This window comes from Salvia splendens, chromosome 3 (genome assembly GCF_004379255.2).
Source record: "Salvia splendens isolate huo1 chromosome 3, SspV2, whole genome shotgun sequence".
NCBI lineage: Eukaryota > Viridiplantae > Streptophyta > Magnoliopsida > Lamiales > Lamiaceae > Salvia > Salvia splendens.
This window is the reverse complement of record NC_056034.1, coordinates 25,953,187-26,228,973: the sequence shown is the minus strand read 5'-3', so window position 1 is coordinate 26,228,973 and position 275,787 is coordinate 25,953,187. Positions and strand designations below refer to the sequence as shown.

Sequence of the window (275,787 nt, the reverse complement as noted above, 5' to 3'; positions counted from 1 at the left end):
CAATGTATGTTTATTGTGTGTGCTTTGTTTGTATTTTTTGTATATGTGTATTTTATGTATGTAGCTGTCTGTATGTATAATTCTGTATGTATAGTGTAGTATATGTATTGGGTTTATAGTGTGTGTAATGTGTGTAGTTTGTGTATAATGTAATTAATCTATCTAGTTTGTGTATAGTTGCAATGCATTGTGGGTAGTGTGTTTGTAGTGCATCTAGTTTGTTTATAGAGTGTTTCATTTGTAATTTGTATGTAGTGTTTGTTTGTATGTTGTGTATTTTCAGTACATGTATATTTATTATATATTGTGTGTTTTTGGAAGCACATGTACTATGTTTTTTTGTATAGTGTAGGTGTATTTAGTCTTTTTGTTGTGTTTATATTGTATTGTGTGTGTTTTTATAGTGTATGGTGTATTTAGTCTTTTTATTGTGTTTATATTGTGTTGTGTTTTGTTTGCGTACGTGTATGTAAACTGTGTGTATTGTGTATTTTGTGTATGTATGTGATGTGCTTGTATTGTGTATAGAATGTGAATTTTGTGTATTAGTGTGCGTCCAGTGCATGTATTTTGTGCATAGGGTGTTATTGTGCGTGATATGTGTGTATTTTTTGTACATGTATACTGGGGTTTTTTTGTAGCATATATACTGGGTTTTTTTTGTGTAGCTTTTTGTATATTTTTTATAATGTGTTGTGTGTTACACTTTGTGTATTATGTATAAGGTGCATTTTCTGTATGTATATACATGTACAAAAAATACACTGCCCACTCAGCTATATGTATTTTGTGTATATACTTTGGGTATAGCGTCTTGTGTATTATGTGCAATCTATGTTGTGTGTATTTTGTGTTATGTGTGTATATGAATGTGCTTGTATTTTGTGTATAGAGCGTGTACTTTGTGTATGGTGCTTATAGTGTGTATTTTTGTACATGTATATTTAGCGTATAGTTTGTGTATATTGTGAATAGTCTGTATAGAGTGTGTATTTGTGTCCTATGTATAATGTGCATTTTCTATATAATGTAGTGTGTGTATTTTGTGCGTGAAATGTTTGTATTTTGTTTATAGTCTGTGTAATTTTAGGGTTCTGTCTGTTTTGTGTATTTAGTCTATTTGTTTTATGAACATTGTGTATAGCGTGTGTCCAATGTGTGTTTATTGTGTGTGCTTTGTTTGTATTTTTTGTATATGTGTATTTTATGTATGTAACTGTCTGTATGTATAATTCTGTATGTATAGTGTCTAGTATATGTATTTGGTTTATAGTGTGTGTAATGTTTGTATTTTGTGTATAATGTAATTAATCTATCTAGTTTGTGTATAGTTGCAATGCATTGTGTGTAGTGTGTTTGTAGTGTATCTGGTTTGTTTATAGAGAGTTTCATTTGCAATTTGCGTGTAGTCTTTGTTTGAATTTTGCGTATTTTCAGTACATGTATATTTATTATATATAGTGTGTTTTTGGAAGCACCTGTACTATGTTTTTTTGTATAGTGTAGGTGTATTTAGTCTTTTTGTTGTGTTTATATTGTGTTGTGTGTTTTGTTTGCGTACGTGTATGTAAACTGTGTGTATTGTATATTTAGTGCATTTATTTTATGCATTGTGTGTATTCTATGTATATACTTTGTTATTTGTAATTTATGTAGTGTGTATTTTGTGTATGCATGTGATGTGCTTGTATTGTGCATAGAATGTGAATTTTGTGTATTAGTGTGCGTCCAGTGCATGTATTTTGTGCATAGGGTGTTATTGTGTGTGATGTGTGTATTTTTTGTACATGTATACTGTGTGTTTTTTGTAGCATATATACTGTGTTTTTTTTTGTGTAGCTTTTTGTATATTTTTTTATAATGTGTTGTGTGTTACACTTTGTGTACTATGTATAATGTGCATTTTCTGTATGTATATCTAGTGTATATTTGGTGTAAAATATGTGTAATGTGGGTATTGTGTGTATAGTTTCTGTAATGTTAGTGTGTATTTTGTATGTAGTGTATATTTGGTTTAAAATATGTGCAATGTGGGTATCTTGTGTATAGTGTCTGTAATGTGTAGTGTAGTTTGTGTATGATGTGAGTAATGTATGTATTTTATGTATAATCTGTGTATAATTTGTGTATTTTGTGCAGTGTGTGATCTTTGATGTATAGTGTGCGTGTAGTGTGTTCGTTTTGTGTATAGTGTGCGAGTTTAGTGTTAGTCTGTATTATTTATTTTGTGGTGAGTGTGCAGCGCATTATTTGTATTTTGTATTTTGTATTTTGTATTTTGTATTTATGGTGCATTTATTTTGTTTATCGGTTGTGTAACTGAGTGGGCAGTGTATTTGCAGTACATGTATTTCTGTGCATATGTATGTGCAGTGTGTATTTTCTATATGCGAGTTTATTTTCTATAATGCGTGTTTTATGTAGTTTGTGTATTGTGTGCAGTGTATTTGCAGTACATGTATTTCTGTGCATATGTATGTGCAGTGTGTATTTTCTATATGCGAGTTTATTTTCTATAATGCGTGTTTTATGTAGTTTGTGTATTGTGTATTTTCTGTAGTGTGTGTAGCACATAGTCCGTGTTTTGCGTTTACAGTGCATGTATTTTGCGTATAATATGTTTAGTTTGTATTTTCCTTACGCACATATTTTTTCTATAGTGTGTGTTTGTTATAATGCATGTGGTGTGAGTAGTATGTGTATTGTGTGTATTGTGTTCAATATATGTATTATGAGCACATGGTGTGTATTTGTGTATATGGTGTAGCATTGTTTTGTGTATATTGTATATATATTTTGTGTGTAGTGTGTGCAATGTATTTTGAGCACGGTGTGTATTGTGTGCTATATGTATTTTGTGTATATACTTTGGGTGTGTATTGTGTGCTATATGTATTTTGTGTATATACTTTGGGTATAGCGTCGTGTATTATGTGCAATCTATGTTGTGTGTATTTTGTGTTATGTGTGTATATGAATGTGCTTGTATTTTGTGTATAGAGCGTGTACTTTGTGTATGGTGCTTATAGTGTGTATTTTTGTACATGTATATTTAGTGTATAGTTTGTGTATATTGTGAATAGTCTGTATAGAGAGTGTATTTTGTGTCCTATGTATAATGTGCATTTTCTGTATAATGTAGTGTGTGTATTTTGTGCGTGAAATGTGTGTATTCTATGTATATACTTTGTTATTTGTAATTTATGTAGTGTGTATTTTGTGTATGCATGTGATGTGCTTGTATTGTGTATAGAATGTGAATTTTGTGTATTAGTGTGCGTCCAGTGCATGTATTTTGTGCATAGGGTGTTATTGTGTGTGACATTTGTGTATTTTTTGTACATGTATACTGTGTGTTTTTTTTAGCATATATACTGTGTTTTTTTGTATAGCTTTTTGTATATTTTTTTATAATGTGTTGTGCGTTACACTTTGTGTATTATGTATAATGTGCGTTCTGTCTGTTTTGTTTTATGAACATTGTGTATAGCGTGTGTCCAATGTGTGTTTATTGTGTGTGCTTTGTTTGTATTTTTTGTTTATGTGTATTTTATGTATGTAGCTGTCTGTTTGTATAATTCTGTATGTATAGTGTCTAGTATATGTATTTGGTTTATAGTGTGTGTCATGTGTGTATTTTGTGTATAATGTAATTCATTGTGTGTATCTAGTTTGTGTATAGTTGCAATTCATTGTGTGTAGTGTGTTTGTAGTGCATCTAGTTTGTTTATAGAGTGTTTCATTTGCAATTTTTTGTACTTTTTCTTTAGGGATAGTCCAATTTGAATAATCAATAGGGGCATGAATTTCACTACTTAACAGATTTCTAAATTTACTAGCCATATTCAAAAAGGGGATAAAGACTTAGATTAGGAATTGGTTTAGATGGAAGAAACTGGTCGCATATTGCAAAGATCGTAAAGTTTTCCCCTCCTTAATAGAGAATCTATAAAAAATACATTGATGTCCAAATACAAGGAGATGAGTTTCGTGAATGTAAAAATTTTGCAATCATGTTTAGGTTCTATCTTAGACTTATGTCTTCAAACTTAAATCCTAAATTCAGTGGGAGTCCTTTTTCAAAAGGAGAAACTATCCTCTTACTGGTTGATGTAGAACAATCTACCACCTATACTCCTAAAAGACTTAAATGGAATCACATTACAATTCTAAGTCAGTTTATCATAAAAGAACCACAAGCCCATAGAAATTTAGAGAAAACTGAACCACCAGAAATCATTGAAGAACCTGATGGACTGTAATAGTCAAATTTGATAGAACAAATTCTTTCTTAAATTCCAGAAACAGCAGGAGTTTTATCTTCGGAAAGATATTGGACTTTCAAAACCCCCATACCTCAGCCAAATTTAACTGTCGAAGAAAATATAGGTGACCCTTACTCACCTACTAGAAGTACTATGGTCATAACTTTTAATGAAGAGTTTAAACCTGATATGGTTTATTTAAACGAAGAATTAAACAATCCTTTTTACAAAGAAAAGGAAAAATGGTTCAGTATGTTGGATCATAAGATTAGAAGAAAAATTAAAAAAGAATGGATAAAAGAAATGAAAAAGATAAAATCAAATTTTCTTTTCTACGATTTCATAGCTATATTTCTATCCTCTGAAGGCTGGAATAATTGTTTCAAAGAATCCACGGTAGAGGTTAATACAAGTCTCACTAAAAAATGGTATTCTTCTAAAAATGATAAAATAATTGTTAATGACCCTAATTGTTAATGGTATCCAACAATACACTACGCAAACCAAATTCTTAATACTATTGCAAACCAATTAGATACTATTTCTACAAACGGTTTTCCACCTATCAAACAAAGTATTCTTAATGATACTTCTAGACCTTTTTTCAAAAGTAATGACATTTTAAAAAATAAAAGAGTCACTTTTAACCTAAAAAACTGAAAGGCTTTTAGAAAAGATTTCTGAAAAGCTTAGTGAACCAAGTACTTCAAATACCAATATTATTAAAGAAAATCATGAATCAAGTACGGAACAGTCAAGTTATTCCTCTTCAGAGGAAGAAGAATCTGTCAAAACCCTAGAAGACGTCTTCAAAGAATCTGATAACTTCCCCCCAAGATAAACAGAATTTTCAGGGGAAAAAAGTTTATGAATAAACCTTCACCAGCTGACATGCTTTATGAAGAAAGAGGACAATTTCATAAATCTAGCTATGATGGGAATTCGATAACAGAATGGAATATAGATGGAAAATCTGAATATGAAATCCTTAATACCTTACAAGAAATGGGAATGGCAAAAATTGCTTATAGGTATAATGGAATTACTGAAAAAGAAGCATGTGTCCTCCTTGTTAATGGCTTTACAGGTCAATTAAAAAATTGGTGGGATAATGCTTTAGATTTAGAAAACAAAGAACAGATTCTTAACCATATGGTAAATATTGAAGACCAAAATGGAGAAATCAAAGAAACAAGCGATGCTTGTGATTTCCTTGTTGTTACCATTTCAATGTATTTTATACGAAATCCTAGGGAAGAATATAATAGTTCTTCCATAGTTCTGATCAATCTTAGATGTCCTTCCTTATCTGATTATAGATGGTATAAAGATGTTTTCATAACTCAAGTCCTCAAAAGAAGTGACTGTGATCAAGCTTTCTGGAAAGAAAGGTTTATTGCAGGCTTACCTAAACTTTTTGGTGAAAGAATAATACAAAAAATCAAAGATGATATTAATTCTGAGAATATTCCTTTCGAAAATATAACTTTTGGTCAACTATTTGCCTTTGTTAAGAAAGAAGGTTTAGCCTTATGCATGGAAATAAAAATCCAAAATAAATATAGAAGGGATAAACAAAAAGAAAAAAATGAATTAGGTTGTTTATGTGAAATGTTTGGAATAGAGAAAATTGAAGCCCCTTCTTCTAAGATCAAAAGGAAAAATATGAAGTTTAAAAAAGATTCTCAAAAGACTGACAATTATAAAACTTACAAAAACAATTTTAGGCGAACAAAACCTAAAAGAAAATTTAAACCAGCAGATGATAAGAATAAAAATCACATAAGATGTTGGTACTGTAAAAAATCAGGTCACACTGAAGACCAATGCTGGAAGAAAAAGAAAAGGAATATTAGAACAATCTATAAACAAATTAATAATCTTTTAAGAGAAGAGGATAATTTTTCCAACTCAGAAAGTGAGTCGGAAATTGAAGAAGTACAAAATACTTGAAAGTAGTAACTATCATAGTATCGTTGAAAATGAAAAAGATATTTGTAAAAATTGCATCAACGTCATTTCTAAAGAAAAGAAAGAGGCTATTCTTGATCTTGTCCAACAAATTCCTGATACTGAGGTAAGAGATTAATATCTCAATAAATTAAGAGATTTAATTCTTGAGGAACCTTATACTTCTAAAAAGATTAATATCAATGAACAGTTCAGCTTAAATAAACTTTGGGATAAATATCCCTATCAAAGTATATCAAAACAAATTACAACAAGAGATCTTCAAGGTGAGATCAATAATCTTAAGAAACAAATTAATCAAGAATTTTATGAATTAAAAGAAAAGAACTTTGATTTAGAAACAAGACTTTCTATTATCGAAAATAATACAGAAGCCAATAATTGGGAAAACCCTGACCAAAATTCAGAGATTAATTCTATAAAAGTCATCCAAGAAATAAACTATCAAAATGGCATGTTAACATAACACTTGTTGTCAATAATTTCAAAACCAGTATTATGGCCTTAGTTGACTCAGGAGCAGACCATAATATTATTAGAGAAGGAATTGTTCCTACTAAATATTGTGATAAAACCAAAGAAAAACTTTTTACAGCCAATAATAACCCTTTAAGAATTAGATTCAAACTCTCCAAGGCACATATTTGCAACAATGGATATTGCTTCAGAAATATTTTTACAATTGTTGAAGATGTTACTTATAATATGATTTTAGGAACACCCTTCTTAGCTCAAATCTATCCCTTCCATGTTAACGACAATGGTATTACCACTAGAATTCAGGGAAGAGAAATTATTTTCTAATTCATATCCCCTGTTAGGAAACAAGAGATCCTTAATCTTCAGAGAAATTAAATTTTTAGGTAAATTAATAGTATTACCCAAAAACAAAAACAGATGGGATTCTTGAAAGAAGAATTACCTTTCTAGAGCATTGAAGAACAAAATACTTGAAAGTAGTAACTATCATAGTATCGTTGAAAATGAAAAAGATATTTGTAAAAATTGCATCAACGTCATTTCTAAAGAAAAGAAAGAGGCTATTCTTGATCTTGTCCAACAAATTCATGATACTGAGGTAAGAGATGAATATCTCAATAAATTAAGAGATTTAATTCTTGAGGAACCTTATACTTCTAAAAAGATTAATATCAATGAACAGTTCAGTTTAAATAAACTTTGGGATAAATATCCCTATCAAAGTATATCAAAACAAATTACAACAAGAGACCTTCAAGATGAGATCAATAATCTTAAGAAACAAATGTCCAGGGAAGGAGGATAAAATTTAAATTCATTTCTCCTATTCTAAAACAAGAAATCCTTAATCTTCAAAATATCTCTATTTTTAGACAGATCAATAAGATAACCCAAAAACAAAAACAAATAAGCTACCTAAAAGAAGAAATTCCTTTCCAAAGGATTAAAGAGCAGCTCGAAACTCCTGATTTTACCTCAAAAATCAAAGAAATAGAAAACAATTTTATCCAAAAGGTTTGTAATGAAGTCCCCAATGCTTTCTGGGAAAGAAAACATCATGTGATTTATTTACCTTATGAAGAAGATTTTCATGAAAGTAAAATTCCTACGAAATCTAGGCCCATTCAAATGAACCAAGAACTTCTTGAAGTTTGTAAGAAAGAAATTAAAGACTTATTAGATAAGAACCTTATTAGGCCTTCAAATTCTCCATGGAGCTGTTCAGCTTTTTATGTTATGAAACATGCAGAATTAGAAAGAGGAACTCCCAGACTGGTTATTAATTACAAACCTCTCAATGCGGTTTTACAATGGATTAGACATCCAATCCAAAATAAGAGAGACCTCATAAATAGACTTTATATTTCCAAAATATTCTCCAAATTGCTGAGAAAGATAGATATAAGACAGCTTTCACAGTTCCCTTTGGACATTATGAATGGAATGTAATGCCCTTTGGTTTAAAAAATGCCCCCTCTGAATTCCAAAAGATCATGAATGACATTCTAAATCCATATAGTCAATTCTGCATTGTCTATATTGATGATGTTCTCGTCTCTTCTCAAGATCTTGATCAACACATAAGGCATTTAGGAATTTTCCTCAAGACTATAGAGAAAAATGGTTTAGTCATCTCCACCCCAAAGATGAAACTCTTTCAAACTAATGTTAGGTTCCTAGGTTACGAGATTGACAAAGGGACCTTTAGACCCATCAGTAGGTCCATTACCTTCACAGACAAATTTCCTGATGAAATTAGAGATAAAACCCAATTACAAAGGTTTTATGCATTCAAAAATTCCAAGATGACCTCTACAACAAAAAATTCTTAATAAGGATTGATTGCAAATCCGCAAAAGAAGTCCTTACCAAAGATGTCCAAAATATTGTTTCAAAACACATTTTTGCAAGATGGCAAGCCATTCTATCCGTATTTGATTTTGAAATTGAGTTCATTAGAGGAGAAAACAATTCTCTACCTGATTTTCTGACTAGAGAATTTCTTCAAGGTCACAATGACAGACTCTAGGACATCCAAAAGACAAAGTATCAAAGACTATGAAGTCTTCCCTTCAAAAGCAGCCTCAAAAGCCCTGATTTCTTCCTCGACCCCGACGATTCCTCAAAAACCCAATCAAATTCTCTCTAACAGGTTTTCCCCTCTTCAAAACGCCCTTGAAATACCTTATAAAACTGTTCTTACCTCAAACATTCCAAAATCCAGCAATATTCAAATACCTAACATGCCTGATCAGTTCAAGTACTTCTCTAAAGACTGGCATGAAGATTGTGGGACGACTCATTTCTCTGAGTTTCCTGCCAAACCCTCTCAAATTGATTTCATAAGAAATCGGTTTTCAAATACTTCCCAACTCTGGGAATCTGATGATTGTTTAAAAGATCAGAAGTACTATGAGTTTATTCTAATTGACTCTGACTCAGTTGAAATAACTCATATTTACAATAGATCCAAAGAAATTGAGTATTCAAAATGTATTATCAAAAGAGTCCTTACCACAACCACTTTTGGTGGCCTCAATGAGTTTAAAAATTTTAACCACCCTGCTCAAGGGTACAATTATATCGATTATAAGAATGCTTGGTTCAGAGATTTCTTATTGAGATATTATAATCACTCTTGGTTCATAAGCTTTCATCATAATTGTGAAAAACAGTTCCATGTTTGGTTCCCTGATTGGTGGAGGAAAATGGGATCTTCAATCCAAATTCTTCCCTCTGATGTTCAATAAGGGTTTCATACTTTTGCTGAATATTCTACTCTCAAAAATTTCCAAAAATTCATCATGTTCCATGCGGAGTTCAAAGTCCCTTGGATTTTTTCCTAGGATTTCAATTTTGAGAAAATCTTTCCAGATCCTACTCCTTTCTCCTTGACAAGGGTCTATAAAGTTAAATGGTGGGCTAAGTTCCAAAATCATATTGGAGCTGGATCTGCTGTCAAACAATTTTTTACCACTGGTGAAAAGGTGATTTTCCAAAAGGACAAGAAAGAGAAAAGCAAGGCCGAAAGAACAAAGAAGGCCAGTACTGCGGAGCTAAATAATTTTCTGGAAAATCTTCCAGAACATATCAACAGAGATTTCTTTGATTTTATGGCTCAAAAGCCTGTCTCTTCAAAATCCAAATCTGAAGAATCGGTCTCTTCTGATCCTATTGGGGGTCAGGACCCCTTTGATTTTTGATATCAGGTTTCTTTAGAAAGAAGAATACTGAAGCCTATTCTAGGTTTCTCATTGAAAATATCAAGATTGATACCGAAATGGTCATCTCCCTTTCAGAGATTACAAAGATTATTCTTGAAGTCCCTCCGGAAGAAGTATATTTTCCATTTCTTAGAGAAACCATTGATGACATTTTTCATAGAGTCAATAGAATTAAAAGGATGAAAAGAACTCTCAAAATTATCTCCATTATTACTGCAGCCTGACCAATGCATCCTTTTCAAAGATTTGATTTTAGATCAGAACTCAGATGGCTCCAGGCAGCAATTCTTAATGAAGAAAGATGTTTGGAAGAAATGTACAAATATCGAATGAGAAGAAGTCATCATATGGATTTCTACCATAATAATGAAGAATGGAGACGTTGTCAATACATCAAGTACTGTAAAAACAAGATTCGGCGAATTAACATCATATTGGCTGCATGATTGCTTCATGAGCCACCTTCTTCAAAGCTCTCTCCTCAAAAGTCAAGAATGACGGCTACTCCAGAAGAAATCACCACGTAGCCACTCTTTTGTAAATAACTGTTTGTAATAGTTGTTCCACTATGTAAATTATTGTGTTTTACGTCACTGCTTACGTTTCTGTAAGATACTGTACTCCTATGTAGCCAGGGTTGTTGGCTATAAATAAGAGGTTTTCTAGGAAGAGAAGCACACCGGTTACTGATCTTAGAACCATTTCTCTTCTCCCTCCTTCCCTCTTTTACCTTCCAAGTTTTAATCCAAAGTGAGTTTTCATATTACTTTTTCATATCACTTTCTTTCATTATGCAAACTACTTTCATACTGCATATATTATCTCTTTTTCATATGTCTTTTAATAATGGAATAATTTATCAAAACTTTATCATAGATCATATGGTGAAAACCAATACATTATTACACAACACGGCTGTTGCCAATACGTGTTCTAACAACAAGGTGAACATCATAGGATTTCATGATCTAATCAAAATTAATAAAACCTCAAGCTCAAATGGTATCAGAGCCATTTCGATGGCGGTAATGGATGTTAGTAGGTTTTTAACTCCAACTAGCTTAATATTTAAAATAGAGATGACAAGATTGATCTTAAGAATAAGTTTGGCAAGAGAAACGTTGGAATTCAGGTCTGGTAAGCTTTAAAGTAATAAGGCTTGCCAATCCTTAAAAATACAAACCTTTTGGATAAAATTGTTTTCTATTTCTTTGATTTTTGAGGTAAAATCAGGAGTTTCGAGCTGCTCTTTAATCCTTTGTAAAGGAATTTCTTCTTTTAGGTAGCTTCTTTTAGGTATCAGAGCCATTTTGATGGCGGTAATGGATGTTAGTAGCTTTTTAAATACAACTAGCTTAATATTTAAAATAGAGATGACAAGATTGATCTTAAGAATAAGTTTGGTAAGAGAAACGTTGGAATTCAGGTCTGGTAAGCTTTAAAGTAATAAGGCTTGCCAATCCTTAAAAATACAAACCTTTTGGATAAAATTGTTTTCTATTTCTTTGATTTTTGAGGTAAAATCAGGAGTTTCGAGTTGCTCTTTAATCCTTTGGAAAGGAATTTCTTCTTTTAGGTAGCTTCTTTTAGGTATCAGAGCCATTTCGATGGCGGTAATGGATGTTAGTAGCTTTTTAAATACATCTAGCTTAATATTTAAAATAGAGATGACAAGATTGATCTTAAGAATAAGTTTGGTAAGAGAAACGTTGGAATTCAGGTCTGGTAAGCTTATAAGACGGTTGGCAAGCCTTATGTCTAGGTGTTCCACGCATAGTGTTCCCCTGCGACTAGTTTCTCCCATCTAAACCAATTCCTAATCCAAGTCTTTATCTCTTTTTATATATGGCCAGTAGATTTAGAAATCTGTTAAGATCCAGTACTAAGAATAAGAATGACAAAAATATTGTCTCAAGTAGCGAGATACATGCCCCTATTGATTATTCAAATTGGACTATTCCTAAAGAAAAAGTAGAAAATTTCTATGATATAGGTCTCATTGATTTTAAAATTGCCTTTTCTATAAGAACTCATGAAGAGACTAGAAGCATATTGCAAAAATCAGAAAGTTTTCCCCTCCTTAATAGAGAATCTATAAAGAGATATAGGGAACAGAAGTATAGATATGCCCATTTTGGTCTTGCTCAAATTGCTGTCAAACCCTTGGTTCACATAGGAGTTGATTCTCCCATATATATTACTCTAAGAGATGGAAGACTCAAAAAATATAAAACATCTATTTTAGCGATGGTTCAAACCAACATATGTAATGGCCCTATATACTTTAATTGTTCTCCTAATTTCTCTGTAGACCTTACAGATCCCATGATTCTTGAGAGTCTCATCCTTGATGTCCAAATACAAGGAGATGAGTTTCATGAATGTAAAAATTTTGCAATCATGTTTAGGGTCTATCTTAGACTTATGTCTTTAAACTTAAATCCTAAATTCAGCAGGAATCCTTTCTCAAAAGGAGAAACCATCCTCTTACAGGTTGATGCTGAACAACCTACCACCTATACTCCTAAAAGACAAATGGAATGAGATTATAATTCCAAGTCAGTTTATCATAAAAGGACCACAAGCCCCTAGAAACTTAGAGAAAACTGAACCATCAGATATCATTGAAGAACCTGATGGAACTGTAATAGTTAAATTTGATAGAACAAATTCTTTCTCAAATTCCAGAAACAGCAGGAGTTTTATCTATGAAAGTAGTAGAGCCTCCTGTTGTGATATGCCTAGCACTTCAGAAAGAAATTGGACTTTCAAAACCCCCATACCTCAACCAAATTTAACTGGTGAAGAAAATATAGGTGATCCTTACTCACCTACTAGAAGTACTATGGTCATAACTTGTAAAAAAGAATTTAAACCTGATATGGTTTATTTGAACGAAGAATTAAACAACCCAGTCTACAAAGAAAATGAAAAATGGTTCAATAAGTTAAAAGATGAAGTTAAAGATAAAATAAAAAATGAGTGGATGAAAGAAATGATGAGAATTAAAATAAATTTCCTTTTCTATGATTTCATTGCAATATACCTATCCTCGGAAGGATGGTATAATTGTTTTAAAAAACCGGCTATTAAAGTCGGCTCAAACCTTATGAGAAAATGGTGTTCTTCTGAAAATAATGATATTTTTACAGCTATTCATCCCCCTCTTCAATCCTTAAAAATACAAACTTCCAAAGGGGAAATTATTGCTGACCCTTTCAAACGAACTAAAGTAAATGACCCAGAAGAAAATAGAGAATTCCGAAAAATCATTCAACAAAATAATTATGCAAACTAGATTCTTCATACTATTGCAAATCAATTAGATATTATTTCTGCTAATAACTTTCCTACAAAGTATCCTTAATGATACTTCCAAATCTTTTTTCAAAAGTAATGAAATTTTAAAAAATAAGAATATTTCTTTTAATTCAAAAACAGAGAACATTCTTAAAAAACTCTCTGAAAATCTTGGTGAATCAAGTAAGTCAACTACAAATGTTATTCATAAAAACCATGAGTCAAGTACTGAGCAATCAAGTTACTCTTCCTTTGAAAAGGAAGATAATTTATTGAAAAATTAGAAGACATTTTCAAAGATTATAACTCCCCTCTCAAAATAAATAAAATTTTCAAAGGGAAAAAATTTAACAACAGTAAACCTTATTATAATAGACCTTCGCCGGCAGATTTACTCTACGAAGAAAGAGGTCAATTTCATAAATCCAGTTATGACGGAACTTCAATTACCGAGTGGAATATTGATGGAAAACCTGAATATGAAATTCTCAATACTTTAAAAGAAATGGGAATGGCAAAGATGGCGTATAGATACGCAAGTATTTCTGAAAAAGAAGCTTGTGTCCTCCTTGTTAATGGCTTTACAGGTCAACTTAAAAATTGGTGGGATAACGCTTTAAGTATGGAAAGCAAAGAAGAAATACTTAATCATGTTGTTAATATTGAAGATCAAGATGGAGATATACAAGAGGCAAGCGATGCTTGTGACTTTCTTGTTGTCACCATTTCTATGTATTTCGTAGGAAATCCTAGGGAAGAGTATAATAGCTCTTCTATGGTTTTAAACAACCTTAGGTGTCCTTTTAACTCATGTCCTCAAAAGAAGTGATTGTAACCAAGCCTTCTGGAAAGAAAGATTCATAGCAGGATTACCTAAACTTTTTAGCGAAAGAATAATACAAAAACTCAAAGATGATATTAACTCTGAAAACATCCCTTTCGAAAATATAACGTTTGGCCAATTATTTGCTTTTGTCAAAAAAGAAGGGCTAGCCCTTTGTATGGAAATAAAAATACAGAACAAATATAGGAAAGACAAACAAAAGGAGAAAAATGAATTAGGATGTTTCTGTGAAATGTTCGGGATCGAAAAAATTGAAGCCCCTTCTTCTAAGATCAAAAAGAAAACTAGAAAATTCAAAAAAGAATCGCAAAGGCAAGATAATTACAAACCACCCCAAGGTAATTTTGGAAGAACAAGGCCTATAAGAAAATTCAAACCAACTAATAATAAAGATATAAATGAAATAAAATGTTGGTATTGCAAAAAATCTGGCCACACCGAAGACCAAAGTTGGAAGAAAAAGAAGAAAAACATCAGGTTATTAAGAAAACAAATTAATAACATGTTAAGAGAAGAAAATTATTCCTCAAACTCAGGAAGTGAGTCTGAGATTGAAGAAATTCAAAACATTTCTGAAAGTAGTAATTACCATAGTAGTGTTGAAAATGAAAAAGATATTTGCAAAGTTTGCATCAATGTCATGTCCAAAGAAAATAAAGAAGCTATTCTTGATCTCGTCCACCAAATTCCTGACACTGAAACGAGGGATGAATATCTTAATAAGTTAAAATACTTAATTCTTGAGGAACCTTCTACTTCCAAAAAGATTAATATCAAGGAACAATTTAGTTTAAACAAACTATGGGATAAATATCCTTATCAAAGTATATCAAAACAAATAACGACGAAAGACCTCCAAAGTGAGATTAACAATCTTAAGAAACAAATTAATAAAGAATTTTATGGACTAAAAGAAAAGAATTTTGAGTTTGAAACAAGACTTTCTGTTATTGAGAATAATGCAGAAGTGAATAATTGGGAAAATCCGGGACAAAATTCAGCAAATAATTCCATAAAAGTCATCCAAGAGGTAATTTATCAAAAATGGCATGTTAACATAACTCTTGTTATAAATGATTTCAAAACTAATATTATGGCTTTGGTTGACTCAAGAGCTGATCATAACATAATCAGAGAAGGAATTGTTCCGACCAAATATTGCGATAAAACCAAAGAAAAACTTTATACAGCCAATAATAACCCTTTGAGAATTAGATACAAACTCTCCAAAGCCCATATCTGTAATGAAGGATACTGTTTCAAAAATATTTTCACAACTGTTGAAGATATCACTTATAATATGATTCTAGGAACACCCTTCCTAACTCAAATCTATCCCTTCCGTGTCGATGATATTGACATCACTACCAATGACCACGGAAGGAGGATAAAATTTAAATTCATTTCTCCTATTCTAAAACAAGAAATCCTTCATCAAAATAGCTCTATTTTTAGACAGATCAATAAGATAACCCAAAAACAAAAACAAATAAGTTACCTAAAAGAAGAAATTCCTTTCCAAAGGATTAAAGAGCAGCTCGAAACTCCTGATTTTACCTCAAAAATCAAAGAAATAGAAAACAATTTTATCCAAAAGGTTTGTAATGAAGTCCCCAATGCTTTCTGGGAAAGAAAACATCATGTGATTTATTTACCTTATGAAGAAGATTTTCATGAAAGTAAAATTTCTACGAAATCTAGGCCAATTCAAATGAACCAAGAACTTCTTGAAGTTTGTAAGAAAGAAATTAAAGACTTATTAGATAAGAACCTTATTAGGCCTTCAAATTCTCCATGGAGCTATTCGCTTTTTATGTTATGAAACAGACAGAATTAGAAAGAGGAACTCCCAGACTGGTTATTAATTACAAACCTCTCAATGCGGTTTTACAATGGATTAGACATCCAATCCCAAATAAGAGAGACCTCATAAATAGACTTTATAGTTCCAAAATATTCTCCAAATTCGATCTTAAGTCAGGATTCTGGCAAATTCAAATTGCTGAGAAAGATAGATACAAGACAGCTTTCACAGTTTCCTTTGGACATTATGAATGGAATGTAATGCCCTTTGGTTTAAAAAATGCCCCCTTTGAATTCCAAAAGATCATTAATGACATTCTAAATTCATATAGTCAATTCTGCATTGTCTATATTGATGATGTTCTTGTCTTTTCTCAAGATCTTGATCAACACATAAGGCATTTAGGAATTTTCCTCAAGACTATAGAGAAAAATGGTTTAGTCATCTCCACCCCAAAGATGAAACACTTTCAAACTAATGTTAGGTTCCTAGGTTACGAGATTGACAAAGGGACCTTTAGACCCATCAGTAGTTCTATTACCTTCACAGATAAATTTCCTGATGAAATTAGAGATAAAACCCAATTACAAAGGTTCTTAGGATGTTTGAACTACACCACAGACTTCTTTCCCAACCTTAGACAAACTTGTAAACCTCTTTATCAAAGACTTAAGAAAAACCCCTCTGATTGGACAGAAGAGCATACTAAAGTTGTCAAAACTATCAAACAACAAGTCCTTCTCTTCCATGTCTTGGCATCCCCAATCTAGAAGCCTTTTTGACCATTGAAACAGACGCTTCAAACATTGGTTATGGAGGAATTTTAAAACAAAGAATAGATTCAAAAGAAAACCTTGTCAGGTACCATTCTAGTATCTGGAATAATGCACAAATAAATTATTCCGTTATTAAAAAAGAAATCTTATCCATTGTTTTATGCATTCAAAAATTCCAAGATGACCTCTACAACAAAAAATTCTTAATAAGGATTGATTGCAAGTCCGCAAAACAAGTCCTTACCAAAGATATCCAAAATATTGTTTCAAAACACATTTTTGCCAGATGGCAAGCCATTCTATCCGTATTTGACTTTGAAATTGAGTTCATTAGAGAAAACAATTCTCTACCTGATTTTCTGACTAGAGAATTTCTTCAAGGTCACAATGACAGACTCTAGGACATCCAAAAGACAAAGTATCAAAGACTATGAAGTCTTCCCTTCAAAAGCAGCCTCAAAAGCCCTGATTTCTTCCTCGACCCCGACGATTCCTCAAAAACCCAATCAAATTCTCTGTAACAGGTTTTCCCCTCTTCAAAATGCCCTTGAAATACCTTATAAAACTGTTCTTACCTCAAACATTCCAAAATCCACCAATATTCAAATACCTAACATGCCTGATCAGTTCAAGTACTTCTCTAAAGACTGGCATGAAGACTGTGGGACGACTCCTTTCTCTGAGTTTCCTGCCAAACCCTCTCAAATTGATTTCATAAGAAATCGGTTTTCAAATACTTCCCAACTCTGGGAATCTGATGATTGTTTAATAGATCAGAAGTACTATGAGTTTATTCTAATTGACTCTGACTCAGTTGTAATAACTCATATTTACAATATATCCAAAGAAATTGAGTATTCAAAATGTATTATCAAAAGAGTCCTTACCACAACCACTTTTGGTGGCCTCAATGAGTTCAAAAATTTTAGCCACCCTGCTCAAGGGTACAATTATATCGATTATAAGAATGCTTGGTTCGGAGCTTTCTTATTGAGATATTATAATCACTCTTGGTTCATAAGCTTTCATCATAATTGTGAAAAATAGTTCCCTATTTGGTTCCCTGATTGGTGGAGGAAAATGGGATCTTCAATCCAAATTCTTCCCTCTGATGTTCAACAAGGGTTTCATACTTTTGCTGAATATTCTACTCTCAAAAATTTCCAAAAATTCATCATGTTCCATGCGGAGTTCAAAGTCCCTTAGATTTTTTCCTAGGATTTCAATTTTGAGAAAATCTTTCCAGATCCTACTCCTTTCTCCTTGACAAGGGTCTATAAAGTTAAATGGTGGGCTAAGTTCCAAAATCATATTGGAGTTGAATCTGCTGTCAAACAATTTTTTTACCACTGGTGAAAAGATGATTTTCCAAAAGGACAAGAAAGAGAAAAGCAAGGCAGAAAGAACAAAGAAGGCCAGTACTGCGGAGCCAAATAATTTCCTGGAAAATCTTCCAGAACATATCAAGAGAGATTTCTTTGATTTTATGGCTCAAAAGTCTGTCTCTTCAAAATCCAAATCTAAAGAATCGGTCTCTTCTGATCCTATTAGGGGTCAGGACCCCTTTGATTTTTGATGACAGGTTTCTTTAGAAAGAAGAATACTGAAGCCTATTCTAGGTTTCTCATTGAAAATATCAAGATTGATACCGAAATGGTCATCTCCCTTTCAGAGATTACAAAGATTATTCTTGAAGTCCCTCCGGAAGAAGTGGATTTTCCATTTCTTAGAGAAACCATTGATGACATTTTTCATAGAGTCAATAGAATTAAAAGGATGAAAAGAACTCTCAAAATTATCTCCATTATTACTGCAGCCTGACCAATGCATCCTTTTCAAAGATTCGATTTTAGATCAGAACTCAGATGGCTCCAGGCAGCAATTCTTAATGAAGATAGATGTTTGGAAGAAATGTACAAATACCGAATGAGAAGAAGTCATCATATGGATTTCTACCATAATAATGAAGAATGGAGATGTTGTCAATACATCAAGTACTGTAAAAACAAGATTCGGCGAATTAACATCATATTGGCTGCATGATTGCTTCATGAGCCACCTTCTTCAAAAGCTCTCTCCTCAAAAGTCAAGAATGACGGCTACTCCAAAAGAAATCACCACGTAGCCACTCTTTTGTAAATAATTGTTTGTAATAGTTGTTCCACTATGTAAATTATTGTGTTTTACGTCACTGCTTACGTTTCTGTAAGATACTGTACTCCTATGTAGCCAGGGTTGTTGGCTATAAAGAAGAGGTTTTCTAGGAAGAGAAGCACACCGGTTACTGATCTCAGAACCATTGCTCTTCTCCCTCCTTCCCTCTTTTACCTTCCAAGTTTTAATCCAAAGTGAGTTTCATATTACTTTTTCATATCACTTTCTTTCATTATGCAAACTACTTTCATACTGCATATATTATCTCTTCTTCATATGTCTTTTAATAATGGATTAATTTATCAAAACTTTATCATAGATCATATGGTGAAAACCAATACGTTATTACACAACACGGCTGTTGCCAATACGTGTTCTAACAACAAGGTGAACATCATAGGATTTCATGATCTAATCAAAATTAATAAAACCTCAAGCTCAAATGGTATCAGAGCCATTTCGATGGCGGTAATGGATGTTAGTAGCTTTTTAAATCCAACTAGCTTAATATTTAAAACAGAGATGACAAGATTGATATTAAGAATAAGTTTGGTAAGAGAAACGTTGGAATTCAGGTCTGGTAAGCTTATAAGACGGTTGGCAAGCCTTATGTCTAGGTGTTCCACGCATAGTGTTCCCCTGCGACCAGTTTCTCCCATCTAAACCAATTCCTAATCCAAGTCTTTATCTCTTTTTATATATGGCCAGTAGATTTAGAAATCTGTTAAGATCCAGTACTAAGAATAAGAATGACAAAAATATTGTCTCAAGTAGCGAGATACATGCCCCTATTCATTATTCAAATTGGACTATTCTTGAAGAAAAAGTAGAAAATTTCTATGATATAGGTCTCATTGATTTTAAAACTGCCTTTTCAATAAGAACTCATGAAGAGACTAGAAGCATATTGCAAAAATCAGAAAGTTTTCACCTCCTTAATAGAGAATCTGTAAAGAGATACAGGGAACAGAAGTATAGATATGCCCATTTTGGTCTTGCTCAAATTGCTGTCAAACCCTTGGTTCACATAGGAGTTGATTCTCCCATATATATTACTCTAAGAGATGGAAGACTCAAAAAAATATAAAACATCTATTTTAGCGATGGTTCAAACCAACATATGTAATGGCCCTATATACTTTAATTGTTCTTCTAATTTCTCTGTAGACCTTACAGATCCCATGATTCTTGAGAGTCTCATCCTTTATGTCCAAATACAAGGAGATGAGTTTCATGAATGTAAAAATGTTGCAATCATGTTTAGGGTCTATCTTAGACTTAATTCTTCAAACTTAAATCCTAAATTCAGCAGGAATCCTTTCTCAAAAGGAGAAACCATCCTCTTATAGGTTGATGCTGAACAACCTACCACCTATACTCCTAAAAGACTTAAATGGAATGAGATTACAATTCCAAGTCAGTTTATCATAAAAGGACCACAAGCCCCTAGAAACTTAGAGAAAACTGAACCATCAGATATCATTGAAGAACCTGATGGAATTGTAATAGTCAAATTTGATAGAACAAATTCTTTCTCAAATTCCAGAAACAACAAGAGTTTTATCTATGAAAGTAGTAGAGCCTCCTGTTCTAATATGCCTAGCACTTCAGAAAGAAATTGGACTTTCAAAACCCCCATACCTCGACCAAATTTAACTGGTGAAGAAAATATAGGTGATCCTTACTCACCTACTAGAAGTACTATGGTCATAACTTGTAATAAAGAATTTAAACCTGATATGGTTTATTTGAATGAAGAATTAAGATACCATTTGAGCTTGAGGTTTTATTAATTTTGATTAGATCATGAAATCCTATGATGTTCACCTTGTTGTTAGAACACGTATTGGCAACAGCCGTGTTGTGTAATAACGTATTGGTTTTCACCATATGATCTATGATAAAGTTTTGATATATTATTCCATTATTAAAAGACATATGAAGAAGAGATAATATATGCAGTATGAAAGTAGTTTGCATAATGAAAGAAAGTGATATGAAAAAGTAATATGAAAACTCACTTTGGATTAAAACTTGGAAGGTAAAAGAGGGAAGGAGGGAGAAGAGAAATGGTTCTAAGATCAGTAACCGGTGTGCTTCTCTTCCTAGATAACCTCTTATTTACAGCCAACAACCCTGGCTACATAGGAGTACAGTATCTTACAGAAACGTAAGCAGTGACGTAAAACACAATAATTTACATAGTGGAACAACTATTACAAACAGTTATTTACAAAAGAGTGGCTACATGGTGATTTCTTCTGGAGTAGCCGTCATTCTTGACTTTTGTGGAGAGAGCTTTGAAGAAGGTGGCTCATGAAGCAATCATGCAGCCAATATGATGTTAATTCGCCGAATCTTGTTTCTACAATACTTGATGTATTGACAACGTCTCCATTCTTCATTATTATGGTAGATTCATATGATGACTTCTTCTCATTCGGTATTTGTACATTTCTTCCAAACATCTTTCTTCATTAAGAATTGCTGCCTGGAGCCATCTGAGTTCTGATCTAAAATCGAATCTTTGAAAAGGATGCATTGGTCAGGCTGCAGTAATAATGGAGATAATTTTGAGAGTTCTTTTCATCCTTTTAATTCTATTGACTCTATGAAAAATGTCATCAATGGCTTCTCTAAGAAATGGAAAATCCACTTCTTCCGGAGGGACTTCAAGAATAATCTTTGTAATCTCTGAAAGGGAGATGACCATTTCGGTATCAATCTTGATATTTTCAATGAGAAACCTAGAATAGGCTTCAGTATTCTTCTTTCTAAAGAAACATGTCATCAAAAATCAAAGGGGTCCTGACCCCTAATAAGATCAGAAGAGACCGATTCTTCAGATTTGGATTTTGAAGAGACAGACTTTTGAGCCATAAAATCAAAGAAATCTCTCTAGATATGTTCTGGAAGATTTTCCAGAAAATTATTTGGCTCCGCAGTACTGGACTTCTTTGTTCTTTCTGCCTTGCTTTTCTATTTCTTGGCCTTTTGGAAAATCACCTTTTCACCAGTGGTAAAAAATTGTTTGACAGCAGATTCAGCTCCAATATGATTTTGGAACTTAGCCCACCATTTAACTTTATAGACCCTTGTCAAGGAGAAAGGAGTAGGATCTGGAAAGATTTTCTCAAAATTGAAATCCCAGGAAAAAATCCAAGGGACTTTGAACTCCGCATGGAACATGATGAATTTTTGGAAATTTTTGAGAGTAGAATATTCAGCAAAAGTATGAAACCCTTGTTGAACATCAGAGGGAAGAATTTGGATTGAAGATCCCATTTTCCTCCACCAATCAGGGAACCAAACAGGGAACTGTTTTTCACAATTATGATGAAAGCTTATGAACCAAGAGTGATTATAATATCTCAATAAGAAAGCTCTGAACCAAGCATTCTTATAATCGATATAATTGTACCCTTGAGCAGGGTGATTAAAATTTTTGAACTCATTGAGGCCACCAAAAGTGGTTGTGGCAAGGACTCTTTTGATAATACATTTTGAATACTCAATTTCTTTGGATCTATTGTAAATATGAGTTATTTCAACTGAGTCAGAGTCAATTAGAATAAACTCATAGTACTTCTGATCTGTTAAACAATCATCAGATTCCCAGAGTTGGGAAGTATTTGAAAACCGGTTTCTTATGAAATCAATTTGAGAGGGTTTGGCAGGAAACTCAGAGAAAGGAGTCATCCCACAGTCTTCATGCCAGTCTTTAGAGAAGTACTTGAACTGATCAGGCATGTTAGGTATTTGAATATTGGTAGATTTTGGAATGTTTGAGGTAAGAACAGTTTTATAAGGTATTTCAAGGGCATTTTGAAGAGGGGAAAACCTGTTAGAGAGAATTTGATTGGGTTTTTGAGGAATCGTCGGGGTCGATGAAGAAATCAGGGCTTTTGAGGCTGCTTTTGAAGGGAAGACTTCATAGTCTTTGATACTTTGTCTTTGGAATGTCCTAGAGTCTGTCATTGTGACCTTGAAGAAATTCTCTAGTCAGAAAATCAGGTAGAGAATTGTTTTCTCCTCTAATGAACTCAATTTCAAAATCAAATACGGATAGAATGGCTTGCCATCTGGCAAAAATGTGTTTTGAAACAATATTTTGGACATCTTTGGTAAGGACTTCTTTTGCCGATTTGCAATCAATCCTTATTAAGAATTTTTTATTGTAGAGGTCATCTTGGAATTTTTAAATGCATAAAACAATGGATAAGATTTCTTTTTTAATAACGGAATAATTTATTTGTGCATTATTCCAGATACCAGAATGGTACCTGACAAGGTTTTCTTTTGAATCTATTCTTTGTTTTAAAATTCCTCCACAACCAATGTTTGAAGCGTCTGTTTCAATGATCAAAAAGGCTTTTGGATTAGGGATGCCAAGACATGGAAGAGTCTTGACTTGTTGTTTGATAGTTTTGACAACTTTAGTATGCTCTCCTGTCCAATCAGAGGGGGATTTTCTTAAGCCTTTGATAAAGAGGTTTACAAGTTTGTCTAAGGTTAGGAAAGAAGTCTGAGATGTAGTTCAAACATCCTAAGAACCTTTGTAATTGGGTTTTATCTCTAATTTCATCAGGAAAATTGTCTGTGAAGGTAATAGACCTACTGATGGGTCTAAAGGTCCCTTTGTCAATCTCGTAACCTAGGAACCTAACATTAGTTTGAAAGAGTTTCATCTTTGGGGTGGAGATGACTAAACCATTTTTCTCTATAGTCTTGAGGAAAATTCCTAAATGCCTTATGTGTTGATCAAGATCTTGAGAAAAGACGAGAACATCATCAATATAGACAATGCAGAATTGACTATATGGATTTAGAATGTCATTCATGATCTTTTGGAATTCAGAGGGGGCATTTTTTAAACCCAAGGGAATTACATTCCATTCATAATGTCCAAAGGGAACTGTGAAAGCTGTCTTATATCTATCTTTCTCAGCAATTTGAATTTGCCAGAATCCTGACTTAAGATCGAATTTGGAGAATATTTTGGAACTGTAAATCTATTTATGAGGTCTCTCTTATTTGGGATTGGATGTCTAATCCATTGTAAAACCGCATTAAGAGGTTTGTAATTAATAACCAGTCTGGGAGTTCCTCTTTCTAATTCTGCCTGTTTCTTAACATAAAAAGCTGAACAGCTCCATGGAGAATTTGAAGGCCTAATAAGGTTCTTATCTAATAAGTCTTTAATTTCTTTCTTACAAACTTCAAGAAGTTCTTGGTTCATTTGAATGGGCCTAGATTTCGTAGGAATTTTACTTTCATGAAAATCTTCTTCATAAGGTAAATAAATCACATGATATTTTCTTTCCCAGAAAGCATTGGGGACTTCATTACAAACCTTTTGGATAAAATTGTTTTCTATTTCTTTGATTTTTGAGGTAAAATCAGGAGTTTCGAGCTGCTCTTTAATCCTTTGGAAAGGAATTTCTTCTTTTAGGTAGCTTATTTGTTTTTGTTTTTGGGTTATCTTATTGATCTGTCTAAAAATAGAGCTATTTTGAAGATTAAGGATTTCTTGTTTTAGAATAGGATAAATGAATTTAAATTTTATCCTCCTTCCCTAGACATTGGTAGTGATGCCATTATCATCGACACGGAAGGGATAGATTTGAGTTAGGAAGGGTGTTCCTAGAATCATATTATAAGTGATATCTTCAACAATTGTGAAATTTTTTTTGAAACAATATCCTTCATTACAGATATGGGCTTTGGAGAGTTTGTATCTAATTCTCAAAGGGTTATTATTGGCTGTATAAAGTTTTTCTTTGGTTTTATCGCAATATTTGGTCGGAACAATTCCTTCTCTGATTATGTTATGATCAGCTCCTGAGTCAACCAAAGCCATAATATTAGTTTTGAAATCATTTATAACAAGAGTTATGTTAACATGCCATTTTTGATAAATTACCTCTTGGATGACTTTTATGGAATTATTTGCTAAATTTTGTCCCGAATTTTCCCAATTATTCACTTCTGCATTATTCTCAATAACAGAAAGTCTTGTTTCAAACTCAAAATTCTTTTCTTTTAGTCCATAAAATTCTTTATTAATTTGTTTCTTAAGATTGTTAATCTCACTCTGGAGGTCTTTCGTCGTTATATGTTTTGATATACTTTGATAAGGATATTTATCCCATAGATTGTTTAAACTAAATTGTTCATTGATATTAATCTTTTTGGAAGTGGAAGGTTCCTCAAGAATTAAGTCTTTTAACTTATTAAGATATTCATCCCTCGTTTCAGTGTCAGGAATTTGGTGGACGAGATCAAGAATAACTTCTTTATTTTCTTTGGAAATGACATTGATGCAAACTTTGCAAATATCTTTTTCATTTTCAACACTACTATGGTAATTACTACTTTCAGAAATGTTTTGAATTTCTTCAATCTCAGACTCACTTCCTGAGTTTGAGGAATAATTTTCTTCTCTTAACATGTTATTAATTTGTTTTCTTAATAACCTGATGTTTTTCTTCTTTTTCTTCCAACTTTGGTCTTCGGTGTGGCCAGATTTTTTGCAATACCAACATTTTATTTCATTTATATCTTTATTATTAGTTGGTTTGAATTTTCTTATAGGCCTTGTTCTTCCAAAATTACCTTGGGGTGGTTTGTAATTATCTTGCCTTTGCGATTCTTTTTTGAATTTTCTAGTTTTCTTTTTGATCTTAGAAGAAGGGGCTTCAATTTTTTCGATCCCGAACATTTCACAGAAACATCCTAATTCATTTTTCTCCTTTTGTTTGTCTTTCCTATATTTGTTCTGTATTTTTATTTCCATACAAAGGGCTAGCCCTTCTTTTTTTACAAAAGCAAATAATTGGCCAAACGTTATATTTTTGAAAGGGATATTTTCAGAGTTAATATCATCTTTGAGTTTTTGTATTATTCTTTCGCTAAAAAGTTTAGGTAATCCTGCTATGAATCTTTCTTTCCAGAAGGCTTGGTTACAATCACTTCTTTTGAGGACATGAGTTAAAAAGACATCTTTGTACCATCTGTAATCAGATAAGGAAGGACACCTAAGGTTGTTTAAAATCACAAGCATCGCTTGCCTCTTGTATATCTCCATCTTGATCTTCAATATTAACAACATGATTAAGTATTTCTTCTTTGCTTTGCAAACTTAAAGCGTTATCCCACCAATTTTTAAGTTGACTTGTAAAGCCATTAATAAGGAGGACACAAGCTTCTTTTTCAGAAATACCTGCGTATCCATACGCCAACTTTGCCATTCCCATTTTTTTGTAAAGTATTGAGAATTTCATATTCAGGTTTTCCATCAATATTCCACTCGGTAATTGAAGTTCCGTCATAACTGGATTTTTGAAATTGACCTCTTTCTTCGTAAAGTAAATCTGTCGGCGAAGGTCTATTATAATAAGGTTTACTGTTGTTAAATTTTTTCCCTTTGAAAATTTTATTTATTTTGAGAGGGGAGTTATTAGAATCTTTGAAAATATCTTCTAATTTTTCAACAAAATTATCTTCCTTTTCAGAGGAAGAGTAACTTGATTGCTCAGTACTTGACTCATGGTTTTTATGAATAACATTTGTAGTTGACTTACTTGATTCACCAAGATTTTCAGAGAGTTTTTTAAGAATGTTCTCTGTTTTTTAATTAACTTGATTGCTCAGTACTTGACTCATGGTTTTTATGAATAACATTTGTAGTTGACTTACTTGATTCACCAAGATTTTCACAGAGTTTTTTAAGAATGTTCTCTGTTTTTGAATTAAAAGAAATATTCTTATTTTTTAAAATTTCATTACTTTTGAAAAAAGGTTTGGAAGTATCATTAAGGATACTTTGTCTGTTAACAGGAAAGTTATTTGAAGAAATAGTATCTAATTGATTTGCAACATATGGTATAATTATTATGTTATTAAACAACATATGGAGTATAAAAGACATATTGAAAATAGTTTGCATAATGAAAGAAAACAGTATGAAAGTAAAGAGATTTTGAAAACCAACTTTGGATTAAACTTCAAGGTTACAGAGGGAAGGAGGGAGAAGAGCAGTGGTTCTGAGATCAGTAACCGGTGTGTTTCTCTCCTTTGATAACCTCTTATTTATAGCCAACATCCCTGGCTACATAGGAGCTCAATAATTTACATAATCGTCAGCAATGACGTAAGCCACAATGATTTACACAGTGGCAAACAACTATTACAAACAGTAAATTACATTATTGGTGGAAACGTGGTGTATCCTTTTGAAGAAGATGGCCGTCATTCTTGACCTTTGAACATTCTTTTGAAAATGGACCATAACATGCTGCCATGATAAGGTAAAGCCTTTTGATTTTATTCTTGCACCTCTTGATATACTGAACATGTCTGAACTCTTCATCATCATAATAATAATCGAAGTGGTGACTTCTTCGATAATTGACTTCATAGTAAATCTGGAGACTTTCTTCTTCGTCCTTGATTGCTTGTTCCAATCTTCTGATTTCTTTGCCAAAATGAAAATGAGAAAGAGGATGCATCCTGAATGATGAGCACAATCAAGCTGCAGTGATGGTGAAAATTATTTTGAGATTTCTTTTCATTTGCTTGATTCTAAGGTTTCTATGATGAATTCTATCAATCATTTCCAAAAGGTATGGATAATCTACTTCTTCTGGAGGGAATTCAAAAGCTTCTTTTGCCATTCCATAGAGAGATTCAACAATATTGGTTTGAATTTCGATTTCATCAATGAGAAATCTAGAATATGCTTTGGTGCTCTTTTTTCTAAAGAATCCTGTCATCTGAAATCAAAGGGGTCTTGACCCCCAATAGGGTCAGAAGAGACAGACTCATCAGATTTTGATTTTGAGGAGACGGACTTTTGAACAAGGTATTCAAAGAACTCCTTTTTGATTTTATCAGGGAGACTATCCATATAATTGTCAACTTTTGGTTCCGAAGCACTAACTTCTTTGGATGCTTCAACCTTTCCTTTTCCTTTGTCCCTTTGGTAAATCACCTTTTCTCCCGTGGTTAGGAACTGTTTAACTGTTGACTCAGAAGCAATATTTTCTTGAAACCGGCCCCACTATTTAATTCTAAAAACTCTTGTTAAAGAGAAAGGAATGGGGTCTGGATACATTTTTTCAAAATTAAAGTCCCATGCCATAATCCAAGGAACTTTAAATTCTGCAAGAAATATGATGAATTATTGGTAATTTTTGAGAGTTGAAAATTCAGCAAACACTTCAAATCCTTTCTTGACCTAGGAGGGAAGAATTTGGATTGAATAACCCATCTTTTTCCACCAATCGATAAAACAGATTGGAGGGTTTTTATCACAATTATGATGAAATGAGAAAAACGAAGAATGGTTGAAAGGTCTGAGCAAAAAGGCTCTAAACCAAGCATTTTTATAATCTATGTAATGATATCCCTGAGTCGGGTGGTTAATAGAGAAAATTTTGAATTCATTTTGGCCACCAAAGGTGGTTGGAGTGTGAATCCTTTTGATAATACATTTTGAAAATTCCACCTCTTTGGATTTGTTGTAATTATGAGTTATTTCAACAAAATCAGAATCAATTAAAATTAACTCATAATACTTTTGATCTTTTTGAAAAACATCCGATTCCCAGAGTTGGAATGGATTTGGGAAACGATTTCTGATGTAATCTTTTTGAGAGAAATTTGCTAGATATTCCGTGAAAGTGGTCATTCCACAATCTTCATGTTCATCTTTGGCAATATATTTATGAATTTCAGGCATATTCGGGATTTGGATATTTGTGGTTTTGGAAGGTTTGAGGTCAGGACAGGGGATTTCTGGAATGTTTTGAATTGGAGAGAACCTGTTAGGAACAATTTCATTGGAAAGGTGTCTTTGATTGGGTCTTTGATGAGTTGTTGGAGTCAAGGATGAAACCAGGGCTTTTGAAGTTGATTTTGAAGAGAAGACTTCATAGTCTTTCACACTTTGTTTCTTTGTTGTCTTAGAGTCCATCACTGTGCCCTTGTAAGAATTCTCTAGTTAGAAAATCAGGTAGAGAATTGTTTTCTCCTTTAATAAACTCAATTTCAAAATCAAAGACAGATAAAATGGCTTGCCATCTGGCAAATATTTGTTTTGAAACAATATTTTGAACATCTTTTGTAAGGACTTCTTTTGCAGATTTGCAATCAATTCTAATTAAAAAAATTTTGTTATAAAGGTCATCTTGAAATTTTTGAATGCATAAAACTATGGATAGAATTTCTTTTTTAATAACGGAATAATTCATTTGTGCATTATTCCAGATACCAGAATGGTACCTTATTAATTGTTCTTTTGAATCCAATTCCTGTTTTAATATTCCTCCATAACCTATGTTTGAGGCATCAGTTTCAATAATCATGAAGGCTTTTGGATTAGGAATTCCTAAACAAGGGAGAGTTTTGACCTGTTGTTTTATGGTTTTAACAATATTAGTATGCTCTTCCGTCCAATTTAAGGGATTTTTCCTGAGTCTCTGGTAGAGAGGTTTACATGTTTCTCTAAGTTTAGGAAAGAAGTCTGAAATGTAATTCAAACATCCTAAAAATCTTTGTAACTGGTTTTTATCTTTGATTTCATCAGGAAATTTACCCGTGAATGATATAGACCTACTGATGGGTCTGAAACTTCCTTTGTCAATCTCGTGATCTAAAAACCTAATATTAGTCTGGAAAAGTTTCATTTTTGGAGTAGAGATGACTAATCAATTTTTCTCAATGGCTCAACAAGGTCTTAACCAACAAGTTTGGCGATTCAAAGCTATCAAGAGATAACCTGGGTTCAAATGGTATTAGAGCCATCTCGATGGATGTTAGTAGTTTTATAAATTCAACTGACTTAATATTCAAAACAGAGATGATAATATTGATCTTAGGAGTAAGTTTGGTAAGAGAAACGTTGGAATTCAGGTCTGGCAAGCTTATAAGACGGTTGGCAAGCCTTATGTCTACGTGTTCCACGCATAGTGTTCCCCTGCGACCAGTTTCTTCCATCTAAACCAATTCCTAATCTAAGTCATTATCCCCCTTTTTGAATATGGCCAGTAAATTTAGAAATCTGTTAAGATCCAATACTAAAAACAAGAATGACAAAAATATTGTTTCAAGTAGTGAAATTCATGCCCCTATTGATTATTCAAATTGGACTATCCCTAAAGAAAGAGTAGAAAATTTCTATGATATAGGGCTCATTGATTTTAGAACTGCTATCTTTGATCGAGTTTTGATTAATTTTGATTAGATCATGAAATCCTATGATTTTCACCTTGTTGTTAGAACACGTATTGGCAACAGCCGTGTTGTGTAATAACGTATTGGTTTTCATCATATGATTTATGATAAAGTTTTGATAAATTATTCTATTATTAAAAGACATATAAAGAAGAGATAATATATGAAGAATGAAAGTAGTTTGCATAATGAAAGAAAGTGATATGAAAAGTAATATGAAATCTCACTTTGGATTAAAAACTTGGAAGGTAAGAGAGGGAAGGAGGGAGAAGAGCAATGGTTCTGAGATCAGTAACCGGTGTGCTTCTCTTCCTAGAAAACCTCTTATTTATAGCCAACAACCCTGGCTACATAGGAGTACAGTATCTTACAGAAACGTAAGCAGTGACGTAAAACACAATAATTTACATAGTGGAACAACTATTACAAACAGTTATTTACAAAAGAGTGGCTACGTGGTGATTTCTTCTGGAGTAGCAGTCATTCTTGACTTTTGAGAGGAGAGCTTTTGAAGAAAGTGGCTCATAAATCAATTATGCAGCCAATATGATGTTAATCCGTTGAATCTTGCTTTTACAATATTTGATGTATTGGCAACGTCTCCATTCTTCATTATTATGGTAGAAGTCCATATGATGATTTCTTCTCATTCGGTATTTGTACATTTCTTCCAAACATCTTTCTTCATTAAGAAATGTTGCCTGGAGCCATCTAAGTTCTTATCTAAAATCGAATCTTTGAAAAGGATGTGTTGGTCAAGCTGCAGTAATAATGGAGATAATTTTGAGAGTTCTTTTCATCCTTTTAATTCTATTGACTCTATGAAAAATGTCATCAATGGTTTCTCTAAGAAATGGAAAATCCACTTCTTCTGGAGGAACTTCAAGAATAATCTTTGTAATCTCTTAAAGGAAGATGACCATTTCGGTATCAATCTTGATATTTTCAATGAGAAACCTAGAATAGGCTTCAGTATTCTTCTTTCTAAAGAAACCTGTCATCAAAAATCAAAGGGGTCCTGACCCCCAATAGGATCAGAAGAGACCGATTCATCAAATTTGGAACTTAGCCCACCATTTAACTTTATAGACCCTTGTCAAGGAGAAAGGAGTAGGATCTGGAAAGATTTTTTCAAAATTGAAATCCCAGGAAAAAATCCAAGGGACTTTGAATTCCGCATGAAACATGATGAATTTTTGGAAAATTTTGAGAGTAGAATATTCAGCAAAAGTATGAAACCCTTGTTGAACATCAAAGGGGAGAATTTCGATTGAAGATCCCATTTTCCTCCACCAATCAGGGAACCAAACAGGGAACTGTTTTTCACAATTATGATGAAAGCTTATGAACCAAGAGTGATTATAATATCTCAATAAGAAAGCTCTGAACCAAGCATTCTTATAATCGATATAATTGTACCCTTGAGCTGGGTGGTTAAAATTTTTGAACTCATTGAGGCCACCAAAAGTGGTTGTGGTAAGGACTCTTTTGATAATGCATTTTGAATACTCAATTTCTTTAGATCTGTTGTAAATATGAGTTATTTCAACTGAGTCGGAGTCAATTAGAATAAACTCATAGTACTTCTGATCTTTTAAACAATCATCAGATTCCCAGAGTTGGGAAGTATTTGAAAACCGGTTTCTTATGAAATCAATTTGAGAAGGTTTGGCAGGAAACTCAGAGAAAGGAGTCGTCCCACAATCTTCATGCCAGTCTTTAGAGAAGTACTTGAACTGATCAGGCATGTTAGGTATTTGAATATTGGTGGATTTTGGAATGTTTGTGGTAAGAACCGTTTTATAAGGTATTTCAAGGGTGTTTTGAAGAGGGGAAAACCTGTTAGAAAGTGTTGTATGTTTGTCTAACAAAGCAATGAGGATTCATGGTGTGTTCAGTGGAATGCATAACACTCAACCGAGAAGCTATGAAGTTTGAAAAGCGGTGGAGGCTAACGGCTACTAGCCGTTGAGTTCTTGTTTAGTTAGTAGAAGTTGTAACTATTTCAAGTGATCTTCTTGATTACTCTTTAGTTAGCTGTTAGTATAAATAGTAGAAGAGAAGATCTTGTAGTTGTCGATTAAACATTCATTCAGCTCAATAATATCCACGCAAAATTATTCTCTTCAAAAACCCTTTTTCTTTCTCTTCTCACAATTAAGCTTCGATTTGTTTCGTGTTGATTGATCAAGCATTTCTACAATTGACGCCGTCTGTGGGAATTCTTGAAGGTGCTTGATCGTTCTGATTCGCAGCTATGGCCGCCAGACTTGATGTGGAGAAGTTTACCGGAAAGAATGATTACGGGTTATGGAAGATGAAGATGAGAGCCGTTTTGGTGCAGCATGGCCTATCCGCTGTTCTTGCCGCGGATGATTCGGTTGAGAAAGGGAAGGCTGTTGTGCTAGATGATAAAGCTCAGGCGAAGCATGATGAGATGCAACTCAAGGCTCATAGCGCTCTGATCTTGTGCCTGGGTGACAAGGTCTTGCGCGAAGTGCAGGGTGAAAAGACTGCTGCGGGCATCTTGAAGAGGCTTGATGACATTTATCTGGCCAAGTCCTTGGCTAACCGCTTGTATATGAAAAGGAGGCTCTACTCTTACAGCTTCGCAGAGGATAAGTCAATTATGGAGCAGTTGGAAGACTTTGCTAAGTCTGTGGATGATCTAGAAGCTGTAGATGTGAAGATAAGTGATGAAGATAAGGCTATCTTGGTCTTGAATGCTCTGCCAAATTCCTACGATCAGCTTAGGGATGAAATTCTTTATGGTAGAGATAAGGTGATTACCTACAATGAGGTTCATGCAGTTCTAATGGCAAAGGAACTGCAGAAAGGAGGTAATAAGAGTCAAGATCAACATCAACCTGAATCGCTTAATATCAAGAAATGGAGCAAGAAACCATTCAAGAAGAAGGCCGAGGATTATAAGCCTGATGGTCCTGCAGCAAAAGAAAAGAGGTCTTGCCCTTGGTGCAAGAAACCTGGACATTTGAAGAGAGATTGCTATGGATGGAAGAAGAAATTGGCCGCTGAATCCAAGTCCCATTCAAATATTGTCAACAGTGATGGGGAAGAGCCAGCTGAAGTGATGAATGTAGTGGAAAAGATTGAAAGGGGTTCATGGATCATGGACTCCGGATGCTCGTTTCATATCTGCCCCTATGTTGAGTGGTTCCAAGACCTCAGACACTGCAGTGGGTCAGTCATACTGGGGAATGACAAAGCTTGTAGCATCAAAGGAATTGGTGAGATTAAATTGAAGCTCAGAAATGGATCTGTGATAATATTGTCTGATGTGAGGTATATACCTGAAGTAAAAAGGAATCTGGTGTCTCTTGGAACTCTTGAGAAGAAGGGCTACTCGTTTCTTTCTCAAAATGGTGTCATGAAGGTTTGTAAGGGACAAGATGTAAAGATGGTGGCATAGAGGGATGGAAGTTTGTATTATTTGCAGGCCACTGTTATAATGGGTGAAGCTAATGCAACTATCTGACCAGATTTAATGGCTTGGCATCTCAAGCTAGGACATCCGGCTGAAGGGACTCTAAAAGCAATGGTGAAGAAAGGGATCATTGACATCAGTGGCATGGATAATATGAAGAAATGCCAAGATTGCTTGCTGGGAAAATCCAAGAAGAAATCATTTCCAGCAGGTACTCATTCATCATCCTCTCCATTAGACTATATTCATTCAGATCTTTGGGGGCCCTCACCTATTAAAAGTTTGGGTGGAGGGAAATACTATATGTCTATAATTGATGACTTTTCAAGGAAGGTATGGGTCTTTATCTTAAAGGAAAAGTCAGAGGCATTCATCACATTCAAGAATTGGTGTAAAGAGTTAGAGAATGAAAGGGGGATTATTCCTAAGGTGTTAAGAACTGACAACGGTTTGGAGTACTTGTCCAAGGAATTTGACCAATTTTGCAGGGACAAAGGAATAAAAAGGCATAAGACAGTGCCTGGAAATCCTCAACATAATGGAGTTGCGGAGAGAATGAACCGCACACTCCTTGAAAGGGCCAGATGCTTATTGTCTTCTTTTGGAGTAAACAGAATTTTTTTGGCAGAGGCTGTGACAACAGCAGCTTTTTTGATCAACAAATGCCCATCATCAGCAATTGGAGGTGCAATACCTGATGAAAAATGGCATGGAGTAAGGCCTGACTATACAAGATTGAAGCCTTTTGGGTGTAGAGCGTTTGCACACTTCAAACAAGGGAAGTTGAATGCTAGAGCCTTGCAGTGCATTATGCTTGGCTATGAAAAAGGGGTCAAGGGGTATAGGCTATGGTGTACTGAACCTGGGAGGCAAAAGGTGCTGATCAGTAGAGATGTGGTTTTTTTGGAGGACAGCATGCCTTATCTGAATCAAGGAAATGTCAAAAATCCAGAATCTGATTTCAATGAGTCCAGAGCTGCTATGACAGATGTGGGTCCGGATTCTAATGATGAAGTAAGTGTGGAGAACTATGAGGCAGGTGGAGGAATTCTAACTGATCCAGATACTCAATCAAATGAAGCTGTGCCTCAAGACTCCACACCAGATGCACCAGAACCTTCATTGGCTAGAGAAAGGCCAAAGAGAACTATCAGACCTCCTGCAAGATTTAGTGATTATGAGATGTTGTATTATGCTCTACATGTTGCTGAGCAAATGGATGCTTCTGAACCAGGCTCCTATTCTGAAGCTGTGAGTGGAGCAGAAAAGGACCAATGGATCAGAGCAATGAAGGAAGAAGTGGATTCTCTGATTGCTAATAAAACCTGGATCTTGGTTGAGAAGGCCGAATTCGGAAAGCTTATAGGGTGCAAGTGGGTGTATAAGAAGAAGCTTGAAACAGCATACACTCACACAGTCAGGTTCAAAGCAAGGCTTGTTGCAAAGGGGTACAACCAAGAAGAAGGAGTTGACTTTAATGAGGTGTATTCCCCGGTGGTGAAGCATAACTCTATTCGAGTGTTATTGGCCGTGGCAGCAATGAAAGGATAGGAGCTAGAGCAGATGGATGTCAAGACAGCATTTTTAAATGGGGATCTTGAAGAAACAATCTACATGGCTCAGCCTCAAGGCTTTGAAGTACCTGGCTTTGATCATAAAGTATGCATGCTCAAGAAGAGCATCTATGGGCTCAAACAATCAAGTAGGCAATGGTATTTGAAATTCGGTGAAAGTCTGACAAGGCTGGGGTTTGCTAGATCCCCTTATGACAACTGTGTGTTTGTGAAAAGGCAAGCTAATAAGAGTCCCATCTATTTGCTCTTGTATGTCGACGATATGTTGTTGTCAGGTGAGGATATAAGGGAGATAAAGAAGGTGAAAGAAAAGCTGATGAGGGATTTTGAGATGAAGGATCTTGGAAGTGCAAGTAGGATCCTTGGCATGGACATTATCAGAGACAAAGGCAGCAAGAAGCTTTGGCTTTTTCAGACAGATTACATCAGTAAGATGTTGAAGAAAATTCAGACTTGACAACATGAGAAGGACTTCAACACCAATGCCTATACACTTCACGTTGTGTAATGATCAGAAGGCTGGAACTGAAGAGGAAAGAAAGGAGATGGAGTTAATTCCCTACTCTAATATTGTTGGGAGTCTGATGTATCTTATGATATGCACGAGGCCGGATATAGCCCATGCTATCAGCACAACCAGCCGCTACATGGCTGGGTATGGCAGACAACACTGGAATGCCTTGAAGTGGTCTCTGAGGTACCTAGGTGGAGCAAATAAGCTGGGGGTTCTGTTCTCATGTGGAAGTGAGTTAGAAGAAGAGCATTTGGTGGGATATTGTGACTCTGATTATGCTGCAAATATTGATACAAGAAGATCCCAGACAGGCTACATCTTCACTCTTTTTGGATCTGCAATATGCTGGAAGTCGAGCTTGCAAAGTGTGGTTGCATTAAGCACAACTGAAGCAAAGTATATGTCCCTCACATCGGCAGTAAAGGAGAGCAAATGGCTACTGGGACTCGTGGCTGAGTTTGGAGTTGTACAGAAGGGAGTGACTGTCTATTGTGACAACAGTGGAGCTCTGTGCCTTGCAAAACACCAAATGTTTCACGAGCGTAATAAACACATTGACGTGAGGTTACACTTCATCAGAGATGAGGTTGAAAGTGGTAGAGTGAGGGTGAAGAAGATCGACACCGCTCACAACCCCGCTGATATGCTTACAAAGCCTTTGAACAAGGAAAAGTTCGAATATTGTTGTAGGCTGGTAAGTTTGTGCTCGGTGGAGAGATGAGCATTGCCTTATAGCCAAGGTGGAGACTGTTGCATGTTTGGCTAACAAAGCAATGAGGATTCATGGTGTGTTCAGTGGAATACATAACACTCAACCGAGAAGCTATGAAGTTTGAAAATCGGTTGAGGCTAACGGCTACTAGCCGTTGAGTTCTTGTTTAGTTAGTAGAAGTTGTAACTGTTTCAAGTGATCTTCTTGATTACTCTTTAGTTAGCTGTTAGTATAAATAGTAGAAGAGAAGATCTTGTAGTTGTCGATTAAACATTCATTCAGCTCAATAATATCCACGCAAAATTATTCTCTTCAAAAACCCTTTTCTTTCTCTTCTCACAATTAAGCTTCGATTTGTTTCATGTTGATTGATCAAGCATTTCTACAGAAAGAGTTTGATTGGGTTTTTGAGGAATTGTTGGGGTCGAGGAAGAGACCAGGGCTTTTGAGGTTGCTTTTGAAGGGAAGACTTCATAGTCTTTGATACTTTGTCTCTTGGAAGTCCTAGAGTCTGTTATTGTGACCTTGAAGAAATTCTCTAGTCAGAAAATCAGGTAGAGAATTGTTTTCTCCTTTAATGAACTCAATTTCAAAATCAAATACGGATAAAATGGCTTGCCATATGGCAAAAATGTGTTTTGAAACAATATTTTGGACATTTTTTGTAAGGACTTCTTTTGCGGATTTGCAATCAATCCATATTAAGAATTTTTTTGTTGTAGAGGTCATCTTGGAATTTTTGGATACATAAACAATGGATAAGATTTCTTTTTTAATAACGGAATAATTTATTTGTGCATTATTCCAGATACCAGAATGGTACCGACAAGGTTTTCTTTTGAATCTATTCTTTGTTTTAAAATTCCTCCATAACCAATGTTTGACGCGTCAGTTTCAATGATCAAAAAGGCTTCTGGATTGGGGATGCCAACACATGGAAGAGTCTTGACTTGTTTGATAGTTTTGACAACTTTAGTATGTTCTTCTGTCCAATCAGAGGGGTTTTTCTTAAGCCTTTGATAAAGAGGTTTACAAGTTTGTCTAAGGTTGGGAAAGAAGTAAGAGATGTAGTTCAAACATCCTAAAAACCTTTGTAATTGGGTTTTATCTTTAATTTCATCAGGAAATTTGTCTGTGAAGGTAATAGACATACTGATGGGTCTAAAGGTCCCTTTGTCAATCTCGTAACCTAGGAACCTAACATTAGTTTGAAAGAGTTTCATCTTTGGGGTGGAGATGACTAAACCGTTTTTCTCTATAGTCTTGAGGAAAATTCCTAAATGCCTTATGTGCTGATCAAGATCTTGAGAAAAGACGAGAACATCATCAATATAGACAATGCTGAATTGACTATTTGGATTTAGAATGTCATTCATGATCTTTTAGAATTCAGAGGGGGCATTTTTTAAACCAAAGGGCATTACATTCCATTCATAATGTCCAAAGGGAACTGTGAAAGCTGTCTTATATCTATCTTTCTCAGCAATTTGAATTTGCCAGAATCCTGACTTAAGATCGAATTTGGAGAATATTTTGGAACTATAAAGTCTATTTATGAGGTCTCTCTTATTTGGGTTTGGATGCCTAATCCATTGTAAAATAGCATTGAGAGGTTTGTAATTAATAACCAGTCTGGGAGTTCCTCTTTCTAATTCTGCCTGTTTCATAACATAAAAAGCTGAACAGCTCCATGGAGAATTTGAAGGCCTAATAAGGTTTTTATCTAATAAGTCTTTAATTTCTTTCTTACAAACTTCAAGAAGTTCTTGGTTCATTTGAATGGGCATAGATTTCGTAGGAATTTTACTTTCATGAAAATCTTCTTCATAAGGTAAATAAATCACATGATGTTTTCTTTCCCAGAAAGCATTGGGGACTTCATTACAAACTTTTTGGATAAAGTTGTTTTCTATTTCTTTAATTTTTGAGGTAAAATCAGGAGTTTCGAGTTGCTCTTTAATCCTTTGGAAAGGAATTTCTTCTTTTAGGTAGCTTATTTGTTTTTGTTTTTGGGTTATCTTATTGATCTGTCTAAAAATAGAGTTATTTTGAAGATTAAGGATTTCTTGTTTTAGAATAGGATAAATGAATTTAAATTTTATCTTCCTTCCCTGGACATTAGTAGTGATGCCATTATCATCGACATGGAAGGAATAGATTTGAATTAGGAAGGGTGTTCCTAGAATCATATTATAAGTGATATCTTCAACAATTGTGAAAATATTTTTGAAACAATATCCTTCATTACAGATATGGGCTTTGGAGAGTTTGTATCTAATTCTCAAAGGGTTATTATTGGCTGTATAAAGTTTTTCTTTTGTTTTATCGCAATATTTAGTCGGAACAATTCCTTCTCTGATTATGTTATGATCAGCTCCTGAGTCAACCAAAGCCATAATATTAGTTTTGAAATTATTTATAACAAGAGTTATGTTAACATGCCATTTTTGATAAATTACCTCTTGGATGACTTTTATGGAATTATTTGCTGAATCTTGTTCCGGATTTTCCCAATTATTCACTTCTGCATTATTCTCAATGACAGAAAGTCTTGTTTCCAACTCAAAATTCTTTTCTTTTAATTCATAAATGTAACGACCCGCTAAGTCGATATTATTATAAACAATATCATTTGCTTGATTATCTATATAAGTAACTTTTATGCGATTAAATCCAAGCTACGTTAGATTGTCATTGTTTGTTTGACGATAGGGAAGTGAATAAATAAATAAGACCCCAAAATTTAAAATTTTAATGTCCGATACATCCAACAAAAGTCAAACGAAAATTTAATTTAATACATCCTTCGTTCTAAAGAAAATCGGGTACTTCAACGTGGACAACCACGAGCTTGAACCGAGTTCTTACCTACACCAAATTAAATGAACAAGTGAACAAATACTCAAATAATTAATTTAATAAACAAATAAAATAAAATAAAATAAAATAAAAGAACAGATTTTTTTTCAGACAACATTAAATGCTGCATTTAATTAGAAATAGGAATGTAGGCAACTTGCTACACGTTTCTTTCACCGCCCTCTTTTGTGTATATGCATATAGATATACAATCATTTTCATCCACCCACTTCACATAAACAAAGCTCCCATAATACTCTCCCAACGACAATACTCACCCAACGAAAGCAGGAGGAAGCAATCCACCAAGACCTTTTTGTCATAGTATCATAAAAGAGACAAATTCAGCAATTCCTTTTCACAATCATACAAAGGTGAGTACCATCAACACCTCACTTTTTCCGCGTATTACAACATATTGCATATTGAAATCTCAAATAAGAGACTATTCGATCATGAGCTAATATTAAGAGATGCACCAAAGTTTCACCACAACAACCAAATTCAAGAGACTTTTAAGCTCACCAAGCTACTGCCCAAAGAGGAACTCAAACAAAATGAACTAGATGATGAGAGTTAGAGGGCTTATGGGCCTAAATTACATTATTGAGTGGGAAGATTAGAATAAGGGATGATGGGTTGTGATTTGTATTCTCATATTGAGCTGGAATAATTGATCAGTGTGCCAAAGATAAATCAAATAGGCATAATGGAAGTTGAGCTCGGAATAAATTCTAGTTTGGTTCAGTTATTTTGCAATGGGCCGGAGATAGAGTTAATTAAGTTCTTGGGCCATGATTAATTTAGGGCATGCATTCCTATAAGTATATGAATTTCTCGAGTCTTATTAGAACGTTGTGTTGTTTTCAAAAAGGTTATCTCCGCGAGCTAAGGTCGGAGTCAGGAAAAATCAAGTTAAGCAGTTTTAACCGAACAAGGTGAGCTTTCTTATACTAAAAATACAAATCGTATTATATGAAAATACGAACACATGTTCGTGATTTTTAAAGATGTTGTCTTGCCATAAATTTTTTGTATGATGCCTATCTGTTTGGCTAAGGCCAAGTGAATTATGAATGATGATATAAGTCGAATTCGGGTCCCAGTGAGGGTGGTGTCCCCGCTCGGACTAGTGTACACAAGCTACCTCTGACATGTTGGGCAGAGCAGGTGACCGTGGAAGGTGGCCACCTTCCCGGCACAAGGATACCTCTGACATGATGGGCAGAGAAGGTGACCGTGTGAGAACACCATCTCGACGGCACAATGTGATCAGATATGGCTAAAAGTACAGGAAAAAGGGGCTGCAGCCCAATGTGAATATTTTTAGTAAGCTCGGGTCTTTTTCAATAACACCCCCGAGTGTTACTGTGATGATGGCTTGACAATATTTTCAAATGTATATTTGTATTTTTCTGCAATGTGTTCACTGAGTACTTTTGTACTTAGCCTTGTATATATTTCTAAATGTGCAGGTTGAGCAGCGAAGTGGTGGAGGAAGTGCTATTGAGACAAGACATTTAATTCAGTCAGATTTTGACTCTCGGAGGTTCATGTCTTCATACATGGAACCGCGTTCATTTGCTTCCGTTGTGCATCAAAAAAGGCTCAAGTCTATTTTGTTCAAAACTCTGATATTTTGAAATTTTTACAAATAATTACTCGAGTCTTCATGATCGAGTATCTTTCTTCTATGTATCAGCACTTAATTAGTCATGTCTCGCAACCAATGTTTGATTTTATTTTCCCTTATTTCTTTCCCCGCTTCTTATACCCCACCCCTAGTCACGGTTCCCCGACTATGCTATCCTTAGCAAGTGCGGTCGTGACAATAAAATTCTTTAATAATTTGTTTCTTAAGATTGTTAATCTCACTCTGGAGGTCTTTCGTCGTTATTTGTTTTGATATACTTTGATAAGGATACTTATCCCATAGTTTGTTTAAACTAAATTGTTCCTTGATATTAATCTTTTTGGAAGTAGAAGGTTCCTCAAGAATTAAGTCTTTTAACTTATTAAGATATTCATCCCTCGTTCAGTGTCATGAATTTGGTGGACGAGATCAAGAATAGCTTCTTTATTTTCTTTGGAAATGACATTGATGCAAATTTTGCAAATATCCTTTTCATTTTCAACACTACTATGGTAATTACTACTTTCAGAAATGTTTTGAATTTCTTCAATCTCAGACTCACTTCCTGAGTTTGAGGAATTGTTTTCTTCTCTTAACATGTTATTAATTTGTTTACTTAATAACCTGATGTTTTTCTTCTTTTTCTTCCAACATTGGTCTTCAGTGTGGCCCGATTTTTTGCAATACCAACATTTTATTTCATTTCTATCTTTATTATTAGTTGGTTTGAATTTTCTTATAGGCATTGTTCTTCTAAAATTACCTTGGGGCAGTTTGTAATTATCTTGCCTTTGCGATTCTTTTTTGAATTTTCTAGTTTTCCTTTTGATCATAAAAGAAGGGGGCTTCAATTTTTTCGATCCCGAACATTTCACAGAAACATCCTAATTCATTTTTCTCCTTTTGTTTGTCTTTCCTATATTTGTTCTGTATTTTTATTTCCATACAAAGGGCTAGCCCTTCTTTTTTGACAAAAGTAAATAATTGGCCAAACGTTATATTTTCGAAAGGGATGTTTTCAGAGTTAATATCATCTTTGAGTTTTTGTATTATTCTTTCGCTAAAAAGTTTAGGTAATCCTGCTATGAATCTTTCTTTCCAGAAGGCTTGGTTACAATCACTTCTTTTGAGGACATGAGTTAAAAAGACATCTTTGTACCATCTGTTATCAGATAAGGAAGGACACCTAAGGTTGTTTAAAACCATAGAAGAGCTATTATACTCTTCCCTAGGATTTCCTACGAAATACATAGAAATGGTGACAACAAGAAAGTCACAAGCATCGCTTGCCTCTTGTATATCTCCATCTTGATCTTCAACATTAACAACATGATTAAGAATTTCTTCTTTGCTTTCCAAACTTAAAGCGTTATCCCACCAATTTTTTAGTTGACCTGTAAAGCCAATAACAAGGAGGACACAAGCTTCTTTTTCAGAAATACATGCGTATCTATACGCCATCTTTGCCATTCCCATTTCTTGTAAAGTATTGAGAATTTCATATTCAGGTTTTGCATCAATATTCCACTCGGTAATTGAAGTTCCGTCATAACTGGATTTATGAAATTGACCTCTTTCTTCGTAGAGTAAGTCTGCCGGTGAAGGTCTATTATAATAAGGTTTACTGCCTTTTCAGAGGAAGAGTAACTTGATTGCTCAGTACTTGACTCATGGTTTTTATGAATAACATTTGTTGTTGACTTACTTGATTCCCCAAGATTTTCAGAGAGTTTTTTAAGAATGTTCTCCGTTTTTGAATTAAAAGAAATATTCTTATTTTTTAAAATTTCATTACTTTCGAAAAAAGGTTTGGAAATATCATTAAGGGTACTTTGTTTGTTAGCAGGAAAGTTATTTGAAGAAATAGTATCTAATTGATTTGCAATAGTATGAAGAATCTGGTTTGCATAACTATTTTGTTGAATGATTTTTCTGAATTCTCTATTTTCTTCAGGGTCATTTCGTTTGAAAGGGTCAGCAATAATTTCCCCTTTGGAAGTTTGTATTTTTAAGGATTGAAGAGGGGGATGAATTGCTGTAAAAATATCATTATTTTCAGAAGAACACCATTTTCTCATAAGGTTTGAGCCGACTTTAATAGCTGGTTTTTTAAAACAATTATACCATCCTTCCGAAGATAGGTATATTGCAATGAAATCATAGAAAAGGAAATTTGTTTTAATTCTCATCATTTCTTTCATCCACTCATTTTTTATTTTATCTTTAACTTCATCGTTTAACTTATTGAACCATTCTTCCTTTTCTTTGTAGAAAGGGTTGTTTAATTCTTTGTTCAAATAAACCATATTAGGTTTAAATTCTTTATTACAAGTTATGACCATAGTACTTCTAGTAGGTGAGTAAGGGTCACCTATATTTTCTTCGCCAGTTAAATTTGGTTGAGGTATGGGGGTTTTGAAAGTCCAATTTCTTTCTGAAGTGCTAGGCATATCAGAGCAGGAGGCTCTACTACTTTCATAGATAAAACTCCTGCTGTTTCTGGAATTTGAGAAAGAATTTGTTCTATCAAATTTGACTATTACAGTTCCATCAGGTTCTTCAATGATTTCTGATGGTTCAGTTTTCTCTAAGTTTCTAGGGGATTACAAAGATTATTCTTGAAGTCCCTCCAGAAGAAGTGGATTTTCCATTTCTTAGAGAAACCATTGATGACATTTTTCATAGAGTCAATAGAATTAAAAGGATGAAAAGAACTCTCAAAATTATCTCCATTATTACTGCAACTTGACCAATGCATCCTTTTCAAAGATTCAATTTTAGATCAAACTCAGATGGCTCCAGCCAGCAATTCTTAATGAAGAAAGATGTTTGGAAGAAATGTACAAATACCGAATGAGAAGAAATCATCATATGGACTTCTACCATAATAATGAAGAATGGAGACGTTGCCAATACATCAAATATTTCAAAAGCAAGATTCAGCAGATTAACATCATATTGGCTGCATAATTGATTTATGAGCCACCTTCTTCAAAAGCTCTCCTCTCAAAAGTCAAGAATGACGGCTACTCCAGAAGAAATCACCACGTAGCCACTCTTTTGTAAATAACTGTTTGTAATAGTTGTTCCACTATGTAAATTATTGTGTGTTACGTCACTGCTTACGTTTCTGTAAGATACTGTACTCCTATGTAGCCAGGGTTGTTGGCTATAAATAAGAGGTTTTCTAGGTAGAGAAGCACACCGGTTACTGATCTCAAAACCATTGCTCTTCTCCCTCCTTCCCTCTCTTACCTTCCAAGTTTTTAATCCAAAGTGAGTTTTCATATTACTTTTCATATCACCTTCTTTCATTATGCAAACTACTTTCATTCTTCATATATTATCTCTTCTTCATATGTCTTTTAATAATGGAATAATTTATCAAAACTTTATCATAAATCATATGATGAAAACCAATACGTTATTACACAACACGGCTGTTGCCAATACGTGTTCTAACAACAAGGTGAAAATCATAGGATTTCATGATCTAATGGTAAAATCAGGAGTTTCGAGCTGCTCTTTAATCCTTTGGAAAGGAATTTCTTCTTTTTGTAGCTTATTTGTTTTTTGTTTTTGTGTTATCTTATTGATCTGTCTAAAAATAGAGCTATTTTGAAGATTAAGGATTTCTTGTTTTAGAATAGGAGAAATGAATTTAAATTTTATCTTCCTTCACTGGACATTAGTAGTGATGCCATTATCATCGACATGGAAGGGTAGATTTGAGTTAGGAAGGGTGTTCCTAGAATCATATTATAAGTGATATCTTCAACAATTGTGAAAATATTTTTGAAACAATATCCTTCATTACATATATGGGCTTTGGAGAGTTTGTATCTAATTCTCAAAGGGTTATTATTGGCTGTATAAAGTTTTTCTTTGGTTTTATCGCAATATTTAGTAAGAACAATTCCTTCTCTGATTATGTTATGATCAGCTCCTGAGTCAACCAAAGCCATAATATTAGTTTTGAAATTATTTATAACAAGAGTTATGTTAACATGCCATTTTTGATAAATTACCTCTTGGATGACTTTTATGGAATTATTTGCTGAATCTTGTTCCGGATTTTCCCAATTATTCACTTCTACATTATTCTCAATGACAGAAAGTCTTGTTTCCAACTCAAAATTCTTTTCTTTTAATCCATAAATAACAACAAGGTCTTAACCAACAAGTTTGGCGATTCAAAGCTATCAAGAGATAACCTGGGTTCAAATGGTATCAGAGCCATCTCGATGGTGGTAATGGATGTTAGTAGTTTTATAAATTCAACTGACTTAATATTCAAAACAGAGATGATAAGATTGATCTTAGGAGTAAGTTTGGTAAGCGAAACGTTGGAATTCAGGTCTGGCAAGCTTATAAGACGGTTGGCAAGCCTTATGTCTAGGTGTTCCACGCATAGTGTTCCCCTGCGACCAGTTTCTTCCATCTAAACCAATTCCTAATCTAAGTCTTTATCCCCCTTTTTGAATATGGCCAGTAAATTTAGAAATCTGTTAAGATCCAGTACTAAAAACAAGAATGACAAAAATATTGTTTCAAGTAGTGAAATTCATGCCCCTATTGATTATTCAAATTGGACTATCCCTAAAGAAAGAGTAGAAAATTTCTTTGATATAGGGCTTATTGATTTTAGAACTGCTTTTTCTATAAGAACTCATGAAGAAACTAGAAGCATATTGCAAAGATCGAAAGTTTTCCCCTCCTTAATAGAGAATCTATAAAAAGATACAGGGAACAGAAGTATAGATATGCCCATTTTGGTCTTGCTCAAATTGCTGTCAAACCTTTGGTTCACATAGGAGTTGATACTCCCATATATATTGCTCTAAGAGATAAAAGACTCAAAAAATATGAAACATCTATTTTAGCTATGGTTCAAACCAATAGATGTAATGGTCCTATTTACTTTAATTGTTCTCCTAATTTTTCTGTAGACCTTACAGATCTCATGATTCTTGAATCTCTCATCCTTGATGTCCAAATACAAGGAGATGAGTTTCATGAATGTAAAAATTTTGCAATCATGTTTAGGGTCTATCTTAGACTTATGTCTTCAAACTTAAATCCTAAATTCAGTAGGAGTCCTTTTTCAAATGGACAAACTATCCTCTTACAGGTTGATGCAGAACAATCTACCACCTATACTCCTAAAAGACTTAAATGGAATGACATTACAATTCCAAGTCAGTTTATCATAAAAGAACCACAAGCCCCTAGAAACTTAGAGAAAACTGAACCATCAGAAATCATTGAAGAACCTGATGGAACTGTAATAGTCAAATTTGATAGAACAAATTCTTTCTCAAATTCTAGAAACAGCAGGAATTTTATCTATGAAAGTAGTAGAGCCTCCTGTTCTGATATGCCAAGCACTTCAGAAAGAAATTGGACTTTCAAAACCCCCATACCTCAGCCAAATTTAACTGTCGAAGAAAATATATGTGACCCTTACTCACCTACTAGAAGTACTATGGTCATAACTTTTAATGAAGAATTTAAACCTGATATGGTTTATTTAAACGAAGAATTAAACAATCCTTTTTACAAAGAAAAGGAAAAATGGTTCAATATGTTGAATTCTTCTAAAAACGATACTGTTATTTCAGCAGTTCATCCCCCTCTTCAATCCTTAAAAATTCAAACTTATAAAGGAGAAATAATTGCTGATCCTTTCAAACAAACTAATGTTAATGACCCTAATGAAAACAAGGGATTTCAAAGAGTTATCCAACAAAACAACTACGCAAACCAAATTCTTAATACTATTGCAAACCAATTAGATACTATTTCTACAAACGGTTTTCCAACTGTCAAACAAAGTATTCTTAATGATACTTCTAGACCTTTTTTCAAAAGTAATGACATTTTAAAAAACAAAAGAGTCACTTTTAGCCCAAAAACTGAAAGGCTTTTAGAAAAGATTTATGAAAAGCTTAGTGAACCAAGTACTTCAAATACCAATGTTATTAAAGAAAATCATGAATCAAGTACGGAACAATCAAGTTATTCCTCTTCAGAGGAAGAAGAATTTGTCAAAACCCTAGAAGACGTCTTCAAAGAATCTGATAACTTTCCCCCAAGATAAACAGAATTTTCAGGAGAAAAAAGTTTAATAGTAATAAAAATTATTATAATAAACCTTCACCAGCTGACATGCTTTATGAAGAAAGAGGACAATTTCATAAATCTAGCTATGATGGGAATTCGATAACAGAATGGAATATAAATGGAAAATCTGAATATGAAATCCTTAATACCTTACAAGAAATGGGAATGACAAAAATTGCTTATAGGTATAATGGATTTACTGAAAAAGAAACATGTGTCCTCCTTGTTAATGGCTTTACAGGTCAATTAAAAAATTGGTGGGATAATGCTTTAGATTTAGAAAACAAAGAACAGATTCTTAACCATATGGTAAATATTGAAGACCAAAATGGAGAAATCAAAGAAACAAGCGATGCTTGTGATTTCCTTGTTGTTACCATTTCAATGTATTAGGAAATCCTAGGGAAGAATATAATAGTTCTTCCATAGTTCTGACCAATCTTAGATGCCCTTCCTTATCTGATTATAGATAGTATAAAGATGTTTTCATAACTCAAGTCCTCAAAGATGATATTAATTCTGAGAATATTCCTTTCGAAAATATAACTTTTGGTCAACTATTTGCCTTTGTTAAGAAAGAAGGTTTAGCCTTATGCATGGAAATAAAAATCCATAATAAATATAGAAGAGATAAACAAAAAGAAAAAAATGAATTAGGTTGTTTCTGTGAAATGTTTGGAATAAAGAAAATTGAAGCCCCTTCTTCTAAGATCAAAAGGAAAAATAGGAAGTTTAAAAAAGATTCTCAAAAGACTGACAATTATAAAACTTAAAGAAACAATTTTAGGCGAACAAAACCTAAAAGAAAATTTAAACCAGCAGATGATAAGAATAAAAATGACATAAGATGTTGGTACTGTAAAAAATCAGGTCACACTGAAGACCAATGCTGGAAGAAAAAGAAAATGAATATTAGAACAATCTATAAACAAACTAATAATCTTTTAAGAGAAGAGGATAATTTCTCCAACTCAGAAAGTGAGTCGGAAATTGAAGAAGTACAAAATACTTCTGAAAGTAGTAACTATCATAGTATCGTTGAAAATGAAAAAGATATTTGTAAAAATTGCATCAACGTCATTTCTAAAGTAAAGAAAGAGGCTATTCTTGATCTTGTCCAAAAAATTCCTGATACTGAGGTAAGAGATGAATATCTCAATAAATTAAGAGATTTAATTCTTGAGGAACCTTATACTTCTAAAAAGATTAATATCAATGAACAGTTCAGTTTAAATAAACTTTGGGATAAATATCCTTATCAAAATATATCAAAACAAATTACAACAAGAGACCTTCTGTCACGCCCGCATTTCCTAAGGATAGGAAGTACGGTGGACCGCGACTAGGGGAGGAGTAAAGAAGCGGGGAAGAAAGGGGAAAGACAAGAATATTTGACCCAAAGACATTTAATAAAAGGAAATTCATTTTAAAACAAGGTACTGTAGCGACATTTCAAAAGTTTAAGTAACCAGAGTTTAAATGAAAACATTGGTTCGGATTACAAGCAGCGGAAAAAGATCAAGAGACAGATAATGCCGGGTGTGACGACACGACATTATCCAAAACAAAGTGAAACGCATTTTGACTTTAACTGCTCAACATCCGTCCTCCCCATCGCCGCTCAACCTGCACATTAAGAAAACAACATGCAGGGCTGAGTACTTATTGCACTCAGTGGACACACGCCAAAATCATAGTTTGTCATGCCATAACAGTGTAACATTGGGGTTTTGAGTGTAATGAAAATAACCCAAGTACACCAAAATATATTTCATAAATTCGACTGCGCAGTCATTTTCCGATATTGCCACCCTTATTCCCTCAATCATACACTATCTGATCCAAACGGTGACAAGGGGCGTGGCCACACCCCAGGTCATCTAGACCGGCCAACTTGCTCTCAGATGGCACCCAGTCTCGTGTACACTAGCCTGAGGGTTCGCAGCCCAACAGACCCGAATTCGATTAAACATATGTGGTAAACCACTTCAGATAGGTTTCAAATCAAAACATTTGGCAAGACAAACAGTTCACCTCCATAAACAATTCCGGAACAGAGTCCGTATTAAAAACAACCCACGTAAAAGTAGGGTAGAAAAGCCCACCTCGATTGCTTAGCTTTTAAAATAATTCCCTTCTTCAACCACACTTTCCTCGTAAACGATCACCCTTTTGAAAGATAAATTGTATCATGATTAGAGTCAGAAGAGACGAGACTTTAAACGACAATGCATGATTCCTACGTGGACGACTTCAACATCTAGCACGTTACACGTACATACACTTAACAACATGTTACAAAACAAACACACAAAGTCACACGTTCGAAACACACCCCGCACGCAAACGACGTACCCAAAATGCGCACACGACACACGAACACAGCACTCCAAGTCCTGGCATACCCTTACTGTGCAAACGGCTCACTTGGCTCGGAAAAGGTTCGGAAAAACTCGGAAAAAGGATCGGCGTCTCGACATGGCTCGGTGTCTCGGCCGCTGGCTCGACACCTCAGCCACCTGTTCGGCACCTCGGCCGCTGGCTCGGCACCTCGGCCGCCTGCTCGGCACCTCGGCCGCTGGCTCGGCACCTCGGCCGCCTGCTCGGCACCTCGACCGCTGGCTCGGCATCTCGGCCGCCTGCTCGGCACCTCGGCCGCCTGCTCGGCACCTCGGCCGCTGGCTCGGCACCTCGGCCGCCTGGCTCGTTCCGTGCACACTCACTTTCCTCCAACTTCCGATTCTCAAACCCTATACAACATTCACACCATACATTCTCCGTCCCAAAACACACCCAGACACCTGGGATCATCCCTTCAAAACCCCCCCACAACACTGCCCTAGGCCGGCCCCTAAAACTCTCGGCCAACCCACGCAAAACCCTCGAACCAAACACTGATTTTCCCGAGCCATCTCTTGGTCAAACACACCCACATTCATCACAAAAACATAGCACTCAGAATCACGCCAATTGCACATGAAAACATCTCCCAAAAACATACAACTCGCGAAACTGCGCAGTTTACTTGCAAAAATCATAATAAATTCATACGACATCCAAAGAGGCTGAAAATTACACACCACACAGAAGCCACATTAACCTTTATACAGTTCAAAATTCGTACCCAACGGAGATCGTTTGCTTAGATAAAAAGGGGTCGGAACCCACTGCCAGTTACTACCAAAAACATGCTCAACCATATCACAAAGCCACAAACCCTATTCAGCATCTAAACCATCCAAAACGTCCTATATGCATGAGTTTTCGAATTAAACAAGGGTTAGGGTTTGGTTACCTTTCTTGGATAGTTCAAACGTAAATTCGAAGCTTTCCCTACACCGATTTACAACGTACGAGCGTAACACCTTGAAGAAGCCAAGATGATGATGAGAAGGGGATGAATGGGGAAAGGTAAACCGAGAGAGAGAGGGGCGAGAGCTTACCGTGAGAGCACACTTCGAGAGAGATGAGAGCTAGAGAGCGAGAGAGAGAGAGAGAGAGAGAGAGAGAGAGAGACCGAGAAGAGAGAACGAATGGAAAAGAGGGGGAGGGAAATCGGTTATGAGGGAGTGGGGGCGGTTGAGAGAATCATGGGGTGATGGGGGAGGTTTTTTTTCGAAAAGAAGAGAGAATTGGGGAGGGAGAGATTTAATTTGTTAATTAGGAGTTTTTATTCATAGCTTAATTACTTAATTCCATTTTAATTTGCCTAGGTAGAAAATACCACATCCACAACAATCAAATAAACACAAATAATATTTTCCACACCATATTTTAAACACAAAAACATAAAAATTTCATCCTTAATTAAAAGAATAAAATTCCACAAATTTTCGGGTATTACATTCCTCCCACCTTAACAAAATTTCGTCTCGAAATTTGTTAGATTACTCAAACAGCTCTGGAAACTTCTCTCTCATCTTATCTTCTGATTCCCATGTTGCCTCTTCGGTTCCATGATTCCTCCACCGTACTTTCACCGAAGCAATTGACTTATTCCTCAATTCTTGCACTCTTCGATCCAAAATGGCCTCGGGCTTCTCCTCATAGCTTAGATCGGGATTTAGGACCATCATCTCTTCTTGGTGAACTATGTGTGTGGGGTCAAACACATACTTCCTCAATTGTGACACATGGAAGACGTTGTGCACATTTCCAAAGCTTGGTGGTAGAGCCAACCTGTATGCTACCACGCCGACTCTATCCAAAATCTCGTATGGACCAATAAATCGGGGTCTCAGCTTTCCCTTCACTCCAAAACGAGTTATTCCCTTAGAAGGGGAAACTTTCAGAAAGACCTTTTCCCCGACCTCGAACTGTAACTCGGTCCTTCGAACATCCGCATAAGATTTCTGTCGATCTTGTGCCTCCTTGATCCTCCCACGGATTTGTCGGACAATCTCTATCATCTCTTCTACAGAGTCTGGTCCGAGAATTCTTCTCTCACCCACTTCATCCCAATAAAGTGGCGATCTACACTTCTTTCCATACAAGGCCTCATATGGGGCCATTTTGATAGTCGCCTGGTAACTATTGTTGTACGCGAATTCAACCAATGGCAACACTTCTTCCCAACCCCAGCCTCGATCAAGCACCACGGCTCGTAGCATGTCCTCCAAGGCTTGTATCGTTCTCTCCGACTGCCCGTCGGTTTGAGGGTGGAAAGCTGTACTGAAATTCAACTTAGTCCCCAACTCGCGTTGCAGGCTTGTCCAAAATCTAGAAGTGAATTTAGCATCACGATCAGATGTGATTGTCGCTGGAACTCCATGCAAGCATATAATCTCCCGTACATATACCTTAGCCAACTGGTCGGATCCATAAGTAGCGCGAACCGGTACAAAGTGGGCAGATTTGGTGAGACGATCTATAATCACCCAAATCACCGTGTTCCCTCGCTGGGATTTTGGCAGTCCTATCACAAAGTCCATTGCAATATGTTCCCACTTCCATTCCGGAATCTCGAGGGGTTGCAATTTCCCATAGGGCCGTTGGTGTAGCGCCTTTACTTGTTGACACGCTAGGCATCTCTCCACAAAAGCTGCAACATGTTTTTTCATACCGTTCCACCAAAACTGTCTTTTCAAGTCTTGATACATTTTGGTGCTCCCTGGATGAGCAGCGTATGGGGTTTCATGTGCTTCTCTCATGATTTCCATCCTCAAGCCTTCATCCTTGGGCACACACAACCTTCCCTTGTAGGTGAGACCGTTATCCGCTGCCTCACGGAAACTTCCGGGTTCACCCGTCCTCACTTCTGAGCGAATCCTTTCTAGTAGCGTATCTCGCCGTTGAGCTTCCACAATTCTGGCTCTTAAGTCGGGTTCCATCACCAACGTGGCTACTATCCCTTCCACAGTCTCGGGCATTCTCACCACTTCCAAGCGCATCTTACTGAACTCTTGGATTATACTCTCCTCGATAGTAAGAAAGGTGGCCAGCTGAGATTGAGACTTCCTACTAAGAGCATCGGCCACTACGTTTGCTTTTCCCGGATGGTAATTTATACCACAATCGTAGTCCTTCACCAACTCGAGCCACCTACGTTGGCGCATATTCAGCTCCTTTTGCTCAAAGAAGTACTTTAGACTCTTATGGTCCGTGTATATCTCACAACGGACTCCATAGAGATGGTGTCTCCAGATCTTCAAAGCATGCACCACAGCTGCCAGTTCCAAGTCATGCGTCGGATAATTCAGTTCATGGGGCTTCAATTGTCTCGATGCATATGCAATCACTTTCCCCTTCTGCATAAGCACACATCCCAGTCCCACCTTCGACGCATCCGTATAAACCGCATAGTCAGTCTCTGGCTCCGGCACAGCTAGGATTGGTGCGGTGGTCAATTTCTCCTTCAACAACTGAAAGCTCGCCTCACATTCTGGCGTCCAAATCATCTTGACTCCCTTTTTCAGTTGTTGCGTCATTGGCCTTGCTATCTTCGAGAATCCCTCGATGAATCTTCGATAATAGCCCGCCAGTCCTAAAAAGCTTCGGATTTCATTTTGTGTAGAAGGTGGCTTCCATTCCTGCACTGCTTCCACCTTGGCCGGGTCTACACGAATTCCATCTGAGGTTACTACATGTCCAAGAAAGTTCACTTCCTTGAGCCAAAACTCGCATTTACTGAACTTGGCATATAGTTTCTCGTCCCTTAGAGTTGCTAAGACGGTTCTCAAGTGCTCTTTGTGCTCCTCTTCGTTCTTTGAGTAAACGAGCACGTCATCGATGAAAACCAGGACAAACCGATCCAGAAATGGATGGAACACGCGGTTCATAAGGTCCATGAACACTGCCGGGGCGTTCGTCAGTCCAAAAGGCATTACAACGAACTCATAATGACCATATCTTGTTCGGAACGCCGTCTTGGGTACATCTTCTCGCCGAACCCTCAGCTGATGGTACCCAGACCTCAAATCCATCTTAGAGAAGACTCCTGCCCCTCGAAGTTGGTCAAACAAGTCGTCTATCCTTGGTAGTGGATACTTGTTCTTCAGCGTCAGTTTGTTTAGCTCTCGATAGTCGATGCACATCCTCATCAATCCATCCTTCTTCTTCACAAACAACACTGGTGCTCCCCATGGCGACACGCTAGGTCTAATAAATCCCAATTCCAGCAGCTCTTGCAGTTGCACCTTAAGCTCCTCCAACTCTTTTGGTGCCATTCTATAAGGTGCTTTGGATATTGGTGCCGATCCGGGCTCCAGATCGATCGTGAATTCTACCTGCCTGTCGGGTGGGGGTCCCGGCAATGCATCGGGGAAGACATCGGGATATTCACTCACTATCGCCACATCTTCTATCTTCCTGTCTTTCTTCTCCTCCCCATTCAAATAAACAAGGTACGCTGGACATCCCTTCCTCATCATTGTAGTGGCTTGCAGCGCAGAGATAATGGACTTGCGTCGGCTCATTGGGACTCCGTGAAACTTCATCGGCACTTTTCCGGGGGTTTCAAACGAGATTTCCCTTTCTCTACAATGAAGGGTAACGTGGTTCTCCGCTAACCAATCCATACCCAAGATTATGTCTACGCTACCCATCGTCATTACTTGCAAATTATAAGCCACTAAACTGAGTTCACCTATTCCAAAGTTCACACATGCACAAGATCGGGATATATCTATAGTCCCGCCTACCGGTGAGGTCACACTCATAGTGGGTTCGGTCTTAACAGTATGTAATCCCAAAGTATCCACACAAGACGTTGATATAAAGGAATGCGACGCACCCGTATCAAACAAGACAACTATAGGCATATTGAGAAGTGTGCCCATACCTGCCAAGTTTCCTTGCTCAAAGGTTTCTTTCCCGTTTGCCGGCTGTTTCCCCTTCAAGGCGTAGGCCCTTGCTTGCGATGGCAATCCTTGGCGGCGTTGCTGTGGTGGAGGTGCAGGTAAAGCCTGGGGTTGTGGACGGAAGCCTAGCTGGTTCTGTCTCGTTCCCGTTCCCATGTGCTTGTTTGGGCAATTTCGGATGTAGTGGCCATTCCCACCACAGTTGAAGCACCTAGGGTCTCGACACTCCCCGGTGTGGTACTTGAAGCACCTTCCACATTGAGGGTTCCTCGGCGGAAAGTTTGCCCTCGGTTGGAAAGTATTCTGTCTCCCGCCATTGTAGGGTGGGTTCCTCATGTGTTGTGGCCTCTTACCACCATACTGAGCCTGGTCACCATCCCACCTCCTCTTCTCTTGGTGGCCTGACTGAGCTTGTAGGGGTGTCGCGTTTGTTGTTGCCACAACTCTTGGCTTAGGGAGTGCATCTTCCACGTCCAGTGCACAAGTCAAGATCTCCGAGTAGGAGAGTTCTCCTCGACAGGCCAACGCGGCCTTTATCTCATCTCTGAGCCCGGCCCGGAACTTCACCGCCCATTTCTCATCGGTGTCCATCAACTCGGGCGCATATCGTGCCATCTGCGCGAGGGCTCGGTCATACTCGGTCACAGTCATTCGGCCTTGGCTTAGCGTGTGGAACTCTACCACCTTGGCCCGTCTGTACGTCTTTGGGACATACTTGTTGTCAATCTCCACCTTAAACTCCTCCCATGTTAGCGCCTCCAGGCGGGCAGGATTCATAGTTCTTTGCCGAGTCTCCCACCAGTAATCGGCAGCACCTGACAGTTGAAAGGTAGCGCCAGCAATGCGCTCCCTATCTGTGCACTCCATGACCCTGAAGATACGCTCGAGGCCGCGTATCCACTCTTCCGCTTTGGATGGGTCTCCTTGTCCGTCAAATTTTGGGGGATTCTGCCTTGAGAACGTAACTATGAATCTTTCTTGTTGAGGCGGGGGTGGAGGTGGTGGTGGCGGTGGTGGTGCCTCCACGTTGGGTCCTTATCGTGGTTGGCGTGCACGTCTTGGCGGCATTCTGATTCAATATCCAAAAAGTGTTACTACCATTCTCATCCAAAAATTACCACTTTCTCAAAAATTCTTATAAAACCTTCATGTAGTATAAGATGCAACACATAGGATATAAATCAAAATCAAATTCTCATTAAAAGAAAGAAGGCCAACATTGTTCCCAAGAGTAGATCGTACTGAAAGCAAAAACTGAAAAGACAACGAACTATTCTAATTCTAGACTACGACTCTATCATCCTCATCCATAGGCCCTTCCTCCGGGTCTTCGTCGTCGTCCTCCTCGGAGTTCCCTGGCAGAGCCTCCTCATAATCATCTTCATACCCTTGTTCACCCTCGTACATGCTCACATACTTGTCCTGATACACGACCCTCTCTTCCACCTCCTGTGGGGGCTGCTCCTCTCGAGAGTCCACCAGTGCACAATACACGGCTTTCCGAAAGCCAGCCATGTCACCCACCATGTCATCGGTAGCGGGCTCATGCCACGTGTACCTCCTCGCCGTTCTTTCGGCCCACTCCTTCCAGCTGTCGGGAAGCAAATCTATTAGCTTCTCAATGCCGTCATGCTCTGTCACTCCGAACTCCTGAGCTGCCCTCCAGAGGGTGTCGAAGTGTGCCACGAACTCGATCAACGGTACGTGATCCTTCTTCCGGTACACTCTATAATCCCTGAGCACCCTCTGTGCCCTAAGTCTATCGCGATCACTCCGTCGCGCGGTTCGGAACATACGCGCCATCTATAGAAAAACAGAAACAACCGCCTCGCGTATAAAAACAGAGTACATAACCGAAGAAGAGAGAGAGAGAGAGAGTGTGTATGCACGTATCGCTGTTCTAACCCAAACCCGCTGGTGTTCAAAGGCTAAAAGCTCTTATCTATCATAGGTCCAAGAAGCACTAGTGAAATCCTATCACGTCTAAGTTCAAACATTCAAAAGGCCAACACATACTCACATAAAAGCTCACATCAACATTCACGTCACCATATCATCACACATCAACCACATGCTTTCAAGTACATTCGACACACAAAAACAGTTCATAACATACTATAACAGTTCATAACTCTCATAATTTCCAACTTTTCACATCACTTTGTACCCTTCCACATGCATCAATATTTACTTAAACTTTACACAAAAACATTTTCAACACCAAAATCACAATTTCCTCCACCTCCATATACTTTCCAAAAATTCAAAATTTTCATTACCTCATTTCAGGTTGAGTGCGATGAGTCGGATGTTGAGCCAATGACACTTTTGAAAACTTAGTCAAAACAGAAAAAGACTTTTGGGTCCAGAGCAGAAAGAAAACCTAGGCTCTGATACCACTCTGTCACGCCCGCATTTCCTAAGGATAGGAAGTACGGTGGACCGCGACTAGGGGAGGAGTAAAGAAGCGGGGAAGAAAGGGGAAAGACAAGAATATTTGACCCAAAGACATTTAATAAAAGGAAATTCATTTTAAAACAAGGTACTGTAGCGACATTTCAAAAGTTTAAGTAACCAGAGTTTAAATGAAAACATTGGTTCGGATTACAAGCAGCGGAAAAAGATCAAGAGACAGATAATGCCGGGTGTGACGACACGACATTATCCAAAACAAAGTGAAACGCATTTTGACTTTAACTGCTCAACATCCGTCCTCCCCATCGCCGCTCAACCTGCACATTAAGAAAACAACATGCAGGGCTGAGTACTTATTGCACTCAGTGGACACACGCCAAAATCATAGTTTGTCATGCCATAACAGTGTAACATTGGGGTTTTGAGTGTAATGAAAATAACCCAAGTACACCAAAATATATTTCATAAATTCGACTGCGCAGTCATTTTCCGATATTGCCACCCTTATTCCCTCAATCATACACTATCTGATCCAAACGGTGACAAGGGGTGTGGCCACACCCCAGGTCATCTAGACCGGCCAACTTGCTCTCAGATGGCACCCAGTCTCGTGTACACTAGCCTGAGGGTTCGCAGCCCAACAGACCCGAATTCGATTAAACATATGTGGTAAACCACTTCAGATAGGTTTCAAATCAAAACATTTGGCAAGACAAACAGTTCACCTCCATAAACAATTCCGGAACAGAGTCCGTATTAAAAACAACCCACGTAAAAGTAGGGTAGAAAAGCCCACCTCGATTGCTTAGCTTTTAAAATAATTCCCTTCTTCAACCACACTTTCCTCGTAAACGATCACCCTTTTGAAAGATAAATTGTATCATGATTAGAGTCAGAAGAGACGAGACTTTAAACGACAATGCATGATTCCTACGTGGACGACTTCAACATCTAGCACGTTACACGTACATACACTTAACAACATGTTACAAAACAAACACACAAAGTCACACGTTCGAAACACACCCCGCACGCAAACGACGTACCCAAAACGCGCACACGACACACGAACACAGCACTCCAAGTCCTGGCATACCCTTACTGAGCAAACGGCTCACTTGGCTCGGAAAAGGTTCGGAAAAACTCGGAAAAAGGATCGGCGTCTCGACATGGCTCGGTGTCTCGGCCGCTGGCTCAGCACCTCGGCCACCTGTTCGGCACCTCGGCCGCTGGCTCGGCACCTCGGCCGCCTGCTCGGCACCTCGGCCGCCTGCTCGGCACCTCGGCCGCTGGCTCGGCACCTCGGCCGCCTGCTCGGCCCCTCGGCCGCTGGCTCGGCATCTCGGCCGCCTGCTCGGCACCTCGGCCGCTGGCTCGGCACCTCGGCCGCCTGGCTCGTCCCGTGCACACTCACTTTCCTCCAACTTCCGATTCTCAAACCCTATACAACATTCACACCATACATTCTCCGTCCCAAAACACACCCAGACACCTGGGATCATCCCTTCAAAACCCCCCCACAACACTGCCCTAGGCCGGCCCCTAAAACTCTCGGCCAACCCACGCAAAACCCTCGAACCAAACACTGATTTTCCCGAGCCATCTCTTGGTCAAACACACCCACATTCATCACAAAAACATAGCACTCAGAATCACGCCAATTGCACATGAAAACATCTCCCAAAAACATACAACTCGCGAAACTGCGCAGTTTACTTGCAAAAATCATAATAAATTCATACGACATCCAAAGAGGCTAAAAATTACACACCACACAGAAGCCACATTAACCTTTTTACAGTTCAAAATTCGTACCCAACGGAGATCGTTTGCTTAGATAAAAAGGGGTCGGAACCCACTGCCAGTTACTACCAAAAACATGCTCAACCATATCACAAAGCCACAAACCCTATTCAGCATCTAAACCATCCAAAACGTCCTATATGCATGAGTTTTCGAATTAAACAAGGGTTAGGGTTTGGTTACCTTTCTTGGATAGTTCAAACGTAAATTCGAAGCTTTCCCTACACCGATTTACAACGTACGAGCGTAACACCTTGAAGAAGCCAAGATGATGATGAGAAGGGGATGAATGGGGAAAGGTAAACCGAGAGAGAGAGGGGTGAGAGCTTACCGTGAGAGCACACTTCGAGAGAGATGAGAGCTAGAGAGCGAGAGAGAGAGAGAGAGAGAGAGAGAGACCGAGAAGAGAGAACGAATGGAAAAGAGGGGGAGGGAAATCGGTTATGAGGGAGTGGGGGCGGTTGAGAGAATCATGGGGTGATGGGGGAGGTTTTTTTTTCGAAAAAGAAGAGAGAATTGGGGAGGGAGAGATTTAATTTGTTAATTAGGAGTTTTTATTCATAGCTTAATTACTTAATTCCATTTTAATTTGCCTAGGTAGAAAATACCACATCCACAACAATCAAATAAACACAAATAATATTTTCCACACCATATTTTAAACACAAAAACATAAAAATTTCATCCTTAATTAAAAGAATAAAATTCCACAAATTTTCGGGTATTACACCTTCAAGGTGAGATCAATAATCTTAAGAAACAAATTAATAAAGAATTTTATGAATTAAAAGAAAAGAACTTTGATTTAGAAACAAGACTTTCTATTATCGAAAATAATACAGAAGCCAATAATTGGGAAAACCCTGACCAAAATTTAGAGATTAATTCTATAAAAGTCATCCAAGAAATAAACTATCAAAAATGGCATGTTAACATAACACTTGTTGTCAATAATTTCAAAACTAGTATTATGGCCTTAGTTGACTCAGGAGCAGACCATAATATTATTAGAGAAGGAATTGTTCCTACTAAATATTGTGATAAAACCAAAGAAAAACTTTTTACAGCCAATAATAACCCTTTAAGAATTAGATTCAAACTCTCCAAGGCACATATTTGCAACAATGGACATTGCTTTAGAAATATTTTTACAATTGTTGAAGATGTTACTTATAATATGATTTAGGAACTCCCTTCTTAACTCAAATCTATCCATTCCATGTTAACGACAATGGTATTACCACTAGAATTCAGGGAAGAGAAATTTTTTTCAAATTCATATCCCCTGTTAGGAAACAAGAGATCCTTAATCTTCAGAGAAATTCAATTTTTAGGCAAATTAATAGTATTACCCAAAAACAAAAACATATGGGATTCTTGAAAGAAGAATTACCTTTCCAGAGAATTGAAGAACAACTCAAAACTCCTAAGTATATCTCTAAAATTAAGGAGATAGAAAATAATTTTGTCAAAAAAGTCTGTAATAATGTTCCTAATGCTTTTTGGGGAAGAAAACATCATGTCGTAGAATTACCCTACGAAGAAGATTTTTGTGAAAGTAAAATCCCTACGAAATCAAGGCCCATTCAAATGAACCAAGAACTTTTAGAAGTTTGTAAAAAGGAAATCAAAGACTTATTAGAAAAAAACCTAATAAGACCTTCAAATTCTCCCTGGAGCTGTTCAGCTTTTTATGTTATGAAACAAGCTGAACTTGAAAGAGGGATACCTAGGTTAGTCATTAATTATAAACCTCTCAATAAAGTTTTGCAATGGATTAGGCATCCAATTCCAAATAAAAGATATCTTATTAATAGACTCTATAATGCCAAAATATTTTCTAAGTTTGATCTCAAATATGGTTTCTGGCAAATTCAGATAGCTGAAAAAGATAGATACAAAACTGATGTTCCCTTTGGACATTACGAATGGAATGTAATGCCCTTCGATCTAAAAAATGTGAACCAAAGGTTTGACAGCAATTTGAGCAAGATCAAAAATGGGCATATCTATACTTCTGTTCCCTGTATCTTTTTGAATTGGAGAAAACCTATTAGGAACAATTTGATTGGAAAGGTGTCTTTGATTGGGTCTTTGAGGAGTTGTTGGAGTCAAGGATGAAACCAGGGCTTTTGAAGTTGATTTTGAAGAGAAGACTTCATAGTCTTTCACACTTTGTTTCTTTGTTGTCTTAGAGTCCATCACTGTGCCCTTGTAAGAATTCTCTAGTTAGAAAATCAGGTAGAGAATTGTTTTCTCCTTTAATAAACTCAATTTCAAAATCAAAGACAGATAAAATGGCTTGCCATCTGGCAAATATTTGTTTTGAAACAATATTTTGAACATCTTTTGTAAGGACTTCTTTTGCAGATTTGCAATCAATTCTAATTAAAAAAATTTGTTATAAAGGTCATCTTGAAATTTTTGAATACATAAAACTATGGATAGAATTTCTTTTTTAATAACGGAATAATTCATTTGTGCATTATTCCAGATACCAGAATGGTACCTTATTAATTGTTCTTTTGAATCCAATTTATGTTTTAATATTCCTCCATAACCTATGTTTGAGGCATCAGTTTCAATAATCATGAAGGATTTTGGATTAGGAATTTCTAAACAAGGGAGAGTTTTGACCTGTTGTTTTATGGTTTTAACAACATTAGTATGCTCTTCCGTCCAATTTAAGGGATTTTTCCTGAGTCTCTGGTAGAGAGGTTTACATGTTTCTCTAAGTTTAGGAAAGAAGTCTGAAATGTAATTCAAACATCCTAAAAATCTTTGTAACTGGTTTTTATCTTTGATTTCATCAGGAAATTTATCCGTGAATGATATAGACCTACTGATAGGTCTGAAACTTCCTTTGTCAATCTCGTGACCTAAAAACCTAATATTAGCCTGGAAAAGTTTCATTTTTGGAGTAGAGATGACTAATCCATTTTTCTCAATGGTTTTTAAGAAAATTCCTAAATGTTTTATATGTTGGTCAAGATCTTGGGAAAAAATCAATACATCATCTATATAAACAATGCTAAATTGACTATAAGGATTTAAAATGTCATTCATGATTTTTTGAAATTCTGAAGGGGCATTTTTTAAACCGAAGGGCATTACATTCCATTCGTAATGATCAAAGGGAACAGTAAAGGCAGTTTTGTATCTATCTTTCTCAGCTATCTGAATTTGCCAGAAACCAGATTTGAGATCAAACTTAGAAAATATTTTGGCATTATAGAGTCTATTAATAAGATATCTTTTATTTGGAATTGGATGCCTAATCCATTGCAAAACTTTATTGAGAGGTTTATAATTAATGACTAACCTAGGTGTCCCTCTTTCAAGTTCAGCTTGTTTCATAACATAAAAAGCTGAACAGCTCCAGGGAGAATTTGAAGGTCTTATTAGGTTTTTTCTAATAAGTCTTTGATTTCCTTTTTACAAACTTCTAAAAGTTCTTGGTTCATTTGAATGGGCCTTGATTTCGTAGGGATTTTACTTTCATAAAAATCTTCTTCGTAGGATAATTCTATGACATGATTTTTTCTTCCCCAAAAAGCATTAGGAACATTATTACACACTTTTTTGACAAAATTATTTTCTATCTCCTTAATTTTAGAGATATACTTAGGAGTTTTGAGTTGTTCTTCAATGCTCTAGAAAGGTAATTCTTCTTTCAAGAATCCCATCTGTTTTTGTTTTTGGGTAATACTATTAATTTACCTAAAAATTTAATTTCTCTGAAGATTAAGGATCTCTTGTTTCCTAACAGGGGATATGAATTAGAAAATAATTTCTCTTCCCTGAATTCTAGTGGTAATACCATTGTCGTTAACATGGAAGGGATAGATTTGAGTTAAGAAGGGTGTTCCTAAAATCATATTATAAGTAACATCTTCAACAATTGTAAAAATATTTCTGAAGCAATATCCATTGTTGAAAATATGTGCCTTGGAGAGTTTGAATCTAATTCTTAAAGGGTTATTATTGGCTGTAAAAAGTTTTTTTTTGGTTTTATCACAATATTTAGTAGGAACAATTCCTTCTCTAATAATATTATGGTCTGCTCCTGAGTCAACTAAGGCCATAATACTGGTTTTGAAATTATTGACAACAAGTGTTATGTTAACATGCCATTTTTGATAGTTTATTTCTTGGATGACTTTTATAGAATTAATCTCTGAATTTTGGTCAGGGTTTTCCCAATTATTGGCTTCTGTATTATTTTCGATAATAGAAAGTCTTGTTTCTAAATCAAAGTTCTTTTCTTTTAATTCATAAAATTCTTGATTAATTTGTTTCTTAAGATTATTGATCTCACCTTGAAGGTCTCTTGTTGTAATTTGTTTTGATATACTTTGATAGGGATATTTATCCCAAAGTTTATTTAAGCTGAACTGTTCATTGATATTAATCTTTTTAGAAGTATAAGGTTCCTCAAGAATTAAATCTCTTAATTTATTGAGATATTCATCTCTTACCTCAGTATCAGGAATTTGTTGGACAAGATCAAGAATAGCCTCTTTCTTTTCTTTAGAAATGACGTTGATGCAATTTTTACAAATATCTTTTTCATTTTCAACGATACTATGATAGTTACTACTTTCAGAAGTATTTTGTACTTCTTCAATTTCCGACTCACTTTCTGAGTTGGAGAAATTATCCTCTTCTCTTAAAAGATTATTAATTTGTTTATAGATTGTTCTAATATTCCTTTTCTTTTTCTTCCAGCATTGGTCTTCAGAGTGTGACCTGATTTTTTACAGTACCAACATCTTATGTCATTTTTATTCTTATCATCTGCTGGTTTAAATTTTCTTTTAGGTTTTGTTCACCTAAAATTGTTTCTGTAAGTTTTATAATTGTCAAGTCTTTTGAGAATTTTTTTAAACTTCCTATTTTTCCTTTTGATCTTTGAAGAAGGGGCTTCAATTTTCTCTATTCCAAACATTTCACAGAAACAACCTAATTCATTTTTTTTCTTTTTGTTTATCTCTTCTATATTTATTATTGATTTTTATTTCCATGCATAAGGCTAAACCTTCTTTCTTAACAAAGGCAAATAGTTGACCAAAAGTTATATTTTCGAAAGGAATATTCTCAGAATTAATATCATCTTTGATTTTTTGTATTATTCTTTCACCAAAAAGTTTAGGTAAGCCTGCAATAAACCTTTCTTTCCAGTAAGCTTGATTACAGTCACTTCTTTTGAGGACTTGAGTTATGAAAACATCTTTATACCATCTATAATCAGATAAGGAAGGACATCTAAGATTGGTCAGAACTATGGAAGAACTATTATATTCTTCCCCAGGATTTCCTATAAAATACATTGAAATGGTAACAACAAGGAAATCACAAGCATCGCTTGTTTCTTTGATTTCTCCATTTTGGTCTTCAATATTTACCATATGGTTAAGAATCTGTTCTTTGTTTTCTAAATCTAAAGCATTTCCCACCAATTTTTTAATTGGCCTGTAAAGCCATTAACAAGGAGGACACATGCTTCTTTTTCAGTAAATCCATTATACCTATAAGCAATTTTTGTCATTCCCATTTCTTGTAAGGTATTAAGGATTTCATATTCAGATTTTCCATTTATATTCCATTCTGTTATCGAATTCCCATCATAGCTAGATTTATGAAATTGTCCTCTTTCTTCATAAAGCATTTCAGCTGGTGAAGGTTTATTATAACAATTTTTATTACTATTAAACTTTTTTCTCCTAAAAATTCAGTTTATCTTGGGGGAAAGTTATCAGATTCTTTGAAGACGTCTTCTAGGGTTTTGACAGATTCTTCTTCCTCTGAAGAGGAATAACTTGAATGTTCCGTACTTGATTCATGATTTTCTTTAATAACATTGGTATTTGAAGTACTTGGTTCACTAAGCTTTTCAGAAATCTTTTCTAAAAGCCTTTCAGTTTTTGGGTTAAAAGTGACTCTTTTGTTTTTTAAAATGTCATTACTTTTGAAAAAAGGTCTAGAAGTATCATTAAGAATACTTTGTTTGACAGGTGGAAAACCGTTTGTAGAAATAGTATCTAATTGGTTTGCAATAGTATTAAGAATTTGGTTTGCGTAGTTGTTTTGTTGGATAATTCTTTGAAATCCCTTGTTTTCATTAGGGTCATTAACATTAGTTTGTTTGAAAGGATCAAAAATTATTTCTCCTTTATAAGTTTGAATTTTTAAGGATTGAAGAGGGGGATGAACTGCTGAAATAACAGTATCGTTTTTAGAAGAATACCATTTTTTAGTGAGACTTGAATTAACCTCTATCGTGGATTCTTTGAAACAATTATTCAGCCTTCAGAGGATAGAAATATAGCTATGAAATCGTAGAAAAGAAAATTTGATTTTATCTTTTTCATTTCTTTTATCCATTCTTTTTTAATTTTTGTTCTAATCTTATGATCCAACATATTGAACCATTTTTCCTTTTCTTTGTAAAAAGGATTGTTTAATTCTTCATTTAAATAAACCATATTAGGTTTAAATTCTTCATTAAAAGTTATGACCATAGTACTTCTAGTAGGTGAGTAAGGGTCACCTATATTTTCTTCGACAGTAAAATTTGGCTGAGGTATGGGAGTTTTGAAAGTCCAATTTCTTTCCGAAGTGCTTGGCATATCAGAACAGGAGGCTCTACTACTTTCATAGATAAAACTCCTGCCGTTTCTGGAATTTGAGAAAGAATTTGTTCTATCAAATTTCACTATTACAGTTCCATCAGGTTCTTCAATGATTTCTGATGGTTCAGTTTTCTCTAAGTTTCTAGGGGCTTGTGGTTCTTTTATGATAAACTGACTTGGAATTGTAATGTCATTCCATTTAAGTCTTTTAGAAGTATAGGTGGTAGATTGTTCTGCATCAACCTGTAAGAGGATAGTTTCTCCTTTTGAAAAAGGACTCCTACTGAATTTAGGATTTAAGTTTGAAGACATAAGTCTAAGATAGACCCTAAACATGATTGCAAAATTTTTACATTCATGAAACTCATCTCCTTGTATTTGGACATCAAGGAAGAGAGATTCAAGAATCATGGGATCTGTAAGGTCTACAGAAAAATTAGGAGAACAATTAAAGTATATAGGACCATTACATATATTGGTTTGAACCATAGCTAAAATAGATGTTTGATATTTTTTGAGTCTTTTATCTCTTAGAGCAATATATATGCGAGTATCAACTCCTATGTGAACCAAAGGTTTGACAGCAATTTGAGCAAGACCAAAATGGGCATATCTATACTTCTGTTCCATGTATCTTTTTATAGATTCTCTATTAAGGAGGGAAAAACTTTCCGATCTTTGCAATATGCTTCTAGTTTCTTCATGAGTTCTTATAGAAAAAGCAGTTCTAAAATCAATGAGCCCTATACCATTTGAACCCAGGTTATCTCTTGATAGCTTTGAATCGCCAAACTTGTTGGTTAAGACCTTGTTGTTAGAACACGTATTAGCAGAAGCCTTGTTGTGTAATAACGTATTGGTCAGAACCGTATTGTTTGTGATCAAAATATTATGATAAATTATTCCATTATTAAACAGCATATGGAGTATAAAAGACATATTGAAAATAGTTTGCATAATGAAAGAAAACCGTATGAAAGTAAAGAGATTTTGAAAACTAATTTTGGATTAAACTTCAAGGTTACAGAGGGAAGGAGGGAGAAGAGCAGTGGTTCTGAGATCAGTAACCGGTGTGTTTCTCTCCTTTGATAACCTCTTATTTATAGCCAACATCCCTGGCTACATAGAAGCTCAATAATTTACATAATCATCAGCAATGACGTAAGCCACAATGATTTACACAGTGGCAAACAACTATTACAAACAGTAAATTACATTATTGGTGGAAACGTGGTGCATCCTTTTGAAGAAGATGGCCGTCATTCTTGACCTTTGAACATTCTTTAGAAAATGGACCATATCATGCTGCCATGATAAGGTAAAGCCTTTTGGTTTTATTCTTGCACCTCTTGATATACTGAACATGTCTGAACTCTTCATCATCATAATAATAATCGAAGTGGTGACTTCTTCAATAATTGACTTCATAGTAAATCTGGAGACTTTCTTCTTCGTCCTTGATTGCTTGTTCCAATCTTCTGATTTCTTTGCCAAAATGAAAATGAGAAAGAGAATGCATCCTGAATGATGAGCACAATCAAGCTGCAGTGATGGTGAAAATTATTTTGAGATTTCTTTTCATTTGCATGATTCTAAGGTTTCTATGATGAATTCTATCAATCATTTCCAAAAGGTATGGATAATCTACTTCTTCTGGAGGGAATTCAAAAGCTTCTTATGCCATTCCATAGAGAGATTCAACAATATTGGTTTGAATTCTAATTTCATCAATGAGAAATCTAGAATATGCTTCGGTGCTCTTTTTTCTAAAGAATCCTGTCATCAGAAATCAAAGGGGTCTTGACCCCCAATAGGGTCAAAAGAGACAGACTCATCAGATTTTGATTTTGAGGAGATGGACTTTTGAGCAAGGTATTCAAAGAACTCCTTTTTGATATTACCAGGGAGACTATCCATATAATTGTCAACTTTTGGTTCTGAAGCACTAACTTCTTTGGATGCTTCAACCTTTCCTTTTCCTTTGTCCCTTTGGTAAATCACCTTTTCTCCCGTGGTTAGGAACTGTTTGACTGTTGACTCAGAAGCAATATTTTCTTGAAACCGGCCCCACCATTTAATTCTAAAAACTCTTGTTAAAGAGAAAGGAATGGGGTCTGGATACATTTTTTCAAAATTAAAGTCCCATGCCATAATCCAAGGAACTCTAAATTCTGCAAGAAATATGATGAATTTTTGGTAATTTTTGAGAGTTGAAAATTCAGCAAACACTTCAAATCCTTTCTTGACCTGGGAGGGAAGAATTTGGATTGAAGAACCTATCTTTTTCCACCAATCGATAAACCAGATTGGAGGGTTTTTTATCACAATTATGATGAAATGAGAAAAACCAAGAATGGTTGAAAGGTCTGAGCAAAAAGGCTCTAAACCAAGCATTTTTGTAATCTATGTAATGATATCCCTGAGTCGGGTGGTTAATAGGGAAACTTTTGAATTCATTTTGGCCACCAAAGGTGGTTGGAGTGTGAATCCTTTTGATAATACATTTTGAAAATTCCACCTCTTTGGATTTGTTGTAATTATGAGTTATTTCAACAGAATCAGAATCAATTAAAATTAACTCATAATACTTTTGATCTTTTTGAAAATCATCCGATTTCCAGAGTTGGAATGGATTTGGGAAACGATTTCTGATGTAATCTTTTTGAGAGAAATTTGCTGGAAATTCCGTGAAAGTGGTCATTCCACAATCTTCATGTTCATCTTTGGCAATATATTTATGAATTTCAGGCATATTCGGGATTTGGATATTTGTGGGTTTTGGAAGGTTTGAGGTCAGGACAGTATTATAAGGGATTTCTGGAATGTTTTGAATTGGAGAAAACCTATTAGGAACAATTTGATTGGAAAGGTGTCTTTGATTGGATCTTTGAGGAGTTGTTGGAGTCAAGGATGAAACCAGGGCTTTTGAAGTTGATTTTGAAGAGTCGTAGTCTTTCACACTTTGTTTCTTTGTTGTCTTAGAGTCCATCACTGTGCCCTTGTAAGAATTCTCTAGTTAGAAAATCAGGTAGAGAATTGTTTTCTCCTTTAATAAACTCAATTTCAAAATCAAAGACAGATAAAATGGCTTGCCATCTGGCAAATATTTGTTTTGAAACAATATTTTGAACATCTTTTGTAAGGACTTCTTTTGCAGATTTGCAATAAATTCTAATTAAAAAATTTTGTTATAAAGGTCATCTTGAAATTTTTGAATGCATAAAACTATGGATAGAATTTCTTTTTTAATAACGGAATAATTCATTTGTGCATTATTCGAGATACCAGAATGGTACCTTATTAATTGTTCTTTTGAATCCAATTTCTGTTTTAATATTCCTCCATAACCTATGTTTGAGGCATCAGTTTCAATAATCATGAAGGCTTTTGGATTAGGAATTCCTAAACAAGTGAGAGTTTTGACCTGTTGTTTTATGGTTTTAACAACATTAGTATGCTCTTCCGTCCAATTTAAGGGATTTTTCCTGAGTCTCTGGTAGAGAGGTTTACATGTTTCTCTAAGTTTAGGAAAGAAGTCTGAAATGTAATTCAAACATCCTAAAAATCTTTGTAACTGGTTTTTATCTTTGATTTCATCAGGAAATTTATCCGTGGATGATATAGACCTACTGATAGGTCTGAAACTTCCTTTGTCAATCTCGTGACCTAAAAACCTAATATTAGTCTGGAAAAGTTTCATTTTTGGAGTAGAGATGACTAATCCATTTTTCTCAATGGTTTTTAAGAAAATTCCTAAATGTTTTATATGTTGGTCAAGATCTTGGGAAACAATCAAGACATCATCTATATAAACAATGCTAAATTGACTATAAGGATTTAAAATGTCATTCATGATTTTTTGAAATTCTGAAGGGGCATTTTTTAGACCGAAGGGCATTACATTCCATTCGTAATGTCCAAAGGGAACAGTAAAGGCAATTTTGTATCTATCTTTTTCAGCAATCTGAATTTGCCATCAACCAGATTTGAGATCAAACTTAGAAAATATTTTGGCATTATAGAGTCTATTAATAAGATCTCTTTTATTTGGAATTGGATGCCTAATCCATTGCAAAACTTTATTGAGAGGTTTATAATTAATGACTAACCTAGGTGTCCCTCTTTCAAGTTCAGCTTGTTTCATAACATAAAAAGCTGAACAGCTCCAGGGAGAATTTGAGGGTCTTATTAGGTTTTTTTCTAATAAGTGTTTGATTTCCTTTTTACAAACTTCTAAAAGTTCTTGGTTCATTTGAATGGGCCTTAATTTCGTAGGGATTTTACTTTCACAAAAATCTTCTTCGTAGGGTAATTCTATGACATGATGTTTTCTTCCCCAAAAAGCATTAGGAACATTATTACAGACTTTTTTGACAAAATTATTATCTATCTCCTTAATTTTAGAGATATACTTAGGAGTTTTGAGTTGTTCTTAATTCTTCTTTCAAGAATCCCATCTGTTTTTGTTTTTGGATAATACAATTAATTTGCCTAAAAATTGAATTTCTCTGAAGATTAATGATCTCTTGTTTCCTAACAGGGGATATGAATTTGAAAATAATTTCTCTTCCCTGAATTCTAGTGGTAATACCATTGTCGTTAACATGGAAGGGATAGATTTGAGTTAAGAAGGGTGTTCCTAAAATCATATTATAAGTAACATCTTCAACAATTGTAAAAATATTTCTGAAGCAATATCCATTATTGGCTGTAAAAAGTTTTTCTTTGGTTTTATCACAATATTTAGTAGGAACAATTTCTTCTCTAATAATATTATGGTCTGCTCCTGAGTCAACTAAGGCCATAATACTGGTTTTGAAATTATTAACAACAAGTGTTATGTTAACATGCCATTTTGATAGTTTATTTCTTGGATGACTTTTATAGAATTATTCTCTGAATTTTGGTCAGGGTTTTCCCAATTATTGGCTTCTGTATTATTTTCAATAATAGAAAGTCTTGTTTCTAAATCAAAGTTCTTTTCTTTTATTTCATAAAATTCTTTATTAATTTGTTTCTTAAGATTATTTATCTCACCTTGAAGGTCTCTTGTTGTAATTTGTTTTGATATACTTTGATAGGGATATTTATCCCAAAGTTTATTTAAACTGAACTGTTCATTGATATTAATCTTTTTAGAAGTATACGGTTCCTCAAGAATTAAATCTCTTAATTTATTGAGATATTCATCTCTTACCTCAGTATCAGGAATTTGTTGGACAAGATCAAGAATAGCCTCTTTCTTTTCTTTAGAAATGACTTTGATGCAATTTTTACAAATATCTTTTTCATTTTCAACGATACTATGATAGTTACTACTTTCAGAAGTATTTTGTACTTCTTCAATTTCCGACTCACTTTCTGAGTTGGAGAAATTATCCTCTTCTCTTAACAGATTATTAATTTGTTTATAGATTGTTCTAATATTCCTTTTCTTTTTCTTCCAGCATTGGTGTTCAGTGTGACCTGATTTTTTACAGTACCAACATCTTATGTCATTTTTATTCTTATCATCTGCTGGTTTAAATTTTCTTTTCGGTTTTGTTCGCCTAAAATTGTTTCTGTAAGTTTTATAATTGTCAGTCTTTTGAGAATCTTTTTTAAACTTCCTATTTTTCCTTTTGATCTTAGAAGAAGGGGCTTCAAATTTCCTTATTCCAAATATTTCACAGAAACAACCTAATTCATTTTTTTCTTTTTGTTTATCCCTTCTATATTTATTTTGGATTTTTATTTCCATGCATAAGGCTAAACCTTCTTTCTTAACAAAGGCAAATAGTTGACCAAAAGTTATATTTTCGAAAGGAATATTCTCAAAATTAATATCATCTTTGATTTTTTGTATTATTCTTTCACCAAAAAGTTTAGGTAAGCCTGCAATAAACCTTTCTTTCCAGAAAGCTTGATTACAGTCACTTCTTTTGAGGACTTGAGTTATGAAAACATCTTTATACCATCTATAAACAGATAAGGAAGGACATCTAAGATTGGTCAGAACTATGGAAGAACTATTATATTCTTCCCTAGGATTTCCTATAAAATACATTCAAATGGTAACAACAAGGAAATCACAAGCATCGCTTGTTTCTTTGATTTCTCCATTTTGGTCTTCAATATTTACCATATGGTTAAGAATTTGTTCTTTGTTTTCTAAATCTAAAGCATTATCCCACCAATTTTTTAATTGACCTATAAAGTCATTAACAAGGAGGACACATGCTTCTTTTTCAGTAATTCCATTATACCTATAAGCAATTTTTGCCATTCCCATTTCTTGTAAGGTATTAAGGATTTCATATTCAGATTTTCCATCTATATTTCATTCTGTTATCGAATTCCCATCATAGCTAGATTTATCGAATTTTTGGACATCAAGGAAGAGAGATTCAAGAATCATGGGATCTGTAAGGTCTACAGAAAAATTACGAGAACAATTAAAGTATATAGGACCATTACATATATTGGTTTAAACCATAGCTAAAATAGATGTTTGATATTTTTTGAGTCTTTTATCTCTTAGAGCAATATATATGGGAGTATCAACTCCTATGTGAACCAAAGGTTTGACAGCAATTTGAGCAAGACCAAAATGGGCATATCTATACTTCTGTTCCTTGTATCTTTTTATAGATTCTCTATTAAGGAGGGGAAAACTTTCCGATCTTTGCAATATGCTTCTAGTTTCTTCATGAGTTCTTATAGAAAAAGTAGTTCTAAAATCAATGAGCCCTATATCATAGAAATTTTCTACTTTTTCTTTAGGGATAGTCCAATTTGAATAATCAATAGGGGCATGAATTTCATTTCTTGAAACAATATTTTTGTCATTCTTGTTTTTAGTACTGGATCTTAACAGATTTCTAAATTTACTGGCCATATTCAAAAAGGGGGATAAAGACTTAGATTAGGAATTGGTTTAGATGGAAGAAACTGGTCGCAGGGGAACACTATGAGTGGAACACCTAGACATAAGGCTTGCCAACCGTCTTATAAGCTTGCCAGACCTGAATTCCAACGTTTCTCTTACCAAACTTACTCCTAAGATCAATCTTATCATCTCTGTTTTGAATATTAAGTCAGTTGAATTTATAAAACTACTAACATCCATTACCGCCATCGAGATGGCTCTGATACCATTTGAACCCAGGTTATCTCTTGATAGCTTTGAATCGCCAAACTTGTTGGTTAAGACCTTGTTGTTAGAACTTGTTTTGTGAACATTGTGTATAGCGTGTGTCCAATGTGTGTTTATTTTGAATGCATTATGTTCATTTCTGCTTTAATTTGTCAAATAACAAATGGAATAATTATGTATTCAATACCTCATACAATATCTGCATTACGTTCATATATTATTGCATTATTATCCTATATCCATGAATTATGTTAAATTCTGTTTTATATAGTCAAAGAGTAAAGGTATTAATTGTTACATTCTTTGTATTAAAACTATATATCACTGCATTATTTACCTATATGAGTACATTAAGACTGTGGTTGGACATTGCTAAAATTATTATAGTTATTTAGATGTTCATTTGGTGCACGTATTTTACAATATGTATCTGTTTGGTATTCCTTATATTGCACGTTTCATGATGCATGTTGCTGCTGTTTGACAGAGACAAAGCAACTTAGGATGAACATAGAGGACGCAGTAGATGATTTACTGCCTGTTGGAATCGCCCAAAAATTCCGGGATCGACTAACGAAAGCAACAACAAGTAGTGCACAAACCGAGTTTGACAACAAAAAGAATAAAGGGAGAAAAGATGACTATTTGTACTGTCGACGTACACCTTCTGAGTTTTTGGCATGCTTGAAGAGTCTAACGCCGAAGCAAAAGGAAGCTGTGGCCGAACTTGGATTTGAGGCTATCTTGTGCTTTGAGGTGAAGGAGATTCCCGGTCACCTGGCCCATTGGGTGCTCAGCGCGTTTAATCTTGCGCGCTGCCAGATTGCATTGTCGGGGGGAGTAAACCTTGTTTTAGATTGTGAAAGAGTAGATTGAAAATTTGTTTGTTCATTACTTGTTATAATCTCTTCATTATTCACCGATGTGATTACATTATTTAAATATGTGAATGCATTATGTTAATTTCTGTTTTAAATTGTCAAATAACAAATGGAATAATTGTGTATTCATTACCTCATACAATCTTTGCATTACGTTCATATGTTATTGGGGTGTTCATTACTGTAATGGATCCAATATTAGATGTCCTTCCTTATCTGATTATAGATGGTATAAAGATGTTTTCATAACTCAAGTCCTCAAAAGAAGTGACTGTAATCAAGCTTTTTGGAAAGAAAGGTTTATTGCAGGCTTACCTAAACTTTTTGGCGAAAGAATAATACAAAAAATCAAAGATGATATTAATTCTGAGAATATTCCTTTCGAAAATATAACTTTTGGTCAATTATTTGCCTTTGTTAAGAAAGAAGGTTTAGCCTTATGCATGGAAATAAAAATCCAAAATAAATATAGAAGGGATAAACAAAAAGAAAAAAATGAATTAGGTTGTTTCTGTGAAATGTTTGGAATAGAGAAAATTGAAGCCCCTTCTTCTAAGATCAAAAGGAAAAATAGGAAGTTTAAAAAAGATTCTCAAAAGACTGACAATTATAAAACTTACAGAAACAATTTTAGGCGAACAAAACCTAAAAGAAAATTTAAACCAACAGATGATAAGAATAAAAATGACATAAGATGTTGGTACTGTAAAAAATCAGGTCACACTGAAGACCAATGCTGGAAGAAAAAGAAAAGGAATATTAGAACAATCTATAAACAAATTAATAATCTTTTAAGAGAAGAGGATAATTTCTCCAACTCAGAAAGTGTGTCGGAAATTGAAGAAGTACAAAATACTTCTGAAAGTAGTAACTATCATAGTATCGTTGAAAATGAAAAAGATATTTGTAAAAATTGCATCAACGTCATTTCTAAAGAAAAGAAAGAGGCTATTCTTGATCTTGTCCAACAAATTCCAGATACTGAGGTAAGAGATGAATATCTCAATAAATTAAGAGATTTAATTCTTGAAGAACCTTATACTTCTAAAAAGATTAATATCAATGAACAGTCAGTCTAAATAAACTTTGGGATAAATATCCCTATCAAAGTATATCAAAACAAATTACAACAAGAGACCTTCAAGGTGAGATCAATAATCTTAAGAAACAAATTAATAAAGAATTTTATGAATTAAAAGAAAAGAACTTTGACTTAGAAACCAGACTTTCTATTATCGAAAATAATGTATGTGGTGTGAGTAGTATGTGTATTGTGTGTATTGTGTTCAATATATGTATTATGAGCACATGGTGTGTATTTGTGTATATTGTGTAGCATTGTTTTGTGTATATTGTATATATATTCTGTGTGCAGTGTGTGTGTTGTGTGCAATGTATTTTGAGCACGGTGTGTATTGTGTGCTATATGTACTTGTGTATTTTGTGTATATACTTTGGGTATAGCGTCTTGTGCATTATGTGCAATCTATGTTGTGTGTATTTTATGTTATGTGTGTATATGAATGTGCTTGTATTTTGTGTATAGAGCGTGTACTTTGTGTATGGTGCTTATAGTGTGTATTTTTGTACATATATATTTAGTGTATAGTTTGTGTATATTGTGTAGGTGTATTTAGTCTTTTTGTTGTGTTTATATTGTGTTGTGTGTTTTGTTCGCGTACGTGTATGTAAACTGTGTGTATTGTGTATTTAGTGCGTTTATTTTATGTATAGTGTGTGCAGTATGCATTGTGTGTATTCTATGTATATACTTTGTTATTTGTAATTTATGTAGTGTGTATTTTGTGTATGTATGTGATGTGCTTGTATTGTTATAAAATGTGAATTTTGTGTATTAGTGTGCGTCCAGTGCATGTATTTTGTGCATAGGGTGTTATTGTGTGTGATATGTGTGTATTTTTTGTACATGTATATTGTGTATTTTTTGTAGCATATATACTGTGTTTTTTTTGTGTAGCTTTTTGTATATTTTTTATAATGTGTTGTGTGTTACACTTTGTGTATTATGTATAATGTGCATTTTCTGTATGTATATCTAGTGTATATTTGGTTTAAAATATGTGTAATGTGGGTATCGTGTGTATAGTTTCTGTAATGTTAGTGTGTATTTTGTATATAGTGTATATTTGGTTTAAAATATGTGCAATGTGGGTATCTTGTGTATAGTTTCTGTAATGTGTAGTGTAGTTTGTGTATGATGTGAGTAATGTATGTATTTTGTGTATAATTTGTGTATTTTGTGCAGTGTGTGTTTTTTGTATAGTTTGATTAGTATATTTGGCTGCAATGTATTGTATGTATAGTGTGCGTGTAGTGTGTCCTTTTTGTGTATAGTGTATTTAGTTTTTTTGTTGTGTGTTTATTGTGCTCTAATGTTGAGTATACTACTGGGCTTGTTGAAGCTCACCCCTTTCTTTTTCCCCTCTGCAGATTAAAGGATCAGACCTAGCTCTTTTGTTGTTTAGCTGCTCAGCCAGGTCACTAGCCAGTCTTTTGAGTTCGAGTAATTCTCGGATATGTTAGTTGTGGCATGTATAGAAAGTGTAATGTGGTTTGGACGTTTTATTTACTTCGTTATCCAGGTTGTATAAATATATATATAGACTTTTGGGAAACAGGTTTATGGTCCATTTTCAGACGTTATATAGCAGTTTTTCCGTTTGCCAAGTAAATAAAAATAATATATTCTTGTATAAAAAAAAGAATCAAGGATTTTCTGTTAAGTCGGGATTTGTACCTAAAGGTGACATCACTTATTCGATTATTAAATTAATCGGGTAAGGGGTGTTACATAGATCCTCGAGAATTATGAAATAAAATACTAGAATTTTATATAAAGAATGAAGGAGTATTTTTATTTCTTGAATAAGAGTATGAATACAAATTTCAGAATTTCAAAGCTAATAAATTACAAATGCATGAGATTAAATACACACCAACTAATATCGAACTCTTCTTACATGATGGGAAGTAAGTTGAGTCGAACTACAATATTACATGGTTGAAGCCCTAGCAACTATGTCAATTTTTTTTTCATCAATAGGCCGTCTCGGCCCCAGTTCCCAGAAATCCGGAAGGGCCCCTTTCTCCAGACAAATAGCAAGCTTTTACAGCTTTCAGTTACAACTATATATATATATATATATATATATATATATATATATGGTCCCCTTATTCCCACAACACCTTCTTAGTGTAGAACTAGAGACTAAATATTAGCCAATGGATTTTAATCTAGTGGCTGAGATTAGAGAGCCTACATCATAAATTCGAATTTCATCTTGTGAATTAAATTGTTCATCCAAAGGGCATGTTAGTCATTTCTTAATGTGGTTAAATATGGTAAAAATGAGGGTGGCGTTAATGATGGTATTATGAATTAGGGTAAAAAATCGCACCCATTCCACTTCCCACTCTATTCTCCGCCGCTTCAGCTTTACCACCACTCTCTTCTCCGTCGTTTCACTACACCATTTCTCAACCGTAGCGCTTTTCCTTTCATCAACACTAGTCTTCTACCTCTCCACCCTCCCCAACACCCTCGTCATGGGCATCCCCTTGCTCAAAGGCATGTACGGCGCCGACTCCGACAGCCTCATGGTCCAGATCGTCGTCCTCTAGTGCATCATCTGATACACGCTCATGCTCTTCCTCTTCGAGTACCGCGGCGCCCGATCCTTAATCTCCGAGCAGTTCCCCGACACCACTGCTTCGATCATCTCCTTCCGCGTCGACACGGATGTCATTTCGCTAGACGGGAAAGAGCCGCTGGAGACGCAGGTTGAAGTTGGCGAGGATGGGAAGCTTCATGTCAATGTCAGGAAATCCACAAGTTCCAGATCTGAAAATTGTATACAATGGAAAATATAATACTACTTCATCTTATAATCACTGTACTTCATCTCGTAATGAAATAACTTCACCCGAGAAATGGAAATATTTTGGTTAATTGAACCAATTATGAATAGTCCAAAACAAATAGCTTCATCTTATGATAAAATTTCTTCATCTTTTAACGAAATAACTTCAGCTTATAATGTAATTAATTCACGGTATATAGCTAAAATGAACCAAATTTGAACTATCAAACAAATCGAAACTCATATCTTGAAAACCATTGAGAAATCAGAACTCGCCACAAAATACACTAAAAATGAATCGAAATTAGAAATTAATTATCCACTCACTTCATTTTATACTCACATTGTTTCATCTTATAATTAAATAACTTCACCCGAGAAATGAAAATATTTCGATTAAAATGAACAAAATTTGAACAGTCCAAAACAAATAACTTCATCTTGTGATATAATATCTTCATCTTATAATCATGTTGCTTCATCTTATAATAGAATAACTTCACTCGAGAACTGGAAATAACTTATAATAACTTCACGTTGCAAATGAAGAGGAGTATTAGAATCGTGTGAATATTATGCAATCATATTAAATCAGTTATGAATATATTTCAAGATTGAATTGCAAATGAAGAGGACAATTTAAAATCGTGTGAAATGCATTTCCAAATTAACTGGTCTGAAATCAAGGAAATGATTGCCAAAGTTAAAATTACAAAATGGACCCACACGCTATTTTATAATATCATGTTCAATGTAGACAATATTTAATAATATTTGAGAGAATTAATTATGACCATAAGATTAACAAAATGGGTGGACATGATTTGTTCTCTAGTTCGGTCATTAAAATTGGTTCGACATTGAATATAATTCTATATATATATATATATATAGAGTCCCATTATTCACAAATCATCTCTTAAAGACCGAACTAGAGACCAAATTAGGGCCCTTAGATCTAGGGTTTAATGGATGAGATTAGACCATGCTATATTAATTTCTCTCCTTCATTAGGTAGACAATTTACTTCAATGCAGGGGTATTTCGGTCAAAACATATATGAGCTCATCTCCTACCCCATCTTATCTTCTCTTATTTCCTCCGTCTAAATCTCTCCTCCATCCATCTCTCTCTCTCTAAACAAAATTGAAATCCCTAGAACTCGTCGTCCTCAACGCATTTGGCCCTCCTTCGCGGTACCGCTGCCTTCACCGGCGTGAGACGGCATGTGCTGCTGTCACTCTCACGGCTGTCACGCCCTTTCAGCGCCGTCACCTCACCATAGTCGCAGATGCGTCGTAACAGCCACCATCGGTTTGCGCTCGGAGTTATCTGGCTCCACCTCTGCCTATTTCCACTCGAAGCTACGTTGTCGTCATCTCCTTCACGCTGCATCTGCTCACCGTGTTCATTGCTGCTCAGATCTAATAACCACAAAGGAGAAATGTACGGTGTTTCCATACTCTACCTTGTGAGAGAAGCACTCTTCTCTATCTATCACAAATCTAATACCAAAAGCCCTGCCGAAACTGCCTAGCATTACCATCAGAGCCACTGCTGCAACTGGAAGCCTCATCTACAACCCAATACCATAACTTCATCAGTTTTTACAAGGGAAGGTGAAAGAGCCTCATGGGGCACAAATATTTTGGCATGTTAAATTTAAAAGCACAAATATAAATACACACACAGGTACATGCAGATTATACATGTTGTAAATCTATTGAAAATCAGTTCATTCAATTAATCTTGTCAGTTGTCATCGCTAACTATTGAAATGTGCTTTACAGCTAAACAATGTGAAATTGTATGCATCATAAAATAATGTTCTGATTTATGAATGAATTATAAAACTCACATTGCTTGCTTGCTGTCGAGTGACCACTCTAGAGTGGATTCCGTGGACACTGCAGAAACGAAGTATTTGTAGAAGAATTTGGAGTCCTACTGGATGAAGTAAAAACCTAGTATAATGAAGTATTAACCTTTTGGAATGAAGTAATAAACCTACTGGAATAAATTGTGCTATTATTTAAAGTGAATAAAGTAAAAAAAAAATCCAATGAATTTGAAAGAAACATGTGTTGAATCATGTGAAAACCTATTGGAATGAACTAAAATCCTATTTGAATTAAGTAATGACACATTTGAATGAAGTAATAAACCTACTGGAATAAAGTAAAAATATGTTCATTTCCAATTTATTATGTAATGGATGGAATGAAGTAATACACTTACTTGAATGAAGTATAAACGTACTAGAATGAAGTAAAAATATATTCATTTTCAATTTATTACGTACTGGATTGAAGTAATAAACCTATTGGAATGAAGTAAACACCTACTAAAATGAAGTAATACCTACTGGAAATAAGTTCTGCACTGGTATTTTTCAATTTATTAGTACAATATGTTATACGCCAATATTAATAGTCATTTGGTACTTTTCATTTCTAATATTATTCATTCATTATTTATTAATTCATTTAACCAAGTTATTACTTAATTCAGATAGTTCCATCACTTCATCTATTAGTTTGTAATTTATTACTTCATTTATTTGTTTTCTGACAATATAATGATACATTTATTTAATTGTAATTTGTTACTTCATTCCAGTAGTTTTGATACTTCATTTCAGTGGTTAATTACTTCATTACATGTGGTTATAACTTCATCAAGTACGTTATTTAGTTCATTACAAATATAATTTTTTGCAAACTATGCATACAACACGGTTCAATTCATATTACGTCATTACTTGATGTTATTACTCCATCAAGTGCGTTATTTAGTTCATTAAAATTATAATTCTTCACAAACTATGCATATAATACAATTATGTTCATATCACTTCATTATTTGAGGTTATAACTTCATCAAGTTCGTTATTTAGTTCATTACAATACTAATTCTTCGCAAACTATACATACAACACAGTTCTCCAACTGTTCTTCTCCACTCCCAAAAATTCCTTCAATCTACAGCGACGATTTCCACCCGAAATCCTTCTAAATCAAACCGGATGACGATAAATTGTTCTCGAATCTTCTCTAGCCCGAATCAAGCAATATATGCATTTCTTTTTTGAATAATTCTCCCAAGTAGTATTTTTATTTTGCACTTCATGCTTGCCAGTAATCTGCATCACAACTAAACAATACGAAACAAGAAGAAACACACATAAAGATTAACACAACCAATCATATAACTCAAAGGTCGTGGATTTGGCAGAATTATACTTGTTGCAAAATTATTATTATCATTATGTGTTAAATCATTTGAAAACCTACTGCATGCAATGAACTAAAAACCTGTTTGAATGAAGTAACGACTCATTTAAATGAAGTAATATGGAATAAAGTAAAAATGTGTTCATTTTCAATATATTACGTGCTGAAATGAAATAATAAACTTACTTAATGAAGTAAAAATCAACTGAAATGAAATACAAACCAACTAGAATGAAGTAAAAACCTAGTTCAATGAATTCGAATGAAACATGTGTTAAATCATTTGAAAACCTACTGCATGCAATGAACTAAAAACCTGTTTGAATGAAGTAACAACTCATTTAAATGAAGTAGTATGGAATGAAGTAAAAATCTACTCATTTTCAATATATTACGTGATGGAATGAAGTACTAAACTTACTTGAATGAAGTAAAAACATTTTCATTTTCAATTTATTACATAATGAACTGAAGTAATAAACTTACTGTAATGAAATAAAAAACTACAAAAATGAAGTAATATCTACTGGAAATAAATTACTTCATATTGATATGTTTATTTCAACAAGTGTGAAAAATTCAACGAAACCTACTGGAATGAAATAATTTACTATAAGGAAATAAGCATTTCTTCTTCTCCTTCTTCTTCTTCTTCTTCTTCTTCGTCTTCTTCTTCTTACTTAGGCATACAACCTAGTAATTCATTCAGATAAACTATTACTTCATACTGATCTGTTTATTACTACAAACGTGAAAAAATAAAAAAAAATACAAATTGTTAATCTCTTATTAAATATAATTCATTCATCAATAAGGTTCAACAATAGATTTTTCATCGGATGTGTTAAAAAACTTTAGCAAAATTAAAAACACATCAGGTATCCAAAAAAAATGAATAAAAAAACTGTGAACCTTCAAATGAGTTGTCATCTTCTTCTACCTCTAAATCTGAATTTGTATGAAGAGTGCCAATTGGTGTTTTTAGATCATCCATAATCAGAATTTTTCTATGAGATTCTGAAGGTAAGCTTGAGAAGTAATTGGAATTCTGGTCTCACGAAGTACCTCAATTGGTGTTTGTAGTTCATTATGGTTCGTATTGATCGCATATAAACTACTGTTAGTGGAAAATAAAAACAAAACAAAATATATTCATTCAACAAGAATATAAGTTCATTCCTCTGTATTACTACTTCATTATAATTAAATATTAGTTCATTATGAGTCGTATTTATCGCATACAGTATAGAGCATGTCAGCATATCATATTACGATAAAAATACTTCATTAGTGTATTTTTTTACCTCATTAATTCGACCTTTTTACTTCATTATGAATCTGTTTACACTATAGAATGAAAAAATTAACAATTACAAACCTTCAACTGAGTTACTTTCTCCTTCTAGCTCTGAATCTGAATCTGTATCAAATAGAGTGCCTCCTTGATATTGTAGATCATCCAGAATTGATCCAATACTAGCTTCTTCATTATTGGTCGATGAAGATCCATCTTCAACCGCAGAATTTGTCGGTGTTTTTCCTACTCCGTCGAGATGCTGATGAATTTCACGTGTGGAATTCTCCATGGATGACAATTGAGGCAGTTCGTGAATTGAAGGAATTGTGAAAACTGAGGCAGATCGATCGAGAATTTGATGCAGATCGCGATTGATCGACGATGCAGCAATTGCAAAACGATCGTGAATTGAGAAAGCAAAACCCAATGGAGTTGAAGCATTCGTATGCTGCATCGATCAGCAAAGTAGTGAATCAGCAAACGATCGTGAATTGAAGGATTGAGACAGATCGCGATTGACAACAATTGCAGCAATTGCAAAACGATCGTGAATTGCGGATTGAGACAGATCGCGATTGAGGTAGATCGTGGAGATCGATGCAGATTGAAGAAAAATATACAACTAACGTAAATTGCGAGAAAATTGATGAAGATTGCGTAAAAATTGATGAAGATTGCTTGAAGATTGTGTGAAGATTGTATGAATTGAGAGAAGGAAAGAGATTCACGTTTTTTATGAAGATTAATAAACTGATTTCCGAAAATACCCCTCAACATGTTTTTATTGAATAAATAATTAAATTAATTGTAAATTAATCCTAACCACAAGATTAAAATAATGGAAGGCCCTAATTTGGTCTCTAGTTCGGCCCTTAAGAATGGTTCGACATTGATCACATCCCTATATATATATATATATATATATATATATATATATATATATATATATATATATATATCCTACCCTTTCGGTTACACTCCATCATTTCCACCACATTCCTCACTCAGTTAAATAGCAAGCAAGAGGGTGAAGGAGTCAAGTGTTAGTAGGAAGCTCGGTGAAAGCAAGGTCAGAACCTCACAGCCACTCCCTTCCACTTCACCCACAAGAGGTAATCCCCTCAACACCAAAAACTGCATCATATAGAACAAGTAAATAGCTAGAACATGAGAACTTAGGAACATAAAAGCTCAAGAACATAGGAGCATGCTTTAGAACCCCACACCGTAACAGATCAATGAGTGAAACTTAGGATCAAGATCTTAGAACAACAAAACATTTGTTCAACAATCAAGTTTCACACAGGAATCAAGGCTGCCTGAACTGAGAACAAAAGGAACTTGAACAAGAAGAACGATATGCAGATAACAACAGTAACTCTCACATTAAAAGTCAAACATAAAAGCTCCATTATCACGTAGCTACTGCCATTTCGAGAACCACCAAGTGAGCTAAGTATAGGAGGAAAACTTAGCTTAGAAGGGGCGTCCGTGAGGCGACGGAGCCCCGAAGATCATCGCGGGGCAGCGACGGTCGCTCCCAAGCTTTGGACAACGACGGCCCTGGTCGTCGAAGGGGAAGAGGAGACGCTGTCGTGGTTGAACAGCGACTAGGCACGCTGACGAGATCCATTGGGGAGAGAGGGCCCGACGGAGAGAGCGAGCGCAGAGCCGACGGTGTAGTCACGGCGGTCCCATGACAGAGCAGAATCGACAGCGACGCCTTGCCGTCTCGAGCCAACAGCGCGAATCGACGGCGACGGCTGAAGTCTCGCGAGGCGACGGAGAACCCTGCTGTTCCACCAGTTTCCGTGCGCATGCCGGAGAGGAGACGTCAACGACGCTGTTCCTTCCGCCGATCCAAACCTCACCTCAGATTTAAAGCTTGGTTTCGTGACTTAATGTCACCAAATTGGGAGGGCCGGCAGAAAGTAAAGAGGGTTCGAGAACGGGGGAAACAGAGTGAGCCGGGAGCACGGCGGCGAAGCTGCAGCCGGAATATCCGTCGCAATCTACGCCAGGCAGTATCCTTGGGTCAAGTAACGGCGGGTCCCCGAGAAGCGATGTCTTTTCTCCGTTTCGAAGGCACCGGAGCGATGGCGAATGACGGGGCAGCGGTGGGAGCCACCGAGGGAGGAGGCTAGGGTTTTCCCGTTTCAACTTCTTCAATTTTGGGGGAAGGTTTCGAAAATGAAAGAAAGAGAGGGAGGGGAGGTCGACAGATTTGGAGTATGGAATTGGGCATCCCCAAATTCTTAAAACATTTGGGCCCAAGTGAATAAATTGTTGGAGTTGAGCTAGTAAATTAATTCGGGCCACCTTTTTAAGTGCCAACGGGCCGATGGTATTGGAGTAGAAAGAGGGCCAGGCACAATTTAATTAAGTTTGGACCTAAGAAGTTAATCACTTGGACCATTAATTTGGTTGAAGCCATTATCTCAGATTAATTCAAAAAGTATAATGGAATTAATTTCTTTAGTCACGGAAGAAAGAAAAATTCTTAAGCCGTGTGGAAATAGTACCCAACAAATAAACATAAGAGAATTTCATTAGTCACAGAAGTATTTTAAAATACTTTAGATAACCCGGGAATTTATTCATACCCGAACAGTCCAGCCAGGTTCCGAATAAATTAAATCACCGATTTAATTACGGAATTAAGATTTTAAAACTAGAAAGAAGGAAATAAAATAATAAGCACACGCTTAGGCATGCATTCATGCAAGATGAATAATTTTTAAAGCCTAATTTAAGTATATTAATTTTGTAAATGAACGTCGTCGCTCGACGCGTAATCTCAGGACAGGAAAAGCACTCGTTTGAAAGAGTTTAAGCAGACGAGGTGGGCTCTTCTTTCTTTCGAAATGTGATTTTATGTGAAAAACATGAATATTTTTGAATGAGTTGTCATGCCATGTTTTGTTTATGATTACCTATCTGTTGGTTATGCCAAGCAAGTTAAATCGAATTCGGATCCCAGTAGGGCCGCAAACCCTACTCGGACTAGTGTACCCATAGGGACCGTGTGCTAGAAGGACAGGAGTGATATTTGTTGCGGGGGATTGATCACAACGCTTGTCAAACACCTTGGCATCTCAACCGCGGGGTTCGCCAAGGATATGGGAGAACGTTTAATCACTTATGAGGTGCTCTTCTCAATTGGGCTGTTGAAGACCGATTCTAGCGGTCAAGCATTTTTCATGCAAGTGGATCGGGATCACTTTCCCGTTCCCATTCCTCATTTGACCAAGGTCGACACGTGGGAGAATCAAGTCAATTGGAAACTCAACACTCCCGCCCACCGAAGAGCCATCGAAGCCAACCCCGTCAATGGGGAGTTTAGGAGGAGGAACATTCCTTCTCGCATCCCCGTCTTTGACCCTGAAGATGACTCCGCATTCGACGCCATCGAAAACTATCAAGAGGAGGCGGAGAATTCTCAATCTCAAGGGAGTGGGGCGCCGCCACCGCCACAACATGAAGAAGAAGAAGAAGAAGTTGAAGCCCACTACTGCCGCACTAGAGCCAACCGCCATCGCAGAAGGCCTAATGTCAATGAGGAGTTTCAAGCCAACACCTCCGCACAATTAGGAGATACGTTCTCATATATGCAACACATGTCCAACACTTAGGACAATAGATGGGCGGAGCAAAGAGAATGCCTTCAACCGCCAATGATGGACGGCACAAGGTGATTGGAGGACGGCGGAACAAGACTTTTGCGAGCGTCAAAGGCTAGAGGATGTTCATCAACATCAACAAATTGCCGACCTCCAAAGGATGGCCGCCGAAGCTCGCGACGAGCGCCAAACCATGAGTAGCGACATCACCTATCTCTTTGGCGCCTTCGACGACCTAAATGCTCGCTTCCCTCCTCCTCAAGAATATAGAAGTCAAGCTCATGACTTTAAATGAGCACTTGTATCATTATTTGTTTTTTTGGATTGAGACAATTTTTTATTTTTCAGTTTGAACATCTTTTGAAGTAGTTTTAGTTTGATTTTCGTGTCTGGAATTTTTCGCAGGTACTGGACTCTTCCAAGCGACCGCTAGCGCTTGCGCAGCGGCCCGCTGGGGACGAACAGAAAGTTTCTGGACTCTGCCCAGCAACTGCTGGCGGTTCCGATGGCCAACCACTGTGTTCCAACCGCAAATTTTCAATTTTTTCAAATTTTCGCCCGTCCAACCTCTACGCGAAAAATTTCAAGGTGTCTTTATTGCTTTCTTTAGTTCACTCACGTCCCTACCGACTCTACAAACTTATTTTTCACTTTGTTGTAAATAAGTTTGGGGGGATGAAGTGGTGGACCGTGAGCTTAGGTTTTTGTGTTTGAAAATTCCGAAGGTGAATCCTTGTCATGAACTTAGCATGAAGAACTTAGAAACACGCATGCTTAGGGACACATTAGACCGAGTTGCCTTTGATATTAAATTCTTTCATCTTTGATTAAGTATGGTTTAACGTTTTGATTTGATGGTTTGGTGAAAAGGTGCATAATTAGTGAATTGTTTGTTCGCCTTGAATCATGCTTTTACCCTTGTGAGATTTGAGCCTTAATTTCTTTCATGTGTGATTTATCTGTGTTCATGTATACGTTTCTAGAACTTGCTCCTAGTCTGCCTAAGTTTACATAGTGTTTAAGTTGATTAAGGAGGATGTTAAGCCATCTTTTCATAGCTACTTTTATATCCAAAATTTTCGACCCTTTTCAAAATATTCTTTATCCCTTGGAGCCAATTTTGAGCCTTTAAGCCTATTCTTTGGAAGCCAAATCAATGGGAACAATTCCTTGGGTTAATATAGTTATTTTTATTTTAACTTTTGTAAAGGAATTGGAGAGATAAGAGGGAAATTCTTAAAAGTAGTGTGCTTAATGTGATAAACGTGCATGTTGTGAAGTGTTCTTGATCTAAAAAAGATGCCTATGTAAGAAAAGAAAAAGAAAGAAATGATAGAAAAAAGAAAATAAGGTTGTGAAGAAAAAGAAAAAATAAGTGCTTCATTGTGCAAGGAGTTGAAGAAGGATTCAAGATCATCAAGGCTACAAGGATTCAACCTTAGGGTTTTATTGCTTTAGTTCTTATGCTTTCATTGTCTTCCTTTCAGTCTATGTTTTTAGCTTATTCTATCATTATTCTATCTGAACCGATCCAAACCGAAAATTTGAAATTCAGTTCGGTTTTTCGGTTCGGTTCGGTTTTAAATTTAAAAAAATCAGTGTTTCGGTTCGGTTCGTTTCGGACGAGAAAAAAACCGAATAACCGAATAACCGGATTTTTTTAAATATATATATATATATATATGATTGTATTCAAATCCTTTTCCCCTTATTAATCCAATCTCCTTCTTAATCTCATCTGTGGATTTGTAGTGATCTAATGGTTTAAATATTTGGCTGAAATTATTTAATTTCCTTAATTTTTAACGTGTAAAGGGCATAATAGAGATTAACATTTGGAGTTAGTTATGGAATGCTCCATGATTTCAGCCATGGAGGATTTGTGCAGTTTATCATAATATTTTATGCAGATTTTGTTGAATTCTTCCTCCATTAGTCCGGGTTTAATTTTGCTTGAATCACACTGCGATAAATTGTCTTTCACAGATTTGTCGTGTCTGTATCAAACGCATACAGATTTCGATTTTCCACGATTGTTCGATTATAAATGGAAGAAGGTACTCTGCCCTATGTTTATTGATTTCGCCCATGTTTATTGATTTTCATGTTTTCAATTTTTGTTGGAAAATAAGTCGCATTAACAAATGTGTGTATGTCATGAATATAGGATAATAATGCAATAACATATGAACGTAATGCAGATATTGTATGAGGTAATGAATACACAATTATTCCATTTGTTATTTGACAAATTAAAACAGAAATGAACATAATGCATTCACATAATTAAATAATGTAATCACATCGGCAAATAATGAATAGATTATAACAAGTAATGAACAAACAAATTTTCAATCTACTCTTTCACAATCTAAAACAACCTTGACAAGATGCATGCTACATGTTACATAATGAATAGAAATATACAAATTAATGAACAAACTCATTTAAATAATGAGCATAAATCTTATAATTTCGCTATTTCAACAATGACCAACCGCGGTTTCTTTAATGTTCTACAGTTGAATATAATGTATTTATATAGGTATATAATGCATATATTATAACAAGTAATGCACATACACATATTACATATACTCTTCGACAATTACAAACACCAGTTTTATGATGCATGATAAATGATATTTTGATGCATATCAAAATACACATATAATGTGCAGATCCATTACAGTAATGAACACCCCAATAACATATGAACGTAATGCAGAGATTGTATGAGGTAATGAATACACAATTATTCCATTTGTTATTTGACAATTTAAAACAGAAATGAACATAATGCATTCACATATTTAAATAATGTAATCACATCGGTGAATAATGAAGAGATTATAACAAGTAATGAACAAACAAATTTTCAATCTACTCTTTCACAATCTAAAACAAGGTTTACTCCCCCCGACAATGCAATCTGGCAGCGCACAAGATTAAACGCGTTGAGCACCCAATGGGCCAGGTGACCGGGAATCTCCTTCGCCTCAAAGCACAAGATAGCCTCAAATCCAAGTTCGGCCACGGCTTCCTTTTGCTTCGACGTTAGACTCTTCAAGCATGCCAAAAACTCGGAAGGTGTACGTCAACAGTACAAATAGTTATCTTTTCTACCTTTATTCTTTTTGTCGTCAAACTCGGTTTGTGCACTACTTGTTGTTGCTTCCGTTAGTCGATCCCGGAATTTTTGGGCGATTCCAACAGGAAGTAAATCATCTACTGCGTCCTCAATGTTCATCCTAAGTTGCTTCGTCCCTGTCAAGCAGCAGCAACATGCATCATGAAACGTGCAATATAAGGAATACCAAACAGATACATATTGTAAAATACGTGCACCAAATGAACATCTAAATCACTATAATAATTTAGCAATGTCCAACCACAGTCTTAATGTACTCATATAGGTAAATAATGCAGTGATATATAGTTTTAATACAAAGAATGTAACAATTAATACCTTTACTCTTTGACTATATAAAACAGAATTTAACATAATTCATGGATATAGGATAATAATGCAATAATATATGAACGTAATGCAGATATTGTATGAGGTAATGAATACACAATTATTCCATTTGTTATTTGACAAATTAAAACAGAAATGAACATAATGCATTCACATAATTAAATAATGTAATCACATCGGCAAATAATGAATAGATTATAACAAGTAATGAACAAACAAATTTTCAATCTACTCTTTCACAGTCTAAAACAACCTTGACAAGATGCATGCTACATGTTACATAATGAATAGAAATATACAAATTAATGAACAAACTCATTTAAATAATGAGCATAAATCTTATAATTTCGCTATTTCAACAATGACCAACCGCGGTTTCTTTAATGTTCTACAGTTGAATATAATGTATTTATATAAGTATATAATGCATATATTATAACAAGTAATGCACATACACATATTACATATACTCTTCGACAATTACAAACACCAGTTTTATGATGCATGATAAATGATATTTTGATGCATATCAAAATACACATATAATGTGCAGATCCATTACAGTAATGAACACCCCAATAACATATGAACGTAATGCAGAGATTGTATGAGGTAATGAATACACAATTATTCCATTTGTTATTTGACAATTTAAAACAGAAATGAACATAATGCATTCACATATTTAAATAATGTAATCACATCGGTGAATAATGAAGAGATTATAACAAGTAATGAACAAACAAATTTTCAATCTACTCTTTCACAATCTAAAACAAGGTTTACTCCCCCCGACAATGCAATCTGGCAGCGCACAAGATTAAACGCGTTGAGCACCCAATGGGCCAGGTGACCGGGAATCTCCTTCGCCTCAAAGCACAAGATAGCCTCAAATCCAAGTTCGGCCACGGCTTCCTTTTGCTTCGACGTTAGACTCTTCAAGCATGCCAAAAACTCGGAAGGTGTACGTCAACAGTACAAATAGTTATCTTTTCTACCTTTATTCTTTTTGTCGTCAAACTCGGTTTGTGCACTACTTGTTGTTGCTTCCGTTAGTCGATCCCGGAATTTTTGGGCGATTCCAACAGGAAGTAAATCATCTACTGCGTCCTCAATGTTCATCCTAAGTTGCTTCGTCCCTGTCAAGCAGCAGCAACATGCATCATGAAACGTGCAATATAAGGAATACCAAACAGATACATATTGTAAAATACGTGCACCAAATGAACATCTAAATCACTATAATAATTTAGCAATGTCCAACCACAGTCTTAATGTACTCATATAGGTAAATAATGCAGTGATATATAGTTTTAATACAAAGAATGTAACAATTAATACCTTTACTCTTTGACTATATAAAATAGAATTTAACATAATTCATGGATATAGGATAATAATGCAATAATATATGAACGTAATGCAGATATTGTATGAGGTAATGAATACACAATTATTCCATTTGTTATTTGACAAATTAAAACAGAAATGAACATAATGCATTCACATAATTAAATAATGTAATCACATCGGCAAATAATGAATAGATTATAACAAGTAATGAACAAACAAATTTTCAATCTACTCTTTCACAGTCTAAAACAACCTTGACAAGATGCATGCTACATGTTACATAATGAATAGAAATATACAAATTAATGAACAAACTCATTTAAATAATGAGCATAAATCTTATAATTTCGCTATTTCAACAATGACCAACCGCGGTTTCTTTAATGTTCTACAGTTGAATATAATGTATTTATATAAGTATATAATGCATATATTATAACAAGTAATGCACATACACATATTACATATACTCTTCGACAATTACAAACACCAGTTTTATGATGCATGATAAATGATATTTTGATGCATATCAAAATACACATATAATGTGCAGATCCATTACAGTAATGAACACCCCAATAACATATGAACGTAATGCAGAGATTGTATGAGGTAATGAATACACAATTATTCCATTTGTTATTTGACAATTTAAAACAGAAATGAACATAATGCATTCACATATTTAAATAATGTAATCACATCGGTGAATAATGAAGAGATTATAACAAGTAATGAACAAACAAATTTTCAATCTACTCTTTCACAATCTAAAACAAGGTTTACTCCCCCCGACAATGCAATCTGGCAGCGCACAAGATTAAACGCGTTGAGCACCCAATGGGCCAGGTGACCGGGAATCTCCTTCGCCTCAAAGCACAAGATAGCCTCAAATCCAAGTTCGGCCACGGCTTCCTTTTGCTTCGACGTTAGACTCTTCAAGCATGCCAAAAACTCGGAAGGTGTACGTCAACAGTACAAATAGTTATCTTTTCTACCTTTATTCTTTTTGTCGTCAAACTCGGTTTGTGCACTACTTGTTGTTGCTTCCGTTAGTCGATCCCGGAATTTTTGGGCGATTCCAACAGGAAGTAAATCATCTACTGCGTCCTCAATGTTCATCCTAAGTTGCTTCGTCCCTGTCAAGCAGCAGCAACATGCATCATGAAACGTGCAATATAAGGAATACCAAACAGATACATATTGTAAAATACGTGCACCAAATGAACATCTAAATCACTATAATAATTTAGCAATGTCCAACCACAGTCTTAATGTACTCATATAGGTAAATAATGCAGTGATATATAGTTTTAATACAAAGAATGTAACAATTAATACCTTTACTCTTTGACTATATAAAACAGAATTTAACATAATTCATGGATATAGGATAATAATGCAATAATATATGAACGTAATGCAGATATTGTATGAGGTAATGAATACACAATTATTCCATTTGTTATTTGACAAATTAAAACAGAAATGAACATAATGCATTCACATAATTAAATAATGTAATCACATCGGCAAATAATGAATAGATTATAACAAGTAATGAACAAACAAATTTTCAATCTACTCTTTCACAGTCTAAAACAACCTTGACAAGATGCATGCTACATGTTACATAATGAATAGAAATATACAAATTAATGAACAAACTCATTTAAATAATGAGCATAAATCTTATAATTTCGCTATTTCAACAATGACCAACCGCGGTTTCTTTAATGTTCTACAGTTGAATATAATGTATTTATATAAGTATATAATGCATATATTATAACAAGTAATGCACATACACATATTACATATACTCTTCGACAATTACAAACACCAGTTTTATGATGCATGATAAATGATATTTTGATGCATATCAAAATACACATATAATGTGCAGATCCATTACAGTAATGATGTAATAGCCGAGACCTAGATTCTCGAGAAATATGAATCAAATACTAGAAATTTATGAAAAATGAAAGAGTATCTTTATTTCTTGAAAAAAAAAAAGATAGATACAATGTAAAGAATTTCAAGCTAATAAGTTACAAAGAAAGACACACCAACTAGTATCGAGTTTTGCATACAAAGTTAATGGAAATTAAATTCGAACTGCGCTATTACAACTCGAGACCCCTAGCGACTATGTCGACCTTCTCCACTAGGCCGTCTCGGCCAAAATTGCAGAAAGCCCACGAGGGCGAGACCGCGAGGAAGAAGCAGCCTCGGCAGCTAGCCTTAGACACGGCCAACACCGAGCAAAATCAGTTAAAACCGAACCAGGTTGAGGGGTCGTGCCTCCAACATCCCTCAGGGTGAATAAAGACCGCAGCAAGACAGCTGCACAACTACTCTAAATAGCCACAGTAGCTCCTGCAACCCTCTGAATCCCATAACCGAAGGCTGCTCCGAGCCCAGAGAAAAGAGAGGGTACAGCCGCTGCACGTCTGCAGATCCACAGCTAACAAAACCCTGCACCCTTCAGTCCATAACCGAAAGCTGCCATGAGCCGGAAAAGGGGACAGCCGCAGAACAGCTGCAGCAGCCTGCAGCTGCAACACCCTTCAACCTGGTGCACCTGCAATTCACCACAGAAATCAGTTAAAGAAAGCTGCAAGGGGGCCAAGGACAAGAGTATACTATGCATAACAACAAGAATACAACATCCCCTTTAATAGCAACGAAGTACACCTTCGGCCTATAAAGGCCACACCATACCCACTCTTTTTTCCATACACTGAATCTCCAGCAATAGTGATAAAAATTGAGAGGGCAATACAAGGCAATTCACAAACTCAAACTCAAGAATCAGAGAGTATGGGGCGAGCTTTGAGTTATAGGAACTAAGAATCAAGGACAACCGCTACCTTCAAGAGGTAACACACGTCTCCTTTCAAGCTCAAGCCGAATCTCATATTGTCATGTAGTCCAAATGCACCATAGAACACAAAAGCATGAAAGCCCCTTTTGTACAAAATGCCTAGGCAATCTAATGGAAAGATCAGCAACTGTAGAAATAGCTCAACAACTCAAGTTTTAATACCTACTCAGGTTTAGAACATCAAATAATTCATAATGTAGTAGCTGTGAATGAAAACATCCTATTAAAGGAGCTGAGCCGTAAATCACCAAAAAAAAAAGAAAATAAATGAATAAAAATCCACACACTAATAAGAACCATGTTCTTCAAAGTAACCAAGCTGTAAAGAACAATTACTACCTTCAAGAGTGAAACTAAGAAAAGGGAGTAAGGAGAACTCATCTCTATACATCAACGGACTCGAGCTTCTCAACGGAGGAGTAGTACGGACGACGGGCGGTGTGTCACAGCAGCAACAGCGACGGCGAGCCTCCCGGAGCAGCGCCGCTGCTTGGCTGATCTGAGATGGCAGGTTCAAACGTGCGACGGCGGAACCTCACGGTGGCAGCGGAAAATTCTCGAGAGAAAGGGAGAGAGAAGACGCCGTGGAAGGCTACCGGCGAAGGAGGGAAAAGCGTCGCTGCATCCGTCTTCGTCTTGGAGCTGCTCTCTGCGGCAGGAAGCACGACGGCGGGATCTACATCGATGCGAGGCATCGGCGACCGAGGGCGGCTAGAACGGGAGCAGGGGGCGCTCCGGCGGCCGGAGGAGCGGTGATTGTCGACGAGAAGAAGGAGGGAGAGGAGAACTAGGGTTCTAATCTAGGATTGTTGAAATTAAATTGGGGGAAAAGGGGAATTGGCCGATGGAGAAGGAGAGTATAGATTTGGGCCTCCCCAATTCCTAAGGCAATTGGGCTTAGTAAATAAATGGTACAAGCTGGACCAATCAACTAATCTGGGCTATTTTTGCTAAGAAGAGAGAGAAATACGTTTTGGGCTGATTTTAATTAAGGAAGAAATATTCTGGGCCTGAGAATATTTTTAGGACCATTAATTGGGTCGAAGCCGTTATCATAGATCAATTTCAAAAGTATAATGGAATTAATTTCCTAAGTCACGGAAGAAAAGAATTATTAAGCCGTGTTGAAATAATTTTCGATAAGGAATTAAAGCGGACTTATTAGTCACAGAAAGTTTTTTTAAAATACTTAAGATAATCTGAGAATTTTTTTTATACCCGAACGGATCGACCAGATTCAGAATAAATTAAATCGCCGATTTAATTAAAGTACTTAAATTTAGAAGGCAAGAAGTAAAATAATAAGCACACGCTTAGGCATGCATACATGCAAGATAAATAATTACTTAAAGCTTAACTTAAGTATATCATTTTTGTAAAGGAACTTCGTCGCACGACGAGTAATACCAAGTCAGGGAGTGCCCGTTTGAAAGAGTTAAGCAAACGAGGTGGGCCTTCTCTTCCTTCTTTTAAAGCGTGTTTTATGTGAAAACATGATTATTTGAATGAGTTGTCATGCCATGTTTTGTTTTATGATTGCCTATCTGTTGGCTATGCCAACCCAGTTAAATCGAATTCGGGTCCCAGTAGGTCAGTAAATCCTACTCGGACTAGTGTACACATACGGACCGTGAGCTAGCGCCAGGTTGACCGGTCCAGGGGTCGTGAGCTAGCGCCAGGTTGGCCGGCCCAGTGATCGTGGAATGTGGCCACATTCCCGATTCACGCATTGGATATGGTATATCATCAGAAGTTTAAAAGACTGCAGTCTATTTTCAGAAAGAAATAACAGTTTTAGTGACCGGGACTTATTTTCAGAAAAAAAAACCCGTGTTCACTCAACTTGGCTGACAACTAAAAGAAAACAGTTTTCGGCATAAGCCCACTGAGTATATCAAGTACTCAGCCATGCATATTGTTTTACTTAATGTGCAGGTTGATCAGTCGAAGCAGAGGAGGTGTTGGGACAGAAGACCAAATAAGTAGGAAGATAGCTGGTGTAGTATGTCTTCATACATATTACATCTGTCTTGGTACTCTTCCGTTGCGCAAATTTAGAACTTTCATTTAGCAAAGACAATTTTTCCATAACTACTCTGATTCAGTATGATTTGTACCCTCGACACATTTCAGACAATGTTTCCTTTGATTTAAGCATCTTATGATGAGTTGAGACAGTTTCAGTAAGTTTTAGTCGCGATATAGCTACACTTTCTTTGACTAGGGAGATGTGGTCGTACAGAGTGGTATCAGAGCCAGGTTTATTTCGCTCTGACCCAAGAATCTTCCTTCTAAGCCTCAGTCCAGAACAATAGTACTAGGCTAGTAAGTGAACAGAATGATCAGTACGAGATCCCAACACCTGAGCTCGACACGATCAACTGCACCAGAAACAGGGGTCGACGCCCGCTCGTCCAAAAAGAGTTTTAAAGAAAGAAAATATTTTCCATTTGAGAAGGAAAATGAAATTTTTGAGATTTTCAGGAAAAGAAAAGAATTTTCACATCCCTATATGGGAACGAAAATATTTATTCGAAATGTTTGTGTGATGCAACGTGATAGCTGATACTTTGCATGAGATATGCTTAATGTATCTGTGATTTTTATCAAAGAGCTTGACAGAAATGTATAGTTGTCATGTGGACTATGTATGCGAACCTAGAGTGCTTTAGAAAAGTATCATAGGTGAGACATATGTGACCAAGTACTAGCAGAACGAGAATTTGTTACCCCCTTCAAGGGCGACGAGACTAACTGAACACATCAGTTAGGGAGAACCCCTAATTCCAAAGAATTATGAGAAAGTAACAACGAAACAGGGAGTACCATCGTACGACCTATAGACAGCAATGAAAAAGGAAGTCCATTTCCTTTGAGCAGACAGATAGTATATATAAATATACATATATACTAAACGATGAACCAAGAAGTTCCCAGTGTCTTTATTAAGACCCAGTCATAACGAAAATAGTGTACCTTCGATCCTGTTCGGGAGATACGTCCCTACACGAAAAGAGATCGTACCCGCGATCTAGAAAAAGTGATCTAAGCTGGCGTAACAGGCCCAAGTGGCTACGTGACCTAGAAACGATACTTATAGCGTGCTATGAAGCACGATGGAGAATGCAATATTTTTACAAGAATCAGCGTTCTAAGTTATCGAGAACAATATGAAAGTATGACCTCCAACTGCAGTTATCAGTTTAACAGCACGAGAAACCCCATCTTGGAATGTATGGTTTCCTAGAACACAGTTATCATATCCGAGCTCCACAAGAACAGACAAAGGAGTGTCACATAACTAGAACTGATGATTATAATCAATAGTACTTACTTGGATTCCCAACGAAATTCCTTCTAAGAGACCTCCCAAAGGACGGTACCCCCGTCTATTCAGACTTTAGTTTGACTCGCAAGTAAAATGTCAGTATTCCTTTTTCTATGCGAGATTTGACTCACTTCCAGTTTATGGACTGCAGTCCTTTGACTCATCGTTCATAGAGTAAAGTTTGACTATGTAAGCTTCGATCATAAATTCTGAAGTTGTTTATATCCATGACCTTCAGAATGAGCTTATTCTTCAGACATTCTCTGAACCTCCTGGACAACGATGTCCTCTCGTCTATTTAAGACTTGTGATTGACTCACGAAAGCGGTGATTCAGTTTCAGTTCCCAAATTTGGGATACTCCTATGTTTCAAGCATCGTTATTTGTTGTTGTCTCTTTTGAGCCAAAATATAAGGGATTTATATCCCGATTTCTTTGACCCATGCAATGAAATTTCATTCTTACGATGCTACGTTTGTGATCTCCAGAATGATCACGACACTTAAACAATTTTCCTTAGGGAATTTCATGTGGTGCTGGAACGTTTGTTCACCTCCCTATTTTGAAACCCTACAGAGGTGAAATTATTTTACCTCAGTTCCAGTACATGTATTATTCCTAGTCTCGGAATTTTTCTGCAGTTTGAAGTTAGGGCAAGCATATTGCACTTTTCCCTAACGAGCTTGGCCTAGCTGATTTTTTCTGAATAGTTCATTTCAGTGTATTGCCTTAATGAACCTATGAAATCATTGATGTGATTTTGTTATTCCTTGTTAAGATGCCTTTGAAACATGATCAATGTTCCTTCATTGCAATCGCATGCGTTTCTAAATTTTCCGGAGTTGATCATCTTAGGCGGTGACATGTTTGAACCACTATCCTTGATGCTCAGATCCTTTCAGTTTAATTGGACAATTGTACTGTCCTATTTGACAACGCACTATGGAAATTTACAATTAATTCATTTCTATCAAGTTTTCATGACCTATCTCATGATTATTTCTAGCTCCCACCAGGGGTGAGCCTCAGCTTCTATGAGTTTACCTGGAACCAGTTGAGCTACGTAGTTCTTTGAATGAACTCAGTACTTACCTTCAAGGTCGATTATCGACGAAAATTCATATGAGTTGAACAAGAGATGTTATTCTTGTCCAGTTGGGTATTCAGGAGCCCTTCAAATTTTCAGTCATACTCTCATGTGTGAATAATAATCCAAGTTAAGACTATTAGATTAATCATCGAGTTATTGATACGAGACTATCAGAAAAGGCATGGTCTCAGTTTCTTTCAGATACGCATGACGAATATGTCTCTATTGAGACACGTGCAGAAGATGAGGCACCAGCCAGAAGCGTCGCATAACCGACGACACCAAGCTTTAAATATTTCACGTTTATGTACCGCTTGTAACAAGCTGGTAGAAGATCGAATATTATGTTATGTAGAGAAGTAACTAGCCTTGAGAAGAGAGACATCAAGGAATATACAAGGTTTAAATGACGTTCGATGACATAAAAGACCTATACATATGTATATAACTGTTTGATCGATCGAAATGATTATTCCGAGTAGGATAAGTAAGCCACAAGAACAAAGACTAAGTCATGGTTATGTAAGGAAAGCCATGGAGAAAATGTGAGTACATGCGTAGCTTATGTTTGACGAAACAAATCCCATCAGCAAGAGGGATTTGTCTGAGAGGTGGCCAGGAAAAGCTAAAGCTGGAGAGATATTCGGGAAAGAGGAACGCGTGATAGCATCGCTACCCTCATCATCCCCACTATGAAAGGAAGAATCGAAATTCTTCTTTAAAGAGTTATCGCAAGAGAACTGATTTAGAGCCCTATAATATAGAGCAAGGGCAAACGTTAGCATTAAAACGCGAATAAGTATTCTACGATATGCCACGCCCCAATTAAGCGGCCCAGAGAGGAGCTGTCGATAGAGTTTTGTGTTAATCTAGACACGAGATCTAGATCACTTCAGAAAGTCAATGCTAGATTATTTCACCAAGAGTAGCTCAGTCGAACCAAAAGGGCATGGAGACAGTAGCGTTGGGAGAAAGAAGCCAACACCTCCACATGCTAGATCTTGAAAGCAATGAAAGTAGACTACCTCAGCTAAGCGAGAGGTTATGAGGTCATTATGCCAGCGCAATGACTACGATTTCGATCGATGCAAGCATTAGAGAACTCAAGATACAGTTACAAGAACTATTAGACTTGGGTATCACATGACCCAGTGTGTCACAATTGAACGCACCAGTACTCTTCGTAAGGAAGAAAGACGAAACACAGAGGATGTGTATCGACTATCGAGAGCTGAACAAGTTAACCCTCAAGAACAAGTATTCTTTGCCGAGAATTGACGACCTCTTTGACCAGCTGCAAGGAGCTGGGGTCTTCTCGAAGATGGGCTTGAGATCGGGTTGTCATCAGCTGAGAGTTCGATAAGACGATATACCTAAGACTGCATTCCGTACCAGATATGGCCATTACGAGTCCACTGTAATGCCTTTTGGGCTTACAAATGCCCCAGCTGTGTTCATGGACCTAATGAACCGCGTGTTCCACCCATACTTGGACCAGTTCGTCCTAGTCTTTATAGATGACATGCTCATCTACTCGAAGAACGAGAAGGAACAGGAGGAACATTTGAGAGCCACTTTAGAGATGTTAAGAGCCGAGGGACTCTATGCTAAGTTTAGCAAGTGTGAGTTCGGGCTTAACGAAGTGAACTTCCTTGGACACATAGTGACAGCAGAAGGGATCCGAGTAGACCCTGCTAAAGTTGAAGCCGTGCAACGTTGGCAGTCACCAGCGACGCCCAATGAAATTCGGAGTTTCCTAGGACTGGCGGGATACTACCGAAGATTCATTCAGGGATTTTCTAAAATAGTGAGGCCAATGACTCAACAGTTCAAGAAAGAAGTTAAAGTCAATTGGACCCCCGAATGCAAAGCAAGCTTCCAGTTGCTTAAGGAAAAGTTGACCACAGCGTCAGTTCTAGCCGTGCCAGAAGCGGGAGTCGACTATGTGGTGTATACAGATGCATCGAAGGTCAGACTCGGGTGCGTGCTGATGCAGAAGGGCAAGGTGATATCATATGTGTCACGCCAGTTGAGGCCGTACGAGTTGAACTACCCGACGCACGACTTGGAATTAGCAGCAGTGGTACACGCTTTGAAGATTTGGAGACATCATCTCTATGGAGTTCGATGAGAGATCTTCACAGATCATAAGAGTTTCAAATACTTCTTTGAATAGAATAATTGAATATGAGACAGCGCAGATGGCTAGAATTAGTCAAGGACTACGACTGCGGTATAAATTACCACCCAAACAAGGTCAATGTGGTAGCAGATGCCTTGAGCAGAAAGACTGCACCTCAAGTGGCTACTTTCCTCACTCAGGAGGAAGAGCTCATCTCGGAATTCGCCAAGATGCGACTGGAAATAGTAAGAGCCCCGGAGACAGTGGACAGCAGAATTTCCACCTTGGTCATAGAACCAGATTTAAGAGCCAGAATCATCGACGCCCAGAGACGCGATGAGGCCCTAGAAAAGGTTCGTCTCATAGTGAGGACTGGAACATGACATAGTTACCGCGAAGAGGCGGATAACGCTCTCACTTTGAAGGAAGACTATGCGTACCCAACGATGATGCACTTAGGAATGAGATCATGAGTGAAGCTCATGAGACGCCCTACACTGCCCATCCTGGAAGTACGAAGTTGTATCAGGACTTGAAGAAGCAATTTTGGTGGGATGACATGAAGAGAAGCATAGCTTCGTTTGTAGAAAGATGCCTGGTTTGCCAGCAAGTGAAGGCTTTACATCAACGACCCTATGGATAGTTGCAGCCCCTCGAGATTCCAGAATGGAAATGGGAGCATATAGCAATGGATTTTGTGACAGGATTGCCAAAATCTCAGCGGGGAAATACTGCCATCTGGGTGATTATATATCGCCTCACCAAAAGTGCTCACTTCATACCAATTCGTATCACATACGGATCAGACAAGTTGGCACAGATTTATGTGCAAGAGATCATACGCCTGCATGATGTACCAGTAACGATCACTTCAGATCGAAATTCAAAATTTACTTCTAGATTTTGGTTAAGCCTACAGCGAGAGCTAGGCACTTAGCTGAATTTCAGCACAGCATTCCATCCCCAGACAGACGGACAGTCTGAAAGGACGATTCAGACATTAGAAGATATGTTAAGAGCCGTAGTGCTCGACCGTGGAGTAAGCTGGGAGCCAATACTTCCACTTATAGAGTTTGCCTACAATAATAGTTACCAGACGACTATTAATATGGCCCCATATGAGGCACTATATGGGAAGAAGTGTAGATCACCGCTTTACTGGGATGAAGTTGGTGAGAGAAGGATTCTCGGACCAAACTCGGTATAGGAAATGATAGAAATTGTCCGACAGATCCGAAAGAGAATCAAGGAAGCTCAAGATAGACAGAAATCCTATGTAGATGCTCGCAGAACGGATTTATAGTTCAAAGCAGGAGACAAGGTCTTTCTGAAAGTATCCCCATCGAAATGGATAACCAGATTTGGCGTCAAGGGCAAGCTGAAACCGCGTTTTATCAGACGGTACGAAATCCAAGAAACTGTCGGCCCTGTGGCGTACAGATTAGCGCTCCCGCCATGTTTTGGGAATGTGCACAATGTGTTTCATGTATCACAGTTGAGGAAATGTGTGTTCTACCCCAAACATATAGTACACCAAGAAGAAATGGTGTTAGAACCAGATTTGAGCTACGAAGAAAGCCAGAAGCAATTATGGATAGAAAAGTAAAAGAATTGGGAAATAAAACTATTGTAACAGTGAAAGTCCTATGGAAGCACCACGGTCGCAAGGAGGCAACGTGGGAGCTTGAGGACCAGATGAAAGAGAAATACCCAGAGCTTTTTGCCTGACCGAGACAAAATTTCGGGATGAAATTTTTGTTAAGGGGGTAGAATGTAATAGCCGAGACCTAGATTCTCGAGAAATATGAATCAAATACTAGAAATTTATGAAAAATGAAAGAGTATCTTTATTTCTTGAAAAAAAAAGATAGATACAATGTAAAGAATTTCAAGCTAATAAGTTACAAAGAAAGACACACCAACTAGTATCAAGTTTTGCATACAAAGTTAAAGGAAATTAAAGTTGAACTACGCTATTACAACTCGAGACCCCTAGCGACTATGTCGACCTTCTCCACTAGGCCGTCTCGGCCAAAATTGCAGAAAGCCCGAGAGGGCAAGACCGCGAGGAAGAAGCAGCCTTGGCAGCTAGCCTTAGACACGGCTAACACCGAGAAAAATCAGTTGAAACCGAACCAGGTTGAGGGGTCGTGCCTCCAACATCCCTCAGGGTGAATAAAGACCGCAGCAAGACAGCTGCACAACTACTCTAAATAGCCACAGTAGCTCCTGCAACCCTCTGAATCCCATAACCGAAGGCTGCTCCGAGCCCAGAGAAAAGAGAGGGTACAGCCGCTGCACGTCTGCAGATCCACAGCTAACAAAACCCTGCACCCTTCAGTCCATAACCGAAAGCTGCCATGAGCCGGAAAAGGGGACAGCCGCAGAACAGCTGCAGCAGCCTGCAGCTGCAACACCCTTCAACCTGGTGCACCTGCAATACACCACAGAAATCAGTTAAAGAAAGCTGCAAGGGGGCCAAGGACAAGAGTATACTATGCATAACAACAAGAATACAACATCCCCTTTAATAGCAACGAAGTACACCTTCGGCCTATAAAGGCCACACCATACCCACTCTCTTTTCCATACACTGAATCTCCAGCAATAGTGATAAAAATTGAGAGGGCAATACAAGGCAATTCACAAACTCAAACTCAAGAATCAGAGAGTATGGGGCGAGCTTTGAGTTATAGGAACTAAGAATCAAGGACAACCGCTACCTTCAAGAGGTAACACACGTCTCCTTTCAAGCTCAAGCCGAATCTCATATTATCATGTAGTCCAAATGCACCATAGAACACAAAAGCATGAAAGCCCCTTTTGTACAAAATGCCTAGGCAATCTAATGGCAAGATCAGCAGCTGTAGAAATAGCTCAACAACTCCAATTTTAATACCTACTCAGGTTTAGAACATCAAATAATTCATAATGTAGTAGCTGTGAATGAAAACATCCTATTAAAGGAGCTGAGCCGTAAATCACCAAAAAAAAACGAAAATAAATGAATAAAAATCCACACACTAATAAGAACCATGTTCTTCAAAGTAACCAAGCTGTAAAGAACAATTACTACCTTCAAGAGTGAAACTAAGAAAAGGGAGTAAGGAGAACTCATCTCTATACATCAACGGACTCGAGCTTCTCAACGGAGGAGTAGTACGGACGACGGGCGGTGTGTCACAGCAGCAACAGCGACGGCGAGCCTCCCAGAGCAGCGCCGCTGCTTGGCTGATCTGAGATGGCAGGTTCAAACGTGCGACGGCGGAACCTCACGGTGGCAGCGGCAAATTCTCGAGAGAAAGGGGGAGAGAAAACGCCGTGGAAGGCTACCGGCGAAGGATGGAAAAGCGTCGCTGCATCCGTCTTCTTCTTGGAGCTGCTCTCTGCGGCAGGAAGCACGACGGCGGGATCTACATCGATGCGAGGCATCGGCGACCTAGGGCGGCTAGAACGGGAGCAGGGGCGGCCGGAGGAGCGGTGATTGTCGACGAGAAGGAGGGAGAGGAGAACTATGGTTCTAATCTAGGATTGTTGAAATTAAATTGGGGGAAAAGGGGAATTGGCCGATGGAGAAGGAGAGTATAGATTTGGGCCTCCCCAATTCCTAAGGCAATTGGGCCTAGTAAATAAATGGTACAAGCGGGACCAATCAACTAATCTGGGCTATTTTTGCTAAGAAGAGAGAGAAATACGTTTTGGGCTGATTTTAATTAAGGAAGAAATATTCTGGGCCTGAGAATATTTTTAGGACCATTAATTGGGTCGAAGCCGTTATCCTAGATCAATTTCAAAAGTATAATGGAATTAATTTCCTAAGCCACGGAAGAAAAGAATTATTAAGCCGTGTTGAAATAATTTTCGATAAGGAATTAAAGCGGACTTATTAGTCACAGAAAGTTTTTTTAAAATACTTAAGATAATCTGAGAATTTTTTTTATACCCGAACGGATCGACCAGATTCAGAATAAATTAAATCGCCGATTTAATTAAAGTACTTAAATTTAGAAGGCAAGAAGTAAAATAATAAGCACACGCTTAGGCATGCATACATGCAAGATAAATAATTACTTAAAGCCTAACTTAAGTATATCATTTTTGTAAAGGAACTTCGTCGCACGACGAGTAATACCAAGTCAGGGAGTGCCCGTTTGAAAGAGTTAAGCAAACGAGGTGGGCCTTCTCTTCCTTCTTTTAAAGCGTGTTTTATGTGAAAACATGATTATTTGAATGAGTTGTCATGCCATGTTTTGTTTTATGATTGCCTATCTGTTGGCTATGCCAACCCAGTTAAATCGAATTCGGGTCCCAGTAGGTCAGTAAATTCTACTCGGACTAGTGTACACATACGGACCGTGAGCTAGCGCCAGGTTGACCGGTCCAGGGGTCGTGAGCTAGCGCCAGGTTGACCGGTCCAGGGGTCGTGAGCTAGCGCCAGGTTGGCCGGCCCAGTGATCGTGGAATGTGGCCACATTCCCGATTCACGCATTGGATATGGTATATCATCAGAAGTTTAAAAGACTGCAGTCTATTTTCAGAAAGAAATAACAGTTTTAGTGACCGGGACTTATTTTCAGAAAAAAAACCAGTGTTCACTCAGCTTGGCTGACAACTAAAAGAAAACAGTTTTCGGCATAAGCCAACTGAGTATATCAAGTACTCAGCCCTGCATATTGTTTTCTTTAATGTGCAGGTTGATCAGTCGAAGCAGAGGAGGTGTTGGGACAGAAGACCAAATAAGTAGGAAGATAGCTGGTGTAGTATGTCTTCATACATATTACATCTGTCTTGGTACTCTTCTGTTGCGCAAATTTAGAACTTTCATTTAGCAAAGACAATTTTTCCATAACTACACTTATTCAGTATGATTTGTACCCTCGACACATTTCAGACAATGTTTCCTTTGATTTAAGCATCTTATGATGAGTTGAGGCAGTTTCAGTAAGTTTTAGTCGCGATATAGCTACACTTTCTTTGACTAGGGAGATGTGGTCGTGACAAATGAACACCCCAATAACATATGAACGTAATGCAGAGATTGTATGAGGTAATGAATACACAATTATTCCATTTGTTATTTGACAATTTAAAACAGAAATGAACATAATGCATTCACATATTTAAATAATGTAATCACATCGGTGAATAATGAAGAGATTATAACAAGTAATGAACAAACAAATTTTCAATCTACTCATTCACAATCTAAAACAAGGTTTACTCCCCCGACAATGCAATCTGGCAGCGCGCAAGATTAAACGCGTTGAGCACCCAATGGGCAAGGTGACCGGGAATCTCCTTCGCCTCAAAGCACAAGATAGCCTCAAATCCAAGTTCGGCCACGGCTTCCTTTTGCTTCGGCGTTAGACTCTTCAAGCATGCCAAAAACTCGGAAGGTGTACGTCGACAGTACAAATAGTCATCTTTTCTGCCTTTATTCTTTTTGTCGTCAAACTCGGTTTGTGCACTACTTGTTGTTGCTTCCGTTAGTCGATCCTGGAATTTTTGGGCTATTCCAACAGGCAGTAAATCATCTACTGCATCCTCTATGTTCATCCTAAGTTGCTTCGTCCCTGTCAAGCGCTGCAACATACATCATGAAACGTGCAATATAAGGAATACCAAACAGATACATATTGTAAAATACATGCACCAAATGAACATCTAAATCACTATAATAATTTAGCAATGTCCAACCACAGTCTTAATGTACTAACATAGGTAAATAATGCAGTGATATATAGTTTTAATACAAAGAATGTAACAATTAATACCTTTACTCTTTGACTATATAAAACAGAATTTAACATAATTCATGGATATAGGATAATAATGCAATAATATATGAACGTAATGCAGATATTGTATGAGGTAATGAATACACAATTATTCCATTTGTTATTTGACAAATTAAAACAGAAATGAACATAATGCATTCACATAATTAAATAATGTAATCACATCGGCAAATAATGAATAGATTATAACAAGTAATGAACAAACAAATTTTCAATCTACTCTTTCACAGTCTAAAACAACCTTGACAAGATGCATGCTACATGTTACATAATGAATAGAAATATACAAATTAATGAACAAACTCATTTAAATAATGAGCATAAATCTTATAATTTTGCTATTTCAGCAATGACCAACCGCGGTTTCTTTAATGTTCTACAGTTGAATATAATGTATTTATATAGGTATATAATGCATATATTATAACAAGTAATGCACATACACATATTACATATACTCTTCGACAATTACAAACACCAGTTTTATGATGCATGATAAATGATATTTTGATGCATATCAAAATACACATATAATGTGCAGATCCATTACAGTAATGAACACCCCAATAACATATGAACGTAATGCAGAGATTGTATGAGGTAATGAATACACAATTATTCCATTTGTTATTTGACAATTTAAAACAGAAATGAACATAATCCATTCACATAATTAAATAATATAATCACATCGGTAAATAATGAAGAGATTATAACAAGTAATGAACAAACAAATTTTCAATCTACTCTTTCACAATCTAAAACAACCTTGACAAGATGCATGCTACATGTTACATAATGAATAGAAATATATAAATTAATGAACAAACTCATTTAAATAATAAGCATAAATCTTATAATTTCGCTATTTGAACAATGACCAACCGCAGTTTCTTTAATGTTCTTTATGATGCATGATACATGATATTTTGATGCATATCAAAATACACATATAATGTGCAGATCCATTAAAGTAATGAACACACCAACATTGAATTATTTTATACAATAATATCCACCAGCATACGGATATTGGATACTTAAGTTAAATTAATTCACACAATTATGAAAATAATGTACAAACTCTATTAAACCATGTGGGATTAAAATCCAAATATATCAAGCACAAAATCATAGCAACAATCCGGGTATTCGAATTGCAAATAAAAACAGAAGCTCACCCTCTTGCTGGGATTGTTGAGAATTTGTCGGCCGTCCTCTTTTTGTCATTTTAACAACTGCGCAGGAATCCAAACAAACAAAAACTTATAAGATTGTATTAACAAATACGCGCGGTTGGTGGTAATCGGGTGAATCATGGTGTGGGTGGTGTGTTACGGGTGAAACTTGAAGAAACGCTTGTTGAAACTCGTAAATTAAACCAGTACAATAACATTCGCAAAACCCTACCTCCTCTTAGACCGCAGTGATATCTTGTTCAGAACAGAACGGATTATTGAAAATCGAATGAAACACCGGTTGATTCTCAGATTAAACGGCGAGACCTTGAGTGGTGGCGGCTAGGGTTTTGATATGGGTTGGAAATTGAGAAGACGAATCGGGAGAGAGGAGCGGGAGAGAGAAGCGGGAGTTAATATGTCTGATAATGAATGAGGTGTTGAGTAGATGGAAAGTAGTGGGTATATCCCGCTTAAATCTCGCACAATACGTTTTCGTCAGTTTTGAGAACATAAAATTACTAATTCACCCTCATAATGCACGAAATACACTAAATAATGAACTGCGGGATGTTTATCTATGATTGTAATCCGGATCGTCCATCCTCCAGATCCAACGCTCCAAATTGAGAAGAAACTTAAATCTAAGGGGAAAAAAGGAGTTTAACACTACCCTATATATATATATATATATATATATATATATATATATATATATATATATATATATATTGTATGTATTTAACTTAAAAAACCTAATCCTAATACATATCACGTGAAAATTAAAAGGAGACTTTCCATAAAAAATTTGTGGATTTCTTCAATCTAGATCTTTTAATATTTCTTTCTCTTCCATTCATTTTGTAATTTTTTTTTAATTTAGATTATTTTAGATATTTTATACTATTTGTTGTGTTATACTATATAAATTTCTAGCACATATGTGGCCTCTATAAAATTTCTCATCACACCCATAGCATAGGCCCTTAGCTCTTTTGTTAGCCATCTCCTCCAGGGTTAAGAGTCTCCTATCTTAATTGTAGGAGTAGGCAAAAGTGGCGTATTACTCACACTACAACCCGTGTGTTTTGCCTCACTACTCCCTCCTATCTTCCTAGAATTCTTAGGAAATCCCTCCCTCACAGAACTAGACATCTTCTGAAGTCTAGCTAGTGCATAAGCATGAATTAAAGTTTGAGGCATAAATAAGCTCACAACCTTCTAAACATACGGTCGCAACCCATTAATACTATAACTAATAGTGAGATACTCTAACCAACAATATCTCAAACCGGTCATGATAGTCAGAAAATGAACCTATCTGCTTGAGAGATAGCAGCTTAGTCATCGAGTCCCCAAGCAAATGGTGGCCAAAGCGGCCTTCCAAAGCCTGCAAAAACAAAACCCATGGCGTAGCCATCACATGTTCCTAGTACTTGGACTAGTTTTGGAACTATTTGAGTGTTTGGCCATCAAAATTGATACCCGCAAGCTGTTAGAGTTTGTATACTAGAAATCACCTTTCGAGTGATTGAATACTGTAAAACTCTATATGATATTTTCCAATTGAATGAAACATATTATTTTTGTCATAATGTTGTTATGTTTTATATTTAATGTATGTTTATTGCATATTTAAATGTATAAGCAACATAACTGTTGGGTCGTGTTACCGCCGATCTCACACACGCACGAACGAGGAAATAAAGCACGCAAACGATATAACGTGGTTCGGTGATAATCCACCTACGTCCACGGAGAAGATGACCGGAATCTTATTGATGGAACTCTCAATACAAGAACTCCACACTCACAATCTATCACTCTAAGCAAACGCTAGCTAGTGCAAGAATTCTCTTCTAATTGTGTGTGTAATCTGTGTTCTGCGTCTCTCACTACTGAGCTCTATCGAGCTATTTATACAAGATGCAATCAAGAAATAAAATCCAACTAACTCTATTTCCCAAAGTTAGTTATAACCGCTGCTCGGCTAAAACCGAACTGCCATTCTTGGTTAGCAACCGAACTGCATTTCTCGGCTATCAACCGAACTGCCTTTCTCGGTTATCAACCGAACTGCCTTTCTCGGCTAGCTCAAAGCCGAGCTTTATTTCTTGATCTCTTCTCGGAGCTGCCGAGGCTCCACCACTCGATCACAACCGGACTCAAAGCCGAGCTTCATTTCCGAGCTCAGAAGCCGAGCTCCAGTAGTTTGCATGGACACACTTTCACAAATCTCCACCTTGTCCTTGCAAAACTCCATCAATATCTGGATTCCCTTCTCAATCCTTGTTACAAGCTTCAACACTCCACAATCTCAACCAACTTCAAACAATGTTTGAATTTCGAAGTTGGCAGAGATTTTGTCAACATGTCTGATGCATTTTCTTCGGTAGGAACTTTCACCACATTGATCTTTCCACTTTGAATCTCATCTCTGATGAAGTGTCTCCTCACATCTATATGCTTCGACCTCTCATGGAACATTTGATGTTTTGCTAAACATATAGCCGAGTTGCTGTCACAGTTAATCTTCACTGCTCCCAGCTTCATTCCTAAATCTTCCAAGATTCCTTGCAACCATTTTCCTTCCTTTGCAGCCTCAGTCAGAGAAATATACTCAGCTTCGGTTGTGGACAGTGCAACCACAGACTGCAAATTTGATTTCCAGCTGATTGCTGTGCCATATAGTGTGAAGATGTAACCACTCTGAGACTTTCTGTTGTCTAAGTTAGCCGCATAATCCGAGTCACAGAATCCTTCTAGGACTTCCCTCTCCTCAGACCAAACTCCACCACCAAACTTCAAGCCAACCATGACAGACCCTTTCAGGTATTTCAGAATCCACTTTAGTGCTGCCCAGTGATCCCTACCTGGATCAGCCATATATCTGCTTGCAACGCTTATGGCATGAGCCACATCCGGCCTTGTACATATCATCAAGTACATCACACTTCCCACTATATTTGCATAGGGTATCCTGCTCATCTCTTCTCTATCTTCAGCTGTCTTTGGCATCTGTTCTTTACTGAGTTTGAAGCAGCTAGCCAATGGAGTGGATACTGACTTTTCACTCCTTACCTGGTATTTTTCTACCACCTTTCTGATATAATCAGCCTGAACCAATTTCAGTTCTTTCTTCTTTCTGTTCCTGACAATATCCATACCCAAGATTCTCTTGGCTTCCCCAAGATCTTTCATATCAAATCTCTGCTTCAACTCCTCCTTGACAGACAGCAGCTCACTCTTGCTTGATCCTGCCAGCAGAATATCATCCACATACAGCAGTAGATATGCCAGTATTAGATTTCCACTTCTCTTGACATACACGCAGCTATCAAAACTGGATCTCTCAAATGCCATCAATTCCATCTGCTCATGAAACTTCTTGTTCCACTGCCGGCTGCTTTGCTTGAGCCCATATAGGCTTTTCTTTAACAAGCAAACTTTCTTTTCTTCTCCCGGCTTCTCAAAACCCTTAGGCTGCATCATATAGATCGTTTCCTCTAGATCTCCATGCAAAAATGCTGTCTTCACATCAAGTTGATGCAGCTCCCAGTTGAAATGAGCAGTCATGGCCAATAAGATCCGAATGGAAGTGTGCTTCACCACTGGAGAGAACACCTCTGTGTAGTCAATACCCTCTACTTGTGTGAATCCTCTAGCAACCAGCCTTGCCTTAAACCGTATGCTTTCAACTTCCCCCACCTCTACTTTCTTCTTAAACAGCCATTTGCAACTGATCAGCTTCTGAGTCCCTGGATCAGTCACCAAAATCCAAGTCCCATTTTTCAGCAAGGACTCTATTTCTTCTTCCATGGCCTTGATCCATTTCTGACTTTCCTTGCAACTCATGGCTTCTTCATAGGTTGAGGGTTCTGAAAACATGAGTACTTCTGCTACACATAGAGCAAAGAAGCTCATGTCATAATCTGAGAATCTGCTAGGTAGGCCTGCATTTCTTCTTGGATTTCTTCTGGCCCCTTGAGCTGCAGCAGCTTGCTGCACTGGTGACTCCTGCTCACCTGTGTTCTGAGTATGTTGAGAGCTAGTTGCTCCACCTTCTTCTTGATTTCCTGTGATCACAACATCCTCATCAGTGTCTGTTCCAGCAGATTCTCCACCAAACTCAAGGTTTTGCATTTCAGAGCTACTGCCACCACCAGAGGGCTTCCCATCATCTTTAAATGGCATCTCCTCTTCATTGAATGTCACATCTCTGCTCACAATGATATTTCTGCCTTCTCTATCCAAATTCCACAATCTGTATCCTTTTACCCCATCTTGGTATCCCAACAACACACATTTCTTTGCCCTTGGCTCCAATTTACTCTGCTTAATGTGTGCATAAGCAGCACACCCAAACACCTTCAAGGCTGAGTAATCACCTAGGCTTCCATACCATCTTTGATCTGGGGTCTCATTGGATATAGCAGATGATGGACACTTATTGATCAGATTAGCTGCAGTAGAGACAGCCTCTGCCCAGAATCTCTTTGGCATTCCAGAGTAGAATAGCATGCACCTCACCCTTTCTAGCAATGTCCTATTCATTCTTTCTGCCAGCCCGTTCTGTTGAGGATTTCTTGGCACGGTCCTATGCCTTCTTATCCCTTTCACCTTACAGAAACTATCAAACTCCGCAGACAGAAACTCCATGCCATTATCAGTCCTTAGATATTTAAGCACTGAGCCCTTTTCATTCTCATATCTAGCATGCCATTCTCTAAATTTTTCAAAAGCTTGGGACTTCTCTCTTAGAATGTAAATCCACACTTTTCTTGAGTAATCATCTATGATGGAGATGAAATACTTACCTCCACCTATGGATTCAGTTTGGGATGGCCCCCACAAGTCACTGTGGGCATACACAAATGGGGCTGATGAAGTGTGTTTCCCACCAGAAAATGGCAGCTTCTTTGCCTTTCCTAGAATGCAAGATTCACATTTCTTTAGGCTGTCTGATGCACTTAACTTCATCACTCCTTGTTTAGCCAGCTCTCTTATGCCTTTCTCACCCACATGTCCAAGCCTGGCATGCCATAGATGCAGGTCTTCTGTCTGGGCAAGATTCACAGCATCAACCACGGTTTCACCCAGCAAATAGTATAGGCTGTTCTTTCTCTGGGCCTCCATCACAATTCTGGTGCCTTTTGTTACTGTGAGGATCCCATCACCAGAGTTGAATCTGCACCCTTTTGACTCTAGCATTCCAAGAGATATTAAATTTCTCTTGATTTGAGGAATGAATCTGACTTCTGTGAGAGTCTTCATACTCCCATCCTTCATCCTCAATCTGATGTTCCCAATGCCCTTGACATTGCACACTTGATCATTTCCTAGCATCACTGATCCTTCCCAAGCTGATAATTCTTGGAACCAAGATTTGTGTGAGCAAATGTGGAAGGAGCACCCTGAATCCATGATCCAGCATTCTTCAATCTTGGCCCCTGAGTGGATATTCAAAGCTTCATTATCTTCAACATCCTGAGCCAGATCAGCAGTCTCTATGTTCCCAGCCTTTTCTTGCTCTTGTTTCCTCTTCCAAGCAAAACAATGCTTCTTTAAATGGCCCGGTTTCTTACAGTAGTGACAGCTTCTCTTCTCCTTCCATACTCCACCTTCTTCCTTCTTCTGGAACTTCTTCTTGGAACCCCTTTTATTCTGATTATTTTTCACATGCAGACTCTCAGCTACTGGATCAGTTTGTTTGTTATTAGCCTTCTGCGATTCCTTCATCTTCAATGCAGAATGAATCTCTTCATAGGTGACCTTGGTTTCTCTTCCAAGAAGCACTGCATCCTTGAAGTGCTCATAACTTTTAGGCAGGGAATTGAGCAACATCAATGCCTTATCCTCATCTTTAATGACCTCATCGATATTCTCAAGATCATCTATGCATTTCCCAAACTCCTCGAGCTGTTCAGAAATGCTCTTCCCATCTGAAAACTTGAAAGCAAGAAGCCTTTGCTTCAAATGTAACCGGTTCGCCAGAGACTTGGTCATGTACAATGACTCAAGTTTCCCCCATACTCCTGCAGCCGTCTCCTCCTTGGAAACTTCCCTTAGCACCCTGTCCGTGAGGTTCAAGATCAGGGTGCTATAAGCCTTATACTGCATATCTTGAAGCCTTTGCTTCTCCTTTTCATCAGCATCAGGTTTGCCTTCTTTAGCGTCACCTTCATTCTTCAAGATATCCCATAGGCCTTGCTGCATCAAGATGGCCTTCATCTTCAGCCTCCACAGCCCAAAATCGTTTCTCCCGGTGAACTTTTCCACCTCGAACTTGGCTGTAGACATTTCTCAAAACGAGCGGTGGGCAATCGCCAAGATCAGCTTATACAACGGAACCTCTAGACACGAACTCACCCAGAAACCAATCAATCGGCAAATCGTGGAAGTCTTCCCACAGACGGCGCCACTTGTTGGGTCGTGTTACCGCCGATCTCACACACGCACGAACGAGGAAATAAAGCACGCAAACGATATAACGTGGTTCGGTGATAATCCACCTACGTCCACGGAGAAGATGACCGGAATCTTATTGATGGAACTCTCAATACAAGAACTCCACACTCACAATCTATCACTCTAAGCAAACGCTAGCTAGTGCAAGAATTCTCTTCTAATTGTGTGTGTAATCTGTGTTCTGCGTCTCTCACTACTGAGCTCTATCGAGCTATTTATACAAGATGCAATCAAGAAATAAAATCCAACTAACTCTATTTCCCAAAGTTAGTTATAACCGCTGCTCGGCTAAAACCGAACTGCCATTCTTGGTTAGCAACCGAACTGCATTTCTCGGCTATCAACCGAACTGCCTTTCTCGGTTATCAACCGAACTGCCTTTCTCGGCTAGCTCAAAGCCGAGCTTTATTTCTTGATCTCTTCTCGGAGCTGCCGAGGCTCCACCACTCGATCACAACCGGACTCAAAGCCGAGCTTCATTTCCGAGCTCAGAAGCCGAGCTCCAGTAGTTTGCATGGACACACTTTCACAATAACAAAGTCTATGTCTTTGTTTTAGTAGACCGGTTGTGGGCGTCGTCCACCTTAAGGTAACACGGTCAGTTCTAAACAAAGAAAAAGAATAATTTCACAACCTAGATAGGCCTAGACTACCTATCGTGAAAGGTTGCAATGTCAGTCCGCATATTTCTAAGCCTTACTGAAATAAGATGACATTGATGTGGTATAACACTGAATTGGATCTAACAGCAAAACGAGTCTTTATGCTATCTACTGAAAGATGAGGTCTTCATAATTAATTTCTTAATCAATGTACGTTAGCATTGAGCATACGATATTGATTATTCACTACTTTGACTTACCAAAAGGTGCGGGTTTTTCGCAACCCAAGAATCGTGGTATATTGGGTAGTGGTGATTAATATCTAGCGGTGCTAGGATTGCTATTATATTGAATCGTGTTCGAGGTGAGTCTCGTTTGATAACATCCACAAGATGAGCTCGAAACAAGGTTTCATTATTCGGAACCTAGCTAGTTGGAGTTTGATTACTCTATAAATAATGAATAAGTATTTCTTGCTAAGTCCACTCTTGGAGTTAATAATATGTTAATTATTTAAGTCCATAGCAGGCATTAATTAATTAATGGATGTTTCTATCTTAAGCACGGGAAATAATTTCGGATTTGGATGGACAGTGCAATATTACTTCTGTAGTGGTTGTTCGTAATATTCCAATATAAGCTTATATTAAATTGTGGGTTCAATTTAATTAGTAAAAAGCTAATTGGCGGAGGCCATATCCAAATTCTTCCATAGATCACCGACTGAGCCCAATATGTGACTAAATATAAATAGGAGAATAAAGGAAACAGAAAATACACATTATTGTCCACAAAATTTTCGTCCAGCTCCTATCCAACATAGGGGACGATTTTTGCTCTCCTCCGTGAGCAGTTTCCATCTTCTTTATTTGAGTCCTAGTATTCTGGTGAGATCAGCCCACACTGATATCAGATTACAGTCCGGGAACTAGTTAGAAGATCTGTGGTTTAGTACTCAAGATCTTCACGTGGAGAAGACGCGAGCCATCTTCGATTCTTCAGTGAATCAACGAGGTAAATTGGCTAACTCCGTAGTAAGCATGTTTTAGGTGTTAATTGCGCTAAAGCATGTTTGAATTCAAGTTATGAGCATGATACATGTGAAAATTACGCAAATAGAATTTGTCTAAATAATATGCTAAATAGATCAGAATTTTACGTGATCCGTTAGAACGCACGCTTCCGCTGCCAACCCCAACACAAGCCGCACTGCAAACACATATACACACTACATATATTCCATACACTAGGGTCCTCTTATAATGCTAATAGTATCATAATCCAAAATCAAGACCAAATCTCCACCCTTAGATTTTAAAATTAGTGGATGAGATTAAATCTTACGAATTTCAATAAATAGTATACAAAATATCAACAAAAGGGTAAGATCGTCATTTTGTTATCATATCATAATTTTCGTGTTTTTTTTATATCAACATAGCGTATTACAAATATCAACACAATGACATGAGTATTTCAACACAAGTACACGAAAATATCAACACAGTTTTATTGAGATTTTACATGCAGTATATTGAGATTTTTTTGATATACGAAAACTAAAATAAAAATAATCAAATTTCTTCATCCGAACGTCGTCGGAACATATGTAATTGAGATCTCGATAGAATCATTATAAAATTACCGTTAATTTGATATATTTTTTGTGAAAAAATAATTTAAATCGAAAGAGTTACATAAATTTAAAGTTTTAGGATAATTTTAATAAGAGAGAATTGACATTAATGCCCTTTAATTTTGTTTAATAACTATTTAAATTTAAAATATAATCCACTTGGCAATATATCAACCACCAGATCTCCAAATCTAATGGTTAAAAATTGGTCTTAATTTTGGATTGCTAATTAGTTAGCAATTGATCACATACACAATTTATAAACAAACGCTATACACAAACTACGCATGAAACACACTCTATAAACAAAACACATGCACGGAAAACACTCTATACACAATACATTGCAACTATACATAAACCAAACCAAACCAAACAAAACACGCGCTATACACAAAACACATAAAGTATACACAAAATACACTGCACATACTACACACGATACCCAAAATACGCAAATTACATACACTATAAACCAAATACACACAGAAAATACAGACAGCTACACATACAAAATACACACACTACACACAAAATACACAAAATACACACACTACACAAAACAAAAAGTATACATGCACAGAAAATACACACATAGCACACACTATAAATTTACTATACAAAAAATACATTCACTGGACACACACACTACACACTTTATACATTGCACATATACATAGGCTAAACATAAAATATAAGCACACACTATAACAAAATACATAGGCTAAACATAAAATATACACACACACACTATAACAAAATACACACAATACACATTGCACACACTACACTTACTACCCTAAATCCTAAACCATATACACACTTACTTCACACACTATATACACTTCCTACACACATTATTCACAAAACAAAAACATACTATATACATAAAACACACAATTTACACACATTGCACACGACATACACAAGATACTCACACTTCATATACTACATACTAAACAAAATCCTAAACCCTATACTCATTATACACTTACTACACACACTACGCAAAATACGAATTACACACTATAGACAAAATATGCACACTTTACACATAGTTTACACCAAATACCCAACACTATACACAAAACAAACAGAAACCACAAAACACACACTATACAGAAAATATACATGTAAAGAAAATACACACATATCACACCCTAAACACAATATAATCAAAATACGCACACTACACAAAACATACTTTTTCTATACACAAAATTCAAGCATTGCACACACACACGCAACACTAATACACACATACACAACACAAATTCACAAACTACACATAGTACACACGCTATACACAAAGTACAAACACAAAATATGCACAATACGCAAAACACACACACTACAAACACTATAAACAAAATAAACACAATAAACACAAAGTATACACACAATACGCACAATATACACAATGCACATACTACACTATATACTTACTACACACAATATACATAAATTAGGCACACTATATGCAAACACCTTACCCAAAACACCCACGTTATACACAAAATAGTCACACTGCACACAACATACAAAATACACATACTTCACACAATACACACACTACACTAACTAGAAACACTACAGTACACACACTACACACATAATATATACAATATACACACCGCATACATTATACAAACACACACACTATAAAGATAAAATACATACATAGGGAAAATACACTCACTCCACATATTACACAATACACAAAAAATAAACATATTATACACAAAATACACACACACACTTACACAACTTATAAAAAAAATACAAGCACTGTAAACGCAAAACAAAGACAATGCGCTCATTGTTGTGAAAATCAGGCTCAGGCCGCGCTTGGAGTGTGGTGCGTCCTGTAGTCGCCCCAGCCAGCCGAACGATATTGATGGGGCGGGCTGGGGCGAGCCGGGGAGGCTGAAGTGCACGAGGGGCAACGGTGGGGCGTCGGGTGTTTCATGCTCAAAATTCCGGCGTGTTTAATAAGCGAAGAAGGGATGAGGAAGATGAATGAGTCACTTATATTTTAATGTTATAATTCAAGCACAACTTTTTGGGTGTCTTAAAGCAAACAATTAATGGCAGTGGTGCAGCTTTTTAGGTCTATTAAATAAATAAAATAAGTCATCTCTCTGTTTCTCTCTCTTAAAGATAGCATTTAGTGAATACATCTCTCTTCTTATAGGTGCATACTCGCCTACTAATAATATTATAGATTTATTTATAGTCTTATGCTTCTAGGAAATTTCATACAAGTATTTCTCTCTTACTTTAGGCCTAAAGGCACGTACTGTTACTCTTATACACTTAAAGCATATTTGGTAGAGTTGATAACTCATCTATACATGGAATTCTATGAACAAAAATGACGTGCTTGTTCATAGATTTCCATCTATAGATAAGTTATCAACCCTACTGATATATTTGGATTTTGAATGGTTTTAGAAGGTAGTTTTATATGAATCCAATCACATTTCGTCTATTATTAGGCATGTTCATATCCACTTTTCCATTATGTTGGTATTTTGACCATGTTGTGAAGAATGTGAAGAAAAATGTACATAATATTTGGATGGGCAGCACCCTTGGTTAGAGACTATTTTTATGGCGATTTTGAAGTCCAATTAGTTCATAATGAATATCATTCTCTTCGTCTTTGAAAGAGATTCGTGTGGGTATCTTATACGTCTCAATCGGAGTTCTGTAGAAAAAGTTATGCTCATTTTACGAAGATTGTGCGCTGTCCAGAAACATGGAGCAGCCCACTCAACCTCCGCGCAGAAGCCAGGCGGCCCGCTCCGGAATTCTGCCGAAAAACAGTCTCCCGGTCAGAAATTGGGAGCGGCTCGCTCCGAAAAGGTGGAAATGCAGATCGAGATTTTGATGCCTAATCATGTTTGGAAACTTATGGCACAAAATATATGATATTTGGGAGGATTTTCATACCATTCTTCACCATTCCTACAATCCAAGAGAGAGAAAAACAACTTTGAGAGCAAGGATTCAAGATTGAACTTCCCCAATCCATTCCTAGGTTGAAGAAGGAGCTTCCAATCAATATTCCCAAGTAGTTAGTTTCGTTTTCATGATGTTTCATTCCTTTTGTTATTTGACTTTCGTGACGAACATGAATAGCTAAACACTTCGTAGAGTTCTACGAGGGAGATACAATATACACATAAATACATGTACTGCACACACACGACACACTAAGTTACACAACCTATAAACAAAGTACATGCACCGCAAATACAAAATACAGATAGTGCCCTACACGCACTCACTATAAAAAATAAACAATACATGTGGTTATTTTTATTTCTTTCGTAGAGTTCTTCCTATGCTTTGACTCATGTGGTTATTTTGATTTATTTTGTGCTTATACATTTATATGACTGATCACCTTATAAAAGCATTTTTTAGGTTTCAATTATACTTAAAGCATGTTTTAATTCAAGTTATGAGCATGATACATGCGCTAATTGCGCGAATAGAATTTTTCTAAATAATCTACTAAATAGATCAAAATTATTATGTAATTGATTTTATCATGCGCTTCCGCTGCCAACCCCTTCACACTCGACCACACAAGAATTCGAGTTTAGAGGTTCGTACAACACGATTTATTTAAATAACAACGTCTTAGGAAAAAGTAGAAATTAGCACAACGGAAACGACTGAAACACGGTTCCATGTATGAAGACATGAACCTCCGAGAGTACTGCATGATTTAGAAATAAGCCCACTTTATTAAGCACTCTCCCTTCATCGTGGCTCAACTTACAGATTTAGAAATACAAGTAGGACTGAGTAAAAAACGTACTCAGTGAATACATTGCCGAAAGATATAAATATACATGTATAAAAGAAATATTGTCAAGCCATTATAACAATAACACTTGGGAGTTTTTTTGTTAAAAAGGCCCAAGCTTACTAAAATCCTTTGCTTAAAAGTTTGATGGCAGTTCTGTACCTTCTTTAATCCGCCATATCTGAACATTCCTTCTTGTGCCGGGAAAGTGGCCACTTTCCACGGACATCGGACCGGCCAACCCTCTCGATGACACACAGTCCACGTGTACACTAGTCCGAATAGGGACTCTTCCCTTGCTGGGACCCGAATTCAATTTCTTACTTTAGTTGGCATAGCGCATTCGGTATAACTAGATAGATAGACAACATTACATAAAAACAAAACATTTATGGCAAGACAATATCATTTGCATAGATAAAATATTTCAAAAACATTTCATATTTTCATTTGTATATAGGATAGAAAGTTCACCTTAAACCTTGTAACTTTTTTGAGAAAATACCTCCTTCTTAAGATATTACTTCCTTGCGATTGCCTTAGTTAAAAAAATTAATAATGACCATTTAGCTTCAAGATAAGTAAAAGTAGATGTCATGCACCTAGGATCATATCTCGTCTCATTCCTTTAAACCATTAACTTCATTAATTCAACTAAGAGATTTAATTCATTTGCAAGAAATTAATTAAATCAAGAGGTTAAATAATTTAACCATGAATTTACCTTACTCAAATTATGCAAGGACACAACACAAATTTAAGACAATAAATCCCAAAGCTTCAACTTAGACATAGCTTACTAGTTAAATAATTCTAACTTTAGGAATTAATTATAATTATCATAAAAGTTAGACTAATCCAATATTAAAATTTAGAGAAGACTTAGGCTCAAATATTTTAATTTTAAAGAGTCCATTCAATATAATAAAAGATAAATAAAAGAGGCCCTAAAAATTAATTAATTTTAAGATCCATTCTTTAGCCATTAAAGAAATAAATGATCAAGCCCTACTCACGTCATACTCACTTTGCGCCTCCTGCCCCCCTCCCCACGTCTCTCTCTCAAACCTCCCTTCTCTCTCTCGCCTCTGCCGGAAACGGCTACTGCCGGTCACGCCGGCGCCGACCAGCCGCCCCTCTCTCCTTCTTCCTTTCTCTTTCCTTCTTTCCCCTGTTCTCACTCTCTCTCTCGGTCTCCTTCTCCACCAGCACCACCGCCGGCTGGAAACCGCCGCTGCTGCCGTCGGGCTGCCGCCGCCGCTGCGCCGGCCGCCGCCGCTGCGGAGGTGAGTATATTTCACTTTTTAAATTTTGTAAAACAACTTTCTAAACTTTGAATCTTTGCTTAAATTTTCAGAAATCAAGAGGGGTTGAAAAGACATTGAAAAAGAGTGTCGTCTTTTGCCGGATTTCGTCACCACCGTCGGGCTGCCGTCGCCGCCGCTGAGCCGCCGGAGGGCAGAAACTCCAGCCCATGTATGATTTCTTATTTCCTTAGTTTAATCTTTAATTAATTGGCTTATGTATTTGTGATTCAAGAGGCCAAGGTTTTCCTATTTATGCTTAAGAGTTGAGATCTTGAAGAAATATTAAGCATGCTTGTGTTTTGGGTTTTGGGATATGTACTAAATGATGGCATGCTTTGAAGAAAGAATTTTGGTAGGGAACTTACTTAGATGATGAGAAAAAGCTTGATGAATGAACAATATGCAACTCTCCTCTCCTTGCTAGCTAGACTCTTGAAGCACTTTCCTCCAAACTTGAATGGGTGGAAACATGGATTTTTGTGGGTGGAATGGATAAGTTTATATGATGAAACTGATGAGAGATTGTGATGGGAAAAAGGGTTGATAGGGATGTTCTATTTATAGTGAATTTCTTACCGTGTGATGTTTAATGTGGCGACAAGATACATAAGGCTCCTCTCCTCTTATTCTTCATACTCATCATGGTGTTGGGGACTTTGTTCCTCTGATTCTAATTAACTCACTGTTGGAGCATGCATGGGGAGGATTTATTCATGCAAGATTTTGAAAATGATAATGCATGTGTGCTATATGGGCTATGGCTAGCTGCAACGGGACGAGCAATTTTGTTTAGGTTTGTATACTCAATGTCATACACAAACTAAACATTGCACAATTATGCCCACTGTTGAGGTTTTGGGGCACTTCAGGCCTTTGTTTGCTGCGTGCATTTGAATAAGCAATATCTATGGGATATTAAGAAACCTATTTAATATTGTAAGCATTATATCTGGGATGTTGAGTAATACTAGTTCAGTCATGCACTTTAGCTCATTCTTCAATTTAATATTTGCCATGTTTGTCTGTTAATTCATCAATTCAATAAATAGGTCATAAAGTCTAATATTTAGATGCATCAAATCATTTGTATATGGTTTCCAAAAACAAAGATGATGAACTTGTGATTTTAACGTCCCATATTGTTTCATGCCTATTGTTTGTTCTACTTCTAATTTACGGAACAGTTTAAACATTATTTACTACAGATTTATATAAAAAAGTTTACTAATTATATTACTAACCTATTTAAATTTATTTTTCTATTTATGTAGCAGGTTGCATAGAAAAGAGAAGATTATGATTGCAGCTTTGGAAAAAGGCAAAACACCAATTTTAAGAGAACCGTTTAATGCAGAACAGTTTCAAAGCAGGTACGTAGAAAAAATAAAGAAGGTATGCTATGGTTTCCATGACCACAAGTCCACAAGTTGATCCAGTTCTTTCTTGACTTCATGTATAATATATTGTCGGTCTTAATATCGTGGCCAAGTGTTACTGATGTAAACATTTGTAACCATTACAAGTCCACAAAATTTCTGAAATTTGCAGGTTATTACAGATGTAACCATTACGATAGGAAGAAAAAAAGGAAAAAAAAAGTGTTACTGATGCAGCTGAAGCTATTCAAGCACTGGGCAACCTGTATAGGAGTCTGAGAACACTTCCCAAAAATAGGAAAAAAAAGAAGAAAAGAAAAAAAGGAAAAAAAATGGAAAAAAGGAAAAAAAGAAAAAAAGGAAAAAAGAAGGTAGAGACGAATACTCAACTATGCCTGTGGAGCATGAAGATGTTGAGGTTTGAGCTGTTGTTTTCCCTCTTACCTTTTGTGTGATTGCTGAATTTATTATTACGGATATCACGATAGATATTTTTGACTAACTGAGCCATTTTTCTTTATAGCCAAGAGAAATGACTTTGGAAGACATTGAGAACAGATTAGGATAAAGACGATTACTCAACTAAAATGTGCGGTGTGGAAAGAACGGCTTAAAGGTTAGGGTTCAAATTATTGCTTGACCTTATTTGTGATAGTTATATTGTTAGGTCTGTTTATGTGTGCTTTCCCCCTTAAGTTATGGTTTTGCATCGTGGGCTCATTGTATCCCACTTTTTGGGTGTAAACATGTCCCTCAACCGTATGATTTACAACTTACTGGAAACAATGATTGCATGTTTGCATCATAGAAATTTGTTACAATTACAAATGGATACAATTTTATCAGCCTATGATGCTAATGTATGCTTAGAAAAATAACTCTTGACCTGTGCATCTGTTTTGCAAGTCAGTTTGGTGTCTTTTGATCATTTCATTATAATATGATCGTTCTTCTGTTTTTGTTGAGGATAATTTATCTGGTTAGTAATATACTCCCGTTGAAGAAATTGTCAGTTTTTCTGTGTGATTTCCTTGTCTACCAATTTTTTTTTATAGATTTAGCAACGTTAGCATGGTATTGTCCTGCCTTAGTAATTCAGTCTTATATCTCTCCCCTTATAGGTATCCAAAAATTTGAGAATATACAGGGTTCCGCTTTTAGTATTATTAGCGAATGATTGAAGTAATATGGAGCTTTTAAAGGTATTATGCTACTTTCCATTATAACTCATTCATCTTATAATCAAAAATTGATTAGGTTATTCCACTTTTCCATATCATTATATTAATTTTTCTCATGCCGCATATCCATTGCAGATAATTATGATTCTGGTAGCATTTTATTCATACTTTTTATATTTTATTTTCAGAATGCTTCAAATGGTGTGAGAGGATAGAGGCTGTCGCTGAACTAACAGAACTTGCACCCGCCAAAAAGATTACTCCTGGAGATTTTTCAGAAGTTTATCGTACAATAAAGAAGGTATGCTATGGTTTCCATGACCACAAGTCCACAAGTTAATCCAGTTCTTTCTTGACTTTATGCAGAACATATTGTTGGTCTTAATATCGTAGCCAAATAATTTGTGTTGCCTGCACAACATTTTTGAATCTTGCAGGTTATCACAGATGTAAACATTACGATAGGAAGAAGGAAAAAAATAGTTTCTGTTGCAGAAAAGGGCAACCTTTTTAGGGGTCTAAGAACACTTCCCAAAAAAAAGAGGAAAAAATGGAAAAAAAAGGAAAAAAGAAAAAAAAAGTAGAGATGATTACTCAACTATGCCTGTGGAGCTTGAAGATGTTGAGGTTTGAGCTACGATTTTCTTTTCCCCTCTTACCTTTTGTATGATAGCTGAATACAATTAGGGACATCACGATAGATATTTTTGACTAACTGGCCCATTTTTCTTTACAGCCAGGAAAAATGAGTTTGGAAGAGATTGAGAGCAAATTAGGATCCCTTATTCAAACGGAGTCGATTACTCAACTAAAATGTGTTGTGTGGATAGAGCAGCTTAAAGGTTAGGGTTCAAATTACCATTTGACCTTATTTATGACAGTTACATATTTAGGTCATATATGTGTGTGTTTTTATGTGTGTTTTCCCCCTTAAAATATGACTTTGCATCAAGGGTTCATTGTATCCCACTTTTTGGGTATAAACATGTACATCAACTGTATGATTTGCAGCTTATTGGAAACAATGATTGCATGTTTGTCTCTAAACTGAGATTTTAGAAACTATCATGCGTCCCAGAAATTTATCTTGCTCTGATGCGAATGTATGATTAGAAAAATAACTCTAGACCAGTGCATCTGTTTCTAAGTCAGTTGGTGTCTGTTGATCATTTCATAGATGATTATGTTTCATAATTATCTTATCGTTCTTCTGTTTTTCTTAAGGAAAGTTTTTCTGGTTAGTTAATATGCTCCCGTTGAAGATTGTCAGTCATTCCATGTGTGGTTTCTTTGTCTACCTAAATATTTTACTGATTTAGCAACGTTAGTATGGAATTGTTCTGTCTTAGATATTCTTCATCCTATATTTACAAGTATATGGATTCTACAATCTGCTTGTTTTGAATTTTCTTTTGCTGTTAAGATAAACCTTTATTCAATTCCTTTGCCAATGTTTAACTTGGACAAATTTATCTTGTATATTTGAAGCAAAATAGTATATGGGGTGTAGATTAATTCTCATATCATGGCTTTTTATTTTCAATTTTCTTGATATTCTCTTTAAATACTGCTTTGTTTATTGGTCTTTTTAAAAAAGGTTATATAATGCTGCAGTATACATTTTGTTTTTGGTTCTTCGATGTTAGAGTATTAAACTTATTGAGATGCTTTTGTATGAATTGCTTTAAAAAATGAGGCCACCCATTCAAAATTGTTATCTTGCTAATGATAAAATCTGTAATTCAATTTTTTATTTCTGATTTTTTTGTTTCAGCTATTGTGTCTTTTAAAGAGCAGCTGAAGCATGCTTTAATGAAATATTGAGGGTTTATTTACAAGAAACTGTATGAACATCCAAAATTTTTGTTCCTTGAATGAGGTTTGCTAACTTTAGTTGTTAGGTGGCACTAAACCTATCTTATATCTCTCCCATTATAGGTATCCAAAAGTTTGAGAGATTTACAAGGTTCCGCTTTTGCTATTATTAGCGAATGAGTGAAGCAATATGGAGCTCTTAAAGGTTAATATGCTACTTTCCATTATAACACATTCATCTTATTAACAAAAATAGATAAGGTTATTCCACTTTTTCATATCATTATATTGATTTTTCTTTTATTCAGACTTTTTATATTTTATTTTCAGAAAGGTTCAAATTGTGCGAGAGGAAAGAAGCTGTCGCTGAACTAACAAAGCTTGCATCCACCAAAAAGATTACTGCTGGAGATTTTTCAGAAGTTTGTCGAACAATTAAGAAGGTATGCTATGGTTTCCATGACCGCAAGTCCACAAGTTAATCCAGTTCTCTCTTGACTTTATGTAGAACATGTTGTTGGTGTTAATATTGTGACCAAGTAATTAGTGTTGCCTGAGCAACGTTTTTGAATCTTGCAGGTTATATCACAGATGTAAACATTACGATAGGAACAAAACAAGGGAAAAAAAGCGTTGTTGCAGCTGAAGCTATTCAAGCTCTGAAACATTACGATAGGACGAAAAAAAGGAAAAAAAAAGCGTTTTTGCAGCTGAAGCTATTCAAGCTCTGGGCAACCTGTATAGGAATCTGAGAACATTTCCCAAAAAAAGGAAAAAAGGAAAAAAAGGAAAAAAGGAAAAAAAGGAAAAAAAAGAAAAAAAGAAAAAAGGAAAAAAAGGGAAAAAAGGAGAAAAAAGAAAAAAGGAGAAGACTATTACTCGATTATGCCTGTGGAGCTTGAAGATGTTAAGGTGCTGTTTTCTTTTCCCCCTCTTACCTTTGGTATGCTAGCTGAATACATCATTATTAGGGGCACCATGATAGATATTTTTTACTCACTGGCCCATTTTTCTTTACCGCCAAGAGAAATGAGCTTGGAAGAAATTGAGAGCAGATTAGGATCCCTTATTCAAGTAGAGACTTTACTCAACTAAAATCTGATGTATGGATAGAGCGGATTAAAGATTTGGGTTCAAATTAGCGCTTGACCTTTTTTATGACAGTTACATATTTAGGTCACATATATGTGTGTTTTCCCCTTAAGATATGGTTTTGCGTCAAGGGTTCATTGTATGCCACTGTTTAGGTATAAACATGTCAATCAACCGTATGATTTGCAGCTTACTGGAAACAATGATTCCATGTTTAGTCTCTTAAATGAGATTTTAGACACAATATGATGCATTACAGAAATTTGTTACAAATGGAAACAATTTATCTGTCTTTGATGCTAATGTATGCTTAGAAAAATAACTCTTGACCGGTGCATCTGTTTCATATATGATTGTTTCATTATAATTTTATCGTTCTTCTGTTTTTCTTAAGGAAAATTTTTCTGGTTAGTTAATATGCTCCCGTTGAAGAAATTTTCAGTTATTCCATGTGTGGTTTCTTTGTCTACTTAAATATTTTATAGATTTAGCAACGTTAGTATGGAATTATTCTGTCTTATTTATTCTTCCTCTATTTACAATTATATGGATCATATAATTTGCTTGTTTTGAATTTTCCTTTTGCTCTTAAGATAAACCTTTATCAATTTTGTTGCCATTGTTTAATTTGGAAAAATTTATCATGTATATTTGAAGCAAAATAGTATAAGGGGTGTAGATTTTTAATTTTCTTGGTATTCTCTTTATATACCGCTTTGTTTATTGGTCTTTTTAAAAAAGGCTATATAATGCTGCAGTATACATGTTGTCTTTGGTTTTTCGATGTTAGAGTATTAAACTTTTTTAGATGCTTTTGTATGAATCGCTTTAAAAAATAAGGCCACCCATTCAAAATTGTTATCTTGCTAATGATAAAATCTGTACTTCAATTTTTAATTTATGAATTTTTTGTTTCAACTACTGTCTTTTATAGAGCAGTTTTAAAGAGCAGCTGAAGCATGCTTTAATGAAATATTGAGGGTTTGTTTACAAGAAACTGTATGAACATCCAAAATTTTTATTCCTTGAATGAGGTTTGCTAACTTTAGTTATTAGGTGGCATTAAACCTATCTTATATCTCTCCCCTTATAGGTATCCAAAAAATTGAGAGATTTACAAGGTTCCGCTTTTGCTATTATTAGCGAATGAGTGAAGCAATATGGAGCTTTTCAAGGTTAACATGCTACTTTCCATTATAACCCATTCATCTTATAATCAAAAATAGATAAGGTTATTCCACTTTTCCATATCATTATATTGATTTTTCTCGTACCACATCCATTGCATATAAATATGATTCTAGTAGCATTTTATTCATACTTTTTATATTTTATTTTCAGAAAGGTTCAAATGGTGTGAGAGGAAAGAAGTTGTCGCTGAACTAACAAAGCTTGCATCCACCAAAAAGATTACCCCTGGTGATTTTTCAGAAGTTTGTCGAACAATTAAGAAGGTATGCTATGGTTTCCATGACCGCAAGTCCACAAGTTAATCCAGTTCTCTCTTGACTTTATGTAGAACATGTTGTTGGTGTTAATATTGTGACCAAGTAATTAGTGTTGCCTGAGCAACATTTTTGAATCTTGCAGGTTATATCACAGATGTAAACATTACGATAGGATGAAAAAAAGGAAAAAAAACGTTCCTGTTGCAGTTGAAGCTATTCAAGCTCTGGGCAACCTGTATAGGAGTCTGAGAACACTTCCCAAAAAAAGGAAAAAAGGAAAAAAAGAGAAGAAAAGAAAAAAAGGAAAAAAAGGAAAAAAATGGAAAAAAAGAAAAATGGAAAAAAAAGAAAAAAAAGGAAAAAAAGGAGAAAAAAGAAAAAAAGGAGAAGACTATTACTCGACTATGCCTGTGGATCTTGAAGATGTTGAGGTGCTGTTTTCTTTTCCCCCTCTTACCTTTGGTATGCTAGCTGAATACTAATGAGTTTGGAATAAATTGAGAGCAGATTAGGATCCCTACATTACTCAACTAAGATCTGATGTACATTTATGTGTGTTTTCCCCTGAAGATATGGTTTTGCATCAAGGGTTCATTGTATGCCACTGTTTAGGTATAAACATGTCAATCAACCGTATGATTTGCAGCTTACTGGAAACAATGATTGCATGTTTGGTCTCTTAAATGAGATTTTAGACACTATATCCTGCATCAGAGAAATTTGTTACAAATGGAAACATTTTATCTGGCTTTGATGCTAATGTGTGCTTAGAAAAATAACTCTTGACCGGTGCATCTGTTTCATAGATGATTATGTTTCATTATAATTTTATCATTCTTCTGTTTTTCTTAAGCAAAATTTTTCTGGTTAGTTAATATGCTCCCGTTGAAGAAAGTGTCAGTTATTCCATGTGTGGTTTCCTTGTGTACTTAAATATTTTATAGATTTAGCAACGTTAGTATGGAATCTTTCTGTCTTAGTTATTCTTTCTCCTATATTTACAATTATACGGATCATATAATGTGCTTGTTTTGAATTTTCCTTTTGCTCTTAAGATAAACCTTTATCAATTCTGTTGCCATTGTTTAATTTGGAAAAATTTATCATGTATATTTGAAGCAAAATTGTGTATGGGGTGTAGATTAATCCTCATATCATGGCTTTTTATTTTTAATTTTCTTGATATTCTCTTTATATACCGCTTTGTTTATTGGTCTATTTTAAAAAGGCTATATAATGCTGCAGTATACATGTTGTCTTTGGTTCTTTGATGTTAGAGTATTAAACTTATTTAGATGCTTTTGTATGAATCGCTTTAAAAAATGAGGCCACCCATTCATAATTGTTATCTTGCTAATGATAAAATCTGTACTTCAATTTTTAATTTATGAATTTTTTGTTTCAACTACTGTCTTTTAAAGAGCAGTTTTAAAGAGCAGCTGAAGCATGCTTTAATGAAATATTGAGGGTTTGTTTACAAGAAACTGTATGAACATCCAAAATTTTAATTCCTTGAATGAGGTTTGCTAACTTTAGTTGTTAGGTGGCACTGAACCTATCTTATATCTCTCCCCTTATAGGTATCCAAAAATTTGAGAGATTTACAAGGTTCCACTTTTGCTATTATTAGCGAATGAGTGAAGCAATATGGAGCTTTTCAAGGTTAATATGCTACTTTCCATTATAACCCATTCATCTTATAATAAAAAATAGATAAGGTTATTCCACTTTTCCATATCATTATATTGATTTTTCTCGTACCATCTTATGATTCTGGTAGCATTTTATTCATACTTTTTATATTTTATTTTCAGAAAGTTTCAAATGGTGTGAGAGGAAAGAGGCTGTCGCTGAACTAACAGAGCGTGCATCCACCAAAAAGATTACTCCTTGAGATTTTTCAGAAGTTTGTCGAACAATTAAGAAGGTATGCTATGGTTTCCATGACCGCAAGTCCACAAGTTAATCCAGTTCTCTCTTGACTTTATGTAGAACATGTTGTTGGTGTTAATATTGTGGCCAAGTAATTAGTGTTGCCTGAGCAACATTTTTGAATCTTGCAGGTTATATCACAGATGTAAACATTACGATAGGAAGAAAAAAAAGGAAAAAAAAAAGCGTTGCTGTTGCAGCTGAAGCTATTCAAGCTCTGGGCAACCTGTATAAGAGTCTGAGAACATTTCCCAAAAAAAGGAAAAAAAATGAAAAAAGAGAGAGAAAGAAAAAAAGGAAAAAAATGGGAAAAAAAGAAAAAAAAGGAAAAAAAGGAAAAAAAAAGGAAAAAATGGAGAAAAAAGAAAAAAGGAGAAGACTATTACTTGACTATGCGTGTGGAGCTTGAAGATGTTGAGGTGCTGTTTTCTTTTCCCCCTCTTACCTTTAGTATGCTTGTTGAATACATTATTATTTGGGGCATCATGATAGATATTTTTGACTAACTGGCCCATTTTTCTTTTCAGCCAAGAGAAATGAGTTTGGAAGAAATTGAGAGCAGATTCGGATCCCTTATTCAAGTAGAGACATTACTCAACTAGGATCTGCTGTGTGGAAAGATCGGCTTAAAGGTTAGGGTTCAAATTACCGCTTGACCTTTTTTATGACAGTTACATATTTAGGTCACGTATATGTGTTTTTATGTGTGTTTTTCCTCTTAAGATATGGTTTTGCATCAAGGGTTCTTGTATGCCACTGTTTAGGTATAAACATGTCCATCAACCGTATGATTTGCAGTTTACTGGAAACAATGATTGCATGTTTGGTCTCTTAAATGAGATTTTAGTCACAATATCCTGCATCAAAGAAATTTGTTACAAATGGAAACAATTTATCTGGCTTTGATGCTAATGTATGGTTAGAAAAATAACTCTTGACCGGTGCATCTGTTTCATAGATGATTATGTCTCATTATATTTTTATCGTTCTTCTATTTTTCTTAAGGAAAATTTTTCTGGTTAGTTAATATGCTCCCGTTGAAGATTGTCAGTCATTCCATGTGTGGTTTCTTTGTCTACCTAAATATTTTATAGATTCAGCAACGTTAGTATGGAATTTTTCTTAGTTATTTCTCTTCCTATGTTTACAGTTATATGTGTTGGCAATTGAAACTAAAAATATAACATATAACTGTCCCACATCGGTGTCAAGAGAAAACTGAAACTAGTATATAAGTCTCATGGGCCACTCCTCCTATCACCAATTGGTTTTAGGATGGAACCCATGGATTTCTATAATGGTATCAGAGCGGGTCGCCGACTGTGGGTCATATTTAACTGACCCAGCAGTATATCTGGGCTGAAACCGAAAAAAATGACTGACCCAGCAGTATAACTGGGCTGAAAATTTGGGCCAAGTGGTCCCAACCGATCGAAAAAAATTGGACCGATTGTCCAATCGATTAGAAAAAAGTCCAACCCCTCCAAGGTGAACCTTGAAGGGTTTGAGGGAGGGTGTTGGCAATTGAAACTAAAAATATAACATATAACTGTCCCACATCGGTGTCAAGAGAAAACTGAAACTAGTATATAAGTCTCATGGGCCACTCCTCCTATCACCAATTGGTTTTAGGATGGAACCCATGGATTTCTATAAGGCAAGATTGGTTGCTAAGGGATATACTCAAGTATATGGAGTAGACTATGAAGAAACTTTCTCCCCGGTGGCCAAACTAAACACTGTAAGAGCTCTTCTATCTGTTGCTGCATGTAAGGAATGGCCATTATATCAGTTTGATGTTACAAATGCCTTTCTACATGGAGAACTTGAGAAAAATAAGGAAGTATACATGGAGGTTCCCCCGGGCTTTCACGAAGACTTTGGGAAAGGGCAGGTGTGCAGACTAAGAAAAACCCTATATGGGTTAAAGCAATCCCCCAGGGTGTGGTTCGGAAGATTTTGTCAGGCAATGGTCAACCAAGGATTCAAACAGAGTCATTCAGACCACACGCTATTCCTAAAGAAGAGGAACGGAAAAATGACATGTCTAATCATATACGTTGACGACATGATCATAACTGGAGATGATGCCGAAGAAATCCAAAACCTGAAAGAGAATCTTTCCAAGGAATTTGAAATGAAGGACTTGGGAGATCTGAAGTACTTCCTAGGAATTGAAGTGTTGAGGTCAAAGCACGGAATATTTCTAAGACAGAAAAAGTATGTATTGGACATGCTAGCGGAAACAGGTCTACTAGACTGCAAGCCCGCCGAAACTCCAATGGTGCCCAACCATAGACTGCAGATTGTGGATGGAGCTAAGCCTACAGACCGAGAAAGATATCAACGGTTAGTAGGAAAACTTCTTTATCTTTCTCACACTAGACCGGATATCACATATGCAGTTGGAGTTGTCAGTCAATTCATGCATCAGCCTCAAGAAGACCATATGGACGCTGCCATGAGAATAGTAAGGTATCTTAAGGGTACAGCCAGTTATGGGGTCTTCTTGGAAAAAAAGGAAAACTTAGAAATTGATGGGTACACCGATGCTGATTGGGCAAGCAATCCAGTTGACAGAAAATCCACTGGAGGATATTTTACCTTTGTTGGAGGTAACTTAGTCACTTGGAGGAGTAAGAAGCAAAAGGTTGTAGCCCTATCTAGCGCTGAAGCCGAATTTCGAGGGATTAAAAGTGGTCTAATGGAGATATTATGGTTAAGAACGTTGTTAACAGAAATTGGCTTTCCACCTACTCGGAAAAGTCAACTTTTTTGTGACAACAAAGCAGCTATCAGCATCTCAGAGAATCCCGTCCAGCATGACAGAACTAAACATGTCGAAGTCGATCGTCACTTCATCAAAGAAAAACTTGAAGGAGGAATTGTCGAATTCCCGTTCGTCCGATCTGAGGAACAACTTGCAGATATACTGACCAAGGCACTCAGTCCAAAAGTTTTCAAAAAATTTCTTGGCAAGTTGAGTATCGGAGATACCGTTGCTCAACTTGAGGGGGAGTGTTGGAAATACAAAACATAAATGGCCGCCCACTACTTATTATTGTGGAAGTTCCTAGAGTACATTCAATGTTGTATTGTTCCTAGCAAAGTAGAGTTCCAAGTATGTATTTGAAGAGTCTCAATATCCCTATAAATAATAGGGGGATGAGTAGTTCAAATATAACAAACATTTGCATAAGAAATATATCTCTACTTCTATCTTCTAATATGCCTTACCAATCTTGTTATGCCTCTCTCGATTAAACCATCTGCACGTCTTTTTATGGTGAAGATCCAACGACATCCTACTGGTTTCTTTCCTGGAGGTAGAGTGCACTTTTCCCATGTTTCATTTTTTATCAAGGCATCAATCTCTTTCTTCATGGCTTCTCTCCAATGTTTGTGTTTCATCGCCATCTCGAAGGACTGCGGAATTTCTTCTTCTTCATAAAGTGCCGCCTCAAATGCCCTTGCCATTTCAGTGAGATGCCCTTGTGTTAGGTTTGCAACAGAGTACCGAGATTTCCGTCCTTTCCAGTCTGGCGAATATCTTTTTGGAGGAACACCTCTCGTGCTTCTATGGGGTAATTCGGAGTGCCATGTCTTTTGTTCTGTACACAACTCATCTGCATGGCTCATGTCATTGTTAGATGTTTCAATTGCATTACCAATTTCGGGATTTGAAAGAATTACCTCAGGATTCAAAGACTGGTCAGATAGTTCGGTAGTGTCTTGAAGCGGCGTGTTCTGTTCTAGGGAGTCTGATGGCCCGGTGGTACCGCTAACTTCCTCTGTTGGACCGCCTTCTGTGACAGGGTTCTGGCTAGGCATGTCAGTTTGTGTATTTTCCCTCTCCCCCTGAATGGTTTCTCCCCAAAGAGGTAGCCAATTTAGGGCGTCACATCCCGAATTTTCCGATTCACTCCCCCCCTGACCGCTAGATTGGCTATAGAAATATTCACTCTCAACAAAGTCGCAATTCATAGTGGTATACATGCGATCTGTTAAGGGGTCATAACAACGATAACCTTTCTGATTTTTTCCATATCCCAAGAAGACACATTTGACTGCACAAGGTGAGAATTTATCACGATCATGTTTGGGAATATGAACAAACACTGTACAACCAAAGATTTTGGGATCGAGATGTACGGAGGACGGAACCGAGTTTATGGAAGAGAATATGTCTAGGGGAGTTTTGAAGTTGAGTATTCCTGTGGGAAGACGATTTAGGAGGTAAACAGCGGTAGCGATGGCTTCTGGCCAAAATGATTTTGGGATATTGGATTCGATTAAGAGAGCTCGGGTGATTTCAAGAATATATCGATTTTTTCGCTCGGCTACCCCATTTTGTTCTGGTGTATATGCACAAGAGGTTTGGTGGACAAGACCTTTGTCGGAGAAGAAAGATTGCATCTTAGAATTCACATATTCCCTCCCATTATCGGATCTAAGGATTTGAATTTTGGAGTTATACTGGGTTTGAACAAGATTGTAAAACTCAGTGAATTTGTCAAAAACTTCTGATTTAGTTTTCAAAAAATAAATCCAAGTCATACGAGAGAAATCATCAATAAATAACAGAAAATACCGAAACCCTTGTCCCCCAGTAACCGGGGCAGGTCCCCACACGTCAGAGTGAATTAAGGCAAAAGGAGATTTTTCCCTAGTGTTGTTCAATTTAAAAGAATGTCTATGACTTTTGGCCAAAACACAAGTTTCGCAATTCAAGACACGCGAAGATGAAACTAACTCAGGAAAGAGTAGGCGAAGATAACCTATAGATGGGTGTCCTAACCGGCGATGCAAGAGCCAAATCTGTCTGTCAGTCAGTCCGTGAGTCAGCATCGCAGTACTCTGTTGGGCTATCTCATCCACATAGTACAGTCCATGCCGCTCAGTGCCACGCCCAACTATCGTCCCCGTTTTGATATCCTGTAACATGCAAAACCGAGGCTGCATTAGTAATTTGCAATTAAGGTCTTTTGTGACATGACTGACAGATAAGAGTTTATGGGATAATGACGGAACATAAAGACAGTTTGAGATGCGAAGAGTTGGTGAGACAGTGATAGTGCCCTTCCCCTGCACAGGTGCTAACTCTCCATTGGCTGTTTGGACATATCGTTTTGTGGATTGGGTAATTTCAAGGAAATCCGACTCATCAAAGGACATGGTGTCGGTTGCCCCACAATCAAAGATCCAGTAATAGTCTTTGGGTCCTATGTTGGAGGATGAAGAGTACGCAAGGGCTTGGAAAGTGTTTGCACAAGTAATTGAGGGCTGGAATTCAAAAATTTGGGTTTTGTTTTCAGAATTTTCGAGACTTGGGGATGTTACTTGGGTCTTTTGGACAAATGCGGGTTTTTTGTATAATATTTCGGAAAATTGGGATGAGTTAGCCAATTTCTGAAATTGCTTAGGTGGCTTTGACATTTTTAGATTTTTTTGAGGGAAATTTTGTGAGAAATGTTTGGAGTGGGGTCGGATCTGGGAGAGTGTATAAATTTGGGGGGTTTTTTGCAAAGTGTGGAGGGGGTTTTTAGAAAATCCCACACAAGACTCTTCATCAGCGGCTCTTCCCCCACATTTCTTTCTTCTTCTCCCAAATTTCTTTCTCCACTGCTCATCCGACGCCGCCGCCTCCGCCTCTGCGGCTGCCGCCTCCGCCGCTGCCCCAGTCACCGCTGCCTCCGACGCGGCTTCAGGAGCAGCCGCTGCCTCCGCCTCAGAGGCTGCCTCCGCCTCAGACGCTGCCTCCGCCTCTGCTTCAGCTGTCGTCGCTGCTCTAGCCGCTGCTGCCGCCGCTTCAGCCGGAGGCTGCTCACCCGGCGACGCTGCTTCAGATGGATTCTGCTGCCGATGTCGACGCCGGCTGATGTTGCTGTTTTCGCCGCCGTCGTCGACGACGCTGCTGTCTGTGACGGGTGGAGCTGCAGACACGTTACTCCTTCGGTTGTTTGCCTGTGTTGCAGCAGTGCGTTTCAATCCTTCGCTGAGGTTATTCGGTAGGTAGAAATTTTGGCTTTGGTTTGTGTTGGATTTGTACAAATCAATTAGATTTGAGATTGTCTCGATCAACAGCTCGAGAGTGGATATTTGGTTTCCCTCCATTGGAGGTTTTTTGTTGGTTTCCTGCTCTGATACCATCTTAAAGATGGTAATCGAGAGAGGCATAACAAGATTGGTAAGGCATATTAGAAGATAGAAGTAGAGATATATTTCTTATGCAAATGTTTGTTATATTTGAACTACTCATCCCCCTATTATTTATAGGGATATTGAGACTCTTCAAATACATACTTGGAACTCTACTTTGCTAGGAACAATACAACATTGAATGTACTCTAGGAACTTCCACAATAATAAGTAGTGGGCGGCCATTTATGTTTTGTATTTCCAACAATATGGATCCTATAATCTGCTTGTTTTGAATTTTCCTTTTGCTCTTAAGATAAACCTTTATCAATTCTGTTGCCATTTTTTTAATTTAGAAAAATGTATCATGTATATTTGAAGCAAAATAGTATATGGGGTGTGGATTAACTGCTTTGTTTATTGGTCTTTTCTAAAAAGGTTAGATAATCCTGTAGTATACATGTTGTCTTTGGTTCTTCTATGTTAGAGTATTAAACTTTTGAGATGCTTTTGTATGAAATGCATTAGAAACGAGGCCACCCATTCAAAATTGTTATCTTGCTAATGATAAAATCTGTAGTACAATTTTTAATTTATGAATTTTTTGTTTCAGCTGTTGTGTCTTTTAAAGAGTAGGTTGAATCACAAACTGATTTGGATCCATCTGTTGAGAGGTCGATCCATTTACTTTGTGTTATTCCCAGCTGGAATGAGAAAAATGTTCAGGTGCTGCATCCAGAAACTTAAAATTTTTACATAATTTCTTTGTTGTTATCGACTACTTGGAATGTTGAACTTGCTTAAGCATGGTCTGTTGAACAGGTCCTACAAGAAGTTATTGATATTGTCACGCAAATTACTGCGGTAGCATCGAAGCTTCCTAAAGAGTGTGTTGTGATTTGCCTTTCAGGTGAGAAAATCTTCAAATGATGTAAGAGGAAAGAGGCTGCTGCTGAACTAACAGAACTTGCATCCACCAAAAAGATTGCTCTTGGAGATTTTTTAGAAGTTTATCGAACAATAAAGGTGTCAATCCAGTTCTCTCTTGACTTTATGCACAACATATTGTTGGTGTTAATATCGTGACCAAGTAATTGGTGTTGCCTGAGCAACATTTTTGAATCTTGCAGGTTACTATAAGAAAAAAAGAAAAAAAGGGAAAAAAGGGAAAAAAAAAGAAAAAAAGGAAAAAAAGGTAAAAGGGGAAAAAAGGAAAAAAAAGGAAAAATAAAAGAAAAAAGAAGTAGAGACGATTACTCAACTATGCCTGTGGAGGATGAAGATGTTGAGGTGTGAGCTGCTGTTTTCTTTTCCCTCTTACCGTTTGTATGATGGCTTAATACATTATTAGGGACATCACAATAGATATTTTTGACTAACCGACCCATTTTTTTTACAGCCAAGAGAAATCAGTTTGGAAGAGATTGAGAGCAGATTAGGAATTCAAGTAGAGACGATTACTCAACTAACAGAACTTGCATCCTCCAAAAAGATTGCTCTTGGAGATTCTTCATAAGTTTGTCGAACAATAAAGAAGGTATGCTATGGTTTCCATTACCACAAGTCCACAAGTTAATCCAGTTCTCTCTTGACTTTATACATCACATATTGTGTTGTTAATATCTTGACCAAGTAATTGGTATTGCCTGAGCAATATTTTTGAATCTTGCAGGTTATATCACAGATGTAAACCGTTGCTGTTGCAGCTGAAGCTATTCAAGCACTGGGCAACCTTTATAGGGGTCTGAAACACTTCCCAAGAAAAAAAAAAGCGTTGTTGCAGCTGAACCTGTATAGAAGTCTGAGAACACTTCCCAAAAAAAGAAAATAAAAAGGAAAAAAAAAGAAAAGAAAAAAGGGGAAAAAGTAAAAAAATGGAAAAAAGAAAAAGGAATAAAAAAGAAAAAAAGGAAAAAAAGAGAAAAAAGTAGAGATTATCACTCAACTATGCCTGTGGAGCTTGAAGATGTTGAGGTGCTGTTTTCTTTTCCCCCTCTTACCTTTGGTATGATAGCTGAATGCATTATTATTAGGGACATCACGATAGATATTTTTTACTAACAACCCATTTTTCTTTACAGCCAAGAGAAATGAGTTTGGAAGAGATTGAGAGCAGATTAGGATCTCTTATTCAAGTAGAGACGATTACTCAACTAAAATGTGCGGTGTGGAAAGAGCGGCTTAAAGGTTAGGGTTCAAATTATTACTTGACCTTATTTGTAACAGTTATATATTTAGGTCTATTTAGGGTTCAAATTATTACTTAAGTTATGGTTTTGCATCGTGGGCTCATTGTATCCCACTTTTTGGGTGTAAACATGTCCCTCAACCGTATGATTTACATGGAAATTTGTTACTGGATTTATGTGTGTTTTCTCCCTTAAGTTATGGTTTTGCATCGTGGGTTCATTGCATCCCACTTATTGGTTATAAAAATGTCCATCAACCGTATAATTTGCAGCTTACTGGAAACAATGATTGCATGTTTGGTCTCATTCTGAGATTTTAGACACAATATCCTGCATCGTAGAATACATATGTCCTGATAATTCTTATCTAACATATTTAAACAATCTTGGATCCTTTCTTGACTCTTGATCTTCTTTAACTTCGATAGGGTACTTGAATTTCTTCAAGAGCTTCTGGATCTGTTGAGATATGAGGGGCTACACTATCAGAAGGTAACTGATGTGATGTGCTTTTCTTTATTGTTATGAGTTTTCTGTCTGTAAGTTAATGTCAAATGATTCTGGTTGTTTTGAATTGGATTGAATTTCTTTTTATTTTTTTTCAGCAAGTAATATCTCAAGCAGTATCTAATGTCTTATTATCTTTGACTGCAGTCTGGACATAACATTGAAAAGTTCGAGAAAAATGCATGAACTGATGAACCAAGTCATCCAAACATATTCTGCTGCAACGACTATTCCTTACATTTTACAGGGTTTGCGATCTAGGAACAACAGAACGAGGACCGAGTCCGCTGACCATGTTGGAGTCTTATTAGATAACTATGGAGCTGAGGTAACGAGTTAGCCAACAGCCTTATTTATTCTTCATTGCATAAGTCTCTAGTGCTTTATTGTTTTTGTGTGCTATATCGTTCCATGTATTCCTGTTGGCAGATAATTAGCCAGTTAAAATCCTTGCAAATTGTCGCAAGTTAACTGCTGAACGACATGGGGACACCCCAAAGCTGTGTTAAATAATTTGGCTATAGGTTATAATATTCTTGGTAAGCTTATAACTTACTATTGTTGGGTTGTTCATTTAGACTTTTTATACTATATTCATTGTTTCTTAAGCTATGAAAGTTGTGGCAAGTGAATGCATAGTTATAATAATAATTTTAATATAATCAATAATATTAAAATTATTTTAAGATTTTCTTAATGAATTATTAATGAAAAACATAATAATAGTTGTTATAATATTTTTTATTATTATAATGCATAATTTTATTATTTAAATTCAGATTTTCTTAATAAGTAAATATATAGCATAATAATAAGAAATAATAATATAATAATAATAATTATTATAATTATTAATTAGTATTTTGATGTAGTTAGAATGTAATTTAAATTTTCAAATTTTCATTAAAATTTTCTTAATTGGTTATTACTAAATTATAACAAAAACATAAAATAATGATAATTATTATTATTATTATGATGGTTTTATATTTTTGATTATTGAACAAGACATATTGTATGCGGAGTAATTGCTTATGACATTATGCTTTCTAGACTGTTTTAATAGCAGATATATTACATTTTTTTTATTATTTTCTTATTATTTGAATTGATATATATGTATGTTCATAATATTTTATCGACCGCCATATCCCGTCATACTGGCGGTTTTTGGGTTGGCCGCCAAACGCCATCCATAACATTGTTGTTTACTAATTACTAGTATTCTTTATGAAAAATTTCTCCTACTTATGCAGAGGATTATGGAATTGGAATACATCATTCGCCGTAAGGATAATCAACATACTCATGCTTAGTGGAAAGAAGCCTATTGCTGCAGAGGTAAGTGCAATGTAAAATATTACTATTACATAACGAGACACATTAGGAGCAAGTATTATAGACATCTAGCTACTTCACATACATATATGGTTAATCACTATTAACTCTCCCATTTTACTTGTATGCACATCTCTTTTTAGCCAGCTGCCACTAAGAAAGCCATGTCTGGAAAATCTGGTACCAACAAAAAGGGTGATGGAGGATGACAAACAACAAAAATTTCTAAACCTATGGAGCGTGAAGATGTCGAGGTCTGAGCTGCTGTTTACTTTTCCTCTTTTACCTGTTGTATGATGGCTTATCAGGGACACTGGCTTATCAGGGACACGGCGAAAGATATTTTTGACTAACTGTCCTAGTTTTCTTTACAGCCAACAGAAATGAGTTTATAGAGTTTTAGAGCAGATTAGGATCCTTTATCCAAGCAGAGACAATTACCCAACTAAAAAGTGTTGTGTGGAAAGAGCGGCTTGAAGGTTGGGGTTCAAACAACTGCTTGACCTTATTTGTGATAGTTGCATATAGGTCATATTTAAAGTGTGTTTTCCACCTTAAATTATGATTTTGCATCGTACGTTCATTGTATCCCACTTTTTTTGGGTGTAAAACTGTCCCTCAACCATATAATTTGCAGCTTACTGAAAACAATGATTGCATGTTTGGTCTCAATTGTGATTTTGGGCAAAATATCCCGCATCATAGAGGAAATTCAAGATCTTGAGGTTTCCAATCTATTTTAAGATATCTTTATTAATTTTGGGGATTAGATTTTCCACACCCCAGAGGAAGCCTTCATACAACTTTTGAGAACTTTTGTCAGCTTTTGGGTTTGGGTAAATGGTGTTAGACCATTAGTGTTGACTTGTTTTTACATTCTTTATAGATCCTTGTAAGTGACTTTGCTTTACCTCTCAAACAGAATGATGTCATGAAATACTTTCGAGAGGGTCTTCATCGGAGGCTCTTAAGTGCTGACTTCAAAGATCAAGTTGATGGCATTGAGATGTTGCAGAAGGTTCTTTCAACATAAATTCTAGTTTCTGTTCTGTAACTTGAAATTTTCTTTTAACCTTCGATTAGTTTTTTTATGTCAGCATGCCGTGTGCTTAGCTATCTGAATTTATCCAATGATATTATGAAAAAGAAATGAGAGGTATCATATTTGTTGAGTATTCTCAAGACACTTGTTATTAGAACATTTGTTTATTCAGTTTGTTTGTGGAATTGCTAAAATTACAAATTGTTATTGATTTTCCCATATCGAGCTCTCTAATGATGTTACAACTAGTGCATATTTAAACTATCTCTCTTGACCTTCTGTAATTTTGAAAAAGTACTTGAAATTATTCCCGAGCTTCTGGATATGTTGAGAAATGAGGGTTACACTATGACAGAAGTAGAGGAAACCATCTTTCTTCCTGGCTTGGTTGAGAAGGTAGCTGATTTGTTAACTGTCTATGTGATATGCTTTTATTTGTTGTTAAGAGTTTTTCTAGCTATATGTCTTTGGCATGTGATTCTGGCTGTTTTTGAATTGGATTGAATTTCTTTTTTATTTTAAAATGTAATATCTCAACCAGCATCTCCAAAGTGTTATTAAGCTAAGGAAGTTGCTGTGGAGAGTGAATGCATAGTTATTACTTTTGTTTTGAACATTGTCTTTCCTGATAATTCTACAAATTATATAGGTGATGATATTTGGATATATGTCAGGATCCTTACCGAGGCACAATTAAGTATGTTGAACTTGTTGTTATTTATGTATACTCTATAATATACTGAAATGATGGAGAGGAATGTCTTTGGACCCAAATATGTTCCAAATTGTAGTGTGACAAGGCAAGACATTCATTGTAAACTGTTTCTATAATTTATATTTGCATAATATTGAAGGGAAAAATTATTAATGACCTCATTGGTCCTTTCCTTTTTGGTTATGGTAATTAGTTTTTAATGCCCACAGGTCTAATCCAGCTGAACAAAGTGGGGACTTATCAAGACCCGTTGGCATCCCAACATTCAATCATTATAGACTACCAATGCCGCAGGCTTAGTCTGCTGTTGGGCTAAAATCATAGAATATGGTTCTCCTGAACAGGGTAGGGGGTAAAGATGAGGAATATTTTTCAATGGAATGCTTTTTCAGAAGATTAGGTATGTCTTTGAAATATCTGCTCAGATTTGTTAATCGATGCATTTGAAAAAAGTTGTCCGAAGAACCAATAGTATGATAATTTGTTAATATTAGTTATGGGGAATCAACAGTCTTCGAATCACATTTAATCTATTAGGGACATCTTAACTAACTTAATGTGTAGACAATTCTTTGGATTTTAGTTTGAAAAGTTTGTACAATATTGAGGAAGCAAATAGACTGACATTTTTTTTAAAGATCTAACAAGATTGCATTACTGAGTGGTTGATGTTGGTCAGTAATATCTTAAAATGTTAAAAATTGTATGTTCACATGATCTCATATAATTATTGGTTTTTCAAAATTGTATTAGCACTTTACTTAATGCTTGAATTAGAACTTTTTTATCTACTTTTCTAATTTTGTCTACTGATAATATCTCTGATTCTGTTTTGTTTGTCCAATGTCATTTCTACGTTTATTTGGGCAATTATAGCTTTCTCTTGAGAAACTTATTGTTGTTTTTGGCAACAGGCTGATGAAGGCATGAAAGGTGTGCTATGAATTGTCACAAGCAACTGCTGATCCCAAGAGTAGCACAATGGGCTGTTAAAATATATCACCGTTTCTTCATTCTACTTTATCATACCGAGCTACTCCTCCAAAAAATCTCGTGCCATTAATGAAAATATAATAATTATTATAATATTTTATTATTATTATTATAATGTATGGTTTTATTAATTAGATTCAGATTTCTAAATAATATAATAATATCAATAATAATAATTATAGTTATTATTAGTATATGAATGTAGTAGAATATAATTCACAGTTTCAAATTTTCATTAAAATTTTCTTAATTAGTTATTACGTACTAAATTAAAACAAAAAAATATAATAATAATAATTATTATTATTATTATGACGATTTTATATTTTGATTATTGAACCAAGACATATTATATAATTGCTTATGACATTATGCTTTCTTTATTGTTTAAATAACCGATACTCTGTATATTTGACAAACTAACCTAGTTTCTTTACAGCTAACAGATATGAGTTTGGAAGAGATTTGGAGCAGATTAGGATCCCTTATTGATTCAGAGACGATTACTCAACTAAAAAGTGTTGTGTGGAAAGAGCGGCTTGAAGGTTAGGGTTCAAATTACTGCATGACCTTATTTATGACAGTTGTATATTTAGGTCATATTTATGTGTGTTCATTGTAATGATATTATGAAAAAAAAGAGTTATCATATTTGTTTTTTGTCAGCATGCCGTGTGCTTAGCTGTCTGAATTTATCTAATGATATTATGAAAAAAAATGAGAGTTATCATACTTGTTGAGTATTCTCAAGACACTTGTTATTAGAACATTTGTTAATTCAGTTTGCTTGTGGAATTGCTAAAATTACAAATTGTTATTGATTTTCCAATATCTAGCTCTCTAATGATGTTACAGCCAGTGAATATATATGTTCGGATAATTCTTATCTATCATATTTAAACTATCTCTCTTGACCTTCTACAACTTTGATAAGGTTCTTGAATTTATTCACGAGCTTCTAGATATGTTGAGAAATGAGGGTTACACTATGACAAAAGTTTAGGAAACCAACCATCTTTCTTCCTTGCTTGGCCGAGAAGGTAACTGATTTGTTAACTGTCTATGTGATATGTTGTTAATAGTCTTCTGGCTATATGTCTTTGGCATGTGATTTCGGCTGTTTTTGAATTGGATTGAATTTCTTTTTTTTTTAAATGTAATATCTAAACCAGTATCCAAAGTTTTGTTAAGCTAAGGAAGTTGTGGCGAGTGAATGCATAGCATAGTTATTACTTCTGTTTTGTCTTTCCTGATAATTCTGAAAATTATGTAGGTGATGATATTTGGATATATGTCAGGAAGCTCCGAGGTATGTTGAACTTGTTATTTATGTATACTCTATAATATACTTAAATGATCGAGAGGAATGACTTTGGACCCAAATCTGTTCCAAATTGTTGTGTGTCAAGGCAATACATTCATTGTAAATTGTTGCTATAATTTATATTTGCATACTATTAAAGGGAAAAATTATTAATGACCTCATTGGTCCTTTCCTTTTTTGGTTATGGTAATTAGTTATTAATGACCTCATTGGCCCATAGGTCTGATCCAGCTGAACAAAGTGGGGACATATCAAGACCCATGGGCATCCCAACATTCAATCATTACTCAAACTTTTATGTACTGAATTACTGATTGTCTATAATCAACACCACTATCCAAACTGATTTGCTATTTTCCCTTGAACACATCTCTTAATAATTTATAAGATGTGTTCACTTTCTACTAATTTATATTTTTTTTGAAATCTCAGGGAGAACTATGGCGTTTCTGAAATCCACACAGATAGACTACCAATGCCGCAGACTTAGTCTGGTGTTGGGCTCACAGACTGGAATGAAGCTTTAAAAATCATAGAATATGGTTCTCCTGAACAGGGTAGGGGGTAATGATGAGGAATATTTTTCAATGGAATGCTTTTCGGAAGATTAGGTATGTCTTTGAAATATCTACTCAGATTTGTTAATCGATGCATTTGAAAAAAGTTGTCCGAAGAACCAAATAGTGTGATAAATTTTTAATATTAGTTATTGGGAATCAACAGTCTTCGAATCCCATTTAATCTATTTTGGACATCTTAACTAACTTACTATGTAGATAATTCTTTGGATTTTAGTTTGAAAAGTTTGTACAGTACTGAGGAAGCAAATAGATTGACATTTTTTTTAAAAGATCTAACAAGATTGCATTACTGAGTCGTTGATGCTGGTCGGTAATATCTTAAAATGTTAAAAATTGTATGTTCACATGATCTCATATAATTATTGGTTTTTCAAAATTGTATTAGCACTTTACTTAATGCTTGAATTAGAACTTTTTTTATCTACTTTTCTAATTTTGTCTACTGATAATATCTCTGATTCTGTTAGCTTTCTCTTGAGAAACTTATTGTTGTTTTTGGCAACAGGCTGATGAAGGCATGAAAGGTGTGCTATGAATTGTCACAAGCAACTGCTGATCCCAAGAGTAGCACAATGGGCTGTTAAAATATATCACTGTTTCTTCATTCTACTTTATCATACCGAGCTACTCCACCAAAAAATATCGTGCCATTAATGAAAATATAATAATAATTATAATATTTTTATTATTATTATAATGTATGATTTTATTAATTAGATTCAGATTTCTAAATAATATAATAATATCAATAATAATAATTATAGTTATTATTAGTATATGAATGTAGTAGAATATAATTCACAGTTTCAAATTTTCATTAAAATTTTCTTAATTAGTTATTACGTACTAAATTAAAACAAAAACATATAATAATAATAATAATAATTATTATTATTATTATTATGACAATTTTATATTTTGTTTATTGAACCAAGACATATTATATAATTGCTTATGACATTATGCTTTCTTTATTGTTTTAATAACCGATACTCTGTATATTTGACAAACTAACCTAGTTTCTTTACAGCTAACAGATATGAGTTTGGAAGAGATTTGGAGCAGATTAGGATCCCTTATTGATTCAGAGACGATTACTCAACTAAAAAGTGTTGTGTGGAAAGAGCAGCTTGAAGGTTAGAGTTCAAATTACTGCATGACCTTATTTATGACAGTTGTATATTTAGGTCATATTTATGTGTGTTCATTGTAATGATATTATGAAAAAAAAAGAGTTATCATATTTGTTTTTTTGTCAGCATGCCGTGTGCTTAGCTGTCTGAATTTATCTAATGATATTATGAAAAAAAATGAGAGTTATCATACTTGTTGAGTATTCTCAAGACACTTGTTATTAGAACATTTGTTAATTCAGTTTGCTTGTGGAATTGCTAAAATTACAAATTGTTATTGATTTTCCAATATCTAGCTCTCTAATGATGTTACAGCCAGTGAATATATAGGTTCTTGATAAGGGAAAAATTATTAATGACCTCATTGGTCCTTTCCTTTTTTGGTTATGGTAATTAGTTATTAATGACCTTATTGGCCCATAGGTCTGATCCAACTGAACAAAGTGGGGACATGTCAAGACCCATGGGCATCCCAACATTCAATCATTACTCAAACTTTTATGTACTGAATTACTGATTGTCTATAATCAACACCACTATCCAAACTGATTTCCTATTTTCCCTTGAACACATCTCTTAATAATTTATAAGATGTGTTCACTTTCTACTAATTTATGTTTTTTTTTGAAATCTCAGGGAGAACTATGGCGTTTCTGAAATCCACACAGATAGACTACCAATGCCGCAGACTTAGTCTGGTGTTGGGCTCACAGACTGGAATGAAGCTTTAAAAATCATAGAATATGGTTCTCCTGAACAAGGTAGGGGGTAATGATGAGGAATATTTTTCAATGGAATGCTTTTCGGAAGATTAGGTATGTCTTTGAAATATCTACTCAGATTTGTTAATCGATGCATTTGAAAAAAGTTGTCCGAAGAACCAAATAGTGTGATAATTTTTTAATATTAGTTATTGGGAATCAACAGTCTTCGAATCCCATTTAATCTATTTTGGACATCTTAACTAACTTACTATGTAGATAATTCTTTGGATTTTAGTTTGAAAAGTTTGTACAGTACTGAGGAAGCAAATAGATTGACATTTTTTTTAAAAGATCTAACAAGATTGCATTACTGAGTCGTTGATGCTGGTCGGTAATATCTTAAAATGTTAAAAATTGTATGTTCACATGATCTCATATAATTATTGGTTTTTCAAAATTGTATTAGCACTTTACTTAATGCTTGAATTAGAACTTTTTTATCTACTTTTCTAATTTTGTCTACTGATAATATCTCTGATTCTGTTAGCTTTCTCTTGAGAAACTTATTGTTGTTTTTGGCAACAGGCTGATGAAGGTATGAAAGGTGTGCTATGAATTGTCACAAGCAACTGCTGATCCCAAGAGTAGCACAATGGGCTGTTAAAATATATCACTGTTTCTTCATTCTACTTTATCATACCGAGCTACTCCACCAAAAAATATCGTGCCATTAATGAAAATATAATAATAATTATAATATTTTTATTATTATTATAATGTATGATTTTATTAATTAGATTCAGATTTCTAAATAATATAATAATATCAATAATAATAATTATAGTTATTATTAGTATATGAATGTAGTAGAATATAATTCACAGTTTCAAATTTTCATTAAAATTTTCTTAATTAGTTATTACGTACTAAATTAAAACAAAAACATATAATAATAATAATAATTATTATTATTATTATTATTATGACAATTTTATATTTTGTTTATAGAACCAAGACATATTATATAATTGCTTATGACATTATGCTTTCTTTATTGTTTTAATAACCGATACTCTGTATATTTGACAAACTAACCTAGTTTCTTTACAGCTAACAGATATGAGTTTGGAAGAGATTTGGAGCAGATTAGGATCCCTTATTGATTCAGAGACGATTACTCAACTAAAAAGTGTTGTGTGGAAAGAGCGGCTTGAAGGTTAGGGTTCAAATTACTGCATGACCTTATTTATGACAGTTGTATATTTAGGTCATATTTATGTGTGTTCATTGTAATGATATTATGAAAAAAAAAGAGTTATCATATTTGTTTTTTTGTCAGCATGCCGTGTGCTTAGCTGTCTGAATTTATCTAATGATATTATGAAAAAAAATGAGAGTTATCATACTTGTTGAGTATTCTCAAGACACTTGTTATTAGAACATTTGTTAATTCAGTTTGCTTGTGGAATTGCTAAAATTACAAATTGTTATTGATTTTCCAATATCTAGCTCTCTAATGATGTTACAGCCAGTGAATATATAGGTTCTTGATAAGGGAAAAATTATTAATGACCTCATTGGTCCTTTCCTTTTTTGGTTATGGTAATTAGTTATTAATGACCTCATTGGCCCATAGGTCTGATCCAACTGAACAAAGTGGGGACATGTCAAGACCCATGGGCATCCCAACATTCAATCATTACTCAAACTTTTATGTACTGAATTACTGATTGTCTATAATCAACACCACTATCCAAACTGATTTCCTATTTTCCCTTGAACACATCTCTTAATAATTTATAAGATGTGTTCACTTTCTACTAATTTATGTTTTTTTTTGAAATCTCAGGGAGAACTATGGCGTTTCTGAAATCCACACAGATAGACTACCAATGCCGCAGACTTAGTCTGGTGTTGGGCTCACAGACTGGAATGAAGCTTTAAAAATCATAGAATATGGTTCTCCTGAACAGGGTAGGGGGTAATGATGAGGAATATTTTTCAATGGAATGCTTTTCGGAAGATTAGGTATGTCTTTGAAATATCTACTCAGATTTGTTAATCGATGCATTTGAAAAAAGTTGTCCGAAGAACCAAATAGTGTGATAATTTTTTAATATTAGTTATTGGGAATCAACAGTCTTCGAATCCCATTTAATCTATTTTGGACATCTTAACTAACTTACTATGTAGATAATTCTTTGGATTTTAGTTTGAAAAGTTTGTACAGTACTGAGGAAGCAAATAGATTGACATTTTTTTTAAAAGATCTAACAAGATTGCATTACTGAGTCGTTGATGCTGGTCGGTAATATCTTAAAATGTTAAAAATTGTATGTTCACATGATCTCATATAATTATTGGTTTTTCAAAATTGTATTAGCACTTTACTTAATGCTTGAATTAGAACTTTTTTATCTACTTTTCTAATTTTGTCTACTGATAATATCTCTGATTCTGTTTTGTTTGTCCAGTGTCATTTCTACGTTTATTTGGGCAATTATAGCTTTCTCTTGAGAAACTTAATGTTGTTTTTGGCAACAGGCTGTTGAAGGGATGAAAGGTGTGCTATGAATTGCAAATGCTGATCCCAAGAGATGTTTAGGTGCTGCATCTAGAAATCTAAATTTTTTACATAACTTCTTTGTTGTTACCGACTACTTGGACTACTGAACTTAACGTAAGAATGGTCTGTTGAGAAGGTCCTGCAACAAGTTATTTATATTGTCACCCATATTGCTGCGACAGCATCAAAGTCTCCTAAAGAATGTGTTGTGCTTTTCCTTTCAGGAAATAATAGTTTGGTGCAATCATAACCATGAAAATTTATTTGCATTTCTTTGATTGGCTATGTAGTTATTTGTCACAATCGTAACTCTTACACGTAGTTATGAGATGCAAATGCTCATATTTTTTCCTGATGTTTTTCTGATATTCGTCGAGTTAAAATTAATAAGCTTTTGGTTATTTCTTACGTATGCTAGTTTTTACTTGATAGGTATCACTCAAAGAGGAGCCGACATAAAGACTCGTGCTCAGGCCATGAAGTGTGTTTAACATCAAACATCTAAACCCCTCAAAAGTTGTCTTATTATTTTTTTTTTGCATTTTTATTTATCGTGTGCATAATGAGTGTAGTATGTGCCACCTAAGTGTAGTGTATCTAGTGTGTTTAAAGTTCGTGGAGTGTGTATATTTTTGTATAGTGCGTATATGTTTGTAAAGTGTTTGTAGTGTGTATGTTTGCTGTAGTGTGATTGTATTGTGTGTGTAATATAGTGTCTGGATTTTGTGAGTGTATATTGTGTGTAACGTAGCGTGTTTTGTGTATGTGTATGTGTGTAAACTGTGTTTTTTTGTGTATTGTGTATTAGTCACGTTTGTTTTGTGTAGAGTATGAATTGTATGTATTTTGTTTATATATTTTGTCGATAGCGTGTGTATTATGTGTAATTTATGTAGTGTGTGTATGTGCGGTGCTTATATTTTGTGTATCTAGTGCTTTTATTTTGTCTATTGTGTGTTTATGTGATATGTGTGTATTTTTTGTACATGTATTTTGTGTCCAATGTATAATGTGCATTTATGTGTAATTTATGTAGTGTGTGTATGTGCGGTGCTTGTATTTTGAGTATAGAGCGTGTATTTTGTGTCCTATGTATAATGTGCATTTTCTGTAAAATGTAGTATGTGTATATTGTGCGTGAAATGTTTGTATTTGGTTTATAGTCTGTGTAATTTTAGGGTTCTGTCTATTTTGTGTATAGTGTATTTAGCCTTTTTGTTTTTTAAACATTGTGTATAGCGTGTGTCCAATGTGTGTTTATTGTGTGCGCTTTGTTTGTATTTTTTGTATATGTGTATTTTATGTATGTAGCTGTATGTATAATTCTGCATGTATAGTGTCTAGTATATGTATTTGGTTTATAGTGTGTGTAATGTGTGTGTTTTGTGTATAATGTAATTAATCTATCTAGTTTGTGTATAGTTGCAATGCATTGTGTGTAGTGTGTTTGTAGTGCATCTAGTTTGTTTATAGAGTGTTTCATTTGTAATTTGTGTGTAGTGTTTGTTTGTATTTTGTGTATTTTGTATATTTATTATATATTGTGTGTTTTTAGAAGCACATGACCTATGTTTTTTTGTATAGTGTAGGTGTATTTAGTCTTTTTGTTGTGTTTATATTGTGTTGTGTGCGTTTTTATAGTGTATGGTGTATTTAGTCTTTTTGTTTAGTTTATATTGTGTTGTGTGTTTTGTTCGCGTACGTGTATGTAAACTGTGTGTATTGTGTATTTAGTGCGTTTATTTTATGTATAGTGTGTGCAGTCTGTATTGTGTGTATTCTATGTATATACTTTGTTATTTGTAATTTATGTAGTGTGTATTTTGTGTATGTATGTGATGTGCTTGTATTGTGTATAGAATGTGAATTTGGTGTATTAGTGCGCGTCCAGTGCATGCATTTTGTGCATAGGGTGTTATTGTGTGTGATATGTGTGCATTTTCTGTATAATGTAGTGTGCATTTTGTGCGTGAAATGTTTGTATTTTGTTTATAGTCTGTGCAATTTTAGGGTTCTGTCTGTTTTGTGTATTTAGTCTATTTGTTTTGTGAACATTGTGTATAGCGTGTGTCCAATGCGTGTTTATTGTGTGTGCTTTGTATTTTTTGTATATGTGTATTTTGAGTATGTATGTGATATGCTTGTATTGTGTATAGAATGTGAATTTTGTGTTTTAGTGTGCGTCTAGTGCATGTATTTTATGCATAGGGTGTTATTGTGTCTGATATGTGTGTATTTTTTCTACATGTATATTGTGTGTTTTTTGTAGCGTATATACTGCATTTTTTGTTCAGCTTTTTGTATATTTTTTATAATGTATTGTGTGTTACACTTTATTTATTATGTATAATGTGCATTTTCTGTATGTATATCTAGTGTATATTTGGTTTAAAATATGTGTAATGTGGGTATCATGTGTATAGTTTCTGTAATGTTAGTGTGTATTTTGTATATAGTGTATATTTGGTTTAAAATATGTGCAGTGTGGGTATCTTGTGTATAGTTTATGTAATGTGTAGTGTAGTTTGTGTATGATGTGAGTAATGTATGTATTTTGTGTATAATTTGTGTATTTTGTGCAGTGTGTTTTTTGTATAGTTTGATTAGTATATTTGGTTGCAATGTGTTGTATGTATAGTGTGCGTGTAGTGTGTCCGTTTTGTGTATAGTGTGCAAGTTTAGTGTTAGTCTGTATTATTTATTTTGTAGTGAGTGTGCTGCGCATTATTTGTATTTTGTATTTATGGGATGTATTTTGTTTATAGGTTGTGTAACTGAGTGGGCAGTGTATTTGCAGTACATGTATTTATGTGCAGTGTGTATTTTCTATATGCGAGTTTATTTTTTATAATGTGTTTTATGTAGTGTGTATTGTGTATTTTTTCTGTAGTTTGTGTTGCACATAGTCTTTGTTTTGCGTTTACAGTGCATGTATTTTGCGTATAATATGTTTAGTTTGTGTATATTGTGCAATATGTATAGTGTTGTATTTTTCTAACGTACATATTTTTTCTATATAGTGTGTGTTTGTTATAATGTATGTGGGGTGAGTAGTATGTGTATTGTGTGTATGGTGTTCAATACATGTATTATGAGCATATGGTGTGTATTTGTGTATATTGTGTAGCATTGTTTTGTGTACATTGTATATATATTTTGTGTGTGTTGTGTGTGTTGTGTGCAATGTATTTTGAGCACAGTGTGTATTGTGTGCTATATGTACTTGTGTATTGTGTATATACGTTGGGTATAGCGTCTTGTGTATTATGTGCAATCTATGTGGTGTGTATTTTGTGTTATGTGTGTATATGAATGTGCTTGTGTTTTGTGTATAGAGCATGTACTTTGTGTATGGTGCGGGTGTATTTTTGTACATGTATATTTAGTGTATAGTTTGTTTATATTGTGAATAGTCTTTATTGAGCGTGTATTTTGTGTCCTATGTATAATGTGCATTTTCTGTATAATGTAGTGTGCATTTTGTGCGTGAAATGTTTGTATTTTGTTTATAGTCTGTGTAATTTTAGGGTTCTGTCTGTTTTGTGTATTTAGTCTATTTGTTTTGTGAACATTGTGTATAGCGTGTGTCCAATGCGTGTTTATTGTGTGTGCTTTGTATTTTTTGTATATGTGTATTTTGAGTATGTATGTGATATGCTTGTATTGTGTATAGAATGTGAATTTTGTGTTTTAGTGTGCGTCTAGTGCATGTATTTTATGCATAGGGTGTTATTGTGTCTGATATGTGTGTATTTTTTCTACATGTATATTGTGTGTTTTTTGTAGCGTATATACTGCATTTTTTGTTCAGCTTTTGTATATTTTTTATAATGTATTGTGTGTTACACTTTATTTATTATGTATAATGTGCATTTTCTGTATGTATATCTAGTGTATATTTGGTTTAAAATATGTGTAATGTGGGTATCATGTGTATAGTTTCTGTAATGTTAGTGTGTATTTTGTATATAGTGTATATTTGGTTTAAAATATGTGCAATGTGGGTATCTTGTGTATAGTTTATGTAATGTGTAGTGTAGTTTGTGTATGATGTGAGTAATGTATGTATTTTGTGTATAATTTGTGTATTTTGTGCAGTGTGTTTTTTGTATAGTTTGATTAGTATATTTGGCTGCAATGTGTTGTATGTATAGTGTGCGTGTAGTGTGTCCGTTTTGTGTATAGTGTGCAAGTTTAGTGTTAGTCTGTATTATTTATTTTGTAGTGAGTGTGCTGCGCATTATTTGTATTTTGTATTTATGGGATGTATTTTGTTTATAGGTTGTGTAACTGAGTGGGCAGTGTATTTGCAGTACATGTATTTATGTGCAGTGTGTATTTTCTATATGCGAGTTTATTTTTTATAATGTGTTTTATGTAGTGTGTATTGTGTATTTTTTCTGTAGTTTGTGTTGCACATAGTCTTTGTTTTGCGTTTACAGTGCATGTATTTTGCGTATAATATGTTTAGTTTGTGTATATTGTGCAATATGTATAGTGTTGTATTTTTCTAACGTACATATTTTTTCTATATAGTGTGTGTTTGTTATAATGTATGTGGGGTGAGTAGTATGTGTATTGTGTGTATTGTGTTCAATACATGTATTATGAGCATATGGTGTGTATTTGTGTATATTGTGTAGCATTGTTTTGTGTACATTGTATATATATTTTGTGTGTGTTGTGTGTGTTGTGTGCAATGTATTTTGAGCACAGTGTGTATTGTGTGCTATATGTACTTGTGTATTGTGTATATACGTTGGGTATAGCGTCTTGTGTATTATGTGCAATCTATGTTGTGTGTATTTTGTGTTATGTGTGTATATGAATGTGCTTGTGTTTTGTGTATAGAGCATGTACTTTGTGTATGGTGCGGGTGTATTTTTGTACATGTATATTTAGTGTATAGTTTGTTTATATTGTGAATAGTCTTTATTGAGCGTGTATTTTGTGTCCTATGTATAATGTGCATTTTCTGTATAATGTAGTGTGCATTTTGTGCGTGAAATGTTTGTATTTTGTTTATAGTCTGTGTAATTTTAGGGTTCTGTCTGTTTTGTGTATTTAGTCTATTTGTTTTGTGAACATTGTGTATAGCGTGTGTCCAATGCGTGTTTATTGTGTGTGCTTTGTATTTTTTGTATATGTGTATTTTGAGTATGTATGTGATATGCTTGTATTGTGTATAGAATGTGAATTTTGTGTTTTAGTGTGCGTCTAGTGCATGTATTTTATGCATAGGGTGTTATTGTGTCTGATATGTGTGTATTTTTTCTACATGTATATTGTGTGTTTTTTGTAGCGTATATACTGCATTTTTTGTTCAGCTTTTGTATATTTTTTATAATGTATTGTGTGTTACACTTTATTTATTATGTATAATGTGCATTTTCTGTATGTATATCTAGTGTATATTTGGTTTAAAATATGTGTAATGTGGGTATCATGTGTATAGTTTCTGTAATGTTAGTGTGTATTTTGTATATAGTGTATATTTGGTTTAAAATATGTGCAATGTGGGTATCTTGTGTATAGTTTATGTAATGTGTAGTGTAGTTTGTGTATGATGTGAGTAATGTATGTATTTTGTGTATAATTTGTGTATTTTGTGCAGTGTGTTTTTTGTATAGTTTGATTAGTATATTTGGCTGCAATGTGTTGTATGTATAGTGTGCGTGTAGTGTGTCCGTTTTGTGTATAGTGTGCAAGTTTAGTGTTAGTCTGTATTATTTATTTTGTAGTGAGTGTGCTGCGCATTATTTGTATTTTGTATTTATGGGATGTATTTTGTTTATAGGTTGTGTAACTGAGTGGGCAGTGTATTTGCAGTACATGTATTTATGTGCAGTGTGTATTTTCTATATGCGAGTTTATTTTTTATAATGTGTTTTATGTAGTGTGTATTGTGTATTTTTTCTGTAGTTTGTGTTGCACATAGTCTTTGTTTTGCGTTTACAGTGCATGTATTTTGCGTATAATATGTTTAGTTTGTGTATATTGTGCAATATGTATAGTGTTGTATTTTTCTAACGTACATATTTTTTCTATATAGTGTGTGTTTGTTATAATGTATGTAGGGTGAGTAGTATGTGTATTGTGTGTATTGTGTTCAATACATGTATTATGAGCATATGGTGTGTATTTGTGTATATTGTGTAGCATTGTTTTGTGTACATTGTATATATATTTTGTGTGTGTTGTGTGTGTTGTGTGCAATGTATTTTGAGCACAGTGTGTATTGTGTGCTATATGTACTTGTGTATTGTGTATATACGTTGGGTATAGCGTCTTGTGTATTATGTGCAATCTATGTTGTGTGTATTTTGTGTTATGTGTGTATATGAATGTGCTTGTGTTTTGTGTATAGAGCATGTACTTTGTGTATGGTGCGGGTGTATTTTTGTACATGTATATTTAGTGTATAGTTTGTTTATATTGTGAATAGTCTTTATTGAGCGTGTATTTTGTGTCCTATGTATAATGTGCATTTTCTGTATAATGTAGTGTGCATTTTGTGCGTGAAATGTTTGTATTTTGTTTATAGTCTGTGTAATTTTAGGGTTCTGTCTGTTTTGTGTATTTAGTCTATTTGTTTTGTGAACATTGTGTATAGCGTGTGTCCAATGCGTGTTTATTGTGTGTGCTTTGTATTTTTTGTATATGTGTATTTTGAGTATGTATGTGATATGCTTGTATTGTGTATAGAATGTGAATTTTGTGTTTTAGTGTGCGTCTAGTGCATGTATTTTATGCATAGGGTGTTATTGTGTCTGATATGTGTGTATTTTTTCTACATGTATATTGTGTGTTTTTTGTAGCGTATATACTGCATTTTTTGTTCAGCTTTTGTATATTTTTTATAATGTATTGTGTGTTACACTTTATTTATTATGTATAATGTGCATTTTCTGTATGTATATCTAGTGTATATTTGGTTTAAAATATGTGTAATGTGGGTATCATGTGTATAGTTTCTGTAATGTTAGTGTGTATTTTGTATATAGTGTATATTTGGTTTAAAATATGTGCAATGTGGGTATCTTGTGTATAGTTTATGTAATGTGTAGTGTAGTTTGTGTATGATGTGAGTAATGTATGTATTTTGTGTATAATTTGTGTATTTTGTGCAGTGTGTTTTTTGTATAGTTTGATTAGTATATTTGGCTGCAATGTGTTGTATGTATAGTGTGCGTGTAGTGTGTCCGTTTTGTGTATAGTGTGCAAGTTTAGTGTTAGTCTGTATTATTTATTTTGTAGTGAGTGTGCTGCGCATTATTTGTATTTTGTATTTATGGGATGTATTTTGTTTATAGGTTGTGTAACTGAGTGGGCAGTGTATTTGCAGTACATGTATTTATGTGCAGTGTGTATTTTCTATATGCGAGTTTATTTTTTATAATGTGTTTTATGTAGTGTGTATTGTGTATTTTTTCTGTAGTTTGTGTTGCACATAGTCTTTGTTTTGCGTTTACAGTGCATGTATTTTGCGTATAATATGTTTAGTTTGTGTATATTGTGCAATATGTATAGTGTTGTATTTTTCTAACGTACATATTTTTTCTATATAGTGTGTGTTTGTTATAATGTATGTGGGGTGAGTAGTATGTGTATTGTGTGTATTGTGTTCAATACATGTATTATGAGCATATGGTGTGTATTTGTGTATATTGTGTAGCATTGTTTTGTGTACATTGTATATATTTTGTGTGTGTTGTGTGTGTTGTGTGCAATGTATTTTGAGCACAGTGTGTATTGTGTGCTATATGTACTTGTGTATTGTGTATATACGTTGGGTATAGCGTCTTGTGTATTATGTGCAATCTATGTTGTGTGTATTTTGTGTTATGTGTGTATATGAATGTGCTTGTGTTTTGTGTATAGAGCATGTACTTTGTGTATGGTGCGGGTGTATTTTTGTACATGTATATTTAGTGTATAGTTTGTTTATATTGTGAATAGTCTTTATTGAGCGTGTATTTTGTGTCCTATGTATAATGTGCATTTTCTGTATAATGTAGTGTGTATTTTGTGCGTGAAATGTTTGTATTTTGTTTATAGTCTGTGTAATTTTAGGGTTATGTCTGTTTTGTGTATTTAGTCTATTTGTTTTGTGAACATTGTGTATAGCGTGTGTCCAATGCGTGTTTATTGTGTGTGCTTTGTTTGTATTTTTTGTATATGTGTATTTTGAGTATGTATGTGATATGCTTGTATTGTGTATAGAATGTGAATTTTGTGTTTTAGTGTGCGTCTAGTGCATGTATTTTATGCATAGGGTGTTATTGTGTCTGATATGTGTGTATTTTTTCTACATGTATATTGTGTGTTTTTTGTAGCGTATATACTGCATTTTTTGTTCAGCTTTTGTATATTTTTATAATGTATTGTGTGTTACACTTTATTTATTATGTATAATGTGCATTTTCTGTATGTATATCTAGTGTATATTTGGTTTAAAATATGTGTAATGTGGGTATCATGTGTATAGTTTCTGTAATGTTAGTGTGTATTTTGTATATAGTGTATATTTGGTTTAAAATATGTGCAATGTGGGTATCTTGTGTATAGTTTATGTAATGTGTAGTGTAGTTTGTGTATGATGTGAGTAATGTATGTATTTTGTGTATAATTTGTGTATTTTGTGCAGTGTGTTTTTTGTATAGTTTGATTAGTATATTTGGCTGCAATGTGTTGTATGTATAGTGTGCGTGTAGTGTGTCCGTTTTGTGTATAGTGTGCAAGTTTAGTGTTAGTCTGTATTATTTATTTTGTAGTGAGTGTGCTGCGCATTATTTGTATTTTGTATTTATGGGATGTATTTTGTTTATAGGTTGTGTAACTGAGTGGGCAGTGTATTTGCAGTACATGTATTTATGTGCAGTGTGTATTTTCTATATGCGAGTTTATTTTTTATAATGTGTTTTATGTAGTGTGTATTGTGTATTTTTTCTGTAGTTTGTGTTGCACATAGTCTTTGTTTTGCGTTTACAGTGCATGTATTTTGCGTATAATATGTTTAGTTTGTGTATATTGTGCAATATGTATAGTGTTGTATTTTTCTAACGTACATATTTTTTCTATATAGTGTGTGTTTGTTATAATGTATGTGGGGTGAGTAGTATGTGTATTGTGTGTATTGTGTTCAATACATGTATTATGAGCATATGGTGTGTATTTGTGTATATTGTGTAGCATTGTTTTGTGTACATTGTATATATTTTGTGTGTGTTGTGTGTGTTGTGTGCAATGTATTTTGAGCACAGTGTGTATTGTGTGCTATATGTACTTGTGTATTGTGTATATACGTTGGGTATAGCGTCTTGTGTATTATGTGCAATCTATGTTGTGTGTATTTTGTGTTATGTGTGTATATGAATGTGCTTGTGTTTTGTGTATAGAGCATGTACTTTGTGTATGGTGCGGGTGTATTTTTGTACATGTATATTTAGTGTATAGTTTGTTTATATTGTGAATAGTCTTTATTGAGCGTGTATTTTGTGTCCTATGTATAATGTGCATTTTCTGTATAATGTAGTGTGTATTTTGTGCGTGAAATGTTTGTATTTTGTTTATAGTCTGTGTAATTTTAGGGTTCTGTCTGTTTTGTGTATTTAGTCTATTTGTTTTGTGAACATTGTGTATAGCGTGTGTCCAATGCGTGTTTATTGTGTGTGCTTTGTTTGTATTTTTTGTATATGTGTATTTTGAGTATGTATGTGATATGCTTGTATTGTGTATAGAATGTGAATTTTGTGTTTTAGTGTGCGTCTAGTGCATGTATTTTATGCATAGGGTGTTATTGTGTCTGATATGTGTGTATTTTTTCTACATGTATATTGTGTGTTTTTTGTAGCGTATATACTGCATTTTTTGTTCAGCTTTTTGTATATTTTTTATAATGTATTGTGTGTTACACTTTATTTATTATGTATAATGTGCATTTTCTGTATGTATATCTAGTGTATATTTGGTTTAAAATATGTGTAATGTGGGTATCATGTGTATAGTTTCTGTAATGTTAGTGTGTATTTTGTATATAGTGTATATTTGGTTTAAAATATGTGCAATGTGGGTATCTTGTGTATAGTTTATGTAATGTGTAGTGTAGTTTGTGTATGATGTGAGTAATGTATGTATTTTGTGTATAATTTGTGTATTTTGTGCAGTGTGTTTTTTGTATAGTTTGATTAGTATATTTGGCTGCAATGTGTTGTATGTATAGTGTGCATGTAGTGTGTCCGTTTTGTGTATAGTGTGCAAGTTTAGTGTTAGTCTGTATTATTTATTTTGTAGTGAGTGTGCTGCGCATTATTTGTATTTTGTATTTATGGGATGTATTTTTGTTTAAAGCGGACTTATTAGTCACAGAAAGTTTTTTTAAAATACTTAAGATAATCTGAGAATTTTTTTTATACCCGAACGGATCGACCAGATTCAGAATAAATTAAATCGCCGATTTAATTAAAGTACTTAAATTTAGAAGGCAAGAAGTAAAATAATAAGCACACGCTTAGGCATGCATACATGCAAGATAAATAATTACTTAAAGCCTAACTTAAGTATATCATTTTTGTAAAGGAACTTCGTCGCACGACGAGTAATACCAAGTCAGGGAGTGCCCGTTTGAAAGAGTTAAGCAAACGAGGTGGGCCTTCTCTTCCTTCTTTTAAAGCGTGTTTTATGTGAAAACATGATTATTTGAATGAGTTGTCATGCCATGTTTTGTTTTATGATTGCCTATCTGTTGGCTATGCCAACCCAGTTAAATCGAATTCGGGTCCCAGTAGGTCAGTAAATTCTACTCGGACTAGTGTACACATACGGACCGTGAGCTAGCGCCAGGTTGACCGGTCCAGGGGTCGTGAGCTAGCGCCAGGTTGACCGGTCCAGGGGTCGTGAGCTAGCGCCAGGTTGGCCGGCCCAGTGATCGTGGAATGTGGCCACATTCCCGATTCACGCATTGGATATGGTATATCATCAGAAGTTTAAAAGACTGCAGTCTATTTTCAGAAAGAAATAACAGTTTTAGTGACCGGGACTTATTTTCAGAAAAAAAACCAGTGTTCACTCAGCTTGGCTGACAACTAAAAGAAAACAGTTTTCGGCATAAGCCAACTGAGTATATCAAGTACTCAGCCCTGCATATTGTTTTCTTTAATGTGCAGGTTGATCAGTCGAAGCAGAGGAGGTGTTGGGACAGAAGACCAAATAAGTAGGAAGATAGCTGGTGTAGTATGTCTTCATACATATTACATCTGTCTTGGTACTCTTCTGTTGCGCAAATTTAGAACTTTCATTTAGCAAAGACAATTTTTCCATAACTACACTTATTCAGTATGATTTGTACCCTCGACACATTTCAGACAATGTTTCCTTTGATTTAAGCATCTTATGATGAGTTGAGGCAGTTTCAGTAAGTTTTAGTCGCGATATAGCTACACTTTCTTTGACTAGGGAGATGTGGTCGTGACAAATGAACACCCCAATAACATATGAACGTAATGCAGAGATTGTATGAGGTAATGAATACACAATTATTCCATTTGTTATTTGACAATTTAAAACAGAAATGAACATAATGCATTCACATATTTAAATAATGTAATCACATCGGTGAATAATGAAGAGATTATAACAAGTAATGAACAAACAAATTTTCAATCTACTCATTCACAATCTAAAACAAGGTTTACTCCCCCGACAATGCAATCTGGCAGCGCGCAAGATTAAACGCGTTGAGCACCCAATGGGCAAGGTGACCGGGAATCTCCTTCGCCTCAAAGCACAAGATAGCCTCAAATCCAAGTTCGGCCACGGCTTCCTTTTGCTTCGGCGTTAGACTCTTCAAGCATGCCAAAAACTCGGAAGGTGTACGTCGACAGTACAAATAGTCATCTTTTCTGCCTTTATTCTTTTTGTCGTCAAACTCGGTTTGTGCACTACTTGTTGTTGCTTCCGTTAGTCGATCCTGGAATTTTTGGGCTATTCCAACAGGCAGTAAATCATCTACTGCATCCTCTATGTTCATCCTGAGTTGCTTCGTCCCTGTCAAGCGCTGCAACATACATCATGAAACGTGCAATATAAGGAATACCAAACAGATACATATTGTAAAATACATGCACCAAATGAACATCTAAATCACTATAATAATTTAGCAATGTCCAACCACAGTCTTAATGTACTAACATAGGTAAATAATGCAGTGATATATAGTTTTAATACAAAGAATGTAACAATTAATACCTTTACTCTTTGACTATATAAAACAGAATTTAACATAATTCATGGATATAGGATAATAATGCAATAATATATGAACGTAATGCAGATATTGTATGAGGTAATGAATACACAATTATTCCATTTGTTATTTGACAAATTAAAACAGAAATGAACATAATGCATTCACATAATTAAATAATGTAATCACATCGGCAAATAATGAATAGATTATAACAAGTAATGAACAAACAAATTTTCAATCTACTCTTTCACAGTCTAAAACAACCTTGACAAGATGCATGCTACATGTTACATAATGAATAGAAATATACAAATTAATGAACAAACTCATTTAAATAATGAGCATAAATCTTATAATTTTGCTATTTCAGCAATGACCAACCGCGGTTTCTTTAATGTTCTACAGTTGAATATAATGTATTTATATAGGTATATAATGCATATATTATAACAAGTAATGCACATACACATATTACATATACTCTTCGACAATTACAAACACCAGTTTTATGATGCATGATAAATGATATTTTGATGCATATCAAAATACACATATAATGTGCAGATCCATTACAGTAATGAACACCCCAATAACATATGAACGTAATGCAGAGATTGTATGAGGTAATGAATACACAATTATTCCATTTGTTATTTGACAATTTAAAACAGAAATGAACATAATCCATTCACATAATTAAATAATATAATCACATCGGTAAATAATGAAGAGATTATAACAAGTAATGAACAAACAAATTTTCAATCTACTCTTTCACAATCTAAAACAACCTTGACAAGATGCATGCTACATGTTACATAATGAATAGAAATATATAAATTAATGAACAAACTCATTTAAATAATAAGCATAAATCTTATAATTTCGCTATTTGAACAATGACCAACCGCAGTTTCTTTAATGTTCTTTATGATGCATGATACATGATATTTTGATGCATATCAAAATACACATATAATGTGCAGATCCATTAAAGTAATGAACACACCAACATTGAATTATTTTATACAATAATATCCACCAGCATACGGATATTGGATACTTAAGTTAAATTAATTCACACAATTATGAAAATAATGTACAAACTCTATTAAACCATGTGGGATTAAAATCCAAATATATCAAGCACAAAATCATAGCAACAATCCGGGTATTCGAATTGCAAATAAAAACAGAAGCTCACCCTCTTGCTGGGATTGTTGAGAATTTGTCGGCCGTCCTCTTTTTGTCATTTTAACAACTGCGCAGGAATCCAAACAAACAAAAACTTATAAGATTGTATTAACAAATACGCGCGGTTGGTGGTAATCGGGTGAATCATGGTGTGGGTGGTGTGTTACGGGTGAAACTTGAAGAAACGCTTGTTGAAACTCGTAAATTAAACCAGTACAATAACATTCGCAAAACCCTACCTCCTCTTAGACCGCAGTGATATCTTGTTCAGAACAGAACGGATTATTGAAAATCGAATGAAACACCGGTTGATTCTCAGATTAAACGGCGAGACCTTGAGTGGTGGCGGCTAGGGTTTTGATATGGGTTGGAAATTGAGAAGACGAATCGGGAGAGAGGAGCGGGAGAGAGAAGCGGGAGTTAATATGTCTGATAATGAATGAGGTGTTGAGTAGATGGAAAGTAGTGGGTATATCCCGCTTAAATCTCGCACAATACGTTTTCGTCAGTTTTGAGAACATAAAATTACTAATTCACCCTCATAATGCACGAAATACACTAAATAATGAACTGCGGGATGTTTATCTATGATTGTAATCCGGATCGTCCATCCTCCAGATCCAACGCTCCAAATTGAGAAGAAACTTAAATCTAAGGGGAAAAAAGGAGTTTAACACTACCATATATATATATATATATATATATATATATATATATATATATATATATATATATATATATATATATTGTATGTATTTAACTTAAAAAACCTAATCCTAATACATATCACGTGAAAATTAAAAGGAGACTTTCCATAAAAAATTTGTGGATTTCTTCAATCTAGATCTTTTAATATTTCTTTCTCTTCCATTCATTTTGTAATTTTTTTTTAATTTAGATTATTTTAGATATTTTATACTATTTGTTGTGTTATACTATATAAATTTCTAGCACATATGTGGCCTCTATAAAATTTCTCATCACACCCATAGCATAGGCCCTTAGCTCTTTTGTTAGCCATCTCCTCCAGGGTTAAGAGTCTCCTATCTTAATTGTAGGAGTAGGCAAAAGTGGCGTATTACTCACACTACAACCCGTGTGTTTTGCCTCACTACTCCCTCCTATCTTCCTAGAATTCTTAGGAAATCCCTCCCTCACAGAACTAGACATCTTCTGAAGTCTAGCTAGTGCATAAGCATGAATTAAAGTTTGAGGCATAAATAAGCTCACAACCTTCTAAACATACGGTCGCAACCCATTAATACTATAACTAATAGTGAGATACTCTAACCAACAATATCTCAAACCGGTCATGATAGTCAGAAAATGAACCTATCTGCTTGAGAGATAGCAGCTTAGTCATCGAGTCCCCAAGCAAATGGTGGCCAAAGCGGCCTTCCAAAGCCTGCAAAAACAAAACCCATGGCGTAGCCATCACATGTTCCTAGTACTTGGACTAGTTTTGGAACTATTTGAGTGTTTGGCCATCAAAATTGATACCCGCAAGCTGTTAGAGTTTGTATACTAGAAATCACCTTTCGAGTGATTGAATACTGTAAAACTCTATATGATATTTTCCAATTGAATGAAACATATTATTTTTGTCATAATGTTGTTATGTTTTATATTTAATGTATGTTTATTGCATATTTAAATGTATAAGCAACATAACAAAGTCTATGTCTTTGTTTTAGTAGACCGGTTGTGGGCGTCGTCCACCTTAAGGTAACACGGTCAGTTCTAAACAAAGAAAAAGAATAATTTCACAACCTAGATAGGCCTAGACTACCTATCGTGAAAGGTTGCAATGTCAGTCCGCATATTTCTAAGCCTTACTGAAATAAGATGACATTGATGTGGTATAACACTGAATTGGATCTAACAGCAAAACGAGTCTTTATGCTATCTACTGAAAGATGAGGTCTTCATAATTAATTTCTTAATCAATGTACGTTAGCATTGAGCATACGATATTGATTATTCACTACTTTGACTTACCAAAAGGTGCGGGTTTTTCGCAACCCAAGAATCGTGGTATATTGGGTAGTGGTGATTAATATCTAGCGGTGCTAGGATTGCTATTATATTGAATCGTGTTCGAGGTGAGTCTCGTTTGATAACATCCACAAGATGAGCTCGAAACAAGGTTTCATTATTCGGAACCTAGCTAGTTGGAGTTTGATTACTCTATAAATAATGAATAAGTATTTCTTGCTAAGTCCACTCTTGGAGTTAATAATATGTTAATTATTTAAGTCCATAGCAGGCATTAATTAATTAATGGATGTTTCTATCTTAAGCACGGGAAATAATTTCGGATTTGGATGGACAGTGCAATATTACTTCTGTAGTGGTTGTTCGTAATATTCCAATATAAGCTTATATTAAATTGTGGGTTCAATTTAATTAGTAAAAAGCTAATTGGCGGAGGCCATATCCAAATTCTTCCATAGATCACCGACTGAGCCCAATATGTGACTAAATATAAATAGGAGAATAAAGGAAACAGAAAATACACATTATTGTCCACAAAATTTTCGTCCAGCTCCTATCCAACATAGGGGACGATTTTTGCTCTCCTCCGTGAGCAGTTTCCATCTTCTTTATTTGAGTCCTAGTATTCTGGTGAGATCAGCCCACACTGATATCAGATTACAGTCCGGGAACTAGTTAGAAGATCTGTGGTTTAGTACTCAAGATCTTCACGTGGAGAAGACGCGAGCCATCTTCGATTCTTCAGTGAATCAACGAGGTAAATTGGCTAACTCCGTAGTAAGCATGTTTTAGGTGTTAATTGCGCTAAAGCATGTTTGAATTCAAGTTATGAGCATGATACATGTGAAAATTACGCAAATAGAATTTGTCTAAATAATATGCTAAATAGATCAGAATTTTACGTGATCCGTTAGAACGCACGCTTCCGCTGCCAACCCCAACACAAGCCGCACTGCAAACACATATACACACTACATATATTCCATACACTAGGGTCCTCTTATAATGCTAATAGTATCATAATCCAAAATCAAGACCAAATCTCCACCCTTAGATTTTAAAATTAGTGGATGAGATTAAATCTTACGAATTTCAATAAATAGTATACAAAATATCAACAAAAGGGTAAGATCGTCATTTTGTTATCATATCATAATTTTCGTGTTTTTTTTATATCAACATAGCGTATTACAAATATCAACACAATGACATGAGTATTTCAACACAAGTACACGAAAATATCAACACAGTTTTATTGAGATTTTACATGCAGTATATTGAGATTTTTTTTATATACGAAAACTAAAATAAAAATAATCAAATTTCTTCATCCGAACGTCGTCGGAACATATGTAATTGAGATCTCGATAGAATCATTATAAAATTACCGTTAATTTGATATATTTTTTGTGAAAAAATAATTTAAATCGAAAGAGTTACATAAATTTAAAGTTTTAGGATAATTTTAATAAGAGAGAATTGACATTAATGCCCTTTAATTTTGTTTAATAACTATTTAAATTTAAAATATAATCCACTTGGCAATATATCAACCACCAGATCTCCAAATCTAATGGTTAAAAATTGGTCTTAATTTTGGATTGCTAATTAGTTAGCAATTGATCACATACACAATTTATAAACAAACGCTATACACAAACTACGCATGAAACACACTCTATAAACAAAACACATGCACGGAAAACACTCTATACACAATACATTGCAACTATACATAAACCAAACCAAACCAAACAAAACACGCGCTATACACAAAACACATAAAGTATACACAAAATACACTGCACATACTACACACGATACCCAAAATACGCAAATTACATACACTATAAACCAAATACACACAGAAAATACAGACAGCTACACATACAAAATACACACACTACACACAAAATACACAAAATACACACACTACACAAAACAAAAAGTATACATGCACAGAAAATACACACATAGCACACACTATAAATTTACTATACAAAAAATACATTCACTGGACACACACACTACACACTTTATACATTGCACATATACATAGGCTAAACATAAAATATAAGCACACACTATAACAAAATACATAGGCTAAACATAAAATATACACACACACACTATAACAAAATACACAAAATACACATTGCACACACTACACTTACTACCCTAAATCCTAAACCATATACACACTTACTTCACACACTATATACACTTCCTACACACATTATTCACAAAACAAAAACATACTATATACATAAAACACACAATTTACACACATTGCACACGACATACACAAGATACTCACACTTCATATACTACATACTAAACAAAATCCTAAACCCTATACTCATTATACACTTACTACACACACTACGCAAAATACGAATTACACACTATAGACAAAATATGCACACTTTACACATAGTTTACACCAAATACCCAACACTATACACAAAACAAACAGAAACCACAAAACACACACTATACAGAAAATATACATGTAAAGAAAATACACACATATCACACCCTAAACACAATATAATCAAAATACGCACACTACACAAAACATACTTTTTCTATACACAAAATTCAAGCATTGCACACACACACGCAACACTAATACACACATACACAACACAAATTCACAAACTACACATAGTACACACGCTATACACAAAGTACAAACACAAAATATGCACAATACGCAAAACACACACACTACAAACACTATAAACAAAATAAACACAATAAACACAAAGTATACACACAATACGCACAATATACACAATGCACATACTACACTATATACTTACTACACACAATATACATAAATTAGGCACACTATATGCAAACACCTTACCCAAAACACCCACGTTATACACAAAATAGTCACACTGCACACAACATACAAAATACACATACTTCACACAATACACACACTACACTAACTAGAAACACTACAGTACACACACTACACACATAATATATACAATATACACACCGCATACATTATACAAACACACACACTATAAAGATAAAATACATACATAGGGAAAATACACTCACTCCACATATTACACAATACACAAAAAATAAACATATTATACACAAAATACACACACACACTTACACAACTTATAAAAAAAATACAAGCACTGTAAACGCAAAACAAAGACAATGCGCTCATTGTTGTGAAAATCAGGCTCAGGCCGCGCTTGGAGTGTGGTGCGTCCTGTAGTCGCCCCAGCCAGCCGAACGATATTGATGGGGCGGGCTGGGGCGAGCCGGGGAGGCTGAAGTGCACGAGGGGCAACGGTGGGGCGTCGGGTGTTTCATGCTCAAAATTCCGGCGTGTTTAATAAGCGAAGAAGGGATGAGGAAGATGAATGAGTCACTTATATTTTAATGTTATAATTCAAGCACAACTTTTTGGGTGTCTTAAAGCAAACAATTAATGGCAGTGGTGCAGCTTTTTAGGTCTATTAAATAAATAAAATAAGTCATCTCTCTGTTTCTCTCTCTTAAAGATAGCATTTAGTGAATACATCTCTCTTCTTATAGGTGCATACTCGCCTACTAATAATATTATAGATTTATTTATAGTCTTATGCTTCTAGGAAATTTCATACAAGTATTTCTCTCTTACTTTAGGCCTAAAGGCACGTACTGTTACTCTTATACACTTAAAGCATATTTGGTAGAGTTGATAACTCATCTATACATGGAATTCTATGAACAAAAATGACGTGCTTGTTCATAGATTTCCATCTATAGATAAGTTATCAACCCTACTGATATATTTGGATTTTGAATGGTTTTAGAAGGTAGTTTTATATGAATCCAATCACATTTCGTCTATTATTAGGCATGTTCATATCCACTTTTCCATTATGTTGGTATTTTGACCATGTTGTGAAGAATGTGAAGAAAAATGTACATAATATTTGGATGGGCAGCACCCTTGGTTAGAGACTATTTTTATGGCGATTTTGAAGTCCAATTAGTTCATAATGAATATCATTCTCTTCGTCTTTGAAAGAGATTCATGTGGGTATCTTATACGTCTCAATCGGAGTTCTGTAGAAAAAGTTATGCTCATTTTACGAAGATTGTGCGCTGTCCAGAAACATGGAGCAGCCCACTCAACCTCCGCGCAGAAGCCAGGCGGCCCGCTCCGGAATTCTGCCGAAAAACAGTCTCCCGGTCAGAAATTGGGAGCGGCTCGCTCCGAAAAGGTGGAAATGCAGATCGAGATTTTGATGCCTAATCATGTTTGGAAACTTATGGCACAAAATATATGATATTTGGGAGGATTTTCATACCATTCTTCACCATTCCTACAATCCAAGAGAGAGAAAAACAACTTTGAGAGCAAGGATTCAAGATTGAACTTCCCCAATCCATTCCTAGGTTGAAGAAGGAGCTTCCAATCAATATTCCCAAGTAGTTAGTTTCGTTTTCATGATGTTTCATTCCTTTTGTTATTTGACTTTCGTGACGAACATGAATAGCTAAACACTTCGTAGAGTTCTACGAGGGAGATACAATATACACATAAATACATGTACTGCACACACACGACACACTAAGTTACACAACCTATAAACAAAGTACATGCACCGCAAATACAAAATACAGATAGTGCCCTACACGCACTCACTATAAAAAATAAACAATACATGTGGTTATTTTTATTTCTTTCGTAGAGTTCTTCCTATGCTTTGACTCATGTGGTTATTTTGATTTATTTTGTGCTTATACATTTATATGACTGATCACCTTATAAAAGCATTTTTTAGGTTTCAATTATACTTAAAGCATGTTTTAATTCAAGTTATAAGCATGATACATGCGCTAATTGCGCGAATAGAATTTTTCTAAATAATCTACTAAATAGATCAAAATTATTATGTAATTGATTTTATCATGCGCTTCCGCTGCCAACCCCTTCACACTCGACCACACAAGAATTCGAGTTTAGAGGTTCGTACAACACGATTTATTTAAATAACAACGTCTTAGGAAAAAGTAGAAATTAGCACAACGGAAACGACTGAAACACGGTTCCATGTATGAAGACATGAACCTCCGAGAGTACTGCATGATTTAGAAATAAGCCCACTTTATTAAGCACTCTCCCTTCATCGTGGCTCAACTTACAGATTTAGAAATACAAGTAGGACTGAGTAAAAAACGTACTCAGTGAATACATTGCCGAAAGATATAAATATACATGTATAAAAGAAATATTGTCAAGCCATTATAACAATAACACTTGGGAGTTTTTTTGTTAAAAAGGCCCAAGCTTACTAAAATCCTTTGCTTAAAAGTTTGATGGCAGTTCTGTACCTTCTTTAATCCGCCATATCTGAACATTCCTTCTTGTGCCGGGAAAGTGGCCACTTTCCACGGACATCGGACCGGCCAACCCTCTCGATGACACACAGTCCACGTGTACACTAGTCCGAATAGGGACTCTTCCCTTGCTGGGACCCGAATTCAATTTCTTACTTTAGTTGGCATAGCGCATTCGGTATAACTAGATAGATAGACAACATTACATAAAAACAAAACATTTATGGCAAGACAATATCATTTGCATAGATAAAATATTTCAAAAACATTTCATATTTTCATTTGTATATAGGATAGAAAGTTCACCTTAAACCTTGTAACTTTTTTGAGAAAATACCTCCTTCTTAAGATATTACTTCCTTGCGATTGCCTTAGTTAAAAAAATTAATAATGACCATTTAGCTTCAAGATAAGTAAAAGTAGATGTCATGCACCTAGGATCATATCTCGTCTCATTCCTTTAAACCATTAACTTCATTAATTCAACTAAGAGATTTAATTCATTTGCAAGAAATTAATTAAATCAAGAGGTTAAATAATTTAACCATGAATTTACCTTACTCAAATTATGCAAGGACACAACACAAATTTAAGACAATAAATCCCAAAGCTTCAACTTAGACATAGCTTACTAGTTAAATAATTCTAACTTTAGGAATTAATTATAATTATCATAAAAGTTAGACTAATCCAATATTAAAATTTAGAGAAGACTTAGGCTCAAATATTTTAATTTTAAAGAGTCCATTCAATATAATAAAAGATAAATAAAAGAGGCCGTAAAAATTAATTAATTTTAAGATCCATTCTTTAGCCATTAAAGAAATAAATGATCAAGCCCTACTCACGTCATACTCACTTTGCGCCTCCTGCCCCCCTCCCCACGTCTCTCTCTCAAACCTCCCTTCTCTCTCTCGCCTCTGCCGGAAACGGCTACTGCCGGTCACGCCGGCGCCGACCAGCCGCCCCTCTCTCCTTCTTCCTTTCTCTTTCCTTCTTTCCCCTGTTCTCACTCTCTCTCTCGGTCTCCTTCTCCACCAGCACCACCGCCGGCTGGAAACCGCCGCTGCTGCCGTCGGGCTGCCGCCGCCGCTGCGCCGGCCGCCGCCGCTGCGGAGGTGAGTATATTTCACTTTTTAAATTTTGTAAAACAACTTTCTAAACTTTGAATCTTTGCTTAAATTTTCAGAAATCAAGAGGGGTTGAAAAGACATTGAAAAAGAGTGTCGTCTTTTGCCGGATTTCGTCACCACCGTCGGGCTGCCGTCGCCGCCGCTGAGCCGCCGGAGGGCAGAAACTCCAGCCCATGTATGATTTCTTATTTCCTTAGTTTAATCTTTAATTAATTGGCTTATGTATTTGTGATTCAAGAGGCCAAGGTTTTCCTATTTATGCTTAAGAGTTGAGATCTTGAAGAAATATTAAGCATGCTTGTGTTTTGGGTTTTGGGATATGTACTAAATGATGGCATGCTTTGAAGAAAGAATTTTGGTAGGGAACTTACTTAGATGATGAGAAAAAGCTTGATGAATGAACAATATGCAACTCTCCTCTCCTTGCTAGCTAGACTCTTGAAGCACTTTCCTCCAAACTTGAATGGGTGGAAACATGGATTTTTGTGGGTGGAATGGATAAGTTTATATGATGAAACTGATGAGAGATTGTGATGGGAAAAAGGGTTGATAGGGATGTTCTATTTATAGTGAATTTCTTACCGTGTGATGTTTAATGTGGCGACAAGATACATAAGGCTCCTCTCCTCTTATTCTTCATACTCATCATGGTGTTGGGGACTTTGTTCCTCTGATTCTAATTAACTCACTGTTGGAGCATGCATGGGGAGGATTTATTCATGCAAGATTTTGAAAATGATAATGCATGTGTGCTATATGGGCTATGGCTAGCTGCAACGGGACGAGCAATTTTGTTTAGGTTTGTATACTCAATGTCATACACAAACTAAACATTGCACAATTATGCCCACTGTTGAGGTTTTGGGGCACTTCAGGCCTTTGTTTGCTGCGTGCATTTGAATAAGCAATATCTATGGGATATTAAGAAACCTATTTAATATTGTAAGCATTATATCTGGGATGTTGAGTAATACTAGTTCAGTCATGCACTTTAGCTCATTCTTCAATTTAATATTTGCCATGTTTGTCTGTTAATTCATCAATTCAATAAATAGGTCATAAAGTCTAATATTTAGATGCATCAAATCATTTGTATATGGTTTCCAAAAACAAAGATGATGAACTTGTGATTTTAACGTCCCATATTGTTTCATGCCTATTGTTTGTTCTACTTCTAATTTACGGAACAGTTTAAACATTATTTACTACAGATTTATATAAAAAAGTTTACTAATTATATTACTAACCTATTTAAATTTATTTTTCTATTTATGTAGCAGGTTGCATAGAAAAGAGAAGATTATGATTGCAGCTTTGGAAAAAGGCAAAACACCAATTTTAAGAGAACCGTTTAATGCAGAACAGTTTCAAAGCAGGTACGTAGAAAAAATAAAGAAGGTATGCTATGGTTTCCATGACCACAAGTCCACAAGTTGATCCAGTTCTTTCTTGACTTCATGTATAATATATTGTCGGTCTTAATATCGTGGCCAAGTGTTACTGATGTAAACATTTGTAACCATTACAAGTCCACAAAATTTCTGAAATTTGCAGGTTATTACAGATGTAACCATTACGATAGGAAGAAAAAAAGGAAAAAAAAGTGTTACTGATGCAGCTGAAGCTATTCAAGCACCGGGCAACCTGTATAGGAGTCTGAGAACACTTCCCAAAAATAGGAAAAAAAAGAAGAAAAGAAAAAAAGGAAAAAAAATGGAAAAAAGGAAAAAAAGAAAAAAAGGAAAAAAGAAGGTAGAGACGAATACTCAACTATGCCTGTGGAGCATGAAGATGTTGAGGTTTGAGCTGTTGTTTTCCCTCTTACCTTTTGTGTGATTGCTGAATTTATTATTACGGATATCACGATAGATATTTTTGACTAACTGAGCCATTTTTCTTTATAGCCAAGAGAAATGACTTTGGAAGACATTGAGAACAGATTAGGATAAAGACGATTACTCAACTAAAATGTGCGGTGTGGAAAGAACGGCTTAAAGGTTAGGGTTCAAATTATTGCTTGACCTTATTTGTGATAGTTATATTGTTAGGTCTGTTTATGTGTGCTTTCCCCCTTAAGTTATGGTTTTGCATCGTGGGCTCATTGTATCCCACTTTTTGGGTGTAAACATGTCCCTCAACCGTATGATTTACAACTTACTGGAAACAATGATTGCATGTTTGCATCATAGAAATTTGTTACAATTACAAATGGATACAATTTTATCAGCCTATGATGCTAATGTATGCTTAGAAAAATAACTCTTGACCTGTGCATCTGTTTTGCAAGTCAGTTTGGTGTCTTTTGATCATTTCATTATAATTTGATCGTTCTTCTGTTTTTGTTGAGGATAATTTATCTGGTTAGTAATATATTCCCGTTGAAGAAATTGTCAGTTTTTCTATGTGTGATTTCCTTGTCTACCAATTTTTTTTTATAGATTTAGCAACGTTAGCATGGTATTGTCCTGCCTTAGTAATTCAGTCTTATATCTCTCCCCTTATAGGTATCCAAAAATTTGAGAATATACAGGGTTCCGCTTTTAGTATTATTAGCGAATGATTGAAGTAATATGGAGCTTTTAAAGGTATTATGCTACTTTCCATTATAACTCATTCATCTTATAATCAAAAATTGATTAGGTTATTCCACTTTTCCATATCATTATATTAATTTTTCTCATGCCGCATATCCATTGCAGATAATTATGATTCTGGTAGCATTTTATTCATACTTTTTATATTTTATTTTCAGAATGCTTCAAATGGTGTGAGAGGATAGAGGCTGTCGCTGAACTAACAGAACTTGCACCCGCCAAAAAGATTACTCCTGGAGATTTTTCAGAAGTTTATCGTACAATAAAGAAGGTATGCTATGGTTTCCATGACCACAAGTCCACAAGTTAATCCAGTTCTTTCTTGACTTTATGCAGAACATATTGTTGGTCTTAATATCGTAGCCAAATAATTTGTGTTGCCTGCACAACATTTTTGAATCTTGCAGGTTATCACAGATGTAAACATTACGATAGGAAGAAGGAAAAAAATAGTTTCTGTTGCAGAAAAGGGCAACCTTTTTAGGGGTCTAAGAACACTTCCCAAAAAAAAGAGGAAAAAATGGAAAAAAAAGGAAAAAAGAAAAAAAAAGTAGAGATGATTACTCAACTATGCCTGTGGAGCTTGAAGATGTTGAGGTTTGAGCTACGATTTTCTTTTCCCCTCTTACCTTTTGTATGATAGCTGAATACAATTAGGGACATCACGATAGATATTTTTGACTAACTGGCCCATTTTTCTTTACAGCCAGGAAAAATGAGTTTGGAAGAGATTGAGAGCAAATTAGGATCCCTTATTCAAACGGAGTCGATTACTCAACTAAAATGTGTTGTGTGGATAGAGCAGCTTAAAGGTTTGGGTTCAAATTTCCATTTGACCTTATTTATGACAGTTACATATTTAGGTCATATATGTGTGTGTTTTTATGTGTGTTTTCCCCCTTAAAATATGATTTTGCATCAAGGGTTCATTGTATCCCACTTTTTGGGTATAAACATGTACATCAACTGTATGATTTGCAGCTTATTGGAAACAATGATTGCATGTTTGTCTCTAAACTGAGATTTTAGAAACTATCATGCGTCCCAGAAATTTATCTTGCTCTGATGCGAATGTATGATTAGAAAAATAACTCTAGACCAGTGCATCTGTTTCTAAGTCAGTTGGTGTCTGTTGATCATTTCATAGATGATTATGTTTCATAATTATCTTATCGTTCTTCTGTTTTTCTTAAGGAAAGTTTTTCTGGTTAGTTAATATGCTCCCGTTGAAGATTGTCAGTCATTCCATGTGTGGTTTCTTTGTCTACCTAAATATTTTACTGATTTAGCAACGTTAGTATGGAATTGTTCTGTCTTAGATATTCTTCATCCTATATTTACAAGTATATGGATTCTACAATCTGCTTGTTTTGAATTTTCTTTTGCTGTTAAGATAAACCTTTATTCAATTCCTTTGCCAATGTTTAACTTGGACAAATTTATCTTGTATATTTGAAGCAAAATAGTATATGGGGTGTAGATTAATTCTCATATCATGGCTTTTTATTTTCAATTTTCTTGATATTCTCTTTAAATACTGCTTTGTTTATTGGTCTTTTTAAAAAAGGTTATATAATGCTGCAGTATACATTTTGTTTTTGGTTCTTCGATGTTAGAGTATTAAACTTATTGAGATGCTTTTGTATGAATTGCTTTAAAAAATGAGGCCACCCATTCAAAATTGTTATCTTGCTAATGATAAAATCTGTAATTCAATTTTTTATTTCTGATTTTTTTGTTTCAGCTATTGTGTCTTTTAAAGAGCAGCTGAAGCATGCTTTAATGAAATATTGAGGGTTTATTTACAAGAAACTGTATGAACATCCAAAATTTTTGTTCCTTGAATGAGGTTTGCTAACTTTAGTTGTTAGGTGGCACTAAACCTATCTTATATCTCTCCCATTATAGGTATCCAAAAGTTTGAGAGATTTACAAGGTTCCGCTTTTGCTATTATTAGCGAATGAGTGAAGCAATATGGAGCTCTTAAAGGTTAATATGCTACTTTCCATTATAACACATTCATCTTATTAACAAAAATAGATAAGGTTATTCCACTTTTTCATATCATTATATTGATTTTTCTTTTATTCAGACTTTTTATATTTTATTTTCAGAAAGGTTCAAATTGTGCGAGAGGAAAGAAGCTGTCGCTGAACTAACAAAGCTTGCATCCACCAAAAAGATTACTGCTGGAGATTTTTCAGAAGTTTGTCGAACAATTAAGAAGGTATGCTATGGTTTCCATGACCGCAAGTCCACAAGTTAATCCAGTTCTCTCTTGACTTTATGTAGAACATGTTGTTGGTGTTAATATTGTGACCAAGTAATTAGTGTTGCCTGAGCAACGTTTTTGAATCTTGCAGGTTATATCACAGATGTAAACATTACGATAGGAACAAAACAAGGGAAAAAAAGCTATATAATGCTGCAGTATACATGTTGTCTTTGGTTTTTTAATTTTCTTGGTATTCTCTTTATATACCGCTTTGTTTATTGGTCTTTTTAAAAAAGGCTATATAATGCTGCAGTATACATGTTGTCTTTGGTTTTTCGATGTTAGAGTATTAAACTTTTTTAGATGCTTTTGTATGAATCGCTTTAAAAAATAAGGCCACCCATTCAAAATTGTTATCTTGCTAATGATAAAATCTGTACTTCAATTTTTAATTTATGAATTTTTTGTTTCAACTACTGTCTTTTATAGAGCAGTTTTAAAGAGCAGCTGAAGCATGCTTTAATGAAATATTGAGGGTTTGTTTACAAGAAACTGTATGAACATCCAAAATTTTTATTCCTTGAATGAGGTTTGCTAACTTTAGTTATTAGGTGGCATTAAACCTATCTTATATCTCTCCCCTTATAGGTATCCAAAAAATTGAGAGATTTACAAGGTTCCGCTTTTGCTATTATTAGCGAATGAGTGAAGCAATATGGAGCTTTTCAAGGTTAACATGCTACTTTCCATTATAACCCATTCATCTTATAATCAAAAATAGATAAGGTTATTCCACTTTTCCATATCATTATATTGATTTTTCTCGTACCACATCCATTGCATATAAATATGATTCTAGTAGCATTTTATTCATACTTTTTATATTTTATTTTCAGAAAGGTTCAAATGGTGTGAGAGGAAAGAAGTTGTCGCTGAACTAACAAAGCTTGCATCCACCAAAAAGATTACCCCTGGTGATTTTTCAGAAGTTTGTCGAACAATTAAGAAGGTATGCTATGGTTTCCATGACCGCAAGTCCACAAGTTAATCCAGTTCTCTCTTGACTTTATGTAGAACATGTTGTTGGTGTTAATATTGTGACCAAGTAATTAGTGTTGCCTGAGCAACATTTTTGAATCTTGCAGGTTATATCACAGATGTAAACATTACGATAGGATGAAAAAAAGGAAAAAAAACGTTCCTGTTGCAGTTGAAGCTATTCAAGCTCTGGGCAACCTGTATAGGAGTCTGAGAACACTTCCCAAAAAAAGGAAAAAAGGAAAAAAAGAGAAGAAAAGAAAAAAAGGAAAAAAAGGAAAAAAATGGAAAAAAAGAAAAATGGAAAAAAAAAGAAAAAAAAGGAAAAAAAGGAGAAAAAAGAAAAAAAGGAGAAGACTATTACTCGACTATGCCTGTGGATCTTGAAGATGTTGAGGTGCTGTTTTCTTTTCCCCCTCTTACCTTTGGTATGCTAGCTGAATACTAATGAGTTTGGAATAAATTGAGAGCAGATTAGGATCCCTACATTACTCAACTAAGATCTGATGTACATTTATGTGTGTTTTCCCCTGAAGATATGGTTTTGCATCAAGGGTTCATTGTATGCCACTGTTTAGGTATAAACATGTCAATCAACCGTATGATTTGCAGCTTACTGGAAACAATGATTGCATGTTTGGTCTCTTAAATGAGATTTTAGACACTATATCCTGCATCAGAGAAATTTGTTACAAATGGAAACATTTTATCTGGCTTTGATGCTAATGTGTGCTTAGAAAAATAACTCTTGACCGGTGCATCTGTTTCATAGATGATTATGTTTCATTATAATTTTATCATTCTTCTGTTTTTCTTAAGCAAAATTTTTCTGGTTAGTTAATATGCTCCCGTTGAAGAAAGTGTCAGTTATTCCATGTGTGGTTTCCTTGTGTACTTAAATATTTTATAGATTTAGCAACGTTAGTATGGAATCTTTCTGTCTTAGTTATTCTTTCTCCTATATTTACAATTATACGGATCATATAATGTGCTTGTTTTGAATTTTCCTTTTGCTCTTAAGATAAACCTTTATCAATTCTGTTGCCATTGTTTAATTTGGAAAAATTTATCATGTATATTTGAAGCAAAATTGTGTATGGGGTGTAGATTAATCCTCATATCATGGCTTTTTATTTTTAATTTTCTTGATATTCTCTTTATATACCGCTTTGTTTATTGGTCTATTTTAAAAAGGCTATATAATGCTGCAGTATACATGTTGTCTTTGGTTCTTTGATGTTAGAGTATTAAACTTATTTAGATGCTTTTGTATGAATCGCTTTAAAAAATGAGGCCACCCATTCATAATTGTTATCTTGCTAATGATAAAATCTGTACTTCAATTTTTAATTTATGAATTTTTTGTTTCAACTACTGTCTTTTAAAGAGCAGCTGAAGCATGCTTTAATGAAATATTGAGGGTGTGTTTACAAGAAACTGTATGAACATCCAAAATTTTTATTCCTTGAATGAGGTTTGCTAACTTTAGTTGTTAGGTGACACTAACCTATCTTATATCTCTCCCCTTATAGGTATCCAAAAATTTGAGAGATTTACAAGGTTCCACTTTTGCTATTATTAGCGAATGAGTGAAGCAATATGGAGCTTTTCAAGGTTAATATGCTACTTTCCATTATAACCCATTCATCTTATAATAAAAAATAGATAAGGTTATTCCACTTTTCCATATCATTATATTGATTTTTCTCGTACCATCTTATGATTCTGGTAGCATTTTATTCATACTTTTTATATTTTATTTTCAGAAAGTTTCAAATGGTGTGAGAGGAAAGAGGCTGTCGCTGAACTAACAGAGCGTGCATCCACCAAAAAGATTACTCCTTGAGATTTTTCAGAAGTTTGTCGAACAATTAAGAAGGTATGCTATGGTTTCCATGACCGCAAGTCCACAAGTTAATCCAGTTCTCTCTTGACTTTATGTAGAACATGTTGTTGGTGTTAATATTGTGACAAAGTAATTAGTGTTGCCTGAGCAACATTTTTGAATCTTGCAGGTTATATCACAGATGTAAACATTACGAAAGGAAGAAAAAAAGGAAAAAAAAAGCGTTGCTGTTGCAGCTGAAGCTATTCAAGCTCTGGGCAACCTGTATAAGAGTCTGAGAACACTTCCCAAAAAAAGGAAAAAAAAGGAAAAAAGAGAGAAAGAAAAAAAGGAAAAAAAAGGAAAAAAAGAAAAAAGGAAAAAAGGAAAAAATGGAGAAAAAAGAAAAAAGGAGAAGAAGATTATTACTTGACTATGCCTGTGGAGCTTGAAGATGTTGAGGTACTGTTTTCTTTTCCCCCTCTTACCTTTAGTATGCTAGCTGAATACAATTTATTTGGGGCATCATGATAGATATTTTTGACTAACTGGCCCATTTTTCTTTTCAGCCAAGAGAAATGAGTTTTGAAGAAATTGAGAGCAGATTCGGATCCCTTATTCAAGTAGAGACATTACTCAACTAAGATCTGCTGTGTGGAAAGAGCGGCTTAAAGGTTAGGGTTCAAATTACCGCTTGGACAGTTACATATTTAGGTCACGCATATGTGTGTTTTTCCTCTTAAGATATGGTTTTGCATCTAGCGTTCTTGTATGCCACTGTTTAGGTATATACATGTCCATCAACCGTATGATTTGCAGCTTACTGGAAACAATGATTGCATGTTTGGTCTCTTAAATGAGACTTTAGTCACAATATCCTGCATCAGAGAAATTTGTTACAAATGGAAACAATTTATCTGGCTTTGATGCTAATGTATGGTTAGAAAAATAACTCTTGACCGGTGCATCTGTTTCATAGATGATTGTTTCATTATAATTTTATCGTTCTTCTGTTTTTCTTAAGGAAAATTTTTCTGGTTAGTTAGTATGCTCCCGTTGAAGAAATTTTCAGTTATTCCATGTGTGGTTTCCTTGTCTACTTAAATATTTTATAGATTTAGCAACGTTAGTATGGAATTGTTCTGTCTTATTTATTCTTCCTCCTCTATTTACAATTATATGGATCATATAATCTGCTTGTTTTGAATTTTCCTTTTGCTCTTAAGATAAACCTTTATCAATTCTGTTGCCATTTTTTAATTTAGAAAAATGTATCATGTATATTTGAAGCAAAATAGTATATGGGGTGTAGATTAATCCTCATATCATGGCTTTTTATTTTTAATTTTCTTGATATTCTCTTTATATACCGCTTTGTTTATTGGTCTATTTTAAAAAGGCTATATAATGCTGCAGTATACATGTTGTCTATGGTTCTTTGATGTTAGAGTATTAAACTTATTTAGATGCTTTTGTATGAATCGCTTTAAAAAATGAGGCCACCCATTCAAAATTGTTATCTTGCTAATGATAAAATCTGTACTTCAATTTTTAATTTATGAATTTTTTGTTTCAACTACTGTCTTTTAAAGAGCAGTTTTAAAGAGCAGCTGAAGCATGCTTTAATGAAATATTGAGGGTTTGTTTACAAGAAACAGTATGAACATCCAAAATTTTAATTCCTTGAATGAGGTTTGCTAACTTTAGTTGTTAGGTGGCACTGAACCTATCTTATATCTCTCCCCTTATAGGTATCCAAAAATTTGAGAGATTTACAAGGTTCCACTTTTGCTATTATTAGCGAATGAGTGAAGCAATATGGAGCTTTTCAAGGTTAATATGCTACTTTCCATTATAACCCATTCATCTTATAATAAAAAATAGATAAGGTTATTCCACTTTTCCATATCATTATATTGATTTTTCTCGTACCATCTTATGATTCTGGTAGCATTTTATTCATACTTTTTATATTTTATTTTCAGAAAGTTTCAAATGGTGTGAGAGGAAAGAGGCTGTCGCTGAACTAACAGAGCGTGCATCCACCAAAAAGATTACTCCTTGAGATTTTTCAGAAGTTTGTCGAACAATTAAGAAGGTATGCTATGGTTTCCATGACCGCAAGTCCACAAGTTAATCCAGTTCTCTCTTGACTTTATGTAGAACATGTTGTTGGTGTTAATATTGTGGCCAAGTAATTAGTGTTGCCTGAGCAACATTTTTGAATCTTGCAGGTTATATCACAGATGTAAACATTACGATAGGAAGAAAAAAAAGGAAAAAAAAAAGCGTTGCTGTTGCAGCTGAAGCTATTCAAGCTCTGGGCAACCTGTATAAGAGTCTGAGAACATTTCCCAAAAAAAGGAAAAAAAATGAAAAAAGAGAGAGAAAGAAAAAAAGGAAAAAAATGGGAAAAAAAGAAAAAAAAGGAAAAAAAGGAAAAAAAAGGAAAAAATGGAGAAAAAAGAAAAAAGGAGAAGACTATTACTTGACTATGCGTGTGGAGCTTGAAGATGTTGAGGTGCTGTTTTCTTTTCCCCCTCTTACCTTTAGTATGCTTGTTGAATACATTATTATTTGGGGCATCATGATAGATATTTTTGACTAACTGGCCCATTTTTCTTTTCAGCCAAGAGAAATGAGTTTGGAAGAATTTGAGAGCAGATTCGGATCCCTTATTCAAGTAGAGACATTACTCAACTAGGATCTGCTGTGTGGAAAGATCGGCTTAAAGGTTAGGGTTCAAATTACCGCTTGACCTTTTTTATGACAGTTACATATTTAGGTCACGTATATGTGTTTTTATGTGTGTTTTTCCTCTTAAGATATGGTTTTGCATCAAGGGTTCTTGTATGCCACTGTTTAGGTATAAACATGTCCATCAACCGTATGATTTGCAGTTTACTGGAAACAATGATTGCATGTTTGGTCTCTTAAATGAGATTTTAGTCACAATATCCTGCATCAGAGAAATTTGTTACAAATGGAAACAATTTATCTGGCTTTGATGCTAATGTATGGTTAGAAAAATAACTCTTGACCGGTGCATCTGTTTCATAGATGATTATGTCTCATTATATTTTTATCGTTCTTCTATTTTTCTTAAGGAAAATTTTTCTGGTTAGTTAATATGCTCCCGTTGAAGATTGTCAGTCATTCCATGTGTGGTTTCTTTGTCTACCTAAATATTTTATAGATTCAGCAACGTTAGTATGGAATTTTTCTTAGTTATTTCTCTTCCTATGTTTACAGTTATATGGATCCTATAATCTGCTTGTTTTGAATTTTCCTTTTGCTCTTAAGATAAACCTTTATCAATTCTGTTGCCATTTTTTTAATTTAGAAAAATGTATCATGTATATTTGAAGCAAAATAGTATATGGGGTGTGGATTAACTGCTTTGTTTATTGGTCTTTTCTAAAAAGGTTAGATAATCCTGTAGTATACATGTTGTCTTTGGTTCTTCTATGTTAGAGTATTAAACTTTTGAGATGCTTTTGTATGAAATGCATTAGAAACGAGGCCACCCATTCAAAATTGTTATCTTGCTAATGATAAAATCTGTAGTACAATTTTTAATTTATGAATTTTTTGTTTCAGCTGTTGTGTCTTTTAAAGAGTAGGTTGAATCACAAACTGATTTGGATCCATCTGTTGAGAGGTCGATCCATTTACTTTGTGTTATTCCCAGCTGGAATGAGAAAAATGTTCAGGTGCTGCATCCAGAAACTTAAAATTTTTACATAATTTCTTTGTTGTTATCGACTACTTGGAATGTTGAACTTGCTTAAGCATGGTCTGTTGAACAGGTCCTGCAAGAAGTTATTGATATTGTCACGCAAATTACTGCGGTAGCATCGAAGCTTCCTAAAGAGTGTGTTGTGATTTGCCTTTCAGGTGAGAAAATCTTCAAATGATGTAAGAGGAAAGAGGCTGCTGCTGAACTAACAGAACTTGCATCCACCAAAAAGATTGCTCTTGGAGATTTTTTAGAAGTTTATCGAACAATAAGGTGTCAATCCAGTTCTCTCTTGACTTTATGCACAACATATTGTTGGTGTTAATATCGTGACCAAGTAATTGGTGTTGCCTGAGCAACATTTTTGAATCTTGCAGGTTACTATAAGAAAAAAAGAAAAAAAGGGAAAAAGGGAAAAAAAAAAGAAAAAAAAGGAAAAAAAAGGTAAAAGGGGAAAAAAGGAAAAAAAAGGAAAAATAAAAGAAAAAAGAAGTAGAGACGATTACTCAACTATGCCTGTGGAGGATGAAGATGTTGAGGTGTGAGCTGCTGTTTTCTTTTCCCCTCTTACCGTTTGTATGATGGCTTAATACATTATTAGGGACATCACAATAGATATTTTTGACTAACCGACCCATTTTTTTTACAGCCAAGAGAAATCAGTTTGGAAGAGATTGAGAGCAGATTAGGAATTCAAGTAGAGACGATTACTCAACTAACAGAACTTGCATCCTCCAAAAAGATTGCTCTTGGAGATTCTTCATAAGTTTGTCGAACAATAAAGAAGGTATGCTATGGTTTCCATTACCACAAGTCCACAAGTTAATCCAGTTCTCTCTTGACTTTATACATCACATATTGTGTTGTTAATATCTTGACCAAGTAATTGGTATTGCCTGAGCAATATTTTTGAATCTTGCAGGTTATATCACAGATGTAAACCGTTGCTGTTGCAGCTGAAGCTATTCAAGCACTGGGCAACCTTTATAGGGGTCTGAAACACTTCCCAAGAAAAAAAAAAGCGTTGTTGCAGCTGAACCTGTATAGAAGTCTGAGAACACTTCCCAAAAAAAGAAAATAAAAAGGAAAAAAAAAGAAAAGAAAAAAGGGGAAAAAGTAAAAAAATGGAAAAAAGAAAAAAGGAATAAAAAAGAAAAAAAGGAAAAAAAGAGAAAAAAGTAGAGATTATCACTCAACTATGCCTGTGGAGCTTGAAGATGTTGAGGTGCTGTTTTCTTTTCCCCCTCTTACCTTTGGTATGATAGCTGAATGCATTATTATTAGGGACATCACGATAGATATTTTTTACTAACAACCCATTTTTCTTTACAGCCAAGAGAAATGAGTTTGGAAGAGATTGAGAGCAGATTAGGATCTCTTATTCAAGTAGAGACGATTACTCAACTAAAATGTGCGGTGTGGAAAGAGCGGCTTAAAGGTTAGGGTTCAAATTATTACTTGACCTTATTTGTAACAGTTATATATTTAGGTCTATTTAGGGTTCAAATTATTACTTAAGTTATGGTTTTGCATCGTGGGCTCATTGTATCCCACTTTTTGGGTGTAAACATGTCCCTCAACCGTATGATTTACATGGAAATTTGTTACTGGATTTATGTGTGTTTTCTCCCTTAAGTTATGGTTTTGCATCGTGGGTTCATTGCATCCCACTTATTGGTTATAAAAATGTCCATCAACCGTATAATTTGCAGCTTACTGGAAACAATGATTGCATGTTTGGTCTCATTCTGAGATTTTAGACACAATATCCTGCATCGTAGAATACATATGTCCTGATAATTCTTATCTAACATATTTAAACAATCTTGGATCCTTTCTTGACTCTTGATCTCTTTAACTTCGATAGGGTACTTGAATTTCTTCAAGAGCTTCTGGATCTGTTGAGATATGAGGGGCTACACTATCAGAAGGTAACTGATGTGATGTGCTTTTCTTTATTGTTATGAGTTTCTGTCTGTAAGTTAATGTCAAATGATTCTGGTTGTTTTGAATTGGATTGAATTTCTTTTTATTTTTTTTTCAGCAAGTAATATCTCAAGCAGTATCTAATGTCTTATTATCTTGGACTGCAGTCTGGACATAACATTGAAAAGTTCGAGAAAAAATGCATGAACTGATGAACCAAGTCATCCAAACATATTCTGCTGCAACGACTATTCCTTACATTTTACAGGGTTTGCGATCTAGGAACAACAGAACGAGGACCGAGTCCGCTGACCATGTTGGAGTCTTATTAGATAACTATGGAGCTGAGGTAACGAGTTAGCCAACAGCCTTATTTATTCTTCATTGCATAAGTCTCTAGTGCTTTATTGTTTTTGTGTGCTATATCGTTCCATGTATTCCTGTTGGCAGATAATTAGCCAGTTAAAATCCTTGCAAATTGTCGCAAGTTAACTGCTGAACGACATGGGGACACCCCAAAGCTGTGTTAAATAATTTGGCTATAGGTTATAATATTCTTGGTAAGCTTATAACTTACTATTGTTGGGTTGTTCATTTAGACTTTTTATACTATATTCATTGTTTCTTAAGCTATGAAAGTTGTGGCAAGTGAATGCATAGTTATAATAATAATTTTAATATAATCAATAATATTAAAATTATTTTAAGATTTTCTTAATGAATTATTAATGAAAAACATAATAATAGTTGTTATAATATTTTTTATTATTATAATGCATAATTTTATTATTTAAATTCAGATTTTCTTAATAAGTAAATATATAGCATAATAATAAGAAATAATAATATAATAATAATAATTATTATAATTATTAATTAGTATTTTGATGTAGTTAGAATGTAATTTAAATTTTCAAATTTTCATTAAAATTTTCTTAATTGGTTATTACTAAATTATAACAAAAACATAAAATAATGATAATTATTATTATTATTATGATGGTTTTATATTTTTGATTATTGAACAAGACATATTGTATGCGGAGTAATTGCTTATGACATTATGCTTTGTAGACTGTTTTAATAGCAGATATATTACATTTTTTTTATTATTTTCTTATTATTTGAATTGATATATATGTATGTTCATAATATTTTATCGACCGCCATATCCCGTCATACTGGCGGTTTTTGGGTTGGCCGCCAAACGCCATCCATAACATTGTTGTTTACTAATTACTAGTATTCTTTATGAAAAATTTCTCCTACTTATGCAGAGGATTATGGAATTGGAATACATCATTCGCCGTAAGGATAATCAACATACTCATGCTTAGTGGAAAGAAGCCTATTGCTGCAGAGGTAAGTGCAATGTAAAATATTACTATTACATAACGAGACACATTAGGAGCAAGTATTATAGACATCTAGCTACTTCACATACATATATGGTTAATCACTATTAACTCTCCCATTTTACTTGTATGCACATCTCTTTTTAGCCAGCTGCCACTAAGAAAGCCATGTCTGGAAAATCTGGTACCAACAAAAAGGGTGATGGAGGATGACAAACAACAAAAATTTCTAAACCTATGGAGCGTGAAGATGTCGAGGTCTGAGCTGCTGTTTACTTTTCCTCTTTTACCTGTTGTATGATGGCTTATCAGGGACACTGGCTTATCAGGGACACGGCGAAAGATATTTTTGACTAACTGTCCTAGTTTTCTTTACAGCCAACAGAAATGAGTTTATAGAGTTTTAGAGCAGATTAGGATCCTTTATCCAAGCAGAGACAATTACCCAACTAAAAAGTGTTGTGTGGAAAGAGCGGCTTGAAGGTTGGGGTTCAAACAACTGCTTGACCTTATTTGTGATAGTTGCATATAGGTCATATTTAAAGTGTGTTTTCCACCTTAAATTATGATTTTGCATCGTACGTTCATTGTATCCCACTTTTTTTGGGTGTAAAACTGTCCCTCAACCATATAATTTGCAGCTTACTGAAAACAATGATTGCATGTTTGGTCTCAATTGTGATTTTGGGCAAAATATCCCGCATCATAGAGGAAATTCAAGATCTTGAGGTTTCCAATCTATTTTAAGATATCTTTATTAATTTTGGGGATTAGATTTTCCACACCCCAGAGGAAGCCTTCATACAACTTTTGAGAACTTTTGTCAGCTTTTGGGTTTGGGTAAATGGTGTTAGACCATTAGTGTTGACTTGTTTTTACATTCTTTATAGATCCTTGTAAGTGACTTTGCTTTACCTCTCAAACAGAATGATGTCATGAAATACTTTCGAGAGGGTCTTCATCGGAGGCTCTTAAGTGCTGACTTCAAAGATCAAGTTGATGGCATTGAGATGTTGCAGAAGGTTCTTTCAACATAAATTCTAGTTTCTGTTCTGTAACTTGAAATTTTCTTTTAACCTTCGATTAGTTTTTTTATGTCAGCATGCCGTGTGCTTAGCTATCTGAATTTATCCAATGATATTATGAAAAAGAAATGAGAGGTATCATATTTGTTGAGTATTCTCAAGACACTTGTTATTAGAACATTTGTTTATTCAGTTTGTTTGTGGAATTGCTAAAATTACAAATTGTTATTGATTTTCCCATATCGAGCTCTCTAATGATGTTACAACTAGTGCATATTTAAACTATCTCTCTTGACCTTCTGTAATTTTGAAAAAGTACTTGAAATTATTCCCGAGCTTCTGGATATGTTGAGAAATGAGGGTTACACTATGACAGAAGTAGAGGAAACCATCTTTCTTCCTGGCTTGGTTGAGAAGGTAGCTGATTTGTTAACTGTCTATGTGATATGCTTTTATTTGTTGTTAAGAGTTTTTCTAGCTATATGTCTTTGGCATGTGATTCTGGCTGTTTTTGAATTGGATTGAATTTCTTTTTTATTTTAAAATGTAATATCTCAACCAGCATCTCCAAAGTGTTATTAAGCTAAGGAAGTTGCTGTGGAGAGTGAATGCATAGTTATTACTTTTGTTTTGAACATTGTCTTTCCTGATAATTCTACAAATTATATAGGTGATGATATTTGGATATATGTCAGGATCCTTACCGAGGCACAATTAAGTATGTTGAACTTGTTGTTATTTATGTATACTCTATAATATACTGAAATGATGGAGAGGAATGTCTTTGGACCCAAATATGTTCCAAATTGTAGTGTGACAAGGCAAGACATTCATTGTAAACTGTTTCTATAATTTATATTTGCATAATATTGAAGGGAAAAATTATTAATGACCTCATTGGTCCTTTCCTTTTTGGTTATGGTAATTAGTTTTTAATGCCCACAGGTCTAATCCAGCTGAACAAAGTGGGGACTTATCAAGACCCGTTGGCATCCCAACATTCAATCATTATAGACTACCAATGCCGCAGGCTTAGTCTGCTGTTGGGCTAAAATCATAGAATATGGTTCTCCTGAACAGGGTAGGGGGTAAAGATGAGGAATATTTTTCAATGGAATGCTTTTTCAGAAGATTAGGTATGTCTTTGAAATATCTGCTCAGATTTGTTAATCGATGCATTTGAAAAAAGTTGTCCGAAGAACCAATAGTATGATAATTTGTTAATATTAGTTATGGGGAATCAACAGTCTTCGAATCACATTTAATCTATTAGGGACATCTTAACTAACTTAATGTGTAGACAATTCTTTGGATTTTAGTTTGAAAAGTTTGTACAATATTGAGGAAGCAAATAGACTGACATTTTTTTTAAAGATCTAACAAGATTGCATTACTGAGTGGTTGATGTTGGTCAGTAATATCTTAAAATGTTAAAAATTGTATGTTCACATGATCTCATATAATTATTGGTTTTTCAAAATTGTATTAGCACTTTACTTAATGCTTGAATTAGAACTTTTTTATCTACTTTTCTAATTTTGTCTACTGATAATATCTCTGATTCTGTTTTGTTTGTCCAATGTCATTTCTACGTTTATTTGGGCAATTATAGCTTTCTCTTGAGAAACTTATTGTTGTTTTTGGCAACAGGCTGATGAAGGCATGAAAGGTGTGCTATGAATTGTCACAAGCAACTGCTGATCCCAAGAGTAGCACAATGGGCTGTTAAAATATATCACCGTTTCTTCATTCTACTTTATCGTACCGAGCTACTCCTCCAAAAAATCTCGTGCCATTAATGAAAATATAATAATTATTATAATATTTTTATTATTATTATTATAATGTATGGTTTTATTAATTAGATTCAGATTTCTAAATAATATAATAATATCAATAATAATAATTATAGTTATTATTAGTATATGAATGTAGTAGAATATAATTCACAGTTTCAAATTTTCATTAAAATTTTCTTAATTAGTTATTACGTACTAAATTAAAACAACAAAATATAATAATAATTATTATTATTATTATGACGATTTTATATTTTGATTATTGAACCAAGACATATTATATAATTGCTTATGACATTATGCTTTCTTTATTGTTTAAATAACCGATACTCTGTATATTTGACAAACTAACCTAGTTTCTTTACAGCTAACAGATATGAGTTTGGAAGAGATTTGGAGCAGATTAGGATCCCTTATTGATTCAGAGACGATTACTCAACTAAAAAGTGTTGTGTGGAAAGAGCGGCTTGAAGGTTAGGGTTCAAATTACTGCATGACCTTATTTATGACAGTTGTATATTTAGGTCATATTTATGTGTGTTCATTGTAATGATATTATGAAAAAAAAAGAGTTATCATATTTGTTTTTTGTCAGCATGCCGTGTGCTTAGCTGTCTGAATTTATCTAATGATATTATGAAAAAAAATGAGAGTTATCATACTTGTTGAGTATTCTCAAGACACTTGTTATTAGAACATTTGTTAATTCAGTTTGCTTGTGGAATTGCTAAAATTACAAATTGTTATTGATTTTCCAATATCTAGCTCTCTAATGATGTTACAGCCAGTGAATATATATGTTCGGATAATTCTTATCTATCATATTTAAACTATCTCTCTTGACCTTCTACAACTTTGATAAGGTTCTTGAATTTATTCACGAGCTTCTGGATATGTTGAGAAATGAGGGTTACACTATGACAAAAGTTTAGGAAACCAACCATCTTTCTTCCTTGCTTGGCCGAGAAGGTAACTGATTTGTTAACTGTCTATGTGATATGTTGTTAATAGTCTTCTGGCTATATGTCTTTGGCATGTGATTTCGGCTGTTTTTGAATTGGATTGAATTTCTTTTTTTTTTTAAATGTAATATCTAAACCAGTATCCAAAGTTTTGTTAAGCTAAGGAAGTTGTGGCGAGTGAATGCATAGCATAGTTATTACTTCTGTTTTGTCTTTCCTGATAATTCTGAAAATTATGTAGGTGATGATATTTGGATATATGTCAGGAAGCTCCGAGGTATGTTGAACTTGTTATTTATGTATACTCTATAATATACTTAAATGATCGAGAGGAATGACTTTGGACCCAAATCTGTTCCAAATTGTTGTGTGTCAAGGCAATACATTCATTGTAAATTGTTGCTATAATTTATATTTGCATACTATTAAAGGGAAAAATTATTAATGACCTCATTGGTCCTTTCCTTTTTTGGTTATGGTAATTAGTTATTAATGACCTCATTGGCCCATAGGTCTGATCCAGCTGAACAAAGTGGGGACATATCAAGACCCATGGGCATCCCAACATTCAATCATTACTCAAACTTTTATGTACTGAATTACTGATTGTCTATAATCAACACCACTATCCAAACTGATTTGCTATTTTCCCTTGAACACATCTCTTAATAATTTATAAGATGTGTTCACTTTCTACTAATTTATATTTTTTTTGAAATCTCAGGGAGAACTATGGCGTTTCTGAAATCCACACAGATAGACTACCAATGCCGCAGACTTAGTCTGGTGTTGGGCTCACAGACTGGAATGAAGCTTTAAAAATCATAGAATATGGTTCTCCTGAACAGGGTAGGGGGTAATGATGAGGAATATTTTTCAATGGAATGCTTTTCGGCAGATTAGGTATGTCTTTGAAATATCTACTCAGATTTGTTAATCGATGCATTTGAAAAAAGTTGTCCGAAGAACCAAATAGTGTGATAATTTTTTAATATTAGTTATTGGGAATCAACAGTCTTCGAATCCCATTTAATCTATTTTGGACATCTTAACTAACTTACTATGTAGATAATTCTTTGGATTTTAGTTTGAAAAGTTTGTACAGTACTGAGGAAGCAAATAGATTGACATTTTTTTTAAAAGATCTAACAAGATTGCATTACTGAGTCGTTGATGCTGGTCGGTAATATCTTAAAATGTTAAAAATTGTATGTTCACATGATCTCATATAATTATTGGTTTTTCAAAATTGTATTAGCACTTTACTTAATGCTTGAATTAGAACTTTTTTATCTACTTTTCTAATTTTGTCTACTGATAATATCTCTGATTCTGTTAGCTTTCTCTTGAGAAACTTATTGTTGTTTTTGGCAACAGGCTGATGAAGGCATGAAAGGTGTGCTATGAATTGTCACAAGCAACTGCTGATCCCAAGAGTAGCACAATGGGCTGTTAAAATATATCACTGTTTCTTCATTCTACTTTATCATACCGAGCTACTCCACCAAAAAATATCGTGCCATTAATGAAAATATAATAATAATTATAATATTTTTATTATTATTATAATGTATGATTTTATTAATTAGATTCAGATTTCTAAATAATATAATAATATCAATAATAATAATTATAGTTATTATTAGTATATGAATGTAGTAGAATATAATTCACAGTTTCAAATTTTCATTAAAATTTTCTTAATTAGTTATTACGTACTAAATTAAAACAAAAACGTATAATAATAATAATAATTATTATTATTATTATTATTATGACAATTTTATATTTTGTTTATTGAACCAAGACATATTATATAATTGCTTATGACATTATGCTTTCTTTATTGTTTTAATAACCGATACTCTGTATATTTGACAAACTAACCTAGTTTCTTTACAGCTAACAGATATGAGTTTGGAAGAGATTTGGAGCAGATTAGGATCCCTTATTGATTCAGAGACGATTACTCAACTAAAAAGTGTTGTGTGGAAAGAGCGGCTTGAAGGTTAGGGTTCAAATTACTGCATGACCTTATTTATGACAGTTGTATATTTAGGTCATATTTATGTGTGTTCATTGTAATGATATTATGAAAAAAAAAGAGTTATCATATTTGTTTTTTTGTCAGCATGCCGTGTGCTTAGCTGTCTGAATTTATCTAATGATATTATGAAAAAAAATGAGAGTTATCATACTTGTTGAGTATTCTCAAGACACTTGTTATTAGAACATTTGTTAATTCAGTTTGCTTGTGGAATTGCTAAAATTACAAATTGTTATTGATTTTCCAATATCTAGCTCTCTAATGATGTTACAGCCAGTGAATATATAGGTTCTTGATAAGGGAAAAATTATTAATGACCTCATTGGTCCTTTCCTTTTTTGGTTATGGTAATTAGTTATTAATGACCTCATTGGCCCATAGGTCTGATCCAACTGAACAAAGTGGGGACATGTCAAGACCCATGGGCATCCCAACATTCAATCATTACTCAAACTTTTATGTACTGAATTACTGATTGTCTATAATCAACACCACTATCCAAACTGATTTCCTATTTTCCCTTGAACACATCTCTTAATAATTTATAAGATGTGTTCACTTTCTACTAATTTATGTTTTTTTTTGAAATCTCAGGGAGAACTATGGCGTTTCTGAAATCCACACAGATAGACTACCAATGCCGCAGACTTAGTCTGGTGTTGGGCTCACAGACTGGAATGAAGCTTTAAAAATCATAGAATATGGTTCTCCTGAACAGGGTAGGGGGGTAATGATGAGGAATATTTTTCAATGGAATGCTTTTCGGAAGATTAGGTATGTCTTTGAAATATCTACTCAGATTTGTTAATCGATGCATTTGAAAAAAGTTGTCCGAAGAACCAAATAGTGTGATAATTTTTTAATATTAGTTATTGGGAATCAACAGTCTTCGAATCCCATTTAATCTATTTTGGACATCTTAACTAACTTACTATGTAGATAATTCTTTGGATTTTAGTTTGAAAAGTTTGTACAGTACTGAGGAAGCAAATAGATTGACATTTTTTTTAAAAGATCTAACAAGATTGCATTACTGAGTCGTTGATGCTGGTCGGTAATATCTTAAAATGTTAAAAATTGTATGTTCACATGATCTCATATAATTATTGGTTTTTCAAAATTGTATTAGCACTTTACTTAATGCTTGAATTAGAACTTTTTTATCTACTTTTCTAATTTTGTCTACTGATAATATCTCTGATTCTGTTTTGTTTGTCCAGTGTCATTTCTACGTTTATTTGGGCAATTATAGCTTTCTCTTGAGAAACTTAATGTTGTTTTTGGCAACAGGCTGTTGAAGGGATGAAAGGTGTGCTATGAATTGCAAATGCTGATCCCAAGAGATGTTTAGGTGCTGCATCTAGAAATCTAAATTTTTTACATAACTTCTTTGTTGTTACCGACTACTTGGACTACTGAACTTAACGTAAGAATGGTCTGTTGAGAAGGTCCTGCAACAAGTTATTTATATTGTCACCCATATTGCTGCGACAGCATCAAAGTCTCCTAAAGAATGTGTTGTGCTTTTCCTTTCAGGAAATAATAGTTTGGTGCAATCATAACCATGAAAATTTATTTGCATTTCTTTGATTGGCTATGTAGTTATTTGTCACAATCGTAACTCTTACACGTAGTTATGAGATGCAAATGCTCATATTTTTTCCTGATGTTTTTCTGATATTCGTCGAGTTAAAATTAATAAGCTTTTGGTTATTTCTTACGTATGCTAGTTTTTACTTGATAGGTATCACTCAAAGAGGAGCCGACATAAAGACTCGTGCTCAGGCCATGAAGTGTGTTTAACATCAAACATCTAAACCCTTCAAAAGTTGTCTTATTATTTTTTTTTTGCATTTTTATTTATCGTGTGCATAATGAGTGTAGTATGTGCCACCTAAGTGTAGTGTATCTAGTGTGTTTAAAGTTCGTGGAGTGTGTATATTTTTGTATAGTGCGTATATGTTTGTAAAGTGTTTGTAGTGTGTATGTTTGCTGTAGTGTGATTGTATTGTGTGTGTAATATAGTGTCTGGATTTTGTGAGTGTATATTGTGTGTAACGTAGCGTGTTTTGTGTATGTGTATGTGTGTAAACTGTGTTTTTTTGTGTATTGTGTATTAGTCACGTTTGTTTTGTGTAGAGTATGAATTGTATGTATTTTGTTTATATATTTTGTCGATAGCGTGTGTATTATGTGTAATTTATGTAGTGTGTGTATGTGCGGTGCTTATATTTTGTGTATCTAGTGCTTTTATTTTGTCTATTGTGTGTTTATGTGATATGTGTGTATTTTTTGTACATGTATTTTGTGTCCAATGTATAATGTGCATTTATGTGTAATTTATGTAGTGTGTGTATGTGCGGTGCTTGTATTTTGAGTATAGAGCGTGTATTTTGTGTCCTATGTATAATGTGCATTTTCTGTAAAATGTAGTATGTGTATATTGTGCGTGAAATGTTTGTATTTGGTTTATAGTCTGTGTAATTTTAGGGTTCTGTCTATTTTGTGTATAGTGTATTTAGCCTTTTTGTTTTTTAAACATTGTGTATAGCGTGTGTCCAATGTGTGTTTATTGTGTGCGCTTTGTTTGTATTTTTTGTATATGTGTATTTTATGTATGTAGCTGTATGTATAATTCTGCATGTATAGTGTCTAGTATATGTATTTGGTTTATAGTGTGTGTAATGTGTGTGTTTTGTGTATAATGTAATTAATCTATCTAGTTTGTGTATAGTTGCAATGCATTGTGTGTAGTGTGTTTGTAGTGCATCTAGTTTGTTTATAGAGTGTTTCATTTGTAATTTGTGTGTAGTGTTTGTTTGTATTTTGTGTATTTTGTATATTTATTATATATTGTGTGTTTTTAGAAGCACATGACCTATGTTTTTTTGTATAGTGTAGGTGTATTTAGTCTTTTTGTTGTGTTTATATTGTGTTGTGTGCGTTTTTATAGTGTATGGTGTATTTAGTCTTTTTGTTTAGTTTATATTGTGTTGTGTGTTTTGTTCGCGTACGTGTATGTAAACTGTGTGTATTGTGTATTTAGTGCGTTTATTTTATGTATAGTGTGTGCAGTCTGTATTGTGTGTATTCTATGTATATACTTTGTTATTTGTAATTTATGTAGTGTGTATTTTGTGTATGTATGTGATGTGCTTGTATTGTGTATAGAATGTGAATTTGGTGTATTAGTGCGCGTCCAGTGCATGCATTTTGTGCATAGGGTGTTATTGTGTGTGATATGTGTGCATTTTCTGTATAATGTAGTGTGCATTTTGTGCGTGAAATGTTTGTATTTTGTTTATAGTCTGTGCAATTTTAGGGTTCTGTCTGTTTTGTGTATTTAGTCTATTTGTTTTGTGAACATTGTGTATAGCGTGTGTCCAATGCGTGTTTATTGTGTGTGCTTTGTATTTTTTGTATATGTGTATTTTGAGTATGTATGTGATATGCTTGTATTGTGTATTGAATGTGAATTTTGTGTTTTAGTGTGCGTCTAGTGCATGTATTTTATGCATAGGGTGTTATTGTGTCTGATATGTGTGTATTTTTTCTACATGTATATTGTGTGTTTTTTGTAGCGTATATACTGCATTTTTTGTTCAGCTTTTTGTATATTTTTTATAATGTATTGTGTGTTACACTTTATTTATTATGTATAATGTGCATTTTCTGTATGTATATCTAGTGTATATTTGGTTTAAAATATGTGTAATGTGGGTATCATGTGTATAGTTTCTGTAATGTTAGTGTGTATTTTGTATATAGTGTATATTTGGTTTAAAATATGTGCAGTGTGGGTATCTTGTGTATAGTTTATGTAATGTGTAGTGTAGTTTGTGTATGATGTGAGTAATGTATGTATTTTGTGTATAATTTGTGTATTTTGTGCAGTGTGTTTTTTGTATAGTTTGATTAGTATATTTGGTTGCAATGTGTTGTATGTATAGTGTGCGTGTAGTGTGTCCGTTTTGTGTATAGTGTGCAAGTTTAGTGTTAGTCTGTATTATTTATTTTGTAGTGAGTGTGCTGCGCATTATTTGTATTTTGTATTTATGGGATGTATTTTGTTTATAGGTTGTGTAACTGAGTGGGCAGTGTATTTGCAGTACATGTATTTATGTGCAGTGTGTATTTTCTATATGCGAGTTTATTTTTTATAATGTGTTTTATGTAGTGTGTATTGTGTATTTTTTCTGTAGTTTGTGTTGCACATAGTCTTTGTTTTGCGTTTACAGTGCATGTATTTTGCGTATAATATGTTTAGTTTGTGTATATTGTGCAATATGTATAGTGTTGTATTTTTCTAACGTACATATTTTTTCTATATAGTGTGTGTTTGTTATAATGTATGTGGGGTGAGTAGTATGTGTATTGTGTGTATGGTGTTCAATACATGTATTATGAGCATATGGTGTGTATTTGTGTATATTGTGTAGCATTGTTTTGTGTACATTGTATATATATTTTGTGTGTGTTGTGTGTGTTGTGTGCAATGTATTTTGAGCACAGTGTGTATTGTGTGCTATATGTACTTGTGTATTGTGTATATACGTTGGGTATAGCGTCTTGTGTATTATGTGCAATCTATGTGGTGTGTATTTTGTGTTATGTGTGTATATGAATGTGCTTGTGTTTTGTGTATAGAGCATGTACTTTGTGTATGGTGCGGGTGTATTTTTGTACATGTATATTTAGTGTATAGTTTGTTTATATTGTGAATAGTCTTTATTGAGCGTGTATTTTGTGTCCTATGTATAATGTGCATTTTCTGTATAATGTAGTGTGCATTTTGTGCGTGAAATGTTTGTATTTTGTTTATAGTCTGTGTAATTTTAGAGTTCTGTCTGTTTTGTGTATTTAGTCTATTTGTTTTGTGAACATTGTGTATAGCGTGTGTCCAATGCGTGTTTATTGTGTGTGCTTTGTATTTTTTGTATATGTGTATTTTGAGTATGTATGTGATATGCTTGTATTGTGTATAGAATGTGAATTTTGTGTTTTAGTGTGCGTCTAGTGCATGTATTTTATGCATAGGGTGTTATTGTGTCTGATATGTGTGTATTTTTTCTACATGTATATTGTGTGTTTTTTGTAGCGTATATACTGCATTTTTTGTTCAGCTTTTGTATATTTTTTATAATGTATTGTGTGTTACACTTTATTTATTATGTATAATGTGCATTTTCTGTATGTATATCTAGTGTATATTTGGTTTAAAATATGTGTAATGTGGGTATCATGTGTATAGTTTCTGTAATGTTAGTGTGTATTTTGTATATAGTGTATATTTGGTTTAAAATATGTGCAATGTGGGTATCTTGTGTATAGTTTATGTAATGTGTAGTGTAGTTTGTGTATGATGTGAGTAATGTATGTATTTTGTGTATAATTTGTGTATTTTGTGCAGTGTGTTTTTTGTATAGTTTGATTAGTATATTTGGCTGCAATGTGTTGTATGTATAGTGTGCGTGTAGTGTGTCCGTTTTGTGTATAGTGTGCAAGTTTAGTGTTAGTCTGTATTATTTATTTTGTAGTGAGTGTGCTGCGCATTATTTGTATTTTGTATTTATGGGATGTATTTTGTTTATAGGTTGTGTAACTGAGTGGGCAGTGTATTTGCAGTACATGTATTTATGTGCAGTGTGTATTTTCTATATGCGAGTTTATTTTTTATAATGTGTTTTATGTAGTGTGTATTGTGTATTTTTTCTGTAGTTTGTGTTGCACATAGTCTTTGTTTTGCGTTTACAGTGCATGTATTTTGCGTATAATATGTTTAGTTTGTGTATATTGTGCAATATGTATAGTGTTGTATTTTTCTAACGTACATATTTTTTCTATATAGTGTGTGTTTGTTATAATGTATGTGGGGTGAGTAGTATGTGTATTGTGTGTATTGTGTTCAATACATGTATTATGAGCATATGGTGTGTATTTGTGTATATTGTGTAGCATTGTTTTGTGTACATTGTATATATATTTTGTGTGTGTTGTGTGTGTTGTGTGCAATGTATTTTGAGCACAGTGTGTATTGTGTGCTATATGTACTTGTGTATTGTGTATATACGTTGGGTATAGCGTCTTGTGTATTATGTGCAATCTATGTTGTGTGTATTTTGTGTTATGTGTGTATATGAATGTGCTTGTGTTTTGTGTATAGAGCATGTACTTTGTGTATGGTGCGGGTGTATTTTTGTACATGTATATTTAGTGTATAGTTTGTTTATATTGTGAATAGTCTTTATTGAGCGTGTATTTTGTGTCCTATGTATAATGTGCATTTTCTGTATAATGTAGTGTGCATTTTGTGCGTGAAATGTTTGTATTTTGTTTATAGTCTGTGTAATTTTAGGGTTCTGTCTGTTTTGTGTATTTAGTCTATTTGTTTTGTGAACATTGTGTATAGCGTGTGTCCAATGCGTGTTTATTGTGTGTGCTTTGTTTGTATTTTTTGTATATGTGTATTTTGAGTATGTATGTGATATGCTTGTATTGTGTATAGAATGTGAATTTTGTGTTTTAGTGTGCGTCTAGTGTATGTATTTTATGCATAGGGTGTTATTGTGTCTGATATGTGTGTATTTTTTCTACATGTATATTGTGTGTTTTTTGTAGCGTATATACTGCATTTTTTGTTCAGCTTTTTGTATATTTTTTATAATGTATTGTGTGTTACACTTTATTTATTATGTATAATGTGCATTTTCTGTATGTATATCTAGTGTATATTTGGTTTAAAATATGTGTAATGTGGGTATCATGTGTATAGTTTCTGTAACGTTAGTGTGTATTTTGTATATAGTGTATATTTGGTTTAAAATATGTGCAATGTGGGTATCTTGTGTATAGTTTATGTAATGTGTAGTGTAGTTTGTGTATGATGTGAGTAATGTATGTATTTTGTGTATAATTTGTGTATTTTGTGCAGTGTGTTTTTTGTATAGTTTGATTAGTATATTTGGCTGCAATGTGTTGTATGTATAGTGTGCGTGTAGTGTGTCCGTTTTGTGTATAGTGTGCAAGTTTAGTGTTAGTCTGTATTATTTATTTTGTAGTGAGTGTGCTGCGCATTATTTGTATTTTGTATTTATGGGATGTATTTTGTTTATAGGTTGTGTAACTGAGTGGGCAGTGTATTTGCAGTACATGTATTTATGTGCAGTGTGTATTTTCTATATGCGAGTTTATTTTTTATAATGTGTTTTATGTAGTGTGTATTGTGTATTTTTTCTGTAGTTTGTGTTGCACATAGTCTTTGTTTTGCGTTTACAGTGCATGTATTTTGCGTATAATATGTTTAGTTTGTGTATATTGTGCAATATGTATAGTGTTGTATTTTTCTAACGTACATATTTTTTCTATATAGTGTGTGTTTGTTATAATGTATGTGGGGTGAGTAGTATGTGTATTGTGTGTATTGTGTTCAATACATGTATTATGAGCATATGGTGTGTATTTGTGTATATTGTGTAGCATTGTTTTGTGTACATTGTATATATTTTGTGTGTGTTGTGTGTGTTGTGTGCAATGTATTTTGAGCACAGTGTGTATTGTGTGCTATATGTACTTGTGTATTGTGTATATACGTTGGGTATAGCGTCTTGTGTATTATGTGCAATCTATGTTGTGTGTATTTTGTGTTATGTGTGTATATGAATGTGCTTGTGTTTTGTGTATAGAGCATGTACTTTGTGTATGGTGCGGGTGTATTTTTGTACATGTATATTTAGTGTATAGTTTGTTTATATTGTGAATAGTCTTTATTGAGCGTGTATTTTGTGTCCTATGTATAATGTGCATTTTCTGTATAATGTAGTGTGCATTTTGTGCGTGAAATGTTTGTATTTTGTTTATAGTCTGTGTAATTTTAGGGTTCTGTCTGTTTTGTGTATTTAGTCTATTTGTTTTGTGAACATTGTGTATAGCGTGTGTCCAATGCGTGTTTATTGTGTGTGCTTTGTTTGTATTTTTTGTATATGTGTATTTTGAGTATGTATGTGATATGCTTGTATTGTGTATAGAATGTGAATTTTGTGTTTTAGTGTGCGTCTAGTGCATGTATTTTATGCATAGGGTGTTATTGTGTCTGATATGTGTGTATTTTTTCTACATGTATATTGTGTGTTTTTTGTAGCGTATATACTGCATTTTTTGTTCAGCTTTTTGTATATTTTTTATAATGTATTGTGTGTTACACTTTATTTATTATGTATAATGTGCATTTTCTGTATGTATATCTAGTGTATATTTGGTTTAAAATATGTGTAATGTGGGTATCATGTGTATAGTTTCTGTAATGTTAGTGTGTATTTTGTATATAGTGTATATTTGGTTTAAAATATGTGCAATGTGGGTATCTTGTGTATAGTTTATGTAATGTGTAGTGTAGTTTGTGTATGATGTGAGTAATGTATGTATTTTGTGTATAATTTGTGTATTTTGTGCAGTGTGTTTTTTGTATAGTTTGATTAGTATATTTGGCTGCAATGTGTTGTATGTATAGTGTGCGTGTAGTGTGTCCGTTTTGTGTATAGTGTGCAAGTTTAGTGTTAGTCTGTATTATTTATTTTGTAGTGAGTGTGCTGCGCATTATTTGTATTTTGTATTTATGGGATGTATTTTGTTTATAGGTTGTGTAACTGAGTGGGCAGTGTATTTGCAGTACATGTATTTATGTGCAGTGTGTATTTTCTATATGCGAGTTTATTTTTTATAATGTGTTTTATGTAGTGTGTATTGTGTATTTTTTCTGTAGTTTGTGTTGCACATAGTCTTTGTTTTGCGTTTACAGTGCATGTATTTTGCGTATAATATGTTTAGTTTGTGTATATTGTGCAATATGTATAGTGTTGTATTTTTCTAACGTACATATTTTTTCTATATAGTGTGTGTTTGTTATAATGTATGTGGGGTGAGTAGTATGTGTATTGTGTGTATTGTGTTCAATACATGTATTATGAGCATATGGTGTGTATTTGTGTATATTGTGTAGCATTGTTTTGTGTACATTGTATATATTTTGTGTGTGTTGTGTGTGTTGTGTGCAATGTATTTTGAGCACAGTGTGTATTGTGTGCTATATGTACTTGTGTATTGTGTATATACGTTGGGTATAGCGTCTTGTGTATTATGTGCAATCTATGTTGTGTGTATTTTGTGTTATGTGTGTATATGAATGTGCTTGTGTTTTGTGTATAGAGCATGTACTTTGTGTATGGTGCGGGTGTATTTTTGTACATGTATATTTAGTGTATAGTTTGTTTATATTGTGAATAGTCTTTATTGAGCGTGTATTTTGTGTCCTATGTATAATGTGCATTTTCTGTATAATGTAGTGTGCATTTTGTGCGTGAAATGTTTGTATTTTGTTTATAGTCTGTGTAATTTTAGGGTTCTGTCTGTTTTGTGTATTTAGTCTATTTGTTTTGTGAACATTGTGTATAGCGTGTGTCCAATGCGTGTTTATTGTGTGTGCTTTGTTTGTATTTTTTGTATATGTGTATTTTGAGTATGTATGTGATATGCTTGTATTGTGTATAGAATGTGAATTTTGTGTTTTAGTGTGCGTCTAGTGCATGTATTTTATGCATAGGGTGTTATTGAGTCTGATATGTGTGTATTTTTTCTACATGTATATTGTGTGTTTTTTGTAGCGTATATACTGCATTTTTTGTTCAGCTTTTTGTATATTTTTTATAATGTATTGTGTGTTACACTTTATTTATTATGTATAATGTGCATTTTCTGTATGTATATCTAGTGTATATTTGGTTTAAAAGATGTGTAATGTGGGTATCATGTGTATAGTTTCTGTAATGTTAGTGTGTATTTTGTATATAGTGTATATTTGGTTTAAAATATGTGCAATGTGGGTATCTTGTGTATAGTTTATGTAATGTGTAGTGTAGTTTGTGTATGATGTGAGTAATGTATGTATTTTGTGTATAATTTGTGTATTTTGTGCAGTGTGTTTTTTGTATAGTTTGATTAGTATATTTGGCTGCAATGTGTTGTATGTATAGTGTGCGTGTAGTGTGTCCGTTTTGTGTATAGTGTGCAAGTTTAGTGTTAGTCTGTATTATTTATTTTGTAGTGAGTGTGCTGCGCATTATTTGTATTTTGTATTTATGGGATGTATTTTGTTTATAGGTTGTGTAACTGAGTGGGCAGTGTATTTGCAGTACATGTATTTATGTGCAGTGTGTATTTTCTATATGCGAGTTTATTTTTTATAATGTGTTTTATGTAGTGTGTATTGTGTATTTTTTCTGTAGTTTGTGTTGCACATAGTCTTTGTTTTGCGTTTACAGTGCATGTATTTTGCGTATAATATGTTTAGTTTGTGTATATTGTGCAATATGTATAGTGTTGTATTTTTCTAACGTACATATTTTTTCTATATAGTGTGTGTTTGTTATAATGTATGTGGGGTGAGTAGTATGTGTATTGTGTGTATTGTGTTCAATACATGTATTATGAGCATATGGTGTGTATTTGTGTATATTGTGTAGCATTGTTTTGTGTACATTGTATATATTTTGTGTGTGTTGTGTGTGTTGTGTGCAATGTATTTTGAGCACAGTGTGTATTGTGTGCTATATGTACTTGTGTATTGTGTATATACGTTGGGTATAGCGTCTTGTGTATTATGTGCAATCTATGTTGTGTGTATTTTGTGTTATGTGTGTATATGAATGTGCTTGTGTTTTGTGTATAGAGCATGTACTTTGTGTATGGTGCGGGTGTATTTTTGTACATGTATATTTAGTGTATAGTTTGTTTATATTGTGAATAGTCTTTATTGAGCGTGTATTTTGTGTCCTATGTATAATGTGCATTTTCTGTATAATGTAGTGTGCATTTTGTGCGTGAAATGTTTGTATTTTGTTTATAGTCTGTGTAATTTTAGGGTTCTGTCTGTTTTGTGTATTTAGTCTATTTGTTTTGTGAACATTGTGTATAGCGTGTGTCCAATGCGTGTTTATTGTGTGTGCTTTGTTTGTATTTTTTGTATATGTGTATTTTGAGTATGTATGTGATATGCTTGTATTGTGTATAGAATGTGAATTTTGTGTTTTAGTGTGCGTCTAGTGCATGTATTTTATGCATAGGGTGTTATTGAGTCTGATATGTGTGTATTTTTTCTACATGTATATTGTGTGTTTTTTGTAGCGTATATACTGCATTTTTTGTTCAGCTTTTTGTATATTTTTTATAATGTATTGTGTGTTACACTTTATTTATTATGTATAATGTGCATTTTCTGTATGTATATCTAGTGTATATTTGGTTTAAAAGATGTGTAATGTGGGTATCATGTGTATAGTTTCTGTAATGTTAGTGTGTATTTTGTATATAGTGTATATTTGGTTTAAAATATGTGCAATGTGGGTATCTTGTGTATAGTTTATGTAATGTGTAGTGTAGTTTGTGTATGATGTGAGTAATGTATGTATTTTGTGTATAATTTGTGTATTTTGTGCAGTGTGTTTTTTGTATAGTTTGATTAGTATATTTGGCTGCAATGTGTTGTATGTATAGTGTGCGTGTAGTGTGTCCGTTTTGTGTATAGTGTGCAAGTTTAGTGTTAGTCTGTATTATTTATTTTGTAGTGAGTGTGCTGCGCATTATTTGTATTTTGTATTTATGGGATGTATTTTGTTTATAGGTTGTGTAACTGAGTGGGCAGTGTATTTGCAGTACATGTATTTATGTGCAGTGTGTATTTTCTATATGCGAGTTTATTTTTTATAATGTGTTTTATGTAGTGTGTATTGTGTATTTTTTCTGTAGTTTGTGTTGCACATAGTCTTTGTTTTGCGTTTACAGTGCATGTATTTTGCGTATAATATGTTTAGTTTGTGTATATTGTGCAATATGTATAGTGTTGTATTTTTCTAACGTACATATTTTTTCTATATAGTGTGTGTTTGTTATAATGTATGTGGGGTGAGTAGTATGTGTATTGTGTGTATTGTGTTCAATACATGTATTATGAGCATATGGTGTGTATTTGTGTATATTGTGTAGCATTGTTGTGTACATTGTATATATATTTTGTGTGTGTTGTGTGTGTTGTGTGCAATGTATTTTGAGCACAGTGTGTATTGTGTGCTATATGTACTTGTGTATTGTGTATATACGTTGGGTATAGCGTCTTGTGTATTATGTGCAATCTATGTTGTGTGTATTTTGTGTTATGTGTGTATATGAATGTGCTTGTGTTTTGTGTATAGAGCATGTACTTTGTGTATGGTGCGGGTGTATTTTTGTACATGTATATTTAGTGTATAGTTTGTTTATATTGTGAATAGTCTTTATTGAGCGTGTATTTTGTGTCCTATGTATAATGTGCATTTTCTGTATAATGTAGTGTGCATTTTGTGCGTGAAATGTTTGTATTTTGTTTATAGTCTGTGTAATTTTAGGGTTCTGTCTGCTTTGTGTATTTAGTCTATTTGTTTTGTGAACATTGTGTATAGCGTGTGTCCAATGCGTGTTTATTGTGTGTGCTTTGTTTGTATTTTTTGTATATGTGTATTTTGAGTATGTATGTGATATGCTTGTATTGTGTATAGAATGTGAATTTTGTGTTTTAGTGTGCGTCTAGTGCATGTATTTTATGCATAGTGTGTTATTGTGTCTGATATGTGTGTATTTTTTCTACATGTATATTGTGTGTTTTTTGTAGCGTATATACTGCATTTTTTGTTCAGCTTTTTGTATATTTTTTATAATGTATTGTGTGTTACACTTTATTTATTATGTATAATGTGCATTTTCTGTATGTATATCTAGTGTATATTTGGTTTAAAATATGTGTAATGTGGGTATCATGTGTATAGTTTCTGTAATGTTAGTGTGTATTTTGTATATAGTGTATATTTGGTTTAAAATATGTGCAATGTGGGTATCTTGTGTATAGTTTATGTAATGTGTAGTGTAGTTTGTGTATGATGTGAGTAATGTATGTATTTTGTGTATAATTTGTGTATTTTGTGCAGTGTGTTTTTTGTATAGTTTGATTAGTATATTTGGCTGCAATGTGTTGTATGTATAGTGTGCGTGTAGTGTGTCCGTTTTGTGTATAGTGTGCAAGTTTAGTGTTAGTCTGTATTATTTATTTTGTAGTGAGTGTGCTGCGCATTATTTGTATTTTGTATTTATGGGATGTATTTTGTTTATAGGTTGTGTAACTGAGTGGGCAGTGTATTTGCAGTACATGTATTTATGTGCAGTGTGTATTTTCTATATGCGAGTTTATTTTTTATAATGTGTTTTATGTAGTGTGTATTGTGTATTTTTTCTGTAGTTTGTGTTGCACATAGTCTTTGTTTTGCGTTTACAGTGCATGTATTTTGCGTATAATATGTTTAGTTTGTGTATATTGTGCAATATGTATAGTGTTGTATTTTTCTAACGTACATATTTTTTCTATATAGTGTGTGTTTGTTATAATGTATGTGGGGTGAGTAGTATGTGTATTGTGTTCAATACATGTATTATGAGCATATGGTGTGTATTTGTGTATATTGTGTAGCATTGTTTTGTGTACATTGTATATATATTTTGTGTGTGTTGTGTGTGTTGTGTGCAATGTATTTTGAGCACAGTGTGTATTGTGTGCTATATGTACTTGTGTATTGTGTATATACGTTGGGTATAGCGTCTTGTGTATTATGTGCAATCTATGTTGTGTGTATTTTGTGTTATGTGTGTATATGAATGTGCTTGTGTTTTGTGTATAGAGCATGTACTTTGTGTATGGTGCGGGTGTATTTTTGTACATGTATATTTAGTGTATAGTTTGTTTATATTGTGAATAGTCTTTATTGAGCGTGTATTTTGTGTCCTATGTATAATGTGCATTTTCTGTATAATGTAGTGTGCATTTTGTGCGTGAAATGTTTGTATTTTGTTTATAGTCTGTGTAATTTTAGGGTTCTGTCTGTTTTGTGTATTTAGTCTATTTGTTTTGTGAACATTGTGTATAGCGTGTGTCCAATGCGTGTTTATTGTGTGTGCTTTGTTTGTATTTTTTGTATATGTGTATTTTGAGTATGTATGTGATATGCTTGTATTGTGTATAGAATGTGAATTTTGTGTTTTAGTGTGCGTCTAGTGCATGTATTTTATGCATAGGGTGTTATTGTGTCTGATATGTGTGTATTTTTTCTACATGTATATTGTGTGTTTTTTGTAGCGTATATACTGCATTTTTTGTTCAGCTTTTTGTATATTTTTTATAATGTATTGTGTGTTACACTTTATTTATTATGTATAATGTGCATTTTCTGTATGTATATCTAGTGTATATTTGGTTTAAAATATGTGCAATGTGGGTATCTTGTGTATAGTTTATGTAATGTGTAGTGTAGTTTGTGTATGATGTGAGTAATGTATGTATTTTGTGTATAATTTGTGTATTTTGTGCAGTGTGTTTTTTGTATAGTTTGATTAGTATATTTGGCTGCAATGTGTTGTATGTATAGTGTGCGTGTAGTGTGTCCGTTTTGTGTATAGTGTGCAAGTTTAGTGTTAGTCTGTATTATTTATTTTGTAGTGAGTGTGCTGCGCATTATTTGTATTTTGTATTTATGGGATGTATTTTGTTTATAGGTTGTGTAACTGAGTGGGCAGTGTATTTGCAGTACATGTATTTATGTGCAGTGTGTATTTTCTATATGCGAGTTTATTTTTTATAATGTGTTTTATGTAGTGTGTATTGTGTATTTTTTCTGTAGTTTGTGTTGCACATAGTCTTTGTTTTGCGTTTACAGTGCATGTATTTTGCGTATAATATGTTTAGTTTGTGTATATTGTGCAATATGTATAGTGTTGTATTTTTCTAACGTACATATTTTTTCTATATAGTGTGTGTTTGTTATAATGTATGTGGGGTGAGTAGTATGTGTATTGTGTGTATTGTGTTCAATACATGTATTATGAGCATATGGTGTGTATTTGTGTATATTGTGTAGCATTGTTGTGTACATTGTATATATATTTTGTGTGTGTTGTGTGTGTTGTGTGCAATGTATTTTGAGCACAGTGTGTATTGTGTGCTATATGTACTTGTGTATTGTGTATATACGTTGGGTATAGCGTCTTGTGTATTATGTGCAATCTATGTTGTGTGTATTTTGTGTTATGTGTGTATATGAATGTGCTTGTGTTTTGTGTATAGAGCATGTACTTTGTGTATGGTGCGGGTGTATTTTTGTACATGTATATTTAGTGTATAGTTTGTTTATATTGTGAATAGTCTTTATTGAGCGTGTATTTTGTGTCCTATGTATAATGTGCATTTTCTGTATAATGTAGTGTGCATTTTGTGCGTGAAATGTTTGTATTTTGTTTATAGTCTGTGTAATTTTAGGGTTCTGTCTGCTTTGTGTATTTAGTCTATTTGTTTTGTGAACATTGTGTATAGCGTGTGTCCAATGCGTGTTTATTGTGTGTGCTTTGTTTGTATTTTTTGTATATGTGTATTTTGAGTATGTATGTGATATGCTTGTATTGTGTATAGAATGTGAATTTTGTGTTTTAGTGTGCGTCTAGTGCATGTATTTTATGCATAGTGTGTTATTGTGTCTGATATGTGTGTATTTTTTCTACATGTATATTGTGTGTTTTTTGTAGCGTATATACTGCATTTTTTGTTCAGCTTTTTGTATATTTTTTATAATGTATTGTGTGTTACACTTTATTTATTATGTATAATGTGCATTTTCTGTATGTATATCTAGTGTATATTTGGTTTAAAATATGTGTAATGTGGGTATCATGTGTATAGTTTCTGTAATGTTAGTGTGTATTTTGTATATAGTGTATATTTGGTTTAAAATATGTGCAATGTGGGTATCTTGTGTATAGTTTATGTAATGTGTAGTGTAGTTTGTGTATGATGTGAGTAATGTATGTATTTTGTGTATAATTTGTGTATTTTGTGCAGTGAGTGTTTTTTGTATAGTTTGATTAGTATATTTGGCTGCAATGTATTGTATGTATAGTGTGCGTGTAGTGTTTCCGTTTTGTGTAGTGTATTTAGTTTTTGTTTTGTGTTTATTGTGTATAGCGTGTGTCCATGTGTTTATAGTGTGTACTATAGTGTGTATTTTGTGATGTGTGTATGTGTTTGTAATGCTTGTATGTATTATATGTGTATGTAATGTGATTACAGTGCATGTACTCTGTTTGTAGTGTGTTTCATGTGAAATTTGTGTGTAGTGTTGGTTTGTATTTGTGTGCAGTGTGTAGTGTGTGCTTGTGTTTTTGCAATGCATTTATTTTGTGTAATATTATTAGTGTGCAGTGTATATTTTTTGTACAGTGTGCGAGTTTAGTGTTAGTCTGTATTATTTATTTTGTAGTGAGTGTGCAGCGCATTATTTGTATTTTGTATTTATGGTGCATGTATTTTGTTTATAGGTTGTGTAACTGTAGTACATGTATTTCTGTGCATATGTATGTGCAGTGTATTTTCTATATGCGAGTTTATTTTCTATAATGTGTGTTTTATGTAGTGTGTGTATTGTTTATTTTCCTTACGTACATATTTTTTTTTATATAGTGTGTGTTTGTTATAATGCATGTGGTGTGAGTAGTATGTGTATTGTGTGTATTGTGTTCAATATATGTATTATGAGCACATGGTGTGTATTTGTGTATATTGTGTAGCATTGTTTTGTGTATATTGTATATATATTGTGTATAGTGTGTTTATTGGTTGCAATGTATGTTGAGCACGTCGTGTATTATGTGCTATATGTACTTGTGTATTTTGTGTATATACTTTGGGTATAACGTCTTGTGTATTATGTGCAATCTATGTTGTGTGTATTTTGTGTTATGTGTGTATATGAATGTGCTTGTATTTTGTGTATAGAGCGTGTACTTTGTGTATGGTGCGTATAGTGTGTATTTTTGTACATGTATATTTAGTGTATAGTTTGTGCATATTGTGAATAGTCTGTATAGAGCGTGTATTTTGTGTCCTATGTATAATGTGCATTTTCTGTATAATGTAGTGTGTGTCTTTTTGCGTGAAATGTTTGTATTTTGTTTATAGTCGGTGTAATTTTAGGGTTCTGTCTGTTTTGTGTATTTAGTCTATTTGTTTTGTGAACATTGTGTATAGCGTGTGTCCAATGCGTGTTTATTGTGTGTGCTTTGTTTGTATTTTTTGTATATGTGTATTTTGAGTATGTATGTGATATGCTTGTATTGTGTATAGAATGTGAATTTTGTGTTTTAGTGTGCGTCTAGTGCATGTATTTTATGCATAGGGTGTTATTGTGTCTGATATGTGTGTATTTTTTCTACATGTATATTGTGTGTTTTTTGTAGCGTATATACTGCATTTTTTGTTCAGCTTTTTGTATATTTTTTATAATGTATTGTGTGTTACACTTTATTTATTATGTATAATGTGCATTTTCTGTATGTATATCTAGTGTATATTTGGTTTAAAATATGTGTAATGTGGGTATCATGTGTATAGTTTCTGTAATGTTAGTGTGTATTTTGTATATAGTGTATATTTGGTTTAAAATATGTGCAATGTGGGTATCTTGTGTATAGTTTATGTAATGTGTAGTGTAGTTTGTGTATGATGTGAGTAATGTATGTATTTTGTGTATAATTTGTGTATTTTGTGCAGTGTGTTTTTTGTATAGTTTGATTAGTATATTTGGCTGCAATGTGTTGTATGTATAGTGTGCATGTAGTGTGTCCGTTTTGTGTATAGTGTGCAAGTTTAGTGTTAGTCTGTATTATTTATTTTGTAGTGAGTGTGCTGCGCATTATTTGTATTTTGTATTTATGGGATGTATTTTGTTTATAGGTTGTGTAACTGAGTGGGCAGTGTATTTGCAGTACATGTATTTATGTGCAGTGTGTATTTTCTATATGCGAGTTTATTTTTTATAATGTGTTTTATGTAGTGTGTATTGTGTATTTTTTCTGTAGTTTGTGTTGCACATAGTCTTTGTTTTGCGTTTACAGTGCATGTATTTTGCGTATAATATGTTTAGTTTGTGTATATTGTGCAATATGTATAGTGTTGTATTTTTCTAACGTACATATTTTTTCTATATAGTGTGTGTTTGTTATAATGTATGTGGGGTGAGTAGTATGTGTATTGTGTGTATTGTGTTCAATACATGTATTATGAGCATATGGTGTGTATTTGTGTATATTGTGTAGCATTGTTTTGTGTACATTGTATATATTTTGTGTGTGTTGTGTGTGTTGTGTGCAATGTATTTTGAGCACAGTGTGTATTGTGTGCTATATGTACTTGTGTATTGTGTATATACGTTGGGTATAGCGTCTTGTGTATTATGTGCAATCTATGTTGTGTGTATTTTGTGTTATGTGTGTATATGAATGTGCTTGTGTTTTGTGTATAGAGCATGTACTTTGTGTATGGTGCGGGTGTATTTTTGTACATGTATATTTAGTGTATAGTTTGTTTATATTGTGAATAGTCTTTATTGAGCGTGTATTTTGTGTCCTATGTATAATGTGCATTTTCTGTATAATGTAGTGTGCATTTTGTGCGTGAAATGTTTGTATTTTGTTTATAGTCTGTGTAATTTTAGGGTTCTGTCTGTTTTGTGTATTTAGTCTATTTGTTTTGTGAACATTGTGTATAGCGTGTGTCCAATGCGTGTTTATTGTGTGTGCTTTGTTTGTATTTTTTGTATATGTGTATTTTGAGTATGTATGTGATATGCTTGTATTGTGTATAGAATGTGAATTTTGTGTTTTAGTGTGCGTCTAGTGCATGTATTTTATGCATAGGGTGTTATTGTGTCTGATATGTGTGTATTTTTTCTACATGTATATTGTGTGTTTTTTGTAGCGTATATACTGCATTTTTTGTTCAGCTTTTTGTATATTTTTTATAATGTATTGTGTGTTACACTTTATTTATTATGTATAATGTGCATTTTCTGTATGTATATCTAGTGTATATTTGGTTTAAAATATGTGTAATGTGGGTATCATGTGTATAGTTTCTGTAATGTTAGTGTGTATTTTGTATATAGTGTATATTTGGTTTAAAATATGTGCAATGTGGGTATCTTGTGTATAGTTTATGTAATGTGTAGTGTAGTTTGTGTATGATGTGAGTAATGTATGTATTTTGTGTATAATTTGTGTATTTTGTGCAGTGTGTTTTTTGTATAGTTTGATTAGTATATTTGGCTGCAATGTGTTGTATGTATAGTGTGCATGTAGTGTGTCCGTTTTGTGTATAGTGTGCAAGTTTAGTGTTAGTCTGTATTATTTATTTTGTAGTGAGTGTGCTGCGCATTATTTGTATTTTGTATTTATGGGATGTATTTTGTTTATAGGTTGTGTAACTGAGTGGGCAGTGTATTTGCAGTACATGTATTTATGTGCAGTGTGTATTTTCTATATGCGAGTTTATTTTTTATAATGTGTTTTATGTAGTGTGTATTGTGTATTTTTTCTGTAGTTTGTGTTGCACATAGTCTTTGTTTTGCGTTTACAGTGCATGTATTTTGCGTATAATATGTTTAGTTTGTGTATATTGTGCAATATGTATAGTGTTGTATTTTTCTAACGTACATATTTTTTCTATATAGTGTGTGTTTGTTATAATGTATGTGGGGTGAGTAGTATGTGTATTGTGTGTATTGTGTTCAATACATGTATTATGAGCATATGGTGTGTATTTGTGTATATTGTGTAGCATTGTTTTGTGTACATTGTATATATTTTGTGTGTGTTGTGTGTGTTGTGTGCAATGTATTTTGAGCACAGTGTGTATTGTGTGCTATATGTACTTGTGTATTGTGTATATACGTTGGGTATAGCGTCTTGTGTATTATGTGCAATCTATGTTGTGTGTATTTTGTGTTATGTGTGTATATGAATGTGCTTGTGTTTTGTGTATAGAGCATGTACTTTGTGTATGGTGCGGGTGTATTTTTGTACATGTATATTTAGTGTATAGTTTGTTTATATTGTGAATAGTCTTTATTGAGCGTGTATTTTGTGTCCTATGTATAATGTGCATTTTCTGTATAATGTAGTGTGCATTTTGTGCGTGAAATGTTTGTATTTTGTTTATAGTCTGTGTAATTTTAGGGTTCTGTCTGTTTTGTGTATTTAGTCTATTTGTTTTGTGAACATTGTGTATAGCGTGTGTCCAATGCGTGTTTATTGTGTGTGCTTTGTTTGTATTTTTTGTATATGTGTATTTTGAGTATGTATGTGATATGCTTGTATTGTGTATAGAATGTGAATTTTGTGTTTTAGTGTGCGTCTAGTGCATGTATTTTATGCATAGGGTGTTATTGTGTCTGATATGTGTGTATTTTTTCTACATGTATATTGTGTGTTTTTTGTAGCGTATATACTGCATTTTTTGTTCAGCTTTTTGTATATTTTTTATAATGTATTGTGTGTTACACTTTATTTATTATGTATAATGTGCATTTTCTGTATGTATATCTAGTGTATATTTGGTTTAAAATATGTGTAATGTGGGTATCATGTGTATAGTTTCTGTAATGTTAGTGTGTATTTTGTATATAGTGTATATTTGGTTTAAAATATGTGCAATGTGGGTATCTTGTGTATAGTTTATGTAATGTGTAGTGTAGTTTGTGTATGATGTGAGTAATGTATGTATTTTGTGTATAATTTGTGTATTTTGTGCAGTGTGTTTTTTGTATAGTTTGATTAGTATATTTGGCTGCAATGTGTTGTATGTATAGTGTGCGTGTAGTGTGTCCGTTTTGTGTATAGTGTGCAAGTTTAGTGTTAGTCTGTATTATTTATTTTGTAGTGAGTGTGCTGCGCATTATTTGTATTTTGTATTTATGGGATGTATTTTGTTTATAGGTTGTGTAACTGAGTGGGCAGTGTATTTGCAGTACATGTATTTATGTGCAGTGTGTATTTTCTATATGCGAGTTTATTTTTTATAATGTGTTTTATGTAGTGTGTATTGTGTATTTTTTCTGTAGTTTGTGTTGCACATAGTCTTTGTTTTGCGTTTACAGTGCATGTATTTTGCGTATAATATGTTTAGTTTGTGTATATTGTGCAATATGTATAGTGTTGTATTTTTCTAACGTACATATTTTTTCTATATAGTGTGTGTTTGTTATAATGTATGTGGGGTGAGTAGTATGTGTATTGTGTGTATTGTGTTCAATACATGTATTATGAGCATATGGTGTGTATTTGTGTATATTGTGTAGCATTGTTTTGTGTACATTGTATATATTTTGTGTGTGTTGTGTGTAATGTATTTTGAGCACAGTGTGTATTGTGTGCTATATGTACTTGTGTATTGTGTATATACGTTGGGTATAGCGTCTTGTGTATTATGTGCAATCTATGTTGTGTGTATTTTGTGTTATGTGTGTATATGAATGTGCTTGTGTTTTGTGTATAGAGCATGTACTTTGTGTATGGTGCGGGTGTATTTTTGTACATGTATATTTAGTGTATAGTTTGTTTATATTGTGAATAGTCTTTATTGAGCGTGTATTTTGTGTCCTATGTATAATGTGCATTTTCTGTATAATGTAGTGTGTGTCTTTTTGCGTGAAATGTTTGTATTTTGTTTATAGTCGGTGTAATTTTAGGGTTCTGTCTGTTTTGTGTATTTAGTCTATTTGTTTTGTGAACATTGTGTATAGCGTGTGTCCAATGCGTGTTTATTGTGTGTGCTTTGTTTGTATTTTTTGTATATGTGTATTTTGAGTATGTATGTGATATGCTTGTATTGTGTATAGAATGTGAATTTTGTGTTTTAGTGTGCGTCTAGTGCATGTATTTTATGCATAGGGTGTTATTGTGTCTGATATGTGTGTATTTTTTCTACATGTATATTGTGTGTTTTTTGTAGCGTATATACTGCATTTTTTGTTCAGCTTTTTGTATATTTTTTATAATGTATTGTGTGTTACACTTTATTTATTATGTATAATGTGCATTTTCTGTATGTATATCTAGTGTATATTTGGTTTAAAATATGTGTAATGTGGGTATCATGTGTATAGTTTCTGTAATGTTAGTGTGTATTTTGTATATAGTGTATATTTGGTTTAAAATATGTGCAATGTGGGTATCTTGTGTATAGTTTATGTAATGTGTAGTGTAGTTTGTGTATGATGTGAGTAATGTATGTATTTTGTGTATAATTTGTGTATTTTGTGCAGTGTGTTTTTTGTATAGTTTGATTAGTATATTTGGCTGCAATGTGTTGTATGTATAGTGTGCGTGTAGTGTGTCCGTTTTGTGTATAGTGTGCAAGTTTAGTGTTAGTCTGTATTATTTATTTTGTAGTGAGTGTGCTGCGCATTATTTGTATTTTGTATTTATGGGATGTATTTTGTTTATAGGTTGTGTAACTGAGTGGGCAGTGTATTTGCAGTACATGTATTTATGTGCAGTGTGTATTTTCTATATGCGAGTTTATTTTTTATAATGTGTTTTATGTAGTGTGTATTGTGTATTTTTTCTGTAGTTTGTGTTGCACATAGTCTTTGTTTTGCGTTTACAGTGCATGTATTTTGCGTATAATATGTTTAGTTTGTGTATATTGTGCAATATGTATAGTGTTGTATTTTTCTAACGTACATATTTTTTCTATATAGTGTGTGTTTGTTATAATGTATGTGGGGTGAGTAGTATGTGTATTGTGTGTATTGTGTTCAATACATGTATTATGAGCATATGGTGTGTATTTGTGTATATTGTGTAGCATTGTTTTGTGTACATTGTATATATTTTGTGTGTGTTGTGTGTGTTGTGTGCAATGTATTTTGAGCACAGTGTGTATTGTGTGCTATATGTACTTGTGTATTGTGTATATACGTTGGGTATAGCGTCTTGTGTATTATGTGCAATCTATGTTGTGTGTATTTTGTGTTATGTGTGTATATGAATGTGCTTGTGTTTTGTGTATAGAGCATGTACTTTGTGTATGGTGCGGGTGTATTTTTGTACATGTATATTTAGTGTATAGTTTGTTTATATTGTGAATAGTCTTTATTGAGCGTGTATTTTGTGTCCTATGTATAATGTGCATTTTCTGTATAATGTAGTGTGTGTCTTTTTGCGTGAAATGTTTGTATTTTGTTTATAGTCGGTGTAATTTTAGGGTTCTGTCTGTTTTGTGTATTTAGTCTATTTGTTTTGTGAACATTGTGTATAGCGTGTGTCCAATGCGTGTTTATTGTGTGTGCTTTGTTTGTATTTTTTGTATATGTGTATTTTGAGTATGTATGTGATATGCTTGTATTGTGTATAGAATGTGAATTTTGTGTTTTAGTGTGCGTCTAGTGCATGTATTTTATGCATAGGGTGTTATTGTGTCTGATATGTGTGTATTTTTTCTACATGTATATTGTGTGTTTTTTGTAGCGTATATACTGCATTTTTTGTTCAGCTTTTTGTATATTTTTTATAATGTATTGTGTGTTACACTTTATTTATTATGTATAATGTGCATTTTCTGTATGTATATCTAGTGTATATTTGGTTTAAAATATGTGTAATGTGGGTATCATGTGTATAGTTTCTGTAATGTTAGTGTGTATTTTGTATATAGTGTATATTTGGTTTAAAATATGTGCAATGTGGGTATCTTGTGTATAGTTTATGTAATGTGTAGTGTAGTTTGTGTATGATGTGAGTAATGTATGTATTTTGTGTATAATTTGTGCATTTTGTGCAGTGTGTTTTTTGTATAGTTTGATTAGTATATTTGGCTGCAATGTGTTGTATGTATAGTGTGCGTGTAGTGTGTCCGTTTTGTGTATAGTGTGCAAGTTTAGTGTTAGTCTGTATTATTTATTTTGTAGTGAGTGTGCTGCGCATTATTTGTATTTTGTATTTATGGGATGTATTTTGTTTATAGGTTGTGTAACTGAGTGGGCAGTGTATTTGTAGTACATGTATTTATGTGCAGTGTGTATTTTCTATATGCGAGTTTATTTTTTATAATGTGTTTTATGTAGTGTGTATTGTGTATTTTTTCTGTAGTTTGTGTTGCACATAGTCTTTGTTTTGCGTTTACAGTGCATGTATTTTGCGTATAATATGTTTAGTTTGTGTATATTGTGCAATATGTATAGTGTTGTATTTTTCTAACGTACATATTTTTTCTATATAGTGTGTGTTTGTTATAATGTATGTGGGGTGAGTAGTATGTGTATTGTGTTCAATACATGTATTATGAGCATATGGTGTGTATTTGTGTATATTGTGTAGCATTGTTTTGTGTACATTGTATATATATTTTGTGTGTGTTGTGTGTGTTGTGTGCAATGTATTTTGAGCATAGTGTGTATTGTGTGCTATATGTACTTGTGTATTGTGTATATACGTTGGGTATAGCGTCTTGTGTATTATGTGCAATCTATGTTGTGTGTATTTTGTGTTATGTGTGTATATGAATGTGCTTGTGTTTTGTGTATAGAGCATGTACTTTGTGTATGGTGCGGGTGTATTTTTGTACATGTATATTTAGTGTATAGTTTGTTTATATTGTGAATAGTCTTTATTGAGCGTGTATTTTGTGTCCTATGTATAATGTGCATTTTCTGTATAATGTAGTGTGTGTCTTTTTGCGTGAAATGTTTGTATTTTGTTTATAGTCGGTGTAATTTTAGGGTTCTGTCTGTTTTGTGTATTTAGTCTATTTGTTTTGTGAACATTGTGTATAGCGTGTGTCCAATGCGTGTTTATTGTGTGTGCTTTGTTTGTATTTTTTGTATATGTGTATTTTGAGTATGTATGTGATATGCTTGTATTGTGTATAGAATGTGAATTTTGTGTTTTAGTGTGCGTCTAGTGCATGTATTTTATGCATAGGGTGTTATTGTGTCTGATATGTGTGTATTTTTTCTACATGTATATTGTGTGTTTTTTGTAGCGTATATACTGCATTTTTTGTTCAGCTTTTTGTATATTTTTTATAATGTATTGTGTGTTACACTTTATTTATTATGTATAATGTGCATTTTCTGTATGTATATCTAGTGTATATTTGGTTTAAAATATGTGTAATGTGGGTATCATGTGTATAGTTTCTGTAATGTTAGTGTGTATTTTGTATATAGTGTATATTTGGTTTAAAATATGTGCAATGTGGGTATCTTGTGTATAGTTTATGTAATGTGTAGTGTAGTTTGTGTATGATGTGAGTAATGTATGTATTTTGTGTATAATTTGTGTATTTTGTGCAGTGTGTTTTTTGTATAGTTTGATTAGTATATTTGGCTGCAATGTGTTGTATGTATAGTGTGCGTGTAGTGTGTCCGTTTTGTGTATAGTGTGCAAGTTTAGTGTTAGTCTGTATTATTTATTTTGTAGTGAGTGTGCTGCGCATTATTTGTATTTTGTATTTATGGGATGTATTTTGTTTATAGGTTGTGTAACTGAGTGGGCAGTGTATTTGCAGTACATGTATTTATGTGCAGTGTGTATTTTCTATATGCGAGTTTATTTTTTATAATGTGTTTTATGTAGTGTGTATTGTGTATTTTTTCTGTAGTTTGTGTTGCACATAGTCTTTGTTTTGCGTTTACAGTGCATGTATTTTGCGTATAATATGTTTAGTTTGTGTATATTGTGCAATATGTATAGTGTTGTATTTTTCTAACGTACATATTTTTTCTATATAGTGTGTGTTTGTTATAATGTATGTGGGGTGAGTAGTATGTGTATTGTGTATTGTGTTCAATACATGTATTATGAGCATATGGTGTGTATTTGTGTATATTGTGTAGCATTGTTTTGTGTACATTGTATATATATTTTGTGTGTGTTGTGTGTGTTGTGTGCAATGTATTTTGAGCACAGTGTGTATTGTGTGCTATATGTACTTGTGTATTGTGTATATACGTTGGGTATAGCGTCTTGTGTATTATGTGCAATCTATGTTGTGTGTATTTTGTGTTATGTGTGTATATGAATGTGCTTGTGTTTTGTGTATAGAGCATGTACTTTGTGTATGGTGCGGGTGTATTTTTGTACATGTATATTTAGTGTATAGTTTGTTTATATTGTGAATAGTCTTTATTGAGCGTGTATTTTATGTCCTATGTATAATGTGCATTTTCTGTATAATGTAGTGTGCATTTTGTGCGTGAAATGTTTGTATTTTGTTTATAGTCTGTGTAATTTTAGGGTTCTGTCTGTTTTGTGTATTTAGTCTATTTGTTTTGTGAACATTGTGTATAGCGTGTGTCCAATGCGTGTTTATTGTGTGTGCTTTGTTTGTAGTTTTTGTATATGTGTATTTTGAGTATGTATGTGATATGCTTGTATTGTGTATAGAATGTGAATTTTGTGTTTTAGTGTGCGTCTAGTGCATGTATTTTATGCATAGGGTGTTATTGTGTCTGATATGTGTGTATTTTTTCTACATGTATATTGTGTGTTTTTTGTAGCGTATATACTGCATTTTTTGTTCAGCTTTTTGTATATTTTTTATAATGTATTGTGTGTTACACTTTATTTATTATGTATAATGTGCATTTTCTGTATGTATATCTAGTGTATATTTGGTTTAAAATATGTGTAATGTGGGTATCATGTGTATAGTTTCTGTAATGTTAGTGTGTATTTTGTATATAGTGTATATTTGGTTTAAAATATGTGCAATGTGGGTATCTTGTGTATAGTTTATGTAATGTGTAGTGTAGTTTGTGTATGATGTGAGTAATGTATGTATTTTGTGTATAATTTGTGTATTTTGTGCAGTGTGTTTTTTGTATAGTTTGATTAGTATATTTGGCTGCAATGTGTTGTATGTATAGTGTGCGTGTAGTGTGTCTGTTTTGTGTATAGTGTGCAAGTTTAGTGTTAGTCTGTATTATTTATTTTGTAGTGAGTGTGCTGCGCATTATTTGTATTTTGTATTTATGGGATGTATTTTGTTTATAGGTTGTGTAACTGAGTGGGCAGTGTATTTGCAGTACATGTATTTATGTGCAGTGTGTATTTTCTATATGCGAGTTTATTTTTTATAATATGTTTTATGTAGTGTGTATTGTGTATTTTTTCTGTAGTTTGTGTTGCACATAGTCTTTGTTTTGTGTTTACAGTGTATGTATTTTGCGTATAATATGTTTAGTTTGTGTATATTGTGCAATATGTATAGTGTTGTATTTTTCTAACGTACATATTTTTTCTATATAGTGTGTGTTTGTTATAATGTATGTGGGGTGAGTAGTATGTGTATTGTGTGTATTGTGTTCAATACATGTATTATGAGCATATGGTGTGTATTTGTGTATATTGTGTAGCATTGTTTTGTGTACATTGTATATATTTTGTGTGTGTTGTGTGTGTTGTGTGCAATGTATTTTGAGCACAGTGTGTATTGTGTGCTATATGTACTTGTGTATTGTGTATATACGTTGGGTATAGCGTCTTGTGTATTATGTGCAATCTATGTTGTGTGTATTTTGTGTTATGTGTGTATATGAATGTGCTTGTGTTTTGTGTATAGAGCATGTACTTTGTGTATGGTGCGGGTGTATTTTTGTACATGTATATTTAGTGTATAGTTTGTTTATATTGTGAATAGTCTTTATTGAGCGTGTATTTTGTGTCCTATGTATAATGTGCATTTTCTGTATAATGTAGTGTGCATTTTGTGCGTGAAATGTTTGTATTTTGTTTATAGTCTGTGTAATTTTAGGGTTCTGTCTGTTTTGTGTATTTAGTCTATTTGTTTTGTGAACATTGTGTATAGCGTGTGTCCAATGCGTGTTTATTGTGTGTGCTTTGTTTGTATTTTTTGTATATGTGTATTTTGAGTATGTATGTGATATGCTTGTATTGTGTATAGAATGTGAATTTTGTGTTTTAGTGTGCGTCTAGTGCATGTATTTTATGCATAGGGTGTTATTGTGTCTGATATGTGTGTATTTTTTCTACATGTATATTGTGTGTTTTTTGTAGCGTATATACTGCATTTTTTGTTCAGCTTTTTGTATATTTTTTATAATGTATTGTGTGTTACACTTTATTTATTATGTATAATGTGCATTTTCTGTATGTATATCTAGTGTATATTTGGTTTAAAATATGTGTAATGTGGGTATCATGTGTATAGTTTCTGTAATGTTAGTGTGTATTTTGTATATAGTGTATATTTGGTTTAAAATATGTGCAATGTGGGTATCTTGTGTATAGTTTATGTAATGTGTAGTGTAGTTTGTGTATGATGTGAGTAATGTATGTATTTTATGTATAATTTGTGTATTTTGTGCAGTGAGTGTTTTTTGTATAGTTTGATTAGTATATTTGGCTGCAATGTATTGTATGTATAGTGTGCGTGTAGTGTTTCCGTTTTGTGTAGTGTATTTAGTTTTTTGTTTTGTGTTTATTGTGTATAGCGTGTGTCCATGTGTTTATAGTGTGTACTATAGTGTGTATTTTGTGATGTGTGTATGTGTTTGTAATGCTTGTATGTATTATATGTGTATGTAATGTGATTACAGTGCATGTACTCTGTTTGTAGTGTGTTTCATGTGAAATTTGTGTGTAGTGTTGGTTTGTATTTGTGTGCAGTGTGTAGTGTGTGCTTGTGTTTTTGCAATGCATTTATTTTGTGTAATATTATTAGTGTGCAGTGTATATTTTTTGTACAGTGTGCGAGTTTAGTGTTAGTCTGTATTATTTATTTTGTAGTGAGTGTGCAGCGCATTATTTGTATTTTGTATTTATGGTGCATGTATTTTGTTTATAGGTTGTGTAACTGTAGTACATGTATTTCTGTGCATATGTATGTGCAGTGTATTTTCTATATGCGAGTTTATTTTCTATAATGTGTGTTTTATGTAGTGTGTGTATTGTGTATTTTCCTTACGTACATATTTTTTCTATATAGTGTGTGTTTGTTATAATGTATGTGGTGTGAGTAGTATGTGTATTGTGTTCAATATATGTATTATGAGCATATGGTGTGTATTTGTGTATATTGTGTAGCATTGTTTTGTGTATTGTATATATATTGTGTATAGTGTGTTTATTGGTTGCAATGTATGTTGAGCACGTCGTGTATTATGTGCTATATGTACTTGTGTATTTTGTGTATATACTTTGGGTATAACGTCTTGTGTATTATGTGCAATCTATGTTGTGTGTATTTTGTGTTATGTGTGTATATGAATGTGCTTGTATTTTGTGTATAGAGCGTGTACTTTGTGTATGGTGCGTATAGTGTGTATTTTTGTACATGTATATTTAGTGTATAGTTTGTGCATATTGTGAATAGTCTGTATAGAGCGTGTATTTTGTGTCCTATGTATAATGTGCATTTTCTGTATAATGTAGTGTGTGTCTTTTTGCGTGAAATGTTTGTATTTTGTTTATAGTCTGTGTAATTTTAGGGTTCTGTCTGTTTTGTGTATTTAGTCTATTTGTTTTGTGAACATTGTGTATAGCGTGTGTCCAATGCGTGTTTATTGTGTGTGCTTTGTTTGTATTTTTTGTATATGTGTATTTTGAGTATGTATGTGATATGCTTGTATTGTGTATAGAATGTGAATTTTGTGTTTTAGTGTGCGTCTAGTGCATGTATTTTATGCATAGGGTGTTATTGTGTCTGATATGTGTGTATTTTTTCTACATGTATATTGTGTGTTTTTTGTAGCGTATATACTGCATTTTTTGTTCAGCTTTTTGTATATTTTTTATAATGTATTGTGTGTTACACTTTATTTATTATGTATAATGTGCATTTTCTGTATGTATATCTAGTGTATATTTGGTTTAAAATATGTGTAATGTGGGTATCATGTGTATAGTTTCTGTAATGTTAGTGTGTATTTTGTATATAGTGTATATTTGGTTTAAAATATGTGCAATGTGGGTATCTTGTGTATAGTTTATGTAATGTGTAGTGTAGTTTGTGTATGATGTGAGTAATGTATGTATTTTGTGTATAATTTGTGTATTTTGTGCAGTGTGTTTTTTTGTATAGTTTGATTAGTATATTTGGCTGCAATGTGTTGTATGTATAGTGTGCGTGTAGTGTGTCCGTTTTGTGTATAGTGTGCAAGTTTAGTGTTAGTCTGTATTATTTATTTTGTAGTGAGTGTGCTGCGCATTATTTGTATTTTGTATTTATGGGATGTATTTTGTTTATAGGTTGTGTAACTGAGTGGGCAGTGTATTTGCAGTACATGTATTTATGTGCAGTGTGTATTTTCTATATGCGAGTTTATTTTTTATAATGTGTTTTATGTAGTGTGTATTGTGTATTTTTTTCTGTAGTTTGTGTTGCACATAGTCTTTGTTTTGCGTTTACAGTGCATGTATTTTGCGTATAATATGTTTAGTTTGTGTATATTGTGCAATATGTATAGTGTTGTATTTTTCTAACGTACATATTTTTTCTATATAGTGTGTGTTTGTTATAATGTATGTGGGGTGAGTAGTATGTGTATTGTGTGTATTGTGTTCAATACATGTATTATGAGCATATGGTGTGTATTTGTGTATATTGTGTAGCATTGTTTTGTGTACATTGTATATATTTTGTGTGTGTTGTGTGTGTTGTGTGCAATGTATTTTGAGCACAGTGTGTATTGTGTGCTATATGTACTTGTGTATTGTGTATATACGTTGGGTATAGCGTCTTGTGTATTATGTGCAATCTATGTTGTGTGTATTTTGTGTTATGTGTGTATATGAATGTGCTTGTGTTTTGTGTATAGAGCATGTACTTTGTGTATGGTGCGGGTGTATTTTTGTACATGTATATTTAGTGTATAGTTTGTTTATATTGTGAATAGTCTTTTTATTGAGCGTGTATTTTGTGTCCTATGTATAATGTGCATTTTCTGTATAATGTAGTGTGTATTTTGTGCGTGAAATGTTTGTATTTTGTTTATAGTCTGTGTAATTTTAGGGTTCTATCTGTTTTGTGTATTTAGTCTATTTGTTTTGTGAACATTGTGTATAGCGTGTGTCCAATGCGTGTTTATTGTGTGTGCTTTGTTTGTATTTTTTGTATATGTGTATTTTGAGTATGTATGTGATATGCTTGTATTGTGTATAGAATGTGAATTTTGTGTTTTAGTGTGCGTCTAGTGCATGTATTTTATGCATAGGGTGTTATTGTGTCTGATATGTGTGTATTTTTTCTACATGTATATTGTGTGTTTTTTGTAGCGTATATACTGCATTTTTTGTTCAGCTTTTTGTATATTTTTTATAATGTATTGTGTGTTACACTTTATTTATTATGTATAATGTGCATTTTCTGTATGTATATCTAGTGTATATTTGGTTTAAAATATGTGTAATGTGGGTATCATGTGTATAGTTTCTGTAATGTTAGTGTGTATTTTGTATATAGTGTATATTTGGTTTAAAATATGTGCAATGTGGGTATCTTGTGTATAGTTTATGTAATGTGTAGTGTAGTTTGTGTATGATGTGAGTAATGTATGTATTTTGTGTATAATTTGTGTATTTTGTGCAGTGTGTTTTTTGTATAGTTTGATTAGTATATTTGGCTGCAATGTGTTGTATGTATAGTGTGCGTGTAGTGTGTCCGTTTTGTGTATAGTGTGCAAGTTTAGTGTTAGTCTGTATTATTTATTTTGTAGTGAGTGTGCTGCGCATTATTTGTATTTTGTATTTATGGGATGTATTTTGTTTATAGGTTGTGTAACTGAGTGGGCAGTGTATTTGCAGTACATGTATTTATGTGCAGTGTGTATTTTCTATATGCGAGTTTATTTTTTATAATGTGTTTTATGTAGTGTGTATTGTGTATTTTTTCTGTAGTTTGTGTTGCACATAGTCTTTGTTTTGCGTTTACAGTGCATGTATTTTGCGTATAATATGTTTAGTTTGTGTATATTGTGCAATATGTATAGTGTTGTATTTTTCTAACGTACATATTTTTTCTATATAGTGTGTGTTTGTTATAATGTATGTGGGGTGAGTAGTATGTGTATTGTGTGTATTGTGTTCAATACATGTATTATGAGCATATGGTGTGTATTTGTGTATATTGTGTAGCATTGTTTTGTGTACATTGTATATATTTTGTGTGTGTTTGTGTGTGTTGTGTGCAATGTATTTTGAGCACAGTGTGTATTGTGTGCTATATGTACTTGTGTATTGTGTATATACGTTGGGTATAGCGTCTTGTGTATTATGTGCAATCTATGTTGTGTGTATTTTGTGTTATGTGTGTATATGAATGTGCTTGTGTTTTGTGTATAGAGCATGTACTTTGTGTATGGTGCGGGTGTATTTTTGTACATGTATATTTAGTGTATAGTTTGTTTATATTGTGAATAGTCTTTTTATTGAGCGTGTATTTTGTGTCCTATGTATAATGTGCATTTTCTGTATAATGTAGTGTGTATTTTGTGCGTGAAATGTTTGTATTTTGTTTATAGTCTGTGTAATTTTAGGGTTCTGTCTGTTTTGTGTATTTAGTCTATTTGTTTTGTGAACATTGTGTATAGCGTGTGTCCAATGCGTGTTTATTGTGTGTGCTTTGTTTGTATTTTTTGTATATGTGTATTTTGAGTATGTATGTGATATGCTTGTATTGTGTAGAATGTGAATTTTGTGTTTTAGTGTGCGTCTAGTGCATGTATTTTATGCATAGGGTGTTATTGTGTCTGATATGTGTGTATTTTTTCTACATGTATATTGTGTGTTTTTTGTAGCGTATATACTGCATTTTTTGTTCAGCTTTTTGTATATTTTTTATAATGTATTGTGTGTTACACTTTATTTATTATGTATAATGTGCATTTTCTGTATGTATATCTAGTGTATATTTGGTTTAAAATATGTGTAATGTGGGTATCATGTGTATAGTTTCTGTAATGTTAGTGTGTATTTTGTATATAGTGTATATTTGGTTTAAAATATGTGCAATGTGGGTATCTTGTGTATAGTTTATGTAATGTGTAGTGTAGTTTGTGTATGATGTGAGTAATGTATGTATTTTATGTATAATTTGTGTATTTTGTGCAGTGAGTGTTTTTTGTATAGTTTGATTAGTATATTTGGCTGCAATGTATTGTATGTATAGTGTGCGTGTAGTGTTTCCGTTTTGTGTAGTGTATTTAGTTTTTTGTTTTGTGTTTATTGTGTATAGCGTGTGTCCATGTGTTTATAGTGTGTACTATAGTGTGTATTTTGTGATGTGTGTATGTGTTTGTAATGCTTGTATGTATTATATGTGTATGTAATGTGATTACAGTGCATGTACTCTGTTTGTAGTGTGTTTCATGTGAAATTTGTGTGTAGTGTTGGTTTGTATTTGTGTGCAGTGTGTAGTGTGTGCTTGTGTTTTTGCAATGCATTTATTTTGTGTAATATTATTAGTGTGCAGTGTATATTTTTTGTACAGTGTGCGAGTTTAGTGTTAGTCTGTATTATTTATTTTGTAGTGAGTGTGCAGCGCATTATTTGTATTTTGTATTTATGGTGCATGTATTTTGTTTATAGGTTGTGTAACTGTAGTACATGTATTTCTGTGCATATGTATGTGCAGTGTATTTTCTATATGCGAGTTTATTTTCTATAATGTGTGTTTTATGTAGTGTGTGTATTGTGTATTTTCCTTACGTACATATTTTTTTTTATATAGTGTGTGTTTGTTATAATGCATGTGGTGTGAGTAGTATGTGTATTGTGTGTATTGTGTTCAATATATGTATTATGAGCACATGGTGTGTATTTGTGTATATTGTGTAGCATTGTTTTGTGTATATTGTATATATATTGTGTATAGTGTGTTTATTGGTTGCAATGTATGTTGAGCACGTCGTGTATTATGCGCTATATGTACTTGTGTATTTTGTGTATATACTTTGGGTATAACGTCTTGTGTATTATGTGCAATCTATGTTGTGTGTATTTTGTGTTATGTGTGTATATGAATGTGCTTGTATTTTGTGTATAGAGCGTGTACTTTGTGTATGGTGCGTATAGTGTGTATTTTTGTACATGTATATTTAGTGTATAGTTTGTGCATATTGTGAATAGTCTGTATAGAGCGTGTATTTTGTGTCCTATGTATAATGTGCATTTTCTGTATAATGTAGTGTGTGTCTTTTTGCGTGAAATGTTTGTATTTTGTTTATAGTCGGTGTAATTTTAGGGTTCTGTCTGTTTTGTGTATTTAGTCTATTTGTTTTGTGAACATTGTGTATAGCGTGTGTCCAATGTGTGTTTATTGTGTGTGCTTTGTTTGTATTTTTTGTATATGTGTATTTTATGTATGTAGCTAGTGTCTAGTATATGTATTTGGTTTATAGTGTGTGTAATGTGTGTATTTTGTGTATAATGTAATTAATCTATCTAGTTTGTGCATAGTTGCAATGCATTGTGTGTAGTGTGTTTGTAGTGCATCTAGTTTGTTTATAGAGTGTTTCATTTGCAATTTGTGTGTAGTGTTTGTTTGTATTTTGTGTATTTTCAGTACATTGTATATTTATTATATATTGTGTGTTTTTGGAAGCACATGTACTATGTTTTTTTGTATAGTGTAGGTGTATTTAGTCTTTTTGTTTAGTTTATATTGTGTTGTGTGTTTTGTTTGCGTACGTGTATGTAAACTGTGTGTATTGTGTATTTAGTGCGTTTATTTTATGTATAGTGTGTGCAGTATGCATTGTGTGTATTCTATGTATATATTTTGGTATTTGTAATTTATGTAGTGTGTATTTTGTGTATGTGATGTGCTTGTATTGTGTGTAGAATGTGAATTTTGTGTGTTAGTGTACGTCCAGTGCATGTATTTTGTGCATAGGGTGTTATTGTGTGATATGTGTGTATTTTTTGTACATGTATATTGTGTGTTTTTTAAGCATATATACTGTGTTTTTTTTGTGCTTTTTGTATATTTTTTATAATGTGTTGTGTGTTACACTTTGTGTATTATGTATAATGTGCATTTTCTGTATGTATATCTAGTGTATATTTGGTTTAAAATGTGTGTAATGTGGGTATCATGTGTATAGTTTATGTAATGTTAGTGTGTATTTTGTATATAGTGTATATTTGGTTTAAAATATGTGCAATGTGGGTATCTTGTGTATAGTTTCTGTAATGTGTAGTGTAGTTTGTGTATGATGTGAGTAATGTATGTATTTTATGTATAATTTGTGTATAATTTGTGTATTTTGTGCAGTGTGTTTTTTGTATAGTTTGATTAGTATATTTGGCTTCAATGTATTGTATGTATAGTGTGTGTGTAGTGTGTCCGTTTTGTGTATAGTGTATTTAGTTTTTTTGTTTTGTGTTTATTGTGTATAGCGTGTGTCCATGTGTTCATAGTGTGTACTATGTTTGTAATTTGTGAGTAGTGTTTCTTTATATTGTGTGCAACTGTGTATTTTGTGATGTGTGTATGTGTTTGTAATGCTTGTATGTATTATATGTGTATGTAATGTGATTACAGTGCATGTATTTTGTTTGTAGTGTGTTTCTTGTGAAATTTGTGTGTAGTGTTGGTTTGTATTTGTGTGCACTGTGTAGTGTGTGCATGTGTTTTTTTGCAATGCATTTATTTTGTGTAATATTATTAGTGTGCAGTGTATATTTTTTGTATAGTGTGCGAGTTTAGTGTTAGTCTGTATTATTTATTTTGTAGTGAGTGTGCAGCGCATTATTTGTATTTTGCATTTATGGTGCATGTGTTTTGTTTATAGGTTGTGTAACTGAGTGGGCAGTGTATATGCAGTACATGTATTTCTGTGCATATGTATGTGTAGTGTGTATTTTCTATATGCGAGTTTATTTTCTATAATGTGTGTTTTATGTAGTGTGTGCATTGTGTATTTTCTGTAGTGTGTGTAGCACATAGTCTGTGTTTTGCGTTTACAGTGCATGTATTTTGCGTATAATATGTTTAGTTTGTGTATATTGTGCAATATGTATAGTGTTGTATTTTCCTTACGTACATATTTTTTCTATATAGTGTGTGTTTGTTATAATGCATGTGGTGTGAGTAGTATGTGTATTGTGTGTATTGTGTTCAATATATGTATTATGAGCACATGGTGTGTATTTGTGTATATTGTGTAGCATTGTTTTGTGTATATTGTATATATATTTTGTGTGTAGTGTGTGTGTTGTGTGCAATGTATTTTGAGCACGTTGTGTATTGTGTGCTATATGTACTTGTGTATTTTGTGTATATACTTTGGGTATAGTGTCTTGTGTATTATGTGCAATCTATGTTGTGTGTATTTTGTGTTATGTGTGTATATGAATGTGCTTGTATTTTGTGTATAGAGTGTGTACTTTGTGTATGGTGCGTATAGTGTGTATTTTTGTACATGTATATTTAGTGTATATTTTGTGTATATTGTGAATAGTCTGTATAGAGCGTGTATTTTGTGTCCTATGTATAATGTGCATTTTCTGTATAATGTAGTGTGTGTATTTTGTGCCTGAAATGTTTGTATTTTGTTTATAGTCTGTGTAATTTTAGGGTTCTGTCTGTTTTGTGTATAGTGTATTTAGTCTATTTGTTTTGTGAACATTGTGTATAGCGTGTGTCCAATGTGTGTTTATTTTGATAGAAATGCTACATTATGACAATCTATTTGTACATTACTTCATTATGATGTTCTATCCATTTCCTACGAGGCAGAAGTTATATCTATTCCCCAAGGGTTTAGCAGTCATCCTAGTCCCAACCCAGTAGTAAGACGTTTACTAAGGGCAGAGAGTCTGAGTCATTCCCATTATATTCATTAAAATTGTAATGTACGACTATAGTTCTTTCATGATTCGAGAAACTCTCCAATGCTGAAAGATATAGAGGATGACAAGGAGAAGCATAGGCAAGAGGAAATATTGTCATTTTTTAGTTTGTTTTCAGATGTATTGTTTTTTTATTTTTGCTTTAAGACATACATTATTTAGTAGTTAAGTATTATATTATTTTGGAGTTATCATACTTTATAATTTTATCCATATTATTATTATGTTGTAAGTTTACATTACTATATACTTTTGACACATGGATTGCTAAACTCAAAGGGCATGAATTCAAGTTCCTTTCAACATTATTCTCTTGAATCTGTACATTATTCACTGATCTGTGCACATTAATAGATACTATTAGTACATTATTTATTGTACCAAATCTTAAACACATTAAAAATGAAATTTAATTCATGTGGTGGTGCTATACCCTAGTTCCATGGATTGCTAAACCCTAGGGGAATGAATCAAACTTTATGCCCTTGGTGATGGTGTCGTACGTGAGTGATTACTACAACCTAGCCACATAGATTTCTAAACTCAAAAGAATGAATTCAAGTTCATTTTAACATTATTCTCTTCAATTTGTGCATTATTCACTGATCCGTGCACATTATTAGATACTATTGGTACATTACTTATTTATCAATTCTTAAATACATTAAAAAATAAAATTTAATTCATCTGGTGGTGCTATAACCTAGCCCAATGGGTTGTTAAACCCAATGGGAATGATTTAAACTCTCTGTCATTTGTGATGGTTTCGTTTGTGAGTGGGTACTACAACCTAGCCCCATGGATTGCTAAACCCAAAGGGCATGAATTCAAGTTCCTTTCAACATTATTCTCTTCAATCTGTACATTATTCGATGTTACGAATGTACATTATTAGATACTATTGGTACAATATTTACTTTACCAAATCTAAAACATGTATTAAAAACGAAATTTAATTCATGTGATGGTACAATACCTTAACCCCATGGGTTGCTAAATCAATGGCAAATGATTCAAACTCCCTGCCCTTGGTGATGGTTTCATTTGTGAGTGGGTAATACAACCTAGCCCCATGGATTGCAAAAACTCAAAGGGTATGGATTCAACTCTCGCCAAACATTAAATACTTACACATGCACATAATTTAGTATTATACACATACATTGAAGGCCACTTGGCGTACATTATTTAGTTCTACTTAGCCTAAACATTATTCCCTGAAATACGTACATTATTAGACATTACGAATGAAGAACTCATATGCTTCAACTTTATGAAAGGCAAAAAAGTATTGTGAACAACCATAATTGTCGAAATCGTGTAACTTAAGTGGAGTGAATCATGGAAATTCTTTTGCAAAATGAAAATCTATTGGGAAAAATATGGATTGATAAAATAAATTTTGATGTATGGGTTAGTAATATTCCCTAGCCCTATGGATTGCTAAACCCTATGGGAATGGTTCTAACTCCCTTCCCGTAGTCAAGGATTTGTTAGTGAGTCGGTACTATACCCTAGCCCCCATAGATTACTAAACCCTTTGGGGAATGGATTAAACTTCTGTCACACACTAAACCCATTGTAATATGGGGTTTAGTGCGTGACAATCTATATTAATCAAAGATGGTATATATATTATACAACTATAATCGTATATTAATACAATCTACATTATACACTTAATATAGTACAATACTTATCGAAAATTTACAAGCCGTAACTTACGTAAAAAAACACGAAAAATTGTAAATGTCAGATGATTTCATGAGAATAAAACGACAATTGATGCAAAATAAAACTTAATACAAGAATGAACTAATCACAAACAAATATAGAAAACCATTGATGTCAATTACACGACTAATACAATAACATTCTACCAAAATTTATCTATAATTCTTGAAATCGATGAACGGATTAATTAAATGATTTTCTTCCATTATTGAAAAAATAGAAAGCAATCTCAAAATTGTGGCAGATGAATGGCATTTGAATTTTGTGATTTGCAGCAATGTAAACCGTAAAGATGGAGGAGAGAAGAACTAAATATGTAAAATAAATTAGAAAATATAATTACCAAACTTAATGGAAAAAGCTGAGATTCAGTTGAATGTTTGGACAATATTTACATGTTGAACTTGAATACATCCCTATATATATATATATATATATATATATATATATATATATATATATGTGTGTGTGTGTGTGTGTGTGTGTGTATGGGTGCGTTAGGGTGATACCACTCTTAAAGTGACAACGTAACAACAAGTAACATGCAATCTGCAATACATATGCAAGCAATATGTGATACACAGGCAAGCAATTCGGCATATGGTTCCAAGCAATATGAGATACGAAATCAGAAAACTACGGTGACACCATAGTTAAAATGACCATCTAGGCAAGCAATTTGCGATACATAGGCAAGCATTCTTCGATACATAAGCAAGCAACTCGTCATATGGTTTCAAGCAATATGCGATACGAAGCCAAAGATAATCAAGCAATCTATGATACATACGCAAGCAAGTCTGCCACGTGGCATGCTGAGGTTGAATCTGCTCCTAAATATAACGGCGGTCCTTGGTGGTATAGTGTCATCTTAAATAGTGTTGTAATTTTATGATGAAAAACCTTCTTAAAGTGACAACGTACCACCAATATCATGTTGCCACGTGGCACGTTATCCAACAATATTAGAGGTTAACAATATTCATTTAGTATGCGTTTCATTCATTTAGTATGTTGTAATATTCATTCAACAATATTACAGATTGCATGATAGTAATAGGTGGATTGCAGTGTAGATTGTTGAGCATTAGGGTGCCACCATAGTTAGAGTGACAACGTACCACCAACCTCGTGATGCCATGTGGCACGCTATCCAACAATATTAAGGGTGTATCCAGCAATGTCATAGTAAGCGTTTTAGATGGATTTCTACAGATTGCATGATAGTATTACGTGGATTGCACTGTAGAGTGTTGAGTATTGCATTATTGTCTATAATGCAAAATAACGGTACAAAAAAGCAATCTATCTATATATATACTGCAACTGAAACATTTTATGCATATACTGCAATACTCAACAATCTACATTGCAATCCACATATTACTGTCATGCAATCTGTAAACGCATACTAAATGAATATTGTTGGATACACCTCTAATATTGGTGGATAACGTGCCATGTGGCAGCACAAGATTGGTGGTACGTTGTCACTTTAAGAAGAGTTGTCATCTTAACATAATCCTGTATATATGTTAAGATCGTTGGATATATATATATATATATATATATATATATATATAGGGATGTATTCATTTCCTTTTTGCATATTTTCTCCTTTTTCCTTATTGATCTCAGCCCCACGATTTTGTCATCCGACGGTTAGATTAGTGCCACGTGTCTTTTAATAATGCAGATTTTCCGTTGAATAATGCACACCGACTAATAATGCACCATTATAGTGTAATAATGCAGATTTTCAGTTGAATAATGCACATCGACTAATAATGCACCATTATAGTGTAATAATGCATATCATCTGGACCGTTGATGAATGAGATCTAACGGCCCATATTAAGAAGAATAAAGAATCTAAGGGATGAATAGGAGAATAACGCTCCCTATATATATATATATATAGGGTCCCCTTATATGCACAACACCTTATTAGTGTAGAACTAGAGACTAAATATTGAACATAGATTCAAAAATTGATGGATTAGATGAGAATAACTATATTTCATTTCTGTCATTCATGCAATAAATTAATTACTTCAGCCAAGGGATAATTTGGTCTTTCTGCAGCTTAGGTCAAATTGTGAAAATGGAAAGACGAAAAAAGAGGACTAATTTTCACCAAATTCACTTTCCTTCTTTCAATTTTCACAGCCCCCACTTTCTTCTCTCTCTCAATGATTCAGGGAGCGGCGAATTCAATCGTCTTCTCCATCCGATTCAACAAGTTCTTCTTCCCTCCAAGTCTCGCTATCATCAAGTTCTAACCATGGTTCACATAAGGAAGACGAAAACCAAGGTATTTGTTTATTTCTACACTTTTAGTCATTCCTCGAAAGCATACAATATAATTTTAAATCTTTATGATTGTAGATTAGTGGCATTTCCGTTCGAACACAACATCTGGTATCAGTAAGATCTACCTTAACTCTAATTAGTTCTACTTTAGAAGGTTTTAATTCAATTGATTTGTCGAATCAGTGCTTCAACAGGTGAATGATAACCCTTAAAATAGGCGTACTGCGAAAAGAAAACGGAAAATAAACTCTAAGGCGACTGAACCCCAAAATCCCGGTGAGCTAACCCTAGCTGACGGTATAATTCTGTGTTCTTTTTTTTGTGATTTAAGATGGTTAAAATTTCATTTTATAAAAAACTGTACTGTTTAAGTTCTCAATTTTCGATTATCTGAGTGTTCTGCAACTTTTTTGCTTCGAAACTATGAGTTGGTAAATATGTTTCATCCTAAGTTTGTAATGTGAATTGATTCCTGCATAATATGAAGGGATTCCTAGATAGTATGAATTAATTTTTCCGTTTGACGAGTTCGTAATGTGAATTGATTGTTGTATAACATGAAGGGATTTCTAGACAATATGAATTAATTTATCCGTTTGATGAAGTTTTGTCAATAGGATTTCTCCAAAAAATTTAATAGGTGTGTTTCATTAATTGTTAATTTGGTAAATTTGAGTTGGTAAATTTGCTTTAGATTAAGTTTTTAATGTTAATTGATTGTTGTATAACATGATTGAATGTAACGTGAATTGTTTGTTGTATAGCATGAAGGGATTCCTTGACAATATGAATTAATTTTTTTCATTTGATGACTTTGAAATGTGAATTGATTGTTGTAAAACATGAAGGGATTTCTGGACAATATGAATTAATTTTTCTGTTTGATGAAGTTCTTTAAATAGGATTCCTCCAAAAATTTCACAGGTTTGATTCATTAAATGTTATTTTGCATATACTTTTTGGGTCGTTATAAGATGAACAAAGTTATATATTTAATTCATGTAATTCGGTTTGCTTTTACTGAACATTGTGTTTTTTACCATGATTGTGATTAAGGGAAGGAGTACTGCAGAGATTGAGAGCCAAATATTGTTCAACCTTGATGACTGCAGTAAACAGTCATGAATACCTCAACAACAAGCGCATCCAAGATATTACGAAGAGGCATGCATATACAATGATATTGATGTTGCAAAATATTGCATATTACCTAAAGAAGAGGTAATGTAATTGTTGGTTAATGTTTAGAGTTTAGATAGAACCATACTCTTGAAATTTATGCTATCGATTTGAATTATATTCAGAATTTGTGTACACCTATTTCACCAACGCTAAATATTGGTTTCTTGTAGTAATGCTTTATGGAAATAAATTACCGACACATTCAATCGCATTGTAAATTAAATATCTAAAATATTGCATCAAGTGCACGTATTTACTTCATTGCAGTAAGATTTCGTTTCAAATAAAAGAATTTTATAGTATAACGAACTATATAAAATTAAAATATATGACATATTTTATCATTGAAGAACAACTGCAACAATAAGCACATTCATAGCAATTCAAATTAAATTCTTGTTATAATGACAATAAGGATGGAAAACTTTAGTTAATTATATAAAAAATTATGTTCATAATAAACACCCAGAAACTTTATGATATAATTTGGCTCAGAATAGTAATTGGAAAAATCATTCTTTATTGAACTCCAGTACATATTAAATTAAACTGAAAAAATAAGGGCTTCAAATTTTTTATAAAGTGCTAATTAGTTCATAATGAATATCATTCTCTTCGTCTTTGAAAGAGATTCGTGTGGGTATCTTATACGTCTCAATCGGAGTTCTGTAGAAAAAGTTATGCTCATTTTACGAAGATTGTGCGCTGTCCAGAAACATGGAGCAGCCCACTCAACCTCCGCGCAGAAGCCAGGCGGCCCGCTCCGGAATTCTGCCGAAAAACAGTCTCCCGGTCAGAAATTGGGAGCGGCTCGCTCCGAAAAGGTGGAAATGCAGATCGAGATTTTGATGCCTAATCATGTTTGGAAACTTATGGCACAAAATATATGATATTTGGGAGGATTTTCATACCATTCTTCACCATTCCTACAATCCAAGAGAGAGAAAAACAACTTTGAGAGCAAGGATTCAAGATTGAACTTCCCCAATCCATTCCTAGGTTGAAGAAGGAGCTTCCAATCAATATTCCCAAGTAGTTAGTTTCGTTTTCATGATGTTTCATTCCTTTTGTTATTTGACTTTCGTGACGAACATGAATAGCTAAACACTTCGTAGAGTTCTACGAGGGAGATACAATATACACATAAATACATGTACTGCACACACACGACACACTAAGTTACACAACCTATAAACAAAGTACATGCACCGCAAATACAAAATACAGATAGTGCCCTACACGCACTCACTATAAAAAATAAACAATACATGTGGTTATTTTTATTTCTTTCGTAGAGTTCTTCCTATGCTTTGACTCATGTGGTTATTTTGATTTATTTTGTGCTTATACATTTATATGACTGATCACCTTATAAAAGCATTTTTTAGGTTTCAATTATACTTAAAGCATGTTTTAATTCAAGTTATGAGCATGATACATGCGCTAATTGCGCGAATAGAATTTTTCTAAATAATCTACTAAATAGATCAAAATTATTATGTAATTGATTTTATCATGCGCTTCCGCTGCCAACCCCTTCACACTCGACCACACAAGAATTCGAGTTTAGAGGTTCGTACAACACGATTTATTTAAATAACAACGTCTTAGGAAAAAGTAGAAATTAGCACAACGGAAACGACTGAAACACGGTTCCATGTATGAAGACATGAACCTCCGAGAGTACTGCATGATTTAGAAATAAGCCCACTTTATTAAGCACTCTCCCTTCATCGTGGCTCAACTTACAGATTTAGAAATACAAGTAGGACTGAGTAAAAAACGTACTCAGTGAATACATTGCCGAAAGATATAAATATACATGTATAAAAGAAATATTGTCAAGCCATTATAACAATAACACTTGGGAGTTTTTTTGTTAAAAAGGCCCAAGCTTACTAAAATCCTTTGCTTAAAAGTTTGATGGCAGTTCTGTACCTTCTTTAATCCGCCATATCTGAACATTCCTTCTTGTGCCGGGAAAGTGGCCACTTTCCACGGACATCGGACCGGCCAACCCTCTCGATGACACACAGTCCACGTGTACACTAGTCCGAATAGGGACTCTTCCCTTGCTGGGACCCGAATTCAATTTCTTACTTTAGTTGGCATAGCACATTCGGTATAACTAGATAGATAGACAACATTACATAAAAACAAAACATTTATGGCAAGACAATATCATTTGCATAGATAAAATATTTCAAAAACATTTCATATTTTCATTTGTATATAGGATAGAAAGTTCACCTTAAACCTTGTAACTTTTTTGAGAAAATACCTCCTTCTTAAGATATTACTTCCTTGCGATTGCCTTAGTTAAAAAAAATTAATAATGACCATTTAGCTTCAAGATAAGTAAAAGTAGATGTCATGCACCTAGGATCATATCTCGTCTCATTCCTTTAAACCATTAACTTCATTAATTCAACTAAGAGATTTAATTCATTTGCAAGAAATTAATTAAATCAAGAGGTTAAATAATTTAACCATGAATTTACCTTACTCAAATTATGCAAGGACACAACACAAATTTAAGACAATAAATCCCAAAGCTTCAACTTAGACATAGCTTACTAGTTAAATAATTCTAACTTTAGGAATTAATTATAATTATCATAAAAGTTAGACTAATCCAATATTAAAATTTAGAGAAGACTTAGGCTCAAATATTTTAATTTTAAAGAGTCCATTCAATATAATAAAAGATAAATAAACGAGGCCCTAAAAATTAATTAATTTTAAGATCCATTCTTTAGCCATTAAAGAAATAAATGATCAAGCCCTACTCACGTCATACTCACTTTGCGCCTCCTGCCCCCCTCCCCACGTCTCTCTCTCAAACCTCCCTTCTCTCTCTCGCCTCTGCCGGAAACGGCTACTGCCGGTCACGCCGGTGCCGACCAGCCGCCCCTCTCTCCTTCTTCCTTTCTCTTTCCTTCTTTCCCCTGTTCTCACTCTCTCTCTCGGTCTCCTTCTCCACCAGCACCACCGCCGGCTGGAAACCGCCGCTGCTGCCGTCGGGCTGCCGCCGCCGCTGCGCCGGCCGCCGCCGCTGCGGAGGTGAGTATATTTCACTTTTTAAATTTTGTAAAACAACTTTCTAAACTTTGAATCTTTGCTTAAATTTTCAGAAATCAAGAGGGGTTGAAAAGACATTGAAAAAGAGTGTCGTCTTTTGCCGGATTTCGTCACCACCGTCGGGCTGCCGTCGCCGCCGCTGAGCCGCCGGAGGGCAGAAACTCCAGCCCATGTATGATTTCTTATTTCCTTAGTTTAATCTTTAATTAATTGGCTTATGTATTTGTGATTCAAGAGGCCAAGGTTTTCCTATTTATGCTTAAGAGTTGAGATCTTGAAGAAATATTAAGCATGCTTGTGTTTTGGGTTTTGGGATATGTACTAAATGATGGCATGCTTTGAAGAAAGAATTTTGGTAGGGAACTTACTTAGATGATGAGAAAAAGCTTGATGAATGAACAATATGCAACTCTCCTCTCCTTGCTAGCTAGACTCTTGAAGCACTTTCCTCCAAACTTGAATGGGTGGAAACATGGATTTTTGTGGGTGGAATGGATAAGTTTATATGATGAAACTGATGAGAGATTGTGATGGGAAAAAGGGTTGATAGGGATGTTCTATTTATAGTGAATTTCTTACCGTGTGATGTTTAATGTGGCGACAAGATACATAAGGCTCCTCTCCTCTTATTCTTCATACTCATCATGGTGTTGGGGACTTTGTTCCTCTGATTCTAATTAACTCACTGTTGGAGCATGCATGGGGAGGATTTATTCATGCAAGATTTTGAAAATTATAATGCATGTGTGCTATATGGGCTATGGCTAGCTGCAACGGGACGAGCAATTTTGTTTAGGTTTGTATACTCAATGTCATACACAAACTAAACATTGCACAATTATGCCCACTGTTGAGGTTTTGGGGCACTTCAGGCCTTTGTTTGCTGCGTGCATTTGAATAAGCAATATCTATGGGATATTAAGAAACCTATTTAATATTGTAAGCATTATATCTGGGATGTTGAGTAATACTAGTTCAGTCATGCACTTTAGCTCATTCTTCAATTTAATATTTGCCATGTTTGTCTGTTAATTCATCAATTCAATAAATAGGTCATAAAGTCTAATATTTAGATGCATCAAATCATTTGTATATGGTTTCCAAAAACAAAGATGATGAACTTGTGATTTTAACGTCCCATATTGTTTCATGCCTATTGTTTGTTCTACTTCTAATTTACGGAACAGTTTAAACATTATTTACTACAGATTTATATAAAAAAGTTTACTAATTATATTACTAACCTATTTAAATTTATTTTTCTATTTATGTAGCAGGTTGCATAGAAAAGAGAAGATTATGATTGCAGCTTTGGAAAAAGGCAAAACACCAATTTTAAGAGAACCGTTTAATGCAGAACAGTTTCAAAGCAGGTACGTAGAAAAAATAAAGAAGGTATGCTATGGTTTCCATGACCACAAGTCCACAAGTTGATCCAGTTCTTTCTTGACTTCATGTATAATATATTGTCGGTCTTAATATCGTGGCCAAGTGTTACTGATGTAAACATTTGTAACCATTACAAGTCCACAAAATTTCTGAAATTTGCAGGTTATTACAGATGTAACCATTACGATAGGAAGAAAAAAAGGAAAAAAAAAGTGTTACTGATGCAGCTGAAGCTATTCAAGCACCGGGCAACCTGTATAGGAGTCTGAGAACACTTCCCAAAAATAGGAAAAAAAAGAAGAAAAGAAAAAAAGGAAAAAAAATGGAAAAAAGGAAAAAAAGAAAAAAAGGAAAAAAGAAGGTAGAGACGAATACTCAACTATGCCTGTGGAGCATGAAGATGTTGAGGTTTGAGCTGTTGTTTTCCCTCTTACCTTTTGTGTGATTGCTGAATTTATTATTACGGATATCACGATAGATATTTTTGACTAACTGAGCCATTTTTCTTTATAGCCAAGAGAAATGACTTTGGAAGACATTGAGAACAGATTAGGATAAAGACGATTACTCAACTAAAATGTGCGGTGTGGAAAGAACGGCTTAAAGGTTAGGGTTCAAATTATTGCTTGACCTTATTTGTGACAATTATATTGTTAGGTCTGTTTATGTGTGCTTTCCCCCTTAAGTTATGGTTTTGCATCGTGGGCTCATTGTATCCCACTTTTTGGGTGTAAACATGTCCCTCAACCGTATGATTTACAACTTACTGGAAACAATGATTGCATGTTTGCATCATAGAAATTTGTTACAATTACAAATGGATACAATTTTATCAGCCTATGATGCTAATGTATGCTTAGAAAAATAACTCTTGACCTGTGCATCTGTTTTGCAAGTCAGTTTGGTGTCTTTTGATCATTTCATTATAATTTGATCGTTCTTCTGTTTTTGTTGAGGATAATTTATCTGGTTAGTAATATACTCCCGTTGAAGAAATTGTCAGTTTTTCTATGTGTGATTTCCTTGTCTACCAATTTTTTTTATAGATTTAGCAACGTTAGCATGGTATTGTCCTGCCTTAGTAATTCAGTCTTATATCTCTCCCCTTATAGGTATCCAAAAATTTGAGAATATACAGGGTTCCGCTTTTAGTATTATTAGCGAATGATTGAAGTAATATGGAGCTTTTAAAGGTATTATGCTACTTTCCATTATAACTCATTCATCTTATAATAAAAAATTGATTAGGTTATTCCACTTTTCCATATCATTATATTAATTTTTCTCATGCCGCATATCCATTGCAGATAATTATGATTCTGGTAGCATTTTATTCATACTTTTTATATTTTATTTTCAGAATGCTTCAAATGGTGTGAGAGGATAGAGGCTGTCGCTGAACTAACAGAACTTGCACCCGCCAAAAAGATTACTCCTGGAGATTTTTCAGAAGTTTATCGTACAATAAAGAAGGTATGCTATGGTTTCCATGACCACAAGTCCACAAGTTAATCCAGTTCTTTCTTGACTTTATGCAGAACATATTGTTGGTCTTAATATCGTAGCCAAATAATTCGTGTTGCCTGCACAACATTTTTGAATCTTGCAGGTTATCACAGATGTAAACATTACGATAGGAAGAAGGAAAAAAATAGTTTCTGTTGCAGAAAAGGGCAACCTTTTTAGGGGTCTAAGAACACTTCCCAAAAAAAAGAGGAAAAAATGGAAAAAAAGAAAAGAAAAAGAAAAAAAGGAAAAAAGAAAAAAAAAGTAGAGATGATTACTCAACTATGCCTGTGGAGCTTGAAGATGTTGAGGTTTGAGCTACGATTTTCTTTTCCCCTATTACCTTTTGTATGATAGCTGAATACAATTAGGGACATCACGATAGATATTTTTGACTAACTGGCCCATTTTTCTTTACAGCCAGGAAAAATGAGTTTGGAAGAGATTGAGAGCAAATTAGGATCCCTTATTCAAACGGAGTCGATTACTCAACTAAAATGTGTTGTGTGGATAGAGCAGCTTAAAGGTTAGGGTTCAAATTACCATTTGACCTTATTTATGACAGTTACATATTTAGGTCATATATATGTGTGTTTTTATGTGTGTTTTCCCCCTTAAAATATGATTTTGCATCAAGGGTTCATTGTATCCCACTTTTTGGGTATAAACATGTACATCAACTGTATGATTTGCAGCTTATTGGAAACAATGATTGCATGTTTGTCTCTAAACTGAGATTTTAGACACTATCATGCGTCCCAGAAATTTATCTTGCTCTGATGCGAATGTATGATTAGAAAAATAACTCTAGACCGGTGCATCTGTTTCTAAGTCAGTTGGTGTCTGTTGATCATTTCATAGATGATTATGTTTCATAATTATTTTATCGTTCTTCTGTTTTTCTTAAGGAAAGTTTTTCTGGTTAGTTAATATGCTCCCGTTGAAGATTGTCAGTCATTCCATGTGTGGTTTCTTTGTCTACCTAAATATTTTACTGATTTAGCAACGTTAGTATGGAATTGTTCTGTCTTAGATATTCTTCATCCTATATTTACAAGTATATGGATTCTACAATCTGCTTGTTTTGAATTTTTCTTTTGCTGTTAAGATAAACCTTTATTCAATTCCTTTGCCAATGTTTAACTTGGACAAATTTATCTTGTATATTTGAAGCAAAATAGTATATGGGGTGTAGATTAATTCTCATATCATGGCTTTTTATTTTCAATTTTCTTGATATTCTCTTTAAATACTGCTTTGTTTATTGGTCTTTTTAAAAAAGGTTATATAATGCTGCAGTATACATTTTGTTTTTGGTTCTTCGATGTTAGAGTATTAAACTTATTGAGATGCTTTTGTATGAATTGCTTTAAAAAATGAGGCCACCCATTCAAAATTGTTATCTTGCTAATGATAAAATCTGTAATTCAATTTTTTATTTCTGATTTTTTTATTTCAGCTATTGTGTCTTTTAAAGAGCAGCTGAAGCATGCTTTAATGAAATATTGAGGGTTTATTTACAAGAAACTGTATGAACATCCAAAATTTTTGTTCCTTGAATGAGGTTTGCTAACTTTAGTTGTTAGGTGGCACTAAACCTATCTTATATCTCTCCCATTATAGGTATCCAAAAGTTTGAGAGATTTACAAGGTTCCGCTTTTGCTATTATTAGCGAATGAGTGAAGCAATATGGAGCTCTTAAAGGTTAATATGCTACTTTCCATTATAACACATTCATCTTATTAACAAAAATAGATAAGGTTATTCCACTTTTTCATATCATTATATTGATTTTTCTTTTATTCAGACTTTTTATATTTTATTTTCAGAAAGGTTCAAATGGTGCGAGAGGAAAGAAGCTGTCGCTGAACTAACAAAGCTTGCATCCACCAAAAAGATTACTCCTGGAGATTTTTCAGAAGTTTGTCGAACAATTAAGAAGGTATGCTATGGTTTCCATGACCGCAAGTCCACAAGTTAATCCAGTTCTCTCTTGACTTTATGTAGAACATGTTGTTGGTGTTAATATTGTGACCAAGTAATTAGTGTTGCCTGAGCAACGTTTTTGAATCTTGCAGGTTATATCACAGATGTAAACATTACGATAGGAACAAAAAAAGGGAAAAAAAGCGTTGTTGCAGCTGAAGCTATTCAAGCTCTGAAACATTACGATAGGACGAAAAAAAGGAAAAAAAAAGCGTTTTTGCAGCTGAAGCTATTCAAGCTCTGGGCAACCTGTATAGGAATCTGAGAACATTTCCCAAAAAAAGGAAAAAAGGAAAAAAAGGAAAAAAGGAAAAAAAAGAAAAAAAGAAAAAAAGAAAAAAAGGGAAAAAAGGAGAAAAAAGAAAAAAGGAGAAGACTATTACTCGATTATGCCTGTGGAGCTTGAAGATGTTGAGGTGCTGTTTTCTTTTCCCCCTCTTACCTTTGGTATGCTAGCTGAATACATCATTATTAGGGGCACCATGATAGATATTTTTTACTCACTGACCCATTTTTCTTTACCGCCAAGAGAAATGAGCTTGGTAGAAATTGAGAGCAGATTAGGATCCCTTATTCAAGTAGAGACTTTACTCAACTAAAATCTGATGTATGGATAGAGCGGCTTAAAGATTTGGGTTCAAATTAGCGCTTGACCTTTTTTATGACAGTTACATATTTAGGTCACATATATGTGTGTTTTCCCCTTAAGATATGGTTTTGCGTCAAGGGTTCATTGTATGCCACTGTTTAGGTATAAACATGTCAATCAACCGTATGATTTGCAGCTTACTGGAAACAATGATTCCATGTTTAGTCTCTTAAATGAGATTTTAGACACAATATGATGCATTACAGAAATTTGTTACAAATGGAAACAATTTATCTGTCTTTGATGCTAATGTATGCTTAGAAAAATAACTCTTGACCGGTGCATCTGTTTCATATATGATTGTTTCATTATAATTTTATCGTTCTTCTGTTTTTCTTAAGGAAAATTTTTCTGGTTAGTTAATATGCTCCCGTTGAAGAAATTTTCAGTTATTCCATGTGTGGTTTCTTTGTCTACTTAAATATTTTATAGATTTAGCAACGTTAGTATGGAATTATTCTGTCTTATTTATTCTTCCTCTATTTACAATTATATGGATCATATAATTTGCTTGTTTTGAATTTTCCTTTTGCTCTTAAGATAAACCTTTATCAATTTTGTTGCCATTGTTTAATTATGATTCTAGTAGCATTTTATTCATACTTTTTATATTTTATTTTCAGAAAGGTTCAAATGGTGTGAGAGGAAAGAAGTTGTCGCTGAACTAACAAAGCTTGCATCCACCAAAAAGATTACCCCTGGTGATTTTTCAGAAGTTTGTTGAACAATTAAGAAGGTATGCTATGGTTTCCATGACCGCAAGTCCACAAGTTAATCCAGTTCTCTCTTGACTTTATGTAGAACATGTTGTTGGTGTTAATATTGTGACCAAGTAATTAGTGTTGCCTGAGCAACATTTTTGAATCTTGCAGGTTATATCACAGATGTAAACATTACGATAGGATGAAAAAAAGGAAAAAAAACGTTCCTGTTGCAGTTGAAGCTATTCAAGCTCTGGGCAACCTGTATAGGAGTCTGAGAACACTTCCCAAAAAAAGGAAAAAAGGAAAAAAAGAGAAGAAAAGAAAAAAAGGAAAAAAAGGAAAAAAATGGAAAAAAAGAAAAATGGAAAAAAAAGAAAAAAAAGGAAAAAAGGAGAAAAAAGAAAAAAAGGAGAAGACTATTACTCGACTATGCCTGTGGATCTTGAAGATGTTGAGGTGCTGTTTTCTTTTCCCCCTCTTACCTTTGGTATGCTAGCTGAATACTAATGAGTTTGGAATAAATTGAGAGCAGATTAGGATCCCTACATTACTCAACTAAGATCTGATGTACATTTATGTGTGTTTTCCCCTTAAGATATGGTTTTGCATCAAGGGTTCATTGTATGCCACTGTTTAGGTATAAACATGTCAATCAACCGTATGATTTGCAGCTTACTGGTAACAATGATTGCATGTTTGGTCTCTTAAATGAGATTTTAGACACTATATCCTGCATCAGAGAAATTTGTTACAAATGGAAACATTTTATCTGGCTTTGATGCTAATGTATGCTTAGAAAAATAACTCTTGACCGGTGCATCTATTTCATAGATGATTATGTTTCATTATAATTTTATCATTCTTCTGTTTTTCTTAAGCAAAATTTTTTTGGTTAGTTAATATGCTCCCGTTGAAGAAAGTGTCAGTTATTCCATGTGTGGTTTCCTTGTGTACTTAAATATTTTATAGATTTAGCAACGTTAGTATGGAATCTTTCTGTCTTAGTTATTCTTTCTCCTATATTATATGGATCATATAATGTGCTTGTTTTGAATTTTCCTTTTGCTCTTAAGATAAACCTTTATCAATTCTGTTGCCATTGTTTAATTTGGAAAAATTTATCATGTATATTTGAAGCAAAATTGTGTATGGGGTGTAGATTAATCCTCATATCATGGCTTTTTATTTTTAATTTTCTTGATATTCTCTTTATATACCGCTTTGTTTATTGGTCTATTTTAAAAAGGCTATATAATGCTGCAGTATACATGTTGTCTTTGGTTCTTTGATGTTAGAGTATTAAACTTATTTAGATGCTTTTGTTTGAATCGCTTTAAAAAATGAGGCCACCCATTCATAATTGTTATCTTGCTAATGATAAAATCTGTACTTCAATTTTTAATTTATGAATTTTTTGTTTCAACTACTGTCTTTTAAAGAGCAGCTGAAGCATGCTTTAATGAAATATTGAGGGTGTGTTTACAAGAAACTGTATGAACATCCAAAATTTTTATTCCTTGAATGAGGTTTGCTAACTTTAGTTGTTAGGTGACACTAACCTATCTTATATCTCTCCCCTTATAGGTATCCAAAAATTTGAGAGATTTACAAGGTTCCACTTTTGCTATTATTAGTGAATGAGTGAAGCAATATGGAGCCTTTCAAGGTTAATATGCTACTTTCCATTATAACCCATTCATCTTATAATGAAAAATAGATAAGGTTATTCCACTTTTCCATATCATTATATTGATTTTTCTCGTACCATCTTATGATTCTGGTAGCATTTTATTCATACTTTTTATATTTTATTTTCAGAAAGTTTCAAATGGTGTGAGAGGAAAGAGGCTGTCGCTGAACTAACAGAGCGTGCATCCACCAAAAAGATTACTCCTTGAGATTTTTCAGAAGTTTGTCGAACAATTAAGAAGGTATGCTATGGTTTCCATGACCGCAAGTCCACAAGTTAATCCAGTTCTCTCTTGACTTTATGTAGAACATGTTGTTGGTGTTAATATTGTGACAAAGTAATTAGTGTTGCCTGAGCAACATTTTTGAATCTTGCAGGTTATATCACAGATGTAAACATTACGAAAGGAAGAAAAAAAGGAAAAAAAAAGCGTTGCTGTTGCAGCTGAAGCTATTCAAGCTCTGGGCAACCTGTATAAGAGTCTGAGAACACTTCCCAAAAAAAGGAAAAAAAAGGAAAAAAGAGAGAAAGAAAAAAAGGAAAAAAAAGGAAAAAAAGAAAAAAGGAAAAAAGGAAAAAAAAGGAAAAAATGGAGAAAAAAGAAAAAAGGAGAAGAAGATTATTACTTGACTATGCCTGTGGAGCTTGAAGATGTTGAGGTACTGTTTTCTTTTCCCCCTCTTACCTTTAGTATGCTAGCTGAATACAATTTATTTGGGGCATCTTGATAGATATTTTTGACTAACTGGCCCATTTTTCTTTTCAGCCAAGAGAAATGAGTTTTGAAGAAATTGAGAGCAGATTCGGATCCCTTATTCAAGTAGAGACATTACTCAACTAAGATCTGCTGTGTGGAAAGAGCGGCTTAAAGGTTAGGGTTCAAATTACCGCTTGGACAGTTACATATTTAGGTCACGCATATGTGTGTTTTTCCTCTTAAGATATGGTTTTGCATCTAGCGTTCTTGTATGCCACTGTTTAGGTATAAACATGTCCATCAACCGTATGATTTGCAGCTTACTGGAAACAATGATTGCATGTTTGGTCTCTTAAATGAGACTTTAGTCACAATATCCTGCATCAGAGAAATTTGTTACAAATGGAAACAATTTATCTGGCTTTGATGCTAATGTATGGTTAGAAAAATAACTCTTGACCGGTGCATCTGTTTCATAGATGATTGTTTCATTATAATTTTATCGTTCTTCTGTTTTTCTTAAGGAAAATTTTTCTGGTTAGTTAGTATGCTCCCGTTGAAGAAATTTTCTGTTATTCCATGTGAGGTTTCCTTGTCTACTTAAATATTTTATAGATTTAGCAACGTTAGTATGGAATTGTTCTGACTTATTTATTCTTCCTCCTCTATTTACAATTATATGGATCATATAATCTGCTTGTTTTGAATTTTCCTTTGTCTCTTAAGATAAACCTTTATCAATTCTGTTGCCATTTTTTAATTTAGAAAAATGTATCATGTATATTTGAAGCAAAATAGTATATGGGGTGTAGATTAATCCTCATATCATGGCTTTTTATTTTTAATTTTCTTGATATTCTCTTTATATACCGCTTTGTTTATTGGTCTATTTTAAAAAGGCTATATAATGCTGCAGTATACATGTTGTCTATGGTTCTTTGATGTTAGAGTATTAAACTTATTTAGATGCTTTTGTATGAATCGCTTTAAAAAATGAGGCCACCCATTCAAAATTGTTATCTTGCTAATGATAAAATCTGTACTTCAATTTTTAATTTATGAATTTTTTGTTTCAACTACTGTCTTTTAAAGAGCAGTTTTAAAGAGCAGCTGAAGCATGCTTTAATGAAATATTGAGGGTTTGTTTACAAGAAACTGTATGAACATCCAAAATTTTAATTCCTTGAATGAGGTTTGCTAACTTTAGTTGTTAGGTGGCACTGAACCTATCTTATATCTCTCCCCTTATAGGTATCCAAAAATTTGAGAGATTTACAAGGTTCCACTTTTGCTATTATTAGCGAATGAGTGAAGCAATATGGAGCTTTTCAAGGTTAATATGCTACTTTCCATTATAACCCATTCATCTTATAATAAAAAATAGATAAGGTTATTCCACTTTTCCATATCATTATATTGATTTTTCTCGTACCATCTTATGATTCTGGTAGCATTTTATTCATACTTTTTATATTTTATTTTCAGAAAGTTTCAAATGGTGTGAGAGAAAGAGGCTGTCGCTGAACTAACAGAGCGTGCATCCACCAAAAAGATTACTCCTTGAGATTTTTCAGAAGTTTGTCGAACAATTAAGAAGGTATGCTATGGTTTCCATGACCGCAAGTCCACAAGTTAATCCAGTTCTCTCTTGACTTTATGTAGAACATGTTGTTGGTGTTAATATTGTGGCCAAGTAATTAGTGTTGCCTGAGCAACATTTTTGAATCTTGCAGGTTATATCACAGATGTAAACATTACGATAGGAAGAAAAAAAAGGAAAAAAAAAGCGTTGCTGTTGCAGCTGAAGCTATTCAAGCTCTGGGCAACCTGTATAAGAGTCTGAGAACACTTCCCAAAAAAAGGAAAAAAAATGAAAAAAGAGAGAAAGAAAAAAGGAAAAAAATGGGAAAAAAAGAAAAAAAGGAAAAAAAAGGAAAAAAAAGGAAAAAATGGAGAAAAAAGAAAAAAGGAGAAGACTATTACTTGACTATGCGTGTGGAGCTTGAAGATGTTGAGGTGCTGTTTTCTTTTCCCCCTCTTACCTTTAGTATGCTTGTTGAATACATTATTATTTGGGGCATCATGATAGATATTTTTGACTAACTGGCCCATTTTTCTTTTCAGCCAAGAGAAATGAGTTTGGAAGAAATTGAGAGCAGATTCGGATCCCTTATTCAAGTAGAGACATTACTCAACTAGGATCTGCTGTGTGGAAAGATCGGCTTAAAGGTTAGGGTTCAAATTACCGCTTGACCTTTTTTATGACAGTTACATATTTAGGTCACGTATATGTGTGTTTTTATGTGTGTTTTTCCTCTTAAGATATGGTTTTGCATCAAGGGTTCTTGTATGCCACTGTTTAGGTATAAACATGTCCATCAACCGTATGATTTGCAGTTTACTGGAAACAATGATTGCATGTTTGGTCTCTTAAATGAGATTTTAGTCACAATATCCTGCATCAGAGAAATTTGTTACAAATGGAAACAATTTATCTGGCTTTGATGCTAATGTATGGTTAGAAAAATAACTCTTGACCGGTGCATCTGTTTCATAGATGATTATGTCTCATTATATTTTTATCGTTCTTCTATTTTTCTTAAGGAAAATTTTTCTGGTTAGTTAATATGCTCCCGTTGAAGATTGTCAGTCATTCCATGTGTGGTTTCTTTGTCTACCTAAATATTTTATAGATTCAGCAACGTTAGTATGGAATTTTTCTTAGTTATTTCTCTTCCTATGTTTACAGTTATATGGATCCTATAATCTGCTTGTTTTGAATTTTCCTTTTGCTCTTAAGATAAACCTTTATCAATTCTGTTGCCATTTTTTAATTTAGAAAAATGTATCATGTATATTTGAAGCAAAATAGTATATGGGGTGTGGATTAACTGCTTTGTTTATTGGTCTTTTCTAAAAAGGTTAGATAATCCTGTAGTATACATGTTGTCTTTGGTTCTTCTATGTTAGAGTATTAAACTTTTGAGATGCTTTTGTATGAAATGCATTAGAAACGAGGCCACCCATTCAAAATTGTTATCTTGCTAATGATAAAATCTGTAGTACAATTTTTAATTTATGAATTTTTTGTTTCAGCTGTTGTGTCTTTTAAAGAGTAGGTTGAATCACAAACTGATTTGGATCCATCTGTTGAGAGGTCGATCCATTTACTTTGTGTTATTCCCAGCTGGAATGAGAAAAATGTTCAGGTGCTGCATCTAGAAACTTAAAATTTTTACATAATTTCTTTGTTGTTATCGACTACTTGGAATGTTGAACTTGCTTAAGCATGGTCTGTTGAACAGGTCCTGCAAGAAGTTATTGATATTGTCACGCAAATTACTGCGGTAGCATCGAAGCTTCCTAAAGAGTGTGTTGTGATTTGCCTTTCAGGTGAGAAAATCTTCAAATGATGTAAGAGGAAAGAGGCTGCTGCTGAACTAACAGAACTTGCATCCACCAAAAAGATTGCTCTTGGAGATTTTTTAGAAGTTTATCGAACAATAAAGGTGTCAATCCAGTTCTCTCTTGACTTTATGCACAACATATTGTTGGTGTTAATATCGTGACCAAGTAATTGGTGTTGCCTGAGCAACATTTTTGAATCTTGCAGGTTACTATAAGAAAAAAAGAAAAAAAGGGAAAAAGGGAAAAAAAAAGAAAAAAAGGAAAAAAAGGAAAAAGGGGAAAAAAGGAAAAAAAAGGAAAAATAAAAGAAAAAAGAAGTAGAGACGATTACTCAACTATGCCTGTGGAGGATGAAGATGTTGAGGTGTGAGCTGCTGTTTTCTTTTCCCCTCTTACCGTTTGTATGATGGCTTAATACATTATTAGGGACATCACAATAGATATTTTTGACTAACCGACCCATTTTTTTTACAGCCAAGAGAAATCAGTTTGGAAGAGATTGAGAGCAGATTAGGAATTCAAGTAGAGACGATTACTCAACTAACAGAACTTGCATCCTCCAAAAAGATTGCTCTTGGAGATTCTTCATAAGTTTGTCGAACAATAAAGAAGGTATGCTATGGTTTCCATTACCACAAGTCCACAAGTTAATCCAGTTCTCTCTTGACTTTATACATCACATATTGTGTTGTTAATATCTTGACCAAGTAATTGGTATTGCCTGAGCAATATTTTTGAATCTTGCAGGTTATAACACAGATGTAAACCGTTGCTGTTGCAGCTGAAGCTATTCAAGCACTGGGCAACCTTTATAGGGGTCTGAAACACTTCCCAAGAAAAAAAAAAGCGTTGTTGCAGCTGAACCTGTATAGAAGTCTGAGAACACTTCCCAAAAAAAGAAAATAAAAGGAAAAAAAAAGAAAAGAAAAAAGGGGAAAAAGTAAAAAAATGGAAAAAAGAAAAAAGGAATAAAAAAGAAAAAAAGGAAAAAAAGAGAAAAAAGTAGAGATTATCACTCAACTATGCCTGTGGAGCTTGAAGATGTTGAGGTGCTGTTTTCTTTTCCCCCTCTTACCTTTGGTATGATAGCTGAATGCATTATTATTAGGGACATCACGATAGATATTTTTGACTAACAACCCATTTTTCTTTACAGCCAAGAGAAATGAGTTTGGAAGAGATTGAGAGCAGATTAGGATCTCTTATTCAAGTAGAGACGATTACTCAACTAAAATGTGCGGTGTGGAAAGAGCGGCTTAAAGGTTAGGGTTCAAATTATTACTTGACCTTATTTGTAACAGTTATATATTTAGGTCTATTTAGGGTTCAAATTATTACTTAAGTTATGGTTTTGCATCGTGGGCTCATTGTATCCCACTTTTTGGGTGTAAACATGTCCCTCAACCGTATGATTTACATGGAAATTTGTTACTGGATTTATGTGTGTTTTCTCCCTTAAGTTATGGTTTTGCATCGTGGGTTCATTGCATCCCACTTATTGGTTATAAAAATGTCCATCAACCGTATAATTTGCAGCTTACTGGAAACAATGATTGCATGTTTGGTCTCATTCTGAGATTTTAGACACAATATCCTGCATCGTAGAATACATATGTCCTGATAATTCTTATCTAACATATTTAAACAATCTTGGATCCTTTCTTGACTCTTGATCTTCTTTAACTTCGATAGGGTACTTGAATTTCTTCAAGAGCTTCTGGATCTGTTGAGATATGAGGGGCTACACTATCAGAAGGTAACTGATGTGATGTGCTTTTCTTTATTGTTATGAGTTTTCTGTCTGTAAGTTAATGTCAAATGATTCTGGTTGTTTTGAATTGGATTGAATTTCTTTTTATTTTTTTTTCAGCAAGTAATATCTCAAGCAGTATCTAATGTCTTATTATCTTGGACTGCAGTCTGGACATAACATTGAAAAGTTCGAGAAAAAATGCATGAACTGATGAACCAAGTCATCCAAACATATTCTGCTGCAACGACTATTCCTTACATTTTACAGGGTTTGCGATCTAGGAACAACAGAACGAGGACCGAGTCCGCTGACCATGTTGGAGTCTTATTAGATAACTATGGAGCTGAGGTAACGAGTTAGCCAACAGCCTTATTTATTCTTCATTGCATAAGTCTCTAGTGCTTTATTGTTTTTGTGTGCTATATCGTTCCATGTATTCCTGTTGGCAGATAATTAGCCAGTTAAAATCCTTGCAAATTGTCGCAAGTTAACTGCTGAACGACATGGGGACACCCCAAAGCTGTGTTAAATAATTTGGCTATAGGTTATAATATTCTTGGTAAGCTTATAACTTACTATTGTTGGGTTGTTCATTTAGACTTTTTATACTATATTCATTGTTTCTTAAGCTATGAAAGTTGTGGCAAGTGAATGCATAGTTATAATAATAATTTTAATATAATCAATAATATTAAAATTATTTTAAGATTTTCTTAATGAATTATTAATGAAAAACATAATAATAGTTGTTATAATATTTTTTATTATTATAATGCATAATTTTATTATTTAAATTCAGATTTTATTAATAAGTAAATATATAGCATAATAATAAGAAATAATAATATAATAATAATAATTATTATAATTATTAATTAGTATTTTGATGTAGTTAGAATGTAATTTAAATTTTCAAATTTTCATTAAAATTTTCTTAATTGGTTATTATTAAATTATAACAAAAACATAAAATAATGATAATTATTATTATTATTATGATGGTTTTATATTTTTGATTATTGAACAAGACATATTGTATGCGGAGTAATTGCTTATGACATTATGCTTTCTAGACTGTTTTAATAGCAGATATATTACATTTTTTTTATTATTTTCTTATTATTTGAATTGATATATATGTATGTTCATAATATTTTATCGACCGCCATATCCCGTCATACTGGCGGTTTTTGGGTTGGCCGCCAAACGCCATCCATAACATTGTTGTTTACTAATTACTAGTATTCTTTATGAAAAATTTCTCCTACTTATGCAGAGGATTATGGAATTGGAATACATCATTCGCCGTAAGGATAATCAACATACTCATGCTTAGTGGAAAGAAGCCTATTGCTGCAGAGGTAAGTGCAATGTAAAATATTACTATTACATAACGAGACACATTAGGAGCAAGTATTATAGACATCTAGCTACTTCACATACATATATGGTTAATCACTATTAACTCTCCCATTTTACTTGTATGCACATCTCTTTTTAGCCAGCTGCCACTAAGAAAGCCATGTCTGGAAAATCTGGTACCAACAAAAAGGGTGATGGAGGATGACAAACAGCAAAAATTTCTAAACCTATGGAGCGTGAAGATGTCGAGGTCTGAGCTGCTGTTTACTTTTCCTCTTTTACCTGTTGTATGATGGCTTATCAGGGACACTGGCTTATCAGGGACACGGCGAAAGATATTTTTGACTAACTGTCCTAGTTTTCTTTACAGCCAACAGAAATGAGTTTATAGAGTTTTAGAGCAGATTAGGATCCTTTATCCAAGCAGAGACAATTACCCAACTAAAAAGTGTTGTGTGGAAAGAGCGGCTTGAAGGTTGGGGTTCAAACAACTGCTTGACCTTATTTGTGATAGTTGCATATAGGTCATATTTAAAGTGTGTTTTCCACCTTAAATTATGATTTTGCATCGTACGTTCATTGTATCCCACTTTTTTTGGGTGTAAAACTGTCCCTCAACCATATAATTTGCAGCTTACTGAAAACAATGATTGCATGTTTGGTCTCAATTGTGATTTTGGGCAAAATATCCCGCATCATAGAGGAAATTCAAGATCTTGAGGTTTCCAATCTATTTTAAGATATCTTTATTAATTTTGGGGATTAGATTTTCCACACCCCAGAGGAAGCCTTCATACAACTTTTGAGAACTTTTGTCAGCTTTTGGGTTTGGGTAAATGGTGTTAGACCATTAGTGTTGACTTGTTTTTACATTCTTTATAGATCCTTGTAAGTGACTTTGCTTTACCTCTCAAACAGAATGATGTCATGAAATACTTTCGAGAGGGTCTTCATCGGAGGCTCTTAAGTGCTGACTTCAAAGATCAAGTTGATGGCATTGAGATGTTGCAGAAGGTTCTTTCAACATAAATTCTAGTTTCTGTTCTGTAACTTGAAATTTTCTTTTAACCTTCGATTAGTTTTTTTATGTCAGCATGCCGTGTGCTTAGCTATCTGAATTTATCCAATGATATTATGAAAAAGAAATGAGAGGTATCATATTTGTTGAGTATTCTCAAGACACTTGTTATTAGAACATTTGTTTATTCAGTTTGTTTGTGGAATTGCTAAAATTACAAATTGTTATTGATTTTCCCATATCGAGCTCTCTAATGATGTTACAACTAGTGCATATTTAAACTATCTCTCTTGACCTTCTGTAATTTTGAAAAAGTACTTGAAATTATTCCCGAGCTTCTGGATATGTTGAGAAATGAGGGTTACACTATGACAGAAGTAGAGGAAACCATCTTTCTTCCTGGCTTGGTTGAGAAGGTAGCTGATTTGTTAACTGTCTATGTGATATGCTTTTATTTGTTGTTAAGAGTTTTTCTAGCTATATGTCTTTGGCATGTGATTCTGGCTGTTTTTGAATTGGATTGAATTTCTTTTTTATTTTAAAATGTAATATCTCAACCAGCATCTCCAAAGTGTTATTAAGCTAAGGAAGTTGTTGTGGAGAGTGAATGCATAGTTATTACTTTTGTTTTGAACATTGTCTTTCCTGATAATTCTACAAATTATATAGGTGATGATATTTGGATATATGTCAGGATCCTTACCGAGGCACAATTAAGTATGTTGAACTTGTTGTTATTTATGTATACTCTATAATATACTGAAATGATGGAGAGGAATGTCTTTGGACCCAAATATGTTCCAAATTGTAGTGTGACAAGGCAAGACATTCATTGTAAACTGTTTCTATAATTTATATTTGCATAATATTGAAGGGAAAAATTATTAATGACCTCATTGGTCCTTTCCTTTTTGGTTATGGTAATTAGTTTTTAATGCCCACAGGTCTAATCCAGCTGAACAAAGTGGGGACTTATCAAGACCCGTTGGCATCCCAACATTCAATCATTAGACTACCAATGCCGCAGGCTTAGTCTGCTGTTGGGCTAAAATCATAGAATATGGTTCTCCTGAACAGGGTAGGGGGTAAAGATGAGGAATATTTTTCAATGGAATGCTTTTTCAGAAGATTAGGTATGTCTTTGAAATATCTGCTCAGATTTGTTAATCGATGCATTTGAAAAAAGTTGTCCGAAGAACCAATAGTATGATAATTTGTTAATATTAGTTATGGGGAATCAACAGTCTTCGAATCACATTTAATCTATAAGGGACATCTTAACTAACTTAATGTGTAGACAATTCTTTGGATTTTAGTTTGAAAAGTTTGTACAATACTGAGGAAGCAAATAGACTGACATTTTTTTTAAAGATCTAACAAGATTGCATTACTGAGTGGTTGATGTTGGTCAGTAATATCTTAAAATGTTAAAAATTGTATGTTCACATGATCTCATATAATTATTGGTTTTTCAAAATTGTATTAGCACTTTACTTAATGCTTGAATTAGAACTTTTTTATCTACTTTTCTAATTTTGTCTACTGATAATATCTCTGATTCTGTTTTGTTTGTCCAATGTCATTTCTACGTTTATTTGGGCAATTATAGCTTTCTCTTGAGAAACTTATTGTTGTTTTTGGCAACAGGCTGATGAAGGCATGAAAGGTGTGCTATGAATTGTCACAAGCAACTGCTGATCCCAAGAGTAGCACAATGGGCTGTTAAAATATATCACCGTTTCTTCATTCTACTTTATCATACCGAGCTACTCCTCCAAAAAATCTCGTGCCATTAATGAAAATATAATAATTATTATAATATTTTTATTATTATTATTATAATGTATGGTTTTATTAATTAGATTCAGATTTCTAAATAATATAATAATATCAATAATAATAATTATAGTTATTATTAGTATATGAATGTAGTAGAATATAATTCACAGTTTCAAATTTTCATTAAAATTTTCTTAATTAGTTATTACGTACTAAATTAAAACAAAAAAATATAATAATAATAATAATTATTATTATTATGACGATTTTATATTTTGATTATTGAACCAAGACATATTATATAATTGCTTATGACATTATGCTTTCTTTATTGTTTAAATAACCGATACTCTGTATATTTGACAAACTAACCTAGTTTCTTTACAGCTAACAGATATGAGTTTGGAAGAGATTTGGAGCAGATTAGGATCCCTTATTGATTCAGAGACGATTACTCAACTAAAAAGTGTTGTGTGGAAAGAGCGGCTTGAAGGTTAGGGTTCAAATTACTGCATGACCTTATTTATGACAGTTGTATATTTAGGTCATATTTATGTGTGTTCATTGTAATGGTATTATGAAAAAAAAAGAGTTATCATATTTGTTTTTTTGTCAGCATGCCGTGTGCTTAGCTGTCTGAATTTATCTAATGATATTATGAAAAAAAATGAGAGTTATCATACTTGTTGAGTATTCTCAAGACACTTGTTATTAGAACATTTGTTAATTCAGTTTGCTTGTGGAATTGCTAAAATTACAAATTGTTATTGATTTTCCAATATCTAGCTCTCTAATGATGTTACAGCCAGTGAATATATATGTTCGGATAATTCTTATCTATCATATTTAAACTATCTCTCTTGACCTTCTACAACTTTGATAAGGTTCTTGAATTTATTCACGAGCTTCTGGATATGTTGAGAAATGAGGGTTACACTATGACAAAAGTTTAGGAAACCAACCATCTTTCTTCCTTCCTTGGCCGAGAAGGTAACTGATTTGTTAACTGTCTATGTGATATGTTGTTAATAGTCTTCTGGCTATATGTCTTTGGCATGTGATTTCGGCTGTTTTTGAATTGGATTGAATTTCTTTTTTTTTTTTAATGTAATATCTAAACCAGTATCCAAAGTTTTGTTAAGCTAAGGAAGTTGTGGCGAGTGAATGCATAGCATAGTTATTACTTCTGTTTTGTCTTTCCTGATAATTCTGAAAATTATGTAGGTGATGATATTTGGATATATGTCAGGAAGCTCCGAGGTATGTTGAACTTGTTATTTATGTATACTCTATAATATACTTAAACGATCGAGAGGAATGACTTTGGACCCAAATCTGTTCCAAATTGTTGTGTGTCAAGGCAATACATTCATTGTAAATTGTTGCTATAATTTATATTTGCATACTATTAAAGGGAAAAATTATTAATGACCTCATTGGTCCTTTCCTTTTTTGGTTATGGTAATTAGTTATTAATGACCTCATTGGCCCATAGGTCTGATCCAGCTGAACAAAGTGGGGACATATCAAGACCCATGGGCATCCCAACATTCAATCATTACTCAAACTTTTATGTACTGAATTACTGATTGTCTATAATCAACACCACTATCCAAACTGATTTGCTATTTTCCCTTGAACACATCTCTTAATAATTTATAAGATGTGTTCACTTTCTACTAATTTATGTTTTTTTTGAAATCTCAGGGAGAACTATGGCGTTTCTGAAATCCACACAGATAGACTACCAATGCCGCAGACTTAGTCTGGTGTTGGGCTCACAGACTGGAATGAAGCTTTAAAAATCATAGAATATGGTTCTCCTGAACAGGGTAGGGGGTAATGATGAGGAATATTTTTCAATGGAATGCTTTTCGGAAGATTAGGTATGTCTTTGAAATATCTACTCAGATTTGTTAATCGATGCATTTGAAAAAAGTTGTCCGAAGAACCAAATAGTGTGATAAATTTTTAATATTAGTTATTGGGAATCAACAGTCTTCGAATCCCATTTAATCTATTTTGGACATCTTAACTAACTTACTATGTAGATAATTCTTTGGATTTTAGTTTGAAAATTTTGTACAGTACTGAGGAAGCAAATAGATTGACATTTTTTTTAAAAGATCTAACAAGATTGCATTACTGAGTCGTTGATGCTGGTCGGTAATATCTTAAAATGTTAAAAATTGTATGTTCACATGATCTCATATAATTATTGGTTTTTCAAAATTGTATTAGCACTTTACTTAATGCTTGAATTAGAACTTTTTTTATCTACTTTTCTAATTTTGTCTACTGATAATATCTCTGATTCTGTTAGCTTTCTCTTGAGAAACTTATTGTTGTTTTTGGCAACAGGCTGATGAAGGCATGAAAGGTGTGCTATGAATTGTCACAAGCAACTGCTGATCCCAAGAGTAGCACAATGGGCTGTTAAAATATATCACCGTTTCTTCATTCTACTTTATCATACCGAGCTACTCCACCAAAAAATATCGTGCCATTAATGAAAATATAATACTAATTATAATATTTTTATTATTATTATAATGTATGATTTTATTAATTAGATTCAGATTTCTAAATAATATAATAATATCAATAATAATAATTATAGTTATTATTAGTATATGAATGTAGTAGAATATAATTCACAGTTTCAAATTTTCATTAAAATTTTCTTAATTAGTTATTACGTACTAAATTAAAACAAAAACATATAATAATAATAATAATTATTATTATTATTATGACAATTTTATATTTTGTTTATTGAACCAAGACATATTATATAATTGCTTATGACATTATGCTTTCTTTATTGTTTTAATAACCGATACTCTGTATATTTGACAAACTAACCTAGTTTCTTTACAGCTAACAGATATGAGTTTGGAAGAGATTTGGAGCAGATTAGGATCCCTTATTGATTCAGAGACGATTACTCAACTAAAAAGTGTTGTGTGGAAAGAGCAGCTTGAAGGTTAGGGTTCAAATTACTGCATGACCTTATTTATGACAGTTGTATATTTAGGTCATATTTATGTGTGTTCATTGTAATGATATTATGAAAAAAAAATAGAGTTATCATATTTGTTTTTTTGTCAGCATGCCGTGTGCTTAGCTGTCTGAATTTATCTAATGATATTATGAAAAAAAATGAGAGTTATCATACTTGTTGAGTATTCTCAAGACACTTGTTATTAGAACATTTGTTAATTCAGTTTGCTTGTGGAATTGCTAAAATTACAAATTGTTATTGATTTTCCAATATCTAGCTCTCTAATGATGTTACAGCCAGTGAATATATAGGTTCTTGATAAGGGAAAAATTATTAATGACCTCATTGGTCCTTTCCTTTTTTGGTTATGGTAATTAGTTATTAATGACCTCATTGGCCCATAGGTCTGATCCAACTGAACAAAGTGGGGACATGTCAAGACCCATGGGCATCCCAACATTCAATCATTACTCAAACTTTTATGTACTGAATTACTGATTGTCTATAATCAACACCACTATCCAAACTGATTTGCTATTTTCCCTTGAACACATCTCTTAATAATTTATAAGATGTGTTCACTTTCTACTAATTTATGTTTTTTTGAAATCTCAGGGAGAACTATGGCGTTTCTGAAATCCACACAGATAGACTACCAATGCCGCAGACTTAGTCTGGTGTTGGGCTCACAGACTGGAATGAAGCTTTAAAAATCATAGAATATGGTTCTCCTGAACAGGGTAGGGGGTAATGATGAGGAATATTTTTCAATGGAATGCTTTTCGGAAGATTAGGTATGTCTTTGAAATATCTACTCAGATTTGTTAATCGATGCATTTGAAAAAAGTTGTCCGAAGAACCAAATAGTGTGATAAATTTTTAATATTAGTTATTGGGAATCAACAGTCTTCGAATCCCATTTAATCTATTTTGGACATCTTAACTAACTTACTATGTAGATAATTCTTTGGATTTTAGTTTGAAAATTTTGTACAGTACTGAGGAAGCAAATAGATTGACATTTTTTTTAAAAGATCTAACAAGATTGCATTACTGAGTCGTTGATGCTGGTCGGTAATATCTTAAAATGTTAAAAATTGTATGTTCACATGATCTCATATAATTATTGGTTTTTCAAAATTGTATTAGCACTTTACTTAATGCTTGAATTAGAACTTTTTTTATCTACTTTTCTAATTTTGTCTACTGATAATATCTCTGATTCTGTTAGCTTTCTCTTGAGAAACTTATTGTTGTTTTTGGCAACAGGCTGATGAAGGCATGAAAGGTGTGCTATGAATTGTCACAAGCAACTGCTGATCCCAAGAGTAGCACAATGGGCTGTTAAAATATATCACCGTTTCTTCATTCTACTTTATCATACCGAGCTACTCCACCAAAAAATATCGTGCCATTAATGAAAATATAATAATAATTATAATATTTTTATTATTATTATAATGTATGATTTTATTAATTAGATTCAGATTTCTAAATAATATAATAATATCAATAATAATAATTATAGTTATTATTAGTATATGAATGTAGTAGAATATAATTCACAGTTTCAAATTTTCATTAAAATTTTCTTAATTAGTTATTACGTACTAAATTAAAACAAAAACATATAATAATAATAATAATTATTATTATTATTATGACAATTTTATATTTTGTTTATTGAACCAAGACATATTATATAATTGCTTATGACATTATGCTTTCTTTATTGTTTTAATAACCGATACTCTGTATATTTGACAAACTAACCTAGTTTCTTTACAGCTAACAGATATGAGTTTGGAAGAGATTTGGAGCAGATTAGGATCCCTTATTGATTCAGAGACGATTACTCAACTAAAAAGTGTTGTGTGGAAAGAGCAGCTTGAAGGTTAGGGTTCAAATTACTGCATGACCTTATTTATGACAGTTGTATATTTAGGTCATATTTATGTGTGTTCATTGTAATGATATTATGAAAAAAAAATAGAGTTATCATATTTGTTTTTTTGTCAGCATGCCGTGTGCTTAGCTGTCTGAATTTATCTAATGATATTATGAAAAAAAATGAGAGTTATCATACTTGTTGAGTATTCTCAAGACACTTGTTATTAGAACATTTGTTAATTCAGTTTGCTTGTGGAATTGCTAAAATTACAAATTGTTATTGATTTTCCAATATCTAGCTCTCTAATGATGTTACAGCCAGTGAATATATAGGTTCTTGATAAGGGAAAAATTATTAATGACCTCATTGGTCCTTTCCTTTTTTGGTTATGGTAATTAGTTATTAATGACCTCATTGGCCCATAGGTCTGATCCAACTGAACAAAGTGGGGACATGTCAAGACCCATGGGCATCCCAACATTCAATCATTACTCAAACTTTTATGTACTGAATTACTGATTGTCTATAATCAACACCACTATCCAAACTGATTTGCTATTTTCCCTTGAACACATCTCTTAATAATTTATAAGATGTGTTCACTTTCTACTAATTTATGTTTTTTTTGAAATCTCAGGGAGAACTATGGCGTTTCTGAAATCCACACAGATAGACTACCAATGCCGCAGACTTAGTCTGGTGTTGGGCTCACAGACTGGAATGAAGCTTTAAAAATCATAGAATATGGTTCTCCTGAACAGGGTAGGGGGTAATGATGAGGAATATTTTTCAATGGAATGCTTTTCGGAAGATTAGGTATGTCTTTGAAATATCTACTCAGATTTGTTAATCGATGCATTTGAAAAAAGTTGTCCGAAGAACCAAATAGTGTGATAATTTTTTAATATTAGTTATTGGGAATCAACAGTCTTCGAATCCCATTTAATCTATTTTGGACATCTTAACTAACTTACTATGTAGATAATTCTTTGGATTTTAGTTTGAAAAGTTTGTACAGTACTGAGGAAGCAAATAGATTGACATTTTTTTAAAAGATCTAACAAGATTGCATTACTGAGTCGTTGATGCTGGTCGGTAATATCTTAAAATGTTAAAAATTGTATGTTCACATGATCTCATATAATTATTGGTTTTTCAAAATTGTATTAGCACTTTACTTAATGCTTGAATTAGAACTTTTTTATCTACTTTTCTAATTTTGTCTACTGATAATATCTCTGATTCTGTTTTGTTTGTCCAGTGTCATTTCTACGTTTATTTGAGCAATTATAGCTTTCTCTTGAGAAACTTATTGTTGTTTTTGGCAACAGGCTGTTGAAGGGATGAAAGGTGTGCTATGAATTGCAAATGCTGATCCCAAGAGATGTTTAGGTGCTGCATCTAGAAATCTAAATTTTTTACATAACTTCTTTGTTGTTACCGACTACTTGGACTACTGAACTTAACGTAAGAATGGTCTGTTGAGAAGGTCCTGCAACAAGTTATTTATATTGTCACCCATATTGCTGCGACAGCATCAAAGTCTCCTAAAGAATGTGTTGTGCTTTTCCTTTCAGGTAATAATAGTTTGGTGCAATCATAACCATGAAAATTTATTTGCATTTCTTTGATTGGCTATGTAGTTATTTGTCACAATCGTAACTCTTACACGTAGTTATGAGATGCAAATGCTCATATTTTTTCCTGATGTTTTTCTGATATTCGTCGAGTTAAAATTAATAAGCTTTTGGTTATTTCTTACGTATGCTAGTTTGATTAGTATATTTGGCTTCAATGTATTGTATGTATAGTGTGTGTGTAGTGTGTCCGTTTTGTGTATAGTGTATTTAGTTTTTTTGTTTTGTGTTTATTGTGTATAGCGTGTGTCCATGTGTTCATAGTGTGTACTATGTTTGTAATTTGTGAGTAGTGTTTCTTTATATTGTGTGCAACTGTGTATTTTGTGATGTGTGTATGTGTTTGTAATGCTTGTATGTATTATATGTGTATGTAATGTGATTACAGTGCATGTATTTTGTTTGTAGTGTGTTTCTTGTGAAATTTGTGTGTAGTGTTGGTTTGTATTTGTGTGCACTGTGTAGTGTGTGCATGTGTTTTTTTGCAATGCATTTATTTTGTGTAATATTATTAGTGTGCAGTGTATATTTTTTGTATAGTGTGCGAGTTTAGTGTTAGTCTGTATTATTTATTTTGTAGTGAGTGTGCAGCGCATTATTTGTATTTTGCATTTATGGTGCATGTGTTTTGTTTATAGGTTGTGTAACTGAGTGGGCAGTGTATATGCAGTACATGTATTTCTGTGCATATGTATGTGTAGTGTGTATTTTCTATATGCGAGTTTATTTTCTATAATGTGTGTTTTATGTAGTGTGTGCATTGTGTATTTTCTGTAGTGTGTGTAGCACATAGTCTGTGTTTTGCGTTTACAGTGCATGTATTTTGCGTATAATATGTTTAGTTTGTGTATATTGTGCAATATGTATAGTGTTGTATTTTCCTTACGTACATATTTTTTCTATATAGTGTGTGTTTGTTATAATGCATGTGGTGTGAGTAGTATGTGTATTGTGTGTATTGTGTTCAATATATGTATTATGAGCACATGGTGTGTATTTGTGTATATTGTGTAGCATTGTTTTGTGTATATTGTATATATATTTTGTGTGTAGTGTGTGTGTTGTGTGCAATGTATTTTGAGCACGTTGTGTATTGTGTGCTATATGTACTTGTGTATTTTGTGTATATACTTTGGGTATAGTGTCTTGTGTATTATGTGCAATCTATGTTGTGTGTATTTTGTGTTATGTGTGTATATGAATGTGCTTGTATTTTGTGTATAGAGTGTGTACTTTGTGTATGGTGCGTATAGTGTGTATTTTTGTACATGTATATTTAGTGTATATTTTGTGTATATTGTGAATAGTCTGTATAGAGCGTGTATTTTGTGTCCTATGTATAATGTGCATTTTCTGTATAATGTAGTGTGTGTATTTTGTGCCTGAAATGTTTGTATTTTGTTTATAGTCTGTGTAATTTTAGGGTTCTGTCTGTTTTGTGTATAGTGTATTTAGTCTATTTGTTTTGTGAACATTGTGTATAGCGTGTGTCCAATGTGTGTTTATTTTGATAGAAATGCTACATTATGACAATCTATTTGTACATTACTTCATTATGATGTTCTATCCATTTCCTACGAGGCAGAAGTTATATCTATTCCCCAAGGGTTTAGCAGTCATCCTAGTCCCAACCCAGTAGTAAGACGTTTACTAAGGGCAGAGAGTCTGAGTCATTCCCATTATATTCATTAAAATTGTAATGTACGACTATAGTTCTTTCATGATTCGAGAAACTCTCCAATGCTGAAAGATATAGAGGATGACAAGGAGAAGCATAGGCAAGAGGAAATATTGTCATTTTTTAGTTTGTTTTCAGATGTATTGTTTTTTTATTTTTGCTTTAAGACATACATTATTTAGTAGTTAAGTATTATATTATTTTGGAGTTATCATACTTTATAATTTTATCCATATTATTATTATGTTGTAAGTTTACATTACTATATACTTTTGACACATGGATTGCTAAACTCAAAGGGCATGAATTCAAGTTCCTTTCAACATTATTCTCTTGAATCTGTACATTATTCACTGATCTGTGCACATTAATAGATACTATTAGTACATTATTTATTGTACCAAATCTTAAACACATTAAAAATGAAATTTAATTCATGTGGTGGTGCTATACCCTAGTTCCATGGATTGCTAAACCCTAGGGGAATGAATCAAACTTTATGCCCTTGGTGATGGTGTCGTACGTGAGTGATTACTACAACCTAGCCACATAGATTTCTAAACTCAAAAGAATGAATTCAAGTTCATTTTAACATTATTCTCTTCAATTTGTGCATTATTCACTGATCCGTGCACATTATTAGATACTATTGGTACATTACTTATTTATCAATTCTTAAATACATTAAAAAATAAAATTTAATTCATCTGGTGGTGCTATAACCTAGCCCAATGGGTTGTTAAACCCAATGGGAATGATTTAAACTCTCTGTCATTTGTGATGGTTTCGTTTGTGAGTGGGTACTACAACCTAGCCCCATGGATTGCTAAACCCAAAGGGCATGAATTCAAGTTCCTTTCAACATTATTCTCTTCAATCTGTACATTATTCGATGTTACGAATGTACATTATTAGATACTATTGGTACAATATTTACTTTACCAAATCTAAAACATGTATTAAAAACGAAATTTAATTCATGTGATGGTACAATACCTTAACCCCATGGGTTGCTAAATCAATGGCAAATGATTCAAACTCCCTGCCCTTGGTGATGGTTTCATTTGTGAGTGGGTAATACAACCTAGCCCCATGGATTGCAAAAACTCAAAGGGTATGGATTCAACTCTCGCCAAACATTAAATACTTACACATGCACATAATTTAGTATTATACACATACATTGAAGGCCACTTGGCGTACATTATTTAGTTCTACTTAGCCTAAACATTATTCCCTGAAATACGTACATTATTAGACATTACGAATGAAGAACTCATATGCTTCAACTTTATGAAAGGCAAAAAAGTATTGTGAACAACCATAATTGTCGAAATCGTGTAACTTAAGTGGAGTGAATCATGGAAATTCTTTTGCAAAATGAAAATCTATTGGGAAAAATATGGATTGATAAAATAAATTTTGATGTATGGGTTAGTAATATTCCCTAGCCCTATGGATTGCTAAACCCTATGGGAATGGTTCTAACTCCCTTCCCGTAGTCAAGGATTTGTTAGTGAGTCGGTACTATACCCTAGCCCCCATAGATTACTAAACCCTTTGGGGAATGGATTAAACTTCTGTTACACACTAAACCCATTGTAATATGGGGTTTAGTGCGTGACAATCTATATTAATCAAAGATGGTATATATATTATACAACTATAATCGTATATTAATACAATCTACATTATACACTTAATATAGTACAATACTTATCGAAAATTTACAAGCCGTAACTTACGTAAAAAAACACGAAAAATTGTAAATGTCAGATGATTTCATGAGAATAAAACGACAATTGATGCAAAATAAAACTTAATACAAGAATGAACTAATCACAAACAAATATAGAAAACCATTGATGTCAATTACACGACTAATACAATAACATTCTACCAAAATTTATCTATAATTCTTGAAATCGATGAACGGATTAATTAAATGATTTTCTTCCATTATTGAAAAAATAGAAAGCAATCTCAAAATTGTGGCAGATGAATGGCATTTGAATTTTGTGATTTGCAGCAATGTAAACCGTAAAGATGGAGGAGAGAAGAACTAAATATGTAAAATAAATTAGAAAATATAATTACCAAACTTAATGGAAAAAGCTGAGATTCAGTTGAATGTTTGGACAATATTTACATGTTGAACTTGAATACATCCCTATATATATATATATATGTGTGTGTGTGTGTGTGTGTGTGTGTATGGGTGCGTTAGGGTGATACCACTCTTAAAGTGACAACGTAACAACAAGTAACATGCAATCTGCAATACATATGCAAGCAATATGTGATACACAGGCAAGCAATTCGGCATATGGTTCCAAGCAATATGAGATACGAAATCAGAAAACTACGGTGACACCATAGTTAAAATGACCATCTAGGCAAGCAATTTGCGATACATAGGCAAGCATTCTTCGATACATAAGCAAGCAACTCGTCATATGGTTTCAAGCAATATGCGATACGAAGCCAAAGATAATCAAGCAATCTATGATACATACGCAAGCAAGTCTGCCACGTGGCATGCTGAGGTTGAATCTGCTCCTAAATATAACGGCGGTCCTTGGTGGTATAGTGTCATCTTAAATAGTGTTGTAATTTTATGATGAAAAACCTTCTTAAAGTGACAACGTACCACCAATATCATGTTGCCACGTGGCACGTTATCCAACAATATTAGAGGTTAACAATATTCATTTAGTATGCGTTTCATTCATTTAGTATGTTGTAATATTCATTCAACAATATTACAGATTGCATGATAGTAATAGGTGGATTGCAGTGTAGATTGTTGAGCATTAGGGTGCCACCATAGTTAGAGTGACAACGTACCACCAACCTCGTGATGCCATGTGGCACGCTATCCAACAATATTAAGGGTGTATCCAGCAATGTCATAGTAAGCGTTTTAGATGGATTTCTACAGATTGCATGATAGTATTACGTGGATTGCACTGTAGAGTGTTGAGTATTGCATTATTGTCTATAATGCAAAATAACGGTACAAAAAAGCAATCTATCTATATATATACTGCAACTGAAACATTTTATGCATATACTGCAATACTCAACAATCTACATTGCAATCCACATATTACTGTCATGCAATCTGTAAACGCATACTAAATGAATATTGTTGGATACACCTCTAATATTGGTGGATAACGTGCCATGTGGCAGCACAAGATTGGTGGTACGTTGTCACTTTAAGAAGAGTTGTCATCTTAACATAATCCTGTATATATGTTAAGATCGTTGGATATATATATATATATATATATATATATATATATATATATATAGGGATGTATTCATTTCCTTTTTGCATATTTTCTCCTTTTTCCTTATTGATCTCAGCCCCACGATTTTGTCATCCGACGGTTAGATTAGTGCCACGTGTCTTTTAATAATGCAGATTTTCCGTTGAATAATGCACACCGACTAATAATGCACCATTATAGTGTAATAATGCAGATTTTCAGTTGAATAATGCACATCGACTAATAATGCACCATTATAGTGTAATAATGCATATCATCTGGACCGTTGATGAATGAGATCTAACGGCCCATATTAAGAAGAATAAAGAATCTAAGGGATGAATAGGAGAATAACGCTCCCTATATATATATATATATATAGGGTCCCCTTATATGCACAACACCTTATTAGTGTAGAACTAGAGACTAAATATTGAACATAGATTCAAAAATTGATGGATTAGATGAGAATAACTATATTTCATTTCTGTCATTCATGCAATAAATTAATTACTTCAGCCAAGGGATAATTTGGTCTTTCTGCAGCTTAGGTCAAATTGTGAAAATGGAAAGACGAAAAAAGAGGACTAATTTTCACCAAATTCACTTTCCTTCTTTCAATTTTCACAGCCCCCACTTTCTTCTCTCTCTCAATGATTCAGGGAGCGGCGAATTCAATCGTCTTCTCCATCCGATTCAACAAGTTCTTCTTCCCTCCAAGTCTCGCTATCATCAAGTTCTAACCATGGTTCACATAAGGAAGACGAAAACCAAGGTATTTGTTTATTTCTACACTTTTAGTCATTCCTCGAAAGCATACAATATAATTTTAAATCTTTATGATTGTAGATTAGTGGCATTTCCGTTCGAACACAACATCTGGTATCAGTAAGATCTACCTTAACTCTAATTAGTTCTACTTTAGAAGGTTTTAATTCAATTGATTTGTCGAATCAGTGCTTCAACAGGTGAATGATAACCCTTAAAATAGGCGTACTGCGAAAAGAAAACGGAAAATAAACTCTAAGGCGACTGAACCCCAAAATCCCGGTGAGCTAACCCTAGCTGACGGTATAATTCTGTGTTCTTTTTTTTTGTGATTTAAGATGGTTAAAATTTCATTTTATAAAAAATTGTACTGTTTAAGTTCTCAATTTTCGATTATCTGAGTGTTCTGCAACTTTTTTGCTTCGAAACTATGAGTTGGTAAATATGTTTCATCCTAAGTTTGTAATGTGAATTGATTCCTGCATAATATGAAGGGATTCCTAGATAGTATGAATTAATTTTTCCGTTTGACGAGTTCGTAATGTGAATTGATTGTTGTATAACATGAAGGGATTTCTAGACAATATGAATTAATTTATCCGTTTGATGAAGTTTTGTCAATAGGATTTCTCCAAAAAATTTAATAGGTGTGTTTCATTAATTGTTAATTTGGTAAATTTGAGTTGGTAAATTTGCTTTAGATTAAGTTTTTAATGTTAATTGATTGTTGTATAACATGATTGAATGTAACGTGAATTGTTTGTTGTATAGCATGAAGGGATTCCTTGACAATATGAATTAATTTTTTTCATTTGATGACTTTGAAATGTGAATTGATTGTTGTAAAACATGAAGGGATTTCTGGACAATATGAATTAATTTTTCTGTTTGATGAAGTTCTTTAAATAGGATTCCTCCAAAAATTTCACAGGTTTGATTCATTAAATGTTATTTTGCATATACTTTTTGGGTCGTTATAAGATGAACAAAGTTATATATTTAATTCATGTAATTCGGTTTGCTTTTACTGAACATTGTGTTTTTTACCATGATTGTGATTAAGGGAAGGAGTACTGCAGAGATTGAGAGCCAAATATTGTTCAACCTTGATGAGTGCAGTAAACAGTCATGAATACCTCAACAACAAGCGCATCCAAGATATTACGAAGAGGCATGCATATACAATGATATTGATGTTGCAAAATATTGCATATTACCTAAAGAAGAGGTAATGTAATTGTTGGTTAATGTTTAGAGTTTAGATAGAACCATACTCTTGAAATTTATGCTATCGATTTGAATTATATTCAGAATTTGTGTACACCTATTTCACCAACGCTAAATATTGGTTTCTTGTAGTAATGCTTTATGGAAATAAATTACCGACACATTCAATCGCATTGTAAATTAAATATCTAAAATATTGCATCAAGTGCACGTATTTACTTCATTGCAGTAAGATTTCGTTTCAAATAAAAGAATTTTATAGTATAACGAACTATATAAAATTAAAATATATGACATATTTTATCATTGAAGAACAACTGCAACAATAAGCACATTCATAGCAATTCAAATTAAATTCTTGTTATAATGACAATAAGGATGGAAAACTTTAGTTAATTATATAAAAAATTATGTTCATAATAAACACCCAGAAACTTTATGATATAATTTGGCTCAGAATAGTAATTGGAAAAATCATTCTTTATTGAACTCCAGTACATATTAAATTAAACTGAAAAAATAAGGGCTTCAAATTTTTTATAAAGTGCTAATTAGTTCATAATGAATATCATTCTCTTCGTCTTTGAAAGAGATTCGTGTGGGTATCTTATACGTCTCAATCGGAGTTCTGTAGAAAAAGTTATGCTCATTTTACGAAGATTGTGCGCTGTCCAGAAACATGGAGCAGCCCACTCAACCTCCGCGCAGAAGCCAGGCGGCCCGCTCCGGAATTCTGCCGAAAAACAGTCTCCCGGTCAGAAATTGGGAGCGGCTCGCTCCGAAAAGGTGGAAATGCAGATCGAGATTTTGATGCCTAATCATGTTTGGAAACTTATGGCACAAAATATATGATATTTGGGAGGATTTTCATACCATTCTTCACCATTCCTACAATCCAAGAGAGAGAAAAACAACTTTGAGAGCAAGGATTCAAGATTGAACTTCCCCAATCCATTCCTAGGTTGAAGAAGGAGCTTCCAATCAATATTCCCAAGTAGTTAGTTTCGTTTTCATGATGTTTCATTCCTTTTGTTATTTGACTTTCGTGACGAACATGAATAGCTAAACACTTCGTAGAGTTCTACGAGGGAGATACAATATACACATAAATACATGTACTGCACACACACGACACACTAAGTTACACAACCTATAAACAAAGTACATGCACCGCAAATACAAAATACAGATAGTGCCCTACACGCACTCACTATAAAAAATAAACAATACATGTGGTTATTTTTATTTCTTTCGTAGAGTTCTTCCTATGCTTTGACTCATGTGGTTATTTTGATTTATTTTGTGCTTATACATTTATATGACTGATCACCTTATAAAAGCATTTTTTAGGTTTCAATTATACTTAAAGCATGTTTTAATTCAAGTTATGAGCATGATACATGCGCTAATTGCGCGAATAGAATTTTTCTAAATAATCTACTAAATAGATCAAAATTATTATGTAATTGATTTTATCATGCGCTTCCGCTGCCAACCCCTTCACACTCGACCACACAAGAATTCGAGTTTAGAGGTTCGTACAACACGATTTATTTAAATAACAACGTCTTAGGAAAAAGTAGAAATTAGCACAACGGAAACGACTGAAACACGGTTCCATGTATGAAGACATGAACCTCCGAGAGTACTGCATGATTTAGAAATAAGCCCACTTTATTAAGCACTCTCCCTTCATCGTGGCTCAACTTACAGATTTAGAAATACAAGTAGGACTGAGTAAAAAACGTACTCAGTGAATACATTGCCGAAAGATATAAATATACATGTATAAAAGAAATATTGTCAAGCCATTATAACAATAACACTTGGGAGTTTTTTTGTTAAAAAGGCCCAAGCTTACTAAAATCCTTTGCTTAAAAGTTTGATGGCAGTTCTGTACCTTCTTTAATCCGCCATATCTGAACATTCCTTCTTGTGCCGGGAAAGTGGCCACTTTCCACGGACATCGGACCGGCCAACCCTCTCGATGACACACAGTCCACGTGTACACTAGTCCGAATAGGGACTCTTCCCTTGCTGGGACCCGAATTCAATTTCTTACTTTAGTTGGCATAGCACATTCGGTATAACTAGATAGATAGACAACATTACATAAAAACAAAACATTTATGGCAAGACAATATCATTTGCATAGATAAAATATTTCAAAAACATTTCATATTTTCATTTGTATATAGGATAGAAAGTTCACCTTAAACCTTGTAACTTTTTTGAGAAAATACCTCCTTCTTAAGATATTACTTCCTTGCGATTGCCTTAGTTAAAAAAAATTAATAATGACCATTTAGCTTCAAGATAAGTAAAAGTAGATGTCATGCACCTAGGATCATATCTCGTCTCATTCCTTTAAACCATTAACTTCATTAATTCAACTAAGAGATTTAATTCATTTGCAAGAAATTAATTAAATCAAGAGGTTAAATAATTTAACCATGAATTTACCTTACTCAAATTATGCAAGGACACAACACAAATTTAAGACAATAAATCCCAAAGCTTCAACTTAGACATAGCTTACTAGTTAAATAATTCTAACTTTAGGAATTAATTATAATTATCATAAAAGTTAGACTAATCCAATATTAAAATTTAGAGAAGACTTAGGCTCAAATATTTTAATTTTAAAGAGTCCATTCAATATAATAAAAGATAAATAAACGAGGCCCTAAAAATTAATTAATTTTAAGATCCATTCTTTAGCCATTAAAGAAATAAATGATCAAGCCCTACTCACGTCATACTCACTTTGCGCCTCCTGCCCCCCTCCCCACGTCTCTCTCTCAAACCTCCCTTCTCTCTCTCGCCTCTGCCGGAAACGGCTACTGCCGGTCACGCCGGTGCCGACCAGCCGCCCCTCTCTCCTTCTTCCTTTCTCTTTCCTTCTTTCCCCTGTTCTCACTCTCTCTCTCGGTCTCCTTCTCCACCAGCACCACCGCCGGCTGGAAACCGCCGCTGCTGCCGTCGGGCTGCCGCCGCCGCTGCGCCGGCCGCCGCCGCTGCGGAGGTGAGTATATTTCACTTTTTAAATTTTGTAAAACAACTTTCTAAACTTTGAATCTTTGCTTAAATTTTCAGAAATCAAGAGGGGTTGAAAAGACATTGAAAAAGAGTGTCGTCTTTTGCCGGATTTCGTCACCACCGTCGGGCTGCCGTCGCCGCCGCTGAGCCGCCGGAGGGCAGAAACTCCAGCCCATGTATGATTTCTTATTTCCTTAGTTTAATCTTTAATTAATTGGCTTATGTATTTGTGATTCAAGAGGCCAAGGTTTTCCTATTTATGCTTAAGAGTTGAGATCTTGAAGAAATATTAAGCATGCTTGTGTTTTGGGTTTTGGGATATGTACTAAATGATGGCATGCTTTGAAGAAAGAATTTTGGTAGGGAACTTACTTAGATGATGAGAAAAAGCTTGATGAATGAACAATATGCAACTCTCCTCTCCTTGCTAGCTAGACTCTTGAAGCACTTTCCTCCAAACTTGAATGGGTGGAAACATGGATTTTTGTGGGTGGAATGGATAAGTTTATATGATGAAACTGATGAGAGATTGTGATGGGAAAAAGGGTTGATAGGGATGTTCTATTTATAGTGAATTTCTTACCGTGTGATGTTTAATGTGGCGACAAGATACATAAGGCTCCTCTCCTCTTATTCTTCATACTCATCATGGTGTTGGGGACTTTGTTCCTCTGATTCTAATTAACTCACTGTTGGAGCATGCATGGGGAGGATTTATTCATGCAAGATTTTGAAAATTATAATGCATGTGTGCTATATGGGCTATGGCTAGCTGCAACGGGACGAGCAATTTTGTTTAGGTTTGTATACTCAATGTCATACACAAACTAAACATTGCACAATTATGCCCACTGTTGAGGTTTTGGGGCACTTCAGGCCTTTGTTTGCTGCGTGCATTTGAATAAGCAATATCTATGGGATATTAAGAAACCTATTTAATATTGTAAGCATTATATCTGGGATGTTGAGTAATACTAGTTCAGTCATGCACTTTAGCTCATTCTTCAATTTAATATTTGCCATGTTTGTCTGTTAATTCATCAATTCAATAAATAGGTCATAAAGTCTAATATTTAGATGCATCAAATCATTTGTATATGGTTTCCAAAAACAAAGATGATGAACTTGTGATTTTAACGTCCCATATTGTTTCATGCCTATTGTTTGTTCTACTTCTAATTTACGGAACAGTTTAAACATTATTTACTACAGATTTATATAAAAAAGTTTACTAATTATATTACTAACCTATTTAAATTTATTTTTCTATTTATGTAGCAGGTTGCATAGAAAAGAGAAGATTATGATTGCAGCTTTGGAAAAAGGCAAAACACCAATTTTAAGAGAACCGTTTAATGCAGAACAGTTTCAAAGCAGGTACGTAGAAAAAATAAAGAAGGTATGCTATGGTTTCCATGACCACAAGTCCACAAGTTGATCCAGTTCTTTCTTGACTTCATGTATAATATATTGTCGGTCTTAATATCGTGGCCAAGTGTTACTGATGTAAACATTTGTAACCATTACAAGTCCACAAAATTTCTGAAATTTGCAGCTTATTACAGATGTAACCATTACGATAGGAAGAAAAAAAGGAAAAAAAAAGTGTTACTGATGCAGCTGAAGCTATTCAAGCACCGGGCAACCTGTATAGGAGTCTGAGAACACTTCCCAAAAATAGGAAAAAAAAGAAGAAAAGAAAAAAAGGAAAAAAAAATGGAAAAAAGGAAAAAAAAGAAAAAAAGGAAAAAGAAGGTAGAGACGAATACTCAACTATGCCTGTGGAGCATGAAGATGTTGAGGTTTGAGCTGTTGTTTTCCCTCTTACCTTTTGTGTGATTGCTGAATTTATTATTACGGATATCACGATAGATATTTTTGACTAACTGAGCCATTTTTCTTATAGCCAAGAGAAATGACTTTTGGAAGACATTGAGAACAGATTAGGATAAAGACGATTACTCAACTAAAATGTGCGGTGTGGAAAGAACGGCTTAAAGGTTAGGGTTCAAATTATTGCTTGACCTTATTTGTGACAATTATATTGTTAGGTCTGTTTATGTGTGCTTTCCCCCTTAAGTTATGGTTTTGCATCGTGGGCTCATTGTATCCCACTTTTTGGGTGTAAACATGTCCCTCAACCGTATGATTTACAACTTACTGGAAACAATGATTGCATGTTTGCATCATAGAAATTTGTTACAATTACAAATGGATACAATTTTATCAGCCTATGATGCTAATGTATGCTTAGAAAAATAACTCTTGACCTGTGCATCTGTTTTGCAAGTCAGTTTGGTGTCTTTTGATCATTTCATTATAATTTGATCGTTCTTCTGTTTTTGTTGAGGATAATTTATCTGGTTAGTAATATACTCCCGTTGAAGAAATTGTCAGTTTTTCTATGTGTGATTTCCTTGTCTACCAATTTTTTTTATAGATTTAGCAACGTTAGCATGGTATTGTCCTGCCTTAGTAATTCAGTCTTATATCTCTCCCCTTATAGGTATCCAAAAATTTGAGAATATACAGGGTTCCGCTTTTAGTATTATTAGCGAATGATTGAAGTAATATGGAGCTTTTAAAGGTATTATGCTACTTTCCATTATAACTCATTCATCTTATAATAAAAAATTGATTAGGTTATTCCACTTTTCCATATCATTATATTAATTTTTCTCATGCCGCATATCCATTGCAGATAATTATGATTCTGGTAGCATTTTATTCATACTTTTATATTTTATTTTCAGAATGCTTCAAATGGTGTGAGAGGATAGAGGCTGTCGCTGAACTAACAGAACTTGCACCCGCCAAAAAGATTACTCCTGGAGATTTTTCAGAAGTTTATCGTACAATAAAGAAGGTATGCTATGGTTTCCATGACCACAAGTCCACAAGTTAATCCAGTTCTTTCTTGACTTTATGCAGAACATATTGTTGGTCTTAATATCGTAGCCAAATAATTCGTGTTGCCTGCACAACATTTTTGAATCTTGCAGGTTATCACAGATGTAAACATTACGATAGGAAGAAGGAAAAAATAGTTTCTGTTGCAGAAAGGGCAACCTTTTTAGGGGTCTAAGAACACTTCCCAAAAAAAAGAGGAAAAAATGGAAAAAAAGAAAAGAAAAAGAAAAAAAGGAAAAAAGAAAAAAAAAGTAGAGATGATTACTCAACTATGCCTGTGGAGCTTGAAGATGTTGAGGTTTGAGCTACGATTTTCTTTTCCCCTATTACCTTTTGTATGATAGCTGAATACAATTAGGGACATCACGATAGATATTTTTGACTAACTGGCCCATTTTTCTTTACAGCCAGGAAAAAATGAGTTTGGAAGAGATTGAGAGCAAATTAGGATCCCTTATTCAAACGGAGTCGATTACTCAACTAAAATGTGTTGTGTGTGATAGAGCAGCTTAAAGGTTAGGGTTCAAATTACCATTGACCTTATTTATGACAGTTACATATTTAGGTCATATATATGTGTGTTTTTATGTCTGTTTTCCCCCTTAAAATATGATTTTGCATCAAGGGTTCATTGTATCCCACTTTTTGGGTATAAACATGTACATCAACTGTATGATTTGCAGCTTATTGGAAACAATGATTGCATGTTTTGTCTCTAAACTGAGATTTTAGACACTATCATGCGTCCCAGAAATTTATCTTGCTCTGATGCGAATGTATGATTAGAAAAATAACTCTAGACCGGTGCATCTGTTTCTAAGTCAGTTGGTGTCTGTTGATCATTTCATAGATGATTATGTTTCATAATTATTTTATCGTTCTTCTGTTTTTCTTAAGGAAAGTTTTTCTGGTTAGTTAATATGCTCCCGTTGAAGATTGTCAGTCATTCCATGTGTGGTTTCTTTGTCTACCTAAATATTTTACTGATTTAGCAACGTTAGTATGGAATTGTTCTGTCTTAGATATTCTTCATCCTATATTTACAAGTATATGGATTCTACAATCTGCTTGTTTTGAATTTTTCTTTTGCTGTTAAGATAAACCTTTATTCAATTCCTTTGCCAATGTTTAACTTGGACAAATTTATCTTGTATATTTGAAGCAAAATAGTATATGGGGTGTAGATTAATTCTCATATCATGGCTTTTTATTTTCAATTTTCTTGATATTCTCTTTAAATACTGCTTTGTTTATTGGTCTTTTAAAAAAGGTTATATAATGCTGCAGTATACATTTTGTTTTTGGTTCTTCGATGTTAGAGTATTAAACTTATTGAGATGCTTTTGTATGAATTGCTTTAAAAAATGAGGCCACCCATTCAAAATTGTTATCTTGCTAATGATAAAATCTGTAATTCAATTTTTTATTTCTGATTTTTTTATTCAGCTATTGTGTCTTTTAAAGAGCAGCTGAAGCATGCTTTAATGAAATATTGAGGGTTTATTTACAAGAAACTGTATGAACATCCAAAATTTTTGTTCCTTGAATGAGGTTTGCTAACTTTAGTTGTTAGGTGGCACTAAACCTATCTTATATCTCTCCCATTATAGGTATCCAAAAGTTTGAGAGATTTACAAGGTTCCGCTTTTGCTATTATTAGCGAATGAGTGAAGCAATATGGAGCTTTTCAAGGTTAATATGCTACTTTCCATTATAACACATTCATCTTATTAACAAAAATAGATAAGGTTATTCCACTTTTTCATATCATTATATTGATTTTTCTTTTATTCAGACTTTTTATATTTATTTCAGAAGGTTCAAATGGTGCGAGAGGAAAGAAGCTGTCGCTGAACTAACCGAACTTGCTTCCACCAAAAAGATTTCTCTTGGAGATTTTTTCAGAAAGTTTGTCATACATTAAAGAAGGTATGCTATGGTTTTTCTTGACCACAAGTCCCAAGTTAATCCAGTTCTCTCTTGACTTTATGTAGAACATGTTGTTGGTGTTAATATTGTGACCAAGTAATTAGTGTTGCCTGAGCAACGTTTTTGAATCTTGCAGGGTTATATCACAGATGTAAACATTACGATAGGAACAAAAAAAGGGAAAAAAAGCGTTGTTGCAGCTGAAGCTATTCAAGCTCTGAAACATTACGATAGGACGAAAAAAAGGAAAAAAAAAGCGTTTTGCAGCTGAAGCTATTCAAGCTCTGGGCAACCTGTATAGGAATCTGAGAACATTTCCCAAAAAAAGGAAAAAAGGAAAAAAAGGAAAAAAAGGAAAAAAAGAAAAAAAAGAAAAAAAGAAAAAAAAGGAAAAAAGGAGAAAAAAGAAAAAGGAGAAGACTATTACTCGATTATGCCTGTGGAGCTTGAAGATGTTGAGGTGCTGTTTTCTTTTCCCCCTCTTACCTTTGGTATGCTAGCTGAATACATCATTATTAGGGGCACCATGCTAGATATTTTTTACTCACTGACCCATTTTTCTTTACCGCAAGAGAAATGAGCTTGGTAGAAATTGAGAGCAGATTAGGATCCCTTATTCAAGTAGAGACTTTACTCAACTAAAATCTGATGTATGGATAGAGCGGCTTAAAGATTTGGGTTCAAATTAGCGC

The 275,787-nt window shown here is 34.1% G+C and overlaps 1 protein-coding gene and 9 long non-coding RNA genes across 73 annotated transcripts in view; 6 read left to right on the top strand and 4 right to left on the bottom strand.

Annotated features, from left to right (window-relative positions):
* Nucleotides 1-56,722: 56,722 nt before the first annotated feature.
* On the bottom strand, nucleotides 56,723-58,805 carry LOC121795563. The gene is made up of 4 exons (XR_006049580.1): nucleotides 58,761-58,805; nucleotides 58,613-58,682; nucleotides 57,423-57,486; nucleotides 56,723-56,943 (listed from the first exon to the last, which is right to left on the bottom strand). It is a non-coding gene; the product is annotated as an uncharacterized LOC121795563 (long non-coding RNA).
* A 21,751-nt stretch (nucleotides 58,806-80,556) lies between these two features.
* On the bottom strand, nucleotides 80,557-82,359 carry LOC121795549. The gene is made up of 2 exons (XM_042194090.1): nucleotides 81,570-82,359; nucleotides 80,557-80,884 (listed from the first exon to the last, which is right to left on the bottom strand). Exons 1-2 carry the CDS (start codon nucleotides 81,940-81,942, stop codon nucleotides 80,868-80,870), a joined length of 390 nt encoding a protein of 129 aa, XP_042050024.1. The 5' UTR covers nucleotides 81,943-82,359; the 3' UTR covers nucleotides 80,557-80,867.
* A 9,557-nt stretch (nucleotides 82,360-91,916) lies between these two features.
* On the bottom strand, nucleotides 91,917-93,696 carry LOC121795556. The gene is made up of 2 exons (XR_006049571.1): nucleotides 92,819-93,696; nucleotides 91,917-92,529 (listed from the first exon to the last, which is right to left on the bottom strand). It is a non-coding gene; the product is annotated as an uncharacterized LOC121795556 (long non-coding RNA).
* Nucleotides 93,697-101,195: 7,499 nt separating this feature from the next.
* Nucleotides 101,196-102,961, bottom strand: LOC121795558. Its single transcript, XR_006049576.1, has 2 exons — nucleotides 102,096-102,961; nucleotides 101,196-101,806 (listed from the first exon to the last, which is right to left on the bottom strand). It is a non-coding gene; the product is annotated as an uncharacterized LOC121795558 (long non-coding RNA).
* Nucleotides 102,962-119,883: 16,922 nt separating this feature from the next.
* LOC121795550 lies at nucleotides 119,884-260,184 on the top strand. 50 transcript variants are annotated; one of them, XR_006049532.1, is made up of 59 exons: nucleotides 119,884-120,160; nucleotides 120,232-120,350; nucleotides 121,453-121,551; nucleotides 121,730-121,975; nucleotides 122,081-122,173; nucleotides 122,679-122,759; nucleotides 122,927-123,039; nucleotides 123,176-123,365; nucleotides 123,475-123,580; nucleotides 124,677-124,758; nucleotides 172,944-173,056; nucleotides 173,193-173,382; nucleotides 173,492-173,597; nucleotides 174,694-174,775; nucleotides 174,901-175,013; nucleotides 175,150-175,251; nucleotides 175,650-175,731; nucleotides 175,898-176,010; nucleotides 176,147-176,436; nucleotides 177,572-177,653; nucleotides 177,806-177,918; nucleotides 178,055-178,326; nucleotides 178,434-178,538; nucleotides 179,616-179,697; nucleotides 241,950-242,062; nucleotides 242,199-242,486; nucleotides 243,615-243,696; nucleotides 243,849-243,961; nucleotides 244,098-244,379; nucleotides 244,487-244,591; nucleotides 245,669-245,750; nucleotides 245,903-246,014; nucleotides 246,151-246,433; nucleotides 246,542-246,646; nucleotides 247,514-247,626; nucleotides 247,811-247,926; nucleotides 248,031-248,189; nucleotides 248,300-248,437; nucleotides 248,573-248,874; nucleotides 248,982-249,087; nucleotides 249,518-249,581; nucleotides 249,745-249,926; nucleotides 250,855-250,939; nucleotides 251,080-251,190; nucleotides 251,311-251,415; nucleotides 251,859-251,954; nucleotides 252,903-253,091; nucleotides 253,606-253,624; nucleotides 254,132-254,230; nucleotides 254,622-254,727; nucleotides 254,962-254,997; nucleotides 255,445-255,623; nucleotides 256,099-256,117; nucleotides 256,618-256,723; nucleotides 257,357-257,535; nucleotides 258,011-258,029; nucleotides 258,530-258,635; nucleotides 259,270-259,448; nucleotides 259,964-260,184. It is a non-coding gene; the product is annotated as an uncharacterized LOC121795550 (long non-coding RNA). The 50 variants fall into 50 exon arrangements; XR_006049517.1 differs by lacking the exon at nucleotides 254,622-254,727 and having other exon boundaries at nucleotides 254,125-254,230; nucleotides 259,964-260,024; nucleotides 260,122-260,184; XR_006049515.1 differs by having other exon boundaries at nucleotides 254,125-254,230.
* Nucleotides 180,633-181,875, top strand: LOC121795559. The gene is made up of 3 exons (XR_006049577.1): nucleotides 180,633-181,026; nucleotides 181,465-181,577; nucleotides 181,762-181,875. It is a non-coding gene; the product is annotated as an uncharacterized LOC121795559 (long non-coding RNA).
* On the top strand, nucleotides 181,887-191,442 carry LOC121795554. Of its 12 annotated transcripts, XR_006049564.1 has the most exons (20): nucleotides 181,889-182,142; nucleotides 182,253-182,390; nucleotides 182,526-182,828; nucleotides 182,936-183,041; nucleotides 183,471-183,534; nucleotides 183,697-183,878; nucleotides 184,807-184,891; nucleotides 185,032-185,142; nucleotides 185,263-185,367; nucleotides 185,811-185,906; nucleotides 185,986-186,044; nucleotides 186,226-186,326; nucleotides 186,855-187,045; nucleotides 187,560-187,578; nucleotides 188,076-188,181; nucleotides 188,912-188,947; nucleotides 189,395-189,573; nucleotides 190,048-190,066; nucleotides 190,573-190,678; nucleotides 191,312-191,442. It is a non-coding gene; the product is annotated as an uncharacterized LOC121795554 (long non-coding RNA). The 12 variants fall into 12 exon arrangements; XR_006049562.1 differs by having other exon boundaries at nucleotides 181,888-182,142; nucleotides 185,986-186,326; XR_006049561.1 differs by having other exon boundaries at nucleotides 185,811-186,044.
* LOC121795560 lies at nucleotides 191,441-192,260 on the top strand. The gene is made up of 2 exons (XR_006049578.1): nucleotides 191,441-191,491; nucleotides 192,008-192,260. It is a non-coding gene; the product is annotated as an uncharacterized LOC121795560 (long non-coding RNA).
* Nucleotides 260,185-269,965: 9,781 nt separating the features above from the next.
* Nucleotides 269,966-272,014, top strand: LOC121795557. 4 transcript variants are annotated; one of them, XR_006049575.1, is made up of 4 exons: nucleotides 269,966-270,242; nucleotides 270,314-270,432; nucleotides 271,535-271,655; nucleotides 271,822-272,014. It is a non-coding gene; the product is annotated as an uncharacterized LOC121795557 (long non-coding RNA). The 4 variants fall into 4 exon arrangements; XR_006049574.1 differs by having other exon boundaries at nucleotides 271,812-272,014; XR_006049572.1 differs by having other exon boundaries at nucleotides 271,535-271,633; nucleotides 271,822-272,013.
* A 163-nt stretch (nucleotides 272,015-272,177) lies between these two features.
* Nucleotides 272,178-275,787, top strand: part of LOC121795555 — a 4,624-nt gene continuing 1,014 nt past the window's right edge. The window contains exons 1-4 of the long non-coding RNA XR_006049570.1: nucleotides 272,178-272,256; nucleotides 272,763-272,843; nucleotides 273,010-273,122; nucleotides 273,259-273,464. This is a non-coding gene — a long non-coding RNA (uncharacterized LOC121795555). The remainder of the gene's footprint in view (nucleotides 272,257-272,762; nucleotides 272,844-273,009; nucleotides 273,123-273,258; nucleotides 273,465-275,787) is intronic.

Coding starts and splice junctions, on each gene's coding strand:
- LOC121795549 (XM_042194090.1), bottom strand. CDS start 81,942: ATGCAGCATACGAATGCTTCAACTCCATTGGGTTTTGCTTTCTCAATT.